The sequence below is a fragment of the Eulemur rufifrons genome, chromosome 7, assembly GCF_041146395.1.
Source record: "Eulemur rufifrons isolate Redbay chromosome 7, OSU_ERuf_1, whole genome shotgun sequence".
Taxonomy (NCBI): domain Eukaryota; kingdom Metazoa; phylum Chordata; class Mammalia; order Primates; family Lemuridae; genus Eulemur; species Eulemur rufifrons.
Genome location: NC_090989.1, coordinates 273,961,959 through 274,225,869, shown reverse-complemented (window position 1 = coordinate 274,225,869; position 263,911 = coordinate 273,961,959). Strand labels below are relative to the sequence as shown.

Sequence of the window (263,911 nt, the reverse complement as noted above, 5' to 3'; positions counted from 1 at the left end):
CCCGCTGAGCACCCAGGAAGGCTTGGGGGTGTACCCCAAGGGCTCTAGGTCCCGCAGCCACACAGCGGGGGTGGTACGCCCTGTCTCCCTTGATCTTTGGGAACGTAAGACGAGGTCACGGAAGGCAGGGTAAGCGTGAGAGTGTTTTGCAAACCACAGTGCCGCTCACACGTAGCGCTGTCTTCAGGCCGGCGCTGGCTTCCCACGAAGTGCAAGCGGCTGGAGGTGAAAGCTCTCTCCTGAGTCACGTTATCCATCGAGACACATGAAGCCGGAACGGTCAGTTCCTCCCCGCCCCCACCTCCCCGTCCGCCTCACATATCCAAAGACACTCGCAGGCTGAAAAACGGTTCCTGCCACTGCTCCGACGCCGGGAATCTGCCCTGTGATTGGCAGAGTGTCACTCCAAAATAGCTTCATTTTTCTTTCATCCCGCGACTAATGTCCTGTACTCCTTGGCCGTGCAATTGCGAGTCGGGCTTGCGACGGTCGGCGTCCGGGCAGCTTCCCTTGGAGCTCAGACGTGACGGGCTCTCCCGTCAGGGCGACGGTGTCCCCGTGGCTGAGAGCGCTGTCCTCCTCGCTCAGAGGGTAAAGTCCCCACAGTGCCAATTAACCTAACAACCCCTGCCTTGATTGACATTTTTGCCGACCTCCTACTTGGTTTGATGAATGTGGGAGAAACTGTCCCATACGGCGACTGAATTTCTCCCTCACAAAACAAGTCAAATTTTTTTTCCGTTCCCAAAGACAAAGGAGCTCTGCAGACTAGTCCACATACTCAATCACCTTCATCTCTAGCAACCAAAAGTCTTGATTTTTGTATAACTAGAAAAAGCACGCAGCAGAATGCTTAAGCACGCACACAAACACGCGTGTACCGGGCACCGCCGGGCTTTGGGACAAAATGGCAAAATTACTGAGGTTTTTCTCACGCCTGGCAATTTGCTTCTGAGTCTTATTTAGAGAGCAGAGTGCAAAGGGCTCTTTGCACCCTGGGGCAGCATAACTTGCTCACTAAGGAGGCTCGCGGGAAACACCTCCTCCAGCAGGAAGGCGCTCGCTACGATTCCAACCAGGACCGTGGGCCAGACGGGGGGACATTGTCCGCTCCTCACCCCACTCCCAGGCTGCACAGATATTTTCCCTTCAGAACCTCTTGCAACAGAATCGGGGGGCAACAGGGGTGGGCCGAGAATCCCAGAGGAGGCTGGGAAGAGCGAGAGCTTTGGGGTCAGACCTGGGTCTGGCTTTGGTCTGTCACTCTCTCACTAAATGGCCATGGACCGGCGACTTCACCTCTCTGATCTGTGTTCCTCGCCTGGACAGGGGAGGTCACATCCTAATATATGTAAAGAGCCTGGCGTGGGACTTGGCACCTGGGAAGTGTCTTAATACATGCCTGTTGAGAAAAGGAGTGGTCTCGACATGCAGGAACTATTCAAGTCTGCCCACCCTGATGCCCCTGACAGGGGGCTCTGGGGGTCTGGTGAGAGGCCCCCAGGGGCTCAAGCCCTCCCCGCTCTGTACTGAGCTCCACCTTTAAGAGGCTGCAGCTCCTGCCTCTTAAAAGCCTTTAAAAATTCTTTATTAAATTTTCATGGCGCATAAAGTCAAGGTTCTGTTACTTGGCCTCAGTTGTCTTGGTAACTTCGTAAAATGCAATAATAAAACGAAGCTGAGTGTTGCTAAACACAGCCTCATTGTATAAACGACTACAAAGTATTGACAGTTTGTTCTGCATGATAATTTTTGACAGCAAATCCACCGGGATGGACAATGCTTGTTCATCTGGGGCCAACTGGTAAAAACAGGACACGTTTTAATTTTTTCTCCCCTAATGGTCAATGTTTGCCTGGGAAGCTAAATATTGCCTCAAGGAAACTGTGAGGTTCTGGGGGAGCTAGAGAGAGGAGTTTGGAAAATCCTCCAACCCTTGAGCTGCTGGGGACAGTCTCCCGTAGGGAGGGAGGGACCTGTCTCTAGAGTCTGGCCACTTGTCAGAGGCTGTGGCAGGGACGCCTGCCAGGGAGAGACAACGGCCCCTGCAACTCTGGGTGTGCAGCGTCACTGTGCTCTGCTTGCACCAAGCAGGTGTGCGTGCAAGTCTCACCCTCACGGGGAGGCTAGAGGCGGGTGCCTCCCCCAGAGAACGGAACTGCACCAAGGGGGCGATTCCTGGTGCTGCTGCTACACCTGGTGGCTCTGTCCCTGGGAACAGAGGCCCTCACGCCCTCCCAGCACCACCTCCCCCCTGGCCCTTTGGGAGCCGAATCTATCTGCGCTGAATATTTCCCAGACTGCGAACCACCTGGTGGAAAGTGAAAAGCAGATGGCCTTGAGTTAAAAATAAAGTGAGACCCCAGCTCCCTGGAAATCCCACCCCCATCGGCATCAGAGAAGTGTTCATTTCACACAGCCCTCCGCCAGGGAGGCCACTGAGGCAGACTGTCCCCACCGGGAACTCCTTTGGGCCCCTCGGACTTACCAGTTTATGGGCCATTCAGATTCTGCACGGTCCTCGTGCTCCTACCGTGTGCTGGCCTTGTGTCCCGGGCTCCCGTGTCACAGGTCATGGCTCTGCAGTGCTGGAGAGCTGTCGCCCCACTCTCTGCTGGAGAAACCCGCGTCCGCCTGCCCGAGGTCCCTCGGCGTTGGGGTGGGGGGCAGCTGTGGCAGCCGGTGAGGTTAGAACCTTGTGCCCCCGGCCTGGCACGTGTTCGGGGATGGGACGGGGACTGTCGGGGCTGGAGGAGCCCCTCCACACAGCCGCTCCCCCGGCGGCCCTCAGGGCTCAGCCCCGCCTCTGTCTTTATCCCAGGCAGCTCCAGTTTCCCGCTCTGACGAGATGGGCTTGTTATAGGACTGAATCCACAGCTGCTCTGCCGCCCTCTCCATTTCACCGACGGGGCAAGGGGGAGGGTCTTACCCCAAATGCCCACAACTTAGGGACGGAGTTAAGGTCTCTTCAGTGAGGGACTCTGGCTGGCCCTGTTTGGCGAGAGGACAGAGGAGAAGCCAGGCCGGCCCTCTCAGCCCGCCACCTCACCAAATGCCCACTGCGGAAGGGAGCCCAGGGAGCCTCTGCACCAGGGGTTTTAAATCTAGATTCCACGGAACTTGGAGCAGCTCAGCTGTTCTCTGTTTTGTATATTGGGCTTGCGTGTAAGCAAAAGGCTTCAAACGCAATCCTGATTATTTCCAACTGTTTACCTACGGGGTACATTCCAGTTTTTCACAAAGTTGGAAGCCTAGGAGAAGTAATTCATCCAAGGTCATGACCACAGCAGCATCTTCCCACAGCCACCTGAGCCCAGTCGTGACCCTGCCACCACCCCAGCCACTGTACCATTGTACCACCCGGCAGATGCGCACGTCACGCTGTCAGTCACTGGGCTGGCTCGCACCGTGGCCGGGGTAGGCGCGGCTCCCCCAGATGAGATTGATGTCTTAGTCCACTTGGGCTGCCGTAATGAGGTACCACAGACTGGGTGACTTACGAACAACAGAAACTCATTTCTCTGGAGGCTGGGTCCGAAATCACAGTCCCAGCACAGGTGAGCTCCAGTTACAGGTTGCAGACCCGTGGCATCCTTGCAGGGTGGAAACAGGGTGAGAGAGCTTTCCAGGGTCTCTTGCATAATAAGGTCACTGTTCCTATTCATGAGGGCTCCACCCTCATGACGTAATTACTTCTCAAAGGCCCCACCTCCTAATACCATCACACTGAGGGGTGGGATTTCATTAGACGAATTTGGGGAGATACAAACATACAGTCCACTGCGGCCGGCTTCTCTCGCCCCTGGCAGAATGGTCGTTGGAACCCTCAGAGGGCAGCGCTGGGCCCATGTGTCACTCGGCTCTAACCATCAGACACTCGGGACCACGGCAGGACCTGCTGAAACATTCTCCCTCAACGGCTCCTCACCCGTCGCTGAAATAGATCTGCTCTGAGCTACTTCCAGAGCCAGCAGCGGTGGCATCGGTGGGTCACTGGGTCTATCACCAGCTGTACTGGGGTAAGACAGACGCCGGACCTCGACAGGTCGGAAGTCCGCACCCAGAGAGGCCAGCTGCAAGCAGCCACTTATTGGAAGCCTCATGTTTCAGCTTTAAAAGTCCTGTAAACATCGAATTCTGCTCTATGTTATATCCACATTTTAATCAGGCAAGGTTAGGCTACACTGAACAGATCACAAATAAATGCCCGGGCCTCGGTGGCTTAACACAGCAAAGTCTGCCGTGGGGCCAGTGGCTACCGGGGGGACACTCCTCCACCAGGCTCTGGGTGGCTTCCAGCCTGGGCTCTTTCCCCCAGCCGTGGCCTCCCCGTCGCCTCAGGCAAGATGAGAAGACAGGAGGGTGGCAGGGGGTGTCGTTCAGGGAGGGGCAGACGCCACCTCCACCCACATGCCCTTGCCGGAACCGTCACGTGGCCCAACAGACGCGCTGGCACCACGGGAAAGGTGTCCTTCCGCACACCTAGGTAGGAAACAGTGAAACGGGACTTGGTGGACACATAGTATTGTTTTCGCCACAATTCATATTTGTCTCAATATATAAAACAAGTTAAAACAACACAAAAAGGTATACAATGACCAGTAATCTCCCTCTCGTCCCTGTCTGTCAGTTCTCCAGTTCTGTCCCCAGAGGCAACAATTGTTTCTGGGTTTTGTGTGCCCCTTCAGAGACAGCCTGAGCATAATCTGTGCAAGAATTCTTATAATTCTTGTGTAATCTGCTTTTTCTCTTTTTTATACACTGGCCTACACCCTTCTCTTTTCATATAACACTGTTTCTTGGACATCATTGCATGATACATACATGTAGATGGGCCTCAGTTTTTTAATGCTATCAGGGCATGCCATGGTAAAATGTACTCTAATCATGTAGAATATTGGAGTTTACTTAACTGGTCCCCAGTTGATGCATTTCAATTGTTTCCAGTTTTCTGTTACTACAAAAATGTTGCATGGGCTGATCTCATACACGCACCTTTATGTGCATGTATGTGTCTTAAAAGTGGAATTACTAGGCCAGAGGGTACATGCATTTTAAATTGCAATCAATATTGCCAAATTGCCCTCCAAGGAGGTTGGACCAATTTTTAGTCCCACCAACAACGTGACACAGGCCAGCTCCCCCTCCTCTCTGACGCAGCGTGTCGTCAGAACGCGAGCTTTCCCACCGGATGGATGAAAACAGCATTTCACTACAGATTTCATTTTCATTTCTTGTATTACAGATGCAGTTGAGACTCTTTGCTTCACCCATTTCTCTACTGGGCTTTTTTTTTATTGATTTGTAGCATCTCATTGCAGATGAAAAGAATTAGCCTTTTGTCATAGTTTTGCAAAATATGTGTTTCTACATGGGCCATTTTCCGGCAGCCACCTGTCTCTCTGCCTCCAGCCCACTCTCCACAGGCTGTCAGCGTGGCCTTTCTGAAATGCCAAGGCGATCGTGTCACCCCCATACCGACACAGAGAGGCTTCCCGTCACCAGCATCCAGCTCACCTCCCCGCCTGGTTTGGGGCGCAGCTTCCCCCACCCCCATCCCCAGGAGCACCGCATGCAGCGCTGCACAGGGCGGTGACACACCCTTAAGGACCTGGGTGGCGCCCCCTAGAGGGGAGCTGCGGGGCAGCCCTGCCGAGCTCCCAGAAACCTCACCCCTCACCCAGGACTCCTGGAACTCTGCCATTCCCCACCACCCCCTGCTCTGTCATCTGCTTCGCCAGCTCCCTCTGCCCCTAACGCACTCACCCCTGTGGGCCTGGGGGTGGCTGCCTCCTCTGCAAGGCCCACCCTGCTCTTCAGGGCCGGCTCGCTCCCTTTAGCCCACTCTAACCCACTTCGTGGTGAGTCTCTCCACCGTGTGTCTCCAGGCAGGGCTGTGCTCCCGACACACGTCCCGACCCCACTCCGGCCAGGGCCAGCGCAGAGGAGGCGCTCGGGAAATGTGTGTGGAATGAACGAATGAGTGACCAAACCACGGCACCTTCTGACTGCCGGGCTCAGCGGGCAGGAGGGGTGAGGGGTGAAGGTCCACAATCTCCTCCGCCTTCCCTGCCTAATTTAAAGCCGTGCATTTACCCAATAGGCTGTTCCTTCATATAAATATCTATTAAACACTTTGTAAAATGCAAATTTTTAAAAATGCTGCAGACCTGTCGTTTCCAGGTAATTATAGTCTGCCCCTCGAGTCTGCAGTGAGGGCCTTTTTGGTTACTAGGTCTAGTGCTCTTTTCAGATTACAAATTAAGGCCTTTTCAGAGAACAGGTTCTCTGCCCTGCCCCAATCCCGAAGGCCTCTGCCTTCGGGATCTCCCAGGGATCGGGGCCCCAGGGACTCTTCATGGGCTGCCAGGCCGGTGGGATGTAGACTCTGGGGCAGCCCCTTCTCCCAAACACCAGCTTCCCGCCCCTGATCCAGCCAGCCCTCACTGACCTATGCCTCCGAAAACGGGGCATGTGTCCCCAGCTCTCCGTCTCAGCCACCATCACCCTCAGGCACCTGCAGGACCTCCGGCTGCTCTGCCCACCTCCATGTCTGTGTCCTGCTGCCAGCCCTTCCCCTGCATCCTGGGGATCCTTAAAAATCTAAGTTGCATGATGGCCCTCCCGGCTTCACTCTCCCCTGTGGCTTCCCCTCGATTGGAGGAGCAAGACCAAGTCCATTCCTGGCCCCCACTGGCCCCTCCGGCCACTCCTGTGGTGGGGTCTCTGCCTCTGCCCAGGCCCCTGCCAGCCCCCCAGGGCCTCCTGGCAGCTCCTGTCTCCCCAGCCTCTGACCTGCTCAGCCCGCAGGGCTTAGGTTTCACCCACTCCTTCCCCCATTCAATAAATGCTGAGCACCTTCCGTGTGCCAGCACCATGCCAGGCCCCAGGGATATGGTGGTGTGGGCACAGCCAGGCTTGGCCCCTACAGGCCTGGAGCTGGAGGGCCAGGGACACCTGCTCAAAGACGGGCTGGGCTCAACTAAGGAGCCCTGGGTGACGTAGGACAGGGTGAGGCTGGCAGGAGAAGGGCCCAGTGCAGATTTCCTCCTTGCCATTGGCAAGGACCACACCGTCAGGGTTGTGTTTGTAAAGATTATGGAGCTTACAATTTGGGTGGAGAAGAGTGGGCCGGGAGCAGGTGCAGGGGTCCCGGCGGGAGGGCTGGTGGCTCCAACCTGGCCGTGGCTCTGGAGGGGAAGGGCATGTGCTCAGGAGGTTTTGAGCAGGTTAATCGCACTTCTCACTGCAGTTGTTCAATTGCCATTCTCCTCCCTGCTGGGCTGAAGCTCCCCAAGGGCAGAGCCTGGCTGTCCTTCTGGAAGTTGCATCGCAGCTCTGCGCACAAGCAGGGAGAGTGTTGTTGGAGTGAATAAATGACAGGTGAGAGTGGGAAGAATGAATTAATGAACGGATGGGGAAACTGATGCTCTAGGTAAAGTCAGGGAGGTGAGTGACGTGGGTAGGATGAGACCACCCAGAGCGGGGCAGACCCCGCAGCAGGACCAGGAGGGAGGCCAGGGGCTACCTGTCCCGGCCCTGGGGCAGTGTGGAATCCGGGGCTCCTCCCACCTTGCTTGAACACCTGTTCTCATAACTTGTCATTTCCACACACCCACGGGCAGGAACACGCACTGTCTCAATAAATAAATCTGGGCCATTTTTCAGCATCGTTTAACGTCCCCGGGAAGGCTGGGTCACGTGGCACCCAGCAGCAGCCCATTAGCCGATGGGCTGAAGCATATCATATTGGATTCCACGGCCCGCGGACCCGAGAGCCCCCGTGCTGCTCTGAAATCTGCGCTGATTTATTAGAATGCAATTGTGCTGCTTATTTCCTGTAATGAACATGTCGCCCCTTCCTCTTGCCGGGACCGTTTTTCCAAACCTCCACCAGGGAAATAGGAGTGGGAGGATCTTGAACTCACCGCCTGCTACAGGTGGAAACGAGGAGGTGCTGACTGACGTAGAGGGGAGATTGGAGGGGCAGATGCCAGGGACTGGGGGCTGAACTTGGGGGCAACTTGCTGAGAGTTGGTCCGAAGGCACTGCACTGTCTTGCTACCTGCCTGCCCATCTTTGGGTCCCCCTGGCCCATGCCCACGCCCCCTACTGCCCCCTGCTGCAGCGGGACCTACAGGTGAGCCAGCCAGGGCCTCAGCGCCCACAGCCACAACCCGGCCACATTGCAGCTGGCTCCGCTGCACCTCCTGGGAGCCACAGGCCTAGGCTTCTGCTGTCCCCACCTGACACACCACAACCACTACGCCTCTTCAAAGACTAAAATGGGACAGCTGCCCACGCTGGTATAGAAACCACGCCTTGACAGAACCACACAGACACACACCCACAGATAGCCACCGGCATCCCAACACATGGCACATTTGTCACAGCCAGTATACCCAGTACACACACTCACACACACACACTCACATCCACACACCTACACACACACACACACACACACACACACAAACACTTCTACGTGCATTTTGAATTTCAAAGTAGCAGATAAGCATTTTTTTAAACCCCAAGGTTTTTATGCTCATTTTATTCTATTAAGATTTTATATATAAATACATCTATTTGTGATATCTTATCTTTTCTATTTTTTGTTTTTAATTGACACATTATAATTGTATATACTTATGCGGGACAGTGTATTTCGATACATGTATACAATGTGTAATGATCAAACCAGGGTAATTAGCATATCCATCACTTCAAACATTTATCATTTCTTTGTGTTGGGAACATTCATAATCCTCTCTTTTCGCCATTTGAAAATATAGAATAAATAATTGTTAACAACCTGGATGGAACTGGAGACCATCCTCTTAAGTGAAGTATGGCAAGATGGAAAAACAAACACCACATGTACTCACTATTAAATTGGAACTAAATGAACAACACTCATGTGCACATACGGTATTAATAGTAAAATTCAACGGAAATCAAGCAGGTGGCGGCGGGGAGGAAGGAGATGGGTAAATTCACACCTAACGGGACCAATGCACACTATCTGGGGGATGGTCACACTTATAACTTTGACTCAAACTGTACAAAAGTAATTCATGTAACCAAAACGTTTGTACCCCTGTGATATTCTGAAATAAAAGAATAATGATAATTGTTAACTGTGGTCATCCTATAGTGAATGCTAGAACTCATTTCTCCCACCTAGCTGTTATTTTGTGTTTATTAACCAGCCTCTCCCCACCCTCCCTGCCCCTGCCCCTCCCCGCCTCTAGATCAACTCACTTCGCTTCTACAAGTGAGTGAGAATGTGCAGTATTTGTCTTTCTATTCCTGGTTTATTTCACCTAATATAATGTCCCCCAGGTTCATCTATGTAGCCACAGATGACAGAATTTCATTTTTTTATAGTATTTCATTGTGTGTGCCTATACCACATTTTCTTCACCCATTCATCTGTTAATGGAATCTCCAGGCAGCAGGTAAACTTTTGTTATTAACTCTTACTTTCGTCGTTCTGTGATTGAGAAATAGAGCCTTTCCTTTATTGATGCTACTGTATGCTAAGCATTGTAGAAGGTGCTAACTATACAAAGTTGAATAAACTTGGACCCCACAGCCTAATAACCAAGAAAATAAATACATCAGGTGACAATCCGATGTGACAGGCTACAGCGGAGGGAATCCCAGTACCTATATTTGCTTTAACATATTTATTTTTCTCTACTTAGCTGATTCCTTTTTTGTTTCTATTACCTAAACACTGCTGGACAAAATAAAAATAAATATTTTTATTTGCATTTGTTTTTCTTGAATTAGTAGCGTGAATGAGCTATTCTCGTGTATTTATTGTCCTTTTATATTTCTTCTTTTTTGACTTGCCGCTTTGTATCTTTTGTCTGTTCTGCTGCTGGGATGATTGTCCAGTTTTTCAAATGTCCGAACAGTTGTCTTTTGCATTGTTTTTGGATAATTCTTCAAGCTGATGTTCTAGGATGGATCCCTACTCTGCTTTTTCAGCATGTGCATTCTGTTCCCACCATCGGCAGCGATACTTTCCTTCCAAGATGTTGCCTGCGGGTTGCTCCTCTCTCTTAGCAGCACATTCCTTTGTGTTGATGAAGCACCCTTTGAACGACCCCAGAATTCATTTAAGACCCATGAAGAGGCTTTTGCATGCTAAGACTCAGTGCACAATGGGGAGCAACACAAGACTCGCCATTGCCCTATGGCGGACGATGGTCCCCAAAAGAATCTCCCTGCGAATTTTCGTGGCAGGTTGGCAAGTTGGGGTGCCCTGCTCAGGGTGGTGCCCACCTCTCCCTCCTGCTTTTCTCTGTCTTTGATGAGCATTCACAGGTTCTTCCCACCTTGCCTGACGTAGGAGCTACCTAGGGGAACCTGTTAAACTTCAGATTCCATAGAATTGGAGGTATAGATGCAAACATGTGGTTTCTAGAGTGTGTATGTGCACATGTATATGTGTATGGATATATATTCATATTGTGTATATATGTATAAACATGCATTTATTAACATTTCCTAGCTCTGTCTGCTGCAAAGATCAAGAAAAGACATTCTACCAGCCTTCAGATCTTGGTTCATAATACCATTCCCCAGGGGGGCTGGGAGCAATGATTCATTCCAGAGCTGTGGTGGGGCAGGTACAAGGTGAGCCTGGGACATCTTGTTATGCCAGGAAGTAAGGAAATGTTTAAAAACAACACTGGCGGCATGTCAGCAGGACATGGGCGCCAGCTTGAAGGGGCTCCCAGTGGCCAAATCTGGGACTGTTTGACCATCAAAAGAATAAAACTGGGCATTTATGAGTTTATATTAATAGTAAATAGATAAATCAATATTTAGTGGAGAAGGACAATCTATCTGTGCTGGCCACAGAATTCTGTGGGGGATTGTTAGAGTTGGAAAATCATCTTTTGCAACCATTATAGTAAAGATGGGGTCAGTTAAGGATCCTTCACTGTTGCTAAATCTAGGGGAACATTTTGACGACCAACAGAATGTTTTCATGGTCTCAAAGTGTCTCCCCACAGACTGCTCGTTAGTTGCAAGGAAGACAAAAAACCCACTAATCATACAGTGGAGAAATTGGACAATGCCTTGATCAGGTGATCAGAATTAACACCACCACCATCAAAGGACAGATGGGTGTTTTGCACCTGCAGATGTGTTACTCTGAGAAGGACTCAATATGCTCTATGCAATATTTTGGCCAAGAATGAAAACCCAGAATCTAGTCACAAGGCAACATCAGACAAATGCAAAATTCTATTTCTATTTTTATAAAAAGGTGGGGGTGTGGTTGGTTGTGTTCTTCTCAAATGTCAATGCCATCAAAGACCAAAAAAGGCTAATGGGAATGTTCTGGATTAAAAGCGGCTAAAGAGACATGACAACTAACTGCAACCCCTGACCCTAGACTGACTCCTGTACCTGAGGGAAAAAGTACTAAAAAACGACATTATTGGTTCAACTGAGAAAATTAGAACATGAATGCTAGAGAGTAGATAAAAATATGTACTAACGTTAAATTGAAGTTGATTATGCAAGAGAATATCTCTCATCTTAATAAACACACACTACTGCAGTATTTAGGGGAAAGGGCCATGAGATATATATATATATGTGTGTGTGTATGTGTGTAAATAGATATATTTATGTAACTTAGAGGAGTTCAGAAAAAAATTGTGTGTGCATGCACGAAGATAAAGAGAGAGAGAAAGAGAGGGGGTGGGGGAGAGAGGAAGAGAGAAAAGCTACGAATGATACAGCAAATGAGATAAAAATGTTAACAGGAGATTATAGGTAAAAGGCATATGGGTGTTCTCTGCACTGTTGATTTCAGCAACTTAGCTGTAAGTTTGAAATTATTTCCAAACCAAAAATTAAAAAAAAAAAACAACTTCTGATTTCAGGGTTTGAAATTTTAGACTATATGCAAGTATGATTAAAAAGAAAAATACCGGCTGGGCGCGGTGGCTCATGCCTGTAATCCTAGCACTCTGGGAGGCCGAGGTGGGTGGATTGCTCGAGCTCAGGAGTTCGAGACCAGCCTGAGCAAGAGCTAGACCCCATCTCTACTAAAAATAGAAAGAAATTATCTGGCCAACTAAAATATATATGTATAGAAAAAATTAGCCGGGCATGGTGGCACATGCCTGTAGTCCCAGCTACTCAGGAGGCTGAGGCAGTAGGATCGCTTGAGCCCAGGAGTTTGAGGTTGCTGTGAGCTAGGCTGATGCCACGGCACTCACTCTAGCTTGGGCAACAAAGCAAGACTCTGTCTAAAAAAAAAAAAAATACCAAGAGAACATGAAGAAAAGATTTATATCTGTAATGAAATCATGTCTATGATAAGTGCAAAAAGCCAACTATTGAGCTGAGTGTGATGTGATTCTATTTTTGGCTTAAAAATATTAATTTGTATGTGCAGGAATAAAGTCTATCAGAAACCTTGACAAACTGTTGACAAGAGGTATCCATAGAGAGGGGGATTTGTGGGTGAGGGAATCCCTTTTAACTTTACATACTTCTCGATTTTTTTCAAAGAAGTTTTCAGGAAAATTTGTGAAAGATTTCAAAATAGGCAAAAAAGGAGTACTGGATCTCCTAAATCTGCAACTTACCTTTCATTGTCCTAGAGCTACTGTGAAGCTCTCTAAGTTGTGAAAAACTCACCATAGTGCATGTGGTTCCCATCCATAGAAATACAAATAACAAGATTTCATTTGTTTGTGGCTGAATACTATTCCATAGTGTATATGTGCCACATTTTTTTATCCACAGTAATTGAAAAAAATTTTTTTAAAAAAATGCAAATAAATGGTGTCTGGTGGAATGTACCTGATTATCGTCCTGTGGATAGGCTAGTTTTGCAGCCATTTGTAAATTTTTTCAACATTTGTGATTGCCTATATAAGTCTGGCTCGCCTCTGAATTGGTTTTGACAACCGGCTGGTTCCCTCATTATTGAGTTTTAAAAATGCTAAACGTATTCATTTTATATTTGTGTGAGAGTCATGGTTTTACCATTCAAAAAATGTATTCTTTAACACAAGCATTTGTTACTTTTATCACCAAAGGTAAAATCTATGAACATTTAAAAAAAAAAAAAAAAACTATTCCTGAGATTTTCCAGAATGCCAGGGGGAGTTCCCCTACCTACTGACACTGTGGTTTGGACTCCCTGTTGCCATCCCCAGGGGACACAAAGCCAAACTCTGCATATCAGCAAAGTGTGGACACTGCCAAGTATGGGCCCTCGTGGACCCCGCCCCCGCCTTCTCCAGGGGTCCTGTGCCAGTGGCTGGTGGGAAGGGTGTGGCCAAAGTCGAACACCATCCTCTGGGAAAGAGACCCTTTCCGTTTCTGACTGGCGGGACCTCTCAGAGGGCAAGGCATCCTAGGCTAATTTTTTTCTGGATGTTTCAAGGATATATAAAAATAAATGCCAAAAGAGAGTCACAAAAATGACAGTAAATTTTAAACATTTATGTTGAATACATGAATGTTTTAATAAAAATTCAGTAAACAGTACAGCATAATTCCACTGCTCATCAGATAATAAGACCAGGGTCCTAGCGCACTGTGGGGGGTGCATTGCAGAAAGGCTCTCCACCCTGGCCAAGGTTCTGGTGATTGTCCACACTGTGTGTGCCACCTCACCAGCTTGGCCAGGTTTGAGGTCCCCAATCCACCTGCCTCTCCCAGTAGCCACATCAGAGGCATCAGCTGGCGTCTGGGGAAGCAATCTCAATTTTGTATATTTATTGTATATTCAGCCACTTTACTGGACAGGGACGATTTTCCCCTGATTCCCAGGGAAATTCTAAGATGATCTAGTTTTTGCCTCTTTTCCCCAATAACTATGGTGAGTTTTAGTTTCTTTCCCCACTTTTTTGCATTGAAATGGGGCAGAGACCTGCATCCAAGTCTTGCTTTTTACCTCACTGAGCAAATCTCTTATGTTTTGTTCTTAAGGATGATGTTGGTTATTGGCTTGAGATATTCTCTTTTATAAATGTGTTTTTATTACAAAAGTAAAAGTATGTTAAGAAAAAACTTAGAAAATACTGATAAGCAAAGGGGAGGAATAAAAATCATTTATGGCCGGGCGCGGTGGCTCACGCCTGTAATCCTAGCACTCTGGGAGGCCAAGGTGGGCGGATCCTTTGAGCTCAGGAGTTCGAGACCAGCCTGAGCAAGAGCGAGACCCCACCTCTACTAAAAAATAGAAAGAAATTACATGGACAGCTAAAAATATATATAGAAAAAATTAGCCGGGCATGGTGGCACATGCCTGTAGTCCCAGCTACTCGGGAGGCTGAGACAGGAGGATCACTTAAGCTCAGGAGTTTGAGGTTGCTGTGAGCTAGGCTGACGCCACGGCACTCACTCTAGCCTGGGCAACAGAGTGAGACTCTGTCTCAAAAAAAAAAAAAAATCATTTATTATCTCATTATCCCTGAATTTATTATCTCTATATCCCATTTATTATACTCAGCCTCCTCTTCCTCTCTCTGGGCTTTCTCAAAGTGTTAACAATGTCTTGTTAACACTTTGGTATATATCCTTAATAATAGTAATTATTATTTTAAGATGTTATTAGAAAATTATTGTTACTGTTATAGGAGGTAACATTTATTTGTTTATGTGTCAGGGACTGTGCTAAGTAGAGGGATGACAGACATTATTTCAGCAGATCCTTACAGAAGACCTCTCTATGGAGGATGCTGCTATCTCATTTCACAATAGAGGAACTGAACCTGAGAGATGCTCCCGACTCACCGAAGGCCATACGGCCAATCACAGCCATTAAGACTCAAACCCTAGTCTTCCTCAAGCTCAAGCTCAAATTCTTACTTACACTCTGCCATCTCTTAATCCAGACCTGATTTTGCAAATATAGTTTAAAAATTAAACTAGAATCCTCCTGGACATACAATTCTGTTATCAGCTTGTATACTTAATATATTATTAACATCTTTCAATGCCATTTATTATTCTTCTACAAATTTAATGGCTGCGGAGTGTTTCATTATGTGGCTATGTTTTATTTATTTTTAAATGGCTCCATATCAAAGCAAGAAATAAAATCTGGTTGTGAAATATTTAAACAATACATGAGGATATAAAGTAGAAAGTGCAAGTTGTCCTTCCCCACCTTGCTAAGTCCCAGGACCCAGAGGAAATTGCCATTAACAGTGTGATGTGGGCCGGGCGCGGTGGCTCACACCTGTAATCCTAGCACTCTGGGAGGCCGAGGCGGGTGGATCGCTCGAGGTCAGGAGTTCGAGACCAGCCTGAGCAAGAGTGAGACCCCCGTCTCTACTAAAAATAGAAAGAAATTATATGGACAACTAAAATATATATATACAAAAAATTAGCCGGGCATGGTGGCACATGCCTGTAGTCCCAGCTACTCGGGAGGCTGAGGCAGGAGGATCGCTTAAGCCTAGGAGTTTGAGGTTGCTGTGAGCTAGGCTGACGCCACGGCACTCACTCTAGCCTGGGCAACAGAGTGAGACTCTGTCTCAAAAAAAAAAAAAAAAACAAATAAAACAGTGTGATGTGGTTGTTTCCTCGTAGTTCTTCTATGTAATTTATTATATGCAATGTAATTTTTAAATTTTTCTTTAAAGGAATGAGGGCATACTGATCTGCTGCTTGCTTTTCACCCACAATGTATCACGAACATTACTCCAAACCTAAGCATCCTTTTTAACACGAAAGAATCAAGAAGTCACACTTGGCTCTTGGCTTGAGCCACTGGAAAGATGGCGGAGCAGTGTATTGGGATTGGAAGACGAGAGGAGGAACCGGTTTGGAGGTCAGAAAGGTCAAGGGCCATTTCAGACATAACAAACTTGACGCCCATGAAATATCTGAGTGGCGACGTCAAGCGGGCACTTGTCCCTGTGAACGTGGAGCTCGGGGTGCTGTGGGGCTGGGTATAAAAATGTAGGCATAAGCAGTGAGTGCGTGGCATGTGACTCCATGGTGACAGTCCCCTGCCGCCTTTAGAAAGGGCACACGCTCTGTGATTCACCCAGTCCCCACCCTGCCCTGTCGTCTCTCAATGCTGGGTCTGACTCAGTCACTCATGTCCTGCTGGGTCACCGAGGCTTTGGGCTCTGTGACTGCGGCACATTGTCAGGGGGTATTAAGAAAAAACGTTCAAAACTTGGAACTAAGGCGAAAAAGAAGGCAGCCTGTCATTCCAGCATCCTACTGGAGTATTGTTTAACGGGGCTGCCCAAGGCCTAGTCCGTCATAGGGGAATGCAATCTGCCATTTACTATAGATTAAAACCCCAGATTGGATGCAGTTGCACGCCAGCCTGTAGATTCTGTCAGGTAGAGACGTGCGCCCCATCGGTTATGGTTTTATGGCCCCAGAGGGCATTAACTAGTTTAACCACAGCCAGAGAAAAGCACAGGATCCTGCTGACCAGTCCCACTGTGTCTTTGATCTCTTACCAGCCTCTCTCATGGAGTCTCCTCACCAGGAGTCCTCGGGAATGTCAGTCCCTTGCTGCTCTCTGGGGCCACAACGCCCCCTGCTCGGGCCCACGGACCAGCCTCCCCTTCCTTTCTCTGGGCTCTTGGCTACAGGCAGCCAGCGCGGATCCGCACAGCTCTGGGCACGTTTGCGACAGCCCTGGAGCAGGTCTTTCCCCATCTGTTGTACTGGGTCCTTTCAACCTGGGACTTTCCTTCAGCTCTAGCACATTTGGTTTATTATTCGTTTGATAATCTTCTCCCTTCCTTTTATTCTTTCCTTCCTTCAGGAATTCCTGATAGTTGGATGTTGGACAGCCTGGATTGAGGCTCTAGAGTTTTCTCCCTCTCTCTTTCCAATTTTCTGTTTGTGTGTTCTGATCTGCTTTCTGGAAGGATACTTCAACTGTGTATCCCATCACTTCTAGTGGATATTTTATTTTTGCAAAACAATTTTTTAATAGGAACTGTTTTTTGATCTTGGTTTCCCTCCCATAGCATTCTGTTCTTGTTTTATCTCTCTGAGAGTGTTATAGTTTGAGGGTTGTTTGTTTGTTTGTTTTATTTTTTTATGCTCATCTCTTCCCCAAATTGTTTCTTTTTAAGGTTTTACGGTTTGGTTGATTTGACCTCTCCGGTTCACATTGGAAGCTCCCATCAACATCTGGGGGGTCCCTGGTTGTCTGTGCTCTGTGTGTGTGTGTGTGTGTGTGTTCAAGGCCGGTTGATTGGTGGGCGTCACTACGGGATGCTCGGACATTGACTCAGTCTTTTCATGGGGGAAGTTTCTGGAAGCTAATTTTTCCAAAGAATGTTCCAGTCAGCTACCTGGGGAATAGATGGCTGGCTCCGGGCACTCCAGGAGCAGTGAAAGGGCTGTGGAGGAGGGCAGAGCTCACTTTACCTGCCTTCCCCCTGCTTTCGGCCCTACACCTCAGAGCCCTCTGTTGTGCCTCGTGTCCCCAAGGCCAGAGCATACCTGGCTCAATTTCCCCAGAGAGTAAACGTCCAGTCCCTTGCAAGGGGATGGGGGGTGGAGTGGTTTCCTGGCTGTGCGGCGCAGGGGGGAGGCTGGAGCCTGGTGCCCCCCTAGAAACATGCCAGGACCTCCCACCCCCGAGCCCCGGGGGGGTTCGCCAGGGCCCAGCAGCACGTTTAGCCTGCCCCCCTTCAGCTCCCGCCTGCCAAAGTTCCCCAAATTCTCTTATCTCCTCCCACATTAATTTTGTCCTAAGAGGTGATAACCCTTTCATTCCTTCCCTGTCGTATAGTCATGTTTGGGGAGGAAAAAAGATAAATGCATGTGGTCAATATATCTTGTTCAATTAGAAGGCTATCTTCTTTTGAAAATCTAATTCTACTGATTCAATATTTATTTTTTAGACTTCATGATGGTAGTTTTTAAAAATTAAACATTTATTACTAATTTCTACTTTTATTGCTTCAATGCACACAGTGTGGCCTAAACTGGCTCTTTGGGCAACTTTGTGATGTTTTCTTCATAGCTAAGTACATAGTCCACTTTGGATAATGTTCCAAATTATATCAACAATTTGGCCAGGCGTGGTGGCTCACACCTGTAATTCTAGCACTCTGGGAGGCCGAGGTGGGCGGATCGTTTGAGCTCAGGAGTTCGAGACCAGCCTGAGCAAGAGCGAGACCCCATCTCTACTAAAAATAGAAAGAAATTACATGGACAGCTAAAAATATACATAGAAAAGATTAGCCGGGCATGGTGGTGCATGCCTGTAGTCCCAGCTACTCGGGAGGCTGAGGCAGAAGGATCATTTGAGCCCAGGAGTCTGAGGTTGCTGTGAGCTAGGCTGACGCCACGGCACTCACTCTAGCCCAGGCAACAGAGTGAGACTCTGTCTCAAAAAAAACAAAAAAAAAAAAACCAAAAAAACAATTGATAAAAAGGTGTGTTCTCTCTAGGGTAAGAGTTTGATGTATCCCAGCTTATTAAACCTTATTAATTATTAAAATCCTCTAGGTTCTTATTTTTTGCCTCCTTGTTCTGTAATAAATACTGGTGGCATGTCAGTCTCAAATGCAACCATTTCTGTCTATTTTTTCGTTTGCATTTTTGCTTCCTACTTGATGCTATTTTGTCCACAAACAGAGGTGTCCGCCTTTTGTACCTTCATTACAGACACCTACTATCAGCAAGAGATGGTTTCTCTTTGTCCCATTCGTTGCTCTCTCCTTGAGCTCCGTGCCACTTGCAAGCACCACCCCAGCAGAGGGACGATGGCCCCTGAGCCTGGGGACGGGACAGCAGTGCGGAGGCAATGAGGGAGTGGAGGTGAGGGCGGCAAAGCTGGCTTTTGATGAGCAGGGGTTGCGGGGATTGTGGGGTGGGGGAGAAAGCGGGAAGCACATGGAAATGGCAGGTCCCTGCAGGCAGTACACTTTTAAGAAGCTTGGCTGAAGGGGAAAAGAAGACAGCCTGGAGCAGGTGGAGACCTGGCGGTTTAAAATGCTGTGGGAAAGAGCCGTGGGGACGCTGGAGGTCTAAGAGCGATTAAAAAAGCACAAGGCAGGCCTGCGGGGACTGGCCAGGGGCTGCCTCCTCTCCTGTGGCTGCTGTGGGCTGGGTAGCCAGGCTGGCAGTGGGCCCGGGGAGGGGCAGGGTCCCCCAGTGTGGGAGGAGGCAGGGCTCAGAGAAGGGAGGGCCGGCTGGCTGGGAGATCTGAAGAGAGGGAGAGTTTGGATTAATCTGGGTGGAGACTGAGGGAGGAAGGCCTAGTTGAGAATGAAGAGGGGAAGGAACCCACAAGGCCACGGTCTGAACTGGGGGTGTAACTTCATTTTTCTCCTGCAGTGCTTAGCCCTCTAGAGAGCACGGGCTGTTGGGTGGGCCCAGGACTGATGTGGTCAAGGAGTATCATCCAGAGAGGGGCTGAGGAGGGAGCCCACAGGGTCTAGGTGGGGAAGGCAGTGAGGACACAACGGGCCTGGGGGGAAGGGGGGCCCGTCTGTGGATGGGGCGCTGATGTAGATGAGGGTGTGACAGAGGGAAGGAAGCGGCTGTGAGTAGAGAGCAGTGTGGACGATGCTTTTCCAGGGTCGGAGGTGACAGCAGCCCAAGGTGGACCCCAGGGGTGGCTGGCTGTGGAGGATGGGGTCCTCTTGGGAGAGCAGAGGTGGAGGGCCTGAGAGGCTCGGGTGCTGGATGATTCGAGGTGGGGTGCACAGCGGCAGTCCTACTGCACCCCACTTCCCACTGGCTTTTCTCGGGGAAGGCCAGGTTGGACATGCAGGGCCCAAATCCCTGGCTGGAGCCTGAGGCACCTGTGTAGGTGACAGACCTGGGGCTCCATCTAGCGATTTGACCAGATGTGTCCCTTCCCCTGGCTCTTGGCCTGAGCGGTGTCCAGTTTCTGAGGGGTTTGGGCTCGGGCCAGGGCAGGAACTTGCATCCTCAAGAGCCAGGCTCCCCACATGTTCACCCCAGGGGTTACTGTGCACTGAAAGACAGGACCCCGAGCAGGACCCAGAGCTGAAGGCACTTGGGGGCTGCTTTGTTCCCAACTAGGGCCCCGGGTTCTGCTGTGCAGGTGGGTCTGGGATGGGAGAGCTTGGGCTGGGCTTTCCAGGTACTGGAGGTTGGAAACGTTTAGTCCAGCTCAGCCATGACTTGCTGGTGACCCTGGGCCAGCATCTTCTCTTCCCTGGTTTCTTCCCTCCGACACCCAGATTCCAGTGGATGGAAAGCGTTTAATCAGAGCCCGGCAGGGCCGGTGTCTGCAGGGAATGTGCAGGGGCCGCTCCATCTCCTGGGAGGCAGCCCCCGAGCATGTCAGAGCCAGGTGAGGGCCTTGAAGAGACTGTCTGCTTCACTCCCTGGCAAGGAGGATGCCAACTCTGCGGAGGAGGGGACAATCCGGGATAACCCAGCGAGCAGAGCTGCCCAGGAGACCGCCAGCAACCCAGGGGAGACCACTGACACGGGCTTTAGGGGGTCTCCCCTGCCCACAGCTGCCTCCAGAGTGGCCCAAGTGCTGGGGTCCCTTTGGTAGAGTACAGCATCAGCCCAGGACTCAGTCACCTCTGTAAAATAACCCAAGACACACAGCTGAATGGAGAGGCGAGCCAGGCTTAAAATAGCTAAATAAATCTTTAATATTTCTAATTGCAAATGTACAGAAATTGCACAGCCACACGGAATCTCAGAACACCAACAACTTTCTCTGTACATTATTACATAGTTAAAAGTCACAGCTGGAGGGAGGAGCTCCAGCCAAACTCCAACGTTTGCATTTTTTCCTTTTCACATACTTACAAAAGGGGGGGCGGGGGCTGGGTGGCTTTGTGGCTGAGTGTGTAGAAAAGAGCGGGGCTGTTTCCCGGACAGGCCAGCTCCCGCAGACGGACGGGGTGAGGAGGGGTGCACCCCGGGACAGACGCTCTGGGGCAGGGGTGCGTGTGGAGCTCTGCCCTTGGTCCCCCACCCCCTTTCTGGGCAGTCAGAAAGTCTTCACCTAGGGGAGGTTTGGCAGTTTCCTTCACCCTGAACATAAAAGTTAAGCACAAGTCAGGCTTCAATGTTGGCAGGGGAGGGGGACAGTGTCCTGCAGCAGAGTCTGAGTCTTGGTGACCAGGGCGCCCTGGGGCCATGGTCTTCCCCGGGCAAGGACTGTCCTTCCCTCCATCCCCCTTCCCCGTGGGACCTCTGTGGCCTCAGACAGGAGCCCCCCTCGACCGGCCCAATCAGGGCGCACGTCCCACCAGCCTCCACCCAGACAGTGCGCTGCAAAGCCAACAGAGAACTGCCACAGGCAGGGAACAAACACCAGATCCCAAACCTCCTCCTGCCAAATACTGTTCTCTAGATTAAGAAATAAAATAAAAACCATCGGAGAGCAGCAGTCCCGGCCAGCCCTCGGCAGCACCAGGACCAAAGGACTATGTACAACCATTAGGTGAATAGTTACATTACAGTCAAACACCAAGAACATTTACAAAAATCGTCAGACTTGCAATTAAGATAAAAATCTGTGGAGAGTCTGTACACTTTTACAGTTTTTGCACTAGGTAAGTAAGGCTCTCGGCCTGAGAGCTCACAACCCATGCCGAGGGCCGCCGGCACCGGGCACAGCGCTGGCCTCTGTGCCCTCCTGTCCGGGCCCTGGGAACCCCATCCCCGTATTGCTAAGGGTGCTCAGTCAGAGGTCGCTCTATGAGGCATCGGTGGGAGAGGGTTGGGCAAGGAGGGCAGGGCTCACTGGGCAGCAGGGGACGAGACTGGAGCCAGGCCCTGCCTGTGGTGCCACCCTGGTTGGAGACACGCAGGTGCGGTAGGGACAGGACAGAGGGGTGGGGCAGGAGGGGTGGTGGCAGGGCTTCAGCCCCCACCTCCTCTCTTCAGGAGGTCTAGGACCCTGGTGGCCCAGCGTCTGTCTTTAGCCTAACTGAACTGCAGTTATAGGTAGAAGCCCCTTCCCAGGGCAGCTGCCACCCCTGTCCACAAGGCCAGGATGGGGTGCAGCAGGGCTCTGGGCCGCCCCTCCACACTTCCACCCTTTAGGTGGGGACCTGGCACATTCCAGCTGCAGGGATAGAGGTGGTGGCTCCTGCAGCTTGCCCAGCCCTGGCTTTGCTACCTGGGCAAAGGTCCCAGCTCCCACCCCAGGCTTGGAATCTGTAGGGCTGGGGGACAGAGGGGCCAAGAGAGACCCACGCTCCTGCCCATCTATGTCCTGCAAGGGGTATGGGAGGGGGGCACAGATAAGCTACAGAACAGCCTAGAGCTGAGGAAAACCGGCCCCAGCGGTGGGGTGAGCCCCTCCCCTGTCTGCAGCGCCTGGGTCCTTGGCTGGGGGACCGGGGAAGGTGAGGAGGCCGCCGGCCGCACGCACGGGGCCTGGTGCAGGCTGCTGCTGTCTTGGAGAGGGAGCAAGTCTAACATCCTCCAGGGCCGCTATTTCCCATGCAGTGCGCACGCTCAATTTAAAAGGCCCCTGTGTTCCAGCAAGCGAGCAAGCGGGCTTTTGTTTCTAATGCATACTGTGAAAGGAAAAAAAATCACAGTTATCCACCTTCTCAGGGCCTCCGGGCATTAGAAGTTTTTTAAGACCACCAATCAGAGAAGAGATCACCTTTCCTCTCTGGGTGACTACCAGGTGGCCACTCCCTACAGGGCCACTGTGCCCTGGATGCACTGGGCCCCAGGAGAAGGCAGATACAATGCTCGGTGCCACGTGGCCAGCTCGGCCCAGATCTTTGGCTTTTGGGAGCTCCAGAGCAGCAGCCCGGGCCCGTGTGGAAGGCGGGGGACGCCGTGAGTCCTCCCCACAGCTACGAGAGCCCGGAAGAAAAAGCCAGGATCCTCACCGGGTTATATGTGGCAACACAACTGCGGGAGGGAAGGAGGTGGGGAGTCTGGGGACAGGCGGGGTGTGCATCCTTGGGTCCTCACAGCCAGGAAGGGTCCTGACAGGCTGCATGCAGTGGCAGGTGCACAGGGTGGAGACAGACAGGGACACCGACCTGTCCTCCCACCCCCACTCCCTGCCTGCCAACCAACCTGCCTGGTTCCGGGTCCCACAGGGCAGGGCCTGGATGCCAGGGGGTCCTGGGCCCCGAGGAGGTGAGGGGAAGCCACAGGACCGGGCCCCTGGCCCCTTCACTAGCCCTCTGGGCAGCTCCCTCCCTGGCAAGGGTCGGGGAACATGCACTCGGCCAGGTCAAGGAGGACAAGGTGACACGCCACATTCGGTAATCAACAGACATGTGTTTGGCAGGTCCCTGCTCCCAACAGGCTGTCCCCACCCCAGCGTGCAGTCTCTTCTGCCTGCACCCAACACGCTCCTCGGGCCGGAAGCGGAGGGGGAGCGGCTGGTGACCCGCCTCACGCTGCTTCAGTCTCTCGAGGCTCCCTCTGTGGCCGCCTCCGGGACAGCGGCGGCGGGGAGGGGAGACTCGGTCTCCTGCCACCCACGCTCGGGCTGTGACTGTGGGGGCGCCTCCCCAGGCCAGGACCCTGCCCTTGGCCACCAGTCCCCCTCTCCTCAGGCAGGTTAACAATTGCTGCTGTTTCTGAACTCGCCGTTCTCAGTAATCTGCAATTTGGTGGGGTTGGTGGGGGAGACGCCGTTACGCGCTTGCATGCTGTACCTCTCTTTCAGCTGCGTCAGGGCGCTCATGAGGCGGGCGTTGGCGGCGTCCAGGGAGGCAATGCGCTTCTCCTGTGAACACGGAGGGGGTTAGCGGGGGCCGCCAGCTCCTGGGCCCCAGGGAGGACCGTGACGGGACAGGGGTCTCCCTGAGGCCGTGTGCACCTACGAGAAGCACTGGGAGGGCCAGGAGGGGACGGCCTGGAGGAGACACAGAGGACCAGGGTGCAGCACGTGCAGGGCGGGAAGGGCACCAGGCTGCGGAGCAGCTCGAGAGGGAGCAGGCCTTTGTGCCATCACGGACCAAGACCTAGTCGCCTGCCTCTCATCCCAAACAGGGCAGCTCCAGCAGTGCTATCGGCTGCCGAAGACCCCTACGGCAGCCACCCTGGCTCACACGTGTGCATGTGACACACACAGAGGTCCCAGCTCTTGGGAAGTCTGGGCAAAGTCTGGCCTATTCCCAGGCAAGTGAGGTAACCCTGAGTGAAGGAGATCGGGACCAGAGTCCCTGTCGTGTCTCCCCCTCAATGCAGTTTGGAAGCCACAGCCCTACTGCCCAGCCACCATGCCCCCAGCCCTTCCCCACTCCCCTGCAAGTAGCTTCCATGCTGTGGTCAGCACCCCTGGTGAAAGACTATACCCACCAAGTGCCCCATCAGAGGAGGAGCTGCCCCTCCCCTTTCACAACCTGTCCTAGTAAGCTTGTGGCCCACTGAGACCACAGATTTGACTTCTCAGGGCAGAGATCCTGGTCTCTTACTACCCCCTCAGCTTCTGCAGTGAGGTATGACTGAGGATGTGGAGAAGCCAAAGTCACCCCTCCTAATCCCAGGTGCTCCAACACCTGTGGTTGACCAAAGGGCCAGAGCCCCCACCTGAGCATCGATGATCTTCTGTTTGGAGTCTACAGCTGCCTGCATCTCTGCGTGGTCCTTCTTCAGTTCCTCCTCCACTGACATCAACCTGCGACCAGAGACAGGGACAGTCAGGTTGGCACTGGAGGGACAGGCTGGGGGGTATCGTGGGAATCTGCCCATCATGCCTGCACAGAGCGGCTCTCCTAGTGTGGGACCTGCCTGGGGCAGAGGTCCTCCAGCTGCCCCCAGCACCTGACCTGGGCTGTGCCTGCTCCCTCCTCACCTCCATGCTCCACAACCCCCCATGACCCTGTTCCCAAATCCCCAGAAGCCCCTGGGGCTGCCCTTTCCTGATGTCCTTCCAGGAGCCAACATGGGTGGGGGTGGGTGTCAGAGCCTCACAAGCTCCACAGTGAGGCAGGTGGTGCTGTGTTGCAGCACCCGTAGTATGGGTAGGAAGATGAAGGTCCTGAAAGGCTCTAGAAGTTTCTCCACCCCCGCTCCACCATATTCACTAAGGTTGTGTGGGCTCCGTGCTGGGCGCCTGAGGTACTGAGATGAATGGAGTCTAGTCCTTTCCCTCAAGGAGTTCACGAGGCAGCAGGGACACAGACGCGCAGGTGGGTAGCCCCCCACCGCATGGCCGCAGCTGTGCCAGCAGGATGCTTGGGTCCGTGGAGCGGAGAGCAGGAGGCACTGCCTCTCCTGGGTAGGGGTCGGGGGCTCACACGTTGGTATCAGACACCTGAACGTCAGGTAGGCTGGCTCTGTCTCTGGCTGTTTCTCCCCTGGGAGCCTTCCTGGTCCCTCGGGACTCGTCCCCGGGGCCCTATCACTGCTGGGCACTCCTACCTTACCACTCCCTCCTTTGGCTTCGGGACCCCCATGTTCTCTGGCTGCCTGTCTCCCAGCTTGTCCTGTCTGCCCTGTGACATGACGGTTCCACAGGGCTCTGGGCTCAGCCTCCGTTCTCCTCGCTCTACATACTCTTCTCAGATGAGCCCATTGTTTCTGGAGGCTTCTTTCTGTCCCCACCCTCTCAAGCCCTCCGGCCCAGTGCACCCCCCTGCAGCTGGGCCAGCACTGTGCCCACTTGCCGCAGACGCCAGGGAGCAGGGGCGCTGCGCTCAGGGCTGCTGTGAGGGCAGTGGGGCGGGGGCAGGGGGCAGGCGGGGTGGGGCCTGCGAGGTGGGTTACCTGGTACGGGAAGGTGAGACACTGAGGAAGCCGGTGTGTTGGGAGTGGGATGGATTAGACGGTATCAAGGGAAATGACATTGGAAGGAGATCGCATTTACCCTTCTTGTCTTACAAATAAACAAACTAGAAACCAGACACAGCATCTGAAACAAAGGTTTTCAGACACTGAACAGGCAATGATTCTTAAGAGAAGAGAAATGCACAAGCTGAGGCCAGCTCCCGGCCTGGAAGCAGAGGGGGCAGTAGCCGGCAGCCTCATTGAGCTGAGGAGACAGGGAGTTCAGGAAGGTCAAGGTGCAGGATTTTGGGGCACAGCGCCAGAGGGAAGAAGATGCAGGAAGAATGGCATGTGTCTCCCGAGGCGGGTCCCCTTGTGTCTTTGACTGAATAACGATCTGCATGCAGGGGAAAAAATCAGCAGCCTGGGCAAGAACCACTGGAAAGGAGCACAGAGAACACGCCCAGAACAGTGCGTTCCCACCAGCCAGAGGGGGAAGATGTCCTAACACAGGACATCAAACACAGTCCCCAGAAGGAAACGGCCTCAACAGTGCAGCCAAACGAGGCCTAAAGACTCCGTAGGACCCACCCTAACAAAGCTTAAAAGTAAACCTCAGCAGGATTAAACTGACTCCAAGTTACCTCATCGTTGCCCAGAACAAAGCTCAAAAGTATTTAAACAAACACAAAAACATCCAACACCTGACTGTGTAAAATTCACAATGCTGGGCATCCGACCAAAACTCACCAAGTATGCAGAAAAGCAGGAAAATAAAACTCATAACCACGAGGAAAGTTAATCAGCAAAACCAGATTCAAATGTCACAGATGACAGACTTAGCAGACAAGGACATTAAAACAACTATTAAAAATACATTCTGCATGTTCAAAACAATAGAAGTATGAGCATGATAAGCAGAAAAATGGATGGAGTTTAAACCCAAATGAGGTTCTAGAAGTGAAAAATATCTGAGTGAAAAAATACTGGATAAGATTAATAACAGATCAGACACCGAAGAAGAAATGATTAGCAAACTTGAAGACACAGTAATAGAAATTATTTAAGATAAAACACAGGAAAAAGAAAAAGAAAAAAAGAAAACAACAAAGCACTGGTGAGACGTGGGAAAACATAAAACAGCCCAATGTACTGTGACAGGAGGACAGAGGAAGGAATGGGGGGAGGTGGGACTACAAAGCCAAGACCCAAGAAACGCGAAGAAAATCACCCCAGTGCACGTCATAATCAAATTACTCACAACCAGTGGTAAAGAAAAATATCTTATAAACAGCCAGAGAAAAAAGATACACTAAGCACAGAGGAACAAAGATAATGACAGAGGCCCTGTCATTATGGCCTGAGGGTGAGGGCCAAATCCGGCCACTGCCTGTGTTTGTAAATAGCCACCTCCTGCAAATAGTTCTGCTATAGCAGCAGAGTTGAATAGCTGCAGCAGAGACCATATGGCCTGGAAATTCTAAAATACTTATTATCTGCCCCTTTTTAGAAAGTTTGCCAACTCCTGCCCTAGAGCAGCAAAGAGATATAGCTAATAAGTCAATAAAAGAGATAAAATGGAATCATAAAAAATAGTCCAAAAGAAGGCAAGAAATAAGAGGAAGAACAGATGGTACAAAAAGGAAACAAACAGCAAAACAATAGATTTAAACATAATTAATAGTTACATTAAATATAAATGGTCTAAACACTCCAGTTAAAAGGTAGAACCTGTCAGATAAAAGCAAGACCCAACAATAAGGTGCCCGTAAAGGAAACTCACTTCACATACACAGATGACGGCTACGGTCTGAATGTTTCTTGCCCCCCCCCCAAATCACATGTGGACACCTAATCCCCAAGATGATCATATTAGCAGGTGGGGCCTTTGAGAGGCAATGAGGTCATAAGGGCTCTGTCCTCATGAACGGGATTAGTGCCCTTATAAAAGTGGCCTAACGGAACTTATCCATCCCTTCCTGCCATGCAAGGACACAGCCACAAGGCACTGTATATGAGGCAGACAGCCCTCAGCAGACACAGACTCTTGCTGGCGCCTTGATCTTGGACTTCCCTGCCTCTAGAACTGTGAGCAATAAATTTCTGTTTATAAATTACCTAGTCTAAGGTATTTTGTTATAGCAGCCTGAATGGACTAAGACAATGGATTAAAAGCATAAGGATGGAAAAAGATATATCACACACTAATCAAAAGGAAGCTGGAGTGGCTATATTAGTATTATCAGACAAGGTAGATTTCAGAGCAAGAAATATTATGAGGGATAAAGACGGGTGATTCTATAATAATAAAGAGGTCAGTCTGTTGATAGTACATAACAAGCCTAAATGTTTATGCACCTAAGAATAGAGTTTCAGTGTACATAAAGCAAAATGAAAGGAGAAATAGACAAACCCATAATTACGATTAAACATTTCAATATCCTGTTTCAGTAATTGATGGAACAAGAGTAAACAAGTACATAGGAAAAACAGTAAGGATCCCGAGGACTTGAACAACACTATCTCCCTAATTGACATTTATGTTAGGGAGGAAATATACCAGTATTGGTTAATAGAAATACATGTTTTAAGCAAGCCTCTGAATTCAGGATAGCACGTACCTCTCAGAGAATAAACACAATAAGCAGAAGGAGCACAAGGTGGTTAGGTTGAAGTGATTCTGTCCTTGGAACCATACACATGAGGTAAGCCAAGAGCAGAGACGGAGGTCAAGTGAACAGGAGGTCTCTAGTCACCCCAGTTCTCCTGTTAACCATTTCATAATGAACAAAACCACAAGTAAATGAAGCAAACAGCCAGGAGCAGAGAAACAGGCGCTCCAGACAGGAGGAATTTGGGAAGGGTTTATGCCATGGGGCCAGAGGGACTTCCTGGCTCCTGCACACCTGCTCAGCCTGTCCAGATGCCAGGGTCTTAGACCATGCACATAAACAAGACGTAAATGCACACTGTCTCTCCTTTAGTGCTCAGTGTTACTGTCATAAGGAAGCAAACTCCAGGGCTGGGACCCTGAGGGTTGACTGCACTCCCCGCCTACAGACACCAAGGAAGGTGTGCCCCCCCACAGAGCAGGGAGAGAGAGATGGGGGAGTCAACACAGCACCCGGCACAAGCCTTATAAAGACGAGAGTCAGCACCGAAACCAGCTGTCCCCGGATAACCCAGGCACCTCATAAGTCAACATATCCACACTGGCATCCCCATCTTGCACCGTCCCCACCCAACTGTCCCTTCAGTTCCCCATCTCAGTAGCTGGCCCCCTGATACACCCACACCCAGGAGCTCTTGGTAGAAGTCTCGGGGTTATTCTGTCCTTCCTCCCACCCTGCCCACTGACACTCATTCCCACTTTCCCTGCCCTGAACAGGGTCCTCACTGTCTTTCCCAGCACCTGAATCCAGCTCCGAAACTCTGAGAGCGCTTACTAGGGTGCCATGACTCCTCAGGGGTAGGGGGCAGACCCTCTGGGAACTGGTGTTGGCTGGTCCAGCCTCACTTCTGCCACCCGCAACTCTGTACCCCACCATCAACCCACAGTGCTGCGCGGGGCTGCCCACCCTCCAAACCGCCTCCTGCCTCGGGGCCTGTGCTCCCTGCCCTGCTGCCCAGGTGCCCTCCCCCACCACACGCTTAGCTCATCCTGTGGCCAGCGGGTGCCCTCAGGAGGCAGTAGACACACCTGCTGATGATGCCCTTCATCTGGATGTCCTTGTCCTCCTGCTGCCGCCGCAGCCGCTCCTCGCCCTCCTCCAGCCGCGCCTGGTACTCCAGCACCAGCTTCTGCGTCGTCTCCTCCTGGCACTTGAACAGGGTCTCATACTCCTCTAGCTTCTTGGTGGAGATTCGCAGCTTGTCCTGCAGCACCGCCAGGTCCTGCCGGGAGGGCAGCGTGCCACGGGCACAGCACCCAGGACAGACAGAGCACAGCCTCGTCAGCCTGAGCAGGGGGACAGGGTGGCTGTGACCCCACCCACTTCACACAACAAGACACCCAGGGAGCCAGGCCAGAGGGGGCTGCGGCGAGACACAGCCTGTCCCCACCCGGGGGCCTGTCTACTGCGAGCTCCCAGCCTGGTCTGCATGGCTATGGGGGAGATGAAGACTCAAACCTAAACCTAAACGTCAGGAGAAAGCATGTAACTAGGGCCTTGAACCTTTCACAACAAACAGAAGTTAAAGAACCCCTAGATATATGAAGGACACGCGCTAGCACTGAGAGGTGAGGGCTCTGCAGGAGGGGAAACTGAGGCTCAGACAAGGTGACCATATCACATGGAGAGTGACTGAGCAGCAGGATGAGGTCCTAGCTGCCCAACCTCTGTTTGGGCTGGAGGTGGCATGGGGAAACAGAGGGGAGAGAGAGGGACGAGGGGCAAGGTGGTTCGGGCTCTCTGGACCTGACTCAGCTCAGCACGGACCTCAGCCTTCAGGGTGGAGAAGGGACATGGAAGCAGCCAGGAAGCTGAGCGGGCTCAGAGGAGCCAGACGCCGTGAGAACGCAGGGGCTGAGGGAGACAGGGGCCTGGGTGAGGCTGGGCTTCCTCACTGCCAGCCAAACTCCGGCTCTTGGAGTACTGTGTGCCCTGTCCCCTGGTCCCCTTCACATAATTATGGTAAAAGCAGGTGGATGCAGTGGCCCAGGGGGATGGTGGCGGGTGGCAGGATGCAGCATGGAGATGGAGCTCGCCAAGGCCAGGGAGAGGGCGCTCTGCCACCCTGACGCGGTGCCGTTGCTCGAGAGGCTGCCATGGGCTTTCCTGGGCCCAGAGGGCCAAGAGCACCCAGAGGTGAGTGGAGAAGTGCCTGCCGTTCCAGGGAACCTTGCATTGGGTCTTCCATCAACCTGGACTTTGGCCCCCAAGGGGCAGATGAGAACTACAGACACCCAGACCCAGAGCGGCAGCCACAACTGGAAGATGTTAGCGGACAAAGCACCCGCTGCCCAGCAAACACCAGGTGTGTGGGTGAGGTTTGAAGAAAACACCCTGTGGTGCTCTGACCTGGCCCTCGCCCTGGTACCCTACGGCTTCTTCCCCAGGCCCCAGTGGAGACCAGAACCAAGGAGAGCCAGGCCCTGGGCAGGCCAAACCCTGGGGGCCTGGCTGGGGGTCTCTCCTAGGTGTCCAGGAGACTCCTGCCGCTGCCTACTCATGCAGGAGGCCCCCCCAGAGGGTCTCCAGACACCTCTTTGGCACCCCCAGCCCCTCAGTCGCTGAGGTGAGGAGCCCTCCCGCAGGCCCCACCACAAGGCCCCAAGAGTCTAGACCCAAGACGAGTCCCAGGTGACTGATGTGCAGAGGAAACCTCGGGTCTAAGCTAAGTCCCTCCTGCTGCTTTACTTCCAGACCCCGCTGACTGCTGTCAGGGGCTCGGAGGTGGTGGCCATGCACGGGACAGTGGGGCCCCCTCGTCGAGGGCTCTGCCCGGCTGCCAGGGTCCAGCTTTACCTTTTCTGCTTGGCTCAGCTCCTCCTTACTCCTTAGCCTATCCCTGGGGGGGGGATCTGGGCCCAGGCCCTCGTCTTCTAACAACTGCGCGTTCATGGTCAAGAGCCACGCGGCCGTGCGGTCCAGGGCATTGGGGCTCACGGGTGAAGGGCCCTACAACGAAACACAGCTGTGAGGGGCTGCTGGGAGGAAGGGGAGGGCAGGAGGGGTGAGTGGCACCAGGTGAGCTACAGGGACGAGCGGCTCAGGGGCATGGAGGGAAGGGTAGGACCCCCAGCTGACTGAACACTTATCACTGCGGCCCCCACCGAGGGAACTGTCTCCCACATGGGCGTCACACTCTGCCGCTGAGGTGACAAGGAGTGAGCCTGCTATTGGGGGCGTCAGGCTGGGCAGTCAGCTGAAAGCACATCCGCTTCTGCACTGCCTGCGGCCCTTGGGTGACGGGGGACGCCCATCCTCCCAGCAGCTGTGCCTAGAGGCCAGCCCAGCCTGAGAAGCCATGCAGCTGGGTCAACTCCTACTTTGGGGTGGGGTTAACTGGAGATGGATGGCCCCCTCCCCCTTTCTCTGACCCCCGCCTGTCTCTGGGGAACTGGCAGAGGAGCCTGGAGTTCCCTAGGACCACAGAGTCCCTGATTCAGAGGATCAGGCAAGAACAGTGGGGCCCAAGTGGGCGGGGGTGGTGGCGTATGTGGCAGGCTGGTGGGATGGGGCTGGACGCGGCATTGCTCGCATGGGATGGCAGCCGGGTGCGGGAGCAGGTGGGATGACAGAGGGGAGGAGCATGACGTGGGTGGCGGTCCGACTGCACCCGAGAGCCCAGCCCTGCCCTCTGACCAGCAGCACTGACCTGCTTGTGCACCGCCCGTGGCTTCAGCTCCGGGCTGTCCCCCTTGGAGGAGGAGGACTGCTGCCGCAGCCGGGCACCGGGGCCTGCCCAATCCGGCGAGGCCGATGCCAGGGTTCCGCTTGAGGGTCGTGGGTACTGCAGCGTGCTCAGCAGGGTGGGGGGCGTCCGGCCACGGGGGGCAGGAGGTGGTGGTGGGGGCGGGGGTGGGGGCTGGTCGATCCTCCGCTGGGGGCCAGCGCTGTTTTGCCGTGGCACCGTGGGCTGCCCGCCCTTCTCAGTCAGTGACATCTGCCGCCGTGCCAGCTCTCCAGGCCGCCGTGCCAGCTCCTCGGCGGCAGCGCTGAAACTTCCCAGCTTAGCAGCAGCCGCCAACTCCTCACTGTTGCTGTGGGAGCTCAGGGAGCTGTGGCCCTCAGAGCCCGAGTCGCCAAGGCCACGGGGCGACAGTGGCAGGCCAGCGGCCATCTGGTACACAGGATTCTGGAAGGAGAGTGGTGCCAACAGCTGGGGCCGGCCTGGAGTGCCCTCGGAGGTACCCGGCGTGGTCGGTGTCTGGCCTGCCCGCCGCACCGTGGCCAGCCCTGCCAGGCTCACTGGCGCTGCCCGGGCCGGCCACCCAGCCACCAGCTGAGTTGCAGGCGCCTGCCCGTCAGTGGGGAGGATGTCGGGTCCTGCGGGGGAGCCTGCCTCCCCGTCCAGCGTGCGGGTGTCTTGGAGGTCCACCATGGACAGGCTCTTGCCACCGTTGGCCATCTGAAGATCAGGCTCGTTGGCTTCTGAGTAACTCGAGCTGCGGGCAGGTGAGGGCTGGACCCCGGAGGACCTTGTGACAAAAAACAAGTCCTTGTTTTCGGGGGTTGGAGACGGTAACCGGGTGAAATCTATCAGACTGCAGGGAAACAAGCACACACAGGGAAAGAAGGGGAAAAGAAGAACTGTGAATGCAGTTACGGCGGGTCCAAACCGACAGCACCTGCCAACCTGCCGGGGCCTAGCAGTCTGAGCCAGGGCTGGGGAGAGGGAAGCGCTGGGCTGGCGGCACTGGACGAGTCCAGGACCAGTGGCCGCGACGGCTGCTCCTGCGCAGAGATGGCCCCTCTGCTCTAGGGGCCAGTGCAGCCAGCTCCAGGCCGGGCTGCCTAGCAGCCCCTTTCCTTGCCCCGCTGCATCTCGGGACAACAGGTGCTGGGGGCTGGCGAGCTCTGGACAACTGCCCTCAGCTAAACCCAAACCCACGACTCAGTGGCCCTCTGCTACCCATGGTCCTGTGCAGAGAACTCCACCTTCACAGGCACTTGGGCTCCCTCTCGCTCCTAATCAGACTGATAACGCGGGTGGGGGCCCAGTGAAACCTCCTCTTGCCCAGCCTCCTGCTGCCACTCCCTAGTTTGACTGGCAGGCGGGGGCTGGAGTTCCTGGCAAAAACAAGGAATCCGAGGAGGATTTGTGAAGGGCATGACTCAGGGGAGGGTCTGAACCTGCAGGAGCAGGCCGTGCCCGCCCTCAGCCTGCCGCATGCCCCGGCCGCCTCCTCACAATACGCTTGTCTTCAGCCTCTGCCCCCGCCCCGCGGAAGACAGCTCCTTGGAAGAAAGCACAACTGTGTTCGGGACCAGGGGGCTTTGGAGGGAAGAATGTGGGGGGCGAACTGGAGGCAGCAAGGACTTGGGGGGCTTGGCATGGGGAACGAGTTGGCTTAGCCTCAGATGGAGAGGAAGCCTCTGCTTGTGCCCTTCGGGGCCCTGGGGCTCCTGGACTGGGATGAGCTGGACGAGGCCGCAGACAGAGGGGGGAGGAACCAAGACCTTCCCACGCCACACACCCAGGCCTGGTCTCCCCAGAACCACGTGCCTGGCCGCCTCTCAGCCTCTAAGGTGTGTCCCCGACTGAACTCTTGCCTCAAGACTCTGCTCTGCCTCACTCGGCAGGTTTAAACAGACCCCCAGTGCAAGGCTCAGAGGGACCAGGAGCCGGCAGCAGGCCCTCTGCATCTCCGGCCTCCTCCCAGGCACCACACCCTCCCCGGCTTAAAAGCCAGCTGCCTGCCCCGCACTCAGAACCAGACCACACTCCCAGCTCTGCTAAAGAGGGTGCCTGGCGGGAGAGGGGAAGGCAGCAGAGGAACATAAATGTTTCGATATAAACTCCATGTTTCTTAGAAGAATGTCCCCATTTTGACTTAAATATTCAAGAACACTTTGCCTCCCACTCCACTGTGTCTTATTTACATTGAGCAGACCGTGCCCCAGGGCGGGGTCTCAGCATCTCTCTCTGCTCTCTGGGGCTCCCAGCCTCAAAGCCTGGCAGTCACCCGCATTCCTGCTGAAAACACACACCCCTAAGCGCCACTTCTGGAGATTCTGACTCAGGCCCAGGAAACACCAGGAACATGGGTATTTTTAACAAATATCAGGTGATCTGGAAATGCTGGCGGTATCTGGGACCAGTAATTGTTCTTCAACACATCATGTTGTCTTTCTCTGGGCCTCTGCCTGTGCTTGCCCCTCTACCTAGAATGCCTTTTCCAGCAATGGAAATGCCACTTTACCTAAAACACTCAAAAATACAGCACCACGTCCTCCGGGAAGCCTTCCCTGAATTTTCTGAAATGGAGGTTCACCGCTTAGGGCCTGCACAATACATTTCAAGTCTCCCCAGGCTTGTTTTATAAACCCTTCTGCAGGCATCCCCTTCCCCATCTGAGACCACGTAGGGGCTGTGCCTAGTCTGCACATGCACCCATCACACCCAACATGCCTGGCAGCTCTTACCCAGAGAGATCATTCTCAATCACCATCTTCTGCAGCCCGGCCGAGATGCTGCTGCTGCCGGAGCCCGGCGTGGAGGCCAGGTCGTTGGTCCCCGTGAGCTGGCCACTGCCTGGGGTGCTCAGGGCTGTGTGAACGTCCCTCAGGATCCGAGGCAGGGGTCCCAGTTTGGACACAATGCTCTGCAAAGACGCAACAAGAGGCAGATGTGACCTCCTGGAGCCACTTGGGGAGGTAAGTATGCTGTAGCCACCGTGGTTCAAACCACTAAGGAGCCTATCAGAGACGCAGGTCCCTGCCCCACCACCAGTCAGATCCAGCAGGTCTGGGCGTGGGGTGAGAACAGCCATCTGCGAATCTACATTTCTTACCAGCTCCCTGGATATTTCTGGGGCAGGAGTAGGAGGCCCACAGGGAGAGATGCTGGCCTAGCCCAAGCCTCTCCTCCTAGTTCACCCTGCCCTGATGTCTCCACAGAAAAGAAGGCACACGTGGAATCCCAGAATTTCCACACCCACACCTCTCCACCCAAGAGGCTTCTGTGATCATATCACCTACACCACAGGATGGGCTGAGGCCTGACCCACTTTGGCACCAGGGCCCCAGTGGAGATGGTCCAGGCACAGAGCAGGCACCACCGGGCAGTACCAGGGCCCATCTGAACCCGGCTGTCATGGTTTAGACACGGTGCTGAGGGTTCTGGGCCATGGTGCTGAGCTGCAGGAGGGGGACACTGCCTTTACTTGTTTATGCACAAGCTTCGACAGGACTCTGGGTAAAAACAAAGTGTGAAAACTTGTGCAGTCAAAACAGCACAGACTTGAAAGGCAAACAGCCTCATTTCCAATCCTTATTGTACCCTATCCCCTGTGACAACGGTGATGACCTTCTGTACTTCCTGCCTGACTGTGCATACACAGACAGCAACCAGCATAGGGGTGCAGCAGGTGGTGGCAGAGTGTGTGACTGGTGTCGGCTGCAGCGTGGGGCCTGGGGGAAGGGAGACGCTCTGCCCTCATTTCCAGTCCCCCTCCTGCCTCTCACAGTCAAAGGCAAGTGGACACAAAAGAGCAAAGATGATGGCCTCTGACTGCAGCAGTGACTGTTTCTAGTGAAAGGTCGGGACTAACCTAACTGCCCATTAACAAGGGACTGGTGAGACGAATTGCACTCATATGATGGGACAGTCTGTGCCCGTTACGTTAGTACACAGTGACATGCCAAGATGCCCACAAGAGTGGGTGAGAAAGGCACGCAGCAGTGCACACAGTTCTCACTTTAAAGCACACTTAAAGGGAAGGCTGGCCACGTGGCTCACACCTGTGGTCCCAGCTACTCGGGAGGCTGAGGCGGGAGAAGTGCTTGAGTCCAGGAACTCAAGACTGCAGTGAGCTATGACTGTGCACTGTACTCCAGCCTGGGCAACAGAGTAGGATCCTGTCTCTTAAAAAAAAAGGGGGGAGGGAGCAGGGGACTCTTGTTTGTGTCTACATGTGAGTGTACTTACACACGTACAGAATGTGTCTAAAAGGCTGCACACCAGTGCTCTGAGTGGTCACCTCTAGGGAAGGGGACCAGGTGGCACAAAGGGCATTCCAGGCTGGTTTCAGCATTAATCAATTTTGTAAGGTGGTCCTGTGGAGCCCTAGAAAGCAATAGATACCCAGGAAGTGGTTCCGGGTAGGCCTTGCCCTTAATTCCAACCTGCTCACTGTGTGGGGAGGCTCAGTCCAGGTGACTGTAGCAATGTTAGACGGCTTTAGGGAATAACCTTGTCAACTGGTAGTCAAGGGTGATTCTAGAAAGGTTTCCAATTTCCTGCCTGACAAGTGGAGGTCGAGGGTCTTGAGTCATCTCTTTCACGTGTGGCTTCAAACTCGGAGCCCGTTTCTCACGCGCACTGGGTAGGGAGCGTGCCTGCACACGTGGAACTCATGCGCCAAAGGCTGACTGCAGGGAGCACAGCCCACAAATGAAATGGAGCCCGCAAATGCCCAGTGTGTCCTGACAGGGCCTGGGCTCCTGGTCTGGGCAGGCTCCTGATGAGGTCACGCAGGCGAACCCTCTGCCCGCACAGTTACTCTGGAAGGAGGAGCGCCAAGAGCTCTGTGGTGGCCTTTGGCCACGCCCTCTGCCCCATTGCGACAGGCACCTGCTCCAGCTGGCTGATGGCCTCCCAGAGCAGCGAGTGCAGGCTGGAGAGCTCGCGGCCCAGGTCGATGTAGCCCTCGAAGCCGGCTGTGTTGGAGATGGTCTCGGGGTTAGAGATCTCCAGCAGGAAGCGCTGCATGTTGGTCCACTCGTGCTCCAGGAACTGGTTCATGAAGGACATGTACTCCTCCTTGCTGCCAAACCTGTAACGGGGGCAGATGGGGTGAGCGCCCCTCTGCTCAGATGCCCCATCCTCAGCGCCCCGCCCGCCACGCCCACTGTGGCCAGCTGCCACCCACTCACACTCCCCAAGTCAGCTGAACCTGCTCTGACCCAGGTCATCAGGGCCCTCCTTCTCCATGGCCAAGTCCAACCATCCCTTTCTGAACCTTTCAACTCAGGACCTGCAATGTTCTGTGTTCCGCATACACTGCCCATTACAGTGTCCTTCCGCTTCTCCTCCAAGTTGCAGTGCCCTGGTACACAGACGACTCTCAAATCCACGCTCAGCTCAGGTCTCTCTGCTGAGCTTTCAGACGTGTATATCCACAAGCACCTCCCTTGGGAGTCCCTCCTGCTCAGCCTGGCCAAGTCTCAAGTCATCAGTCACCCATGCCTTCCTGCCAAGCTCCCTATTCACCATCCACCCAGATACCCGAGCCAGAGCCCAGTGGTCATCACCTGTGCACTCGTCCTCATTACCAATGGCAAGGCCCACTGACTTTATCTTAGGATCACCTTGACCTTGTCCCTTGCAGCCACTGACCCCTGCACCGCTCCTTCCCCAATTTTCTGCCATTTTTGTCAGAACCACATCTGTGCTCTCCTCCCTGGTCTCTCGGCCACTATCCTGCTCCTTCCAACCCACCTGCGCACCACTGTCGGAGTGATCTTTCCAGGATCGGGAACAGAGGAGGATTGTCCTCTCCCCCATGTAAAACCCTCCAGGGGCTCCCACTGCCCTGTCCGGCCTTCAGGTCCCTGCTGCCCTCTTAGGTCTCCTCACCCACTTCTCCTGCCTGACACTTGATGACCCAAGAATGGCAAAGCCACAGGCCTCCCTGGCACGCCCAGCCTCTGTTCCCGCTGCCTTCCTTGAGATGATGAACACCTCATCCTGACATGCGGCTGGGGGCCTGTGTTGCCGTGGAGGCCTCCCTGTCCACTGTCCCAGCAAGCTCAGGGCCCTCCTAAGAGACTGGTGTGTGTCTGTCACTGCTCTGCTGCTCACTCAGTGTGTCTCTCCAGCTGAGTGCTGAGCTCCATGAGGGCTGGGACCAGGGCTGATTCACCTCTGTGCCATCAGAACCCACCACAGAGATGTCCTGGGATGGGGCTCTACCCAGGCTCTGAGAAAGGACAAGGATGAGACGACCCGGCCCTTCTACTTCCACCTGCTCACTCTAAGGATGCCGAAAACACCAGAATGCTCCATGAGCTAGAACTTCCTGACAGAATTAAACCAAGACAGTATGAACCCGAATGCCCAACCACAGGGCCTGGGTTAAGACATATGGGCCCCTTGGAGGAACATTAGTTGTTCATTTCAAAGGGCTTATGAATGTTCAGGGATATGGGAGAATCCTTATGAATTAATATATTAATTCAAAAAAGCAGAAGGAAAAAGTATCTTGTCTTTATACCTGTAAAAATCAGGAAACATACCAAACTGACATGTATTTTTAGTAGGAGGACAGGGAGTGGACATTCTATTTTGAAAAAAGGGGGAGGGTGAGGACAGAGGATGACAAGGACAAAACTGGGCCCTCCCACCCAGCTCTGGGGCAGAAACACCCAGGGGCCTGGCCTCCCCAGGGACTCCTGTCCCTTCCGACTCTGCCCACAGTGGGAGGAGGTACTCACTTGGCAAAGTTGGCCAAGTTCTGGGTAACCTTGGCGATGAGGGTGAGGGTGCGGGCAGTGCGGTCGTCGGGGTACTCCTGCAGCAGGTTGAAGAGCGAAGGTGACATGATGGCGGGGCAGAGGAAGCGCAGGAAGAGGGAGGCGCTGATGAGCCGCTCGCTGATGTCCGGCCGGCCACGGCTGCTGCACTCCTGCCGCCACGAGGCGAACACCTCTTTCAGCTCCCTCGGAAAGACACTGTAGGGACAGACGAGGTGGGCTTGGTCACCAGGCAGGGCTTCAGGACGGGAGGGCACACGGCAGGGACCTGACTGTGGGTCAGATGGAACCCTGTGTCCCAACCCCAGCTCTGCCCCAACAGCTGTGTGGGGTCAGTCTGCCGCCTGTGCCCTCCGTGACTTGGCTATCCAGGGACAGCACTAAGCACAGGACTGGCCAGCATGCTCGGGCAGAGGAGGAGCAGCAGACCCGGCTCCAGCCGGGGCAGCAGGCTCTCTGCATTAGTCAGAAGCCACGGCAAGGGCCAGCTCCCATCTCCCCAGTGCTGGATTCATGCCGAGACCCAAACAGCAGGCATCTGGGTCAAAGGGGGTGAGGAAAACACAACGGGAACAGACAACTATTCCATGAGTTCCCATCGCTGGCTTTTGAAACCCACTCTGCTTGAATAATGTCAAAGGAATCAGAAGTTTCCTGCACAGCTCAAAATGACCAAGAAGACAGGAGCAACCCTGACCACAGGGGGAAAACACAGCTCTCCATCTCTAGATGGGGAAGGGAAGGGAGGTGTCGACTTCCCCAGGGTGACAGAGTAGGCAGAGCTGGCCCTAGAACGCAGGGCTCCTGGCTCCACTGGGCCTCCTAGCCTGCCACGGTCAGGCCCCACCCAAATGGCCTTTGTGTGGCTCTCCTCTCTCTTCACCCTGGGGCAGGCCCGGCCCCAGTGCTCCCTGAACCCAGTCAATGCCTGGCTCCATCACCAGCTCAGCTCAGTGCGATCTGACCAAGACCCTGGCCTCCTGGGCTTCAGTTTCTCTCCCTCAAACCGGGAGCAAGGCCTGCCCTGCTGAGCTGATGGAACCACCCAAGGCTTGATGAACTTAAAATGTTTTCCCCAAGCCCAGCAGACGGCTCAGCAGGCTCTCAGGCTCTCGGCAATGAACGCTGGCTGAACTAACAAGGGCCTGCCTAGAGGGGAAGTGAGGGTGGGCGACCTTTTGCCCTGGCCCCATAGCGCCTGGCACAGGACTGGGCAGGGCGCAGGCGCTGAGTGGTGACATCTATTGATGGCCTTGTCTAGAACACAGAGGTGCCTCTGACAAATGCCAGAAAGAGGAAATGGAAAATCGTCGTCCACAGCTTTGTTTTCCCTGCGTCCCACACCCAGAACCCCCACCCTGAACAGGGAGGTGGAGGGTGAAAGCACAGCCCAGCTGGGGGTGGGAAGTGTGTTCCCAGAGGGGTCAGGGCCCCCAGGCTGCCCTCCACTCCCAGGCCCAGGGTTGTGGAAAGTTACGTATTTGTGGCCCAGGCCGAGGTGCCCTGCCGGCCCCAGGCAAGCAGCTCATATAGCCCAGGGCTGAGGGACGGAGGCAGGTGGGTGCCCCCGCTCCTGGCCTTGGGTCATTCCCTCCGCCCCTTTCCCAGGACTGCTGCCCACCTAGCAGGCCTGTCTTTGCCTGCCTTCTGGGAACAGCAAGCACTTCCCTGGCCCTCACTGAGCTGGCGGATCCACCTGCCCCCAGGTATTCCCAGTGTGCACAGGACACAGATTCAGACACAGACACCACCCATCCAGAAGGGATCAGGGCTTCACCAGAGGACAGCCAGGATGGGTGAGCCGACCCTGTCTGGTGACCTGAACGAGGGCTGCAGAGGGAGTCAGGTGTAAGGCTCAGAGCAGCAAGGGCAGGAGTGTGTGCAGGTCCAAGTGTGGGTGAGTGACAGAGAGGCCAAACTTAGCAAAGGAGCAAGGCATGGCTTTGGGGGACCAGAGGGGTATGGTATCAGGACGGGCTGCAAACAGAAGCTTGGGTGGACAGGGGACATAAGTCCTGAGCTGGAGTGACACAGGTTAAAACCTGGGCAGCTCGTCCAGCGTGAAAATAAACACACTGCTTGGGCTGAGGGCAAGGCCCTCCCAGACAGTCCCACGTGCCACCACAGAACGAGGCTCTACCAGGCTGGCCAGCACACGTGTACCCCAGGAGCAAGCAGACGGTTGCGAAGGAACCGATTCCAGCCCTGACTATGGTCCCGTGTGAGCGGCTATTCCTACATATCACGCTCCTCTCGAGGCTGGTGACAGCCGCAGACCCTGCTTTACTTAAAGTCCGGTCTTCTCTTCTCTCTGTTCTCCAGTCCCGGTAGGAGCCCTGCCCAGTGCTCAGGCACCCAAATACGCCCAAGCTGGGCAGGATCACAGGGACAGGTGAGGACTCTTGGGTTAAGCCATCCACCTGCCCCAAGTGGGTGCCTGAGCAGGGCCTTGTCAGTCTCACTCGGGCTGCAGCACCTACAATAGCCCCCTGCACACTCAGGGCGCTCGCTAATCAACATGCGCAGACTGCCCCGTCCAGGTTCTTTCTCCTACAGCACCATAAAAACCATGTCCAGGGGACATTCTGAGGCACTCTCCTAAATCCCAGAGTCCACAGGGACCAGGCCCTGGGACTGGTAATTCAGGAGGCCTCAGTGGGGCCAGGCGGGTGGCGTGCTAGTGCTGGGCATGCTGTGGGCACTCGACAGGGAGGGATGGGTCAGAGGGTGGGGTGGGGGGGGCCCTGGGCAGCTGAGCCCAAAGGGAGTGCAGGGCCCCCTGGGAGTCGGGGCTGGCACTGACCAGTAGGAGTTGATGATCTTGCAGAAGGCCAGTTCACAGCACATCTTGAGGTTGCCCTGATGCTCAGGGAGGTCAGCAGCCGAGCACTTGCTGGGGTCCACTTCGCAGTTCTCATCTGACTCGTACAGCGCTTTGATGAACTCACCTGTGGCCGGGTGGGCAGGGAGTGAGCATGAGGAGCCGGTGGGCACTGCCCTGCCCTCTGCCCACCCACCAGCCTATGCCTCCCTACCTAGGGCATCCTGCAGGTACTTCTGGCCCACCAGCTTGAGGTACTCCTCGATGGCCTTGGTGGCCAGCGTGTTCTCCCGGAAGATGAGGTGCTCATTGTCTCCGCAGCGGTCTACCTCTGACATCATCAGGTCTGTCAGGAAGTCCTGGGGAGGTGGGAGGTGAGATCAGGACCTGAGCTGGCCTGGGAGGTAGCACCCTAGGATTCCGGAGCTGGCCAGAGGAGAAGCCCTAGTTTCTTCAGGCTGTCCCACCATCCCAAAAGGAAGAGAATGACAAGCCCTGGGGGCTGCTGGGGAGTGTGGGCAGGACAGGGAGGAGCCTAGAGTTGGTGATAGCAGAGCCAGACCTAAGGATGAGGGAGGCAGGCCTCGCCGAGAGCATGCCACCTGGAGCCACAAACATGCCACCTGGAGCCGAGAGCTTCCCACCATCACAGGCCAGCTGGACTCAAATCTCTATTCCACCCTGACCAGGCCTGGCTGGGTGACCACAGCAGAACTTACTACCCCCCGCCCCTGCAATCAGTGCCAAAGAGGACAGGCAGAGCTACCCTCTCACTTGGTACAAACAGCCACCAGCATGCACCCACACCAGACACAGCCTTGCTCGGCGCAGCCCCGCAGTGAAGGATGAGAGAGGGACAGAGGCAGTCCTGCTGCCCTGGAAGGCAGTGAGCCACCATGCTCCGATGGGGGAGAGCAGGGGCTGACGTGCACCCGGCAGGGGGAGGCTGAGGCATGCTGCCCACCTGGCAATCCCACTGGTCCCACGCACAGTGCTGTGGAAGACCCAGCAGAGGAGCCTGAGCCCACACCTTCCCCCACCCGGTTGCTGGCTGACTCCCTCCTTCTGGAGCCCCCATCTCATGCTCACAGCCAACCTGTGACTTCTCGGAGGCCGAAAGGGCAGGGGCCACCCAGCACGCAGCATGCAAGATGCCCAGTGTGGGACAGGGTTTCTGATGCTCTGGAAATTCCTCAAGCCTATAAGCACAACTTTGAAACAGAGAACTGAGACCTAGAACCAGGAAACTGGGCTGGCCAGTGGAGGCACAGGAGCCTGAGGGGAAGCTGTCCTGGGCCTTCCCACCTACAGACACGCTCTAGGGCCCCATTCTCTGCATGCTCTGAAGCAAAGTAAGAACTGCTTCTGCCCCGAGTGCCCATGGCTCCTGCTCAAGCTCACAGCCCTCTGGAACTCCTACAGCGGGCACCATGCCTCATGCTGGCATGGAGGAAACCAAGGCACAGAACAGGAAAATGACTTATCCAAGGCCGCAGCACTACCTGGGGCTAGACCTGGCCCGAGTCTCTTGCTTCCCACGCCCCATTACTCCTCCAGCTGTGAGAGGGAGGGGAAAAGGCTAGTTCCCAAGTGTTCCAGAGAGGGGGAGCTGTAAGCTCGGCACCCAGAAGCATGAGTTACTTCCTACCCTCCCACCGATGGCTCCCCGTACTGCACAGAGGGCCCGCGAGGGTGGGCTGCAGCTCTGGCTTTCACCTCCCGCCACGACCAGCACCACCCTGACCCCCCTCTAGTCTCAGGCCACTTCAGACCGGTATCTGCTTCCCAGGGCAACCCAGCCCAGCCCTGGGGACCAGGATCTTGAAAGACCAGATACAGCAACAAAAGCTAGAGCGTCTGCCACCTCCCCCACTCCCTCTCTGGGGGCTACGGGCATCCTCAATTTCCTAGCATGTACCCTCCGTGTTGACCAATGAATTAAGGATAGTGCAGCCAGAGCTGGCCCAACTAGAAGCCTTGCCCAGCCCAGTATGAAGGCTGGGGGGAGGGAGAAGGTGGTCCAGCAATAGGGGGTTGGGGGAAACAGAGCTCCGCTTCACAGTCCACCAAGGGAGCTCCCTCCCTAGTCCTGCAGTTCTGTATTTGCTACACTAGCCCAACAGCCGGCCGCAGGGCCTGAACGAGGACGGGTGCTCCTCCACCCCCAACAGGCCACTGTCCGGAGGGTAGTGGCCCCACTCCTGAGCCTGGCACTCAGGTCTATCCAAGTCCACCCCTCCTCTCCCACGCCCTTTGGGCAGCTCCCCCCACCAAGGGAGGTGGCACAGTTGCCTGAGGACCCACATGACCATGCTCTTTTGCCTTCCTAAAAGCACCCTAGTCCAGGGGCCCACTTGTCCCCAAACCAGGTCTGTGGGGGCTGAGAAGTGGCATGCCTGGTGGGCTGCTGGACCCATTCTCAGGAGTAGAAGGTGGAAGGGGTGAAGGGTTGGGGTAGAAAGCTGTATGGCCTGCGTGGATGGCTTTTAGACCATCCCTGTTCCTGTGGGGCTCTGCAGGGGGCTGGCTGACCCTTGAATGGTGCAATTGTGACTGTGTCCACCTGTGTGTGTATGTGAATCTGCGTGTCTGGGTGTGAGTGTAGGGGGAGGCGGTGCTGTGACAGTGGCTCACCTATGCGTCACCTGCTGAGGATGTCTGCCAAATTCCATACCCCATGTGTTTGTGTCACTGGGGCCAGCAGGGTTGGGGGACCCGGTGTGCTGGGAGAGCCTGGCTATACAGCCTGCTCCCTCACTGCCAGCTGTGATCCTGTCCATCAGCTCCACATGGACCTCAGGGATCAGCCCCAGGCACAGAGGGGGAGCACAAAGCCCCCCATCCCACAACATAACTCTCAGGTTTAGGGAGCTCACTTGGCTGTGCCTGGTGCCTCCAAAGCCTCCATCAGACCTGCAACACATTGCACGGACGTGGGGAAGGGCCGGTAACCCAGTGCCTGTCACCAGGCCTCTCCCAGGGACCGAGGGGCCCACACACACCTTCACTTTGCCCGTGCTCTGCAGGATGTGCACCAGGGCAGACGCCATCTCCTCCTTGGTCTTGGCACTGAGGATGGGCTCCAGGGCTGCACACAGCCCCAGGTAGTGGTTGGTGATGTGCTCGGCAAACTCCTTGTACATCTCCATGGGCAGGATGGTGATGGTTTGGTATCGTGCCTTGATTCGGATCATGGGCCCAGGGCCCTTGCCACCCTTCGGGTTAGGCGTCACCACTGGGTACCACTTCTCCACGAACTGCCGCCCAGCTACCGAGGCAGCGGGCAGGCTGACCAGGCCCAGGTAGCTGTTGCGCTCCTTCTTCTTCTTCTTGTCAGTCTCCCGGTACAGGTGGACGGTGACCGTGCGCAGAGGTGGCAGGTTGTGGAACTCAAAGTGCTCGCCCCAGAAGACATTGTCCGTCTTGAGCTTGCCCGTGGTGCGGGCATAGAGCACGTCGTCCAGGCACAGCTCACACAGGTACTTCTTCTTGGCGGGCAGGTCCTTGGCCTCGATCACCCACAGCTTAAGGATGTGCTCCACGCGCCGGCTGTTGTCCTGCATGTGCACACGGGGGCCTGGGGTAGTCAGCTGAGGGTGCTACCTGCCCCCCAGCCAGCCCAGAGCCCAGGAGAGTCTTCAGATCTGGGAGCAGTTCTGAAGGTGGCGGTGGCAGGGGGCATCCAGGCCCTGAGAAAGGATGGGGTGGGTCTGACAGGCACCAGCTCACTGACTTTGGGCAATGGACTTAATCTGAGCTTCAGCTTGCATTTCTATAAAACAGGACTGAAAAACCCCATCTCGCGGAGTGCAAGACTGGGTAAAGAGGTCACATGATGCTTGACACCTGGCAGGTTATGGAGCTGTTATCAGCTTTTCCTTAGTTTGCTGGTCTGTAAAGTAACTTAAGAGGTGACCTCAGTGACCAGGACTCAGCCCAGGCCCTCAAGTCAGCTAGGGAGATGGACACAGAAGCAGGGATCATAGTCCAGGTCCCATGATCTAATGGGAGGGCCCAGGGACAGTGGGAACAGAGGGCATCAACCTGGGCCAGGGGGGCTCGCCTAGAGGAGGGGTAGGCGTCTGCACTGCAGTGGGACGGATCAGCAAGGATCAGTTGGGGGAAAGTAGGGACAAGGGTTCCAGGCAGGACTCCAAGGGCCCAATGCTCATTTCCCCAGCCCAGACTCCTCGGTGTACAGCTGCGAGAACAGACGCACACAGCCCTGTCCCTGCCTGGCCAGCTCAAACTCCTCTTTCTGAGGCCAACGATATTGCCCACCCAGGCTCTGACTCTGTGCAGGCTGGGCCCCCGATCCCAGCCACTCCGCAGAGATCCTTCCCTCCTGCTTCCTCACTTCTGAGTCTAACCACCATCTCCAATTCTCTGGCAAGAGGGGGTGCAGGCCTACCTTGTTGGGGTGGACCGCTCGCCGCAGGTTCTCCATCCACTTATCCCGCTCGGCTGCAGACCGGCAGGAAAAGCACTTGCTTCCTGACGATGTTGTCACCTGTGAGAGGCGGGCAGGCCAGTGTTACAGCAGAAGGGACCACAGCAAGGCCGGACAACGATGCAAGATCTCTGAGGCTCAGGGGACTGTGGCCGCCAGGTGTGCACAGCCTCAGGAAGGAGGCAGGATATGATTCCTACATGTCACATTTTGCAGGTGGTACGCTGAGATGCACTGTCCCAGAACAAGTCGGCAGCAGGCAGAGAGGCCCAGTCCTGCACCAGGTGGCTCCTGGTCCTGGCACCTCACTTCTGCCTCAGCGCCCTTCTGTCCAGCAGGAAAGCATCTTTCTGACTCTAACCTCCCTCTCCCTGAGATGGGGGAGGGAAGGAATGGGTGCCTGCCCAGGCCAGGGGGTGATGCTTAACCCAAGCATAGCTTCCCTAGAGGCATAACCACAGGTGCCAAGCAACGGTGACAACAATGATGGTAATATAAGCCTGATACTTTTTGTGCCAGACTGGAGAAATGAGAATTGGGCTGTCTGGGTGTGCCAGGCCCTGGGGTCCTCCTGCCTGGAGCCTTGACCCTCCTGGTTGACTTGTACCCATCCTAGGGCCCAGCTCAGATGTCTCCTCCAGGCAAGGGAGCCTGGACTAGGCTGCCCCTGCATCCGGCCAAGGGCTCTCCAGGGGAAAGCAGACTTTCACCAAGCATTCAAGGGCCTGCACAGATCAAGCCCAGCTAGGCCAGGAATCTTTTTTTTTTTTTTGAGGCAGAGTCTTGCTCTGTCGACCCGGCTAGAGTGCAGTGGTGTCATCCTAGCTCACTGCAACCTAAACTCCTGGGCTCAAGCAATCTTCTGCCTCAGCCTCCTGAGTAGCTGGGACTACAGGTGTGCGCCACCACTCCTGGCTAATTTTTCTATATTTTGTAGAGACAGGGCCTCTCCTCTCTCTTGCTGAGGCTGGTTTCGAACTCCTGACCTCAAGCGATCCTCCCTCCTCAGCCTCCCAGAATGCTAGGATTACAGGAATGAGCCACTGTGCCCAGCCTAGGCCAGGAATCTTGAACTGGAAATAGTACCCAGTGGGCACGAGGTGGGGGGCAGATGCCAGGCACTATTCTGTTCTGGGGGTACTAGGAGGTTGTCACACTAGTTCCCAAATGGCTGCTTTTCTATTACCAGGCTCATTCTTCTACCAGAGAGCTACCCTAATTAAGCACAATTGTTGGGGGTGGAAATCTTCCCAGAAACAGAAGCAGGAAGACAGTATGAATAACTGGAGAAGCAATTAGCAACTCCCGGGAACACCTGCACCAACAGCAACCCCAGTCCTCCCTTGGGCTCAGCCTTGTCGTGTGACCTCTGACACCTTCTTGCCTTTGCTGGGCCTCAGATTCCCGTATGAGGGACTGGACAGGTAACCCCAGGTAATAGTTCTGCTAGGGTTGGTCATTGGCTCTCTGCTCTCAAGCCTTGGGTCAAAAGAATGCTTGCGCAGGAAAGGTTTGGGCTCTCATTGTACAGAGGGGGAAACAGGCCCAGAAAAGGGGGGACTCTCCACTATCTCACACTGCATTCGGGGTGAGCAGGCTCTGAGACATGTGATCTGGGGCTTAAGCAATTCGACACAGGCTTTTTTTACTCACTTTCACACACAGGAGTCCCCAGCAGCTTCCCTTGTTAGCTTGGAGAACAGGTGCTGGCCCAGTTCCAAAGAGCCCAGAGAGCAGGAATGACACCTCCCCCCACCCCCAGCTCCACCTGGTCTCTTAGGAGCCAAAAGCTACAAGCAGATTCCAGTCCCCTCCCCCATGGTGAGACCCACCTCAAAGCAGTAGTCCTGGCCTAGGATGCTGCTGTGCACAGGCTTGATGACCACCTCCTCCTCCATGCTGAGGTCCAGCGCCTCCACTGCGCTGCTGGGGCTGAGCAGGGACTCGTGGGAGCGAGACTCCTTCAGCCTCGGCATCAGATGGGACCTGGGGGGGTGGGCAGTAGGCGTGTGAGGCTGGGCCTGCCACCGCTCAGGACAAGCTGGCTGCCACGCCCCACCCAGCCACCCGGCTCCCCTCCCTGGAGGCAGTCACTCCTCCTCCCCACTCCCGCCTCCTTTCCGGCTTAAGACAAACTTGGGGTGGGTGTGTCACAGAGACTCGCCAGTCCCTCATCCCCGCTGCAGGAGTCTGGGTAAGGGGCTCTGCTTCTGAGGGAGCAAGAGCAGAGGATCAGGTGGCCACAGTCTGGCTCCTGAGCCACCCCAGAGACCCACAGGAAGCCCACCTGAGCCAGGCAGCCATCTAGGGCTCTGGAGCCTCTCCCACCTCCCCTCCCTTCTGCCTTGGTCCCTTCCCAAGACTGAAGCAGTCACCCTGCCCCAACATTTATCCAGGATGCCACTGCTGACAGCCCTTCCTCACACTCTGTCCCACATGACCAGCCCTATGTGAGGCAGAAGAACCACAGGACCCCTGCCGCTTCCACCTCACAGATGAGGACAGCGAGGCTCAGAGCAGAAGGGACACGGTGGTCTCTGCACAGTACCCAAGTTGCCGAGACTCAGGCAGGGTCCACGTCCACAGGCACAAAGAGCAGAGGCAGTGGATGCCACCTGGTACTCAAATGGAGCCTGGGCATGGGCTGGCTCCCACAGACCTGCCCTTGGACCTGGGCCCACGGCTCAGCTGCTGTGCCCTGGCCAAGTCACTTCCCCTCTTTGAGCCTCGGTTTCCTCAGCACATCACGGGAAAGGCGCTGCAGACGAGACCTGCTCCAGGGCTTGGTAAAGTCCACTTCAGAGAGGTGAATGTTTCTCTCTAGTGCCAAGAGCACAGAGCCATGCCCTACGGGAGCCCCCGCCCCCCGACGCTGGGCAGAGAAAGGCCTGAGGACCGGCTGGGCCTGCTAAGACAACCTCTGGTGTGGAAGCTGGACAGGCTTTGTCCCTGCTGTCCACGGCCCACACCCCTGGGGCTCATGAGGAACCGGTCCTGGCTTGGTCCACACGGGCCTCCTTCCCCCTCTGCCTTCCGGCTCCCGGCCTCCATTGGTCCAAGGGCTGCTTCCACCATTCTCTCCCTGCCTCACCAAACAAAGACCCTACCTTAGGCATGCTAAGTCCTGGGCCCTGACCTCAAGGGACTCACAGCCTGGCACGAGTCATCAGACACTCCCCCACAGGGCACACCCCATGTGGACTCACGAATCCAGAGATGAGCTGGAAGGGCCCTGCCCAGAGGGCTTCACAGGTTGGCAGAGGCCACCCTCCCACCCCAAACTCCACATCCGCAGGGCAACAGTCCTCTGGGTGTATGAGCCCTTCCCGGACCTGGAGTCTTATGCCAGATGCTGCAAGGAGTCAGAGCTGGAAGGGGGACCCCTGCCTTTGGACACCCACACAGCCCAACCAGGAGACCCAGCTGACCTTCTCCCATTGCCACTCCACACGCAGCATGAAGCTGGCCTCTGAGAGCTTGAGGAATTTGGCAGAGCCAGAAGAAGGCCGTGGGACACGCTGAAGCCAGGTCAGAGCCCTCCCAGACTACCCCGGAACTCCCGCGTGGAGCTTCTCGCCGTGGCCTCAGCCCACGGGTACGCACAGCTTGCGTGCCTCTGCTTCTCCAGGGCTCTCCCTGGGATGCCCCAGCTTACAAGGGTGCCCCATGGCCTAGCTACCACGCCATGCCAGTAGGTACAAGAACAGGCTTCTTCCCTTGATGGCCCAAGGTCCTGCTCAAATGACCCAGTCCCCTCCCGTCACCCTGACCTAGGCCGTGAGTGTGTCTGCCTTCCCCTTCCACCTGGGCCACCTGCCTCCCAGAGCAGACTCTAGGCCTCCCTCCCAGATGGGGTTCGTACCTCAGTGGAAGAGACGCCCTGCTCCAGATGCTGGGGAAGTCACCCCATGTAGGAAGGGCTGTGACCCACACGCCTCTGGGCCTGACGTCTGAGACCCAAAACACAAGCCACAGGCCAGGACGGGGCTGTTTTCTGGCCCAGCCTGACAAACCCTGCCAGGTAAGGATTTTGGGAGCCAGGGCGGGTGGGGTGGGGACCCAGGAAGTACAAAGGGAGGAGCTGGTGCCGCCTTCTGCCTGGGGCACCTGAATGAGCTGGCTGGGGAGAGGAAAGGGAGGTGTGGCTCAGCCGACTGGGCCTGCCCAGGGTCTGCCCACGGAAACCCAAGGGGACCCTGGTTGTGCAGCCCCAGGAGCTCAGCAGGCCCAGGCCAGACCCCTAAACAGCTAGACCCTGGAGCCTGTGGCTGCAGAACTCCCCCCTCTTCCTTTCCCACCATCCTGTCCCACAAGCATGCTACAGCCGGCCTTAGCAACCCTGGGTAGGGTCCTAGTGGAATAGAGGGCTGTGAGGAAGTTCAGGGCCCTTAAGATATCCTGGAATGGCCTGGCCCACCTGACTGCAGCTGGGCAGCCTTGACCTTCGCCACCTCTCTGAGGGCTTCTCCACAAGGGGGGACATGGAACAGAGGCTGCATCCAGCCCTGCAGCACAGGCTTATTGGGAGGAAGAGGAACAGGGAGGGGGGCAAGGCAGGGGAGGCCCGAGGCCTGACCTGCAAGGTCTCCCAGGCTGCTCCTGGGTGGTGGGCCTGGACTCTCTGACCCATGTTGTATGTGCATTCTCTTCCTGTTCAGCCTGGAGGCTACCTGCTACCCCCTCACCACCAGGCCATGACACAAGACCCTTGGTCCTTACCCCATCTGGGTCCAGGAGGAGCTGATCTGCTGTGACCCTGCCAGGGTGTGCACATGGTGGTGGCTGATAAGATGACTAGGGCTCAGAAAAGGAAAATGCCCATTTGGTCAATTCCCAGACCCAGCAAGACATCTCACAGCCTAAGAACCACCACTCCAGGAAGCCATCCCTGTCCCACGCCCGCAGAATCCCCGGGCCACTCCACACTGGGGACTGCCTGCCCCATCATTGCCCAAGGCAGCCTCTGCCCCGCCCTGCCTTCCTCTCACACCAGGCACTGTTGGGCCACTTCCTTTCTCATCTCCAGCTTCTGCCTTGCCAGGCTGGGCAAGCTCATCAGAGGCAGGCAAGGAGGGAGCCGGGCACCAAAGACTGCCCAGGCTCAGGAGGGCAGTGAATGGGCACGACCCCCCCAGCTGGGAAACCAGGTGAAAGGAAGTGAGCAGCCGCTGGTTTCTGCCTTGCTCCCGTTCCACTCCCAGGAGAGGGGTGGGCACCCAGCCGGTCGCTTCCAAGTCTCTTTTTTCTTTTTCTATCTATTTCTTTTTCTTTTTTTTTTTTTTTTTTGAGACAGAGTCTCACTCTGTCACCCAGATTACAGTGCAGAGGCATCACTGTAGCTCACTACAACCTCCAACCTGGGCTTAAGTGATCCTCCTGCCTCAGCCTCCCAAGTAGCTGGGACCATAGGCACACACCACCACACCTGGCTAATTTTTTCTATTTTTAGTAGAGAAAGGGTCTTGCTCTTGCTCAGGATGGTCTGTCTGAACTCCCAACCTCAAGCTATCCTCCCACCTTGGCCTCCCAGAGTGCTAGGATTATAGGCGAGAGCCACTGCATCCGGCCTCTATTTTTATTTCAACTGTACACAGACCTGCCAAGAGTATTCATCTACCCATTTTACAGAGAGCTAAGATTGGTTCAGGGAGGAGCAGTTACTTCGTCTGCCCAAGGCCACCTGCCAGGATGGGGATCCAGGTCAGTTTGTGAGCCCTGCCCACAGCTGCCTGTGTGGGGTGGGACCTAGGGGCTGGTGCCCTTGTACGCAAGGCCTCTGCTGTCCCCCCGGCCCCGAATCAGGTCCCTTCCTGCTGCCCACGGCTGGGGTGGAGAGAAGGCGGCCCAAGTGCATCCCTCCCCTCCCCAGTGCCCAGATCAGTCTCATGACGGCTTCCCTTTGACCTCCAGTGGTCCAGGGAGACCAGAACCTTGGTCTCCATGGGAGGGCAAAAGGCCTTCTTCACCTGGGGGCTCCACATCCACAGCCCAGGTCTGAGCCACTTCTCACGACAACCTTGCCATGGATGCCGTGTGACTCTACTGGGCTCAAAGAAGCTGGGTTGCACATCTACAACAGAACCAGGTCTCAAACCAGGGCTGTGGGCTCTCCAGGCCTGCCCCTCCTCAGCAGGCAGAGCCGGCAGCCCCGGACAGGTTACCCTGGGCTGTGCGCCACATGAACCATCACACGCCCCCTTGCAGAATCTCCACAAGCCCCAGAGGCAGATGCTGACCTCGCCCCCACTTCACAGGGGAGAAGCTGAGGCCTGCTCAGAGAGGGCAAGTGATGTGCCCAGGGTCATATCTTTTTTCTAGTGTCACTCCCACACTCCAACCCCTTGGATCCATTTCCTTTTCTGAGGAGGAAGGATTCTCGCCTCCAACAGAAGTGGCGAGCACACACTGAACAAGGGCTGTAAACACAGGATCTTCCGGGGGAGGCACCTCCCAGGCCGGGGCCAGGGTTGGGGTAGGGTTGGGGGTTCCTCTCAAGGCCACATGAGATTCAGCTCCAGCACTGGAACTTGGCATTCTGGGCCACCAGCTGGGGTCCACCCCCTGCAGGGGCCTGTCTACTGGTCTCCCCCTCAAGGATCACAAGTCTCTCAGGCGGATTCCCAGGCGCATGGCGTCCCCTCTGCCCAGACGTCACCTTCCCCTTGTCCTGTCCAACCTTCAACACCCCGTATCAGTGCCCCTTCTTCCACGAAGCCTTCCTAGATTCCCTGAGCAGACAGCAACATTCATTAGACTGGGCTGGAAAGGCCTGTCACAGAACTGTCTCCTTGCCAGGCAGGGGGCTCCTACTAGGTCTGGCTCAGCTCCAAGATTCAGAGCCTCAGAGTTCCTGGACCAACACCCGAATACCCACGCAGTCAAGATCAGCTAAGCCTGGAGTAGGCAAGAGGTCAGCTGGGATGAGGATAGTTTTCCCTGGGCCCACAAACCCAGTCGGTCACATGGTGGTTCCCTTGGAGATGGGACAAAGAGGTCCCAAGGGTGGGTTGTCAGGGCAGCTGCCTGTTCAAGGCCAATTCCCAAGAACATCACCCGATGTTCACTCCAGAATCTCTGGGAAATGTCCCTGCCCTTGCTTTGTCCAAGTATAGGGAGCTCCCTCCATCTCTCAAGGTCAGGGGGCTTATCCTACCCTCTGGCTGTACCCTGCCCCCCACAGCTCCAGCCCTCTCTGAGACCTTTCCAAACACGGCAGATTCTTTAGTCCCAGGGACTAGAGGTCCTGGGTCCCCTGCCCTTCCCTCTTCAAACTGGGCCTTTATCTATACCTTCCACAGCATGGGAGTCTCACAGCTCTCAGGAAGGGGGTGAACCCGTGATTCCCAGGTCACACATGGGATAGCCAAGGGCCCAGGCAGAGAGACCTGCCCTGGTCTCCACTGCTATGGAGAGCTAGTCTTGGCCCGGAGGGCAGTGGGGAATGGGTGTCTCCCTGGCCTTCTCCTGTCTAAACCACAGCAGCATCCTCCACCGGGCATGTCCCTCTACCCAGCACAGCCTCACTCCTGTTCCTCCTCTCTCCCCTCACAGCCTGTAGGATAATCAAGTCCCAAAGGGCTCGATCTGGTGTCGAGCCCTTCCTGAAACGCCACCCACACTATGCCCTGGCAAGCAAGCTAGACTCTCCTCCCCCAGCTGCTCCCTGACCAAGCCACGAACCCCCACCCTCCGGGGAGCCTGTGCCCTGCTGTTTCTTGAGCCTGTTCTACCTTCCCTCCACTTCTCTGCTAATCCCTCTACTTCTCTGCTAAACAAAGTCCTTCCTTGTCAGTTTTCACAGCCCAGCCCAACGCTGTGATGCTGTCCCTGGTCTATGTAGACAGACAGAGCACACTGTGCCACCGAGCCCCACCCAGTGCCACAACTGCCCACCTGTCTCATTTAATTCTCATGACAACCCTGTTAGGAGCACGGGTCAGAAAGGCGAGGTGACTTGCCCAAGTGGGATCTGAACTCAGTTCAGTGGAGTCCAAGACTAACTGCATTAGCACAAGCCACGGCCTCTGCCTGGCCTTTTGGTAGCCCCAGAGGTGGCCCAAGGAAGCAGGGCAGGGAAAGGTCCACAGCCAGCTGACCTGCTCGCTGGGACTCACTCACTCCAGGCAGGGAAGGAAGGGCCAGGGGCTGCTGGGGTAGGGTGGCCCCTGCCCAGGGTCCAGGAGCCGTGGGCACGGCACGGATGGCTGTCGTGGGAGAAAGAGCCAGGCCCCAACAGCAGCTCATTGTGAGGGCCTAGAGCAGAACAACAGGACATTGTCCAGGCTCCTGGGGCACAGCCTTATCTGATAGCCTTCCAGCCAACCCACAAGCTGTTTTTATCTCTGGTCGGTTTTTCTCCAAAAGGTTAGTGACACAAGTTCAGCAAATTCTCCATTATTTCAAGGAGGGAGGGGACCCAAAAACAAAACTTACAATAATTAAAAAGCTCAAAAAGCTCTACTTGACACAGCGAGGATGCTCCTAGCTATGGGTGCGGTGAGTTGAGAGAAGGGTCGTTTAGGTGGGAGAGCAAGGGGCTCATGGTCACCCTCCAAATCTCAAAGGTACAGGGGGAGCTGCCCTGTGTGGCCCCAAAGGGCACAGCTGAGAACAGGAGAGGCCAGTTCCAGCTTGGCCACTGCTGTCCCAGATGGGCCAGGCTTGTCTGGTTTTAGAGAGTGGGTACCCTGTCTCTGGAGGTGTGCAAACAGGAGCTAGGAGACCCCTCGAACACATGCTCTGGAACGCCTGCCTGACTGCTAGGGGGTTGTGGGGCAAGGGCCAGGCAGTGCCCCCAGCCAGGCAGAGAGTGAACCCTGGGAGGAAACACACACATGCCGGAGTATACAGTACAGAAATGCCACTGTGGCAGGAACAGGCAAGAGGACAGAGGGCCTAGTGTCAAGGGTGCCCAGCTGCAGGAGCAAATCTAGTCTCTGCTCCTTGTGAAACACACAACTTTGAGTACCTTAAGTCATTCAACCTTCTAGGCCTCAGTTTCCCCCATCAGTAAGTGGGGATAATGACATACCTTCCTCATAGGGTTGCTCTGAGGATCAAATGAGACGGTGCAGGTGAGATGCTCAGGAGAGCAGGGGTGGGTGCCAGCATCTACCATCAGCCACTGGTGACTGTCCATTCTTTGTCTGTCCTACTCACCCACCTCACTGCCAGGCGGCATGTTAGGAGCTGGGGACACAGCCGTGAACAGCACTGATGAACAAAGTACACCCTGTTATCCAGCTAATGTTTCGAGGATAGGTTGCTCTTCTGACATATGGACTTTCCAGGCTGTTCCCTGTTCCCTTCCCCCAATGACTCAAATTGCTTACTTTCTCCATGCCTCAGTTTTCCCCATCTGCAAAATGGGAACCAACCACATCAGCCCAAATGCTCTGGGATGCCTCAAATTTTTTATAAAATGCCCTTAATTTCTTAAAGTGAAATGAAAGGAGAAGAGAATATGCCTGCAGGCAGGGGGCAGAACTTTGGCCCCTTTGCCAATGACTACCAAGCACAGCAGTCCCCAGCCTGTCTTCAACCCATACCCTCATGTGGTCCCATGCCACTGCCCACTGCCCCAGCCAGGCCTGGAGAGGGGAGAAATCCTGGACAAGGTTGTCGCATAGAATCGGTGCCCACCTGAAGGTGGCAGGACCTGCTGGTTCTGGAGTCAAAACCTCAGCAAACTCTCCGGGCCCTATCAGGTCAGAACACGCCGATCCTGCTTCTGCCCATCCCAGCCAGGCAGGCCCAAGGGGCTGTGCTGGAAATCTCTGCCTACACGGGAAGGAGATGGAGTCTGGACACAGCCCTGGAGCGGAGCGGGATGAGGGGCCGATGTGCTGGGAACCGAACGGCAGCACATCAACAGGGCAGCACCCCGCCTGCCAAGCCCAGCAGAGCCAGCTCTCCCCAGGCCCAGCCTTGCCCTGCTGGCCTGGGAACTGGCTGCTGAGAAGGCCAGCATGCACTCCTGGCCCAGCTGGGGTCCCAGGGGGGAGGAGAAGAATGCAGCCGCCTGTGGCCCCCAGGGCCCTGGGGAGACAGAGTCTGTCCTAAAAAGGCAGGGAGGTTGGCCCCACTGCCTGGGAAGGCTTCCGGGAATGACAGGGCTGGAGGCATGGTTCCTCTCAACCCAGGGTACCCTCAGGCCAAGGCAAAGGGCAGGTCCTAGCAGAGTCGTCATGATGTCCCCTACACACACTGAGCCCTGGGCTGGGAGGCAGGGAGTCACCTGGACTCCTGCCCTCACTCTACCCCTGGGAGCCTGTGTTTCCCCCCACACCATAGGGCTGAGCTGGCAAAGAGGAGGGTCCACACCCCGGCAATCAAAACAGGAGGATGGGGTAGCTCATTACTTGCTCTGGCTACAATGCAGCCTGGCCTCCTGTGGTGCCCAATATATGCTGACCAAATGAATGACACTGTGGTAGCCTGGACCCAACAGCCACTTACTAAGTACCTACGATGTGCCCAGCTGCATGATGGACATTCTTACCAAAGCACACACATTATCTCATGGCACAAAGGCAGCAGCCCCCAGGGGAGAGGGAGAGCAGGAACTCCAACTCAGGTGTGCTGAGCCCTGGCTCACGGGCAACCTTTCCCATACACCCCTCCAGTTAATCCAAAGGGTTCCATGAAGGAAGCTTTAAAACACACTTGATCTTACTAAAGTGGAAACTAAGGCTTCGAGAGAGGGAGTGACTCGGCCAGGTCACGTGGTCCAGAAGTGAAAGCTGGGGTCCTACTGGCCTGACTACCCGCTGTGGGACAGTCCTGGCACCTATCTTGTACTGAGCCAGGCCTGGAGGCCGGGCATCCAATCAGCCTAATGTCCCAGCAAGGGACCATCCCTCTTACCAAGGGAGTCCTGGGTCCCTATCTTGGCTCTACCCTTAATCTGCCTGTGACCTTGGGCCTACCCACTCGTTCCTTGGACCCAGACCTGAACAAGTTCCCTTCCCTCTCTAGGTGCTGTTTCCTCACATGATGAGCTACCTCAGAGAGAGCCACAAACCCCCATGCCAACACCCTATAACACAAGGAACCATACGCTATCACAGCCCTAACATCACTACTGCTAGCAGGCTTGGAGAGTCCAGGGGTGCGAGGGGTGCTGGTGCTGAGTCCTCACCAGGGAGGCTGCCTTCAGCATCTGCCAGACCCCACCCCGCCCCTTCCAGTATAACTGTACTGGCCTAATGAAGTTTTCAAAAGACATTTGGGAACACATTTACCTTTCCACATCTTATTTCTTTTTTAAGGGGAAGGAGGGGGTGCAGAGAGAGAAGAAACAAAAAACTTTCCATCTAATACCCCAAGTCATTCTGCAGCCTGAATAATTTTGGGTTTTTAATCAATAGCTGTCAGACTTGTCAAATTACTTTGGGGACCACAAAGCAGTTTTTAAACATTCATAAACCTCAGTAGAACAGTGAAGTGCCCTGAATTTTAAAAGAAGAGAATCTAAGGAACTCTCATTGACTAGGATGAGATGTGGGCAAATCGAAAGTGAGCCGAGGGCTTCTGAGAAGGAACAGCTCTCCGGCTCCTCCCTGGTCTCCAGAAAACACTGCCAGGCTTGGCCTGGCCTCTCAACACTTAGGGAGGTGACAGCTCCTCCCCTCCTCAGCCCAGAGCCTCCAGCACCCCTGCTCCACCCCCAGCCACACCTGCAGCAGCCCAGGTGCTTCCAGACTAGCGCCCTTGGGTGCTCTCAGACTCTCTCTCGTGCCTACTGCCTGGCCCCAACTTCTCCACTGGGACCACTCAGAGAATGGTTCAAGACCCTGGCCCAGGTGTTCCCCCCTTCAACTCAGTCTGTAGCTGTCTCTTCACACGTGAACACCCCACACATCCCCTTGGTCTGACTGATCACACCAAGTGTGGGACTGGTTTCTGACTAGTTTCCCCACTCCCACCAGGGATCGTAAATATTCAAGTGGATAATGACAAGGAAACAAAAACAATGAATGAACTAAAAATCAAGTATTTTCCATTCCCCAGGAAGTGGGCTTCCCTTCTGGCTTATCTAATTACTCCCAGCTCTCCACCTCCAGGAAGCCCTCCTTGGCTCATGCCAGCCCCTTCCACAGAATGTGGGGGGAGAGGCAGCATCTTCTCCCATCTCATCTCCTTCACCCAAGACCTGGGCGCCATGCCATGTGGCCTCCCGGGATGGTCCAGGCCGTTCATGTTAGGGTGACAGTGTGATCTACACACTGCCTTCCTCCCGCATCCCTGGGGACCAGGCCCTGCCTCAACCAAGGACCAGCCACTTGGTGCACAGCCCCAGCTCCTAGCACTGTGCTGGCTGGATGAGGTAAGGAGGTGTCCTTCCTTAAAAACACACACACAAACAAAACTCTGTGACCTTGGTCAAATTAATTAACTTGTGTGCCTCAGTTTTCTCATCTATAAAATGGGGATGACACCACCTTTGATTGCAGGGGTTGCCTGACCAGCAGTGAGCTCTCTACACACTGCCCTGAGATCAGCCCTGGCTGCTCCCCTGCCCTGCCCAGGCTGTGCTGAAACTGCCTTTCCCTGGGCATTCTGTCCCCTCCCCCAGCACTTCTCTGCATGTTCCTGGCTTCTCCCTGGGCCAGGGACATTTCCAAGATCCCTCCCTTACCCTGTGTAGCCGGCAGATTCTCCCTGCCTCTCCCCACAGCTGAGCTCTCAAAAAGCCTCTCTGCCAACTGACCCCAGACCACCTCGCCTGCTCCACCCCTGCCCCAAGAGCAGGCCACTCAAAGACCCCCAGTGAAGAAGAGAAGGACACAAATACTAGACACTAGACTCCAGTCCAGATGCTCATCCCCAGCTTAGCTATCTTGTCCATCCCAGCCATCACTCAGGGCCTCCTCCTTGTTAGCAGTCTGACCTCAGAGAGACAAAGCAGCAAAGACGTGAAGGGAAGGAGCGCTGAGCAGGGAGGTTGGCCCTGATGGGCCTCTCCTGCACCTCCCCTGTCAGATGGGCCGCCCTAACGTTCCCCACCCCCACTCCTGGGCTGAGTTAATCCAGCCGCCCTTATATAGTTACTGAGCGCCTCCAGTGTGCCAGCCTGGAGGGCCGTGGCCCTAGGGATCCCGGCTGTCTCTTCCTCCCAAAGCCTGAGGTCTGGGAGTCACCATGGGGCATCAGAGCTGCTGCCTCTCAGACTGTAACTAGGAGGTGGCAGCCAGGAGCGTTCAATAGCAGCAGAGCAGCAGGAGACGGTGGCTGCCAACAAGCCACGAGCTACCAGGGCACTGGCATGGGCAGAAACATGGAGAAACAACGTCAAAGAAAACCAGGCATGTGGCTGCCAAGTTCCTCCTGCCCCTAGCGACCGTGCACCAAAGCCATCTGTGGCCCATAAGTACCATACCACCACACCACAGCTAGCACACCTGGGAAGTGCAGACCCTTGCGCAGCTAACTACAGTTAAGGAAACTGAGGCTCGGCGATCTCAAGGGGCTTCCCCAAGGCCAGATTTCAGGGCTCGCCCTTTTCTCCCACATTTCACACTGGCTGGCTTTAGGTTAAGCTGGCCCTGTCATTTGCCACCTGGCCCAAGCATTTCCAAGAAAGCATGAACTTAAAATCCAGCTTCCAAGGTACCGGTCCAGCCATGCCGGCTCTGCTTAGCCTCAGCTAGCTCATCTCACCTGGCTGCCCACCTCTGCTCAAGGTGCAGCACTCCCAGCAGCTGAGCCTGCCTTATCCTCTATGCCTAGCTCAAAGGCTGCCACCACTTCCAAGAAGCCCTCCCAGCAGAACTGACAACTCCCTCCAGGGTTTGCCCCTGTGCACCACCCTCCAATACACAAGTGAGGTCAAGTAGCTTGATTAAAGTCACAGTTCACAGGCACTAGGGTGGGGCAAGATGCCTGGCATCTGGGTTTCAACTCCAGACTCTTCACTGTCAGTGCCTCAGGTTTTCACCAAACCACAAAAACTGTGTGATCAAATGCTCCAACTTTTCAGTAACAACAGGAATCCTGGATCGGCAGAACTGCTCCGAGCCCTGCCTTTGTCACCTCCTCGGTGACTCTGGAACATGGTGAGAAGGACACCTACTGGTAGGCAGTCTTACCCGCCCCGACCAGACCAACAGGCACCAAGTCTTGGCTGTAACAAGCCAAATCCTTTGATTCCCCAGAAATGAGATACTTCCCTAGTAAAGACTCTGCCACACCAAAGTGACTGGGCTTCTGACAATTGTTTCAAGTATTTAAGCTGGAGCCAAAACACACCGCTGGCCTAGACTCAGCCTTCCCAGTCTACCACCCCCTCCCACCCCTCCACCCCACCCAGGGGAGCTGGGTCCCATGATTAGGGAGCGGACACAGGAAGGGAGGAGAATGAAAGAAAGTCCCACTGGGGGGCTGGGGCAGAGATGACATGGACCCCAAACCCCAGGACAGCCCCACCCAGCCAGCCTAGGGTTGGGCGACTCAGAGCAAAGGCCAAGTTTCTCGGCTCAGAAAACTTTTCAGCAGTTCCTGGCATTTCCCGGTTCTCCACGACAGAGCACCCAGAGGCCTTCGGCGCCTGCGGAAAGCAACAACTGACAACGGTTTCCTCTCACTTTAAAAACGAAAAACAGCAACAGCACTCTCCTTGGTTTTCCACTTTTGGGCAGGACTATCCTAATTAATTACTTCCACCTTGGGCTGGTGGTGGATGTCCGTGCAGAGACACCACGCCTGGGGAGCCCGAGTCCCTCCCAGGATCTGACACCTGTGACAGCCACTCTCTGCCAGTGCCCACGGCCGCCCAGCTCATCCAGGTCTCCCTGGGTCTGGGGCTGCCTCAGTCTTTCCCTTTTTCCCAGCCTCCCTCGTTCCAACCTCTGCTTAGGCCACTCACCATCCCTCAGCGCAGCCATCGGGCTTGCCGGGCTTGGGCGGGGGAAGCCGAGGGGCGGCCAGCCAGGCCCGCTCCCCCCCACTGGCCCAGCCAGGCCAGCCCTGCTCTTCTCCTAGACACAGCACTCCAGCCCAGTCCGCTGGGACTAATCATGGCTAGTTAAACAAAGGCTGCGTTCCAACTCTCCATAATGTGCTTTTAAAGGGCCAGTGTCCCACTTGGGCCTGCCAGGGACTTAAAGATACAGATCCGTTTTTCTGTACAGGAAACAGGAAAACAAAAAGACAAAAAACAAAACCCCAAAAGTCATGATTAGATTAGAAGCCTTGGGCGTCTAGGGATGATTTTAGACAAAATGAACAGTAAAACTCCAAACTTCACCTGAAGGTCCCAAAGAACCCTAAAACAAAAACAATGAGGCCAAATCTCAAGAGGAAGAGCAGGAATGGTGGCCCTCTTTGAAAACTCAGTCTGCACCAGGCACAGCACTTAGCACTTTATAGCAGTGTCTCCTGATTCCTCACAGCTCCACGGGACAGGCACTGCCACTGCCCCACCTTCCGGATGAGGAAGCTGAGGTCTGGCAGAGGCCCAGCAGCTCCCCAGGGTTTCAGCGCGGGTCACCCATACCAGCTCCACCAAAGTCCCATCCTTTTCCCCACCTACCCCCTCCCTAGAGGTCCAGCTTTGCCCACCCTGACCCCAGCCCCACCTGGTCCACACCCCAGCACCTTTCCTTCATGAGGAAAAGGAAGAGGGTAAGGAGGAGTCATCTAGCACAAGGGCCCAGCCTCGGGGGTGTCAGCCTGAGCCTCAAACCCTGTGAAGTTGGTTCTACCTTTTCCTCCATCTTCCAGATGAGAAGACTGGAAATCATGGCTTCTGACACAACACAGAAGGAGACAGACAAATGCCAGGGAAAAGCGAGGGCAGAGAAAAATGAAGGAGCGGGAGGGAGGATAAGGGGCAGGAGGCAGGTGTGCCAGCCTGCAGGGGTGGGGGCACTGCACCCCCAGCTCTCAGTCCCTTCCCAAACAGGCTGCATGGCCAGAGGCAGCTGAGGGGAACTGAGGCAGGAGGCAGCAACTGTCCAGGCAAGCTGGCCAAGACCCCCCTCCATGGTCCACAGGAATGGGGGCTCTCCTGGGGCCCCTAGGCTCCAAGGGTGGGCAGGGCCTGCCCAGCTGCTGGAACAGGAGTGGGAAGGAGACCAAGGAAGGAGAGATTTGATTGTCTGCACCTCAGTACCTGGTCTAAGAAGTCCTCCGATAAGGGTGGGCCTTCCTAGCACCCGGAGTGGCCGGGCACGCAGTAGGTGCTATGCGACTATCCTCTATTAGAAAATCCAAGTCCAGGTGGAGTTCTCAGGCCCAACTCTACAGGGGCCATGTCGTTCAAGGATTTGGCAACCTCATTCTGTTTCTACAGAGCCTAGAAGTCAAACCAGTTTGAGGTTGTGTAGCCTGATGGTTAAGAACACAAGCTCTGGAGCCAGACTTGAGTTCAAATCTGGACTGTGCCATTTGTGACCTGGGTGGTCTTGAACAAGTTAAGTCATGTCTCTGGGCCTCCCTCAGTTTCCTCTTCTGTAAAATGGGCACAACAATAATAATGGTATTAGTATTTTCCTCACAGGGATGCAAGGAGGATAAAGAACAAAGCCTGGGAGCGAGCACCTAACAAAGGCCAGTCTTCTGCCCCAGGACGTGGCAGGAGGCACAAAACAGGAAACTAGCTTCCTGGGTAGTGACCCGGGCGAGTCATTTCTTTCTTTGGGTCGCAGTTTCTTTCTGTAAAAGGACCCTCAGTGACTACTAGGCAGGATTACCCTCTGCCACCTCTCAAATGCCTGCCCTTCCTCAGAAGGAGCCAGGCCAGAAGGTGATAAAGACTGAGGAAGGCTGGGCTCTGGGCCAAATCCTTTGAAGCCTGAAAACACCCTGCCTGGGCCACCCAGCCCCAGGCTACGTGAGATCTGCTGGGTAGGTGGAGAAAAGCGAGGCCCCCACATGGGCCCCTCAGCAGACAGCAGAAGGCTTCCACCTCTCCAGGTGGGCCCCCACTCAGCCTTCTCTGGGTCTCAGTCTACACCCACTCCTCAGATGTGGACACGGCGTGTGGTCCAGGTGAGCTCGCTTTGGGGAGTTCGACATCAGCCGTGAACGCCACCCACACACCTGCTGCGCAGCCTCTCCAGGAGCCAGGTGCTCCTGTTGCCACAGCATCTCCAAGGCTTAGCCAGGTTCAAGGCCTGCCTCATCCCACCTTCCCGGTACCTAATGCACCTGGCGTGTATGGGGTGGGGGTGTGCCGCATCAGAGGAAACAGGTGGTCCGGAGGCAGGCAGAATGCCCCGGAGCTCTGGCAGAGCATATGGCCACTATTCCTGAGAGGCAGTGGGAGGCCCAGGTGCCTTAAACCCCACCACTGCCACCCCACCACAGGGCTCATCAGTCAGTAAGGGGAGGCCTGATCTGGGGGTTTTGCAGGCCCAAGTGACAGTTCTGGTTGTGTTACTTAGCAACTGTGGAACTCTGGGCAAGTCCTTGCACTTTCCTGAGCCTCAGTTTCCTCACATATAAAATGAGGTAATACACCATCCTCTGTAGGTAACATGTAAAAACAAGGGTAAGCCAGATGCAGAAAAAGCATTTAACAAAGCAACTGGGAACCCAAAAGACTCAAATATCTGAGTGCCATTCATTCAGCAGACACTGAGAACCCACCAGAGGTCCTTCACACCCTAGGCTGTCCCCAAGCCAATACATTCGACACTCTCCTCAGAGCCAGCAAACCTTGGGGAAGTAAAGGTCCTGACCACCAAAACGTTCCGTAGAAAAATCTCAAACAGTGCTCGCTTTGGCAGCACATATACTAAAAAGTCTCAAACTTCTCCAGAAGCCAAAGCCAGAAAGAAGCCTTCCAGAGAAATGCCATTAGTGTAAAGAAGTCTCACTCCGCTCTGGGAAAGACCCTTGGAGTAAGCCAGGCTCCAGGATGCTCTCATGTAGGAGCCCTGGACTCAGAGAGAGACTGGGGCAGGGAATGGGGCTGGCAGGGAGGGGACGGGGTCCGCCACACAGCAGGGTTTGGAAAAAGTGAATCCGAATCTGCTAAGGGGTTCTGCTAGGAAAATTCTGAAGCATACCCAAACCTGGGATCCGCTGGGTAAACCGAAGACCCCGTACACCATAAGCCCTCCCATCTTCGGCTTTCCAGACTGGCCCAGTCCTCACCAGTGTCTCTGCCCACTGCTGCCACTGCCGCTGCCTCCAGGGCACCAAAGGCCTCGGTGATGCCAGAGCCAATCATAGTTTCTGCCCTCTCCTCACTCCCTCCCTGAACAGAGGCCACCCCACTCTGGCTTTCCTCACACCCACCGCTCTCTCACCACCTTTTCTCCAGGTGTCTGCGTTCCTCAGGGCTCTCTTCCCTCGCAAAGCCCTTTCCTTCGGTGAGCTCATCCACTCCCCGTAGCTCTAAATACCTCCAGTGCTCACGACTCCAAATTTGTCTCTCCAGCCCTCCCCTCTTCCGAGCTCCAGACTGGAGTATCTAAATGCTGGCCTGACATCTCCTCTTGGACACCTCACGGAACTTCCAGGCCGAAACGTCCAGACTGGAGAGTGTCTCAGTGGCAAAGCCTGGAACCCTCCCTTTCCCTCGCTTTTAAAATCCAATCTATCAGCAAATCCTGCTGCCACCCCCTCTGAAATCCCTGGCACTCCTTTACTCCTCTCCTTCTTCCCCCAGCAGCCACAGTCCAGACAGCACCCCCACACCCAGCACATCCACTTCCCCCCACCTCCACCAGGGAGTCAGTGAACCCTTAAGGAATGCAAATCAAATTATTTAACTCCCGGTGTTAAAAGCTTTCAGTTACTACCTATAGCACTCTGAAGAAATCAGCACTCAGAAGTTGGCAGGAGTGGCCTGTCTACACTCTGACCTCATCCAACAATGCCCCTCCCCCAGCTTCTGCTTTCCTGCCTCAGGGCCTTTGTACTTGCTGCTCCCCAGGCCAGGAGTTTTTGCTCTAGCCCATTCTCCCAAAGGTGGGCTTCTGGCATCTTTTAGAGCTCGATCCTTCCTGACTGCTCAATCTACAACCAGTTCTGCCCTACCTCAATTGCTCCCCAGTGAAACACTCGGCCTGTTTCTTCATAACATCTTGCTCATTCAGCTAGCAAATATTAAGCACAAACTATGTGCCAGGCACTATTTTAGTTACTGAAAATACAGGTGCTGAACAAAGCAGACAAAAGTCCCTGACTTACGGCCAGGCACAGTGGCTCGTGCCTATAATCCAAGCACTTTGAGAAGCCAAGGCAGGAGGATGGCTTAAGGTCAGGAGTTGGAGACCTGCCTGGGCAACATAGCAAGACCTCTTCTCTACAAAAAAAAAAAAAAAAGCAAAACTTAGCCAGGAGTGGTGGCTTGAGCCTGTAGTCCCAGCTACTTTGGAGGCTGAAGCCAGAGGATCACTTGAGCTCAGGAGTTTGAGGTTGCAGTGAGCTATGATGACACCACCGTACTCTATCGAGACCTTGCCTGGGGGGCAGGGGGTGTGTGGAAAATCCCTGACTTACATTTCAGTAGGGGAACTTCAGCAATCTGGAATTATTTTGTTTCTCCACTTATTTAGTCTTATCTGTCTCCCCCACCAGAAGGTAATGTCTGTTGTATTTCTGTATCCTAAGAGAGGGTTTGGCATGGGGGAAGAGCTCAGTGAGTACCTATGGAATGAATATGCAAAAACAAAGACCAGGGTGGCCGAAGAACCAAACCCAGAGAGACACAAGAAACCCAGATTTATGTCTTCAATGCCTCTCCCCAGGTAGATAAGGAAGGCTTCGGTAACACCCCAGCCTGGTAGTCCCAGCCCTTCAGGGGAAAGACAGACACTGGGGGTAGTTTTGTTCAAGTGCTGCAGGCCTGAGCAATCAGGGAAGGCTTCTTGAAGAGGTGAGATCTGAACAAGGCCACCCACACTCCCCTCCCAAATCTAGGGAGGAGGAAAACAAATTTGTGTTTTAGAGCTCTGATGTTCTTTGCTCTAGCAGGAAAAAAAGAAAAACCCTTTTACTTTTTATTAGTGTCTGGATCAATAAAAGTTTTAGGAGTAAAGCTTCGCTCCTGCAATACTAACCACGAGAGAGACAGACATGGATTATTAAATCTGTCTCAGAGAGGCAGCAACTCTCAACTGGGGTGGCACAGGCACCCAGCAGCTTCGCCCTGGGCCCTCACTGGCTCTGCAGCCAGGGGTCAAGGGCCCTTGCTCACAGCCTAGGTCAGCAGCCAGGCTCCTGGACAGCCACCTCCCAGGTGCCCCACAGCCTTGCCTGCCTCTGCCTCCTGTGCTGTGCCCTAGGCCTTCTCCCCAGCCCCCCACCCACGCCCAGACCTGAAACTCCTGGAAGGCAGGGCTTGGTTCCCAGGAGGAGCCAGTCAAGCAACCCCAGCCCCCACCTTCACTTTTCCTCCCAAGCCCCTGAGAGAGTCCCCCATTCAGTCCCCCAGGTCCAGCTGCGAAGGGGCCTGGGTGAGCCGGCTGTTGACTTTTGCAGCCCAGGGAGCCCTGCTCCGACTTCAGCTTGGGTTCTGGGCCAGGCCTCCTAGGAGAAACAGCCGCTCACCCTCCAGCCCCAACCCACTCCCATCAGAGGCCTGGCTGACACCACACCTGGCTGGAGACCCACCTACCTGGGAGGACATTTCCTAAGCCCCCTTCCTCCCTCCAGCAGAGCCTCGCACGGACCTTTGTGGCAGGAGCGAAGGTCTCTCCGCTGATCTGGGTCTGGGTACCTGAGGCCTGGGAACCAGATCTGGCTTCCAAGGATGGCCGGGTCTCCACTGAACAGCCCCTCCGGCCCGGCCCAGAATCTTGCCAAGGTTGTCACCGAGGAGTCCGAGGCCACAAAGGCCCATTCCCGAGGGTTGCGTGTGCCCAGGCCAGATCAGGGGGCCTCTCAGCCAGGGCTGGCATCTAAGAGGTAAGACCACCAGAGCTTCCCCTTCCTGCAAAGCAAATGCTGAATCTGTGTCTTCCCCGTTGAAATTTCAAAAATGACTTAAAAAACACAGCAGTGACAACACTTAGAGATCTCTAGGTCCTCCAGGAAACAAGTGGAAAATTACAGTCTTCCATACAGGTAACCACATGGCACAACCTGCTGGTCCAAGAAATCTAGAAAAACTCCTGAAAGCAAACAATTGCTTTCACCTACCAGTGCAGGCCCCACCCGAGCAAAGAGCTCCGGGTCAGCAAAGTGGGAGGAGCGAGCCCCAGCCCAGAGGTCCCTTTCAGGCTCTTCCCCTAAGCTGCTGACTCCGCCCAGGGTCATATTCTGCCCCAAGTCCCACCTCTGGGCCTTTGCACTTGCCAGTCCCTCCATTCTGCCCGGGCTCTAGGCACGGCTGGTTTCTCCTCTTTCTGTACTCAGATCAAAAGTCTCCTGGCAGAAGAGCCCTCCCCAGACTACTCTATCTAAAGTGGCAACTCCCACCCCCACCCCCACCCCCACCCCCACCCCCACTCTGACGTTATCGCCCTGTTTCATTTTCTTCATAGCACTGCTCTGAAGTCATCTTGTTTTTCTTTCATCCACCAAGAGGAGGTCAGGTCCATGAGAACAGGGACCTGTTCGCCCGGGTAAGCCTAGCACACCTCGAACCAGTGCCTGGCACAAAATAGGCACTCGGCAGATGTACTGAATGAATGAATGCATTTTCTTGCTGGTCGGAGACTGTGTTAAGCAGGACCGGGGTTAACCAAAAGGCTTGGGGGCGCGCCAACGTCACCTCTTCCCTGCCCTGCTGGGAAAGCATTCCCGACTCCCATCAGGCGACGCCACGCCCCAAACTGTCCCCAGGCCGGAAGCGGCCGGCCCACCCCCAGCCCGCCCAGACCCCGCGGCCCTCGCGGCCCTCCCGGCCCGACCCTCCCCAGGCCCGGCGGCGGGTGACATTCCGCCGCCAGCTACCCCCAGCTGCAGCCACTTTCCAATCGCCACCCGCCGCTGCGCTCCGGGACACGCTGAGCGCGAGGAACGCGCGGGCCGGGGCCTCCGCCTACGAAGCCTCCTCCCCACCTCCGCGCTAGCCCGTGACCCCGGCGGCCCCGACAACAACTCTCTTGCTGGCTGCACGGTGGCCGCCGCCGCCGCCGCCGCCTCGCGACGGCCACACCCCAGGTTCATCTGGCTCGGACCAGCGCACCCCAGAGACCCACTAAGGCAAGCACTCTCCCTCCCTCGCATTTCCATTCAAACATTTTTATTATTTATTTATTTTAATCCCACCCCCCCCCCCCCAAACATTTTTAAAAGCAAACACAAACTGAGGTCCAGACAAGGCCAAGCGTTTGCCTACCAGTCACCTGGGCAGAAGGGCCCAGCCCCAGGGGAAGCCGGGCTCCCGACTCCCCCACCCTGATTTGGGACTAGACAGCCTTCCCCTTGCTGGGAGGCCACTAGACTCCCAGGCAGCAGTCCAGGGTTCAAGTTTCCGCCCTGAGGCGGTTTTCTCTTCTGTAGGAAGAAGCATCAGGCTTGGCCAGCAGGGCAGAAGGAGGAAGTTCAGTGCCGGGAGGGAGGAGACACGCTGGTGAGCAGCCCAGGTGCTCAAATGGGCCCAAAAGCCTGGGGGCAGACAGACCACTGGGACCACTGGGCCACCCCACCAGCTCGCCTGGAGGTTCATCCTTGGATCTCACCGGGCCCTCACTGAAACACAAATCCCTCTGGGAAGGGCACACCCAGCCACCCAAATACTTTTGCCTGGGGTCACTCCCTTTCCCATCCCAGTAGAGAAGCCACAGCACTGTTTCCACTTACGGAGCCTCTACCACAGGCAGGGCATCATACCTCCTTCCCCTGCGGCCACTACCCAGAGGGGCTAATCAAACTGCCTTCACCATGGTGCTGCTGCAGAGCTTCCTGGTGCAATGGGCTTGGGGAATCTGACCCCTCACCGTCAATACAGGTGGACAGAAGTGCTGGGAGGGCAAGGGCCACTGCCAGGCTCCTACCCAGCTCCTTCCCTCTCTACCCTGAGGCATCACAGGCCCTAGGTCAGTCCATGGCAGTTGAAGTCTGCTCCAGCGCCACAGCACACAACCACTGAGCACCTACCAAGCAGCAGGCTGTGTCAGGCACCTACTGTATGCAGGCACACAAGACTGTGAGATTTTCCTGTGACCCCCAACCTGGAAGGTCCCTGACTCACTCCATCCCTTGCCAGGCCCTAGGCTGCTGGTTCAGTGCCATTCTGGGCACAGGGGATCCTATACCACCCATCTGCCCACATCTGCATCTGTCCCCCAAAGCCCAGAGGGCTCCCCTGCTCCCCCTAACTGCCTGCAAGGCTTCAAACCAGAAGTGCACTAACGGTGGTCCTGTCCCCTTCCTTCTCAGAGGTTTTTCCTACAAGCTTTCATCTCAGTTCATCCAATGTCTTACTAAAGTTTCCCATCAGGGGAGAGGTGAGGATATAGTCTCAGAAAGGTCCTAGGGCCAAAGAAACCCTTCTGGCCCCAGAGCATCCAAGGCAACAGGGAAGGAGGAAGCAGAGTGCATCTTCTGAGCACCACCTCCAAGCACCTCGTCTAGGACGCGAGCTCCAAGCCAGGCCTTCTCCCATTGATTTCATGATCATGGCAACAAAGAGGCAAGGCAGGCACTGTGACCACTTCACAGATGAACTCAAGTCCAGAGAAACTAAGTCACTCACACAAGTTCACCCAACTACATCTAGAAGTAGGTGTGCCTCACCCCACACAATTATTTACACCTATTGCTCATCCTCTCTTGTTTTCTCTCCCAATTCTATTAATAATATTTCTTCCTCCTGGAAGCCTTCCTAGATTTCCCCCAGTCAGGAAGCCATCTCCTGCTGATAGGTCCACAGTTCTAATATCTTGTTATAACAAAACAGGGCCCTATGACAGGCCTCTTATGCTGCATGACAGCTGTCAAACGAGGGGGTCACAAGCACAGGAAATAAGCCTGCATCTGGGGGTCTGAAGATGTCCATCCCAAGTTGGGTGCCCACACTCACCAGTTGTCTGACCTTGAATAAGTTACTTCCTCTGTACCCAGTAAGCCCCAGTTCAGAAGTCTGCATAACCTCTTGCAGGCTCCTTTCAGATTCATCCTTAACATACAAAAGTACCAAGTACATAGTGACCATTCTTGGCCACATGTAGCTGGGGGAATTTCAGAGGGTGCCCTGATCCAGTCACTCCTGGTTCCAGCACCTCCCGTGACCCTGGCCATCCACGGAACAGGCCTCCCTGCCCCCTGCACACTCCTCCCTTTCCACCAGTGCTAACCAGCCACAAGGCCCTCCTTTCCCCTCTTCCCCACGCATGCCCTGCCCTGTCTCATGGCCACAGCTTTGCTTCCTCTAGGGTCCCCTCCTAACCCTATTTCTAATTTTCACTCACCTTTCAAGGACCAGCTCAACTGCTCCCACCAGTGAGAGGCCTTCCACCGTGTCCCCAGGCACAGGAAAGTACACAATCTCCCTCTCTCTCCCCCAATTCCCCTGCCTCACTGCTCTCTCCTGGGTCCTGCTGCCTGCCCTGTCAGGCCCTCCTTGCGTTCCTCAGGGCGTGGGATTCAATAAATGTGTGATGGACATACACACACCACCAGTCAGTCTTCTCCCCAGAGCTCAGGGCCCTGATGTCTTCTTTCAGATCTGAAGATGTCCACCAATTAGGCTAGGCTCTCTGGGGGATCCTAGAACCCTCCTCCCTCAAAAAGTTTCTCATTTTCTGGAGTGACAACAGTCAGCCCCAAGACTGTGAAGGAAGACTTCCAGGCAATGCTTGTTCACCCCCTTGAGGAGAGATGTGCTCACACCCTGGGAGAGGAGACCCTCTTGTGGCCATGGCTCTCTTCTTTCTAGAGGTTAAGCAGAGGACAGAGGCTCTTTCTGGAGGAAGGTGCTTCTGTAACCCACCGCCTGCCTCAGGATGAGTCTGTGGGACAGAACAGGTGCAGGACGGGAGAGGGATGCCCTGCAGAGGACAGTCAGCCCCCAGCCTGGCTGTGCGCGGAAAAGGGCTTCTGGAGAGACCACTGCTGTATTCAGCTGAAGGTGAGAAAACAAACTTGGTATTAGACTGAGAGCCAACTCTGGAAGTAGTTTCAATGCACCAGCTGTTAATTTATGTGAGCACATCTATGCTTGTGTGGCTTTATCATCACCAACAAACAACAAATGTGTCCTGGCACCTGTTATGTGCCAGGCCCAGTGCTAGGTATTTTACATACATTATCTCCTTTAATTCTCCAGAGAGCCATAAGCTGTGGGTATCTACGCTTTATCTTACTAAAAATGAAGTGGAAGCACAGAAAGGTTGGGAAAGCTGCCCAAGGTCACACAGCTAGTTACTGGTGGGAGCTGGGATTCCAGGCCCCTCAACAATCTGGCCCCAGCCGGTCTTTCTGGTCTGAGCTGCCACTGCTCACCATTCCAGAGCCTCTGTCCTCTGTTCCCACCCCTCGAGCTCCCCACTCACCTTGTTTTGCGCTGTGTGGGTGGTTAATGTACACTGTCAGCCTACAGCCTCCCCACTCCCTTCCTCCTCTCCACCGACTCGATCCCCCCTGCTCAGAGCCTCAGCTCCTGCCCATCTGGCTACCTCCACCCCACTACCAGCCTGAGCACATCACCCCCATCTGCCAGGCCCCCAACCAGTGTCTTGTGATGACTTCAGCTGGCAGAGAATCCTGGAACCTTTCCCCCACAGTGATGTTGACACATGTTCACTCCCAAAATGTAATGTTTCCATCAAAACATTTAGTGGGAGTAAATTCCCACCCATGTGACACCTTCTCTGAAAAATATAGAGTAAATTTACTCGAACAAGCAGTGAGACACGGTCAGCATTTCTCTTTCTTGGCTGTCACAGTGCCAAGTGCTGGGCAACACCCAGCATGATGCGCCAGGGCCTGAATGTTATCAAGAGGCAAGGCGGACAGCTGGTTACAGTTTATGAGCCAGTGACTGCTGGCCCTACTGTACAATGTGCTGTGGTCAATGTGAGGTCAGTCCCCCTTATCCCTAAGTCCAGGCCCCTAGAGACTCCAGTGCACTCACTGGGATGCCATGGAACTTAGCTTCTGTGTTTCTGGTGAGGTCACCTACTGCCCAGTCCCCAAGTCTTGCCCTGCATCACACTACAGTGGAGCCCGACCATCACCACACAGTGTCTATACCAGACCCCAGTGCCTAAGTTCACACACATGCTTCCTGAAAGGTTAGGGAATTCAAACCTTCCTAAACTGTTTCCTTACCTACCCCCCCAACCCCGAGACCAGTTACAATATCATAGGAGTGGCTCAGGAGGATCCTGTTCCACCCCCAGGTCCCATGACTGCCAAAAGATGGGATCTAACGCTACCCACTACAACCTGGGTGCCTGGAAGTCAGCGGTTGCCACTGGGTCCCAACCTGCCCCAGCCCCACCACTGGGATCTGGAATAACTATGAGGCCACAGCAGTTCATTCTTGGGGAAGGCCCAGCCCACGGCAGCAAGAAGATGGTGGAGATGAAGGGAGGCCACTCCGTCCCCACTCTCCATGTAACCAGACAGCAATTCTGCAACAAGACAGCATTTACAACCACTGTGCTCCACTCGTAAGTCCCTGCCTCAGGAGGGTGAAAGGGCAGCCTCTGAGTTGATTTCCCCCCAATGTTTCCTGAGAGTCTGTCCCGCACAGCGCTGCCATGTCCAATACTAACTAACCTCTCCACAACATTTGTCAGCGGGGGAGGGATCATTGTCCAAGGTTAAATAACCAGTCCAAGGCCACACAGCTAGGAAGGGAGTGACACCAGGAACCAAACAGGTGAATAAGACACATGGTCTACACTCAGGAAGTTGGTGGGTTAGTGGAGAGGGGAAGGCACACACACACTAGGACCAAACAAAAATACATGTAACTGGCTGTGGGCCCAGAGGAAGCTATGAAAAGCGTGCAGTGCAGGGCCTGGTCCGACAGGGGACTGATAAACTCAGGAACAACATCTGCAGCTTGGGAGCAGGGAATTGGGAAGGGTTTCACAGAGAGGAGGATGTCCCGTATACCCTTCTTCCAAGATCTGTGTCCCCCACCAAGTTCTGTGCCTGGCACATAGTCCCCTTCTTGTTTCCAGGGGGGTTAAGCCTGGGCAGGCCACTGGCACACTGCATCACACATGTATCAGGACAGTCCAGCCCCGAGAGGTACGGCAAGTTGTGCCTCATTTACAGAGGTGGAATCAGAAGTGCAGGGCAGCCAAGTTCTTTGCTCCAAGTCACATAGCTTGGAAGGCCCTAGCAGTATCCGATTCTGAGGCTGCCTCTCCAACAAGCTCTTCATTTCTCTGAGCCTTAGTTTCCTCGTCTGCAGAAACTCTGCTGGAGAAGCACCTCCCCTACAGATGTGTGTTGGACACTGAATGCCTCATACGTGAAGCCTGGGTCCCAGGAGGTGGTGACCACATGGTTCCAGAGCCTGGACCTACACTGGCCCAGGGACCCGCTCCTACAGCCTGTTGGGTGAACAAGCAGAGGGTGACAGGTTTCACTCACTGGCTCCTTTCTTCCTGAGCCAGACTTGCCGAGGAGCGGCCACCGATATGGAGGTGTAATTGGCGAGCCTGGCAGCACAGAGCCCAGCAACAGGCCCAGTGGGTGATGGTGTTGCAGGGGAAACAGCTGAGCACAGCAAATACAGCCGCTGACCCAATTCAGTTCCGTTCTGTCTTCGAGAAAATAATTGAGTTTAAATGAATAGGTTTCCCATGTCCCCTCCGGCCTTGGGAAGGATGGAAAGGGAGTGAGGGAGATAGGAACCGTTCCCCGGGCTTACTGTTGGTTATTTTTGAGTCATTAGGCCTGTGAAAGGTTTCTTTCTTTCCTTGGCAGCCAGCGGGGTCGGACGTGGCTGGGAGGCAGTGAGGTGGAGTGAGAACCACGGAGGGTGGACTGTGAGGATGGAACAGCTTTGTGGAGTGGCCCGGTCAGTCCCCTCTGGGCCCCAGGCTCCTGATCTGCGGAATGGGAACACTACCACACCCCCCACACCCACACACACCCCCAGGGTTGCTGGAGTAGCTAATTAGGGCCTTCCAGGGAGAAAAGGAATCTGGGGTGAATGGAAGTGACCAGTTCTTTGCCCTACAGGAACACAGGCCCACTGTTGCCAAATCTGTTTAAGAGAAGCCAGAAATCTAAATTTTCAGTGAATGTTTAAGATGTATGTTTTGGGGATGTTTAAGTGTTGGTAACCAAGTTTAAACAAACAAAACAATAAAACCTTTCTACCTCAAATGAAACCTGTCTGTGGGCTACATCCGGCCACCAGCCACCCATGTGCTATCTCTGATTAATGAGGACGTAGGCAAAGCAATTTATGACATGCTAGTGTCCTCCCACCTGTTTACTGCCTTATAATTTTCTTTGGCCAAGAGGCCAGGCCTAGCCCTGCTTGAGTAGGAGAGGTGAGGGACACCCTCCCCTCAAGGCCAGATGCCTTCAAGACTTCAGGGGACAACGCCAAAGGGCTGTTGCCCTCCACCCCTCATTGCAGGAAGGCAGATGGGCCTGCTGGGCCTGGTTTTGCCCTAGAAGTTAGAGGTAAGCCTTGGGCTTACCTCCTGCCCGGCCCCAACTGCCTCCTAGGGTCTCAGCTTCCTCTTCAGCAAAATGGGGGTTTCAGAGAGGACCAACCGAGAAGGAGAAAGCGTAGAGATAAAAGGCAAGGATGTGTGTTCAAGTGTCCGCAGAAAAGCACAGCAGCAGAGCAGAAAGAGCCTGTGAGCTGGCAGTTCCCCCTTGGCTCTTACCTATGTGAGCCCAGAGAAGTTACCTAAACCTCTCTGTACCTTGGTTTCATCCTCTGTACACAGGAGATAAGTATCTTTGGGACACAGAGCTGTTGTGAAGATTAAATGAGACATGACTGTCAAGTACCTGGTAGGATGCCTGGCACATAGCAAGGGTCTAAAAAATGATAGACATTATTATTGTTGTTATCTCTAGTGAAAAGCATGCCAGAGAATTCTGACTGGGTGATTACAATAGTGTAACACAACCAGTCAAACTTGTTGTTAACAGAGGAGGCCAACTATAATTAGCACAATCATTACATATGCAAATGTGCTGCTTAAATGCTGGAGAATGGTATTCTTTGAAGTATGTTTAAGTAACCCCTTTCCCCTGGCTGTCCCCATCCCCAAATCTTGTTTACACTATTAATATCATTAGCAAACATTGTCTTAATAAAGCAAGATAGAATTCTACACAAGTACATATTCAAATCAAAGAGGTTTTAAACCATTTGAGCTCCTGCCCAGCCCCTGCGGAGTCTAGGTCTCCCCAACCTCACTTGCTGGCTCCCCTGATACGGGGAGCTCTGGGAGGTGGTGGGAAGGGTTGGGGACGTGTTCTTGGCATGGAGCAGACCCTGTCTTTGAGAGGAGGAACTCAGTGGCATTAATATGACCCATGAGTTCCCTCGGTGCTGGTGTTGGGAAGCATATATCATAATTCCCATCTTACACCTGAGAAAACCTAGTTTCACAGAGATTTACGGAAGTAATTGGCCCAAAGTTGCAGAACTAGTAAGCTGTAGCAGAACTGGACTCAAACTTGGACCAGTCCCCTAACCTCTGGAGTCTGCTCTTCTAGCTGTGCCCTGAAAATGGACTTGGCCAGACCTCGCTGCCTGATGAGCACACAGAGTAAGTTAATCCAAACTCATCACCGAGTCTTAGCACTGGAGGCATCATCAGAGACTGACCTGGGTACTGAGCTGAAGAAACAGACTCAGAGAGTCCTGTTCTTTGCCTAAGGAAGGTCCTCCAGGTATAAAGAAGAAGAGCAGGGCCCTGGAATCCAGGGCCTCCCACCCAAGGACTGCTGCTTTTGCATTTAGATCTTTAAAAACAACTCAACAATCTTCCTACCCCCTTGATAGCGGGGTTGGTACTTTAAGCATCGCTGTAGCCCCTAGGCCCAATAAAGACCCAAGCAGACAAAAGATGCTCAAGAATTGTTTGCTGAACTGAACTATTTTCCCACCAAAAGAGACAACGCTGAACAGCTAGAGCATGGAAGGCATGTGATGGAAGACGGGCGGTGGCTCAGGGACAATGGAGAAAGCATACTGCCCTCTGTGGGAGAACCTGGCCACCCCCAGCTCAGGACGCCTCCTTTCAAGGCATGTCCTTGCTGGATGCCTGCCCAAGAGGCAGGCAAGCAGCTGGTTCTCAGCATTGAAGGAAAAGGAAATGCACAAGTGTTAACAGATTTTTTAGCTCCTCACCTGCCACCCCCTGGGCGCAGCCCCTTTCATTCCTTTTCTCACTAATTCCTTGGTCCCAGAAATTGCCCCTCCACGCCCCACCTCTGGGCTCCCCCATCACCTCTCCTCACTCCCCCATCCCTGGCTTTTGGAAGCCTTGACAATTATGTCACCCCTGCCCTTGCCCCAGCCCCAATGCCACCACTAAGGCACACCAGGCACCTCTATGTGCAGGCACTCTGCTAAGCCCTCCTTTCTAAAACCATATTAGTCCTCGCCAATATCCTGGGAAGTAGGTGCAATTACTGTTCCCATTTGATAGAGAGGGAAACTGAAATTCAAGACAGCGTAAGTAACCTGCTCCAGGCCCCTCATAGCGGGGCAGTGGTGGGGCTGGGATTTGCCACAGGCAGTGCAGCTCAGGGGCCTGAACTATTGCAGTAGTGTCTGCTCTGAGAGGGCATCCCCGGATGGGGAGTGGAGTGGGATAACGAGTCCTGGCCTAGAATGGGACACGGTGTATTACCCCTCATAGCACTATATCCTCCTGGGTCATTCAACCCATCCCCCTGCCTCCAGGCAAAGCTGTGAATAAACCTGGAGCAGGGGATGTCCTTTCTGGGACTGAGACCTACAGCCTTTCAGTGCTGCCCAAGTCCAGCAAATTATTTTTCAGAGACCACCCTAAATCCCGACTCCCCACCACCTCCCACCTCCTCATACCCCCAATCCACCAGCATTCCACAGTGGGGGATAGAGCTCCTGGCAGTTGGCCAAGCTCAGCTGGCTTTGGCACCAGCTCCTGAAGTGCACCATGGGGGAGGGGGCAGGGGAGGAGACCCTTCCCCTTAAGGATAGAGGGGAATATAGGACCCAGCCCCTCCTCCTCCCAGATACCCTCTGTAGAAAAGATACCCACTCAGTTTCTCCTATGATACTCTCACAGCACAGAACACTTCTGATACCGGTTGGGTGGGTTTTCCCCCACACCAAGCCAACAATCAATTCTGCAGTGGACACCAGCTGGGTGTCCTATATTCAGTTCAATTCTGACACTGTCTACTGGGAGGTGGCATCAGATCCACAGGTTGAGGGCTCAGTGCCCAGGACCAGCCCCCACCTTCAGATGCCAGTCGCAAGCCCCAAGGTGTTTTCCCTGTGCTTCTGACTGGCTATAAACTGGGGTTCCCATGCCCCTCTCCTTGGGTTTGATTAACTGGACAGAGCAGCTCTTAGAACTCAGGGAAACACGTTCCCCAGTTTATTATATAGGATATTACAAAGGTTACAGATGAAGAGATGTGTAGGGCGAGGTATGGGGAAGGAGCATGGAGCTCCCATGCCCTTCCCCGGGTTCCCTTTAGGAACCTCCATGCATTCAAGTACCTGGAAGCTCCCTGAACCCTGTCCTGTTGGGTTTTTATAAAAACTTCATTTCCTTGGCATGACTGATTATATCATCAGCCACTGGCAATCAACTTAACCTTCAGCCCTTCTCCCTTCCCTGGAGGTTAGGGGGTGGGCTGAAACCCCCAACCCTCTAACCGCCTTGGTCTTTCCAGTGACCAGCCCCCATACCGAAGCTACCTAGGGGTTCCCACCTATCAGTCAGCCCATTAGCATACAAAAAGACATCACTTTGGAGAGTCCAGGGATTTTAAGTTAAATGCCAGGAAAAGAAATACTGTATGTATTTCACAATATCATGCCCACCCTCGCACCCAGCCCAGGAGCTGCTTCTAAAATCACTGATCTAACCAGGCCCCATCTCTTCTTAAAATCCTTCCTAGTGACCTTCAGGATCAAGTCCACACCCTGCTGCCTTCCCACTGCCTTCCACTCTACCCCCGCCACTCCCCAGAACAACACACAACCACCCCATGGCCAATGACACACACCACCTGGCCAGCCAGCAAGCCCTTCCCCTCCCCTCCCCTCAAGGAAACCCCCCCAAACCTTCACCTTCACCCTGTGGCCCAACCATCAGCTCTGTGGGGCCTTCCTGAGCCCTAGTGGAGTCCTTACTCCCTTCTCTGTCCACTCACAGACCCTCTAAGGCAGGATCTGTTGACCCATCATCTCTTCCAGCCAGGAGGATCCCCTGAGGGCAGAAACTAGGTATGACTGTCCCCTGCCGGACACACAGAGCACGCGTGGCTGGAGCACTGGCTGGAATTTGCTGCACTGGGCTCCCCACAGTCAGTGAGACCAGATAGAAAGGTGAGCCTGGGAAATCTCTTGGAGGTAGACCTGACCATAAGCCCCCGAGCCAGGTCAGACCAGGGCCTGCCAACTGGCTCTCCTAACCTGGCTCACTGGGGAATAAGCACAGTGCCAGGCCCAAGCTTTCCATGGACGCCTGACAATGGCTGTGTTGAGAATCACAGGAGATGAAGTCATTGCTCCCAGAAATAGGCTGATTAAGAAGACGTGACGACAACGCAAATAGCAAGGCTGGACACACACACATTCACCCACCATGTGTTTCTCCGCCCTGGGAGGCCAGGCCAGGCCTGAGCTCCTCTGAGTAACAGAAATCCTGCCAGGAACTAGGGCCAACACCAGGAGCCCGGAGATGCTGGTCTTTGGGAGCCGCTGGGGCCCAGGCACTCTACTGAGAGCCTCTCGTGCAGGGGCCCCACTACTGATCCTCGACTCAAGGCCCTGACCTGTCCTGCCCTCTCGGACTCCATGCCCCCAGCCTTTCGGGGGGGGCCCCTCACATTCCTATCCTTTTGGGAGGGGGTGCCTGACTAGATTCCAGGGAGATGGGAGATTCTCCTGGCTAAGACAGGGCTCTGGGGCCACAGACACTGGGCTCAAATCCTAGCCCTGTGGCACTGCAGCTGTACAACCTTGGGCTGATCAATCCACCTCTTTCAGCTTCATTTCCTCATCTGTGAAATGCAGACGGCAATGTGCCTACCTCATGGAGTACCACTAAATGAACTGTGTCTGTTCATTCACTGACCTTGTAGCAGGCCCTGCTCTAAGAGCTGGAGACACGTCACGGAACCAGACACACATGTCCTACTCTCTGAGGCTTACAGTCTAGTGTGGGAGAAGTACACAAATACACGCATAACAACATCAGGCGAGCTCCAGTGCTGGGAGGAGACGCGGAGGAGGGTGTAAGCTAGAGGGCACAGCCGGCTGTGTGCACCAGGGTGGCTGGGACTGACACTCGAATGAAGTGAGGGGGCAAGTCACACAGGTGTCTGGACAAAGAGTGTTCAAGGAAGAGGGAACAAGGACAAAGACTGGGGCTGGAGCACTGGAAGGGCAGGGGAGGGGGACAGTGAGGGAAGGGAAATCGGGAGGGTCATAAGGAGCTGCCCACGCAGGGTCCGCAGGAAGGAGCCTGAGGAGTCAGAAGGGCAAGCAGCCGGGGCGTGTTTGCTGAAGATTGCCCCAGCTGCCTGTGGAGAACAGACTGAGAGGGAGCGAGGGTGGGAGTGGGAGACCAGCCCGGGGTCGGTGCAGGTGGGAGACGATGGCGGCAGTGGCGGCGAGACATGGCACATGGCATGGTGCTGGCGCAACATGAATGCTCAGTCAATATTCCTCAGTCAATATTCAGTGCTCGTGTCTGTGTCACCGTCCTCATTACCATCATCATCCTCACTGACCCCAACACTGGCTTGGGCTCCACTGGTCCTAAAACGGAAAGATTGTCAGGTAGACTCTCAGGAAAGCCCTGGGAGGTGGGCAGGGCTCTGTGCCCTGTTTGACGAATGACAAAGTACCCTCATCCAGGTCTCTGGAGCAGTGACAGGCAGGGCCCAGGTGCCTTGAGCCCATGTTCCGCCCAGTCTGGGCTCTCCAACCTAAGCAGACAGGTCACCAGGCGCCTTCCCTGCCCCACCCTGGCCTGATCCTCAACCAGCTCAGTGTCTTAATCCACACAGGGCTCCCACCAGGAAAAACATTACACTCCAAACAAATCGGCAGCTCCAAGGGTCTGCATCTCACAGATGTCAGAGTTCTTTCCCACCCGACTTCTCACTCGCTGAGAGGGAGGCGCCTCCAGGCCCATCAAGTGAAACCAGAGCTGAGGGAGCTCCTCGAACCGTAGCATGACCCACTCCCTCCAGGGGCTTCCCCAAGCCCAGGCCACACTCTTCCTTCGGCCTCGCTGCCACCAGCCCTAAAATACTCCTTTAGGGCTGGCTCTGAAGCCTAGCATGGCCTCCCTTCTACACACCAGAGAGCCCTGTGAGAGCCCGAGGTAGGGACAGTCCCAATAGGGAGGCAGGCGCCTCCCCAACTCCTGTCTGGGAGCTCCTCCAGGGCAGGCAGGGACCACAGCTCACTCCTGTCCCTGTCCCCAGGGCTGGGAACAGGTGAGCAAAAACGGAAATAACTCAATCCTGAGGGTCCCTTGGGGGAGCCCTGTCTGTACTGCAAAGCCTGAGCCAGCCAGCCTGCTTGACTCCTTTTCTGTGCTGGCTGGGGCAGCCCATGGCCTCGGAGTTTGTGTGACACTGCCAGGAAAAGGAGTTGGGGAGTCTTCCCTCCCCAACCATGGACTCAGCCACCCCAAGTGCCACCTCCCAGCTGTGAGTGCTGGGAGGGAGGGTTCTCGGCCAGAGCAGCCAGGCTCCCTCCCTCCCCTCTCTACAGGCCACGGAGGTGACAGTAGGCCAAGCAACACGCTCGGGGCAACACGCTCCGGGCAACGGGCACAGAGACTGCTATTTTATGAGCAACAAGAAAAAGTCTGCAGAAAAGCCCCTGACCAACCGTCCGTGGTAGTTTATGGTGGGGTGGGAGGTTCCGTGGTGGCAGTGGCATAGCAGTTGTGTCACTTTTCACTCTATACTGACTAGAATTTGGTACTCTATAGTTATATTTTTAATTATAATAAAAAGAAGAAGACTTAAAAAAAGTAAGCTAAAGTGAAGGAGAGGGCAGTGATGAGGAATTTGGCACATGTTGGCTACTGTCCCTCCCATGACCTAAGCTGCTAAAGGCCAAGTTCTGCTTCACGTTTTGTTTATCCGGCCCCCGCGCCCTGCACAGCACAGGAGTGGCAGGAGGCAGGGCTGGGCAGCCAGCCAGGAGCCCGGGGCCCCAGACACAGGCAATCTCTCTGCCTCTTCCTTTGCAGACACTGGGGCTGGACCCCCGCTGGCTGTCCGCATCTGTGTGCTCCACCGTCCTGGGTACCCCAGGCTTCAGTTACTCTCAGGCTCTGGCTCCAGGACCTGCATACAGCAGGGGCTCAAGGAAAGTTTCATGGACAAATCTCCAGGACAATCTGAAGGACTGTTTATGCAGGTGATCGTTTAGGAAGAAACTCAAATACAGAGTTTATGGGCATAGGAGGGAGTGGCAGACGGGGTCAAGAAACAGAAAAAGGGAAGTTATGCCTGTGGGCCTGAACAGGAAGATTCCCAGACAGGCTTGGCCAGAGCAGTTCAAACCCCCTGAGGAATGCAGGACCCCTGCAGGGGAGGGGCAGGGAGAGAGAAAGGAGGGAGGACCCCTTTCCAGGGTTTGGTTCCTGTGAAAGCCCCGCCCAGGACCTACAGGAGCTGTTGGCAGGCAGGAGAGCAGCTGCAAATGGCAGGGGAGGTCATGTGCGGTACAGACACACAGACAGATGCGGATGGGGAGATGGACGGCCCCCCTTCATAATCTTTGCTGAAGATTAGGAAACTGTGTCCTGGGGGTTTCTCCTATATACTTATGACCTTGCCTCTCTGAGCTCTTGCCTGGCCAAAGCCTCCTGTTTGACAATGCAGGGGTAGAAGCTCCTGACGGGGCGGTGGGCACAGTTGGAGGCTCTCAGGGTGGCTTGGGCCAGGCCTGCAGAACACCTGCTTGTCCAGGCAGCATCTCACACCAACCAGGACAAGCCCCTCAGCAGGGCACGTGAGACGCCATCAGTTCTCCCCTCACTTCCCTTCACTCCAGTCCCCTGGCTGTCCTGAAAATGCTCACGCAGACAACTCCCACCACCACGCCTCTGTCTAGGTATCCCCTCACCAGGAAGGCCTTGCCTATTCCCCTCTGCCCATTTAGGTTGTATCCGACCTTTAAGATAAAGGTCTCTAACTAAAGAGTATGGCCTATATTTGGTCAACATTCATGTTTTGTTTAGCCCACACAGTGTTTGACATTTTTAAATTTTGAATCAAATGCCAATATTTAAAGATGTGAAATTTTAAAATGTCACCAAAAAACTCTTGATTTCTGCTTCTCTTACAAATCCAAAGGCATGCCACCAAAGGCCCAAGGCCCTGGTGCAGTGGCTGCTGCCACCCTTAGCAGAACTCATACTCCCCAAATGGCCACAGTTGCCATTACAGCTGTGAACTGTCACCGTGGGCAGGAGCCACACTCATCAAATCTCCTCCCAGTATCACACTCAGCGCCTGGCACATAGTAGAGACTTGCTTATTATTTGTGGAATAAGGAATAAATGTGTACCGATTCTCTATGCCCAGGGTTTCCTGATGGCTACGCCACTTCTCTGCAAGAACCCCAACAGGGACAGGACAATGCCTTTCACTCCTGGGCGCCCCCCCCCCCCCCCCCACAACAGCTGGGAACTCCTGCAGTGGGACACTGGGGTAAGCCTTTGGGCTGTATCCAGATCTCTCACATCATTATTTGATCCTTGTTTCAAAAGCTGTGCCTTCTAGAGCCCAGCCAAAGTAAGAGCAGTGATCCTGGCATCCCCCCTCCTCCTAAAAAGCGTTGTAAGATTCCTGGCCAACCCATGGACAGTGATCCCCAGGACTTTTGTTAAACTGAAAAGGAGAAATTCAGCAGCAAGAACTCACAAAGCCAAGGCTTCCTCAATACCTGCCTGCAGGAGGTCTGCCCCTCTTTGAAGCTGGTAACCAACTCTTCCCTTTTTCTTTTGAGTAAATGAAACCCCACAGGGCTTTCAAGGTCAGAGTCACATTGGTAGGAAGGGTTCTCTTTGTTCTCCTGTCTGTGACTTACCCCAAACACAGACAATTGTCCCCAACAACCAGGTGTTCAGCAGTGGCGGAGGAATCCCCTCCTGCTGGGTGGGGCACTGAGGAGCGAGGTGCCTACTGTGGCTCCCCAAGGAGCCCCACTTCCTGGGATAGAGAGTCTCTGTTGGCCTCGCCTCCCTGCCAGCCAGGGAGCTCCATCTCTTGGAGCTGGTTGGAAAGAAACAGCTGTCAGCCCCCAGAGTGCGCTCCCTGCCCAGGCAGTGGGCAGCAGGCAGTGGTGCAGCCTGGCTCTGCCCATCCCTGGCTGACAATGTGACCTCAGGCTACTTGCCTCCTCTCTCTGAGCTTCAGTTTCCTCACTTGGAAAATGGGGGAATAAATACCTGATCTGAGACAATCAACCTCCTAATGGGGCCCGGAGGAGCTCTGTGAATCATAAAGTGCCATGCCAAAGTTAATTATTCCAGCGCCCGGCAGAGTGCCTGGCACGCAGTAGGTGCTCAATGTATTGTTCATGGCACAGTTACCAGGCATCTGCACTGTGCCAGGCTGTGTGCTGGGTGCCAGAGACCCAGAGAGGAGGCCTGGGCCCTGTCCACAGGAAATCTGCCCTCCAATGGGGCACAAAGATGACAGTCAGTCACACCATAAGAACTGCAAGGAAGGGAGGAGCAGAATGCTATGGGACCCAGACGTGGCAGTAAGGGGCCCAGATCTTACTAGAGTACCCCCCTTTGGCTGCTGGACAGCAAAGACCAGAGTTGGGGCTGCCCAGCTGTAGGCTGCCTGACATTCTCCCCATGTCCCACAGGTCTAGTTAAGGAGAGTTGTCAGGCTTGGTGAACGGCTCAGTTCACTGAAGGTGTCCATGTGCACCTGGACATGTGTGCCAGGGACCTAACAATGCCATGACACCTGCATGGGCCAGACACTGTCCCACACCTTATGGACATTCTCTTAGTGGCCCCAACACCCCGAAAGGAGATGCCACCTTATCCCTAACATGTGGTGGCCACCAGCAGACTTAAGAGTTGTTGCCAGCAGTTCACATTCTGGCTCTATCCCTTACTAGCCTGTGGGACTTTGGTCAAGTTGCCAAACTTCTCTGCACCTGGTTTCCTCATCTCTAAAACAAGCACACTCTCAGGTCACTTGAGCACCAAGAGACAAAGCACCTGGCAATGGGGAACGCGCATCCTTGGGCCCACGCTCCACCTAATGCAACAAAGCACACACACGTGTCTGGGCCCAGCCCCTGCCCACTCACCTCCTCTCTCTTTGCCCCTCCTTAGCTGCTGCTCCTGCCCTTCTAAACTACTTCCCACTGTCCCAATGCCCCGGGCCCTTTCCCACCTCCCACAGCAGTGTCCCATCCACATGAGACAGGAAAGTTTTCATCCTGTGAACACTAACTAGGTACCCGCTCAAGGGGTTCTGATAAACTCACCCTCTTTCAAGCTTCAACTCTCTTGTGCAGCCCTCCCAGATTCCTTGAGAGCTGGCCCAAATGCTGTGCTCCCACCCCCACCGCAGCAGCCATGCAGAAAGAAGTAGGTCAGGGTCTCCAACGCTTTATGTGTCCCTTAGATATGTCCCTTCCTCACTCCTGGCCTCAGCTTCCCTATCTGCAAAGGGATCTCTATGACTCCTGATTCTAAGACCCCTATAAATGAGCTTGGTCACGTGCTCTATTTTAAGGGAAGTGGGGGGACCATAGCTAGTTCACTCCAAGGTTCGGGAGAGCTAGGAAGGATCCAGGCTTGCTTTGTTCTATCAGGGAGGGGGCAGGACAAGTGCAGCTCAAGAGACCCCAGCCAGTGCCCTCAGGAAGCCTCCCTTGCTCCCGGGAGAGCAGACCTAATCACGAAGCATAGAAAACAGAACAAAAAATGGAGAGCAAAGTGAAGATCCTGAAGTCTGCCTGGGATTAGGGGAGGGGTCAGGGACAGCTTTAAGCAGAAGGAGCTAGGATTTGAAAGATAGGTCTGATCAAAGCAAGAATCACAGGGGAAAGAGAAGGAGACAGTCCAGACAGAGGAAGCAACGTGAGACAGGAAAATCCAAGACTCAATAATGGCTATCTCAAGCCTTGCTATGTGCCAGGTGCTCTGCTAAGCATATAGCTGCTGCAAATCTCATTCATTCCTCCTGGCCACCCTATGAGGCAGGAATTGCTATTACTCCCCAGTTTACAGAGTTAGGTATGTTCCCTAAAGTCACAAAGCTGACCAGTGGTGGAGCCAGGATGTCAACCTAACATCTGCCTGCAGCGTCTGTGTGAGTAAACAGGGAGGAACAGGGCGTGGAGGCTCAGGGGAGTGGGTGACGCAGTAAGGACAAGAGTCTGGAAACTCCCGAGAGACTTGTTAAGGCCTCGAAGTCGGGCTTTGTTGTCCCTGCAGACAGATCGTGAATGGCACCCAACCCAGACCAGTGAATGTTGATGGCTTCCCTGGAGGGCGACCTCATCTGCACGTGGGAGTGAGCAAGCAGACACACGGTCCAAGGGCCCCAGCCTGTGCACTCCTCTGCACCATCTGCCTGAGGATGCCGGGGAGCTGCTGCTAACGAGCAGGCGAGCAAGCACCTCGAGAGGGAGCGAGGGAGCTGGGAGAATGCAGCCAGTCAGGAGCCGCGGCTGTCGGCGGCCACACCAACAGGCTGGCGCAGAGCTGTTGCCAGGGCAGGCAGGAGAGTCTGCCTTCACAGGCAGAGTGATTTAGAACGACTTAGAACGGCCCCAGCACGACTGTCCAGGGCCTCCCCACCAAGTGTCTGGCCCTTCTATAACCTCAGCACATTTCAGGGATCCTGCAGGGGGGCCGCCAGCATGAAAAGCCATCAAGACAGAACGCATGGGCACACCTGACGTGCTGGGAACAAGCCCCTTGTCACAGGGACCCTGGAAGGGGCTCGGGCTTCTGGGCCAGGAGTTTCAACAACCTGGACTCAACTTGGGGGATGCCTACCACTATGTGGTGCCTGCCCTTGGCTGAGGTGTCTGAACCTGGAACAGCTGGAAGCCCATGGGACGAGGAGGGGGAGGGGAAGAGAGCAGGGGGACGTGGAGCTGAAAGGAGAAGGGTATAAGAAGGCAGGACCCTGGTGGACTCTCACCCAGCCTCCTCTCAGTGCCTAGCGCCTGGGTCAGGCAGCAGCTAGAACTATGGGAGGGGAGGAGCAACTGCACTGCGAGAGGCCGGGCAGGCTCAGGTCAGAATGGCCGGTATTGCTAAGCGGTACTCTGTCCACAAGGAAACATAGCAAGGTAAATTACAAAGAGTGTGACAAACACATGCGTGTAACTTGAATGAATCTCCCAGGGGCAGACTTGCAGGACCCCCTCATCAGAAATCCACTTACCAGCTGTAACTACAGCAAACCTATTGAATAGCTTTCTGTAAAACTGCACCAGAAATGATGTTTCCTCTCATGTTTAAAAATGTGTTTCTACTAGTACAATGAGTAGCTTCAAACTGGCTGGATAAAAAGACTATACGGGCACCACCATCCTGTCTGTACCTGCCCTAAGATTCACGCTAGCTCAGCAGGCCAACCCTTAGGAAGCCGATCAGGTCCCAGAATTCTGTCTGTCCCGGAGCCCCAGCACTTAACAGAAGACTCTGGCCCCGGAGCCAATGCGGAAGGTGGTAGTAGTTCCCACCATGAGAACACTGCAGCATCACCGGCGAGAACGTATGGCACAAGGTGCTTCTCCGAGGGCAGGAAGACAGAGCAGGCAGCTGTCCTGGGCTCCTGAGAGGCCCTGGGACAGTCTTTATGAGGACTCGCTACAACCCGTGCATGCGCAGGGCAGAGCTCTGTGTGACTCGCCTGCACTGAAACACCCTTCTTGGTAGTTGCGGGGAGCAGAGGAGACAGTTTCTGCCACTGTTAATCATTAGAGGCTACAGACATTTACCAAATAACCCGACAATAGCTAGGCGGTCACCTTGACTTAGGGGGGGGAGAGAGAGAGAGAGAGAGAGAGACGGCAGGGATGACCACCAGGGAACATGTGGCACAGAATCACCATGCCTGCTGCTGAGAGGCCCAGGAAGGTGACAAGGCAACAAGTTTCCCAGGTTGGCCAAAGACCAGGTAGGAGCCATCTAATTAAGTTAAGAGGATAGCCCATTGTCTACCTGCAACCACAGCACCCACGAAAACAAGCACGATGCCAGGGTGCCCAAGCTGGGGTAGAAATTGAGGGAGGTAGGACTCTCGAATCCATCTGCGGACCAGGCAGAAGAAAGTGAGTGGGACAAGCCTTGATTCGGTATCTTTTGCTTCACATCTGTCTGGGCTCAGGCTGGCCAGAGTCTGTCACCACTGCAGACGGGAACTGCCTGTGAGGAGACCCAGGATTCAAGACCAGAGTCAGAGCTGCTGCGTGACCCTGAAATAGTAATACCACCATGAGTGGGTCCTGCCTGCCTGGCCTTCTGAGGGAGGATACCAGCTCCAAGGAGGCAGAAGCAAGGCCAGAAAGCAGAAAGACCTCTGGACACCGCCTCCAGGATGCCAGTGGGGTCTCCCTCTGGCAGCTCACTGGGGTGCTGGGACAGAGCTAGCTCCACCAGTCTCAGGTCTGCCCGGAACCCCACAGGCGATGCCCTGCTGTTTCTTTGAAGAACTAAGAGGAATTCTTTTAGAAATGGAATCTGAGCAGGACAAACAGACCCCCCTCCTTCAACCAGCCCCACATAAACATTTAGCCTCAAGCCAGGGAGGGCTGCAGTTTATATTTGCAGGGAACAGCCAATCAGACCTGAGTTTGGGCTGAAACTGGCTTCTAGCCAACAGCAGTAGCAAAGTGTCCCAGGCCTCCTCCCTCACCTGGGGCTCAGCTGCCCACCTGGCTCTGCGCTACCAGTGTCCCTAGGGGCACAGTGTGGCCTGGCTCCCCGAGCTGGGAGCAGGCAGTAGTACATCCAGCCCCAAAGTTACTCCACAGACTGACAACCCAACGGCCTGGGAAGATCAAAGCTCCCCCCCCACCCCCACCGCTGGGTTTGCACAAGTTCTCCACTGCCCAAAAGGCCCTTCCCTGACAGCTCCACTCACTCCTCTCTGTCAGGGAAGCTGTACCCATCACTCCCGCCAGATGGAACCCTCCAAATCTGGGCTCTCCCTACCTTCACGTCACATGCCTTAACTATTACACATGCACCTGTGGGACAATTTCATCCCAGCCTGTCTCTTCCCCTAGGGCAGGAACTGGGGCTGGCTGTGCTCACCACTGCATCCCCCAGCCTAGCACCGTGCCTGGCAAGTAACGGGCTCTAACTGAAGAGTATGCCCTACCCTTGGCACCAGGCCATCAGAGCTCCTGTCCCATCACTAGCTCCTGACTTGATCACTCAGTAACTCCTGATTCCAGCCCCTGTGATCTTCAAACGGGTGCCCTGCCCTAAAAGGGAGCCTCAGTGTCAATAGCTGCCTGTCTCCCTGCTGCTTGGGACTCGGCCTTGCATGGCTCTCCAGATTTCTCTAGTAACACCTTCTCAGAGTTTCGGAAGCAAACCAAAGTCATTTGCCAACTATTTTCTCCCATTAATCTCACAATGCATTTGCTATTTTCCCTCCATAATGACTCATTTAGCAGCAACAGAGCAATTAGGCAGACCACAGAATATTGATTTTCTAAGTGGGAGAAATGTTGGCACAAACATCATTTCATGCCTGTCTTGTGCCATCTCTTGCTACATGATGAGGTGGACTCTGGGAGGCGTGGGTTGGAGCTGCTGGCAGGATTCTGGGGTCTCAAACAGAAGCTCAAAAGCATGGTATGTGCAAACGTGAAAGTATGTTTGATGAGAGGATGATATGATAAAATCGTCACGTGACATACATGATCCCATGCGGACCTCAGAGCCCAGGAGGTAGGCACCAACTGTGATCATGGTGCCCATTTAAAAATGAGGAGATGGAGATTGAGAGATTAGGTGACTCATCCCAAACCGCACAAGAGCTCGCGGAGCCAGATCTGGACCTAGGTCCCTGTCAGCAGAGCAGGATTCTATTCATCAGGGAGCCCCAGTGTGGCTTGCTCTCTTTGGGACTAGGATGGAAGTGCCATTTTGGGGCAATGCAGGCCCTTTCATGGTATAGTATGACCCAAGATATAAAAGTTGGCCCAAGTCCTGAAGTCACACTGCAGTCTCAGGGCAGCCTCCAAACCTAGCTGCTATGAACAGGTTCACCCCAGGCTGCCCCTGTCATCCACCAGGCCTGGCCAGGGACTCTCAGAAAGGCCTGGAGAAAGACAAGCCAGATGGACCCCTCTGACCTCCTCCTCCTCCACCCCCTGCACTACCACCACCGGCCCAAGACAAGTGCCTCCCCGGCCCTTGGAGCACCTCAAACATAGTAAGAGGGCAGGAGAAGGAAAAGGGTGAGAGTTGGGGGAACGGTTTAAAGAGTGGGGCATCTGGCAGCTTGCCCCTATTTACGTATGGCTCCAAAGCCAGGCCCCACAGCTGAGAAATTATTAAACAAGGTGGCTTTAACTTACCTCCCACCTCCAACCCCCAGATACTCACTCCAAGCAAGCCAGAAAGGGGGCTGTAGGAGCAACAGGTGCCGAGGCCCCACCCCAGCCAACGTATTGACAGGTATCCAGGGGGCAAATGGTTTCTTGGTGGCCATGGGAAAAGAGCTGAAGTCCAGCTGGCAGACAAGGGTTTAAACACCAATTCTACGTGCCCTTAGGTGAGATAATTCTCCTCTCTGGCCTCAGATAAGGCCTCAGTTACCCTACATGCCCGCCGCCTCCCTAGCTGGTGTGAGTGTCAAGTGGTAAACGATGAAGTGCTGCATAAATGTTAGCTAGGGAGGCTCAACACAGGGGGAGTTTCCATGAGCCGGCACTGCCCCACAAGGGCACGGGCTGCTCCAGGTGGAAAGGGCTCCCCTTCACTGGAGATGTGCAGACAGACCCTGGGTAGTCAGTGTGGGTGGGAAGCGGCAGCCTGTATTCCCTCTTGTGGACTCAGACACACACTGGCACATTTAAGCCTCCAAGGAGCCATGCATTGAGGAAACTTACTCACGTGGGTTCACTGGATGCTTCCCTGACCTGTCTGGACTATAGAATTCCCTCATCCCAAGCACCCATTAACATCTGTAAGAATGTGTTCGGTGGAACCCAGTTTGCAAAACAGTCCTATGGAAGCTCTGGACAATAAACAGGGGAAGTAGGGGAGAAAGCAAGGCCTTTCAAGTGCACTCCTGGCTTGGAAAGACCATAGGACTTTCCCAATGTCAACTACACGTCAGGGGGAGACCTGCCCCTCACTCCCCGTCCTGGTGTGACAGGGAGGCAAGACCATGTATCAGAAGGAAAATTCACTTCAGTGAAATACCATAAAAAGGGATTTAGAAATCTCAAATGGGAGTCACTCCCAGGCTCCTCTTGACCTAACAAACCCAGAAACCTGGAGGGACTGAAGAAGGAGGAGGGCCCCAAGCAGAAATGCCTCCCCCTCCCCTGCTCTTGCTGCAAACCCACCCTTACCGCTCTACCCTATGGGCAAGCACTGCTCCCTTCTGGCTACCAGAAAAGGGGACTAAGTCCGCACAACAGCCGATCACACTTCAGAGAAAAAGAGTTTGTGGGACCACAGAAAGTAGAGAGAATGCGGAATCCCAAACCATCTAGAGAACCCATTTGTGGACCCTGGAAGAAAGCAGCATGAGCTACTACCTCTGCCCCTTAGGATGCTACAGGAGCCACATGGACACACCAGCTTTTCCCACCCCCACAACCCAGTGCCCTCTCCTCTCTCTGGGGGGCTCCATGCCAGGAAAGGAACTGGAGTCTGGGAACCATCAGCTTCCCTGAAAGAGCTCCGGCAAACCCATCCATAGCAAACCCATCCATAATGGTGCAGACTTTGCTCCCAGCAAGGACAGAGCTTTATTAATTATTCAGGGGACGGTGCAATTATGCAAATCTGTGGGCAGTCTCTGCCCGATTACTGCCTTCTGCAGGGGAATGGCGGGGTGTCGAGAGCCCAAGCTACCAGGTACAAGGGAGCCACCCAGCCCGAAGAACGGGGAAGAAACCCCCAGACGCTGGACCCAGGCTGGCCTCAGTCAGACCACCTCCCCACAGAGGGCTCTGACCACAGCCAGGCCCCATCCTACACACAGGAGAGCTGGTAGCTGCTTGAATGATTACGAGGACCTGGGATGCCTTTTTCCAAACAAACAGACAAATCAAAAAACAAAAAAACTCCCACTACCTGTTGCTGAACCAGCGATGCCATCATTCAAGGCTTACTCCCATGGGTCCTAAAGGCAGGGAATACTTCCAAAATCCCCTAAAAAACGTGCTTCTGAGAAGAGGTATCTAATGTTTACTAAATAATGTTCTGCAGAACACAACTGCTCCACAGATGGTAACAGCTGCTCCCGGGGTGGGGGGACAGGAAACCCTGGATTAAACAAAGCAGAACTGGTTTCTTTACTGCAGGAACCTCTCAGGGCCTTTCATCTTCTGGATCACAAATAACTCCCATGGAGTAAGGATGCAAAATTTAGTTGAACACATAATCCTTCTGGAGTAAAACATCTAGTCTTACCTCCAGGAACCTCTTGGAATTGAGTTTGAGAAACTCTGGACAGACTGCTTCCCTGACCAGTTTGGACTATGGAATTCCATCCTCCCAAGCGCCCATGAACAACTGCAAGAATGCAGTATTCTGTGGACCCTGATTTGGGAAAACGCTCCTATGGCAACTCTGAACAATGACTGGGGGAGGCACGGAGGACAGCAAGGCCTTGCAAGTGCACTCCTGGCTTGGAGAGACTTAAGTCTCACTAAGTTCTCTGCCAGCTCCATTATCTCTTAACTCTGAAATGCCTTGGAATGGATCCCACAAGCCTCCTAAACAGCCATCATCAAAATTGTGGACATCACAATCCTGGGGCAACTGGACATAGCCACTGCAGCCAGGCTGGATGGGCTTGGACCAGAAGCTCTGGCCATGGCCCTGCCGCTGTCCGATGCACCTCCAGTCCACAGAAGGCAGTGTTCCCCAGAAGGGCGCTGGCACTACGGTCAGGGGGCTGCACTAGTGCACTGGGCAGCTGGAGGCCTCTGTGCCAGATGCATCCGCCTTCCCCAACCCAGAGCAAAGGCTGGTCGGGAGAACCTGTCTGCCCTCACCCTCTGGGCAGTGATGAAAGTCACCTCTGCGTTCTGACCTAGGAGGAAGCAGGGTGCTTTGGAACACCAATTAGTCTAGCCACAACCTCTTCTTCCACCCGCCCAACTCAGCCAGCATCATGAGTCAACAGATCCAAATGCAGCCACAGCTCATCAGCTCTGTCAAGAGGAAAAGAGATGTGGGGGCCCAGAACCCTGGGGGAGCCCACAGAAAGGCACTCGAGAATAACTGAGAAGCTGCAAGTGGGAGGGGGTGGTCACTGAGCCAGGCCTACCCCCAACCCCACATCTTGGGGACCCCCCCCCACTGAGGCCTGCCTCCACTGCCAGCCCCACCACCTCGGAGCTTGGACACCCACAACAGCTTCCTGCAGAGCCCTGGTGCCCCTGGGATGCTCTCCCAAATGCTCCTAGCAGCTGCCATGTTCTCTCACCTGGGGACAGAGAAACACTCTAGAAAGACCTGGGTGCAAATCCTGTCTCTGCCACTCACCTTCTGTCTGACTCAGGGCAAGTGACTTTTACCTTTCAGAACCTCAATTTCCTCATCAGTGAAATAGGAAGAGGGCAGCACTGTGCAGCAGTTTAGAGCCAGACTGCTTGGGCTTGAATCCTGGCTCTGCCATTTCTAGCTAGGCAGCTCAGGTTTGCTTGGCTGTAAACCAGGGACAGCAACAGTACATATCTCATGGGCCGTTTTGTGAGGGTGATGTGAGTTCATCCCAGCAAAGTTGCTGAGAACACGCATAGGATGTGCTGAGCAACGTTAGTTAATACAGTAGAGCGAGCCCTGGCTTTGGATCCAAAGAGATCTGCGTTCTAAACCTATTGTGAGGCTAATCCTGGATAAGTGATTCTACTCTCTAAGGCCAGTTTCCTCACCTATAAAATGGGGCAGGGGGAATAAAATGAGGATAGTCAAGAGGATCACAGATGACATATATGACACACGATGCCTGGCACACAGGTGCCTCATAAATAAATGGTGGTTTATTGATGCCGTTATTGATAGAATATGTAAAATGTGAAACAGAGCACATGAGGAGAGACCATGTAGAACAGTGGTTGATGGCAGGGGCTTTACATTACATAATAAAGCAGACTGCCCGGGCTTGAATGCCAGCTCTGCCACTTACAAGCTGCAGCACTTGGGCAAGTTGCTCCGTCTCGCTGAGGCTCAATGTTCTCCTCTGTAAAATGGGGACAGTGATAGCACCTATCCTTCACAGTGCTGTTGTAAAGATAAAATGACAAGATGAGCAAGCACAAAATGAGACAGCACCCATGCAGGACCTGGCCCACCCTGAGTGGCCACTTAAGGGCAGTGGGTAGTGCTGCTGTCGTTGCACCAGGAGAGGCCTGCTGGGCAGAGAGCAAGAAGAAAGATGTCTCTGACCCACCCTGCTACAGCAGCTCCATTCTACAACAGCTCCAGGGGGTTCATGACCTGAATGCAGTGAACCAAAACCCAGGAAAGACTTCACACACTGCCCTGGGCCAGGAATCCTAGAATCCTGGGCCCTGAGACATTAGTTTCTGTTTTTGCTTTATTGAAACAGAGAATCGAGGCTCAGAGGGAAGCAGGTGATGGAGGTGGGCTTTGGACCAGCTCTGGGAGACCAACTGAGGCATGCCTGCTATTAACCTCCTTGGCAATTGGCAGGGCAGGGGATGGGAAATTCTAGCTCTGTGCTTCACAGGCCCAGATCCCCCTGCCTGTCCCACTCCCATCCCCTCCCACAATCCTAGTAGGTGCCTGGCCTTTTCAGCTGGGAGTGCAGTCCACCTCACTTGGCCTGGTCTCTCCAAAGATAGCCACTTTCTTCCCTGAGCCAGGACCCTCCAGGCTGTGCTGAAAGACCTCCACTCCCAGGTGGGCACCAAGGGCACCCGGTCCAGTCCTGGAACATTGGCTAGTCCTGTCCTAAGGGTTTTGACTCAGTGGACTCTGAATCACATTACTGCCACTCACTGGATCCTGGGTAAGTGACTATACCTCTCTGAAACTCAGTTTCCCCACCTGTAACCAGGGAGTTGGTAAGGGGAGTGGGCCTTGGTGCGGTAAGTGGGCTGAGCACTGGACCCAGAGTTAGGAGACAAGTTCCAACTCCAGCTCTGCCCCCTCACCTATCTGAGCCTCACCCTGCTAGATTGCAAAATGCAAATCACAATTGTAAATGCTCCAACTGCTCCAAGCACCCTCAGGAGACCCGGGGCACCGGTGCGAAGGAGCTTTTCACAGTGGAGCCCTGTGCAAGCACAAGAGGGGGCCACTGACACTTCTTTGAGGAGGCAAAAGGTCTATTGCAAAAGGCATCATAATCTTAAAAAGAAAGGGGACAACATGCTAATGGTGGTATCTCGGCATTAACCAGGGAATGGACTCTCTGGGCATAGGATTTCCCCCAATGTGTGACTTTGGGCCATTCACATATCAGGCTTCAGTTTTTACATGTGTGAAATGGGAAACAAGAAAAACCCTCTTGCTATGAGCAATCAATAAGAATATAGGCAGGGTATGGTGGCTCACGCCTAGCACTCTGGGAGGCCAAGGCGGGAGGATCACTTGAGGTCAGGAGTTCGAGACCAGCTCTGAACAAGAGCAAGACCCCGCCTCAACTAAAAATAGAAAACATCAGACAGGTGTGATGGTATGCAACTATTTGGGAGGCTGAGGCAGGAGGAGCTCTTGAGCCCGGGGGTTTGAGGTTGCTGTGAGCTAGGCTGATGCCATGGCACTCCAGTCCAGGTGACAGAGTAAGACTCTGTCTCAAAAAAAAAAAAAAAAAAAAAGAATACAGCATGGGAAGTGCTTAGGAAAGTTGCTGGCCCACAGCTGGGGCACAACGCCTGCCCTCTGCAAAAGGAGCAAACTTTGGGGAAACATGATCACCCCATGCAGAGAGTCTAATTCAGAAGGTCTGGGGGAAACCCAAGAATCTGCATTTGATCAGGTGTCCTAGGCAATTCCTCTTCATAGAGGTCCTCCCCTGCCCTGGGCTTCTAAGCAAGAGTTGGGTTTTTAGTCACGGCCACTCTTGCGACTGAGTTTCCTAATGAAATCTAGGGAAGTTGGAAAGAGGGAAAGAAGGTGCAAAGGGGACAAGGAGCAGAAGGCGTGGCACTGGGAACAATCTATTAATCAATCTCCTCTCCTTCCGGAAACAGTAATTGTTGAGGCTCATACATCCTTTACATGCTAACAATCTGCAGCCGCAATACAACGCTTTGACTATGAATGTCAAAAAGACAGAGCATGAAATTAACTTCCCCTTAGTCAGTGGGCACAGGGAGACACTACACTAATTCACTACCCTCAGTATGAAAACTCCCCATGACAACGTCGTATCAAATTAGGGCACGTGGTACCCTGGTGTCATCTATATCTCTGCCCAATGCACTCTTTAACAAGCAGGCCTGGCCTGCAAACAAGGGCCCTGCTTGTTTGAGAAAGGTCAAGGCGACAAGCAGGAGATAACTGTGGGGGTGGCCAGAGCCAGCTGGGACACGGGCTGGAGAAGGGCCGCTTCACTCTCCCGTGGGGGCTGCCCACTGGAAAAGGGAGGTGGAAAATCATCGTGCCAAGGAGTAACTCATCCCACAGAGCATCTGATGCAGGGAAATGCCAGTTCTTGTACCACTAGCCCCACCTGAGACATGTGAAAACTGAGGAGGCAGCGGAAGGGTGGAGGTAGCAAAGGCCTACTGAGGCTGCCTTCTAAGGAGCAGGGTCTTGGGGCCGCCCATTGGTCCACCCTTCTTAGAAAACTTATGCACATTCAGTTATTCACTGACAAACTCCAAATGCCTCCTCTGTTCAAAGTGCAAAGTTAGTACCTCCAACCAGCCCAATGCCAAGGCTCTATCAGTTGAGGTCTACAAGGATGACCCTGAACGTCTGGAGCATGCAGGCCTCCTAAGCAGGCACAAGTAGTGGGACGGGGAGGCCCTATTGTTGGCCTGGCCCCAAGATTGGGCTTGACCTCCATCTTTAGGGTCACTTCTCATCCTCCCCCAGGAATGCCCACAGAATTTCCAGGCAGGGTGCCAGGGACCCTGGGGGGAGGGGATGGACCCTGTTTCCTCCTTCCTACCCTAGGTTCTCACCTCAACACCCACCTGACACAGAGGGGTCATCTGGTGTACAGTGGTGGCTTCCACAAGGACTTGCTTTTTAAATGCCAAGGAAGGTTCTTACGTGTGCATGCCCAAGTGGCATGTGGTATGGCCTGTGTACACAGAAGAGGAGAGCCACATGCCCACAGAGGACAGAATGTCCTCTATCTCAGGAGGGAATAGAGGACACAAGCACACCCCAGCTGGGAGGGGAAACTCCATATCATTTCCGTCACTATAATCTCCTCTGAGCTTTCAGCCGGTCCTCTGAGGCAGGTGGGCAGGCATGATCACTCTCTCTTAATGGGTGGCAGAAGGGGGGCAGAGACAGAGAATAGCTGGCAGGGCCTGACCAAGCGTCCAACGAGGAGGTGTGCTAGGAAGGTCTCACTTCACACATGGGCCGCAGGTGACTCCGCAATGAGCGCTAAGAGAAGGGAAAGGAGGGAGCTGGGCCCCTGGTAGAGACCTGGCCGTGGAAACCTGCCTCAGGCCCCTGGAGGGGTGGGAAACGGGTTAGTTTCAAGGCAAGAGTGGCCAGTGACTGTCCCTCCCAGATCCCAGGCCTTGGGCATGTCACCCTCACCTCAGCCCAAGCTTGCTACCCATACCTCCTCATACTCACCCCCAGGCTGGGGTGCTGTCCAGGCCACTCCTCACAGACGGACAATGCACTGATGGCCAGAAGATTAGCACCACCAGAGGTTTTTTGTGCAAGGGGCACTTTTTCACACACCCACAGCCACTCATCGCAGGGCAGTGGGCTGGCAGCTCAGAGCAGGGGAGCGGCTAAGCATGCCCTGCCGCCCTGGGAAGGTGTCACACACTGGCCAGGGGAGCTGGATGTTTTTCTTTCTTGCCTTTTCAGTCTCCCTATGATCTCCTCCAGTTTTGTTCTGTGGCCTTCTAAAATAGCCATTAATTAGAGCCTGGTAATTAACTTTCTGGTTCAAGTAATATTTTGCAAAGGGATTCCATTAAAGAGTCGATTTGCATATTCGCAGATGTGGGGCCTGGAAACAGGCAGGGCTACTTGGGGAGGATGGAAGAGGTCCCATGGCACCCCTCAGGCCTGGCACCTGAAGGTGAGAGGGGAGTCAGAGGGCTGCTGTCCAGGAAGTTCTCCCCAAGAAGGTGGGTAGTTTATTCACAAAACCAGTCAGCTCAGTGTCCACACACTCAGAAAGAAACTGCACACATACACAGAGGTATGCACATGTGAGGTGCTCAAACGCAGACCACACTATACACATGGGCACAAGAAGGTATATTAAACATACACAAGAGAAGAAAATGCACGATAATAATAATGGTAGCCAGCATTTATACTGAACACTTACTAGATTGCACCATACGCAATTGCCTGTATTCAACCCACAAAAACAGCTACTTCATATAGTACAACCCAATATGATGTGCCAGGCACTGTTCCAAATGCTTTACATGTATTAACTCATTTAAAATGCACAGACATGTTTAAGGACATTTACATATAATGTATTCACACCTTCATGAGGACAGATGCACACCTGCAAGACACACAGAAACATGTACACACACACATACATGCTTGTGCAAAAGCCTTCTCTAGACTTTGAAACCCCAGCCTGGGGCTGATCACATTCTCACTAGCTAATTTCCACTGTGCCTAAAAATATTGCCCACCTTGGATCTCTGGAAGTACACAAGGGAGCCGCAGATCTAAAAGGAGGGCAATAAAAATGAGAAAGCAAAAACTAAATTGATTCTTCTATGCGTCCAGGTCATGTTCTGTGGCTCTCCCCCCCTCTGGAGATGAGGCTCCACATGCGTGGCCCTCCCCCAAAGGAGCCCATGGAGCCGCAAGTACAATGCCACAGTCGGAGGGGATTTGGTTACAATGCCTGGCTTCTGTGTAGGTCCCACCTCCATGCCTTTGACTGAGTGCTTCAGTTTTCCTGGAAGTAACCAGCCTCTTCACTGCCTACCTACCCTATAAGGTGGAAGACCTCTCAAAGTGCTGTGTAAATACAAGGCCTCCTTATGGCAATTATCGGATTAAGAATTAAATCCGATTTCCTTAAGGAGAGGAGGGGAGGAAGGGAGGGAAAAAAGAAGAAGTCGGGAGAAGGGAGCCAAGGGAGCCTTCCTTGCAGGTAATTAATGAACTCCCTGTCATACCTCTTGGAAGGCAGAGGCCCACCTAACGCGTAGGATCCACCCACATGGGGCCTCTCAGAGCTGAGGAAGGCCAAACAGGGCTACCAAGAAGCCTGCAAGGGGCTTGTCAGAACTCAGGAAGCAAACGACAGGAATAGACAAGTCTCAAAAGAAGCAGCAACACTGGCCATTAAACTCAAGAAAACAATATTCAATCACTCACAAGCAAATGAAAGCAAATAACAAAGAAATGCCATTTTTCTGCCTACTCAAATGACAAAGACTGTTTTAATGATGACATCCAATGTTTTGAAGGGTGTGAGGAAACAGGTGAACACTCTCAAAAATCACTGGAGGAGTGTAAATTATTATAGGCTTTGGTGGGGGACATTTTTATAAAAAAACTTCAAACTATTTATCTTCTTTGACCTAGTAATTTCATTTCTAAGATTTTGCCCTATGGGAAAATCAGAGATGTAGATAAATATAAATATTCAAGGACTTAAATCCCAGAATCATTTTTAATAAAGAAAAACTAGACATAACCTAAATGTCTAAATGATTAAAAACAAGTATGGCCCAAACATAGGATGGAAGAATGAACTTCTAAAACTGATTTTTAGAACACATATAGGAATTAACTAACATTTACTGAAAACCTACAACATATTCATCTAGACTCACACATTATTTAACAAAATTTTAGAACATTTTAGAAATGTGTAAGACTCAGTGTTAAATGCTAAGAAAACAGCTCTGAACAGGACATTTTCTATTAAGTATGTGCTGAATGTATCAGTATTAATGTCTCCAACAACATTATTATTACCACGCCCATTCTGCAGATGTGCAAACTGAGGCTCAGAAAGGTTAAGTGACTTGCCCCAGGAATGCCTGGCTTCAAATCCCAAGATCACAAGCTTCCCATTACTCTCAGTGATAGTCTAAACTGCACTATCACTCTTGATGTCACTGTGCTCGAAAGACCAGTCCCAAGGGAAGGCTGAGAAGGACCAGGCCCTCCCTGTCTATAGCAGGGGAGGAAACAAGGGCAGGAAACCCCAAGCCTGGGTGCCCAGCCCCTCCTGTACTTGTCAGCAACCAAAGCAGGAAAATAGACCCTACCTTCCATTTCCTCAGGGGCTCTCCAACCTTCCCCTCTCTCCCTCCTCCAAGGACTGCTTTACCCCAAGGGACAGAATTGATTCCTGCCTACTCAGGACCAGATGTGGGTCCCTGGAAGCCTCCACCCCCAACTTCCAAGTGCTATATCTTCCTTCCTAGTCCTACATATCATGGAATCCCACCATTAGTAACTTTCAGGTGTGGGAACTCCAGCCAACACACACAGTCCCTGGAATGGATAATCGATCTCTAATGCCACACATATCAGCCTTGCCTACCTGCAATGGGGCTGCCCACGTTTATGAGCTAAGCCCTGCACCAGGCCAACTGGGAAGAACTGGAAGGGGGTATAGCTGCTTTAGAGTAACTACAGGGGTACTTTTAGACAGGTAGAACACCAAATGGGGCATATTCCCAACATGTGTGGCGGGGCCAGAGTCAACCAGAAACAGTATCAGGAAAGACCAGGGATGAAGAAAGCATAATGTTGCCAGCTGACCCTCCTAGCTCCTCAGGAACATTAATAAATAAATGAATGACTTGAAAATTATCTTCTGGGAAGGCAGAACCACATCCTCTATCACTTTTACCAACATTAAAACAGCCCTGTAAATGAAGCGGCAACATTTCCAGCCTGCAAAATGAAAATGCTTTTGCCAGCACACCTTTCACCTGGAAAGAGCTCCAAGCAGCATTCATTTCTGTTATCCAAGAGAAATGATTACCTGTCCTTGGTGCTTATTGCCAAAGCCTCCAAAGAAGAAATAAGTGTCTGAGGGACCCAGGGATTGTGAAGACCAGCTGGCAACCTCCCCTGAGGCCATGTTCAGGAGAATAAGAGCAAGGCTCAACCTGTCCTGCAGCCCCCAGCCCCCAGAGCCCAGTTGTGCCCACCATGCCCTGGCTGGCCTGACCTCAGCCTCCCAACCAGCAGGTTCAGCATCCTCACACCTGAGGCAGACTCCTTTTCCGGGGAGCCAAAAGATCCCAGTACAGAACCAACTGGTCTCCAACCTCCAGCGTAAAAAATAACCTCCCCAACACAGCAGTTTGTGCGGCACACAGACAGCATGCAACAAAGCCTCTTCAGCAACGATATACACCAGCCAGATTCATCCAAAGTTGGCGCTCAAGTGGCCACCCCAGAGTGCCCTGTGCTATTCATCTACATGGGAAGGCCACGGGGACCAGGGCTCCCTCTTGACACCCTAGAAGTCCCCATCTCCTTTCCCACCCTATCCCCATCCACTCACTGAGGCTGTGTTGTCTTAGCACTTACCCCTCCCCAGCCATAAGCATGGCAGCCAGTGCAGGGGGTCCCATGGATCCCTCCTCATTGCTAAGCTAAGCGGAAGGCAGCCCGTTCTGCCCTCTCAGCCTCCAGAAGCACAACCACACCACACTGAAGTAGGAAAAGCTATCTCTCCACTCACCGAGGTCTGACCATGAGTTTCGGGGGGAGGGGGGGAGGGAGGGGTGGTCACCATAGTTGGTTTTACTCACTCAACTCCAAATAGGATGACTCCAGGGACAGCCCCAGAGAAATATCTGCCCATCCATCCCAGCAGCTGCCGACAAATCTATTCCTAAGCAAAGCAGCAAATCAGAAGACCCAGTCCTTGCAATGACTATTTCAGCTCTAAAGCTGGGTAGAGGGATTTCAAACCCAGTCTCTCTGCCTGTCCATGGGAAATCTGTACTCCATTCCTATGCCAGAGAAGCCACCAAGCCAGATTTTGTTTATAGAAAATTAATAAGACAATTCCACACCACTGCCAGTGACATTCTGCTCCAGCCGCTACCGTTAACCACCGTTTCCAGAAACAGGCTGGTAGTTTCACTCCCAACCCCCACTCTGTACCCCTTCAGCATGTGGCAAGGCTGACCTGCGGCCAAGCTGGGCAGGACCTGCATGAGGCCATCCTGGCCATGCCCCGACCTCTGGCCAGCGCTGCCAGCCAGTGCTTGCCGGCTTCTCAGTATAGGCTTCCCGCTGGAAGGAGGTAAACACGACATGCATGCTGCCTGCTCCCGGGAGGGCAGACACACTCGGAAGCCGGGCTGCCTGCTGTCTCTCCTGCTCCCCGGACAACCACCACATGCACACAAAACTGGGTACGTACACAAGCCCTCGCATGCGAGTGCAGAGGGTCCTGACCCCTGCCAAGGAAAGCGCAGAGAAGGGCATGTTCCTGGGGTAGAGAGAGCCGGAGAAGGTGGGGGACCGGGCAGAGGAAGGCAGCAAACCGGGTGGCCTGCCGCCCAGACAATAACAAAGATGGGAAGCGAGATTTTTCAAAGGCGCAGCGGCTTCACCCAGCGCTGAGCTCTGGCCTGGCTGCATCTTCCTGCCAGGGCACGCCTGGTCCCCTGGGGCGCCACGGCCATCAGAGAAAGGCTGAGGGTCCTGCCTCGGGCTGGGCTTGGCAGCTGGGGCAGGAAGCCAGCTGCAGGCAGTGGTGGGGAGGCACTGAAGAGAGCCTCTCTGGGCTGATGGAAATTAAAGGTCTAGTGATTCTACTGGGAGGCAGAAGGGGCACTCTCCGGGAAGGTGCCAGGGGTTGGTTACAGTCACTCAACCTTGGGCAGGAGTTGAGCTATAACTTGTACTCTGCCTGCTGGAACCAACGGGGAGGGAAGAGACATTTTCATTCCACCTATGTCTCCCCTACAGGGAGTGCCAACTCGCCAATTGTACACACGGGCACAGCCCTATGAAGGCAGATGCCGGTGGCCTGAGATGTTGGGGCTGAATGCTGAAAAGGCTCCTTGATGCCTGCCCGTTCTTTCACCTCCACTGGCTGGGCAGGGACACGTTCTAACTGGCACTGGAATCCATCACCGTGCCTGTGCCTAAGTGGAAAGGTGCCTGTGGTTGGCACCACTCAAGCAGGAGAACCTGGGCCCTGAGAGGCTGTGTCTGCCCAGTGCCCCCTCGAGGACAGGATGGCTTGTCCTTGCGAGCTGAAGCCTGCTCCATTGCCAGTAACTCCCAGCAGGTTGAACAACCTCCTCCTTCTCCTCTGTCCCACAAGCCACCTCCCTCTGGAATTTCCACACCTGCTCCCGGCTTGCCCAACAGAAGGAAAGAGGGAGCAGGAGTCACCCCTGAGAGTGGAGAAGTGAAGGAGGCAAGCAGCTGCCCAGGCCGGAGAGGAGGGGGCCCTTCGTCTCCAGCCTCAGGTTATGCCCCGGAGCTCAGGGCCTGGGCACTGCCGGCTCTGCTCGCCTCAGCCCCCAGCAGAGCACGCGCCCTACTTAGAGCAGATGTGCCCCCTAAGCGGCCCAGCCCCCTGCTCCTCCTCTCCAGATGTTCAACCTTTCCCTCGCCACTGGCGATGCCCGGTCTCAGCCAAACCCAGCCAAAAATGCCTTTTGTATCTGACACCCAGGGGCTCCCGAGGCAGGGGGATGGGTCCTGGGGGTGGAGGCGCCACTTCCGTCCCCAGCTCGGGCACTGCACGGCCCGGGGAAACAATGCCCACCTCGGCCAGGCGAGGCAGGACTTCTCGGCGGGGGCACTTAGCGCCCGGCCTCGCTCCGTGCCTCGGACACCCCTCCTCACCTCACCCTGAGGGGAGAGAGAAGGGCCCTCCCCTCGTGCCCTCAGTCCGAGGAGGCCCTACAAGTGGCCCGGAGGGCGGCGTGGGGTCCCCTCCCCGTTAGAGCGCCCAGCCGGGCTTTCGCTTTGTCCCCGCGCCCTCGGGGGCGCATCCCGGGCGGCGGCGCGGGGAGGCCGGGCAGCGGCGGCGGGCTCACCTCTCATTGTCCGCGGCGGAGGCGGCGGCGTTGGCGGCGGCGCTCCGGAACCCCGGCAGGATGTGGCGGAAGCTGTGGTTGCGGTCCAGCTTGGGCTGGCTCTTGGTGCGCTTGATGGAGCCCTTGAGGCGGCGGCTGAGGAAGCCCTGCGCGCGGGGCGACAAGAGGGGGAAGGGGAGGCGGGGTTAGCGCGGCAGCGGCGGGCCGGGACCCGCGCGGGACCCGCACCCTCGCTGGGCGGCCGCGCGGCCGAGGGCGGGCCGGGCTCGGGCTCGGCCCCAGCCCCAGCAGCTCGCGGCCCGCGCCGCTCGCCCGCCCGCCCGCCGACCGAGCGCCGACGGCCCGGCCCGCGCAGCGCGGCCCAGCCCACCCCGCCCGCCACGTCGCCCCCGCCCCCTAAGCCGCTGTTGCCATGGCGACGCCGAGCCCAGCCGAGCCGCGCCGACTGCGGCCGAGGCCGCCGAGCCCCCCGGAGCCGCGCCGGGGCGAGGAGGGAGTACTCGGGCCGAGGGGGCGGGGCTGCGGGGGGCGGGGACCCCCGGGGGCCTCGACAGCCTGCCGCCCGTCACCTCCCCCCGCCTCAAAGCCAGTCCTCCGGAACGAGGTCACACCCCCCACCCACTCAGAGGAATCCACGCCCCCCACCCCGTCGGGGATGGGCAAGGCGCCTTCCTCCACCTGCGAGGTCGGGGCGCTCAGCCCACGGTCGTACAGATACGGGAACACTAAGGGTCTGAGAGCAGGCGAGTGGTCCTCTGAGGGGCCGGCCGGCCAGCCAGCGCCTGGTACTGCCCTGGCCACCTAGACCTCTAACCCGGGCGACTTTCCTCCCGCAAGCAGCAGTCGCTTGCTGTCAGGGTGGAGCCCCAAGTCCGGAACTGTTGTACCCCATCAGGGACAACCACCTTGGGGACAGAATCCCTAAAGCCTAGCTCAGGGGGGGCCCAAGGGGGCTGAAGGGTTTGGTTTGCTGAGTATCCTCAACGAAAGCTTCAAGATTTGGGGCACCCCATTCAGGCTGTTCATCCATCTACCAGGCTGCCCCGGACTGAGAACGCAGCTTCATCCCCCACCGCCCCCATCCCAAGAGCTCTCAAGAGACAGCAGACAGGCGTTGGATACCCGTTCAATACACGAAGCTTGAACCAGTGCTCCCTTTACAGGTGATGGGATAGATGTGGGGGCTCAAGGTGCCACTGCCTGGGTCCCGCTGGGCTTGGAACCGACAGGCAGCTTGAAGGAGAGGAAAACCAGGAGCCGGGGACTCCCTGAGGGAGGAGGAGTCCTCTGAGAGGGTCTGGGGACTCACCCACCCTGGCCTCAATGCCACATGATACAACAACAGAAGCAAATGGGATGTTAACTTATTTTGAGCTTAATGTACATAATCTGAATAACCACATTTCATCCATCACCCAATAAAGGGTCGGCATGGCAGCCCTCTCTGTGTCCAGGGGGAGGGGCGGACAGTTGCCATAGGCCCTGTGCTGGATCTGTCCATCTTTGACAGACAGGTCAAACACTGGCTGTACAAGTCATCTCATGTCACCCGCACAACAGAAAATGACAGAGAAACATTATCTGCAAATGAAGAAGACTTGCTCAGACAGGTCAAGTGACTCACACAGGGACACCCAGCTTCCGGCCTGCCTAATGCTAGAGTTTTCCAGCTTTCCCTCTTCCTGTCTTTCTCCCTCTACTTGTTCCTCCCCTCAATGTCACATCCATAGGAGACCTATCCCTGTGGCCACCTCTCAGGATTCTAAACGCCCTCCAAGGCCCAGCTGAAATGCCACCTCATCCAGAAGGCCTTCCCAGGCAATGGAGTCCAAATGCCTCTCACTTCTGCAGCCTAGAATTATCCATCAAGGTATTCTAATCAGCTGCCACTGAGCAAGTATTTCTTAGGTGTTAGGGGCCACAGGAGGGACCCTTCTCCAGAGGGGTGACCCATAGACAAGGCAATGTCTAATGTAGAGGTTCCACAAGTGGTGTCAGACCAGGGGAGCACTAGGCTCTCTGGGAGACACAGCATGTAGGTAGAGACCTGCACCTCTGTGCAAGCTCTGAGTCTCCCAACCTCGCCCTCTTGCCAGGTACGGGGGAGGAGGCTGCACCTCGCTAACTTGCCTGGGTTCTTCTCTCGCAGGGGTTGTTGTCAAGCAAGTTCCCCCAATGGGCTTATTCTTCTTCTTGGTTTTTATTTTCTACACTGATGAAAATTTCACAATTTTTACACTCTTGTGACACAAAGAACGATGAAGCGTGTTTCAGATTTTATGTAGCTCATTCTGTAGCAATATTGATGGCTTTATCCTATTTCTGAATTTAAAAAAAAAAAATGTTCTCTGCCTTCTAGGCAGTGTGGTGGCACACGTGTCACTTCCTCTTCCCCACTCCTCCCCCTATGGCTCCACTTCATGCTCCTCTGACAGGCAGCCTCCTCCTTGAAGCCTGTGCTGAAGGTACCTCCCCCGACCCACACTGACAGTGACCTTGGGGACTCCTAATACTCTCTCTTTCACTCTTTCACCTTCTTGAGAGCCATTACGTGCTAGATACAGTAGCCAAGACAGCCGTGAACACTACGGGGTGAGCAGTGTATAGATTTTCAAGAGGTCAGGGAGCTCAGATCACGCGGAGAGCAATTCTTCCAGGAAACCCAGCTCAGGGCCCTGCATATGACAGGCTTAACAAACACTCATTTGCAAAGCGACAGCTGGAAAGGGACTCAGATCCAAAGGCTGCACTGTGGCCCAGAGAGGGGAAAGGACTTCCCCAAGGTCACAGAGCAAGGTTAATCAAGGACCCCAGACTCCATAGTGTCCTGCTCTGCGCAGCCTCACAGCTTGCTTCCTGTCCTTCATGGGGGCGGAGGGCCAAGGGTGGCTCCTCGCCAAGCACGGATGAAGGGAGACAAACCTTCTCTCCTGTTGCATCATGGGCCACTCCTGGGACTTGATTACTGGAGGCAGCTGCAGCAGCCCCAAACTCTGGAAAAGGAACTGACTGGTCTTTAAGTTGGAAAGTCTTATTCTAGACCTAAGTCAACCTTTAACTGAGCAGCAGTGGGTAAATCGCGTCCCTTTGTCCCTTCTTTTGGTAAAACAGCATTCGTGATGCCCACTTTCTGAGACTGTGGCAGAGCCTGCTGACAGCCCAGTGGCTGAGAACTGAGAGCTAGAAGCAGGCACTGGAGGCTCAAACCTGGCTCCACAGATGCCTCAACACCAAGAGATGACAGGCAAGGTCCTCACCTCTAGGAAATGGCTGGGCGGCTGCAGTGAGGGTCAGGTTGGACAATGAAAGCTCTGGGCTCAGAGCATAGCACACAGTAAGTGCTCAACAAAAGCCAAATATTCTCACATCCAAATCCCACATAAATGTACTAAATACATGATTATTAAAAACAGCATTTGCAGTAATGCACGTTGGGCCCAGCTCATCTGAGAGGGTTAGACGTGGTTTAACCCCTTATAATCACACCCTTCCCCGTGACAGACTCTGATGTCCTTAGCCACAGCCCCCAGGGCCTGGCTTTAACCCACGTTCTGCAGCAGCCTGCTGGGACCACATGAACCCACCCTGCTGACCACACCCTCTGGGCAGGTCATGCTCCCTTACATCACTTGAGTTCAAATCTTAATTCAGACAAGCGGTGGGCAAATTACTGGACCTCTCGGATCCTCAGTGTCCCTATCTGCAGAACGAGCTAATGAAGACACCTGCTGTATGCAGTTGTGGGAATGATGAATGAGGTAAGATGTCATCTGTAAAACAGTAAGTATTACGGAAGCGCATATAGTAGTTGCTAGCTTTATTGTTACCATTACTGATGTAGGCTCTTTTTCCCTGAGAGGTACGTGACAGCCAAGGGTGGGAGTCTGCCAGGCAGCAGGGACAGGGACATGAATGAACATGCTTGCAAAATGATTCTGGAGCCACAGAAAGTCATCCAGTTTGGTAGTTTTGAACTCTTTTAAACAGGCACTTTTTTCTAAAACAACCTCACAGAGACTCCCGATGTACAAAGTGCACCGGGCGGGCAGAGCTGCTCAGGTGGAGGCCTCGGCTTTCATTCACGGGAGCAGGGACTGATGTCTGAAGCTCAGAGAGCAGCCTGCACAGTCCACGGGGACCGAGCCTGCTCCCTCCCCAGATGGGGCACTCTGCCTCTGTGGACACAGCCCGTGTTCCCTGTACTGATCAGGCAGCTGCGCCACTGCGCAGAGGTCAGCTAAGGCCCCAGGGCTTCTGCACAAGGCCTCTGCCCAGTGCCACCACCCCCAGCCCATTCCCTGATGGCTGGGTATGGACAGCTGCGTCGCCTCTACCCCTGTCTGTGTCCACACCCCCTCCCTCCCAGCTGATCCGCAGGCCCCTGTGCTTCCACCCCTATCACTGACCGTCCTGAGTGGAGGACAGAGGCCTGTGGGGTCCTCCAGCAGCTCCCCGACCCCAGTTTCAGCCATGACACCCCCATCCTGACGCCTGGCCCACAGCCCTGCTCCTTCTCCAGCAGGTTCTCAGAGACTTTCGCAAAGGCCTTTCAGAATTCCAGACACGTGATTTCTTCATTCACCCATTTCAATCAATTCCAAGTGATGATGATGATAAATTACCAGTTATCAAGTTCTGCCAAGTCGCCGCACATGTGGTAACTCACTGAACACCCCCCACGCAGGAGGGGATGCCAAGGGGGGCCCAATGCCTCTTCTCAGGAATCCTTGGAGGACCTGGGCTTCAGAATTCAGAATGTTTTGGGTTTTCAGGTGGGGAAGTAGAGGCTCAGAGAAGGCAAGCCACTTGCTGAAAGAGGCAGAGCTGTTACAGGGTAGAGCTGGAACTGTAACCGGGAGAGTTCTGGCCCCGGGGACGGGCAGCATAGGGACCCTCTCCATATATGGAACTGACAGCTCAGATCGTCCTCCCCACGGTTGGCCACTGACAGCTCAGATCGTCCTCCCCACGCTCGGCCACAGGCACTATACTGGGCCTCAGAGATACTCCCCTCCCAGGGTGCAAGGCTGTCACACGGGGGCTCATCACCTCCAGGGACGGGAAGCCTTGCCCAGCGCCATCCTCATGTGTGCTTCACTCCCAGCCCAGGAGGCAACACCTAGGGAACCACAGGTTTGCATTACACCCGGGAACCCCATATCACCAGTGGTCTCTGAGCCACTGTTCCCAACCTGAATGTGAAGTACTGAGCACACAGTAGGTGCTCCATCAAGGGGGAGGTCCTTCCCCCAACCCCAGCATCTCTGGGTCCTGCATCCTCCCTCCAGGCCTGCCTGATCCCCTTCTCCTCCCTTTGGGTCACTGCAGATGGCTGGGGGGGCCTGATGGACCCCCGTCTCTGTCCTGTTGAGCCCTCAGATGCCCACCCTGGGACCCCAAGACAGTGCTCAGGATGGAGGCAGACCCTTGTGAGCCCTCCTTCAAGCCAAGCCCAGCTCCTCCTGCAGCAGTTTCTAAGGCCCGTACCCAGAGAGCCTTCAAGGAGGGAGGCTGTTTTGACAGGCACGTCTCTCAATATCTTTCTGGGGCTTTGCCCAAATGCCACAGCACATCTTAATAAACAGGACGGGAGGATAAGATCCCATCCCGATATTGCCACCTCTCTGAGCCTCAGGAGAGGAGAAGTGCCGGGTGCACAGGCTGCCAGGCAGACCCAATGTCTCTGCAGCCTGGTCAGGGCACTGGAAAGGTGCTGGGGGCCCTGGGGGGTCCTGCTTCCAGGGTCACAGGGTAAGAGCCGAGAGGGCCCCCAGAGGGCAGCCGGGCCACACAGCACAGACGAGGCCCAGAGGGCAGCGGGACTTGCCCATGTTCACCAAGCAAGGCAGGGCACTCTTCATACTTCAAGAACCTCCCCAGTTCCCCAGGTTTTCTCTTTCCGGGTCTCAGTCTTCCCATCTGTAACGTGGGGATCTGGGTTGGGTGGGCGATCACCAAGCTCCTTTCCAGCATGGATACTGATGATTCTATGAAGTTACAACAGCTGTCCCGGCCAGGAAATTTATCAGGGAATTCTCTGGCTTTGCCTGAGTCCTTCAGATGCGCCGTTCCTCCTCCCTCCTTCCCCGTTCCTGGACCTCTGCCCCCAGCAGGCTGCAGGCTTCCCTGGCCCCCTCCCCTGGGAGGTATGCACCATCAAAGAGGGAACCTACTTGGGAATGACTCACTAATGGTGGGGTGGCAGACACTGTGACAGGTGAAAGAGGGCAGGCATTTTAAGCCAGGATTAAGTTGGTGCCTTACTGGTGGCCACCCACTCACAAGCTACTCTGTGCCCAAAGAACCCTCCCAATCCACATTCCACCTTGCGTGGAGAAGGCAGCCAGGCTACTTGAGTCACACAAAGAGAACCAAGCCATGGGCCGTGAGAACCTTTGGAGAAGTCCCAAGAAGGGGCTGGACCCTGACACTCACAATGCTGCCCAGAAAACCACACCTAAACACGTTCACATGGAGGAATACACGGGCCAGAAACATACACAAGTTCAAGGACAGGCATGCATACAAATGCACACGGGAAGGGCACGCCCACAAACAAATGCATGTGTAAGCATATCAGTCCCCTCAGCACCATCACACACACGGGTACACAAACACATGTGCAGGCTGATCAGCAGCACACTCACAAATGCACACACACAATCATGAAACATACAAATTAACAGACAAGTACACTGAAACAAGTCAAGAAATACACACACATACTCAGCAGTCCTCAGGCACACACAGAGTTATGCAGACACATGAACCAAACACACCACGTGTGCTCACATTCACAGCAGAACAGGAAGGGCAGGTGGCCCAGTAAGCTCAAAGAGCAGGAAGCCCAGACCTCAGGGCCGAGGTGAGAAAACAATGTCATGCTGCTGCCGAAATAATCCCCCTGCTCCTGTGCGGCGGTCTCTGAGGACAACCTGTTTGCTCCTCTCGCACCCTGAAACCTCTGGCTTTACAGCTCCCTGGACGTGTGGCTCTTGGAGTCATTTGGTCTGGCAAGAGCCGGAGACTCCTGCCCCAAACATTTCTCCTCCTGCCCATCATCACATCTGAAATGCCACCATTTCACACACCTCTTCAAGTCCTAAGGGTAGTTTAATCTTTAAGAATCCCCAGGCAAATGCACATATCTTTCATCCTTCCTCCAGGGGAAGCATGAAAACAGAAGGTTCCACCACTTAATGGCCATGGGGCCGTAGGCCAGTGACTGAACCATATGCCGTTTCCCTTTCTGTAAAACGGGACAACAGTGATCACCTTATAGGTTGTGATGATTCAATGAGACCATGAACGTAAAGAACTTAGCCCATTTCTCAGCATACAATAAATATTAACTACTATCATTATGATCATTATCACTTTCATTGCTACAGTTTTATTGCCTCCTTTGACCACCGGACACCAGTCCAGCCATTATCCAGAAGGGCACAGCTGTTCCCACTGCTGGGACCCCGCGCACTCTTTCATCTTCAGGTATCTCCTCTCCTGATGCCCCAGACTAGGCCAGGTCTCCTTGAGGATTTATCACAGCTGTAACTGTACATGTGTTTGTTTAATGCCTCCCACCTACACTAGACTGTAAAGCCACCAGAGCAAGGACCAGAGCAGCCTAGGTCCCAGTGCTGGACATCTGGCAGGAATTCCATAAATGTTTCCTGAATGAAATAACAAATATTTAATGATGCAAAAGAAAAAAGAGAAAGGCAGAGAAAGTGCTTTGGGAGGCTTTTTAAAGGATTCCACTTGGGAGCAATCTGGGTGGGCTTGCTGGAGGAGGCAGCTCTTGAGGGCATTTTAGAAACATTGAAGGTGAGACAGCAGGTGAGCTTGCTGAGATTAGCTGGGGCATTCCAGGCAGACTCACGGCACAAGCAAAGTGAAGAGGTAGGACAGTGTCTGGCTGCCCTGGGTGGCCCCTGGAGTTGTCACAGGTCCCTCTGGTTTCCAAATTATACACTACTACCTAAGCCTGGGCTTATAATGCCCTCCCCAGTGCAGAAGAAACCCAGGTAAAGGGGACCCCTAAGGAACCCTGAGAGTCTACAGCAGGGAGGAGAGGGGAGCCCAGTATTGGAGAGGGTGGGGGATGGAGGTGGGAGGGGAGAAGAGGACACCAGCAAGGCCCTGCTGGTATATGCTAGTGCCCAGGGTCGAGCAGGCTTGGTGAACATGAATCAGACACGCATTCCTAAGGTCTCAGCAGGAGATGTGACAACCCAGAGCTGCCAGGGAGTGACTCGCTGTCCCATCAATCCTCCAGCGGACACTTGCCTTAGCATGATAAGCCTGTCCCAGAGGTCTGGACAGCCACAAACACCTCATCAGCTCTTTAAGCCCTTAGCCAGCCCTGGCCTTGGGGTAGGAAGTTGGACGCCCAGGGCCACTTTGTTGCAGAGAAGCCCACCCCACCAGCGGCCTCACTCCTGTGGCAGGGTCTCTGCTTTCTCTTTCGCCCTCTAGGCCTTATCACTGAGGTCCCAGCACCAGGCCAGTCTTCTTGGGTGACTCCCTGACTTCAGCGCTTATTCCCCAGCAAAACTCCCCTGTCCTGTGCTCTGTGCGCCGTGCCAGTGAACACGCTCAGCAGAGCCACCCGGCAGAGCAGCAAGAAAACCACGCTCAGCGACAAGAACTCTGGGATAAAAACCTATCTCTGCTATTAATACCAATGAGGGCTACTCCAACACGCTACTGAAAATGAGTCACATGTATTTAGTAAGCCCTGTTTAAGCTGCAGTATTAGATAGAGCTTTGCATGATTTTTCCTGTCTAACTCTCACAACCCACTGTGCAGATGGGAGAACAGAGGCTCAGAAGGGCAAGCAACGTGCACAGGACCACACAGCCAGGAAGCAGCAGGGCTGGGTTCGACACAGGTAGGCTGCTCCAGAGCCAAAGCTCGTACAGAATTCCATGTCCGGGCTATGAGGCGCTCAGCCAGCATCTAAGCCTCTCTGTGACTCAGTTTCCCCACCCATACAATCAGGGGATTGGTCTAGCTGATCTCTAAGTCCTTTCCAGCTTGGGCATTCCTCCCTGGTGGCCCACTGCAATAAATGGGAGGGACCCTCTGGGGACAACAGCTTGCCCAAAGGAGGGGTACTAATGGTGGGACTTCAGGCTTATGCTAGGCCATGGGAGCTTCTGTTGGGTCAGCCACCCTGCCCTGGCCTCCCAGGCACCCAGCTGGCTGGCGTAACCCTGGGACAACAAAGGGGGAAGAGGGACAATCCTGTTTCTCCCTGGACCAAGAGCCACCAGAGAACAACAGGTCCCCAGAGAGCTCCAGGCCTGAGGACTGGTAAACACTTGTGGGAGGGAGGGCTGGGTGGAAGCCCCATAAATCCACCTGAGTAAGCAGTGCTTTTAAAAGCCCTTTTCACTATAGAATACAAAATGCACTGTTTGGGGAGAGGATTTTACAGGCTATTTCTCCTCCTGGGTGATTTACCGTCTGCAGACCAGCTTCACCTGGGAGTCCTGGCCTCTGAAGGCCCGTGGGAACCCATGGGATGGAGTCAGGTCAATTTCAAGGCAAGGGCTGGTGTCCTTGCTGCGGCTCTGGTGGGCTGGGTGACTTACCTGGCCTCTCCCCCAAAGGCCGGCCTCAGACACAGCGTGGCGGCTCTCAGGAGAGGGGAGATCTCTGCTCACTTCCTTCCCCCTGACCCCACACTCGCTCCATTTAATTCATCGACTCCCTCTCTCTCTCAGCTTCATTCTGCAAGCCCTCCAGGTGCCTGCCACAGGTGAGGCCTCAGAGAAATCACAAACAGTCCCTGCCCTTGAGAAGGCCACCACCGGTCTGGTGGGACAGACAGACATGTGGTGGATCGTTAAGACACAGAGTCTGTGGGGCTACACGTGCAGGTAGGGTGTTCTGGAGCCTGGGAAGGGGATGCCTGCCGGAGGCGAGGGCTCACAGAGAAGGGACAGAGCCCGGGTGGCAACAAGGAGCTCTGGAGGCAGGGAAGTGGGGAGGTATTGTGCGCAGAAGGACCACCTGTACAAAGGCCTGGGGGCCTGCCCGGGCTTGAACGCCAGGCTGGGGAACTGGGTCCCCCACCCCGCTGGGGGCCATCTAAGGTGCTGGAGCAGGGGAGTAACGAGCATAGCTCGTTTTAGACATTCTTTAAGCAATTCCACAGGAAAAGTTACTCATCCCAATGCAGAGCCTTGTGTTGAAAACAGATGTCATTGCTGCCACCTCCACAGAGGGCCTCCTGGCTTTGGAAACAACAATTCCCACCCGAGAACTCAGATATAATTATGTCTGCAATCCAACCCAAATGCCACTTGATCGTTTCATTTTCGTAGCACGAGGAGGTGGGGAAACGAAGGCATCTGAGTCTTGCGCCCCACACGCAGTCTCCTGGACCCCCCGGGGGAGGGGAGGACCTGCAGGGCCACTGGGCAGGGTGGAAAGAGGGCGGCAGTTCTCTCCCACCACAGGGCTGTCTGCCCCGCACAGACACCTTCTGACCCCCGGGGCCAGGCCTGCTGGAAGCAGGGGCAAGACTGGATAGATGGGGAGGCCTGGGTTCAAATGCCACCTCTGTCCCCTACAGGCTGTGTGACCCAGGACAACGCACCTGCCCTCTCTGGGGCAGATGGAGAAAACACTGGCCAGCAGAGACTAGAAGGCTCTGTGAGAACTTCCCCAGCCAGGCTCGAGAGCTGAGCAATCCTCAGCGAGTTCTTCGCTCTCCATCTGCCTCTATTTTGTCACCTTCGGAGCGTGAGATTTGTGTTGTAAGGACTAAATGAGACCATACCTGGCGAGTGCTCGGCACGGGGCCTGACCCCAGGGACTGTGCAAAACGGGCTTCGTGACCCCCCATCGTACAGACAGCAGAAGTGGTGGGGCTGGGTCTTGAACCCAAGTCAGCGGGACTTGGAGCCCAAGCTCCGACCACCGCCCCGCCACTCCCAGGATGCCCATCGTGCTCCCTCCCAAAGCAGTGGTGAGGACAGAACACGTCACCTGTATGTACACCGTCAAAGGGTGACAGTGATCGCATGCCTACTGGCCCCAGCCTGGTGACCACAGGGTAGCAACACTGCCTGGCTGACCACATACCGTCGCCCTTACCCTGTGCCTTCCTCTTGAGGGAGGGCTGTCTTGGCCCCAGACCTTGCTTCATCCACTGTCCCTGACAAGGGTCCACTTTCAGAGGTCCCCGACTTTCTGGTCAAACCAGGCCCAGCCAGCTCAGCCACCCATGCCAGACTCAGCTATCGAAAGCTACTTCCTGATCTGAGCTCTCCCACCACCGGGCAGGCTCCCTGTGGTCCTGGGCACACGAACCCCTGGGACTTCAATTCTCGCTGGGAGGAGCCACCCAGGCGTCCAGTCGTCCACTCGCTGCCCTCTGCTGCCCCCAACTGGTGGGAAACCGCCCTGCGCAGACACCTCCATCTCCATCTGAGCTAGCCATCAGGGGACTTGGTTTCTGGTCCCCTGAGAACCCACCACGCCCTCGGCCCCGCCCCAGGGCTCTCCACTGCCTGGTCCCAGGGCTGAGCCCTAGGTCCGTCAGGGGTTATGTCGCTTTGGGGCCACAATTGAGGGGCGCAGAAGGGGAAGGGGTCTGCCCATTACCTGGGGCTCTGGGGAAAGTGTGGGGCGGAGGTGAGCCCCCCACACAAGGAAGGGGAACAGGGTGTGAACACGGACTAGCTGGATGCTCCCTTGGGCCAGGCCCTGAGCCCTCACAGCCACCCCGTGATGGAGGGTTCCTGTGCCCATCTGCAAAGAGGGAAAGAGTCGGGCAGCTTGCCTGAGCGATCCCCAGACACTGGGTCAGGACACGCCAGCTATACTCCAGCTCACGTGGCTGAACTGAGCAAGGGACATCAGCCTCACGGGCAAATTCCTTGTACTGGGGGGAGGAAACTGGGGCACCCATCTTGGGACCCCAAACCCAGGGTCCAGCACTACCACCCTGTCACAGTCAGCCAGGGCTGCGTGGCTGACATCCTCCACTGGTCTGTGAGCCACAGACAGACGTGTCCCGGTGAATGTGCATCTGATGGGCCAGAAGCAGCCTGGATGGCTGGAAGGAGCCCCAGAAAGTATGCTGGGCAAGCTGTCCCTCTCTGGGCCTCAGTTTCCCCATATGTGCTGTGACAGAGCTGGCTGACCTAATGTGTGAACCTGACCAACTTTTCCGTTCACCACCCAACAGCCACCTTCCTTAGCTGAGAAGAGGCACTAAGTGGGGACAGCAAGGCAGACTGTGCAGGGAGCAGAGAATGCCACCTTCCTGGCCCTGGAGTCAGCCCTGCCTCCTCCAGGCAGCCCCAGCCAAACTGCGGGTCTGGCTGCAGCTGGGGCTGGGGCCCAGTGGCCAGGAGGGGCAGTGTGCAGGTGAGCACGAGGGAGGCGTCAGGGGCCTCCAAGGGCAATTGGACCAGTGAATAGACTCTCCCTTGAGCCCCTCCTCCCAGGAAATGTGATGGGGGCCAGGAGAAGGGCCAGCTCAGATGCGGTGGCTGATGCCAGCTGCTGGAGGAGAGGGGAGGAGGGAGCAAGGCGTGAGGATCACTGGACAGGGATGGGAGGATGGAGAGACCTGCGCCCCACTCCAGGCCCTGCCCAGACATGCTGTGTGACCTCAGAAAAGGATCCTCCCCTGTCTGAGCCTCAGTCTCCCCTCTGTTCAGAAAGAAACATCTGCCCAGATCATTTCCACCAGCCTTTCCATGGTGACGTTGGCAGGGGCTCACCCACTGGCATGCATGTTTGTGTCCACGCGCCTGATTCTGTGTTTATGTGAGACAAAGACAGCTTAAACATGGGGAGGGTGCGGGGAAGAAGCTATAGGAGTAAGATGAGGGGTGAGGACCCAAGAAATCTGAAGTCCCCATCCCAGAGACCGCCTGCTGGCTCCACTGCTAGCCATCATCCCCTGTGCCTCCTGTGTCCTGCAGGAGAAAGTCCAAAGGCTTTAACTCACCCACCAAGTCCCTCAGTTTTCTCTCCAGGCCTTCTCCTTTGTGCCTCCAACCCATCCCATGCTCCAGTCACACAGGGCCATTGGCTTGTTCCAGCTCAGTTAGATCTCCCTCTAACATAAATACTCTTCTCCCTTGGCTCCCGACAAACTCCTATATATCCCTCAAAGCCCAGCCCCAAAAGAACCTCCTCTAGGAATTCCCTGTCCTTCCCAGCCAGAGATAACTGCCCTTTGTTCTGAGTTCCCACAGCACATGGGGCACACCTTTGTCATAGCATCAGGACCATGGAGGATGTGCACAACCAAGCACCCAATAAAAGAAACCAAAGACCAGCTTCTAGAAGCATCTGCAATCAACCCAGTGCTGCATTTATCTACAGCTTGTGCCAGCCCCCTGGGCCTTCCCCTGCCTGACACTTCTCCTTCTCCATCTCAAAAAAACAGCCCTGAGACCTAATTTCAGCTAAACCTTCGGCATGACTCTCCACTTTCAACTTCCTGAGGAGGAATCAATGGGCTGTCAAGTTTCCCAGAGCCTCTGCCACCTCCTGTGCCCCGACCCTGCCAACCCTCAAGGTCGGCGGGAGTGCTGGGGGCAGAGGAAGAAGGACCCAGCCCCCAGCGGGAAGGTTGGGTCTAGGGGTGGGGGAGGGAGGTGGCAGGCTGAGGAACTCGTAGAGAGACCTTAACAGTCACCACCTCCTTGCTTCCGACATCAAACCGTGGTTTCTCTGCCATGGGGTGGCAGGTGAGGGGGGATGCTGCTGAGGGCCCTGGGCCTAGGGAAGTGGGGCGGGCCCATGCAAAGCCCCTAGACCTGGCCTGACGGACAGGACATGCAGATCCAGGGCTCCAGTTTGCTGCCTGTCTTCCTTCCCTCCCTCCCTTCCAGGAGGTGCCACTGGCACCAGAAGGCACACCTGGGTTTGAATCGCAGGAGCCTGAGAGCGCTGGCCAGAGATGAGCAGGAGGTCACCTACTCCCAGTCCCCTTCTCCCACCTCCCTCTCACCCCAGGACCCCCCAGCTCTCAGGGCACACGCCAGCCTCCTGGCACTGTGTGGCCCTGGGGAGCCACCCCCCCACCCCAACTCTACTTGTAGAGGGAGGAAGTTGCACCAGATAGACAGAAAGGTTCCTTATCTTGCCAAGTCATGACGCAGGTGTGAGGCTGTGCAGGGCCTCAAACCCAGACGGGCCGACTCTAAAGCCCACCCTCCTAGCTACTACACCGAACACTTAAGCACCTACTGTATGCCCAAACCACATGCTGCCTTACAAAGACCATCCCCCACCACATGTCACAGAAGGGGAAACTGAGGCTCTCCCAGGGTCACATGGTCTCCAAGGGGCTGAGGTGGGACCAGCACCGAGCCCCTAGTGCCCTGAGGAGCTGCTGCAGGTCCTCGGCTGACACAGACAAGGAGCAGGGGCCAACGTGGGGCTGCAGGCCACCCAGCTCCGGAACTGCTTCCGGCTGGATGGTGACCTCCGGCAAGTCCGGCCCTTTCTAGGCCTCAGTTTTCCCGGAGGAGGTAGACAGATGAGCCCCGGAGACCTTGGGCCCTGACTCAGTGATTCTCCCAGAGGGGCACACCTGTGACAGGTGGTGACAGCCCAGCATCTGGGTTTGAAGTGGCAGCGAAGGTGGCAGTTATTCTGGTACATCCTGTGGTGTCTCCCTGCCTCCCCCAGGCAAAGACGTGTTCCCCGGGCTCCCTCGGGGGTCTACACAGAGCTGTAGTCAGCCGAGTGCGTGAGCATGTAGCTCGCGGGGGCACGTGAGTGAGCGAGTGTGTGCTTGGGCTGGGGGTGGGGAGGGTGTGCTCCTGGCCCCCCACACAGTCTGTCCCCAAGGCCCAGGTCACCTCTGACCTTCCCTCCAAACACCCTGTCCTCTGCCCTCTCCCCCACCCCTCCCAGAGCGTTAGTGCTCCGGAGTCAGAAACGGAAGCATGATTGAGATGGTACTGAGGGATTTCCTCTGTGAAGCACCTCCCAGGGGACAGACCTGGGTGGGCACTTCACAGTGAGCCTCCGCCTTCAAGGAGGGGCTGTCATTCCATGTCTGACTGGCAAGGACACGAGGCTCAGAGAGGCTGAGTGACTAACGAGGTCACACGGGTCATGGACGAGCCCAGGTTGAACCCAGACCCCCATCTCCAAGCTCTCTAGTCGCCCCAGCTCTGGGCACCCAGCCCAGGATAGAATCTCGACTCACACGCCTTGCCTTAACTGCTGCACACAGAAAAAGGGCCAAAGTGCCCAGAGAAGGACACAAAACTTAAATGTTTGTCAGTCCTGGCATCCATGCCTGGCTCTGTCACTCAAGAGCTGGGTGACACCAGGTGAACAACTTCACCTCTCTGAACGTCAGTTTCCTCATCTGTGAAATGGGAACACAACAGTACTTCTCCCGCAGGGCTGCCATGAGGAGTGGGTAAAATGACCAGCATGGGCCAGGTGCGGTGGCTCACACCTGTAATCCTAGCACTCTGAGAGGCGGAGGCGGGAGGATTGTTTGAGGTCAACGGAGTTCGAGACCAGCCTGAGCAAGAGTGAGACCCCCAACTCTACTGAAAATAGAAAAATTAGCTGGGCACAGTGGTGTGTGTATGTAGTCCCAGCTCCTCAGGAGGCTGAGGCAGGAGGATTGCTTGAGCCCAGGAGTTTGAAGTTGCTGTGAGCTATGATGAAGCCACAGCACTCTAGCCTGGATGACAGAGTAAAACTCTGTCTCCAAAAAAAAAAAGGCCACGGTGAACACGCTGTCCACGCTGCAGACACTAGGCAGGCAGGACTGGCAGCCGGGAGGCGGGAGGTTCACAGGACTGGCTCTGCCTCTGACCCACAGGCAGTTTCCACCTCAAGAAACAGCGCAAAGACACCACTACAGGAAAAGCACCAAGCCTCGCTGGCAACTAAAGAGCCGCAAATGATAAAAACTTCAAGGTGTGATGACACACTTATTAAAGTAGCAAAAGAGATGCTGGCGGGTTTCAGCTCCTGCGCTTATTAGCAGCTGGAGCTTTGGCCCTCTGAACCTCACTTTCTTCAGCTGTAAAATGGGCAATCAACACATCAGCTTTCAGTCGTCTCAAGGATTGGAAGAGATCAGGTGTGCAGGACAGTGAGCACAGTGCCTGGCACACAGCAGGCGCTCGGGCAATGGAGGTGGTGATAGTATCATTAGTCATCATTCCCGAAGGCCCCCTGAAGGCTCACCCTGCTTGCTGGGGTCCAGAAAGGGCAGGCCTTCCCTTGGGCCTCAGCTCAAATACCACCTCCCGACCACACCACCTCAAGGAAGCCCTCCTGGTTTTCCCTGTCACGGCAGCCTGCTTTCTCCTCTGCAGCCCTTGGCGCCAACAGGAGAATGTGGGCTCCTAAGGTCAGGGCTTTGTCCACCTCGCCCTCTCTTGGCCAGCTCCTCCCACTCAGCCCAAGTCTGTAGAGGGCAGCCTGGCACGCAGCAGGCATGCCATAAAAACTAATGGATGAACCAATGGTCAGACAGCCGTCTCCCCCACAGACCCAAGCTCCCTGCGGGAAGAGAATGTGTCTGCTTCTCCGTGTCTCTGGCGCCTGGCAGCACTGGACGTAGGGACACACAGTAATGCTTGCTGATTGAGAGAGTGAAGGGCCCCAAACTGTGTGTGCGTGCGTGCGTGTGTGTGCTTACGGCAACACAAAAGGGCACGGAGAGTCAGACGTTAAGGGTCACTGGGTTCTGTTTCTGTAAAGTCATTTAGGTTTGCGGTAGAAACAAGCACGTGTGCTGGTGGGGACACTAAATTCAATGGCTGCGATATACAGACCCTGTTTTGTCGATTCTAAGCCATCATCAGTTGTAAGATACAGCATTATTTTATGTGCCACCAGGAAAGCATTAAATTATGGCATGCCATGGACTCTTAACTTGAGAGATGTTAAAATATACGGAAACAAAAATTGTGCATCTTAAAGTCGAGGAAGCAAAGTGTGCGTGCACGCCTGGGGCTGCATTTCTCTAAGCTAACACCGGCCTCTTCTCTGCCCGGGCCAGCTCAGCTCTGGGCCCTGTGGCCTTCAGGCCTGTCTGTCAACCTGCCCCCTCCCTCTCACGATGGGACTCCCTTGTGGCCCTGGGGGACGGGGCTGAGCCACCGAGAGGAGAGCAGCCGAGGGATCGGATACCTAGAGCAAGGGAGGCTGGATGCTCTCCCGGTCCGTGAGGCTCCAGGAAGGGGGGCCGCGGGGTCGCAGAGCAGCACCCCGGGCGAGGTGGTGATGATGGTGGCAGTGGCGGTGGTGGTGACGCAGAGATAGTTACCGTGACCCGGAACGGCGTAGCGGCCGAGGGCTCCATGCTAGGGCTCTTCTCTGAGAGGCTGCCGGGCAGGCTGCGCCGGGAGCCCGGCCTTTCTTGGGGCGACTCTGCCAACAGAGGGGGAGAGAGAGGTTGAGCGAGAACAGCCAGGGCCACCCGTCAGGCCCTCCTGACGCTCCCATCCCGGCCGGGACTACAAGGCAAACCAGTCCCCATAAAATGGTGCAGCCACCATGGAAACAATGGGCAGTTCCCCAAAAATTAAAGACAGAATCACCACATGACCCAGCAATCCCACTCCTAGGTATGTACCCGAAGGAACTGAAAACAGGGACCCAGACAAATACCTATATGCAAATGTTCACAACGGCCAAATGGCAGCACCCAGGAGTCCCCCGACAACACCATGTGATAGGTCCATGCAGCGCACTGACATAGCACTCTAAGGAGCAAAGTTCCGATGCATGCCGCGATCCCATGAACCTTGAAAACATTATGCCAAGTACCCCAAAAGCACAAATACTGTATGATTCCTCTTACATGAAATGTCTAGAACAGGCCATTTCAAAGAGACAGAAAGTAGATTTGAGGTTACCAGGGCCTGGTGAGAGGTGAATGGGAAGTTACTGCTCAGTGGTACAGTTTCTACAAGGGGTGATGAAAGAGTTTTAGGAATGGGTCGTGGTGATGGTTGCACAAAATTGTAAATATACTGAATGCCACTGAACTGTACATATGAAAAGGTTAAAATGGCAAATTTTATGTTATACACATTTTACTATAGTTACAAAGCAAAAAAGGGAAAACAATGTTCCCCAAAGCCCACATTTCTTGTAATGTAGTGAGTTCCCTGTCACTGGAGGTATACAAGCATGCAGATAACTGAGCTATCTCCTGGGATGATGCACTGGGTGGGAGCTTGGGTGACTCCCCAAGTTCCTTGAAACGTGAGAATCTGTGATCTCTGGCGTCCAGTTCGGACCTGCTTTTCCAGAGGCTTTAAACGTGGGGGGCCCACAGTGGCCAGGCAGGTAACAGAATCGAGGGAAAATGGCAGCTGCTTGGCTCCAGCTGGTTATTGCTACACTACAACTGGGGGGCCCCGGGCACCCATAGCTTCCACGGTTCAAGAGACGCTGGAAATCTGGGTTTTTAAAAATATGAAATCGTCTGACTTTTAAATGGTGACAGCTCATTGAGAACTCTGAGCCATGGTCTGAGCACACCTATTTAGGGCCTCCCAAGTCAGTCCAGTCTGGCCACTGTCCTCACTGGTCCTCGCACCATGCTTGGCACAGGCTGCCTCTTTTCCATTGCTCCAGCTGTGGCGCCCGACAGAGCACCCCGTCCTGCTCCCCTCTGCCAGCCTGGCCCACCCTGCAGGCCCTGGAGAAGAGACCCTTGGTGAACCCCTCTGCCCCCAGATCTCAGCCCCCTTCTGGCTCCTATCTCAGCCCCCTTCTGGCTCCTATAGCAACGAGTGCACTTGAGTCTCCTGTCAATGCTCATTTGCACTGTGTGTGTGTGTGTGTGTGTGTGTGTGTGTGTGACTGCGGAACTCCTAACACCCACGCCTAAGCGGCTGCATCTCCACCTCCCAGGTGCCGTGCATGATGCGCGGTGGGAGTGCAGGTGGGGGCTGCTTGGGAAAGACTTGTTGACTCTCAAGGAAGAAAAAGGCCAGGATGCAGGATTCCTGGGTACGTGTGAACACAGGGGTGCAGAGTGAGAGGGGCAGGCCCAGGCGAACAGCTGCACATGTTCCTGTTCATGCAGACACACCCACGCTCACACCCCCAGACCCACCCAGGTACATTCTGAGGTGGGGATGTGTGCAAACACAGGACAGATGGCGAGGGTGCGCGCACAGAAAGCAGGCTTTCCAGAAGGCAGAACAGGCAGCTGGGGGCACTGTCTGCACTTTCCAGTCCATTCCCTCCGTGCAGTCACATTGGACAGGAGGCCACAGAGGCACGGACGGACAGAGCTGGGCCCTCCCCCAAGCAGGACAAGCTCCAGTCCTTAGCAGCGGCCAGTGGCAAAGCCATCTTGGGACTGGTTCAGGCCCAGCTGACCACCAGGCAGGCCCGGAGCAGGGGTTGATACCAGGCCCAGAGGACCCAGCCCTGGGCCACCTCTTCCAGAAAACCTTCCTTCCCGGATACTCCTCTGCCCAGAGACGTCATCCCTTAAGGCCCTTGCTGTCTCCCTCGTGGTATTTTCTTCTTAGAACATTCCTCACCCCTCCTCCTCCACCATCACTCTAGTCTCACTCAAGGGACACCCACTCTTTCTGGAGGTTTCCCTAGGAAATCTCTTCCCACGCTCCCTAGTTTGCCTTCATCTCTCGTCCCCTCCCACCACCCAGCCTGCCTGTGCTCTGTGACAGCACATGCCACCTCCACCTGGGGGACTGTCCGCCCATAACCTCTGTGTCCTCCTCAAGGGTGAGACAATACTCAGCCGGGCCAGCACTGGTAGCCCTGTTTTCCCAGAGCAGACACTGAGGCTCGGGGAGCAGTCGCTAGCCCAAGGTCACATGCTAGCGAGGGGTGGGGCAGGAATGAGGGCCCGGGTGGGTCAGGACCCCGAGTCCATGACTCCTGCACACTCAGCACCCTCGGTCCCAACATCCAGCCGGGGGACCAACACGCAGTGGGTTCTCAGGGCTCAGTCCTGGCGTGCAAACTTTAGCCGGAGGCAGACCCCTGCGTGCAGCCACCTCTCCAGAGCAAGGGGTAGAGACGGGAGCTGGGCAGTGCCAGGCTCAGTCAGGGCCTGAGCCCAACGGCTTCTAACCCCCTCAGTGCCCTCAAAGAGCATGGACCCCTCACTCTGGCACCCAAGCCCACCCTCTCTGGCTTCTTCTCTTGCCAACCAGCTTTGCTATACCTGCCATGATGCAGGGAAGTCCCATTTCCATGCAGTCCTCTCTGCCTAGAATTCTCTCCCCCTGGAGAGCCTCCTGTGGGAACTCAGTCCTCCTTTGAGCTCTGGGGTGATGCCCTCAGGATCATCACTTTAGGCAGAATGACCCACAGTCCCCCACATCAGTCAGCCTTGCAGACTTACTACTTGTCTTCTTGGCAGGAGGATGGGTCGTCTGTTTCCTGCCCCCGCCCCGAGCCAGGCACCTAGCAGTGCTCGGTCAAGGTCCATCAATTCAACCAACAAATATGGGGTCCCCACTGCAGGCTTGGAACCTGGGTGCTAGAGTCAGACCTGCCCCACAGGGCTCTTGAGATCACCAGGACAACAGGAGCTGAAGATTCTAGGATCGACCCTCCGTCTCCCGAGACACACATACATACATCCACGCACACACATACTTGGCCATGCCTTCCTGGGTAGGTGGGCCCTCCCGACTCTAGGGAAGAGGCACATGGAGTCACCAGGTAGGACACAGGTGCCCAGTGAGGATGTCTTTCCTCTGGGACCAAGACTGATGATCAGGACCCGCCCAGAAGCCTGCCTCTCGGAGGATTGCCTGGTCCAAACTCCCATTGCACAGATGACGAAGCTGAGACCAGAGGGCAAGAAACTTGTCTGTGATCCCCCAACCCAACAGGTCTATAGCATAGACCCTCAAACAGCCTTAAACTTCAGTTCAGAAGCCCTGGCTACATTCCCTCTGCAGGGAAGGTAGGAACCCCAGCAAGGAGGCTGCAGGGTGGGATGGGATCGGAGTCCACTTTCCCTCCCTCGCAGAGCACCTGGCTCTCCTCCGTGACCTCCGAGCCTCCCGTGCCCAGGGCAAGGCCCTGTGCTCCACAGGAAGCTGGAGGGAAACCCTGGTACCTTCCCAGGTCTCTTCCATTTGGTTCCCAGTCCCATTCTCCACTTTTCCCCACCTGCCTGCCTTCTGCTCCAGAGCCCTGACCTGAATAGACTGTACCGATCGAGCTTCTGGGCCCTCAGCTTCTGTGGGGTTTGGCCAGTAGAGCGCCTTGGCAGGAGACCAGGGAAGGGAAGACAGTCGCCTGGGCTCCTGCCTCCCTCCACGGAAGGTCCCAGCCACTGTCAAGGTGTCCCTGTTTCCCAGGTCCTCGCCTTCCAGTAACCACATTCCCCCTCCTCCTTAGGGGCCCAGAGGTGCAGCCCTGGCTGGCACTAGCCCTGGGGTCTGCACTACCCCTGCGGTTCCCCACACCTGCCCACACCTGCCCACACCTTCACAATCAGGACCTCTAGTAAGCACTCCTCAAATCACCCTAGCCTCAGTGCATCTGCCTCCCACCGGACCTCTGACTGATCCACCAGGTGGGAACTCAATGCCCCGCGAGCCACTCATGGAGCTGACGGGCCCTCCTTCACCTGCAGATGGGGAAACAGGCCCTGAGAGAAGCTGTGACATGCCCAGGGTCACACTGAACACCAGGGGCTGAGTCTGGGCCAGGCCAGGCTACCCCCTGACCCAGCACCCCAGACAGCTTCCTCAAGGAGCCCGCAGCCCGCTGCAAGCTCTAAACACAGACTTGATAATAATAATCACATGGATCGCTGGGTTCTGGACTGATGTTTCTCAATTTTTTTTCATTATCACTCTCCCTAAGGAGTCTTTTTAGGTACTTTTTCCTAGTTTCCTCTCCATAAAATTTTAATATCAAAGATATACAGTGTGTTTTATGTACTACTGTATGTACATTGGGCTTTATACAGAAAAAAGTGAGATTTTTCACCCCCCACCCCAAGAACCGGTGCACTTGGGGGCAACATTGCCCCCGGTGAGAACGCATGTCTGGACCCTTGCAAATACAATCCCACGTGACAACCTGGACAGCTACAGTGAGCTCCATTTTCCAGTTGAGGAAACTGAAGCTCCAAGAGGCAAAAGTGATTTCTTCAAAAAGTCCTCCAGGGAGGAAGCGAGAGTATATGCTGAGAGTCCCTTAAAGTGTCCCCAAACCCATACTTAGGGCCTCAGAGAAGGCAGAGGGGACCTGAACCATGAGGTGAGGGAAGGGGCCAGGCTGACACTAGGAAACTGGATTCAACCCTGACTGCTGTGTGTCTCCAGGCCTGCCCCCTGCCCTCTCTGAACCAATTTATCATCAACCCAGTGAGTCAGAGAGCAAGAGAGAGCAGTAACCATCTCCAATCCTGACCATCAATTAAAAAAATAAACATATTTTAAAAACAACCCTCTATTTTACATAGGAAAAGAAGGCAAGGAACTGATCCCGAGTCCTAACTGCTCAGAGTCCTAGATACAAGCATGCTGCCTTTGATTTGGCCCCATGTCTTTTCTAATCTGGGCCAGTGGACACTGCGAGGCTTGGGCCTCATGCCTCCAAAGCTCTAAGCAACAGAGCTGGTACAAGCAGACTCCCAGAGAGGTGAAGGAATCCACTAAGATCACACAGCATGGAGGTGGCATCTATAGGGACAGATCGCAGGAAGGGAGACCCAGTGGTCTCTTAAGAGTCTCCCTGAGAACTCAAAGCATGGTCCAGCAGCCTTTCTTCAGCTCAGATTCATTGTGTGACCTCTATATGACCCCCCTGGGCACAATTAGGCCATGGGACCAGCTGATCCTGGGTCCCCTTTCCACTAGGAGGATGAAAGAGTCTCCATGTTGCCAGGAAGACTACGCTGTCTGGAAGCCACAGCAGAGAAATGCATTTTAACCTTCATGTGTTTGCAAAAAAATAAATAAAATAAAATCGGTTTCATTCAAATGCTGCTGGCTTGGTTGCCATGGATACCACCTAATCATGAAGGATGACTGTTACTTGTTCCCATGGAAACACAGCGGCCTGAGGAACATCCTGTAATTTCAGACAAGACACCAAATTTCAGTTGTCGGGTTGCACTGCCCAGATCTTAATGCTTAAAAGCAGGTAGAGGCAGCAACCTCTAATGTTGGTGTCAGGAGGAAAGAAGTCAGCGAGGGTGTAGAAAGAGGAGGTGCTGGATGGGGGTGTATGTATGTCCTCCACAGTGATCAGGAAAATGCAGATTAAAACTACCAGATACCATTTCAACCTGTTTTGGAAAAGTTCTAGACCAGTCCAAAATTACAAAGAAATTAATTAAAAGAATAAAAAAGAAACCAGTCCAGAAATTTAAAAGAACTGTGATCCCAAATGTTGGCAGAGATGCATGGAACTCTTTCATCACTGCTGGCAGAGTGAGAAGGGTTTGGAGAACAATTAGATAAGAGCCAGTAGAAACCAACAACACGCATTTTCTGGGACCAGAAATTTCCCTCCTACATGTCCAGTCTAGAAAAAACGCTTCATCCTAGGCACGTGGAGATCTGTGCAAAGATGTTTACTGCAGCAACATTTGTTTGTAGTAGCAAAAAGTTGGAAGCAACCAAAATATCCACCCACAGTAGAATGGATGAATGTCCCTTGGGACAGGCTTTCGGTAGAATACTACACAGCAAGGAAGAGGGGACCACTCTCAGTGTCTCTAGTGACATGGAACACAATGGCACCACAAAGGACCTAGATCTACAGGGATCAACGTGAACAAACCTCAGAAATGTGATGCTGAGTGAAAAAAAATCAGTTGCAAAAGGACACACAGCCTGCAATCCACTTACATACATTTTTTCACAGGAATGTTCATAGCACCTTTATTTTTAACAGCCCAAAACCGGAAGCAACCAAACACCCTTCAGTAGGCTAATGGTTAATCAAACTGTGGTACATCCATACTGGGTAAGGTTTTATAGAATAATGCCCCCCCCAAAGAAATCCACACCCTGATTCCAAGAACCTGTGACTATGTTACCTTACATGGCAAAAGGAACTTCGCAGATGTGATTAAGGATCTTGAGATGGGAGATTATCCTGAATTATCTAAGTGAGAACAACCTAATTACATGAGTTCTTAAATGTGGAAGAAGGAGGCAAAAAGGTGAGTCAGAGAAACACGCAATGAGGAAAGAGGCAAGAGAGGTTCTAAGCATGGGAGGAACTCGAGCTGCCGCTGCTGGTTTTGATGTGGACAAAGGTGGTCACCGGCCAAGGAGCCCCTGGGTGGCCTCTCTCTGGAAACCAGAAACGGCCCTCAGCCGACGGCCAGCAAGAAAATGGGGACCTCAGTCCTACAACCATACGGAACTGAGTTTTCCTAAGGAGGAATTAGCAATGAAATGGGCTTCTCCCTAGAGCTTTCAGAAGGGACCGCAGCCTGCTAGCACCTTGATTTTGGTCTGGCAAGACCCGTGTCAGAGTTCTGACTTACACACCCGTGAGATAACAAATCTGTGATGTTTACGATGCTAAGTTTTAACTTGTCACAGCAGCCATAGAAAACGAACACACATGCCGTGGACTGCTACTCGGCAATAAAAAAGGAATGTGCTATTGATAGTCACCACTGGGATGGATCTTAAAGGCACTATGCCGAGGGGAGCAAGGCAGTACCGCAAGGTCGCATGGTGTACGATTCCACGCACTCGGCATCTCTAAGGTAAGGCAATGGAGACAGAAACCAGGTGAGGGGTCGCCAGAGGTGAGGGATGGCGGGGTAGGCAGGTGGGTGTGATCACAAAGGGGCAGCACAGGGCGGTCTTTGTGTGATGAAGTAGTCCTGCATCCTGATGGCAGTGCTGGTTACACGAATCTACACGTGACACAATGGTAGAGAACCACACACGGGCATCCTACCAATGTGCAAAAAGGTAAGGTGAGAAAGGGAAAAAAAAGCATCCTCTGACATCCAGAATCTAGCCCACCATGTCATTCTCCTTTCCGACATAATCTCGCAAGATACAAACTCAGACAAGGTTACTCTGAGACTATGATAAAGTGAGATGAAACAAGGTCAGTTCGTAATTTTGTCTAAGCCACCCTCAAAGACAAAGTCACTGTGCCACCCACAAAACACCCAACATCCCCCTCTCTTGGCCGAAATGAGTGGCTGCCACTGCACCAGCAACCACAGCCTGAGCCCCACGCTAGTCTCCTCTCCCTAGAGATTAAGGCTCGTGATACCTGACCATAGAATGGCCTCCCTGCTTCCTTAGACCACCCCCAAATCACCCAACCAAAGCCCAAATCCTATAATAGGTTCTTTCTAACACACTCTTGCTCTCCTTTGCCGCAGTGAGTAATAAACGCAACTTGTTCAATTAGAGGAGTATTCCTGGTGGGTCTCCGGCTGGAGGGCACTGAAGCTGTAGGATCCATCCTACAGTTATGTAAGATGCAACCACCAGGGAAAACTGGGTCCACAGGACATCTCTGTACCGTTTTTTGCAACTGCCTGTAAATCTGTAATTATTTTGAAATAAAAAGTTAAGGTTTACCATGGACCCTTTAGGCTGAAATACATTTGCTATCTATGTGATTAAACAAGTATGACGTTACTTTCTGTTTGTGCGTGTGTGTGCAGTTACACACAAAAAAATCAGACACAGTAGTCAAAAACTTATGAGAGGTTCTTCTTGGAGAGTGGGAGGGGCTATGAGTGGGAAGAGATGACTGTACCCTTTCCTGAATGAAAAATAATTAAGACTTCCGAAAACTAATAGCAAGATTAAAATATAAATAGATGATATAATGACTCAGTACAAATTGTATCCTCTGAATACATCTGAAGAGAAAAGAAAAGAAGGGAAAAAACAAAATCAGAAAACAAAACAAGACATGAAAATCAATAATGTCCCAAATAACCAGGCAGAAAAAGTGCATCAGGAAAGTCCAAAGATCAGAAACAAACCTGTGGGTGCCAGAACACAGCTCCCAAGCCTGGAAATCCGACTAGCGCTCCCTGAGAAAGTGGCCAGGTGAACGGGGCAGGGAGCCAAAGGTAAAAACACATGCAACAAGTCACACGATCTTCAGATTGCTAGAACTTTCCAGGCAGAGTGGTCCTGCTTAGCCTCTGTGTACATCTTTGTGTGTGTGTGTGTTGGGGCAGGGGTAAGGGTGTGAGGGAAGTACGTCCACGCTGTTATTACCCACTTTGCACACACATAAAGAGTGTGTTTGCTGAAATACCGCATTGGTAAGTCGGGAGGTCTCCTGTCTCCCACTCAACACTTGTTCTAGTTCAGCCTTTGGTCATCCATCTCTGGGACGGGGAAGAGAGGTGTTCAGTTTAGAGCTTACTAAACCTTACCTACCTGCGGTAGGCAAAATAATGGCCTCCAAAGAGCCTGCATTCTAATCCCTGGAACCTGTGACTATGTTGCCTTTTGCGGCAAAAGGGACTTTAGAGATGTGACTAAGCTAAGGATCTCGAGATGGGGAGATTATCTTGGACTACCAGGGTGGGCCCAGTGTAACCACAAGGGTCCCCGTAAGAGGTGCAAAGGTCAGAGAAGGCGACGTGATGACGGAAGCAGAGGTGGGAGTGACGTGGGGCCATCACACAAGGAACGCCGGCAGCTTCTAGAAGCTGGAAGAGCAAGGACACAGACTCTCCCCCAGAGGCTCAAGAAGGGGTGCAGCCCTGCCAGCACCTTGATTTTAGCCCCGTGAAACCGATTTCAGACTTCTGTCCTCCAGAATCGTAGGATGACAGATTTGTGTTGTTTTAAGGCACAAATGTGTGGCTAATTTGTTACAGCAGCCGTAGGAGACTAACATACCGACGGATGAAGGGGCAACATGTTTTAGTTACGTTAAGGTAAGAAGGGAGGGTTAGAGATTCAGATCGTCGGCTGATGCAGGACTGTGGACTCTCACAGGCTCTCAGCTCTCCTCTTCCAAATCTACAGCTGCCTTAAAAGGAGAAGAGCTTCCTGATAGAAATATATTTATCCCCATGTATAATGTAAGCTTCGTTCTTTCTCCACAATACACTTGTTATCAAAAGCACGTGTGAAAGGGCTTGAAAACCACAAAAGTATATGGTACGTTTGGTGCCTGTTTCATAATATAGCTGGGAGATGTTTTCACATCTGCACAGAGAGTACGTCATCCTTTAATACAGTCACTTGGCACTGTACATTTTATCCTGAGTATAGACACTAATTACGTCAATAATACTTCTTTAGGGTATATAAGTTCTAATTATAGCAGTCCAGAGGGAACCATGATTAACAAAACCTAAATATTCAGCTATATCATTAGATTCATCTACTTTCTTTTTCATTTCATTCATTATAAACTTTTTTGACCCCAAATTCCACCTCAGTACTTAATGTTCTGCACTCTTCATTTTTTCTTAAAAACCTATATTATTAAATTAGAATAACATGGCTATATGAAATAACAGGCTTATTTTTTCCAACAAATTAAAATAGGCATAAAGTTTTAAGTCTGTATGCAGTTTCCATATAATTTTAAAACTTTCTTTACCTTTCTGTATTTGGCAACTTTGGAATTCAAATTTTAAATTATCTCCAAGTCCTACTTTAATGACTTAATACTAAAGCAAAACTGAATTTCAGTCTTTTGTGTAATTTTTAGACTCAGAAACAGTTGACTCATAGATTGTGTATCATATCCTATATGGGACATGAGGTTATAATTTGGGAAAACAACAGAGCAGATCATTTTATGTTCTAGAATAGATCATCATTTTATGTTCTGGAATAGATGATTTTATGTTCTCAAATAGGAAGCCGGGGGGAAGGGAAACCAATGCAAACATGGAGCTCACGCTGCCTGCTGTGCCATGAGTCACAGCAGCCTTTGTCTCTGACCCAGGTGTGTCATGTCTTCTGCCAGCACCCGTGAAATTCTTCCTGTCTAACTTGATAGATGCTGCGAGTAGGGTAAAATCTCAGACCCTTCATAGTGATTAACCAAGAGAATCAAAACATACTTAGCAAATTTAACATGTACGAGACTAACAACTAATAAACACTGCTGAGAGGTAATAAAGAAGATCTAAAGAGATATACCGCATTCAAAGGCTGGAAGATTCAGTATTGTTAAGATGGCATTTTTTTTTCCCAAACTGATTCAATGAAAATCCCAATCAAAATCCCAGCAAGTTTTTCAAAGACACTGACAAGCTGAATTTTAAATTTAGATGGCAAAGCAAAGGACCTAGAATAGTCGAAACAAACTTGAGAAAGAAGAAACAGGTTGGGGGACTCATATTAACTGGTTTCAAGATGTACCTTGTAGTCTTGAAATATAGCTATGTAAACAAGACAGTGTGGCATTAGCATAAGGGTGAACATACAGATCAACGGAACAGAATAGAGAGTCCAGAAATAGACCCACACATACATGGTCAATTGATTTTCGAAAAAAGTGCCAAGGTAAATTGATGCTGGAAAAGATACGTTTTTCAACAAATAGCGCTAGAACAACTGCTGTCTGTATGTAATAAAAATGGATCACCAGGAAATGTGGAGAAACAGATTTAAGAGAGATGATGACTGTGCCATGTATTTGTATTTTTATCCTAAAACCCGACTCCTGAAGTAAGAAACGTCAGCTCCAACTTTAGTAGGAGAAAACTGAGGTTCAGACCAGGACCACACAGCTAGGAAACACTGACAACAGGTTTCAAGCCCAGGTCTGTCTGCATCTAAGGGTCACCCACTACGCAGACAAGTCCAGCTGCAGAGAAGCCAACAGGTCCGAGGAACTCTGGAAGCTGAGTTTTCTCCCTCCTCTTGACCCCTCCCCACATTCCAGGGCCCATCCCAGCCTCAGCTACAAGGCAGGAAGGGATGAGGGATCTCCCCTTTGATTTCACATTTTGTTCTCATGATGTCAGGTTTGGGGAGGGGAAGAAGCCCCGAGGCCATGGAACTGTAAGAGCCTATTGTCCCTCCAATGGAACTAGGATCCCACTTCAAAGGGTCTGTACTCAGGATGTGGTTCAGAGTCAGTGGAGGTTGCCACAGATGCGTGGGCTGGGGGTCCGGTGGAAGAGAGACATGAGACAACCCTGGAGGGCTGAGCATCCAGGCCACCCATCCCTGCCCCAAGGATTAGAGCAGTTGGGGGCAGGGCACAGCAGATCCCCAGAGGGGACCTGCAGGGGTCTGGCTTGGAGCTGGCACTTAGGAGTTGGGAGGCAAGAGCTGCAAGAAGCATTCTTCCCAATTATACCCCAGGATGCTGTGTAGGGCCTTTGCAAAGGGACAATGCAAGGGTTCACTCACTCCTTGGCCTCTGGTTGGCCACATTAATAGTCCAGTATAAATCCTACAAACTTTTCAGCATATGGAGACCTTGTCACCAGCTCTTCTTTATGCCCCTCCACCTGAGCCTCTTTTCTGTTTGTTTGTTTGTTTCTTTTAGGGGCTAAGACCTGGGAACACCTGAGCCTCTTAACTGCTGCTTTCGACAGCGCGTGCTTCCTGTTCCTCATCCTGAGATGCACCTCACTTCCAAAAATCTCTGGATTTCCTGGACACGCCAAGGATTAATTAACTGGCCCAAAGGCTTCTCTCATCCCTGAGTTTCTTTTTCCCCCTTTGCTTTCTGAGGATTTCTAGTAATTTTAGTCCGCAGTGTCACCTTCTCCATGTTTATTCTGGAGTTTTCCCCCCGCAATTCTTCTCTCTGCAGCTGCAGGGCCCATTCCAGGGCCAGCAGACAGCTTGCTTTTATTCTGTGCTGCTGGAACTCAGGTACGTAAGGAGGTCCCATGTGTTTGCTCCTCTCTGCGGTGTGCAATTTCTCTATATCCATTTTTAACTTTTTTTTTTTTTTTTTTGAGACAGAGTCTCACTTTGTTGCCCAGGCTAGAGTGAGTGCCGTGGCGTCAGCCTAGCTCACAGCAACCTCAAGCTCCTGAGCTCAAGCGGTCCTCCTGCCTCAGCCTCCCGAGTAGCTGGGACTACAGGCATGCGCCACTATGCCTGGCTAATTTTTCTATATATATTTTTTTGGTTGTCCATATAATTTCTTTCTATTTTTAGTAGAGACAGGGTCTCGCTCTTGCTCAGGCTGGTCTCGAACTCCTGACCTTGAGCGATCCACCCGCCTCGGCCTCCCACAGTGCTAGGATTACAGGCGTGAGCCACCGCGCCCGGCCTCTATATCCATTTTTAAAACACACAATGCAATACTACATATTTGGAAGCAGATGCATATGCTTCTGTGTAACAGCACAAAGCACGCGTGGGCGGGACACTCACCACCTTTAGGTGCCCGGCTATCCCTGCAGAGAGAGCAGGTGGATTTAGCTGTATCTCGGGGGTCAGCAAACTTTTTCCATAAAAGGCCAGATAGCAAATATTTCAGGCTTGCAGGGCCAGCCATATGGGCTCTGTCTCAACGACTCAACTCCGCTGTTGTAGTGTGAAAGCAGCTATAGACAATACATAAATGAATGCACATGACTGGGTTCCAATAATACTTTATGCATGGACACTGAAATGTGAATTTCATATATTTTTTCATGTTATAAAATAGTATTTTTTTACTTTTTGTTCCAATCATTTAAAACGGTAAAAACTGTTCTTAGCTCACAGGTCATATAAAAATAAATGAGGGGCTGGGTTTGGCCAGTGGGCCCCACGTTGTTGACTCCTTCCACACCCGAACCATTTTATTTCTAAGAAAGAAAGACAGAAATAAAAGAGAAGAGAAGAGAAACAGGTATGGCAAGGTCAATATCTGTTAAACCTGAGAGGTAGGTGCACGGGCGTCTGCAGGATTATTTTCTATGCTTTCCTGTACTTTCAAATATTTTTGAATTTTCAAAACATTAAAGAAAAAGGTTGGAAATAACCCCCAATGCTGCCAGAGCTTATCAGTGGGTGCTAGATTAAAGGTGATTTTTATCTTCTTCTATTCTGTAATACGTATTTATTGCTTTTTGTCATCCTAGGAGTTGGGGTGGGGATACTAACATAAACATTATTTTTTTTTAAAAAAGTGGATGGAGGAATTTGGCCCATAACTGGTGGTCTGTCCTTTGGGGACCTTCTATAATATAAGACCTCTCTGGAATGTCCCCATGAAGGGCTGTCCCATCCCCTCCAGCCAGAGTGCTGTAAAACAGGCTCCTCCCTCTACAGACAGCGTGGGGTTGGGGGTGGGGGGCATTGTGCACAGCCTGGGTTCTCCGAAGCTCAGGCTCCCAGGAGAGCTCAGAGGCTGCTGAGGATGGGGAGGGGCACTCAGGCCCCACCTGCTTGCTGCTAATGTACAACTTTGAACAGGTTCCTAGATACCAGGTGGAGTTGAGACTGTATGGATAGTTAATGGGAAATCCAAGCTCATTTAAAACCTCCATTCCCACCAAACTTCAGCACTGTCCAATTCTGCATGCCACTCCCCACGAATTGACCCCCGCAACCTCCAATACCTTTCCCACCTTCCCTTAAAGCTGCTCCCCAAAGGAACCCTCCTGCCCAGACTGGTGCCACCCACCCTGCAGCATCGGCACCCAGAGCAGGCTGCCAGCCGTGACCATGACTCTACTGGGCCCCCCAGCCCAGCCCAGCCCAGCCCTCACTGACCCCTGCTCTTCACTTAACCTGTCTGAGCCTCAGTTTTCTCATCTATAAAATGGAGCTGATAAGGGTATCTGTGAGAACGAGGATTGAATGCACTGATGCACGTAAAGGACTTAGGAGAACACCTGCCACTGTGTAATTATTATTATTCCTGTTATTTTCAAATTCCTGCCTTTGATTCCGTGTGGCCTGCCAGGGGGAGTCCTCCCCTTTTGGTGCACCATTCAAGGCCCGGTTTACCTTTCCAGTAATACCGTCTGCTAACCTGCTTGCGGAACTACCTTCCTCTGAGCTCTCAGGGTCTGCGGGTGAGGCTGGCTTTCTCCTCCATGGCAGCCCCTGGCACAGAGCCTGCACACAGTAGGAGGCTCACTAAGGCTCTGCTGCTCTGAACAAGTACCAGTTAGACTTGCAGCAGCCTCTGGGGGAAAGGATGCCAAGAAACCATCTGGATGGCTCCAATCCCCATTGGCATCACACTTTACTTCTAGATCAGCCCTAACAGACTTGCAATCAAAACCCTCGGGCTTTGGATGAACAATGACAATTTGCCAAGCCTACAGTGATACCCCATGTTGTGTCATATCTGTTGGTTACATGTGCTTCTGAGCCCAGAGATGTTCAATGACTTGTCTGAAGTCACACAGCATTTATGGCCCAGTCAGGACTCCTGCCCCTTACACACTCCTGAGCCAAACTCAGTGCCCCTAGAATAGAAATATAAATGGATAGAAAACTACTTTTTTTCTAAGACTGTTCCAGATTACCAACTTATTGGTTTCCAGTGTCCAAATTCAGGCTCCACAAATCGCCACGCCAAGGGGGACACCAAGCAGGAGCCATCTCTGACTGCCTGGCACCCTCAGGCCCCACTCTCTCCTCTCTCCCCCTCGCCCCCATCAGCCGAGGGCCTGGGGGAGGGTGGCAGAGTCTCACAGCCCCCAGAACTTCCTCCCTGCACTCTGCCTTCTGCATGTCACAGCCGTGTCGGCACATCACCTCCAAAGGCCAAGGAAAAAGAAACATTAATAACACAGCCCAGATGCCGGCAGAACTCTCCGGTCTGTCAGGGAGAAGAGAAGAGGGAAATAAAAGCTAACAAGACTTCCCAAAGCAAAAATCCCCAAACCACCTCTCGGTACCCGGCAGCTGTCAAAGGCAACACAGGAGCCTGCTGAAGGGGGGAACCCACCCCAAATAGGCCCAGGCAAGCAGGTGTGGAGTTGATTCACAGACCGAGCACTGCCGCAATTCCAGGGGTCTGACGGGCGTCCCCAGCGGCGCTTCTCTGCTGACGCACAGGTGGCCTGTCTAGACCAAAGAACCAAGCCTGTCTTTGCCGAGTACCGAGCCTACGCTTTTTTTTTTTCTCATTATTATTATTTGGAGGGCTATTGAGATTCCCCTCGCTTCCTTATTTATGCAATCAGGGGAAATCACAGCACAGAGAGCTGCTTCCAAACTGAAGGCCACATGGGCCAATTTCGGATGGATAATTAAATATTGAACAAACGCTGAAATGCCTCTACTGGATCGGATGGCTAAAAATAACCACCCGCCACTCCTCGCGCGGGCACGCGCTGCATGGGCATCTCGGCAGCTCATCCCAAATCCTCCTCCCAGCAACTGTCAAGCACAACCCCCTTCCCAGGGAACAGCAGAGGGGCGGCAGGAACCGACTCCCCAAATACCTACTTAACAGAAAACAAAACTTCAGCTCCCAGCAAGCTCTGAATGTTCCTGACCAGGAAATACTCTCCCTTTCCTGACATTTAACCAAGTGGCCCCGAGAGGAAGGTGCAAGGGAAATATCACAGCCATTGCTTTTCTCTTAAAAATAGTCAAAAGGCTTCGTGTCGTTTCTAAAGCAAAACACGTATGCAGTTCACAATGTGAGCACGTGTGCGTCGAGCTACACAGGAGTTCAATCCCCATTCTCTCACCTGAGAAGACCAAACAAGGAGCCCATCTGCCTCAGTTTCCCCATCTGGGCGAACCTTAGGAAAAGCAACACTAAAGTAGGATGCAGAGCGGTCTGGGTTCCAGACCTGGATCTCTCATTAACATCTTTAGGTAACCTTGGGCAAGTGGTCTTAGTTCTGTGGGCCTCAGTTTCCCCAGCTGTCAAGGGAATAGCTGGCTCCTGGTACTGGAGCTGCAAGAGGCCGTGAGTTTCCATCCCTGCAACCTCCCCAGACAGCAGCTGGGCCAAGCAGGCTCCCAGCCCCTCCCTACCACCAGTAAGCACAGAATTAGATGCAGCAGGGACAGAGCATCCAGGAATCGGAACTCTAAACCTGGCCCGCTGAGACAAGAGCACACCCATTCCAGTGCTCTCTGAGTCACAGCAGCCAAGAAAGGAGGAGGAAGCGCCGGGCTCCTGAGTGTGAGCTTTGGAGCCCAGCGGCCTGGGTTCAAACCTTGCATCTTACAACCAATTATTTCACCACCACGAGCTCAGTTTCCTCACCCGGCAAAGGAAAGTAGCGATAATTACCTCCACTTTCCAGGAGAGCCGGAGAGTTAAGACGAGATGAGAGATGATCGGGGAAGGCTCCTGGCACAGGGCCGGGCACACATTTGGGTTGGTAAAGGCAAGCCACTCTCCTCCTCATTATTAAAGGTGCTGAGGATGAGCCGGGAGGCACAAGAGCCAAGAGGCTGACGTTCCAGCAGATTAACTGGGGCCCCGGGCCTCCCTCCAGCACCTGGAGAGCTCTGGAGAGGGGGCTGTCTGCCCAGCTCTGGGGACCTCACACCAAGGGGGGCTGAACCCTCAGCACTAAGGGACTTGGTGGAGAAACAGGGCTGAGGCCCTGAGACCTGGGACCTGCCAGGGAAAGGGCATGGTCGACAGAACACGAATGACAGCAGGATCCAGGGGCAGAGGCTGGGCCGGGGGAGGTCCCACCTGAGCTATCCCAGGCAGGGGGAGGAGGCAACCAGGAGGAATGACTCCCTCCAGAGGCCGGTGGGTCACTCCGCTGCCTCTCTTCCAAGTTATGGCCAAGACTGTGGGATATAATGGCTGTGAACACCCAAGGCGTCACTGGCTGTGCAAATCAGACAGATGGGGAGGAAGCTTTCTCAAAGCCAAGGCCTGACCTCAGCAAGGTCTGCCCACGCGTGGATAGCAAAGTGGAGCTGGGCCCCACCATTTCTGAGCTTCATGACTTTGGGCAAGGCTCTCACTCTCTGGGCCTGTTTCTTCACCTACAAAATGATGATAATACCAGCATCCATCTCACAGGTTGTTCTGAACACTGAATCAGATAAGGTAAGTTCAAAGTTAAGCTCACTGCTGGGTACTGAGCATGCACTCAGCAAACAGGAGGCATTTTTACCCTTACTACATGCCCTGAGAGGGAGTGAACTCCCCAGTCCTTGAGGTACGTAAGGGCAAGGAGGGACTAGAGAAGCTGGAACCAAGCCCCAAAAGAGGGATTGTGTCGCAGCAGGAACAGAGGAAGAGACAAGGCGGAAAAGGGTATAATGATGATTTCAGAGGTCTTGTCCAAGGCAGAGGTAGAAAGCCAGGCCTTGGGTCCTCGGGGGGACATTTGAGGACTAAGGGACCACAAGATACACCCAGCCCCCAACCTCAGGGCTGTTCTCAGGCTTGTCCAACTCACGGGGTCTGAGCTGTTGCCCCAGAGGCCTCTCGGCAGATCTCATCAAAACCAGGGGCCCCCAGAGAAGTTGCAGCACCTGCCCCTCCATATGGTGGCACACAGGTCCTTCCCTAACCACTCTCCCTGTTAGAAACCGGTTGCATCAAACCATCCTCCCCCACCATGTCACCAAGATACAGGGCCATGCAACAGGGGTATGTGTAGGCGTGAAGGAGAACCTGACCATCTCAGGATAAAAACATCCACCAAATCCCCAGCACCAGGCACAGCCTGGCATGTGGCTGGACCCCTAGAAAAACTCAGATGAAGACATGAAGAAAAGAATCAAAACTGCCTACAGGCATGAGTATGGGCATTCCAAGAAGTCCTGACACAGGAGACAGAGAAGGATTAGCCCCATTTGACAGATGGGGAAACTGAGGCCCTGCGATGTGTCCAGAGTCATACAACCAGTTCATGGCTGAGCTGTGACCAGAGCCCCTGTCTCCCACTAACCACTGCTCTGCCCTCCAGAAAGAGCCCTGTGTCCCAGTACACCCCAACGAGCTGGCCTCTACAGCTGACTGGGGGCTTGGCAAGGGCTGAAGCATGTGTGATTCATCTCCCTGTGAAGCCCAGCACATCGCAGGCACCCAAGAGGTGTCTGCTGGCTAAATGGATGGGCCAGAATTTTATCCAGGGCTAGAGGAAAACTTCTATTTCTCCTAGCAGCCCTGGGGGATCAGACAGGTCAGACAGACAAAGCTTTTCCTGATCTTGGTGTGGGTAGGTGGGGAGGCACCCTGGCTGGTGACGGGTACCCTTCTGGGGATAGGAGTCCCCCCAAATCCATGGACTGTGACCAGCCTTCCAGTGGACTCAGGGGCACAAGGCACAAAGGGAAATGGCCAGATGGCCCTCACCCTCCAAAGGCCACTGTTTCTACCCTGCCTCTGGCTATCACCAAGCTTCATGCCTTCAACAGCTGGTCTCCCTCCACCCATTCTTCAGATGGAGAAACTGAGGCCTAGGGAAGGGAAGAGCACCCTCATTGGTCAAATCTGGGAGGTTGCAGATGCCATCCCTCGCTCGCAGCCCTGCCAAGGTCAAAGTCCTGCTCCCAAGTCCACCGTGAGCCCCCTTCCAACCTCTCTACAGGGGCAGTGGGGGGTGGGGTGGGTAGGGAGCCTTCTCAGAGGTGGTGGCCTAGCCACACCCCCTCCCCCAGCCCGGCCAGCTTGGTCCCCACCACCAAGCAACTCTTCCCTGCACTTTCCTGTTTCTGAACAAACACACAGCCTGAGAGTTCTTGGCCATTTTCCTTCCACATGGTGCCAGGGGCCAGAGAGACTGTGGGGCAAGGGCCTGTCCAGGCTGAGGTGCTGGGCACCACCCCCTCCTCTGGGGTCTGATGCCAGCACCATGCGGCCAAGCCCCCATGAGCATGGGGATGAGCTCGAGTCCACAGGGTGGCTCATCAGCCAGAAATGCCACCTGGGTGGGGCCCTGCCCTCAGGAGGGGGAGGTGACCCCAGGCCAGTCAAGTGTCTGAGGGTTTAGTGGGGAGAGGACAATGGCCACTCTAGCCACCTGCCACCAAGGTGGGCAGGGGGCCTCCAGCCTCTACCTTCCCCCCACCCCGGGCAGCAGCTCTAACTGCACCCGTGCCTCCCGTCACCCAGCCCTTCATCAGGACCAAACTACTGTTGCCTGCTCTTCCCCCTCACCCCTACCTGCCCCACCCCAGGATGAGCTCAGTCTACACACCCAGGACATCTTCCTTCTCTCGGTCTTTGCACAGACTGTTCCTTCTGTCCAGAGAAAGGACAATGGCTCCCACTCAACTGCGACCCTCGTCCCAGCACTGGCTTCCAGCTTTCCACGAATGACCTGTTGCCACTATCCAACATTCACCACACAAGGTCACTGAGGCTTGGAGAGGTGACTGGCCCAAGGACAGTCTTGTGCAGAGCTGGGACTTGAACCCAGATCTGACTCAATCACTCCCTCTGCTGAGGGAGATCCTACCCATCTTGTAAGACCTGGTCCAAATGTCACCTCCTCTGTGAAGCTCTCCCTGATTTCCCCAGATATTACTTCTATTCAGAGACAGCCTCCTCCCTACTCCCAGCAGGCTGTGACCTCCTTTAAGCCTGGGACACAATGCAAGGATCCCGCACATGTGGGGCCTGGGAGCTGGGGCTCAGGTGACAGCCTGACACATTGATTGCCCCTTGCCCAGTCAGCTGAACAGAAAGTGGAATTCTCATTACAGTCAGGGATAGAACTGGGATGAGGTGAAAAGAGGGCAAGGTGCAAGGTGGGGTGGGTGAGTGCAGGAGGAGAGGTTCCAGGGTGGCCTGACATTACTGGGCATTTTCACGGCTCCCATTTCCCACAGCATGAACCCACTTCCTCACTGAATCTTCCACGAACTGCTAGTCCCATTTTACAGCTGGGAAAACTGAGGCTCAGAAAGCAGAAGTAACTTGCCCAAAGTCACAAAGCTTGATCCCAGATCCCAGGTCTCCCAGACTGAGCCTAGGGAATCAGAATCAGGGAGCTAGAGACCACTTCAGGAAAGGCAAGGGGTGGGAGGGTGGAAGGCTGAACTCCCAGCACAGACCTGGGCACACCCCTAGCCTCAGCTTGAACCCTTCAGTGCACGGGGAACTCATTACTTCCTGAGGAAGCCCTGTAGGGCACATTGTTGCTCAGCCCTGACTGTGGGAAAAGTCTCCATTCTGGGGGGGTATGGGGGGGGTGGCAAATGAGCATTTGCTGCCTGCCTGCTTCATTTACCCTCACGCTGACAAGAAAACTGAAGATCAGGGGCACCAGGGCCCAGGCCACACAACCAGCCTCCAGAGGGGTGGGGATTTGGCCCCTCTGGCTCTGCCAGATTCTGTACGAGGCATTTGCTGGTGCAGGGCCAGGCTTCTAGCTTCCCAGGATAATCTGATGGTGTAAACGGGGCCAGGTCCCTGCTACGCCCTCCGCCCCCTCCTCCATCCCACCCCACGGGCACCCTCAGACGACCTGAACCTTTGCCCAGGACTCCAGCCTCCCCAGAGCCCCTTTGAAGGCCTCCTCCTCCCAGGGGGCGTCCCTCCCTCCCACCCTCCTACCCAGCCAGGAAAGGAAGTCCCGGCCCCCACCCGCCCAAAGGCAGCCCCCGGGATCGCACGCATTTCCAGCTGGGGATCCAGTTACTGGAAAAAGAAAACGCTGCTCGCACCTCCCCCTCCGCCTCGGCCTCGTCCTGCCTCCGGGTTTGGGAGAGAGAAACTCTTTTCTTTTCAAAGGAGGTAGCGACCACCCACTCGGAGGAGTCTCAGCTCCTTCCCTGAAGTCCACCCACCTGTCCCTGCACCCAAGAGTGGGGGAGCCTGTTATGTCCCTGAAACGAGAAGTCCCGGGCCCGACGCTAAGCTCAGAGGCCAGGGCAGTGAAGGCGAGGACAAGCCCAGATCCACCCTGGGTTGATGAGTAAACTGAGGCACAGTGGGGTGGGAGATCTGACCTGAGAGGCTGAAGAAGGGGAACCCTGGATTCCAGTCTCCCCTCTCCCTGCCCGTGGCATGAGGGGAGACACTAGAGCCTCAGCTGCCCCAAGCGGAGGAGGATGAGGGAGAAGCTGGGGGCGTGAGGTCCCGCAGACAGTCATGGGCGCCACAAGGGGCGGATGAGGGGGGGGCGCCCAGCAACGGGGTAGGAGGAGGATCCTGGGTCCCTGGCATCCCAGGGCATCAGGTGGTGAAGCGGCACAGGGAGGGCCAAGGGTCAGGGGTCGGGGTGGCGCCTACCCCTGGCAGGCCGGGTCCGGCTGCGGGAGCGGCTCCTCTGTCGCTGCAGCCGGGGCCGCCGCAGTAGCCGGTAGTAGTAGGAGGACCTCCCGGTGCTCTTCCTGGCGCTGCCGCCCGCGGACATGCTGCCGCCCGCCGGGCACCGGGCCGGGCCTGGGCGCGCTCACACGGGCCCCATCGGCCGCTCCGGACAGCCCGGCGGGCGTCCCTGCGCTCTCCCGCGCTCGCCGGTGCGGCTGCAGCCGAGGCCAAGGCTGCCCCACAAAGTCGCTCAAACTCCTCCTCCGCCTAACGTCCCCACTCCCCTCCCCCGAGCAGCCGGCCCCGCGGCGGGGGCCGGCGACCAGGAGGCCGGGCTGGCACCGGCCCGGAAAGTCAGTGCAGGAGAAATCCCGGCCTGGAGTCGGCGGGGCGAGGCGGCTCGGAGTGCCCCTGGGACCCCAGGCGGGGCCCAGGAAGGTCTCGGCCCCCAGCCCCGCGCCTGAGGGCACGACGGTAGACCTCGGGGCGCACCGGGCACCCTATCCCGCCAGCAGGAGTGCCCGGTGCACACCTGCGTGTGCGCGCTCCTGAGCACCGGCCAGGGCGCACGCACGGAGGCCAGGTGGGCAGGTGAGGTCCTAATGAGGCCGACGCCCCAGGCCTGTTCCTGGCCCAACCCGGCCCGGCTGAGAAAGCACTAGCTAACACGCCGCTCCGCAGGCCCCGGGCCGCCAGGTTGAAAAGACCTTTTCATGCAGGATACTTGCCTATTCTTTACATTTTAAAGATTGTCCCCTCTGATACACATATTATTTTTATATAATTAAAATTATGGTGCATATTTCAAGCACGCAAAAAGTAGGGAGAACAAAATGAACACCTGTGTATCCAGCAGGCTTTGCCAAATCTGAACATTTTGTCCCTTTTGATCTAGACCCTCCCCCAAATAAAATATCACAGATGTGGTGAGGTCTTCTTCCCACCGGACATGTACTGCAGCTCCAGCAGGCCTGAGGGCAGAGCAGAACAATCCCTATCCTACTGTAGGGACCAGAAACTCACGCTGGAGGAAGGGAAAGTGCCAACTCCCCCTATTGCACTGGCTGAAGAGCTTTTGCCAAGTCACTCCCCAGCTCAAGAACCTTCCATGGCTCCCAGAGTACAAAGGCAACAAGTCCAAACATCTGTCCTTGGTATTTGTACTTAAATAATCTGGCCCCAACCAAACCCTCCTCCAGCTTCACCTCTGCTCCTCACGCCCTTCTCACTTCTCTTTCCCCTACCGTCCAGCAGGGACTGCCATCCCACCTACTTGGCTCCACCTGGCCAAAGTCCATCCTTTCAGGGCCCAACTCCTGCAGCCTTCCCTGACCATCCTGGCCCTCCCTCGGTGATCTCTCCCTCTCCCCTCCCTTGTCCACACAGCAGCATTTATCTTTTAAATTACTAAGATAACCATCTTCCTGAGCCACATCCTCTGAAGTACAGAAGGGGAAACTGAGGTACTGACAAGGAGGGATGACCTGCCTCAGTCACACAGAAAGTGGCAGAGGCAAGTGGTCTTAGCCTGGGGCTCTCAATATGCAGACTTGGGGTGGGGGGTGTTAGTCACTGTAGGTGCCTGAAGCAGTGGGGGGTCCTCCTCCAGGACAGCTGAAAAGGTGGGGCCCTGGAGGGGGCAGGGCAGTCTGGGCAGGAATCCGGGCCAGGTTTTGCACCTCACAGGGGAAGCCCCTTCCCTAGCTCCCCCAGCCAGTGGGGAGGGCCCCCAAGTCCTGAGGAGCCTGGATCACAGCTGGAAGCCAGGCGCTATCCCAGGACCTGGGGGGAGGGGCAGAAGGGGTATTGCTCCTCCAAACCCAGTCTGGGGAGTCCAAAGCCACCAGCTCCCTGGCCCCTCTTCCCAGAATACTGGCCAGTCCCATAGGAAGATGGAAAACCACAGTGCCCAAGGAGACACCTTTGGCTTAAGCTTTGCTCTGTCTCATTTTCAATGGCTCACTTGGCCCAGGAGCCTCTTTAAAAAGAGGCCCCTGGACAGAGCTTACACCCAGTCACTCAGTCCCCACACAAGCTAGGGGCCTTCTTAGCATGCATCTTCCACAGCCAAGCCACCAGAAAGCAGTTCGGAGCCAGGAGGTGGGAGAGCCACCTATGCGCACCTTGGCACTTCCAGGAATGAATAACCTCCTCGGCCAGGCCCACCAGTTCTGGGAGATGCTCAGGGTTGGAGCAACAAGCCTGCTCCCAGGGCCTGGACTTCATCAGGCCCCATTTGCTTCCCAAAGCAAGAGTCCTCTGTTCGGCCAGGCAGGAGCCTTCCCTGGAGAAGACGGGAGGCTCACTGCCAACACGCTCTGATCAGCGGTGGGGGCAGGTGGTCTTGGCCTGGGGCCCCCAACAGGCAGTCTTAGGTGTGTGTGTGGAAGGGGAGAAGGGGACCTCATCTGTAAACACAGTGGGCTCCAAAGGTCTGGCATGGTCTCTCTGCTTCAGCTTCTCAAGTCCTCTGTGCCTCAGTTTCCCTGCCTACAAGAAGAAGCGATGGCCCCAACCCATCTGCCTTGTGGAGGGAGGAGGGTCAGCTGGTGAAATGGAAGAAGCTTTTGCATTTCCGGCCTTGGGGTGGGAATGGGCATTGCCAACCGCCCAAGCTGAGCATCTCCACCGGCCTTGGGCAGCTGCGGGCCGGGGTACTGGGTAGGAAGGGCACAGGACAGGAGCTGGGAGAGAAGGGGTCCAGGCTCCCCTTCCCTCCTCCTGGCCTGGGACCAGGGCAGACAAAGGCTGCTCCCTGCAGGCCCCAGCAGAGCATCTGGAATCAATCCCGCTGCAGAGCGAGCCCCCACCCCCTCCTGCCACCCCCACCGCTGCTCCTGTGGCCTCCTCCCTCTGAACAGGAGCAGCCCCCTTCCAGCGCCCCCTCATCACCACCACTGCTGCTGCTTCCTGTGACAGGCCAACAAACCCCCCAACTCCCCCCCACACACCCCCCGCACCTCTGTGATTTCCTCAGACAGAACAGGCTTCCCAGGCCCCGCCGATCTGTGAGCCTCAGCGCCTACTGCGCGCGAAAGGCCTGGTCTCTTCTGCCACCTCTATCCCACCTCGAGGGGCTCCTGCATAGGCCCAGCTCCCACCTTTCCCTCGTGCTGCTTTGGGCGGGGGTCAAGGCTGCAGCCTTCAAACCAGCCCAGCTCATCAAACACGCCTGCTTCTGGGTTTCCTTCAAGATGCTTGATTCAGTAGGTCTGGAAGGGTCTGGAAATGTGCATGTTTAGTGAGGGCCAAGTAGGGGAACTGGGGCTGGCTAAATCAGATCTGACCTGACCCGACCACCACCACCGTCACCCTCCCCTCAAAAGCCTCCAAAGGCAAACTCCCAGAACCAGGCTGTGCCGCAAAGCAGCCACGACCCTCTGCACTGCCACCTGTTCCGGCTCCTTGATCAGCCTCTGAAGGCTGTTCCCCACCTCTAGCCTTTGCCTTGTTGGTTGGACCCAGACTGCTGCCACCAAGCTCTCCCCTCTGCACCCACCTGGTGAACACCTGCTTATCACCTGAGGCCCCAGCTCAAGCATCACCTCCTTAAAAAGTCTACCCTAAGCCCCAAGGAGAGATCTTCCTCCCCCCTCCTGGTATACTCACTAGTGAGTTTGCACAGTGGGGTCACCAGAGGGTCACTTGGGATGACCATGGAGGGGATGGACCCAAAGACTCCCATTCTGGGCAGAAAACCATCCGAATCTGGTATCCCGAGGAGAATCGCACGCTGCCGGGGAGGAAGTGGTGGTGGCGTCGGAGCCGGGCTGAAGTCCAGGTTCTCCAAGGCCCAGGCGAGGGATGGGTCAGCAGGGCGCCAGATGCAGGAGGAGGCCCGCCCGGCGCAGTCTCGCGTCTTAATGGGGTGTCAGGTTTGAAGTCAGTGAGGAGGGAGGAAAAACATATTGCCAGAATTACCTCTGAAAAGTCTTATATTGCCCACAAAGCAAAGTGTTTCCTCCAGTGTTAGAACAGATCACCCATTTCTGCGGCTGAGCACCAAACAGAAGGGCCTTCTCTGGGAGACCATTTGGTATGGGAGGAAAACAGCAGCCACAACCAGTTATCCGCAAACACCAGGCTCCACCCAGGGAGGAGGGATGCTCACGTGCGGAGGGCCACGGAAATCCAAGACTTCCTAACAGAAGACGGTGGTAAGTTCGACCTGAAACAGTTTGTTTGCGGGTGGAGTTTGGATTCAAGACTAATAATGGTAGCTGAACTGCATTTAGCATGTGCTGTGCGCCAGATCCTGTTCCCAGCATTCTACCCACAGCATCTCATTTAATCTCACAGCCCCACCCTAGGAGGCAGATGGTTATTTCTTTTTACAGAAAATATTGGAGGCAGAGAAAGGGTAGGTTAAGTTCTTTAAGGTCACAGGGCTTGCCTGGGAGGAAGGATGTGAACCCAGGGGCCTGAAAAGAGCAAAGGGCTTAAGGCTGAGCAGTATTTAATGCAGAGATGGAGGAAGGGCAGGAGCCCGGAACTTTCCTTAAAAGCTGGCTTTGTCAAGGGACAGGAGGAGGCGAGGGGCGACAGAGTCCTGACAGGGGAAGCACTGGAGCCCACAGCAGGCCCCACACAATGGGTGTCTGGGAGGCTCAGACCTGTCAGGTTTCCTGTCTGGATGAGGGTGGCTGGTGGTGACCAGGGAAAGTCCCCAGCCGGGCAGCCCTGCACACATCCGCCTCCCAAGCCAGTCTCAACCTCTGAGTCTCCGGAGCCCCGGGCAGGGGCTGGGGTGGGGGTGCAACAGGCACTCAGGGTTAAGGTCACAGCCTCTGCCCCAGGAGGCGGCCTGTCTGGGCAGGCAATGTCAGCTTCCTGCATCCACCGTTCCTCTGAGGACAAGGCCGGACCAGGAACAGGATCTTCACTGGGAAGATGGGGGAAGGGGGTGCTGCAGCCCGCTCGCCCCCTTCAGAGGCAGGCACGGACAAGCCCTGCGAGCTCAGGATGGAGCACCCGAGGCCGGCCAGGCATCCGCTGCCTCCACTGTCCCCCGGACATCCTCCCAAAGCCACCGATGAATTTAATGACATCCTTTTCAGAAAATGGCCCAGTTAGGGCCGAGATGACCCCGGGCTTGGATGGCTCTGCCCCTCTCAACACAGGCGGAACTGGGGACCAGTCAAGCGTGGACATTTGAACACACACAGACAGGGCCTCCGGGAGTGTGAGTGCTTTTTAAATCAAGTCACTCAAAGCTGGGCAGAGGGTGGGGCCCTCGGGAGAGGCCAGGGCTCTGAGAGGCCGGGGGGGCCAGCGCTGGTGGGGGCGCGGGCACCGTGCGCTGTCTCTGGGCCTCAGCTTTCCTCGTGTGAAGTGGAGATGAGACCGCTCTGCCCGGCTCACCTCCCTGAGATTCCATCGGGACCTGGGCATTCCCCCAGTCCCCAAACTGCCACCTCCATGTCCCCTCCTGTCCAGAAGGCCAGAGAAGAGAACACACACGTCTCCCTTGGACATGTCAAAGCCTATCATAACATGCCAGCACGTCAGAGGCAGAGGGCACCTGGAGGATGAGTGACGGAAGGAGGGAAGCTGAGGCCCTAAAATACAGCTGTCGGCCTGGGGGGCCGCACCCACCCTGGGGCAAGTCAGGATCTGGCATCAGTTCCGCAACCATCGAGGCTCTGACTGCGTGTCCCTCCCCAGCGCGGAGCGGTCAGGGTGGGGCAGCATCCCTCCCCGAAGATGGGGAAGTTGAGGCCAAGGGAGGGAGAGACTCACCCAAGGTCACACACGGGGGTGGGGGTGAGGTTGGGGCTGTCTCCCCTTCAGTTGCCTGCACCGGCCCTCCCAGGTCGCATGAGGCACTCTGCCCCCGGGAGCCCTGGGCTCGCACTCCAGCTCAGGGCTCCGATCCTGTGGCCCAGGGGAGGCTGGAATCCACTCTCCAGGCCTCAGCCCGGCCTCTCCTTCCTCACCCCCACCCTAGCAGCCGGCATTGCAGCCCAGATGGCCAGGCCTAGAGCGACTCTGTCCGTGGACTTCCTCTCCCTGCCCTGACCCAGAAACGCTGCCAAGCTCCAGGTGGGCCCCGGGCCCCAGCGAGGCCCAGAGCCCCTCCCTTCTCCCTGGCCGTGGCCTGGGGCTGAGGTTCAAAGTCTCCGGGCTTCTTCCTCTCCCTCCAGTGATGGGCTCAGATACCTCCACGCCCACCGGGCAGCCAGAGGGGGTGGCATATGGTCCCGGTGTGAGGTCAGAGAGCCCCTCCCTTCCCAGGCAGGCCTGCCTGGTCATCTGTGAACCATCTCGTGGCTGGCACTGGCCTGGGTCCCAGAGGGGAGGGCCTTGCTCAGCCCCTGCAGAGCCCACTGAGGAGGACAGATCAAAGAGCCCACAGACAGCTCCTGGAAGCCCCCATCTAGGTGGGGAGCTGAAAGAGCGTGGGGTCCCTGACCAGTGCCTCACCTCTCTGTGCCTCCGTTTCCACCAATACTCACACTTTGTGAGGTTATGAGAGGTTCAGATGGCACAGTGGATCCAAGCTGTGTGTATAAACTGGCCAGCATCTGCCCCTCCTGGCTATTTCTTTTCTCATTAATTTTGGGTTCCTTGAGAGGACAGCCCGGGGCTGGTCAGCACAGTTCCCACCCCAGGGCATGCTCTTACTAAGAGAGAAGGTGGCAGCATTTGAAAAAAAGTGGCAGAGACCATCTGATCTGGAGTCAGCACAGAGAGAATTCAGAGCGGGGAGAAGTCCTGGAAGACTGCTTAGAGGAGGAGTCATTGGCATTGAGCTAGAAGGCTGAGTAGGAGTTGACTGGGCAGAGGGCAAAGGTGGGAGGAAGAGATAGCATGAGCAAAGGCCCAGAGGTGGGAACTAGCAAAGCATGTGGTGGGGACAGCGTGTAGAGTGGTGAGGCTGGAGCAGAGGACACAGTGGGAACTGGGGAGCAGGCTGTAAGAGTGGTGAGATCAGGGAGAAGAGATGGGGAGTGGGGTGCAGCCCAGGCAGCCCCTCCACAAGGGAAGAAGAGAAGCGGTAAGGACAGAACCCTGGCAGATCTGGGCTTGAGACTTAGATTTGTCACTGTGTGGCTGTGCAACCTTGAATAAGTCACAGCCCCTCTCTGATCCTCACTCTGAAACTATGAAAGGAGGGGCTGGCTCCATAAGGCAGGCCTGCAGGTGAGGGGCTGGGCTGGATGCCCATGAACCACACCGGGAGCATTCAGAAACAGATTCCAGGGCTCCGCTCTCAGCATCCCTGGATCCAAATCTTGGTGGGTAGGGCAAGGAGTCCATATTGTTAAAAGACCTTTCTAGCAGCCTTCTTGGGGAGCCACTGGCTAAGATAGTTCTAGACGCGCCTGAATACCTTTTCAATCTCTAAACATACCAGACGTGGTCCCACCTCAGGGCCTTTGCACTGCTGTTCCTTTGACCTCATTCACACTAACCCTAGATAGATGGTCAGCTCCTTCCTGTCATTCAGGCCTCAGCTCAAATGTCACACCCTCAGAGACCTTCCCTGGCCACCTTATCTCAGTGTCCCTGCACCAATCTCCACATAATACCCCATTGCCCTGTTTTATTGTCTTCTACTTACTGCTTCCTGAAACTGTCTTATCTGTGTATTCGCATGTTCACTAATTGTCTTCCCCCAACTTTAATAAGGGCAGGGGCCTGTGTTCACAGCCACGTGCCCAGCCATAGAACAGCACTTAAAAAATGATGATAAATGGGGTAAATGAAGGGAGCTGGGCTCAGAGCCCCCGTTCTTTTTTCAAAAAGGGCAGCCGTGGGACCATGGGCAAGTGACTTACCTCTCTGGGCCTGGCTTTCCTCCATGTGAAACATGGATGGCAGGCTGGAGAGTTTACTTTCGAGTGGCAGCCTGGAGATGGTCAGGCGGCCAGGGTGCAAATCCTCACTGTGCAGGAGCTTGAGAGTTTGCACTCAGTAAATAAATGAATGGGTGAATAAACACCTTTACTTCGCTGCGTGTCTTTGAACAAGTCTCCTCCTGTTCATAGCCCCTGCCTCCCCTCCTATAAAATAGGGTTAGCCTGGTTGGTCACTTGACCACTAACACCCAGAGCCTCTGTATCCAGTCTGGAACACAAGTGGGAGCCACAGCAGGTGTTAGAGGAGGGGCAAGCATTGCCGGAGCCATGGTTCTAACATTTACTGGCCTCTCCTGGGGATCCCACCCAGTCCATAGCTGGCATATAAAGGCCATGTAGGCGGGGGAAAAAAATGTAGCTTCTGCCACCCTCACTCCTCAATTCCCCTTGACAGTGAGAACAATGCCAGCCCTGCCCCCACCCTGGGAACAGCATTTTGTCTGGAATGTCTACCAGGCAGAGGGGAAAGGGATGTGGCCCCATAATTTCTGCACCTGCTCAAACAGGAAGCAGCCAAAAGTTTGGGGCCAAGGAAAACAAGTTCAAGGTCACCCTGGAAATCAGCAGCCCCCATGGCTGGGTGGGTTTCCCCTATCCCCCCCGGAGGAGCACTCCTGGTGACTAATGGTTAACATAGATAAATGGGGTGTGAAGGGGGCTGGCCCAGGACCACAGACAAAGGCCTAAGAGGAAGCAAAATTCACCCAGCCCTGTCTGACATACCTTTGGTGATGGGGAGCTCACTGTCAAACCAGCCCCTTGCCCTCAGAAGGTCTGAAAGTGAGGCCGCCTTCCTGCAGCTATGAATCACAGAAGGCCTAGAGAGATCTGGCGGTCAGCCCACCCTCGAATCAGAGCTCGGAGGGCTCAGGCCTTGCCCAGGGTCACTCAGGCACCCCAGGGTCCTCCCTCAGTTCTGGGGAGCAGATGAAGCTGTTGCGGGCAAAGGAAGGAGGAGCCAATCTGAGAGCGGGGGCTGGACCCCACGTCCCTCTGACTATAATGCCCAAGCTGAGGAGGGGCTGCCCTCTGGCTGACTCTTACTGGAAAGCCCAGAGGAGCGGGGAGGGAACCCTGAATTGGTCCCAGCCCCAAGAGAGCCCTTGGGAGGCAGCCTGGTGACAGAGGCCTCTCCCAGCCCCTCTGGTAGCAAGGCCTCTCCTCTGGCCCAGGATGCTGCAAGGTGGTTTCAGAATTTTCTGGGCCTGCTTTCTCTGACCTCCTGTTCCTTGTGTCCTCCTGGTGGCCCCTCTGGCCCCCTTGCTCCCCATGCACGCACAGACCCACCCTTGCCCTCAGGCCCACACCTCCCTGTCCCCAGGGTGGGCTCTCTCCAGGCCCTCCCTCCCTCCCTGCCAGGCCCAGGCCTAGAGCATCAGTAGGTGCTGGCCGGTGCTGCCCCCTGCCGGGCTGTGGAGCCCTAAGACAAAGGCCTTCTTGCCCCAGGCACCACCGTGGGTGGTCTGGAGTCCCAGGTCCCCAGGGCTGTGCCCAGGGAGGTCCCTGTTTGGGGCAGCACAGGGTCCCAGTCTGCCGAGTGACTTGGGCCAGCCTACCCACATCCTCTGGGCCCCTGTTCCCCCTGCTGCAAAGAAGGGGCTGCCCAGAACCTCAGTTCTTGGACTTTAAGATGCTCAGTCCCCTGAGGCGTGGGTTAAAATGCAGATGCTTGAGCCTGCGGGGCAGTCTGGGGAAGAGCCCAGGAGTCTGCATTTTTAACCTGCAGGCGGTGGGCACACACGTGATCCTGAAGCAGGTTGTCATGGGCCACACTGAGCCTCACTGGCCCACCTGTTGCTCCCTCAGGCTCTACAGGGGCTTCAGAGACTACAGTCCCCAACATAGTCAGGAATCTGCCTTTCCCAAACCGTAGCCTGCTCCCCTTCTCCAGCCCCGCGTGCTGCAGGCAGGCAGGGCTGTAACCCTCACGGCGCAGATGCGCAAACGAGGCCCAGAATGGGGAACGGCCAGTCTGCACAGCCCCTGGCCCACAGGGAAGCCCCCGGCTTCGGCCTCCTCCCCAGGCTCCCTGCACGTGGTCTGGATTTTGGTGCCCAGCGGGTCAGCTAGGGCCAGGCGGCAGCCCTGATTGACAGACACCCTTTGTCCTGGTCCCTGTGCCCTCTGACCTCACCAGGTCCAGGGCTGATTAAAAGATCCTCTTACGGCTCTGATAGGGATGGTGTCCCCTTACAGGGCAGAGAGGGACACAGTCCCTTCCAAGGCAACACGGCCGGCTTGGCGCTGTGCTCTGGCCACCCTCAGGAGCTGGACGCTGGCACAAGGGAGATCACAGAACCTTGACCTGAAGGGTGTGGAGAGAACTGCTGGGAGAAAGCATGGCCCAGAGGGGGGACAGCTGCCCAAGGTCACACCGTACACACTTACGAACCCCGATACGGTGCCTACTCTCTGCCAGGCCGTGTGACTCCTTCTAACAGCCTCACGGTGGGTGCTGGTATTCTCCTCTTTCACAGGCACAGGAGTTGATTAGTGACAGAGACAGGATCAATCCCACGTGGCCTGGCTCCTAATGACCCCGTGCTGCCACAAATGGTCTCCCTCATCTGTCACCTGCCCCCAGGTAACTGACCAGCTGGCCCCTTTGCAAAGGCCAAGAAGACAAACTGTTTGTAGAAAAGTGTCCTGTAGCAACAGGGCCAGGGGCCTCAGCTTCTAGGCCTAGCCCAGGGCAGGGGTCACCAGGGTAGTTGTCACCGGGTGTTGTCCCGCCCCTTCCTACCTTGCCTCTCACCACTCCCGGCCCCTGCCCCTTCCCCAGCTACTCTGGTCCCCAGCCCTCCACCACTTGTCCTTCACAGCTTCACTCCCGCCATTCACACCGCCTAGGACACAGGACACAGGGCACAGGGCAGGCTTCCTAGACTCGGAGCCTCCTCGAAATTCCAAGCTCCAAATTCTAGCTTGAGCCTGTCCGCGTCTCTCCACCTTCGCTGCCATCTCTCCAGGCCAGAGCATCACCATCTCTAGCTTGGGGACTCCCATACCTGCCAACTGTCCCCCCCAAGTCCTCCCCTGCCTCCTCAGTGTGTTCTCCATAAAACAGCCAGAGTGAACGTTTGGAACATACCCCTCTGCCCTAGCTACCTGGCCCCGCTGGCCTTCGGACACTTCCCAGCTCACCTCGCCTGCCACGGCTCTCCTGAGCCACCGGGCCGACTCCAGCTCATTCTTCCTTTCCAGAAAAACCACCCTGTCCCCTTTCCAAACCCCCTGCCTCCTCCCCACGGCCCCCCTGCAACACTCTGCAAGCTCCCTGAGCCTTTCCTCCAGGGACATACAGTGTCCCCTGGTATCCGAAGGGATTCGTTCCAGGACACCACTCAGACACCCAAATCCACAGATGCTCAAGTCCTTCCTATAAAAATGTAACCTATGCACATCCTACACACTTTAAATCATCTCTGGATTACTTACACCTAAGTAATTTACAATGTAAATGCTATGTAAATAGTTGTTATACTGTATTGTTCAGGGAATTAATGACAAGAAAAAAGCCTGTACGCGTTCAGTAGAGATGCAACTTTTTTCCAAATATTTTCCAGCCTCAGTTGGTTGAACCCACGGATGCGGAGCCCCCAGATACAGAGGCCCGACTGTATATTTTTGATGATTCATCTCACATCTGCCTCTCTTGGCACACTGTGCTCTCCCTGGCTCACCGTCCTAGCCCAGTGCCCAGCCCAGCGCTGTCACACGGAGGAGGGGGGTGTCACGGTCGGGTAGACAGGGAGGCACCGCACACGTGCATGCACACGGGAGCCCTCAGACCTCTGGGCCGCCATGCATCGCGCAACTCCTGCGCTCACAGCAAAACAGGGCCAGGTGCCCTCCGCCCCCACCCCAAACACGTCACTGCTCAGGACTTATTAATCTTCCTCCCCGCAGATTCCAGTGTTTCCATTCTGTGATTTATAGCCCATCACATAAATTTCCCCCATTATCTTTCACGTGCAGCATGCCGCCTTTCTGCCATCTAATAATACATTTGGCTCCCTGGACCTGTCCCCGGAGAAATCTAAGGCTTGGCTCCAGTTCAGGAGCAGGCCACGTGGAATTCCAAGGGCTCATTTCAGACCCAAACCTTGAACAGGTCTGAGCCTCACGCTCAGGGACTGACTGGGCAGGGACCCAGCTCCTCTCGCCTCCCTGCTTCCAACGGACAGACTGTCGGCTGAGACATCCTGGTGCCCACTGGGGCTCTAGTGGCCAGTTTGGGGACAGAGGTGAAGACCCTGGCCCTTCCCCCACCAGCCTCCGTACTTTCCAAAGGCTCCACAGTCGTGATCTCAATCCAGCTTTCCAACGCCCCAGGCAAGGCAGGAGCCCATCAGAACCATCTCACAGACGAAGCAGCTTCTCTAAAATACAGAGGTTGCCTCCCAGCCCGGCTTACCCCACCAGCTGCTGGCTGGGTTCAGATGCAGCCAGCAGAGATTTCGAGGGTATCCTCTGTGCCACGCACTATGTCCAGTGCTTGACTTAAATTGTCTCATTGCATCCTCACAACAACCTTTAGAGGCAAAAGGTAAAATTATGCCCATTTTACAGATGGGGAAACCAAGCCTCAGCGAGAACCAACTTCCCTAGGGTCATCCTGGAAGCAGACGGCTGCTCCCTGGGGGAAGTCTTACTGGCATGAGGGGTGAGAAGGGTCTGGGGACTACAAGAGACTCCTGGCTCCAGGTGGAGCTGCACTCCAAAACAAAGGGAGTCCAGGAGGCAGAAAGAGCTCCAGGCTTCAGGAGGGGTTGCACTCCCACTCCTGGGGGTCCTCAGCTGTGTGACCTGGGGCAAGTCCCCTAACCTCTGTGGGCCTCAACTCCCTCCTCCGTAGAATATGAATACTGTCCTCCCAGGACTGTCACGAGACTTGAATGAGGCAACATGTGGGAAGCTGCCTCGTAAACTGCCCAGTCCAGGGCCACGTCATGTTTGCATGTTAGAACAGTAGAATCAAGGCATCGTGCAAAGACCTGCAGGGAACCCTGCACTGCTCCGGGCAAACGTGTGACCGGCAGCTCAGAACCTTGCAGGGCTCTGGGCAGGAGACAAGAGCTCCTCCTCAGACCACAGGCTGCTGACCTCACTCTGGTACCAGGCACCTCCCTCCCAGGCCTGGGAGAAGCCAGAGGGGCTCCCCACTCCTGAGAGCACAGGTCCCGGTGCTGCACACCTGGGGTGGGGGTGGGGCCTGAGCACAGGGCTCCCCACTCCTGAGAGCACAGGTCCCAGTGCTGCCGCCTGGGGTGGGGGTGGGGCCTGAGCACAGGGGCCATCAGGTTAGCCTGGACCAGGCCTCCTCCCTTCTCCTCCTCCTGCCCCAGCCACTAGGGGTGCTTTTCTCAGGCCTCTTGCTCCCGAAAGTTTCTGCTTCCACTTTATAGTTTCCGTGGCAACCACCTCTCTTCCTTTGATTGTTTCCTTCTTCTCAGTCCTTTTGCCATCTCATGCTACAGGGAGAATAAAAGCAGGTGGGGGCAGGAGCTCTGGCCAGGAGAAAGAAGACAGAGAGGGACAAGGCTGTGGGTGGGCTGGGGGGTGACCTGTGGGGTATAACCAGGAGGCTGGTGCAGCCCCAATTTCCCTCCAAAAGACCCCTGAACTGAGGACTGTCCCTCGGGAAGGTCGTCCACAGGAAGGTTCCTCCCATGTGAATCTCCTGGGCGGACTGCCTGCCAGGCCCTGCAGGGCTGCTCGTGGCTGGGCATGCAAGGCCTCGCAAGCTGGCTGGGCCTGAACCCGCTTCCCACTTTCTTGTCTTCACCAACAAAGTACCTGGCTTTGGATGGCCTCCACCACCAAGCCCCACTCTCTCGACTTCTGGACAGCTTTTCTCCCCCAAGGCCTAGCTCCCAAAGTACCCCCACGGAAGTGCCCGCTGACATCTTCCCACCACCACCTCCCCCACTCCATCTGAGCCTCTGCTGCCTGGGTCTGCTCCTTGGTGTCCTAACCTCTTTCTTGGGGGGCCTTCTCCCTGCAGTCAGCAAAGCCAGGGCCTCCCTTCCCACACTTCCACGTGCCCAGGACCCTGCACAGCGCCAAGCACACAGTAGGTCCTCAGGAGGCAAAACTGAACCTACGGACAGCGAGACCAGAGCTCCAGTGCTGGTTCCACCTCCAGCTAGCTGCAAGCCCCTCACCAATGTACTCCAGAACTGCGTGTTCCTGGTGGTAAAATAAGGAGGGAACTCACTTCCTCACAGGCTGCTGCACAGGCTCACAGGCTCCTCACAAACCGAAATGAGTTTGTGGGAGGTCTGGAAGAGCTGGGAAATCTCTGAAGCGCTCTACCAAGTCTGCGGTTATTTTTAGGCACCGAACTGGTGCCATCTAACCAACGGCTGACCCCACAGACAGATCTCTCGGCTCTCTTTCTCCACCTGCTGACCTCCCAAGGCATTGACTGCCCGCGGCCCGCCACGCAGAGGCCCTGCCTCGCTAGCCACCCCCCACGCCACAGTCACCCTCCCCCAGCTCCCCCTACGTACGCAGGCACACAGCCACTGACGCACAGGCCTCCTCAGCATCACGCATCACACCTGCCTGCTGTTGGCTCTTTTGGCCGAGGGGGCTGGGGGTGCCTCTGAGCCTCAGGTTAGCGGGGAGCTGCCGAGCCCATGGGTGAGGGTGATGGAGGAACAGCTTCATCGCAGCCTAGCCTGGGCTGGCGACTGGAGCGGAGGCAGGACCGAGGGGGCTGTCCACTGCCTTCTCCTGTTGCCACCATCTGCTTCCTTTCTGTACCGGGCCCCTGGCCCCCACCAGGACCCACCCCCTTCCCTTGGGGTCTGGGTGGCCTACCCAGGTACATCTCCCAGAAATGCTCTCCCCACCCCTACCAGGGTCTCCCTCCTTTCTCTTAGGTGCTGACAGCAAACTCCACCCCCACTGCCCTCCCAGCCTCAGACCTGCACGTCACCCCTTCCAAACTGCTCACCGAGGCTGCACCTGCCCAGGCTTGTGTGAGACTGGGGCTGGTTTCCATGCACAAGGGGACGCCCCAGGCCACTACGGCTCAGGGTGGGGCTCTGTGTACACTAGAGGGCCATTTTCCTCCCTTCTAAAGACAATTGGAGGGCCTTAAGCAAGTTCAGAGAAAAAAGAATAAGACGTGCACAGTGTCAGAACCAACAGAGTAAAGGCAGGGCCAGCAGGGGCCTCCGCCTTCTCTACCTCCCCTTCCGTCCCACCTCTGCTCTTGTCTCAGAGTTGCCACTGGGAAGCCAGGCCGTTCAGCTCCCAGCCTGGGGTGCACGGAGGACATTTCCGAAGAGCTGGCATTTGAAAGCTGGTGTGAGTCCCAGCATGGTCCTTAGAGGAACACTGGGTGGGCCTGAGAGGGTTCTGGCACAGTCCCTGTCCTCAGTCTGGTGGGACACACGGGGTCCCACAGAGACTCTCACACAAGAGGCAGAGGAAGTATCTAATTCTGACTGACAGGGCAGGGGGAAACCACAGAAGGCTTCACAGAGGAGGTGGCATCTGGGCCAGGCCTTAGAATAGGATCCCAGCAAGCCGAGATGTTGGGGAAAGGAGTAAACCGACTGAGGTTTAGCAGCAGCCTGGGACCCACAGCAGAGATCCAACTTGACCTCTGTTTTCCAAAAGCCACATAATCAGACCATGGTGAGGGGTTTGAGCCTGGTGTCCCCTTAGCTGGGCGTCTGAGGCCAAAGGGATGATAAATCTCCCCAAATGGTCCAGAGTGAGGCACTTTCCAGGCTAGCTCCCGAGGCCAGACACTGGGGCAATGTCTGTCCTGGTGACTGCTGTCTCAGGGCAGTGGCCCTGGAGTACCATGGGGGATAGAGCCTGCCAGATCTTAAAAGCCTAAAGAAAAGAATCTCCTCGAGTTCCCTGAACAGCCCGTTCCGGGATTTCACACCACCCCAGCCAGGAAGTTCTTCCCCCTATCTAACCTACATCTCTCTTGCTGAAATGTACACCCACCTTGCTTTGGAGACACAGGAATAACAAAGCACAGAAGCTGAAATGCCTCACCAGGCACTCTGCAGCAGAGGTGGGAGTGGGGGGAGTCAGCGGGCAAAGACACAACCCCTGGCTCTGACAAGGGAGAACAAGGTCCTCTTTGTGTGCATGATTAATTTATAGGCCTGGGGAGGGCCAGGCGGGAATGTCCTCTCTCTGGGCCTTGAAGGCTTCCCTGACCCAATTTAGAAGCTGCGTTCATTGTGTTGTTCATGTCAAGCCTTCCCGATGAGGTCTCTATTCCCAGCGTGCTCATGAATTTTCCGGGGGTTTAATAGTGCACAATCTCAGAACGATTTATTAAGAAGATTAAAGCCCCCAAATATGCTTCCACATGCTCTACAAAACATGGCAAATTTATTCTCCGGCATCAGTGGGCTCCCACTGCCCAAAGCTGCACAATCACCTAGCGGAGTGAAAGCTGGAACCCATCGGCCAAGAGGGTGAGAAGCCAAGCGGAGTGTCAGGGTCCCGGGCAAGGGTCTGGGGGAAGGTGCATATGGATTCCAGGACCCCAGGCTTCACCCCAGTGTGAGCAGGGCCCAGGAGTCAAACCTGCTCCTGCAAAGTCCCATATTACTCAAAGCTCCTGCCTTCCTCACACCACCTTGTCCAGGGCTTCTCTCTTCAGTGAGGCTCCCAAGCTCATCCCAGTTGGATGCTGGTCTAGATGCTTCCTGCTGTGAGACTTGGAAACCAAAGTGGAGCTCCTAATGTCACTCTCTGAGCCTCCACTCATTGGCCACACCTTGCTGACCCTGGGAACTCCTGGAGGGAAAGAACTGGGTTAGATACCACCAAAGGTGTTGGAATGAGACCCTTGCTGGGGGAGGGGGGGCACACCCAGGGAGCCAGAGGAGGCCTTGCTAAGAGGAAGGTGGGTGGAAGAGGTGAGGACAGGGAGGAGCTGTCCCCACCCAAGCCTTTTGGGACAATGGAGAGGACGGCACATGGAGACCTGGTCTGTCCTCAGATGCCAGATACAGAAGCCCAGCTCTGAAACTTCAGACGTGGCCTTGCTTCTCCCTGCATCGCCTCCCCTCCAAGGGGCCACCAGGACCTGTCCATTCTACTGCCAGAAATAAACACGATCATAGCTAGGGCGTGTCCAGCGCCTTCTCTGTGCCAGGCACTGTGCTGAGCTCTAAACGCATCGTCTTGTTTCATGCTCACAACAGCCCTGGGAGGCAGGTGCTGTTACCATAGTGGGTCTCAGACGAGCCAGTGAATCAGAGGGCACAATCAAGGTGCCTGAGGCCATGAGCTAATAATCAGCAGAGCCAGGATTCAAACCCAGACAGTCAGTCCCTAGCCTGGGGCCTGAGCCTCCTGACTTCCCACCTCATTCCACGGCTGGACTCCCCCATCTGCCCACATGAGGACCCTCAGCCTGGGGCAGTGCAGCTCTCCACAGCCTCCGTCAGACGACAGCCAAGCCCCCAGCCTCATCCTCTCACCATCCCGCCATCCAGCAGCCAGAGAGCCTGTCCTTGAACCCTGCCTAGCCTGCCAGAAGCCTTGCCACGGCTCCCTGGGCCGAGAGCACGGAGTCCAGGCCTCTCTGAGTTCAGGGCTGGGGTCCCCATCTCCCACTGCTCTCTCTGCCATGCCTTTCGGTCGAACCTACCTCCCCTCTGGGCACCATACATGCCCCAGCCCTCTGGGCTCCATTCCTTTGCTCAGTCTGGTCCCTCTGCCTTACGTGCTTTTACCCATGTCTCTTCCTTCAAAATTCGGAAGGCCCAAATCCAATACCACCTCCTCCATGAAGTCTTCCCAGGATCATCTACCAGGTCCCTGCAGTAGAAGTAACTTCTCCCTCCTCTGAACCACTGACAGGGTTTCACTGTGCCCTTGCACAGCTGTTTGTGCGCAAGTCTCCCTCCTCCAAGGAGGCTGGGAGCTCTGGAGGGCAGGGTCCTCTCTCACAAGGAACTGCCTTCCCCCAGGGCCCAGCACAGAGCAGGCTTGCTCAGTACACCCTTCAGTCCACTGGACAAGAGGACACCTCGTCCCTGCCAGTGGGTGGCCAGAGCAGCCTGTGAGGGCCCCTCCCTGGGCCTTGGCAGGTGTCCTTTCCCTTTTCTTGGTGCCATTGATCCCTTCAGCCTCTGGTAAGGCCTAAGGACCCCCTCTCAGAAAAATGTTTTTAAATGCATAAAATAAAATACTGAGGATTACCAAGGAAACCAATTACACTGAAGTATGGTTATCAAAATATTTTTTTAAATGCTGTGGCAATATTTGTGCTTCTTTATTAATGCCTTAAATAACAAGATCTGGGTCTAACGACTACTGTAATTTTGAAGTATGATGAACAAAAACATTATTTCAAGATACCCACAACAAGCATAATAGGACACAAAAGTTTCTGTGATTCCTATGATTTCTGCGAAATCATAGAACAGCTAATGCCACCATGGTTTACTGCCTACATTTGTAATTGAAGGAATTACAATTTGTAATTATAATTAGAGGTTAGTGGAAATAATTGTGGAATATATATATTTTTTTCCTATTCCAGTTCTTGGACACTCTGGATTCCATCTGGAGGCTCCGTGGGCCCCGGAACCCCTGGTTAAGGACCCCTGGTTGGGAGGTGGGGGCTTAAGGCAAAAGAGAAGGGTTTAACCTGGTACCCGATCTTGGCCTGAGCCCACAGCCTGCCTCTTCCAGCTTATGCCAAAGCCCCTCGGGGGGCAGCTTGGCAGAGGCCCAGAGAGGGACCCCCTGGAGCCACTGTGCCCCAGACAGTCCATCTCGGGGACTCAGGGCCCCTGGCCACCTCCCAGGAATTTATTTTATGTCCCGAAAGAGCAAAGCTGACAGGCGATAAATGACTGAGGAAGGCTGCAGTGGGCTCTGGCTGTCTGCCCGGCGCCCGCCCAGCCATACCCGCCACCGCCCTCTCAGGGGGATGAAAGCACATTAATTACCCAGGAAGAAAGGGCGCCGAGAGGACGCGCCCAAACGCTTCTCGTGGACATCATCTCTGGACACATTTTCTGAGCGAAGCGCCAAGCCCGAGGCCTGCTTGTCACCTCCGCCGCCCTGTGCCATCAGAGGGCCAGGCTCTCCTGCTCGCTCCCCGGGTGCCCCAGGGCCACCTTCCAACCTGGGTCCTGTCCCCAAAGCCTCTTCACCTGCCCAGTGTCCTGAAGGGATAGCTTTTTGCAGCCAGGACCCCCGGGTGGGAACCGAGACAGAAGGAATCCACTCCATCACTTCTGTCTCCTCCACCAGCACCTTGGCCCATCACTGAGTCCTGTGGGCCCCACTCAGGACGGCCAACTGCAGCCATCATCCCAGGCCTGGGTGACTTCACGGTACCCCACAGCTGTCACTTCATGCAGGCCTGTGCCAACCGCTCTCCAAGCAGGAGCTCAGACAACCCTCCCACCAGCCCTGTGAGGGAGGCACTATTATTATCACATTTTACAGACAAGATAATTGAGGCTCAGAGAGGTTAAGCGACTGGCTCAAGAAGCCACAGCTGGTAACTGACAGAATCAGAGTTTGAGCCCAGTCAGTCCGGCTCCAAATCTCCCCATTAGTAGTTTTCTGGCCTCCATGTAGTCATCCTGCAGCCATAGGTGGTCAGAGAGTCTCTCTAAAGAAGGTTTTCCAGGCCCTTCCACACTCCCTTCCTTTCCTCTCCTACCCCTGTCCAGGGGCTCCCTCAGAGTGCAGAGACCCTGACTCTTCATCTTCAAAGCCTCTACTGGCCCCAATCTCACCTTCTCCGAGAAGCCTTCCCTGACTGCCGATGCTCTGCAGAGTCAAAAGTGTTCCAGTGCCTCCCAGCCCTTAGCAGAAGCATTAGCATTGGCCACCAGCACTGCCTGTACCTTTTCCTCAGCACCCCCGACCTTCACAACCCCAGCCAGACCCAAGTAACCTACGGGGGTTCTTTTGGGCCTGGAAGAAGATCCTGCTGGCAGATGAACCAGTGACCCAATGGCTCATGCAGAGGCAGGGTCCGTTCACACTTGGGCAGGAAGCACCTTCTTCATGTCATGGGGATGGGGGCCCACCTACTCAGTCAACCAGGATGGCTAAGCGGGGCTAGAAATCGCATTGCAGCAACGGCCTGTGCAAAAAGGAGCCCCGAGCCGGCATCTCCACTCAGCTCGGGGAACAAAGTCAGCATATCCATGCACCCACGTGGAGCTTGAAAAGAGCCCAGAGAAGGGCCAGCCCCAAGTTCAAGGCCAAAGCAGAACCACAACTTCTGCTCTGGGCACACAGCAGGAGTAACAGCAGCGTCATTCCCAGCAACGACCACTTTCCCAATAAATGTGCTTCCCCCAGACAGAGGGATGCGGGCACCTGAGCCCAAAGAGGCCCACAAAGGATGCATCCTGAAACAGCAGGAGGGGCCTCAGAATCTCCGTGCAGGGGTGGCTAAATCAGCCTCACGCGGCAGAAAGCTCCGCGCAGCAGATAGAAATAGCAAGGTAGAGTTCCATGTCTAACTAGGAAAACGTTTCCAAAATATCTTACTGAATGAAAGAAGCAAGTTGCAGAATGATAGATGATTTAAAAAAAAATTCTAAACAGAATCATATATATTCTATGGATATATATGTGTGCATGAATGTGCAAGACAGCGCTGAGAAAAACACTCCCAAATGCCTCCCCCTGCTGGCTAGGTTTGCTGCCGGGGCCCACCCAAACTCTACCCCAGCCCAGTTCCTAATGCACAGAAAAATCATGACCACCGTCTCTCACACGCTACAGGCAGGAGCGTACATGGCCACAAGTAGGCAACGTGGATCAGAAGTTAAAATCCACAAATGTCCATTTTAAATTCATACGTTCTCCTTCTACATGCCATCCCTCAGATAAACCCTCATGAGCATGGAAGAACAGATGTATTCGGATGTTTGTACATCCTGTTTGTAGCAGCGGCGATGAAAAAAACAAAACCGTAAGCAACTGTGTCCATCGCTGGGGCCCTGGCTGAATAAATGTGGGACCATTCCACAGCACGAGGTGGAGATGCACGTACTGACACGGTGCCCGTGCTACTTCCAGATGTGTGGGACGGTGCTCTGGATGCACGAGGAAGCAAGGGAACGGGTTCCTGCAAACGCTTACTTTTCAGTCTGTAACGTGTGATTGCATTTTGAATAAACAAATCATGGACTATGCTGGTTTATGTGTTAAAATGCAGATTATGGTGCGGGATGCTGATGGTGGGGGAGGCTGTGCAGGCGTGAGGGCGAGGCGTGTATGGGAACTCTCTGTACTTCCTGCGCAGTTCTGCCGTGATCCTAAAACTGTTCTAAAAAAATAAAGTCTGAAGTCAGGCACGGTGGTGCGAGCTTGTGGTCCCAGAGACTCAGGAGGCTGAGGCCAGGAGTTCAAGGCCAGCCTGAGCAACATAGCGAGAGCCCATCTCTAAAAAATAAACAAGTAAATGCATAAAAATAAAATCTATTAAAAACAGATTAAAAGTGTTTAGAAATTAAAAACATAAGAGAAATTTGTCCTCCAAAGTCAATGCTTCTACAGACTGAATCTCCCTGTGGCTTCATCATCATTCTTGGTGATGAATTTGGGTGAATCCCAAATTCCCACCAGCACCCCTTCGGGGAGGAGCAGGAGCAGGAGGGCAGCTCTGCCCGCTGAAAGCTCAACCCAGGGAGTCCTGCGGAGACCCCCCTTGGAAGCTTTGTTCATGCCATTTCGTCTGCCTAAAATGCCTCATGCCTTCATTTTCACTGGTCTCATCCTCCCTGAAAAGCCCGTTTCCGGGGCCCCTGCCCCATGAAATGCAGCCTCTCTGAGGACAGTCTGTGTTCTGAATACGTCTTTGCAGCCTCCAGGGCTGGCCGGTGCCTGGCACAGGGCAAGAGCTCATTAAACACGTGTCAAGTCAACGGATGCCCTTCTGAACACAGCAACGTTTCTCAAAGCCCCGAGCGCTGTCTAGACAGCTCTCTGGGGCCACTCGTCCGCCTTGAATTGCAATGCCGCCGGCTGTTGTTAGCAGGGAGCTCCTCAGAGGTGGGCCCCAGCCTTGCAGCCCCCTGGGTTCAAGAATCACAAATGTGGCTGCCCGGAGAGCGGGAGGGGAAGGGAGTGACAGAGGAAGGCCCGGCCAGGCTCAACGGAGTGACACCCCAGCCCGCCTCTGTCCTGTTGGAACTTGGGCCCAGATGGCCAAATGATCCATTAGATGATCCATTGCAAGAGAAGTACCAGATTTTGATGTAAAGACCTCTGGACTGTTCGACAGAGGCAACTCACTCACGTTTAAGAACAGCAAACACACACCCCGCATCCAGGCCACATCAGATAGGGCGGCAGCCAGACGCAGCCCAGACTCCTCGCCTCTGGTGGCCCCAGGGAGCAACAGCTCAGAATGCTGGGCTCAGAATCCAGAGCAGGCATCACTGAAAAATACAATCTGTTAAAGAAGCAAAAAGCCCTCCTGGTCCTGCCATCCCATCAGCCCAAACCCCAAAACCTGCTCAGCACAGACACACACCTCGGCTCCAAAAGGGACTCAAGGACCAGCCATTCTGGACACGTCAGTGTCGGCTCTGCGGCTCCCAGCTGTGTGGACTGGGGCAAATGACTTCACCTCTCTGAGCCTCTGCGTCCTCCTCAGTCATACGTGGGCAAATAATAATAATACCTGCCTGTCATGGGGACACGTCACAGAGGGACTGGGCGCCAAAGCACACCCCTGATGGGGCAGGGAGCGCTTAGCCTCAGAGCACCCCGCCCAGCCAGGCCTCTCTACAGCAGCCTACTGTCCTCCCAGTCCCCTAAGTCCCCACAACAGCAAGGAACACTTACTGAGACTCATTACGTGCCTGGCCCATAATAAGCATAATAAATGCTTCAAGTGAGTTCCTGTCTTTCAACTTTCTCAGCAATCCCAGAAGGTAGGTACAGTCATGCATCACTAACGACAGGATATGGTCTGAGAAATGTGTCCTTAGGCCATTTTCTTGTCATGCAAACATCATAGAGTATACGTACACAAATCTAGATGGTATAGCCTACTACATTATAATATATATCATACATGTATGTATTACACAGCGTGGCCTATTGCTTCTGTGCTACACCTGTACAGCACGGTACTGTACTGGATATTGTAGGCAACTGTAGCACAATGGTAAGTACTTGTGTTTTTAAACATATCTAAACATAGAAAAGGTACAGTAAAAATACGGTATTAAACTTTATGGGATCACAGTCGTACATGCGGTCATATGTGCGTTGACTAAAATGTCGTTATTCGGCACTTGACTGTATTTGTAACTCCCCATTTTACAGAGGAGTAAACTGAGGCTCAGAAGTGACCTGACTTGTCCAAGGCCAGTTAGTAAGTGGTGCAGCCTGGACTTGGCCGTCGTCTCTGGCAGTCACCACCCTAGCCTGCTCCTCAGGCGCCTGCCTTCCTCCTCGCCACATGCACACCCTTGGGATCACCACAGTGTGCCGGGTGCTGACCCAGGGCTGGGGACACTAGGAACAACACCAGCTCCTGTCTCTGGGCAGCCCCGCTGGGTCTGTGGCACAGAGGCAGGGAACTCTGGCTGCAAAAGCTGCTCAGGGAGGGGATGACACCTGAGCCGGGGCCAGCAGGTGCTCAGGTAGGTAGTGGGCTGGTTGCACCAGGAGTGAACCCAAGACACCTCCAAGCCTTGGGGCTGGAGACCGGGGGCTGCAGTCCAGACAGAACCAACCAGGCTTGGCCCAAGGTGGGTGAGAGAACAAATGGATGGTTTCTCTATTGAGAAAATGCATAAAATATGGAAGAAAAGGAAAGAGACAAATGTATCGTGGAAGTGAAGGAAACTCAAAACCTCAACCCTTAAAACCTTAAAGCTTAGGGTTACCCAGTCCCCAAGAAGAGAGGTCTTTCAACCAGGGTGGAGTCCCCACTGGCCCAACCCCACCACCCTGGATGTTAAATCTGGTGGAGGTGTCACTCAGGCCTAGGTTACGGACGGCCGTGCGGAGTCATAGCGAGGACCCCGGCTTGGCAATGTCGAGCCAACCCCAGGCAAGGCAATGTCTTCTGCAACCGGGAGGGGGGGGTGATGAGGGCCGGCCACTTGCTTCACAGGGATGGCGCAAGGCTCGGATTCGGCAGATACGATGCAGGGAGGCTTCCCATGTGCACACCCCAGGCACCCACACACCTGCTCTCGGGAACGCGCCTGCCCTTGACTCCTTCTAAGGCTATGAGCGTTAAACAGGGGAATCAAAGTAAGTCAAAGCTCAGTGGCCCTGGCAATGGCACTATCCCCACCTGCTTGCCCACCTCCCCCACGGGACCTGTCGCTCTCTCGGCCAAACCTGTCCCAAGCTGGCTGTGAGATAATCTCTTCCAAAGGGTCAAGCGACCATTTGGTCTCCTCCCTCCTGGAGGCAGGGGGTGGGGCAGTGGTGGTATGTTTCAGCTATTAACAATTGACATCTGTTAATTATTAGTTTGTCCACTTGTGTTGTGCTTTCACCCACACCATTGCTCAATCCACCCAGCGGCCCCAGCCCTGAGGAGTGGAAATCCCATCTCCCAACAGGAGATGGGGGAGCAGGGGCCCTGCAGGCAGGTCGTGGAGGGCACCCAGCCGTGGAGCCCAGCGTTCCTGATAGGACCCACATAGCCTTCTACACAGTGAGTCACAAGGAGTAGCACTCAGCCCTGTGCCAGGTACTGGGGATCCCCAACCTGGCCCCCTCAAACTGCACACTTCTGGAGGCAGCCACTTTGGCCCTGAGGTGGCCCTCCAGTCAGGCTGGAGAGAACCAGGCTGACAACTCCCGCCCCACCCCACCTCCACCCCCATCCCCGTCAATCATGCTGCAAAGAGTATAGCTTCTGGAGGCAGGGGGCTGGACTGCATGGGGACCCGAGTCCCTTGCTGGTTTTGTGAATGTGACCAGACCCTGCTGGGATCTCCGCAGGTAGCACAGCCTGGAGGGACAGCCTTCCAGGCAGGGAACTGTGAGGACAAAAGCCAGGCAGCTGGACAGGTGGGGGCCCTGGCGTGCTCACCTGGCCGTGCCCTGGGCACACAGGAAGGCAGTGCAGGCAAGGGGGCTCCTACGGCAGTTAGGAGGAAAGACCCTGAATATGGAGCTGAGAAGTCTGGACTATACCCCAGGGAAAACAGGGTGTCCCTCAAGATCCTTGAGCAGGGGGGACCCCTCAGAGCAAGGTTCAGAAGGCTCACCCTGGGACAGTAAGGGGGGACAGGAAGCAGGCTGTGGCTGGGTTACGCCTAACGGCAGTGAGGGCAAGGCTGGGGTGCAGGAGACACCACCCAAGGGGGACTACCACCTTGCAGGCAGGAGGAAGGGAAGAGGACGAGAGAAACCGCCTGGCTGAGCTCCCCTGGCCGGGTTGGCCAGGGCAGCCTTCCCTGAAAGAGGGAGGTCGGGCTGGGGAGGGCGAATGGGGGAGGAAGTGGTTGTTGGTGGAGAGAGAAGGATTTCCACGTTGGACCGGTTGATACGCTTTAGAGCAGCCAGTGAAAATCACCGCTGCATCTGGAACTCAGGAGGGAGATTCATTATCAGGTTTGGCCCCCAGGTGAGAGCTGGGGGGTGAGAAGGGGAGGATTCCCAGGGTAGGAGCCTTGGAGGGTCTGGAGGTGGCAACAGAGAAGCCTCAACAGAGAAGCTTCCAAGGGCCAGAAGGGCACCGCGTCTGAGAAGGCAAGAGGGGGCAGCTGAGGGGCCAGTGCCACCCGGGGAGGCTGGCTGAGGCCTCGAGCAACAATATTGTAATATCAGAGTTCATATGTTTTGAGCTGCTTTGACACGCCAGGTCTTTAACTAGGGACCTGACATGTACTAGCTACCTCCCAGACCCCTCTAAGGACCCATTGAGGTCAGTGCTGTTATCCCACTTCACAGAAGGGAAAGTCAGCAAAGAGCAGCTGAGTTACTGAGATGGTCAAGCCTAGTCCTGAACCCATGTGGACTCCAGAACCCACACACACCTCTAACCACCACGCAGGAGTGGGGGATGGTCAGTGTTTGCAGACAGATCAGCAGCTGGCATTTTCAGTGGGGTCGGGGTTCCCGGAGCCACAAGGAAAACAGGTGGAATCAGACAGCCGCAACTCCAGCTGGGAAGGGTGGGAGGGCAGGGGAGGACAGCCAGGGATCCGGCAGTTTCCTCCAGCGGCTGGCCCAGGCGGCCGAGTAGGAGCCGCCCATCTTAGTGGAAGAATCCGGAAGGCTGCAGCAGGGGGTCAGAGCTGGGAAGGACCTTTAGTTCTTGTTCTGCCTTTAGGATCCAAACTTAGAAAACAATGACCACCAAAAGAGACTTGATGATTACAATTTTTGACTGTTGCTAAGTTTAGCACTCAGGGTGGGGTAGGCAAGATGACGTACCATGCGCAAACTTTGACTTCCACCACCAACCCAATACTGTATCCTGGACCCTGTTTAACTCCTTCTGTCTCCACTTCCACCACAAATACGGGTCCCCTCTTCTCAGAGCCATGTCATGGGAGAAAAACTGAATAATAATTTCCAACCCAAGGAGGGCTCAGAGATAAATGAGATCCCCATTCAATATCCCATTAGTACCTAACACCTAAGCTAGAAAGGGCAATGTTTAACCCAAAGGAATCAATCACTAATGGTGGAATTTCAGGCACTAGAGGTGGTTATAGGAGCTCTAAAAATCATCACCAGCATCATACCATAATCCACCCAAGTATAAGTACATCTTCAATTTTTACCAAGGCCTTCCTGGAAAAAAATCCTAAGACCTGCCCCCTTTTCCAACATCTTCTCTTTCAGAAGTTTGACATTACATAGTTTGGTGGAAAAAAAAATCTCTCAATCTGCACTAAAACAGTGCCTGGCACATGCTAGGCACTCACTAAATATGTGTGGACTACATCAGCCCAGGCAGGGCCCTGCAGCTCACTCTTGCCACAGCTAAAGGACATGAAGGCCTCCGCAGAGTCCTGAGAGCACCAGGAGCCACACCTTTCAACAGTCACCCCACGTCGCGGCCCTCACATTATAATTTATCTGTCGGTTCTGCAGGATGGAATCATTTCCGGGCAGAAAGGCCTTCCAAGCACATATATTTGGCCCTTTAAAGTTTAAAGAAATCTTTCAACATTATTTAGCTTCAACCCAATTGTTTCCAACCCTTAAAACCACTTCTATAACACCAAAACTCGGACCAGTCCAAGGATGGCCTACACGGGGCCCCTGCCCTGCCACCCCCCCAACCAAGGCAGAGGCACGTATCATTAACCAATTACCGCGCTCCTTTCCGCTGAGCCAAGACGTGGTTTCCGACTGCTTCTCCATGCACAGGGTTTGCTTTGTTTAGTTTACAGGAGCTGGTGTGCACATCACCTGGCTATCGTGCCTACAATGTAAATTCCTTCTTAGGGGAAAAAAAATGTTTCTACAAAATCCATTGAATTTACTAACCATTCATGACACGTGTATTATGTGTTTATGAGGCTTTTGTTGTTTTTGCTTGTGTTTGTTCCTCCACCTTCTAGGGCCAGCACCCGAATATTCCTTGCCCCATTCCCCATTCCCAGCTCAGTGGTGAAACAGAACCCAGAACCCAGGGACGGGGAGGAGAACAGGAGGAGAGAGACACACAGACAGATATCACATCCTAATTTATTTGGGCCGCCTTAGGTTCTTTAGATAGGTGAGCCCATAAAATCCCTTTCACTTTGGCCAGTTTGAGGAGGGCCTTTGTCTCTTGTACTTGGCTTTTGTCTCTTGTGCCTGGCTGACCACTGTACAAGCCCTGAGCTGGGTACAGAGGGTGATCTCAGAGTGACAAAGGGTCCCTATCCTTCAGAAGCGTCCCGGTCCAGCAGGTGACTAGACACAGACTGAAGTAACCAGGCCTGGCGCCAAGACTCCTGCTAAGCGCCCTGATGGAACCAGAGCAAGCAGCTCGCCGCCCACCTGAGCGCCCACCCGTCCTCCGCGGGCATCGACGAGCTCCCAGCCCCCGCGCAGGCCCACGAGCATCCTGGGCTGGTGTCGGAGACGGGGTGTGAGGCCCTGCCCCACTATTAACTCACTGTATGAACAAACCAGCCTGGGCCTCGATTTCCTCATCTGTAAAACAAGGATGAAAATGCCACGTGCCACCAGGCCCAGGCCATGGACGGGAGCTGCAGTGCCCAGGCCTCACAGGGGAGGGTGGCCCTCAGGACAGAGCACAGGCTGCCTCTGGGGCTGCGCCCAAAGCAGCGCCCACAGGTCTGGAGATCCCTTTCCCTTGGATACGGGGTGGGGCGGGAGGGAAGGCAGTCTCCATGGAAACCGCCGGAGTGCGCTGCCCCCTGCATGGAACCCCCAAAATGAGAGAAACTGAGGACGCTTCCAGTCCAAGTTTTCCTCCCCCATCCAGACCACTCACATATTTGAAACTGGGGCCATTAGCCAGGAGGCCATTTGTGGGAGGCAATCTACCTACTCCCTGGTGTCCACTGAGGAGATGAACCTCCCCGGTCACACCAGCCTCCCACACTGAGGTCTGCCCTTCATGCGGGTCTCCCTCCCATTAGGCCAGGTGCCCTGGCCTGCCCTCCCCCTCCCAGGGGACAGCAGCACCCCAGGCAGCAGGGTCCAAAGCCAGCACCTCGGTCTGCCCGGCAGAAAGGTCAGGCTAATTCACAGCAGCTGCTCGCCTTAAAGGCTCTCAAGGAGTTTCTGCCACCCCCCGGGCCCGCTGAGAGACCAGAGGCTGAGGGCCAGGCCGTGGCCGATGCTCAGGACTGACCTGCCTGTGGCAAGGGGTGACCAAGCCCGTCAGACCTGACAACCTGCCTTCCAACTCCCTACTTCCCTACGGCGAACCCGCCCCAGTTCCACAGTCAGGCACACTCCCGTGCAACCCACGCACCTTCCGTACGAGAGGGGAAAAACGCAAAGCTCAAAAATACATTATCTTTAGTCACCGTTCCATCCCCGTCACCAACCATCACCAGCAGAACCGCTGGCCGCCAACGCCTTTGTGGGTATCCCCCTGCCTCTGCACCCTAAGACAGCATTCAGAAGCTCTGAATTACCAAAATCAATTACTCCAAGAAGGAACTCAGGCAGACAGGCACTAGAATAAAGACGGCAGATAATTCCCACCGTCAGGTAATTGCTCCCCCGAGAATTTCAGATAATAAAAGAGGAATCTGAAAGAGAGCATTTTCCCCAGAAAGGAAGGAGAAAGATGTGCATTGATAAACAGAAAGCTCCTCTTTCCTGCTGCTTTCTCGCTTCCTCCCTCCCTCCCTCAGCCTCATCCCTGCAGAAATTAACCACAGTAGGGCCACAGGAATCCAAAGGGATCAGGGTGGGAGTCAGGTAGGGCCACATTCTGGGGTCCCAGGCTCCTGTTACGTGCAGGCTCAGGGACACAGAGTTCAGCAGCTAACCTGTCTCTGTTCCACATGCCCGACTCATTCCCTCAACAAGGCCAAAAGCTCTTTGGGAACAGATCCTTGGCTGTCACACCCAGCCCTTCCTTGCCCCCTGGCCCCAGACACCCACATAAAGGACCTGCCAATTGATCCAGGAGCTGATGGAGGGACAGACCACAGATCTTCCTGGGGCCAGTCACTGAACCCTCTGGGCCTTGGTTTCCTGAATTGCAAAATGTGGAGATAGCATCAAACTATCATATAGATGTTTACAATGCCAAGAGTGTCACAAAGGCATTCCAGTTCCAAGAAGAAATGTCCAAAGGTCAGAGCTTTGGAGCATTCTGGAGTAAAAAATGTTCAGCAGTTTTCTTTGCTGCAGGACTTCTCAGAGCCTTAAAATTGTTCATGTGGATTGGTTCTATACAAAATAGGCATAAAATAGGCAGCCTTTTCCTAAACTTCTTTTTTTTTTTTTTGGTGAAGAAATTTGGTTATTTTCATGGCATATGACAATTTGACATTACGATAATTATTACTGATAACATACATTAAGACATATCAGAATTTTGGGGATATTGTACAATTTTAGAACACCTATTAATATCATGTCTACATAAACACAGCTCAAAGGGAGTTAAACACCATTTAATATTCCTGTGTGGTTTTAACATACCAAATAAGACAAATGTTTTTCTCTTGGACTTTTAGCAGTCCTAATATTTAAAAAACTAGCATGAACTTGTTTTCTACAAAGCATCTTACCAGGTTACCATTCCATGGAACACACTTGAGCTGACAATTGCTGCAGACATAAGGCAAAACAAGGATATAAGAAGGCACTTAAGGTTGCGGGGTGGGGGAGGAATTTTGTGAAGGGCAGCGTGCTTGAGATAAGTTCTGAAAGAAGAAGAAAGGATTCTATCAGCAGAGACAGGGTAGGGGACATTCCAAGTAGTGGGAACTGCCCAACAGGAGGGCAGAGGTGGGAGAGCTCTGGGCACACTGGGTCCTGACTCTTATCTTGTGAAAGGAAGGTCAAGGCTGGCAAGTTTTGGGGTGAAGAACATGGAGAGTTGTTTTTAAGGTCCTTGGGTTAAACATATGGCTCACTTATGGGCACGTCCCATGTGCCAGGCACTGCTGGGGCAAAATTCTTACCACACTCCTGTGAAGCTGGTTCTCTTGTATCCCTCCCTTTAAAGCCAAGGAAAAGTAAAGTATCTGCTTCAATTCATGCAGCTACTAGGTGGCAGTGCAGGGCAGGAAGCCCCAGCACCCCCATTTCAAACGCATGCCTTTATCAGCTCTGCTTCCCCACCCCAGAACCACGAGAAGCCGGCAAAAGCCAACACCACCACCGCCATCAGGGTGTGCAGAAGAGCCGCTGATTCCTCACCACCTGAAACCTTCTCCTATGCCTTGATTCTTTTTATTATAGTCCATTGGGCAGCATGTCCCAAATACGTACACAGGTGATTACTTCCAAGTATTTAAAAGGAGTCTTGGGCAAGAAGGTGCCAAAAGAGTAAGTTGGAACCAAGAGACACGTGGCCAAACTCATCAACATCCTCAACAAGATTTATGTTTCCAAGCACGTGGCTGCCACTTGATTTATGGGGTCTGTGGAGCTGTTCTAGGAAAGAGCGAAGCTCTCCGGGGAGAGCGGCACCATCATCATCGAATAGCTCAGCGGTCATCTCAATCACAGCAAAGGAGGCACCAGGCCTCTTCCTGCCCTTGCACTGGAAAGGAAGTGAAATTGTTTGCCTTAATTCCATTAGGTAATTAACTAGACAATGCAAAGAGGAATTCCAGCAAGGATAAAAATACTTAGAATCCCTGCACTGGCTGGTGAGGAGGATGTCAACAACAAACAGGAACTCAGGGGAAGGCGAGAGGTGAGGGCAGGGCAGTTGAGGCGGGTCCCCAGCTAAAAACAACAGTGGCCCAGGCGGTTTATAATTACAGGCACTTAACCGCATGCCAGGTGTGTGATAAGCACTTTACATGCATTACCTCACTGAAGCCTCAAAACATCTCAGTGATGGTGACGTAGGCGGCACTATTATCCTCATTTGACAGATGAGGAAACTGAGGCGCAGGCAGTGAAATGACCTGCCCAAGGGCACACAATGGGAAGTGACAAACCCAGCTCTGACCCCAAACCCGCATCTTCTTCCTCCACGTCCCTCTGCTTCCTCTCCAAAAGCAGGACCAAGATAAAGGGGCTCTAGGAATATCCAGGACACATGGGGAAACTGAGGCAGGATCAGACACCTCCCCTTTCCCCAAGTATCCTGACTTCCAGGTCTGGGGGCTCCCAGCTGACCTAGCTGCACGGCTGCTGCGGTGCAGACCCGGGAGCTCGGGAATAGTGGTTCTGCAATCCTGTTTGCAGAAACCTGAGCAGCTGTCCTGGGGCCGACTCTAGCCCCACTTCCTCTGGGGGCCTCTTGCACCCCGACACATGTTCTTCTTTCTACACCAGTTTGTGGCTTCTCCAAAGGCTGAGCCTGCTTATCTGTAAAGGGGACCCAGGTGCTTCTCGGAAGGGCGGGAGGAGCAGAAGCTCCGACTTGTTTGCGCCCCGCCCCACCCCGCCTGCCCCCAGCGGGCCTGCTCCAACAAACACTCACCCCTGACTTACACAGCAGAAACGGGCTCACAGCGCAACGTGGACGCCAGGCGGAAGATAAATTTCAAGCACCTTAAAGAAATCTTTTTCTCTATTATCCCCTTTCTTTATTCCTCAAAGCAGCTCCCTTAAAAGCCCATGTTCAGAAACCTTTTTTGTTTGGCTGACTAGAGACCCTGTGTGTCTATCTCTACAAGAAAAATTAAGAACTAATTCATACAGTCTCTTTAATGCAGACCTTTCCCTACCCAGAACTGCCTTCACCGAAGGCAGTAAGTTCTGGAAAGGGGAATTGGCCAGAGTATCCCAGGACCCAAGACCCTTGGTAATAATGATGCAAATAATATTGCAAATAGTAATGCAAACAAAAACATACGCATTTCTTGAATGTTTACAGTGTGCGGACACTGTACTATGTCCTCTGTCTCCACATCTAACTTTAACCTAACAACAACCCTAGGAAATAGACACTATTTCCCCCAATTTATAGATAAGAATGCTAAGGATCAGAGAAGTGGAGAAACCTCGTCCAAGGTCAAACAGCTGGTAGATGGAGCAGCCGGGACTCAAATCCAGGTCTGTTTGAGGGACCCCAGACCACAGAGCCCCCTTAGCCTCTCTGTTCTGCCAGGCTCCCCTAGGGTGGCAAAAAGTTGCCTGGTACTTTCCCCAACTCCTAGCAAGCCCAGGATTCAGTGGGCATCGACAGACCCCCATTCTGAATCTGAATCAACACCTTACCGGGCTCTCCACTCAAAGAGAAATGCCCTCCACAACCCCTGCCTTGAACGTCCCACCTGGGGGAGGATGGGAAAGGAACTAACATCACCATCAAACAATGCTGACAAGTTATAGGGGATCGAAAGAGTTGGGCCCCGGATTGGCTGGCTGTGAAACCAGGTCTTCTAACGTGTCCTTCCTTTCATGAAGCCTGGATACAGCTGCATCTGCTCTCCTCTGCTCCCCCCTCTGACTACTCAAGGATAGACTCGGAGGGGGAGATGGAGAACAATGTCATTGTAGAAAAGGACCCCTTATTCATCCCCCTCCCACCCTTCACCTGCTTAATCATGCTTGGTTTCTCCATATTTATACTTCCACAATCCCTCAGGAGATAGCCCAGCAGCGAGAGGAGCAGAGCACCCGACACCCCAGGCTGCGAAGACCTGCATTCAAACCCTGGCTCTGCCCCTTCCCAGCTGGAGACCTTAGGCAAGTCATTGCTCCTCTCTGGGCTTCAGTCCTTCATCTGCAAAACAGAAATGACAACAGGACCTCAGAGGTCTATTGTGAGAATCAAATGGGCAAATGCTTGGGAAGCCGCAAGCCCAGCGGCTGGCCCACGGCAAGTGCTCAGAAAGTGGGAGCTGTTAGGTATTATCATTACAGCCCAGAGAGGTAATGCTCTGTGCTCAGGGTCACACAGCCAATGTGAGACAGAGCAAGTGCTAACATGAGGTTCTGGCTCTGGTCCAAGCTCTTTCTTGACACAGAGCCACTCCCAGCTCTGAGGTGACACAGTCCAAGTGCTAGTCGTGCCCCAGTGGCTTCCCAGGCCCACAGTTCATGGGCCAAGTACAAAGTCCCAACCAACAGGTTTGTTTTTCTTACACACACACATCAAGTAGCTCAGAGTGAAAGTTCCCAAACCTTGGCATCCTCCCCCATCCAGAGGTGAGTAGTGATCTCATCCCTATGACTAAGCCGACGCCGACGCCAGGAGCCCTCTCTGGGAACCCACAGGCTTGGCGCTGCTGGCTCCCAGGCCCAGGACAAGTCAAGCCTGCAAAGCTGAGATTCTTACAGAGCTGGGAATCCCTGGCTCTTGGGGCCAAGAAGCAGGCTGGCTCTGAGGAACAGGATGGTGTTGCAGCCAGGGACCAAGAAGGGCCTGGAAATCCAGGTTCAAATCCCAGTTCTGCCATGAGCTTGTCATGAAGTTTTATGAAAACCCAGGCCTCTGTCCACACAATTCTAAAATGGATGGATCGCACCAGAAGATTTCCAATGGTCTGTCCAGCTCAGGTCTGGCTTAGTTCCCGTCCTGCCCACTGGGGCTCTGGCCTAGCTGGGGAAGGAGCAGAGAGTTTAATAAAGACCCAGGTCAGGGGGCAACAGCCACTAAAGTGTGCAAGAGAGGCCAGTGTTGCCGGGGTGATCGGTGCAGCCTGCCTGGAGAAGCTGGGGCCGGACTGGGGGTCCTAGGCAGGGAGGGGTGGAGCTGGGAGGAAGAGAAAACCCATCCTGGTGGTCTGGGAGCTTGCCAGGGGCACAGTGACGGACACCCTAGACATCCCACAAAAGTTTCAGTGAATCAGGCCACGAGAGAAGGGCCCTCCCCCAGAACTTCAGCCCCTGCCTCCCTCTCGCTTAATTCCTCCCACCGTGGGGAAGACAGATTAACAAGAAAAAGCCAAAAAACTCAGACACAGACTTTGCCCCAGAGAGGGCTCCTCCCAGAACGCAGAGGCAGCAGAAAAGGGGCTGTTCCCTCCACCGTGGTACAAGGCTCCAAGAGAGGTGGGGACGGACAGAGCCTCTTCTGAGGGTTTAAAAAAATCTGCTCTACTAAACATCACAAAGTGACACCTGTAGCAGAACCAGGGAGCAGATCATCGCATCATACTGTTGATGAAGCACATAACTACTGTGCTTTGTAATCCTCAATGGCTCCCTATTGCCTGATGGCAGCACGTTCACAATCTTTATCACGGCATTCAAGGTCCTCAATTTGGGGTCCCAGTGGTACTTTTCTGCTTCACTTGCATCACTGCCTTATCCCCTCACCCCTGTTCCAGCCAGCTGCAGCCTCCCACACTCCCCAACCCCACCAGGAGCCTTTGCTGCCGGGGCTGTAACTCATCCTTAGTCTTCTTGCCACCCTTGCTGCTTTGCCCAAAAATCTACCCCTATTGTTTCAACCAAGCCCCTTCCCTCCTGTCACCTGTTGATCTCATCAGGCTCCTCATTAAAGAACGCAGACCTGGGGGCTGGGGAGCAGAGAGGTTCTGCCTCTAAGTCCTGGGTACAGTCTGGGGAGGGATTGGGCACACGCCTCCTCACTTACAAAGCCAGCAGCGCGACCTCTACCTACGTCAGCAGCTGCCGAGCCACCCAAGTGAGATAATGGAGCCAAAGGGCTCTGCACAGCATCAAGTGTGACACGAACTCAAGGGATTAGGATGTCTATTTTTAACTCCCCACATCCTGGCTGAAAAACAAATCCCTCACACACCCTCAGATCCCTATCAGGGGGGCTGACAGTGCCTTTTGGGAATTCTCTCCTCCCGGAAGCTGCGCCAGCTTTGATGGCGTTCCCTCTGCCGGGAAAGGCTCTGAGGTCCCTGCTCCGGCCAGGGCTGGCTTCCATTGCGTCTGGCTGGGTCCCTGCTGCCCCCAGCAAACAGCCATTTCCTGGTGGACTCAGTTGTCACACGTTGTCCAGCCAGTGACAGCCAGACAGGGTCACCAGAGATACTGGAAAGAGCCAGCAAAGATGCTGAGAAGGGTGGCTCGGTCATTTACTTGCTTGCCCCACATTCCCTCCCCTCCCCCCTGACGAGGTGGGTCCTGCTCTAGGGTCACCCAGAGGCGTCAACCATGAGGCACCCATGCTAGGATGCTTGGTCTAGGGGCAGGGCCAGGGTGGAGACAGGTAAACTGACAAGGCAGCAGTATGCAGGACATGCAGTGACAAAGGAATGATGGGAATATCTTGGGTATCTGAATAAAACTAGACCATCATCAATCTCTCTCCCCCTCCAGTCCCCCCAGCATCCATCAGACCTTACCCCAAGATGGGTCTCTATAGGTATCAGCCACTGTGACTCACAAGGAGACCTCCTGCCTGGCCCACCTGTGCAGGTGTTGGCCAAATTCATAAGGATACTGCGCATTCTACCTGGTCCCACCTTCCCCACCTGCCACCGCCTGAGTTCACTCTCATCAGATGATACCAGCAGGGAAAATGACACCGACACAAGAATTTAAAAGGAAAAAAAGGTCCTCACTCTGAATGGGGAGCCTCCTCCCAGCCCCACTCACAGCTCTGCGGCGGCCGGGGAGGGAGCCGAGCAGTCTCTTTCTGGCCATGTGTGTGCCCAGCCAAGTGTCTCTTCTCAGTGTCCACAGCAGAAAGTCACAGGGGGACTGAGCGGGGACCAGACTCTCTGCGGGAAGCGCTTTACAAACCAGAGAGTTTTATATAAATGTTTTGCGCCTTAGTATATATTCTTTGTCCTCATTTTTGCGCTTTCCCTTTTGGCCTCTGGCGCTCAGCGACCCCCTCTGAACTCAGGGACAGACCGTTTCCGGGGACTTTCTGACCACAAATAACTGTGCAACCCTAGAAAACTCATGTGACCCCCTCAGTGCCACTAAGGCCACGTCTGCAGGGGCCCCCCAACACAATCACAATAACCCCCTTACAAATGCTCTAAGAATTCTAAAGAATCTGGTGAATTTGGGTTACTCATGCAGTCTGCAGGTGGGGACTGACAAAGTGTCTTTTCCCCACCTGCTTCTCGGCCTGTCTGTCTTCGAGGCCACAAAGCCAGAGCAGACTTTTTAAAAAAGTGGATCAAGGGTGGTCAAAGGAGGCTGGGCCATCTTTCTGCAAACCCAGGGCCAGCGCAGAGCACAGGCTGAGAGGCCCCGACTCGATCGTGCTGGGGAGTGAGGAGCACATAAAACGCTCTGAGCAGCAGCAGAGGAGCCAAGCCTGGTTCAAAGCTGGTCCGACTCTGCAAAGCTTTATGAGCATTTACTAGACCAAGGAAGGGCCCTGCCGGGCTCCACCCACAGTGTGGGCACTGAGATGAGAAGAAAGGTCAGGTCCTTGGCCTCGAGAAGGGCAGAGCCCCCCATGGGAGACAGGCCAGCCAGCGTCGCAGCACCAAAGCAGGCGGATTACAAGAAGAGCCACAAGCCAGGACCTCATGGGGAATGGCTTGCCCTGAATGGGGTGATGAGACCAAATGGAGGTGGCATTTGTGGTGGACCCAGAAGCACGGGAAGAATTTGGGCAGTGAAGCAGTGGCAGAGAGAGAAGGCCATTCTGGAAGTCACAGGCAGAGACCAGGAAACACAAGGCTGAGGAGCAGGGAGGAGAGTGGGAGCCAGCCGGGGGCCTTGCTGGCCAGGCCAGGGTGCACGGCTCTGGCCCTGTGGTGGCTAATGGAGAGCCGCCCACGTGACCGAGTCGGGGGAGGAGGGCAGTGGCCAGCAGTGGCTGCAATCTCCCAGGGCCGCTTCAGGAAGCCAGGCTGCGGGGCGCCCACCCTGGGCATGGGGAGCAGGTCGCTCCCCACCATGCGCCCCCCAGCCAGCTGCTAGCCCCGGGGGGAGGTTATAGCCATTCTGGTTGGGTGCAGGGAAGGCCAGGGAAGCCCACGGGAGAGACACGTGGTGGCTTTGGAGGGAGACAAGAGGCCCTTACACATGCCCCTGGGCTCTTGGCCAAGGCTACCCAGGGCTGAAGGGGGCTCCAGCTGGGTTGGTCCCAGAGCCCCGCTCTCCCTGTGGGCTCCTGTCCATAACCCCCAGTCATTGTCACTGTCAGCCTCTTGCAGTGCTCAGAGTGCAAAATACTGTTTAATCCAGAGATAAGCACCTCACCCCACCCTGGGCTTCCCTGCTACCTGCCCCCACTCCCAGTGTCCCAGCCCTGCAGGATGCTGAGCCCATGTGGGCCTTTCTGGCTGCTTTTATAACCATTCCCATGCAGCGCCCTGCCCTCCAGCCCAACCCAACCCCTCACTCATGCCCTGAGCCCCTCATGGACACCCCCTCCCCAGAAATGCAGACAAAAGTACAACTGGTGAATGTCAAGGTTAGAAAGAACCTCAGAGATCTAGCCAAACAGATCCACCTCCGTTCCTTTACGGACGAGGAAACTAAAGTTTTCGCTGACCAGCCCTGCCCAGGATCACAAAGTCCAATCGTGACCCAGGTCTTCAAGCTTCCAGACTGAGGGCCCTGGCAGCAAAACCACAACCAGGTGGGGCAGAAAAACAATGAGGTGTGAAATACAGTGCAAAAAAAGGCCTCTGCTTATTGTTAGGAGACCTGGGTTCAAGTCCTTACTCTACCACCATTCCCCTCCACATACACATACACATTAGGGCTTTGGACATGTCACTACGGTTTCTTGGACTCCAGTGTCCTCTTCCATAAAATAGGTGTTTAATAATTCCATGCTTTCAGCAAGACCAAACAGAATAAAGGCAGAACAAGCACTCCGTCCACAGCACAGCTGGGAGGCCGGAATTGTGATATTGCTGAGGTCTATGCAGGAGATGCCTTTACCCTGTGCCCCTCCCACAAGTCAGCCCAGCCCAGCCAGCCTCAGGCCAGACATTTGCCCAGAGCTGCCCAGCGGCAGGCAGAGCAGCCCTGCTGGGAACGGATGGAGACTGGAAACACAGATGCACACAGGGCAGATCGCCCCCAACGCCCCTGCCCCAGAGATGCAGGCCCAGCACCTCCTGGCTGGGAGGGTCAGAGGCCACCATGGGAAGATGGAGGAGGAAGATGTATTTTGGGGGGACAAGGAAGATTCCTGCCCACCTCCCCAGGGTCCCCATCACTCTGGCTGAGAAACCTGGGCACAAGGGCCTCATCCAAGGTACATTAGTCCTTCTAGAAAGCAGAGGCCAGAGGTCCGGGGTGGGAAGGTAGGTGGGCACAGGCCTGCCACCATGCACATTCACTTGTGGCAAGAGAAGTTTCACCAGGGCTGCTCTGTCTACCACGGGCCTCTGCCCCATAACCCCTGACATCCAGCCAGGGGGCTCCCACAGCCCATGACAGACAAGAATCACCCACCAGTGGGTATGACAACATGCCTGTTTTACAGGTGGGAGAAGGCCTCAGAAAGGAAAAGTAACTAGCTCAAGACTTAAATTCAGATCTATTGAAACCCATAGCCCATATTCTCTTCCTAACAGTACCTTAGAGCTATGGTTCTCAAACTGTGGCACGCAGGAGAACGGCCTGGGGAGGTTTTTAATTTTGTTATTATTTTTTCCATGCTCTGATTTGCCAATTAGGCTTGAGGAATTTTTTGAAGTGCAGATCCCTGAGGCTGGAGTAGAGATGAAGAATCCGCACTTTAACAGGTGCTCCAGGTGCTGCCAGCGCACCCCACGGCCCCAGGCACAGGCATACACACACCGGGCCTGCCTGCAAGCACAGGACAAAAGTAACAATTACAAGCATGGCCTCTAAAGACAGATGCTGTCTGTCCCTTAACCTCTGTAAACCCGTCTCTTTATATGCAAAATGAAGATAAGAAAAGAATCCACCGCATGGGTTTGTCTTAAGGATACAATGAAATAATACATGTAAAGCCCTCAGCCCAGGGCCTGGCATATAGTAAACACTCAATAAATGGTGCTACGATTGTAAACAACTCAGTGCCAGTGTGCTGAATGCTCAGGCACCAGGACACCCTAGTGAATAATTAAGCCAGTAAGAGAGGCCTGAAGGGTTGAACTAGAACCAGCGGGTGGAAGTCACAGAGACACAGATTTCTGTTCCAAACAGGGAGCAGACTGGAGTTGCCCAAGCATGAAACCAGCTGCCTAGTGAGTTCACCATCACTAGAGGATTCTAGCTAAAAAGACTAGATGTTCACCAGGTGGGGATGCAGCACCATGGAAGGAAGAATGGGGAGTGGGTGGCCCAGATGATCTTGAAGGTGACTTTGGGCCAGGTCTGCAGGTCAACCCCTCTCCCCATCATGTTGGTTAATCAGTTGGTTTGCCTTTCCTTCATATTTACAGTGGTTACCTCCAGGCAACCAAAGGGGGTGGGGAAAGGGGGAAAGGTCAGGATAAACAGAAACCTGGTACTTCCTGAACAGGTAATGGCAGGGAAGGGAATGTGTGGGGCTGTCTCAAATCTGGGCCCACACACCCACTGAATTGTATGCCCTGGTGGGTGTGTGCTTCTGTGCACTTTTCTGAAAAGGGCTGATTAATTAAGAGGGACTGGTCCTAGAGAGACAGAGAAAGAGGGAGAGAGCCAGGGAGGAAAGTGGGGCCTGTCTTTACCAACTTTTGAGAGGAGGGGAAACTGAGGCACAAGAATGCTGGTTCCCTCAGACAGCAAGAAGACCCAAGCTCCAGGATGCAGACTGGCTGCTTAAGGCTCTTGTTGTCCTGTGAACCAGGTGCTTTCCACACCTTACCCCACAAAAGCCTCACTACATCCCCTTGGGATGGGATCTTTGAGCTCAGAGAGGTTAAGAAACCTGCCCAAGGATACACAGCCCGTGAGCAGTAGGGTCTGAAGTTTGAACCCAGGTTCTCTGTGCTCCAGAGCTGGGTGTTTGGTTGGGTTTTTAACTCTTAGGATAGTGTCTTAGGTTAAGAAAACACAGGAGTTAACATCCAGGGGGAATAATGTTAAAGATCAGTGACAAGCTACCTACTCACCCACTCACAATCAAAATTAAGGTAGAATTTCCCCCCTAAGCAGCAGAAGGGGGCAGAGGGAGAGGAGGGAGATTTAAACTCACACCAGATAACACAAAAGAGTGGACCATCCTGAAACCAGAAAACGCCACAATCATTCCCACCGGGCTGGGAATTGGAACCTAGGTGGCTTTGGTCCCTGTTCTCACTTTGCTTAGTTCAAGGTATTTTCATGGAGGATGGAGTTCAAAGCAGCCCAGGAAGTGGAAAAGAAACCTCACGACCTGGCCTCCCTGATAACTGAGGACTGAAGATTGAACAAATAACACCCAAAACTTGAGTGCCCCAGGGGTGCCTGGCTCTGGGCAGAAAGGGTTGGCTGCTCTATCACCAACCCCAAGAATGAGCTGAGGAGGGTCTGAAGTAGGCTGGAGACACCCCACCAACAACTCAGCCGCCTGCAGGCCCAGCTGGGGGTGCCTTCCTCGTGACACCCGTGCTGTCCTCTCCCAAGGTCCCAGCGTCAGTCAGCCCCGGGTCCTCGTGGTTGGAGATCTAGGCAGGGCGCACAGGAAAGTTTAAAGGGTCAACTCATGGCGCAAAGATCCTTGCGGGAGAGGGGAAGGTAAGGTGAAAACAGGGTAAATAAAGCGAAGTCGCGGCCTGTTCCTTGGTCGTGTACCCCAATGCCTCGCATCAAGGCCCGCGATCCTCTCAAAACCCGGATCCCGCTCGGATCCCTGCAAGCCCCCGGGGCCACTGCAGCCGGACCCGCGGCCCCTGGCTCTTACCTCTACGCACCCGCCGGGCCGCTGGGCGCTGCCATCCCGAAGGCGCCGGAGCCCGAGCGGCCCAGGGCCAGGGTCGCGAAGTGGCGGAGTCGCGGGGTCGCCGGGAGGCTGCAGGAAAGTTTCCGTCGCGCCAGCTGGGCCGAGCGGAGCGGAGCGGAGCCGGCCGAGTGGGCGGCGGGCCAGGCAGGAGCGCGCTCCGGCCGGCTCCGCGCCTCCCCCGGCGCCGCCGCTCTCCGGCTCCCGGCTCCCCGGGCCACTCGGCCGGCCCAGCCCTGCCAATCGCAGGCCCCGCCGCCCGCAGCTCCGCCCGCGCGGCTGGGGACCGAGGGGGCGGGGAGGGGCGGGGCGGGGGCGCACCTGTTTGGTCGATCGACCCCACCACCGTGACCCCGCCCAGGCCGAACTGGGCAGGACCGGCCCCCTCCACTCCCCCACACGCCCCCGCCCCGGCTTTGGCCCGGGATCCAGGCCGAGCTACACTCATCCCCGCTCCCGGGGTGCCCCGGCCCTCAGGAGTTCAAAGATAAAACCCCTTTTTAGTTCCGGGGCTCTGGGGGTCCGGGAGCGAGGAGTGGAACGCGACTTTGCTTTACTTTCCCCTCTCCACTAGGCTCCCAGCTCTGCAAGGGTCTCCGCGCGTCTGCTGGCCCCTTAATCTTTCCCGTGCTCCCTGCCTCGATCTCCCTCCGGAGCTCAGGGGCGGAGCACTGATGCGGGGACCACAGTTCAGAAGAGGACGGCGCCGGGTGTCACGGGGAAGGCAACTAGGACCCCCACAACATAAATTCCCGAGGACCCCAGCTGGCTCGGGCGAACCTCACGCGAATGCTCGCGATCCGCTTCAGCAGGTCCTCCAGCTTCTCTAGGGAACACAGCAAATAATAAAGCTTGACGATTTTATTGTCCCATTTTCCAGATAGGAACACTGAGGCCAGAGGGGAGCGAAGGCTTTTCGGATCGTAGTGGAGGGACCGCTCGACCACTTCAAACTAAAGGCGAGTCTGCAGAGAGCGCCCGGCTCCTCGCCTCGGCCCTGTGCCCCTGCCTGGGTTCGTCCCACCTCGGCTGCAGCCGCCCAGCTGGGGTCGGGAGGAGAAAGAGGCCCCGGCAAGTGCCGGGTAGAGCGAGGGCCCGCCCGCCGCCCGCCCGCCTTACCTCGGCAGCAGAGCGTGTCCTCGCAGAGCGCGCCGGCGGGAGGCCCCAGGAGGGGCAGGGAGGCCCAGGCCAGGGCGCGGGAGGCCCCGCCGCCGGCTCCCATGCCGGACGGCCTCGGCCGCGCCTCGGCCCGCGGGCCTTCCACCGTCCGCGGCACCTGGGGGCCCGCGCTGTGCCCGCGGCCTCGGGGGGCAGTCCTGGGCCGGGCCCGCGGTGCGGGGCGTGCAGGGCTCCCGGGCTCCCTGGGCTGTCCGGGCTCCGACTCCCAAAGCGGCGCCCGGGCTCCTGGCGGGCGCAGGTCGCGCTCGGCAGGGCGCTATTTTTAGCGAGAGCTGCTCTCCCAGTCGGACAGACAGAACCAGTTAATTCGGCCACTCGAGAAGGGCCTGCATGGGGAGCTCCCCGGAACGGCAGCCGCAACTCTGCTGAAAGCTGATCCTTCGCATTCCTGCCTCTCGAGGCGGGAGGGCGGGAGGACGCCTCTAATTCCAGGGGGAGGCGGGCGTCCTCTCTGAAGGCAGCGCGTGGGCCCAAGTGCTCGCCCAGGATGGGGCTCTTTAAATTGGCTCTGAAACCTGGCGGGACATCTTCATTCTGACCCCAAGCCTCAGAGGATGTCCCATAACAATGCCCACCTACAGTTTATGCCCACCCTTCCTACTGGTTTCTGGCACTGGGAAGAGCCTTCCAGAAATGGGATCTGGGCCCCAGCATGCGCCAGAAGCTGGCACGCAGTCATCGCTCAGGAGCTACTTGTTAAATGAAGGCAGGAAGGAGTGAAGATCGGATACCAGGGTCACTAGACGTCTTCAGAGCCCGAGCAATATGCAATGGATGGACAGGGTGGCCTTGGAATCCCACGGAACCCCTAGTCCTACACTTTCTGGCTGTATGACCTGGGCAAGTCATCTCACCTTTGTGCCTCAGTTTCCTCTTCAACGAAAGGGAGTTTTAAGACCCCAAGAAATAGTGTGTGAGAAATCCTTTTGTAAACAAAAGCCATGCATGGATGTTCCTGGTGAGTGATGGGAGGGGCACCAAGTTGAGTACCATGTGGGTCTGCTCTCAGGAAGTCACCAGCTCTTCCAGTTCAAGGGAGCACGTGCTGCTAAGGACCTACAAAGGTACAACCGGACCATGAGCTATTGGCCTAAGGACAGATAAATAGGCTGATGGGCTAGAATAGAGTAAACCCACATGTATAGATGCTTGATGTGTAGCCAAGGTGGCACTGCAGGTCAGAGGGGGAAGGGTGGGCTTTCCTATAAACAGTGCTGGAGTGACTGAATGTCCATATCTAGAAAAAAATGAGATGGCATCCCTACCTCGCACCATGCATAAAAGATCCATTCCTGGTGTACTGAAAATGTAAACACAAAAAAACCTCTCAATAGGAAAGGATGTCTCTTTTTTTTTGAGACAGGGTCTCTCTCTGTTGCCCAGGCTGGAGTGCAGTGGCACAATCATAGCTTGCTGTAATCTCAAACTTCTGGGCTCAAGCCACACTCCTACCTTAGCCTCTGAGGTAGCTAGGATTACAGATGTGCACCACCATGTCCTGCAAATTCTTTTACATTTTGGTAGAGATGGGGGTCTCACATTACCCAGGCTGGTCTCAAACTTCTAGGCTCAAGCAGTCCTCCCGCCTTGGCCTCCCAAAGTGCTGGGATTACAGGTGTGAGTCATGCACCCAGCCAAGGATGGCTTAAAGGCCCAAAAAGCACAAACCATCAAGAAAAAGATTGATATAGTTAATTAAAATGTAAACACTTCTGTTTCTCAAAAGAAGGTATTTACAACACAGTGTCCAAAATGTACAAAGGCTTTCTACAAACCAATTTTCAAAGAAACGATGGGAAATTGGGCAAAATAGATGAACAGGCAATTCACAGAGGAGGAAACATAAATGATTAAAAACGTGTGAAAACAGTCGGCCTCACTAGTAAGGAGAGAAATGCAAAATAAAACCCCAGGAAAGTGCCATTTCGCACCTGTCAGATTGGCACAAAACCAAATTGGGACAGCAGGAGTCTGGAGCGTGGAGAACTCTCATACACTGGTGGCAGGAGGGGAAATGGGTGCAGAAGCCACTCTGGAAAACAATTTGGCAGCATCTAGAAATGCTGAAGCTACACATACCCCAGTGACCCAGAGTCTTCTCTTTGGGGACACACCTAGAGAAAGCCTTGCTCGTTACAACAGTGTTCGTACTGGTAAGGAATCTGAAAAAGTGTCAACGGCCGTCCATAGAAGAATGCAGAACTGAACTGTGGAATGGTCAGTGAAGTTCTATGCTGCAGCAAAAATGAATGACTAGACATTTGTTATGCACCTCAAATCTCCAATGGGGGAGGGACACCATGTTGCACAAGATCAAATTGCATAATATCATTCATCTAGATTTTTAAAACATGCAAAACAAAATAACATGCATTGCATAGGAATGCACAGATGTGGTAAAATTACAGAGAATTCAGGGAATGATAAATACACCATTCAGCAAAGTGCTTACTTCTGGGGGTAGAGGGAGATGTTCGATGGGGTGGGAGGAAGGGGCTTCGCCCATCTCGGTAAAGTTTTATTTCTTGATTAGGGCAGGAGGTGCACAGTATTTGTCTCATCCTTCATCACTTTTTTCTTAAGGTACAGAACAAGCATGGTGGGAGGCCATGTAAAATCCAGTCCTGCTCTAAACTTCGATTTCCTTATCTTAATGGTGCAGCTATTGTGTCTGGGGAGTGCTCAGCACAAAGTCTGGCTCACAGTGACATGCTCAGTGCCCCCCCACAGTGACGTGCTCAGTGCCCCCACCTAAGCAACCAGGTCTCCCAACCCCCCAAGCTCTATGACACCCCGCCCCGTGCATTTGCACACACTGTTTGCTCGTCCTAGAATGCCCGCCCTCCCTGTCTCTGCCAGGCCGGTGCCTGTTTCTCCTATTACAGTTCAGCTCGGGCATTCCAGCCGTGGGAAGCAGAGGGTTCCCACAGCACCTGCCCACTCTGCTGTCCATAGTTATCACATTGTGGGTGGCTGCACCTAGATATGTGTCTGTCTCCTGGAGCAGGTCACAAACCTTGTCTGAGTCCCCACCGCAGCCCGCCCCACCCCCACCTACACAAGGCCTGGCTTCAGGAAGACTTGTCAAATGAATAGAAGGGCTGAGTGGACCCAAATACGCAGAAACCAAAAGGGGTCATGCCAGACTGTCCAAAGGAAACAATTCCACCACCTGATGGATTGACTGCTTGGTCTTCATTTGTTCTTGACAGTGACCTTTTGAGTCAGAGCGTGCTGTGTTCACATCCAGGCTGAGCCGCTTGCCAGCGGTGCGACCCTGGCTATGCTCCTACATCCCTCCAAGCCTGTTTCTATGTCTGTACAACCAGCATGTGACTAGGGCTTATCGCAAGGGGTCATTATGAGGCTCCAATGAGATCATAGTAGCAAAATGCATGGTCCCGTTCTTGGTACAGGTAGTAATTATGTGACTACTGATCAAGAAGAAGATGTTTGCTTTGCAGATGAGGGTGGAAGGAACTGGGTTGGGTTACTATGAATGTGGGAAGCTGATCAAAAATTCCAGGAGTGTTTTCCAGTTGTGAACAAAAGTGTGCACCCGGAGGCCAGCCCCGAGATGGGAGGGTCAAAAGCGTGCTCCAGATTAGTGCTCCCGGGGCTCCGTCCTCCTGTCTGTGGTCCCCCTCCACCGCCCCAGGTGAGGGGCTGTGCAGCATTTCAGAACCACAGACCCTCCTCTCTGTCTCCCCATGTCTGCTCTGGCTCCTTCCAGTCTGTTCTCACACGTAGTCCAGGGATCCCAATCTGGACCCATCTTTTCCTTGTCAGCTTCCATCTGTAGGGGCGACAGAGCCTGCAGCACCTTCCCCAAGGGATGCGTCTGAAGCGATTTACCAAATGCATCGTCTGCACTGTGTATGCAAAATCCGCACATGTTGGCTTGTCGGGAGCTTCCATCAAGCAACGTACAGGATAGCAAATTGCTTATGGCTCAGACTCTGGGCAACGAATTGGCCAATGTTACATGTTGTACAAACAAATAGATATATGAAGTTGACAGGCTACATGGTCACTGGAAAAGAACAACACTGTGTGCTCCAATAGTCCCGATGAGACTTTCTGAGCTCATGAGCAAGTCCTCTTTGATCCAGATCTCTCTGGACAATGTAATGTTATCCTGGTGACATGGACATTAGCTACTGATGGCTCTTTGTGCCATGTAAACAGCCATGCCAGGCATGAATCCCGCCAGATTAATTAAGGTCTGCCATCATTCTTAATGGCTCTCAGGAAGGTCCCCAGTGACCTGCCTATTGGTAAAACCAAAGGATATTTTTCCATCTTCATCTCACCTGACATCTTGGCAATACTTAACCCCATGGAAACTTCTGCTCCTTTCCATCTAGGTAATATGTTCCCAGTTTGTCTGCTACTTCTCTGGTCACTTCTTCCCCTCCTTGGCTACCACATCTGACTATTGAGCTGCGAAAGTTGGAGTTTGAGACTGTCTGAGTCTCTCTTATCCTTTAGATTCTATCCACAGGCAACTTCAACTGCCCAGGCCATGGCTTGAATCACTGTCCTTGTGCAGGTGACTCCCAGGTGTTTATCCCCAGCCCAGTCCGGGCACTGTGGCCTCTTGCCTGGACTCAGGTAAGAACTGAGCTCATTCCCAGCATCCACCTGGCCCCTCTCCCCTAAGACCCTATTAGTTCTTCCTCATGAGGTTTTTCAGAGCACAGATCCAGTCATATCACCCCCACTTCTGCTTAAAAGCCTCCAAAGGCTTCTTGTTGCCTTCATGTGACCTACCAGGCCGTGGGTGGCCCCTGCCCACCTCTCCAGCCTCATTTCTTGCCATCTTCCCCCTCTGTCTCTGCCTTTAGCCACTTCAGCCAACTTCCACATCCCCAAATATGCAACAGTTTCTTCCCATGACGCAGCCTCTGCACACCAGGTTCCCCTCTCCAAAGCACTTTCCTCTGTCCCCTCCTCTGCGTGGCCAAGTTAACTTCTTCCAATGGAAGCTCAGTGTCACTTCCTTGCGGAAGCCTTCCCCGGCCTCCCACACTACACACCGTGGCCACAGTCACTTTCCTTCATGGCGTTTATCACAGTGGTTGGCTGTACCTTCACTGTGTGATCACTGGGTGAATGTGTCATGCTCTCAGGGACTGTGCATCCCTGGGCACAGGGATCACGCCCAGCTTTCCTCGGGGCTGCATCTTCCCCCAGCCCCAGCAAAGGTCCCGGCACACAGCAGGCGCTCAGTGAACGTTTGTTGAATGAATGAGTGAATAAGCATCGACAGGCTCTGTTTATCATTGTTGGACACTGTTAGTTGGCAGAAGTCTCTAAATCTATGTCCATTGATATGTATGCAAGTCTGAATGCTTTGCCAGGCGCTTTGTGTGTTCTCTCATTTAATTCCCACAACCACCTCTGAGAAGGTTCTAGCATTATCTATTTCCATTTGGCAAACGAGGAAACCGAGAATCAGAGAGTTTAAGCAACTTGGGTAAGATCACACAGCATGTAAATGGTAGAGCCTGTACTCAAACCATGTCTGTTTGATTCCAAATCCTGGGCTTTGTAAACACACCACCCTTTCCATGCATACATTTTACAGTCATATAAACTAACCAATAACTTAATCTCCTACTGGGGCGGGGACCCTTGCTTGAGGATGTGCACTGTCTAGGGAATGGACACTCTTGAAGCCCTGACTTGGGGGGGATGGGCGGGACATGGGCAATATATATAACCTGAACTTTTGTACCCCCATAATAAGCTGAAATTAAAAAAAAAAAAAAACCACATCACTGAAGTATCATATGCGAAGACCCAGGCCCACAGGAGTCCTGGAGCAGGGATGGCACGAATGGTGGCAGAGGAGAGAGGAGCCATGATGCAGTGTGTGTGGGGGGCAGTGATGGTCACAGAGAATAAATAGTAGAAACGTATAACCCTCGCTTATGCTTCTGAGGTTTTGAGAACTCAACACCCAGAGCGGGTGAGGCTGGTGCAGACACTGTGCAGAGAGGAAGGACCGGGCGGTGCTGGACAGGACAGCTCTGCTTCCCAGGGAAGACCTGTTTTGAGGGGGTGTGGCCCTGAGTCTAATCGGCCTGGGTGCTCTGATTCCACCTCTGCAGTTTCTCTCCCACCCACCGCCCTGCTGTCCATGGAGTCCTCAAGTGCCTAAGTCACTGTCAAAGCCCCCCACTGCTCTGTGCCAGGCTCCAGGCTAGGTGTGAGGACACAGATAAACAGAACAGTGAGCTGCTCGCAGGTGCAGCAGGAAGAGACAGGTAACAATGCCACCAGGGTCCATGGGACACCACTGTGTGCTGCCCCTGGCCACACGCGGGATGGTCCCAGTGTGCCCCTGAGCACAGCTGGTAACTGCCAAGACTGGGGTGCAGGTGGGCGGCTATGAAGCCCTGATGCCAGCCTGAGGTGGGGCAGGAGGGGTGGCTCCAGGACAGGCTTCCAAGGAGATGACCTCCGAGCGTGTCTTTAAGGAGGAGGGAGAGAGAAGTTAGCCAGGCAGAGAGGAAACAGCCCGTGCAAAAGCAGGGTAGCATGAAACAGCCTGGCGCGCTCAGGGAATTACAGTCAGGCCTTATAGGAGCATCAGGTGAGAGGGAAGTGGCCGTGAGAGGAGGGTGGGAAAAGAGGTAGGGCTGGGTCACGGGGGGCCCTAAATGCCATGCACAGGAGCTCAGACTTTGGGGGGCTACTTGGAGGGACACAGCCAACTTTTGAGTTTTCCAAAAATCCCTTCATCTGGAAGAGGTGGATGGATTCCAAGGGAGCAGGCTAGAGGCTGGCAAGAGCAAAATCTGGGGAGTAACCAGGAGGTGAGGAAGGGAGGACAGAGAGCTGGGGGCGGCGGGGGGCGGGGGTTAGTCAGAAGGAAGATGAGAGGCCAGGCACAGTGGCTCATGCCTGTAATCTTAGCACTCTGGGAGGCCGAGGCAGGAGGATCACTTGACCTCAGGAATTCTAGACCAGCCTGAGCAAGAGTGAGACCCCCTCTCTACTAAAGATAAGAAAATTAGCTGGATGTGGTGGCGCATGCCTGTAGTCCCAGCTACTCAGGAGGCTGAGACAGGAGGATCACTTGAGCCCCGGAATTTGAGGTTGCAGTGAGCTATGATGACATATTTGACTGCACTGTAGCCAAAGTGACAGAGTGAGACTCTGTCTCAAAAAAAAAAAAAAAAAAAAAAACAAAAACAAGGAAGATGAAGATGAGAGATTGAATGGTTGCTGAAGGGGAATGTTTTGGGCTTGGGGTGGTGGTGGGTACTGTTCAGTGCCACCCAGATTGCCCCCAAAATTCCAAAATAAAGGACTCACTCCCCCGGGTGTGGGGAGGCTGCTGGAAGAAGTCCCTTGGTGGTCATCTTCTTGGGGGCTGCCTCTGTGGAAGAGAGGTGACACCTCCTTCCTGGTGTGTCCTACATCCAGTGACTGACCAACCCGGGGGCATAAAGGCCCATGACACTAGTCAAGACAGCTCAGAAGGGCCACCCCAGCTGTAGGCACAGGGTGGGCTGAGACCTTGGCCTCCTGCACAACGGCTCCTCTCCTCCAGTCCTGCTCCCTCTCCTCTGCTCCCTCCCCAGGCGCAGTCCCTGCTGACCCTCCTGCACACTAATACACCTCGGAGCCTGCTTCCTGGGGAACCCAGCTGGTCACAGGGAGGACCACGGGAGGCACTTGCTACATGTCCCAGCTGGTGCGGATGACCGGGCAGAAAGTGTGACTTTGAAGCTGCCAGTGAGAGAGGCCAGCAGTACTCAACGAGCAGGCAAAGTACTGGGAGGGTGAAGAAGCTGCTTGTCTTGAGACAGAAGCAGAAGTTGGAGGCACCTCGGGGTGGGGATGAGGTCAGGAAATGGAAGGACTCAGGGTCTTAAGGTTTTGGGCTTTTTGTTCCTATGCAGCCAGAAGGGAGGTTGGCTGCTGGGAGAGGGGTAGATGTGAAAACAATAACATAAGAAAGTAATTACTACAGTGCATGATGATTATTGCCACAGCAGTGGTAAGGAGTGCAGGGCCTCAACGGGTGAATAGGAGTTTTCCAGGCTGTGTGCCCATAGGAGAAAGTCATCCCAGGCAGAGGACCTAGCTGGGGAGGATGTGAGGGGTTGGGGGTAGGATTGCCACATGAGATACAAGATGTCTAGTTAAATGTAAATTTTATATAAACAATGACTACTTTTTTAGCATAAGTACATCCTATATAATATTTGGGACATACACTAAAAAATTATCGATTGTTAACCTCTTGCCCTTCTGGCCCCGCCCTGCCCCCAGCCTCATCCACCAGTGGGTCCCCCACACTCTGGCTCAGGTACTTCTCAAATCCCATCTTATCCCTCCAGTGGCTCCCCGTCGTCCAAACTCTCAACTGGTTCTCGCCACTGAGTTTAAGAAAAATGTTTTTAAAATCCCCAACCCCTCAATTGGTCATTTCTCCATTTCCCGACCTTCAGCCACCCTCTCAACCCATCGCCCAGCCTCAAACACCCCCCTTGACTCTCCTGCCTCTGGGATTTTTGCTCAAGCTGTTTCTCTCTCCCAACAATGCCGCCTCCCCAAGTCCACTCCTCCAGGAAGCCCCCTGGGTCTAGCTCCCTCCGGGTGGGCGGAAGCAGTGATCACCGCGGGTCAGTAGCAGCAGCACCATTTCCCTTCTCTGAGCCTCCACTTCCCCAGCTCTAAAATGGGCACGATACTGCCTGTCTCGGTTGCTGAGGGAACGAGAGACTGTTTAGGGAGCATCAGACGCACTCCTGAATGTTGGCACTCTCCCTGCCTGTGCCTAGATCACTGCCTGGCACCCAGAGGGCACAAAGGCATGTTTGCTGATTTGAACTGACTCAGAGGTCCCCAGCGTTTACGGTTTAACTTGTTTCTCCGGATTACCATGCCCAACAGTGGAGCTTGGGCAAATTCAATTTCCCCTGTTAAGATGATCTGAAAAGAGATGATTAATGAGGCCACGGCAATTCTGATTGTGTAATAGGTTTCTCCCCCAGTTGACCAGGGGCCAAACCAGCTCCCTGGAAAGGACCCGTTTTGGAACCAAACATGGCGCCCAGCCTCTCCGGCTCCAAGCAGGTAATACCCACCGCTCACCTTTTTGTCTCAAGCTCTCTCCCCATCCCAGACCACAAAGATGATTTCTTATAACCATTAGCATAATTACCCAACTGCAATGCTACAGAGCAGCGATTAGATGAGCCTGTGATTTTCGCACAGTTATTTGTCTCAAGTTAAGTCACCTGAAGTTCATCTGCCATCAGGATTCATGGCTGCGCTCTGTAATCGTAGGGAATTATTTTGCTAATAACAGAGGTACCTTGATCTAATTTAGGTTTAATGCCAGGAGGTGCCCTCCCAGAATAATCAGCTTCAGGGCAATTCCAATTTCCAGGTTTGTTACACGTTCTGGATAGAAGATTCAATTCAAGGAGGCTGAAGTTACTTCTTTATCACCCAAAGTCATCTAGGGGCGAAATGGAATCCTACCTCTACGTGTTTGCAGAAAAATGCAGGGACAGGCCCAGCGATGGGGAGCCAAGCCGGGGTGGGCTCCCAGCCAAGGGAACGACTGGAGGACACTGATGGGTCAGGACCAGGTCAAGTTAGAGCCATAGAACTCTAATTTTTCTCACATTGATCCATTATCTTATTCATTCTTCTTTTTTTTTTTTTTTTCCATTTCTGGTGTCTCTTCTCAGCAAGACCTAGTCTCTGCTGTTATTTGAGTACAAATAATGATAACATTCATGCAACCCTGTTCTAGGCGCCTAACCCATATCAACTCATTACGTCCTATGAGGGAGGTGGGTGCTACTATTATCCCCACTTTGCAGATGAGAAAACTGAGACAGAGAGGTTAGAAACTTGCCTCAGGTCACATAGCTAATAAGGGGCATAGCTGGGATTCGAACCTTCCTCAAGTTCACACACAAGGCATAATCCCGCGCCCACCAGGAATTGTTCAGTTATTCAGAAATGAGAGCTCTGCGCTCTCATTTACAATGACTTTGGGACGGGGGTGTTGTTAGCCCTGTTTTATAGAGGAAGAAACTGAGTCTCCTGAGGTCTTTGATTTAGCCAAGGTCAATGCAGTGACCTCAACCGAGAAATTCTGATTCTAGTGCTGCCCGGTGAGGTGGTGCATGCCTGTGGTCCCAGGGGCTCGGGAGGCTACGGCAGGAGGATCGCTTGAGTTCAAGGCTGTGTCGTGCTGTGATCGCACCTGTGAATAGCCACTGCACTCCAGCCTAGGCAACACAGCGAGACTCTATCTCTAAAAATAAAAAATAAATAAATAAAAGCAAACCTAGTGCTGCCTGAGCTAAAGCCGGGAAATCTGTGAAGTGTTTCTGAACGGCTTTGACAAGGCGCCCGGCTCTGTTCCCCGATCCCTGCTTTGGGGCAGTTCCTCTTCCCCACCCCCAGCCCTTGCCCTAGAAACCAAATGTGCTCTGTTGTCGTTCCATGTTACCAAACAAAACCCACTTTCAGATTCCTGTTCATTCACTCATATGTTTTTCCTGTCAACAGAGGGCTGTGTGGGCCAGCAGGAAGGACCAGGAGGTAGAGGTGGCTCCGTCACCCCATCCTCCCTGGGCACGAGGGGCAAAGCCCGTTTGTCTTCCCATCTCACAAGAAGCGGGGGTTGGACCAGGGCTCTTTAAACTAATTGAGCCGCAGAACCCTCATTTCAAAGGAAAAATTCCAGGCAAGCCCAGCGTGTCTCTCAGAGGCCAGCGAGCTGCCCCGGGCAGAGCTGTGTTGGGGAAGGGGGTCTCTTCTGCACAGACTCCTCTGAGCTTCTCCTTGGACGCAGCCGGAAACCCACTGGCCTGGACAGAGTCTATCGGCTCCTGGGGCTCCTAGAGCCAGGAATCTGGGATCTGTGATAGTCGGTGATGCCTGAGGTGCTATGTGGGCAGCTAAATGCCTACCTGGTAACCCCCCAGCGGGACCCCCACACCCCATCCCCCCGACACCTGTGCTGCCTTGCTGGCGGCATAAGGGCCCCGGAGGGACCTGCCCGCAAGGCCAGGCTGTGCCCAAGATCCCGCCTCTGGGAATGAGCTGCCCAGGAGCCTTGCCATAGAGCAATGGCATCTGTCCCCATGCTCAGGGCCATGGGGTCAGTCCGTCCTGGCACATTTTCTGGTGGCCAGAGGACAGGCTACTCCCCACTCCCTCACCCATTTGTTTTCCCTCTCTTGTCTTCTCCCTTTTCTGAGAGCATGTTTTTTATTCCTCCTTCCCTCACTCCCTGCTTCTGTCAACAAATGCTGGCTGGTCACCAGCTTTCCGTTCCAGGCCTGAAGCTACAGGGCAACAGCAAACTTGGAGGCTGCCCTCAGGGCAGAGCCTTGACCCAGAGACAGCAGCACCCTGGAGTGATCGAAGCCAGGAGGACCTCCTGGAGGCAATGGTGACGAAAGGGCACCAGCATGTGAGTAGGAGTTAGCCCAGGTCGGGGAGGACTGCAGCTGGGGAGGAGGCGGGCATCTGGGCTCAGAAGAGAGGCCTGGAAACTGCAGAGCCTTAGCGAGCCCAGGTGTCTGAAGAACCATCAGCCCTCGGTCTGGCCGAGGTATGGAGTAGACACTGGGGGACCATCGGGCGTGGGTGAGATAAGCTGCCCAGGACACAGGAACCTGGTGGCCAAGGGCTCCAGGGGCTGTTCAAGAGCTGGAGAATGGATCCTGAGGGTGACGGGAGCCCGAGGAGGTTTTCAGCAGGAGAGGCAGAGCCAGGGCCTGCATTTTAGAAGCTGATCTGGCTACATGCAGCTGGCGGTAGGGATATGGTGAAAATGGGGCTCCCCCTCCCCTTCTCACCTCCCAAGCCCCTCCCTCTCCGACATGCTCCAAGCAGCCCTGGTTCCCTTGAGATCCAGCACCGTGGACAGAACGGAGGGGGCGTTGGGCTGTCTGCTGCTCATCCCAGCCTGGCCCAGCCTCGAGCGAGGCAGCCCGGACCTCTTCGCCTCCAGAACCATGGGTCTGGAGGGTTAGAAGCTCCATTTCCACAGCTGGGATGCTTGATTTTAGGGTCCTCTGAAAATGGCCTGTTTGTGAAGAGAAGCTCAGGCCTAGAGTAGCATCCAGCCCACTTCCAGCTTCTTCTATCCGAATCCCAGCTCTGACCAGCCCCTTCCCCAGCCCTGCAGCCCCTCTTGGCCCTGGGTGACTGTCCTCAGTGCCCTCACTGCCACCCGCTGTGCTGGGGAGGGAGGTCCTATCCCCAAACACAAGCTCTTTGTTCCACCCTGAAGCTTGGCCCTCAGCCCTGACCCACTGCTGATGGAGTTTCCTTGCACTTAATGAGCTGGGGTCAGCTGAAGGATGAGGAATGGGCTTCGAGGGGCTGGTGACAGGGGCGGGAGCACAGGCAACTCTGGCTACAGCTTTGGCCCCTGTCCCTCCCCTGCTCAAATCTCTTCCATGGATCCCACTTACTCTAGGACAGTGGTCCTTAATCCAGGGGCAGTCCTGCCCCTTGGAGGACATTTGGCAATGTCTGGAGACATTCTTGGTTGTCATAACTGGTATCTAGGGGATAGAGGCCGGGGGTGCTGCTAAACATCCTGCAACGCACAGGACAGCCTCCGCGACAAAGAGGTGTCCGGTCCTAAGTGTCAAGCGTGCGAAGGTTGAGAAATTCTGCCCAAGGCCCTCACCCCACATCCTCCTCTGGCCTGTCTAGCCGCGTGGCAGTCGCTCCCCACGCTGCAGGCCAGGAACCTCCTGGAACCGACTCCCACCTCTGCACCTCTGCACCTCCGCTCGGGCTGCCCCCTTGCTGGGGTGCCCTCCCAGCTGTGCTCCACTCAGCTAAATCTCATTTCTCTCCCCCCTCTTCTACCTGTTGGGGCCCTGCCCTGCTGCCCGCACCTGCCCCAGCTGCCCCTCCCAGAAGCTGCCTCTGACGCTGTGATCCCTTGATCCTGCCCTGCCTTGGTCACCCCCGGCCCACTCTGCCCCTCCTGTGTCAGTCTGGACCCCAGCCCCTCCTGCCTTGCCCTGGAGCAGGACTAGGCACCTGGGTGCTCAGTGCAGACTCAGAGCAGCGATACACAGTGGGAAGCATGTGGGCTGTGAAGCCAGCAGGACCGGGGTTCGAATCCTGATGCTGCCACTTCCTAGCAGTATGACCATGGGCAAATCACCACATCTCTCTGTGCCTCGGTGTCCTGCTCTGTAAAATGAGGATAAGTTCTCCAGTGAGAGATCTATGAGCTCATGCATGAAATGTGCACATACTTTTCCTTCCCTGTCCCCTAACAGTCTGGCTGGTTCACTCCTCAAGGTGCAAGAGGAGGATGATTAGAGTCGCCCTCCTGCCACTCCCCCTGAAGCTGAGCTTACACTAGGCTGCTGGGGCCATGAAGGGACAGGGACTTCTAAAGCCACCGCACTGGAAACTGGAGGCTGAGCAGTCTGGTGAGGCTTCCCGTGCTCTTGAATTCCCACCCCCGTGTGCCGCACTGATCGGAGGAGGCTTGTACAGCCTGCAAAGGACTTTTATTTGCATCAAGTCATTCATTCATTATTCATTCAACAAACATGCAGCAAAATGTGCCGGGGCCACAGAAATGGGGCTCCAAGGTGCATGACAGAGACAGACCCAACATGCTGACTGGCAGATTGATGAACAAAGCCACAAATGTGACAGGGCTGCCCCCAGAGGTCCCCCGGTCTGGGCGGGGTCTGGGTGGGGCCTGGATGGAGCCAGTGAGGCAGGAGGCCCGGGTGGGGGCTGTAGAAGGTGCAGGCAGGGGTGGGGTGTGAGGACACTGATGTGAGGAGGGGGGCGGGGATTGCAGGGGAGAGGGAGTCATTGTCGGACCTGGGCAGGGGATGGCTAGGCTAGAGGAGGAGGAGCCTGCAGGTAGGACTGACCAGGGATGGAGAGAGGTGGGTGGGCTCCCAGGAGACTCTGAGGTCCTGAGGGGTGGGCGGGAGGCGAGAGATTCAAACAACAGCAGCGAACACAAATAATCACAACAGCCAATGTGGACTGAGCGCTCACTCTCTGCTGGAGACAGACAGAATTCTGACAGTTCTCAGAATTGTTAAAATAAGAATTAACACTGTTACTCCTCTGGCAACCTGTGAGACAAGTACCAGCATAATCATCCGATCCACAGATGGGAAAGCCAAGACGCAGAGAAGTCCCATCATTTTCCCAGGGCCACGCACCTGGCGAGTGGCAGCGAGATGGTGCCAACTCAGGCTGCCGGCCCAGGCCTTGCCCTGACCGACCCGCCAGGGCCTCCCCGCTGGGAGGGCCCGTAAGAGGGCGCCCAAGCAGACTCCCTGGGTTCTGCAGTTGGGGCTCCATTGGTGGCCTTGGGAAGAGCAATTCTGGGGCAGGAGGTGGTGTTGAGAGCCACGTGGGCCATGGCTGGATGTGGGCCGGACAGCGATGCCGTGAGGAAGGGGTGGGAGAGCGTCGTGGGTTGAAGGGCAGGGCTGGTCCTCAGGCCAGCAGGAGGGCAGGGGATGCTGAGCCCTGCGAGCAGGATGGCCTCAGCCGGGACTTGGCTGAAGGAGGCGGGAACTGGAGCGGAGACACCTGTGGACTTGGAAGGGGCCTGGAGGAGCCGGGGGAGCTCCGGCCTCACGCCTCTCTGGCGGCCACACTCAGTGTGCCCTCGGCTGTGCGCTGCTGAGGACGGGGCCTTTGTCATGGGGGTGGGGCACAGGGCGAGCCCAGCAGGAGGGAAGCAGAGACAGAGAGATACAGAGACTGAAACAGAGACACAGAGACAGAGAGAGATGCAGAGATAGACGCAGAGAGATAGAGACAGAGAAACAGAGAGAAAGAGGTCTCTGAAAGGATGGCCTGTCCCCTCTATCCCATCGGAGACCCAGTCTGAAACAAGAGCCCCATAAGCAGGGAGAAGGGACAGTCAGCCCTACCCGGCCCATGACAGTGCTGGCAAAAGGAGAGACAAAGGGTCTCAGAGCAGGGCACCCGCCAGAGCCCCTGGTGTCCTGGCTTCCAGGCCATGGAGTCAGCACAGCCCCTTCATCAAGGACAGGCCTTACCAGGAGGGAAGGGTCTCTTCCTCCACCCTCACTCTTACCTCACTCCTACCCCGAGAGAGGAGGATGCCGACCTGGGACAGCTCCCAGAGTACCCAATGAGTGGCTTCAGGGCCCGGAGCCCGGTGCCTGCTCCCTCCGCAGACCCCACCTGCCCTCCTGCCCTCTGGCTACCGCCAGTTTAGCGTCATGCTGCGGCTGGGGGCTCCCGGCCCTCCACCGCCCCCATGGACACTGCCACCGCCGTGACTCCCGATGCCAGCATCCCACCTTTAGCCAAGGTTGGGCGGAGGTGGGGTGGGGTGGGGGACAGGCAGTCCCTTCAGCTGGCTTTTCGGCGCAGTCTGTGGAACTCCAGGGTGGGAGCGCGGGGCCCCCATGCCCTCACGTTCTCACTCACGGGCCCTGGTGGCCTCGGCCTGCACAGAGAGCCCCTCGCGGGCACCGCCGCGGCTGGTGCCCGCACGCATGCATGCCCGTGTGCACACGCACAGAGGCGCTCTGGGAATGTAGGTCACGGCTGGAACGCCTCGAGCCCGGGGTGCGGGGATCCAGCCATCCGGGCACACGCTTCCAGATTGGACAGAAACCTGCCCCTCCCTCCTCCTGCCTCTCCCTGCTGCTCCCCTGCAGTCAGTCTGACCGGAGGCCCCCTCCGGCTTGGGCTCTGCTTTCCCCAGGAATCCCACTGGCAGAGGCGCTGGGACCCTGGCTCTGCCGGGGGAGGGGCAGGGCTCCGTGTCCCCACGGCCTTTTCTCTGTGTCTGTCTCTGCGCTGGACAGTGTGGAGTCTACAGGAGATGGAGGGATGTGCTTCCCCCTTGAAGTGTTCTAAGGCACAGCCATGAGCTGTCCTAGGACGAGAGGGAGAACAGAGCGGCCTCGGCCAGGGGGGTCAGCGCTGGCTTCCTAGAGGAGGTGGCAGAGCCCCAGCTGGGCAGTGGAGCAAAGGCGTCAGCCAGCCTAGGAAAGGAGACAGTTCTGACACACGCTGTGAGGCCCCAGGGGCTCCCATCCCTCCCCCTCTCAAAGGTCACATCTGGCAGAACCAACGCAAACTCCTCTACAGAAAACTGCTGAATGGCCCTCCAGGCCCTTCAGACACAGCCAGCCCAGGACACCGTTGTCCCTCCCACCCAGAACCTGCACTTCCAGCGGTGCCCCCTCAGTATGGACACCAACACCCCCTGCCACCCAGGCCGGCGACCAGGGTCATCCTGCCCTCTTTCCTCACCCGCCCCCATCTCAGCCACCAAGTTTTTGGTCCAGCTTGCCAGGCAGTTCTCAGCCCAGAGGTGCAATCAAGCAGGGAAGCAGAAGGACTCCACTTATCAGTGTGCAGTAGGGTAGCAGAAAGCCCAGGGGCTCAGGGAGCCCAAACAAGGTAGTCCAGGCAGGCTTCCTGGAGGAGGCGACTTGAGCTGAGACCTCAGGATGAGCAGGATTGGCCAGGTGGGAGGTATAGTAGGGAGAGCTGAGAGGGGAGAGTGTTCCAGAAGGGAAACAGCAAGTGCGAAGGTGAGAGAGGAGAGAGAGGATGACATACTCAAGGCAGAAACTAATTCACAACGATGGGAATGGAGAGAATGAAGGGTGTGGCGTGGAGATGAGAGCCGAAGTGTCATCTGAGGGGTCAGACCGTGAACCGCCTTAAGGTCCTGTTAATGAGTCTGGATTGTATCCTGCTGCAGTGGGGGGCGCTGTGGGGTTTTTAAGATGCCCATGAGTGGCCCCCTCTGGCTGCACATGCAGGATGAGTTGGGACAGGTGGAGAGGGAGAGCCCAGGAGGAGGCGGGGCAGCCGTCCAGGCATCCAGGGTGGGGCCTGGTTCCTCCTTCTCCATCATGTCCTGGGGTTGGATGGGAGGACCCCGGTGGACCCCTCCTCTTGGGCCTCTGCACCCTGGGCCAGTTCCATGTGCTCCAGCCGTGACTTCTTGGGAGGACCCCCGGCTGAGAGGGGCATGGCTGTGGCTCTGGAAGGCCTGGGGTGGGCTCCACAGCCCAGGGCATGTCAACCCCGCAGAAGGAGCAGGCCGGGCAGCGGGAGCAAAGGGCGGGACTTGGAGCATCCAGCAGTCAGCCCGGGAGGCCAGCCGGAGAGAGCACCCCGGCATACCTGGGCCTGAAGGGAGGGGCCTTCTTGGAACAGCGAGGCCGGAGCAGCAGTCCAGCAACCTGGGTGTGAGTCAGGCCCCGTCTCTCCAGGGACTGGAGAAAACGGAGGTGGAACAATATGCCAGGAAACACACTGGGGGGTAGGACAGCTCAGGGGACCTGCCCATGCTGCTGAGTGACTTAACGAAGATCTGCCGCTCTGCACCAGGCCGGCCCCATGATGGAAGAGGAGCCGGCCCCACGTAGTCACTGTCCAGGACAGTGTAAGAAGCAATTATCTGTCCTGCTCAGTGCTCACAGAAGAGCATCCTACAAGGTGGCTACTGCTGTCCCCACCCTTCTGGTGAGGTCGAGGCTCCAAGACTCTAGTGGCTCTGCTCACAGGAGGTGCAGCAGACGGAAGCCCAGGCCAGTGGGTGGCTGGTGCAGTCTAGGAGGGAGCCCCAGAAGCAAAATGCCTTTGCACCCTGTGCGCACAGGAGTCCTCTTTCCCACCAGGAGCCCTCCCACTGGGGTGCCCCAGCTCCTTTCTCCGGGGCTTTATCCAGGCTCTGCCCCGCCCCACCGCACACACCCCTCCCCTAGCTCCAAGCACAGCTCCCACCCCCAGCCAGCCTCCAGCTGCTCAGGCTGGGCGCACAACAATTAGGCCCCTCCCCATCCGGCCTCATTGTTCTTCTTTATTGTCTTTTCTTCCTGATTTAGCCTCTTCCCAGAGTTGGGGTGGGGGCTGCGGCTGTTCACCCACCTGCCCAGCCCAGGAGGTTCACTGGCCCAGGCATGGCTGCCAGCAGGGCTGAGGCTCTCCTGGCACGGGAGAGGGCAGTGATGGGGACAGGAGTCCCTGGGCCGGGGAGAGACAGCCCAGAGTGGGGGAAAGAACACAGGAGTCTGGGAGTCCTGGGTTTGAATCACAAGTGTTCCTCACTGGCTGTGTGGCCTGGGGCCCTTCTCTCACCCAAGTACTAACCAGGCCTGACCCTGCTTAGCTTCTGGGAGTGTTCAGGGTGGTATAGTCCTAGACCCTGGGGCCCTTCTAATCCTTGATTGTCTCCTCTGAGTAATGGGGCTGTCCCCTCCCCTGTGAGGAGTCAATGGCTCCATTCCCATGGAACACTTAGCATGGAGCCAGCACAGTAAGTGGGATCCCAGCTCCGCCTCTTTGGCCTCCTTTCTTCGCCTGTAGAGGGAAGGACCCCAGGTGGGAGTGCGGCCCCTCCTGTGCCCTCGGCTTCCGAGGCCCAGCCAGCCTCGTCCTGGACAGAGCCCTTGAGTAAGATGGAGTCTAGATTCTGGCATCCCTCCCCCACCCAGGTAGGCCAGGCTGGTATCAGTTCCACAGATGGGGAAACTGAGGCTCCACCAGGGCCCAGTTCTTTGCCCAGAGCCTGCTGGGTTAGCTGCATGGCAGAGCCAGGGGGAAGCCCGGGAGGGAGGGCAGTCCGAGCAGGCCTGTGTTCCATCCTCACAGACACAGCCCTGGAGAAGGGCCGAGCAGGCCCCGGCTCAGAGAACGGCTCCATAATGGGACAAACCCACGTGACTCTTGGCTCCGCCATTTAGTAGCTGTGTGGCTTTGGGCGAGTCACTCAACCTCTCTGAGCTTCAGCCTCCTCTCTAGAATGAGCATGAGAAGACCCACCTCCCTGGGTCACTGGGAAGGGAAGTGAGATGCTGAAGGTGAGGCATATTTTGGGGTTATTTTATGATTATTAACTGTTGCCAGCTGACATTAATCCCCTTAACGGCATCTGCAGCCTCCCCCTCTCAGGGAGTTGTGCCAACAGGTCCCCCGACAGCTTTCAGCCCCAAATAGCCCTCTCTTTAGACCAACACTGTCCCAACAATGGCCCTCTCTGCTGCTCGCCTTCCCCGGCTGAGCTGACGGTCCCCGGTCCCCGAATGGCTTCAGCAAACACTCCCTGGGAGGCAGGCCTGCCACGGCACACACGGAGGGGCCTCCAGGCGGCAGCCCTGGCACAGGGAGGGAGCGAGAGAAGATCCCAGGCTTGGTAGCTGGAGCAACCTGGGTTGGGATCACTGTGCTCACTGTGTGGTCTGGGCCAGTCACTTGGACCCACAGCCACCTACCAGGTCTGTCACGAGGATTCAAGAAGACAATGTAGACACAGGACCGTGCTTGGGGGCGGGCATGGAGGAGGTGCTCCATAAGTGGCCCTGGGCATTGCAGCGGCAACGCTTGGAAGTTTACAAAATCACATCCATCTGCCTCTCTACTGGCGTCTCCCAACAACTCTGGGGCAGATGTCCTTGCTGGTTATCGTCAGGAAGAAACTGAAGGTTCTGAGCGTCTGAGCTGCCTGTTCCACCCCCATGATTTCCAAAGCAACCAGCCCCTTCTGGAGCGCTCATCCCAGCCGTCTGTCTGAGCCCAGCTCCCTCCTGTGTGACTCATAGACTCACCCCAGCAGGTGTCCACACGCTCTGGTCTCTCCTCTGGGGTGACCTAGGAAGCAGCAGGGCAGGGCTGAGTGTGCCCATTTGTCAGAGGAGGAAGCTAAGGCTGAGCAAGGAGCAGGGACTTGGTCCAGGCCACCCAAGAACAAAGAGCTGTCCCTCAGGGCACGGACCCTCAAGTGACAGCTAAGGAACCAAAAGTCCAGAGAGGGGGAAGATGCCCGAGGACACAGAGCAAGTTAAGGGCAGGATCCAGCTTGTGCCCTTCACTCATTCACTCCCTCCCTCACTCACTCATTCATCCACCCAATGAATGAGTGTTAAGCGCCTGCTCAGTGCCAGGAGCTGTGCAACACCCGGGAATATCGGGAATATCGTGGCAAACAGGACACAGCCCCCGCCCTCAAGGATCCTTTGTCTCAAGTGGGAGTCAGACCAGCGACCGGGCAGTGAAAATACACCCTGGCCGAGGAAGCACCCAGAGCCCCCATGCACAGGTGGAGGCGGCATCTGGGAAGTGGGAGACAGCAGGACCCGAGGGGACCGCACACTTTGCAGAGTGAGGCTTTCTCCCTCGAGCTGGCCACTCCCTCTTGTCCCCTTCCTTGGAAATCGCAAGGCAGATGGGGAGGACGTCTGAGCTCGACCTGTCACACAGCTCTAAGGGCTGACACCAGAGGGGACAGTCAAATTTTGTCTAACCCTCACCCCAATGTACACATAGGGAAACTAAGGCCCATGCGCCAAGGGCTCTGCGGGGTTCGCACACAGTGTCCAAGCGCTCCTCTTCCCCTGGCCTCCCTGCCTCTGACTGTTGTGCGAAAGACACCCCCCGCGCCTGTGTGCCCCTCCCCCGAGCTGTGGCCTGAGCCCTCCCTGGCCTTCCTGGGGCGGGGGGGCTCTCACCTGCGGACCACCGATGGGGCTCTGCTAGGTCCCGTCTGCTAAGAGGCCCTGGTGAGAAGCCTCATCTGACTCAGGCCTCCAGGACTTCAGTGCCCGCGGCTGCGGGTCCCTCACCATGCCGTGGCCAGACCCTTTCAGCCCCGGACACCGGTGAACAGAGTCAGTGTCGAGGATCCCCACCAGCTGACAGGGAGGGGGCCCAGAGTCCCAGCCCAGCTCTGTCCCTCCTAGCCCTCTCCCCAGCAAGGCTCAGGAGCACCCCAAGGAGCTCAGCTTTCCAATCCCCCTAATTGTAAGCACCAGGGAGCCCTCCAAAGTGTCTCCAGCCTCCACACCCATGCTGTCCCTTCTGCCTTCCCCCTGCCCTGTGCTGGGCCAGCCGCATTCATTCACTCCCTCACTCACGCAGCAGGTGTTCGTGGGCCGCTTACTGCGTGCCGGGCAGAGAGCTCTGCTCCGGGGGTACAGAGCGCTTAGAGATTAATGGGGGAGACAGAGGTTACACAAAAACACACAATATTGAGTGGTACAAATAAAAACAGGTTCTAGAAAGGAAAAGAGACACTGAGAGAGTGGGATCTAATGTGGGGGGAACATGGCCTAGGGAAGGCTTCTCAGAGGAGGTGACTTGTCAGTTGATGTTGGGAAGAGGAGGCAGACTTAGCTCAGGGAAGAGTGAGAGGAAGCGTGCTCCAGGCTGCGGGAACAGCACGTGCAAAGGCCCTGAGGTGGGAACTAGCTCGTTTGGAAGGTCGATTGGTGCAGCTGGCACCTAGAAAGGGAGGGGAGGCAGAAGAGGCAGGCCCAGATGCAGAGACCACGTGGGCAGCAGGGGGAGGGGGAGGGGTCCAAGAGGAGTCTATGTAAGAGACCGAGAAACAAATGGGGAAAAAAAACAGGAGAATGGCCTGTCGCAGAAGCCAGGTGAAGAAAGTGTTTCAAGAAGCAGGCTGAAGGTGTTTCGGACTGTTTATGACCTATCCTGCCTCCAGTTCACACATTGAAGCCCTAAGACCCGCACCCCACTGTAGCTGTATTTGGAGTTGGGCCTTAAGGAAGTAATTAGGGTTAAATGAGGTCATAAGGGTGGGGCCCTGATCTAATAAGATTAGTGTCTTTTTAAGAAGAGACACCAGAGATGCCTCCTCCCTCCCTGCTTCCTTCCTTCCCCCCCTCTCTCTCCCTCTCCTCATGCACACACTGGTGAAAGGCGATGTGAGGACACAGTGAAACGGCAGCCATCTGCAAGGCAGGAAGAGAGCCCTCACCAGAAACCAAATCAGCCACACATTGATCTTGGACGTCTAGGCCCCCGAACCACGAGAAAATAATTTCTGTTGTTTAAGCCCCCCCAGCCTGTGATATTTTGTATGGCAGCCTGAGCCAACTAGTACAGAGGGAACCATGGGCTTCTGCAGTGGGGAGTCACCTCCGCCAGGGAGCCTTCTGGACCCCACGTGCGGGGTCAGGCCTTCCCCACACCTTGACTTCCCCCCTCAAAGCACTTGCTTAGGAAAGTCACAAGATTTGATTTGTTCTTGGACCCCAAAGCCCAGTCCAGAGCCTGAAAGTACTGGTTAAGTGAATGAAGGTAGTACCAGGGCCCAGCCTGGGGAAGTGACCTGCCGAGGTGACCCTGCTCCACGATGGCCCCTTCCGCTCTGGGCCTCTGGGGCCGGCTGGGTGGGAGACGGCCTCTGGATAAGCTAGACCCTTCTCCAGCTGGGCTCCACTCCGTGCCTGCTTGCCCCTTCCTAAGGCCCCTCTGTCCCTCTGCCTGTTCCCCTGGAACCCCTCCCCTCCCTGCCTGACCTGCTTCCCCGGGATCAGCAGCCAGCTCCCGTGACAGGCCAAGACAAGGGGCTGATTGTACGCAGGGCCCTTGGATTAGGGTGGAGGCAGCCTCAGTTTCCAGCCTTGCCCTGCCCAGAGGCTGCCGCCAACCTGGACGCAGCAAATCGGGGGCTTTGGGTTCCTAAGACATCCCTGGACAGGGTCGGCTGCCCCCACCGCCAGGGTCTGTGCCCTCCATGGGGCAGTGTCCAGGCATCTGAGTGGGCCCCCACCCGTGCCTGAGCCAAGCTTCAGGTGAACAGCTCCGGAGGTAGGCGGGCCTGTCCCTCACCCTGGCTGTCTGCCCCCAGCCTCCCCAGGGAGCTCGTCACCAGAGAGCAGTCTGGTGTCATCTGTCTGTCTCCCATTCCAGCCTGGGAGCTCTTCCAGGGCAAGGGCTGCTCTGCTCTCTCTATTTTCTACCCTCTCCCCTCCCCTTCTTCTGTCCTCCCTCCATTCACTAAGCACCAAGGATTTGCTAGGATCGAACTCCTCATTCCTGTGCCCCTGACCCTGGCACAGAGCCTGGCACACGAGGGTCACTCAGCGTGCATCAGCCGGACGTCCCACTGCCCAAAGATGCCAGGTCCACGAGCTGGGCCTTGCCAAGCTTCCCTGAGGGTTGCAGCTCCAAACGTGGCAAAGGGCCCCTCTCCCTGGAAAGAGCTGAGCTCCCGCAGGAGGAAGGAAATTTGGCCTTGAACCTGTGCCAGGCAGCCAGGCCCAGCTGGGGTAGGGGGAGTCCATAGGGACAAGAACTCAGGTTTCTTAGTGGAACTGTGGTCCCAGGAGGCCCTGGGCCCCTAAAAGGCTCACCCAAGCTTGGATGAGGCCACCCCTTCTGAGGCCAACAGGGCATTCTCCCTGCTGGGCCCTCAAACCTGCAGCCCCCCACACTCAGCCTCGGTCCTTCCGTCATGCTCCTGCCCCCCCTGCTTCCCAGCCAGCACGTGCTGGGCGTCCTGGCCACAGGTGCGGCCTGGCTGAGCCGTCCAGGGGGCCGGGGAACCTGCATCCCTGGAGGCCCAAGCCTGCAGACACTGCCATGGAGGGACCATTCAGAGTCTTACAGATCCCTGCCCCAGACTCTCTGCGTCCCAAACAACTTTTCCCAACAATGCATCCAGGGCTTCTAGTTGCCCCAGAGACTGGCAGGGGCGGCTCCGGGTGGCAGCCTCTGGGGCCTGTCAGTGGGGAGAGCTTTCAACTCCAGCCCAGCCTTTAATTACAGGGTACGTCCCTGCTGCCTGCTCCATCCACACTTATCTGCAGGATCTCGCTAATTGAGTTCCCCGCAGCACAGGGCAGGCCCAGAACAGCAAGTGAGGCAGACAAGCAGGGGGCTGCAAACTTCCTTCCTTTCCTTCTTGGCCAAGAGCAAAACAGAAGCAGCTGAGAAACTGTCTCCCTCCCCTCTACCCTGCCAATGCCCAGAGTCCCAGGGGCTGCCCTGCTCGGGGCACCCCTCAACCCTGTGCCCTATAGCCCAGGGCACCCGTGCCCACCCCCGGGTCCCAAGACCAGACAGTGCCAGCTGCCTGTCTGCCTCCCCTTCAACTCGATTCCTGGAGCAGACAAAGTCCGCCTGAGCAGCCAGCGAGGCTGAAACCCCCAAGTCCGCACTTTGCCGGCACAGCCTTACCGTAGGAGTCGTCTTGGTCCAGGAGGGAGTCGGGCTCCATGGCGTGTGGGCCCCCAGCCCCTGGCCCCACCTGATTTATGAACCGAGGCTGTCTCCATGAGCGTCTGGGTTTCTCCTTTTGTATTCCATCTGGCGGCTTTTCCAACTAGATGACTGGGTATTCCTGCAAACAGGCCCCTTTCCAGCCCTCGCCTTCATACAGTACATTTAAAGTAGCAGTAACCTCTTTTTCCTACCCCCGCAGCCTGGCTGGAAACATTAGAAGGGACCGAGGCAGCGAGATGTCTAAAATAGGAAGACGCCGGGACGGTTGGCCTGGCTGCCCGCGATGCTGGCTGCAGGGATCTGGCCCAGCTGTGCAGAGGGAAAGCAAGAGGTGAGGCTGAGCTGAGCTTCGCATCTAGAAGCCGGCTCTGGGGCCCAGGGGTTCTGTGGGCAGGGAGGGGGGCCGGCCCACCATGGGAGGGGGTGGGGGGTCCACTCTGTTCACCACCCAACGCCCGAACCCCAGGGGCTTCTCCCAGGCCCTGCCGGAACCTCCCACTCAAATCTGTTCCACAGACATTTCCTGCAGTGTGGGGGATGCAGAAATTGACTCATCCATCCATTCAGTTAGTCACTAAATATTTTTTGAGCATCTAGTCCGCACTAGACACCGTGCCCAGTGCTGAGCTTGCAGCAGGGAGCAAGGCACAGCGTCTGGCCTCTTGGAGCTCACAGGTAAACAGGTCATGGCAGTGCAGTGCGTGGCCCCGTGCTGTGGGAGCACAGGGAAGGGTGGCTCACCTGCACGGACAGGTGGTCAGCGAAGGCTTCCCGGGGGAGTGGGCACCTCAGCTGGGGCCTAAATGAGGAGTAGGAGTTAGCCAGGTGAAGGAGGGAGCAGCCTGTGCAACAGCCTCAAGCTGGGAGGGTGCCCAGGGCATTCAGAGCCTCCAAATAAGTTCCAGGTGGTGGGAGCAGGGTGGGTGAGGGAGGTTGGTGAGAGCCGGCATGGGGGGGGGGTAGGGGGGTCAGGCAGAGCCTGGGGGGAGGGTGCAGGCCTGCCCTGAGGATGGTCCCTGAGAGTGACATGATCCAAATTGTCCTTTGGAAAGGCCTCCCTGGCCACCACACAGAAGAGGGCAGATAGGGGGCAGGATGGACTGGGGAGGCCGCCAGGTGGCCAGGGGAGAGTGAGACGCTGCCTCGCAGCAGCAGCTGTGTGAACACTGGGGACAGGTGGGCGGAGAAGTCTGCCGGCTGGGCCCCACCGTGCGTGGCAGCAGTGAGCACCCTGGGGCAGGTGGGCATCGTTCTGAGCGTTTGTCCACTTTGTCGCATGGAATCCTCACAACGACCCCTTCTAGGAGAAACTCTGGTTGTCCTGTTTTACAGATGAGGACAATGCAGAGAGGTGAAGTGACATGTCCAAGGCCACAGCTAGTGAGAGACCTCTAGGGCAGGCCTGGACCCCAGAGTGGGCACTGCCTTGGTGCTGGGCGGCAGTGGGGGGAGGACAAAGACGCAGTAGTTCATGCTGCATCTCCCTCTCCTGCAAGCCCATCCAGAGCACAGAACAGTGCTGTGAGCTCATGAGAAAGGGATAGCTTCATTTGAGCGCAATCAGGGAAGGCTGCCTGGGTGAGGCAGCATCTGAACTGGGCAGAGAGAGAAGAGCAAGATTTGATGGGCAGAGAAGGAGAAAGTGAGTGCATCCCAGGCTGAGCGAATAGCACAAGCAAAGTCTTGGGGGCGGGAAGGTGACACACACAGGGAATGACAAGTGACTGGGAGGACGTCAGGGTTCATGAGCAGGTTGGGACTAGAGCAAGAGGGCCTGGAGTGCCAGCCTGGGGGCGTGGGCTTGTTCTGGGGGCACCAGAGAATGGCCTCCTTTCCAGCAGATGCCCGGCTATTCCTTCCAGCAGCCCCTCCACAGGCTCCTTCATGCTCTGCACTTAAGCAGGCGAAGCCTCTCTGTCCCCACAGCGCGGCTGGAACACTGGCAGCCGGGCCGGGTGACCTGCTTTCTGGAGACGTGGCTGTGGTGCTGGGGGCAGGAGGGATGGGAGGCAGAGAGACAAGGCCGGAGCTGGCAGGAAGGGCCAGGCCAGGGGTGGCAGGGAGAGAAGCACCCACCCGGTTCCTCCCAGAGCAGCCGTGGCTGCTGACGTGGTTGGCCTGGCCACGGGGAGGCTCCTGCCGTCACCCTTCACCCCTCCTCCCCTCCTTGGATGACAGGATCCCAGCTCCCAGCCTCGGCTGCCCTAATTACAGGGAGGCCAGCCCTGCCCAGGGCTGCAGGCACCAGGCTCCCCGCTCTCCTAGCCAGTGGGTGGGTGGGGCGGCTGGGGGTGGGGGCACCTCCGAGGGGGAAATCAGGCCCTTGGGCCACCAGCCAATAGGTGAGTTTGGGTCCAGCTCTCCCCAGCTCTCCAGGACCCCAGGGGTTCCGGGGCCATTCCCACGATGCACACGCCCTCTCTTTCTAGCCGCAGTGTGGCGGGGAGGTGGATGGGGGTGAAACTGGCCACCTGGATTTATATCCAGGCTCTACCACCAACTAGCCCAGTGAGTGACCCTGGCTGAGTGACACAACCTTGCGGGTCTCACTGGCAGAAGGGGCGACTCGCAGCCTTACCTCGCAGGGCCGGGCGTGTCCCCGGCACTCAGTCAACGGTAGTGCTCGTCTTTACACAAACTTTACCCTCTGCACGGCCTAGTGAAGGGAGTGTGGGGGAATGCTGGCCCATTTCACAGATGAGGCCGCTGAGGCTCCAAAAGAAGGGACTTGACTTGGGAGCCTACGGTGAGGCGCAGGATGCAGCCTTCGCTCGGCTGTGCCGGAACCTGCTGGGAGCAAACGCAGATCTTGGTGGGAGGAGCCCCGGGCCCCGGTTCTGGCCCTGCCTCCAGGCAGTGGCGCCACCCAGGGCGAGGAGGCTCTGCCTTCCCTGAGCCTCACTGTCGTCATCTGTCACGGTAGAGACGGATGAAGCTGGCAGTCCCACCCTCTCAGTCTGTTTCCCTCGCTTTATGAATTAGATGTGTTTCATTGCGACCAAGGCCCCTCCCTCCCGGGATTCATACGATGGAACATCAGCACAGGCGCCGCCACCGCCGCCACGGTGACCCCTCGGTGCCAACACACTCAGCTCCTCCTACTCAGCGGCTGCACAGCACCCACCCCGGGCTGTGCCACACCTGGTTGGAGCCGATCCCCTACTGAGAGACACCGCAGCACGGCAGGGAGTATCTAGAATGGACTTCTGTGCACATCTGTCTAATGATCTCCTTAGGGCAAAACCCCAGATATGAAGTTGCTGGGTCAATTAGGGCCAGCATTTGTCCTCCCAGTGTGGCAGCAGAGGGCGTCCAAGCCCCCTCTGTTCTTTTGTCCATTCCGCTGCCCTGTGCTAGGGCCTGGGATGGCAGGCTCTTGCGGATTGACGCTAGCTGGGGGGAGACACACACACTGTCAGAGAGAAAGGAGTGCTATTCAGAGAAAGAAATGGGGGCCACACAGCAGAGGGGGTGACCTTTGAGCAGCAACCTGACCTGCAAGCGGGAGCCAGCCACGCAAAGCTCAGGCGCCGAGCACGTGGGAGTGGGCAGAGCAATGGCACAGCCACGGTGGAAGTGAGCTTGGTGAGCAGGAGGGTGGGGACAGTGGCCAGCGGGGCCGGGGCTAGGACATGGCTGGGAGAGCAGTCCAAGAGCAGAGGGGAAGGTCACAGAGGCCACTTCACTGAGAGCCCTATGTGCCAGGGGAGTATGGGAGCCACTGCGGGTTGAAGCAGGGTGGGTGCCAGGGTGAGGGGAAAGTGGCCAGACGAGTGACCAGAGAGACCTAGAGAAGCCAGTCGGTCACTGCTGTGGTCTCCAGGGTGGAAGAGGCTGGGACCTCAACCAGGGTGTTGGTGGCAGAGGTGGAGAAAAGTTGACAGACTCAGGATATATGCGGGGACCTCCAGTGCAGCCCGAGGATCAGATGTGGAGGAAGCAAAAAGAAACATGTCCTGGGGGACTCTGAGGCTTCAGGCTTTGGGCCTGAGCAATCGGATTGGTCTGCAGAGGTGGGGAGGCAGGGAAGGAGAGGGCTTAGGGAGCTCTGCCGTGCGACGTTAAGTTAGAGAACTTTAGAAAGACACGTGGAGGGTTGAGGAGGTCACTGCTGACTGCAGGATTGGAGCTCAGGGCAGCGGTGGGACAGTGGGTAGATCTGGGAGCCACAGCTGTAAGCCCACTGCATGGCCCTGTTCCAGCAGCAGCAGGAAGGGTCCCAGATGTGACCTATGGCTCTGTGTAAAGAAAGGAGCTAAGGAGTCACCGATGGCAGCCGGCCCCAAGTCTGGCTGCATGGAGGGACGTCAGCAGGAGGGAGTGGGGGCACGGGGGTCCCGCAGTGGGCACGGGGAGAGACCGCAGCATCTGGTGGTCAGCTTGTCCCTTGGCTGCCCTGCTGGGGAGGGTGCAGCCAGCAGGCTGGCACAGAGAGATGCCTCCTCACCCTCCCTGCCCCTGCCAAGTCCTGGGCTGGGCAGGGCTGGGGAGCCAGACACAAAGGAAGACCTGAAACCCAGGGATCAAAAAGCTGGAGGAGAGCAGGTCCAGGGTACAGTTCTGCCGAGCAGAATCTAGAAAGCTTTTGCAGAGGCAGGGCCAGCCGAGTTGGACCGCGAGGGATGAAGAGGAGTTCTCCAGGCTGACTGGAGGAGGTGACATTATCGCACGTATCACGGCATTGGAAATGTCCAGCAGCCTGGGCTGTTTGTGCTTTCAAGTTATTTTTGTGTCCTGGTTCTGATTTTCTAGCTAATCCTGCCAAGGCCAAATGGAGCCTGTGGGGAGCCCACAGTGTCTTGTTTCTCCTGGGACTCTGAGCCAGGCTGGAGACTGACCCAGGGCCGTGGCACTCTCCCAGACCCTGCACCTCCCCTCTCCAGGACACAGACCCACATGCAGCCCCGGGGCATCCTGGCTGGGTTTCTGCCAGTGAGGACAGGCAGCAGAGCTTAGTGGTGTGGAGCTTGGGATCTGCCATCAGCCTGCCTGGGTCCAAATCCCAGCTCCCCATTTACCAGCCGGGTGACCCTGGGCAAGTGATTTCACTTCTAGTGCCTCAGTTTCCTCATTTTAATTGAGGATCAGCATGGGTCCTGGAGGGCTGTTAGGAGAATTAATGAGTTAATTCAGACAGAACTTAAAATAGGAGCTGGGCCAGAGGAGGTGCTCAGTGAAGCTAACATCTACAGCCCTGCCTGATCTGCCCTCCTTCCCCCTCCCCTGCCCTCCCCTCCCACCACACTGGCCTCCCAGTTCTCTGATCTGCCCAGCACATGCTGATCCCAGGGCTTCCCTATTTCTTCCTCCCTGTCCGCCACATGCAGGGCTCTGGGCACATGCTGCCTGCATCTCGTAGAGGCTCCCTGGCCACCCTCTCTGAGACTCCTGCCCACCCCCCATCATTCTCTACCTGCCCCTGCCCCAGCTTTCGGATAACCCATGGCATCATGTGATGTATCTATTTGTGTATCATCCGCCAGCCCGGCCTCCACGCAAGCTCCATGCTGTATGCCCAGCACCTAGAGCAGTACCCAGCATGGTGGACCCCCCAATAAATGTGTGGATGAAATACTTGTGGTGTGACTAAGCGTTGGCTGTCGTTGTCCTCCCGGCTGCCCCCCCCCCCCCCCGCCACGATCCAGGAGCCCTTATGGAGGTATCAGGGCATTTCACACGGAGATGCTCCTGTCGGTGTCTCTCCCTGCATCTTAACGCTTTTCTGGTTGGCCTGGGTCCTCCCTTCTCGCGGAATGGGAGGAGGGAGACCACAGGGTCTTCTACTGAGGAAGGCTGTACTGTGAGTGTGGTACCCTCCATGCACTCCACTCTTCATCCTTCAAAAAAGGTTTTCCGAGGCCATTTCACAGATGGGAAAACCGAGAGGCCACACAAGTGGCTGAGAAGTGGCAGAGCTGGGGTTGGAACCCGTCTGCTGACGAGAAGTCCCAATTCACCCACCGTAGCACCTGGCAGTGCCTCTTAGCCAAGGAGGGAAGGTGTGTGTCTGGGTGGGGGTGGCAGGGGGCTGGGAGGGGGGAAAGGGCCAGCCAGAAGAAATGTCCGGGCCGCTTAGATCTGCTTCCTGTGGCCTCACTTTACATCCTGGACCCTCCAAGCAACAGTCCTTCTCCCTTCAGAGGCTTGAAACGGAGGGTCGGTGCCTTCTGACAAGTCCTGAGCCAGCCCCAGGGGACAAGCGTGAGTTACAGGCCGGCCCTGTCACCAGCTCCACCAGGGCGAGGAGGGGCCGTGGGACAGCCGGTTTCCTCCTGAGACAGCAGCTCACATGCGTGCTTGCATAGGGCCCCCGTAAGTTCCGGTGTCCTCTCAGGGAATCCCAACCCCGTTGTTCTGCGGAACCCAGGGCTCAGAAGAGGAAGTGGCTAATTAACTCGTTGCAGGAAGAAGTGGCAGGCATGGTGCTTCTGGGCAGGGTTAGAAATTTGAGCCCTCCGAGGTGGTGGTGCCGCTGGTTAAGTAACTTGGCAACCCCACCCCTCATCACACAGCTGATCCCAGGGCCCAGGCTCCCGACCACAACGCCCTGTGGCCGCCTTGTGCTGCACAAACGTGCGGCTGAGTTATCATTAAACAACCTCAAACCTTTCCGGGAAGAAGGCAAGCTATAAATAAACGCCTGGAACTAGGGGACTTCCAGGGCTGAGTGGACGGGGATGGTGGGCTGGGGTTCTCAAAGTTCTCAGAAATCACCAGTTTTGTGATGAACCAGGGGGCTGGACTTGGGATGTCCTGGCTGCTGGGTCCCACGGTCCTGCCTCGAGTTCCAGGAAGCCCTGGAGACTTCGTCCCTTGGATTCCCGTAGCAGGAACACGATGATTATAGGAGGTCAGGGCAGGGATGAGACACAGGCTGATGAGAAGGGAGGGGGCTCTTCAGCATCTGGCAGGGGTAGGGCTCTCCGTCCCCTCCCCCAGCCCCCAGAGCTTGGCCTTGGTGGGGCCGAAGAGAACCCCAGACTTCCTGGGGCCTGAGTCGGAAGCAACTGGAGAGCTCATCCAGTGCACCTTCCAACAGGCCAGCAAGCTCCTCCATGACATCCTTGATCCAAACTCTGCTTGCTCACCTCCCAGGATGGAGAACTCCCTACCTCCCAGGCAATCCTGGTCCTAGCTTTTTTTTTCCCCATTTGTACAAATGTATGGGGTCCATGTGCAATTTTGTTACATGCATAGATTATGCAGTGGCCAAGTCAGAGCTTTCAGGGTATCCATCACCCAAATAACATCCCTTGTACCCAGTAACTAATCTCTCATCCTAGCTTTGCTCCCTGTGGTCACACAGAGCAACTCTGCCCTGGGGAAGCCCCTGAGATCATCAGAATCCTCCACATGAGCTCAGCTCTCCAAATTCCACCTGACCTCCCTCCCTCCCTCCCACTCTCACATGCTTCTTGGCTAGTTTTCAGGTTTTGTGGCGAGTCAGGAAAAACCTCAAGAAGGCTGAGAGTGTTTACCGACTCGGCGGTGACAGCAGTCTATGCAATTCAGCAAACTTTAGCCAGGGATGATGCCAAGTGCTGGAGACACAGAGATGAATCAGTCAGTGTCCCTGCACACGAGGATCTCCACTCCGATGGGGACCGGGACGGCGGGAGGGACCCTCAAGGCATCAGCTAGGAGGGGGGTGGATCAGCAGCGTGAGTGTGCCCCCCTGGTCGAGGGGAGGGTTTGAGAGGGTCCTGTAGGACGGCTAATTGCCCAGTGGCAGAGACGGCATTTAGGGTGGATGAACCCGAGACAGCAAAGGCCAGACAGTTGGGACACACAGCTGACTGATTTGCGTGGGACAGAAGATGTTACGTATCACCGGTTGGCAAACTTATTCTGCAAAGGGTCAGCTAGTAGATATTTTAGGTTTTACAGGCCATAGGGTCATGTGGCAACTACTCAGTTCTGCCCTTGTAGCTTGACAGCACGGTGCGCAATGGTGAATGAATGGGCACGGCTGCATACCCGTGACACTTTATCTGTTGACACTGAAATTTGGATTTCTTATCATTTTCTTATGTCACAAAATGGTACAATATTCTTCTGTGAATTTCCCCCCCCCAACTATGAAAAAATTTAAAAACCATTCTTAGCTCACAGACTGTGCAAAAACAAGCTATTTGGCCATAGGTTGCTGATCTCAGCTTTTTGTGTTTGGGAATACTAGGAGATTGTGTGGGTGCAGAGCCAGGCTCTCGGGGCTGATTTGGTCAGAGCTTGGCAACATATGAGTGATAAACTGGCTGCTAATCCATCGGCCCACCCTCCTTCCAACCCAACTGCCAATCAAACCATTGCCTGCCATTAAGAAGCTAGAAAAATGTGTGTTAGGATCAAGTGCTGACACATGCTGGGACAATTTCATTTAAAATGTGCGTCCAATTACATCGGAATACAAGCTTATTGTTGAAAGAAAAGTCAATAAAGAAGTATATAGGCTAACCAGTGGTGGTTTCCTTTCAAATCCCACCCCTGCCCCACCCAGGGGTGACCTGGTTAGGAAGTGGGTGGGTGTGAGTCCAGCCTCTTTCTGATGCACACGGACCTGTGCACACCAGCACGCTCACACAGACTTCGTATTCACACCACATGCAGCTCATTCTACACGATTGTTCTAGGACACGCTTCTGTCACTTAGCAACTCATCCTGCATCTTCCCATCTCAGCACTTGGATCCATGCTCTTTGATCTTCGTATTGTCCACCAAGCACCACTTGGTGCGCTGTGCCACCCTTCACCTGGACGGTCCCCTACTGTTGGCTGTTTTCCATGGTTACCGGCAATGCTGCCAGGACCTTCCCAGCATGCATATCTGTCTCTGTGCACCAGTGCTTTGTGTTGGACAGGTCCTCTGAAGCAAAAGTGCTGTGCTAAAGGGCACAAGAACTTAAAATTTTGGGATTGGTGTGACATACTGTAGCAGTTTCCTGTCCTGCTGCCGAATGAGCATTGCAAATTTTCAGGGCAGGGGGATTGGGGAAGTCCTACAGGGAGGTCAGGACCTGGGACCTCAGTGGCAGGTACAATCGTGCACCTGCCGTCTTAGTCCTCACTGTCGGTGAAGGAGGCATTTGTTCATTTATTTAGCAAATATTTATGGATGGTCTACTATGTGCCAGATATTGTTCTAGGCACTGCGAATACAGCAGGGAACACAAGAGAAACAAACCCCTGCCCTCACAGACATATATACTCCAGTGGAGGAGACAGATAGTGAACACAGAACAAACATGTGGGAGGTAGGTAGAACCGGGGAGCTGATTTGCATGCAGATTGGTCAGGGGAGGCCTCTCTGAGCAGAGATCTGAGAGCATGAGGGAGGGAGCTGTGTAGATATGGAAGGGGGGGGGCTGTCAAAGGGCAGAGGGAACAGCCAGTGCAAAGGCCCTGAGGCCAACAGTGGGGTGGTGGGAGAGCAAGTCAGCCGCCAAGGATCCCGTAGGTAGGGAAAGGCTTGGCTATCACTCCACGTGAGGTGGGGCCTGTGGAAGGGCTGGGGCAGAGGAGGAACAAGGCCTCACTCACAGGCTGGCTGCTGGGTTGGGACAGACCTCAGGGGCCCAGGGCGGAAGCAGCTAGTCTGGTCCGGAGGCTACTGTACTTGACCTGACAAGAGATCTTGGACCAGTGGTCCAGGTGAAGGTGGTGAAGAGGGTGGGACTCTATATTTAGAAGGTGGTCATGGGCCTTCCTGATGGGTTAGACGTGGGGTGAGAAAGAGGAGTGAAGGGTGACACCATGGTTTTTGGCTTCATGCCTGGAAGAAGGAGGCCCACAGAGGAGGAGTTGGCAGGAGGAAGGGGTTTGAGCCAAGAGCTTGACTTGGACTTGCTAGGTTGGACACAGACATCAAGTGAAGAGGAGAGGAGACATCAGGTCTGGAGTGTCGCCTGCAGCCGGGGGACAGGTTCAGGCTGGAGACAGAGAGCTGATATCTGTCAGTTGCAAATGAGGTGTAGAGCCAGGCCCAGGAGGGAGAGGAGACAGAGGCGGCACTGACTGAGGACCCTGTCCCCGGCATGCCAACGTTAGACGGAGGGAGATGAGGACGAACCCGCCAAGAGAACTGATGAGGAGCAGCCTGCGAGCAGGAGGAGAATGCAGAAAGAACAGGGCCTGAAGCCCAGGGAAGAAGGATTTCAGCAGGGAGGGTGTGACCAGCTGGGGCCAATCGTGCTGAGCAGCTGCAGGAGCTGAGGGCTGGACGCTGACCACTGGGTTGGTCAAGCAAAGACAGATGATAAGTGACAGCAACACAATGTGACCAGGGCAGAGACAAGGGGAGCCCAGGCGACCGTGGGAGCCCCAAGGAGGGGCACCGAACCAGGGAGGACTTCCTGGAAGAAGGGACATCTAAGCAGAAAACTGAGGGGTGCAGACATATTCCACAGGTAGGAAAGCGAGGTTCTGGCTCAGGAAACAGCAGATGAAGGCCGGGGAAAGAGAGCAGTCACAACACATTCAGACCCTGGAGAGGTCAGCAAAGTGATGGCAGAGTCCTCAATTATAGACCATGCTTTGGTGATGGGTGGGTGGCTTGAGGAATGGCAGAGCCATTCGTGAGATGTGGAATCAGGAGAAGAACTTTGAGCAAGGATGATGAATTCAGATGACTTCAGGTTGTTGGGGGACCTTCAAGGGCAGATGTCCACCGTTAGCTGGGCATGTGGGCTGGACACTGGGTCAGGGAGGTGACCGCCTGTGTAGCAAGGAGGCCAGGCAGAGCCGGGTGAAGCTGACCCACACGCTCACCTCTTTATGGTGCTGCTGGAGGCCAGCCTGTGTGCTGGGGAGGGGCCCTGGCAGCCCCCAGTCACGGTGGGTTGTCTCCCCATAGGTAGGAGCCCAAGAGAAGCCCAATAGTGTCTTGGGACAGGCTGTTGTAACTGTGCCTTGTCCCTCCCATCTCCACCCCACCCACAGCCTTTGGGCACCCCAAAAGGAATGCCCCCCACCATGAGATGCATGCTCGTGAAGACTCACAGCACAGGAATCCGTGCAGCGGATAAGGGCCCGCCGCTGGGGCTGGAATGCTGCGGAGCTGCCCACGGGGGCGATCGACTTGTTGAGAGCGAGCGCTCCGGATGCCACCTGGCAAGGCTGGCGGCGGGACGCTGGAGAAATCAATCAGTTCATGAAGACGCGCTGCCCCCTCCCCCCGCGACGGTCCCCCGGCCCGCGGAGCCGCGAGCGCCGGGCCGTCCCCGCAGCGCCACCGTGTGGGCCGGGGGGGTCACGACAGCGGGCGCCGCGCCGGGGCGAGCCGGAGACGCGGAGGGACCCACAGCCCTTCCAGATCCCGTCCCCATTATATATTCTTTAAATTAATTTTTTCAAAGTGGAAATATATTGACGGCCTGTTGGTGACGTGCAATTATCAAGTAATACATAGTTACCTAAAAAATATGCAAACTCCATAGACTGTATACAAAGCAGAAACAGTTTCAGGCAGAATTCCATACCCCCACTCCCACGCACCCCCAGACCACCACTGACTGCATTTTGGAAAATAGGCTTCAAATTTTTTTCTACGGGAAAAAAATATATATATATATACACATATATACACAAATGAGATCATCATATATGTGCCTAATGTTCCTCTATTTGCTTTGCTTTTTAAATTTGTTTTTATCAACCGTGGAGTAGAGACAAAAGAATATTTATTTGATGCATGCAAGGTGTATGAAGTAGGTTGGGGTGGAACACTGTGTGCATACCAGCCAATCTAAGAACATTTTTATTACCTTTGAATTTTCCTTTATGCTGCTCTTTTTTAAAAGTTAAAATGTTATCATTTATTTTTCTCTCCTTCTTACCTTATTCTGGGTTGATTTGGCATTTCTTATTAATCCATGCCATGGCTTTATTAATTTGTGAGTTTTCCTTTCTTTTAGTGGTGACCCTAGACATTATCATACGTATCCTTGACTTAGTAAAGTCTGATGTAAATGAGCACTCTCACCACTTGTGGGAAAATGCAGGAACCTTAGGCCACTTAAAGCTCCATTTACCCCCTCCTGACTTTCGTGCTATTGTCATCTGGTGCCATCTGGTATTTCAATTCTTTATATATTTCCAACTCCACAAGATGCTATCATTATTGTTTTATACACACAATATTTATTTAGATTAACCAAATATTTTCTCTCTCCATTGGTCTTCATTTCTTCCCAAATCTCCAAATTTCCATCTGGGATCCATTTTCTCCTGTCTTAAAATCACCCTTTACTAATTGTTTTCATGGGGGTGTGCTGGTGATGAATTCTTTCAGTTTTTATTTTTATGAAATGTTTCTGCTTCACCTTAATTTTTGAAGAATATTTTTTGCTGGGTATGTTAATGTAGGCCGTCAAGAGAAGTCAAGAAGGGAGAGAAAAATAACAGAAAATAAGTGAGACAAATAAAAAACAAACTGTGATGAGTGACCTAAAGCCAAATATATCAGCAATTATATGACATATAAAACAGATTAGGCCAGGCGCGGTGGCTCACGCCTGTAATCCTAGCACTCTGGGAGGCCGAGGCGGGTGGATCGCTCGAGGTCAGGAGTTCGAGACTAGCCTGAGCAAGAGTGAGACCCCATCTCTACTAAAAATAGAAAGAAATTATATGGACAACTAAAATATATATATACAAAAAATTAGCCGGGCATGGTGGCGCATGCCTGTAGTCCCAGCTACTCGGGAGGCTGAGGCAGGAGGATCACTTAAGCCGAGGAGTCTGAGGTTGCTGTGAACTAAGCTGATGCCACGGCACTCACTCTAGCCTGGGCAACAAAGTGAGACTCTGTCTCAAAAAAAAAAAAATAAATAAAAAAAAAAATAAAATAAAAAAATAAAAGAAAAAACAGATTAAATATTCCAATTTAAAGACAAATAGTATCATACTGGATTTTTGAAAAACTCAACCATATACTATTTATAAAACAGACACGTCAAATATAAGGATACAGAGGCCGGGCGCGGTGGCTCACGCCTGTAATCCTAACACTCTGGGAGGCTGAGGTGGAAGATCACTTGAGCTCAGGAGTTCAAGACCAGTCCTGAGCAAGAGCAAGACCCATCTCTACTAAAAATAGAAAAAATTAGCTGGGTATGGTGATGCATGCCTGTAGTCCCAGATACTGAGGAGGCTGAGGCAGAAGGCTCACTTGAGCCTAGGAGTTTGAGGTTGCTGTGAGCTAGGCTGACACCCCAGCACTCTTGCCTGGGCAACAGAGCAAGATTCTGTCTCAAAAAAAAAAAAAAAAAAGGAGACAGATAAGGATGGAAAAAGTTATACCAAGCAAAGAGTAACAAGAAGTAAGTTGGTGTAGTTGCATTAATATTAGCAAAAGCAGAGTTTAAGGGAAAAAAGCCATGCAAAAGATAAACAGAGGTATTCATACACACACATATCAACTTACCAAGTAGATACAATTCTAAGTTTGCATGCAATTGATTATTAATGTAGCCTCAAAACGTATAAAGCAAAAGTCAAGAGTACTTCTCTACTTACAGAGAAGTATACAAATCCACAATTCCCCTTTCAGTAACTGATATAACAAGCAGATGAAAAAATCAGTAAAAACTCACATATCGGCAGGAACATGAAGGAAGTGATGCTACATTCTTTTTATTGCATCTTATCAGGTGGCTCAAGATTTTTATTTGCCTCATTCCCGATAGCTTGATTAAAATGGTATCTTAGGCTTCACTGTGAAATTACTCTTTTTCCATTTTTAATTAATAGATATTTTGTGAGGGTGGTACTCTGAAATGTGTAAATGGCCAACTCTTTATCAAACTTTCATTTTATTCATTCGTTTATTTATATCAGTGTGGACTTAATGGATTTGTTTGATTCAGCAGGTTATAGTTTATTAGCAATACTCTTTTTGACGTTCAAGTTTTTCCAGATTTGTCCTTTTGACACGTCTCCTCCTGCTTCGCACACTACCTTACCTTCTGCCACAACATGTCATTTCAGGTTCAACTTGTATTGTCCCTGCCCTGGAATCAGCCATTTCCCTAAGGAGCGTTGGTTCTTTGTGACAGAGAGTGACATTTAGAGACCAAGATCTGGGCACTAGGTGTGCTCACTGCTGTTGGAGTGCTCTGAGGTGCTCTCGGTGGATAGAGCTGGAAATATATGTGTTTATACATATATACACATACCTATACACACATTTACAACTATATTTCTCTCTCTACCTACAGATATTGAAAACCATGAGCTCTGACTCCTGCACAACACCGCAGGGTTCATTCTGATTTCCTCCCTTTCTGTATTCGAAATTCCCTTCAGTGGTGAGACAGCTGGCTGCCATTATTGTTAAACATCTTTACTTCTCCTTATGTATTTGACCAATTCCCATATAGCTAAATGAGCTATCGCTGCATGGCAAATTGCCCCAAAACTTTGTGGCTTAAAACAACAAAAAGCATTTATTCTACAGTTTCTGTGGGTCAGGAATTGGGGGTCAGTAAGCTGGGGGATTCTGGCTCTCATCTCTCAGCTCTTGTGACTTTGCAATCAAGTGCCAGCCGGGCTGTCGTCCTTTGAATGAAGGCTTGTGTGGGGCTGGAGGATTTGCTTCCAAGAGGGGACACTCACACCGCAATCCCTCTTTTGGTAACGGATAGGACAGCAGATAAGTTAGTAAAAACGTCAAGTTGGTGTGGAACGTCGGCAGGAGGACTCAGTCTAATGCCCTGTAGACCTGTCCATAGGGCTGCTTGAGTGTCCACGCCACATGGCAGCCGGCTTCCCCAGAGAGAGGGACCCAGGAGATGACAAGATGAAAGTGGCAATGTCTTTTACGGTCTAGCCTCAGAAATCACACACCATCATTTCACCATATTCTTTTGGTTCACCCAGACATAATGTGGGAGGGAACAACACAAGGGTGTGGCCACCAGGACGCAAGGGTCACTGAGGCCAGCTTGGAGGGTGCCTCTGCCACAATACCCAGTCCTCTACTGCCACTGCTGCCCTCCCCTCCCCGTGGGCATGGATGCCTTCCTCACCCCACCCGAACAAACTCCCCTCCGCAGATGCCCTCTCGTTCTGCTAGGGCACCAACAGCTCATCATGATTACTATTTAATAATTATGCTAGCCAAGTTTGTGTCACTTCCTCTGTCTTAGCAAAGAGACTTTGCCCATGAGAGCTAAGGAGGAGGCTGAAATAAAGCCGGCAGGGGGAAAGACCATCCCACCACACCAATTGCAGGTGATAATCCTTCCCTCGCATCGCTGGGTAAGGATTAAAGAAGGCGAGATAATGCACAGGAAATGCTCTTGATACGTAGCAGGTGCTCCACCCCGCGAGTCCTCTGACATCTTCCTTTCAAAGGGTGCCCCTATGCACCTGCACCGTCCCTGCTGGGCAGGGGCAGAGGTGGCCGGGTGCTCTGTGGCCCACTGGTCTCCACTGCTGCAACCCCTGGGCAAACTGAGGGGGGGGGTTCTCTGCAAAGGGCTCTGCTCCACCCAGCCCGTGGCCTTGAGGGAGGAGTCTTCTGAATCAGCCCTTGTCCAGGGAGGTGCCTTGAGGTGGCTCCAGGTTTCTTACTCCAGATGCCACCTAAGGGGTAGGAGGAGGAATGACTTCAGGTTTGGACATATCCAGGTAGAGCCCAGTGCCTGGGGTGTGTGCGGGCCTGTGGGCTTTCCTGGGTGTGCAGTGACGCGCCTTGTCGATGTGGGGACCAGCCAGGGGCTGGTTTCCGATCTCGGCTCCACAACTAAATGGCCTGGGGCAAGTCCCTTCATCTCTCTGGGCTCTCTTTTCTCCTTTGTCAACGGGGCCCAGGTGACCACTGAGGTATCTAAGGGATCCGAGAGATATCCTCAGATGTGGGGTTGCAGGCTCCTCCTGGGCCTGGGCCTGAGGTCTCAGATCCCTGTCCCCAGGACTGCCCTCTGTGGGGAGAGGCCACGTGCCTGTGAACACCTGAGGGGCCTCAACGTGTTCATTTGCTTCTTTGTTCGAAGTCTGTCTCTGCACTAGATGGTGAGCTGGGGCCGGCAGCATGGAAGATGCTCAGATTTGAATGAATGGGGTGGGGGAATGAGTGCTCTGGCCTTGGGGTGGGAGGCCAGGCAAGGGGCTCTAAGACCCCAGCGTTCTGTAGACTGCACCCCTGCCCACACACACCAAGTGGACAAAGCTTCAACTCAGAGTCGGACCTGGGTAGTCGCCGCCTCTCTCTAAGCCAGAGTCACCTCCAAAGGGGCTAACCAGACTTGCTTCCCGAAGTTGTTGGGGGACAGCCTGGGGCCGGGGCTGGGGCCAGCAGGGTCTGGGGCAGATGGGGGTGGAGGTGGGCATGGGCCCTGCATGTGGCAGGACACTCCCTGGGACCCGGGGGCCCGGCGTTGGGGGTGGGAGCACAGAAGGTGATGGGTGGGGGTGGACACTGGAGTTTGACAGCCTCAGTCGTGGAGCTGAAGGAACCTTGGAAACTGTCCTTGCAGAGTCTTTGGGGAGGAAAGCCGGGGGTTGCCATGGAAACCATCCCACAACAACTCACTCCAATCGGAGCTCATTGAAGTTCCCAGAATAAAAATTCTCTCTTCTCTTTTAGGTTGCTGCTTCTTACCCGCATGTGCACCTCCGAGGGTGTGTGTGTGTGTGTGTGTGTGTGTATGTGCTTGCGTGTTTGCTTTGTGAGTATCTGTGTGTGTGTGTGTGTGTGTGTGTGTGACCCCTCCCACTGCGCCTCATCAGCCTGGCTCTGTTCTCTGGGCCTTTGCATGTGCCACTCCCCCTGCCAGACACCTTTCCCCTCCCTGCCCTCCCCTTCACCTGGCGCTCTCCTGCCCCCTGCGTGGAGAAGTCTCCTCCCTGGAGCCTTCCCTGACCCCCCACCACGCCGGGTCAGGGGCCCCTCCGGTGTTCCCACGTCTCCCACCCCCGGCTCCACCTCCCCCAGCGCTGGTCACGTGGGGGGCTCTCTGGTTCCTGTGTCCATGAGTTCCTCGAGGGCAGGACTGGGTCTTGTCTTGTTCATGCCCGTCCCCGACGCCAGGCAGGGACCCGGCACAGAGACAGGCCCAGAAGATGCTTGTTGAATGAATGAAGGAATGAAGGAATGAGTGAATGAACACAGGAACAGCCACGTCTTTGGAAGGGTTTGGGACACCGGCAAGTCTTCCTCATTCAACTTGAAAACCCGAATTGTCGTCAGAGCTGGCAGGTCCCTTAGAGATAAATCCAAGAACCCGCAGCGTGGACACTGCCTGGGACCCGATAGAAATGCAGCCCCCACCCAGCCCCCCTACATCAGAATCTGCCTTTGAAACCTCCCCAGGATTCACTTGCACGTTGAAAGCTGAGCTGCACTGCTCTAGAGGGCTCCCCTGCCCATGGCACAGACAAGGAAACTGAGGCCTGTCCCGGCCCAGGCTCGATAGAAATGCGGCTTCCCGGCCGACCCCGATTCAGCCCACCCTGCTGCTCCTCGCACCGCCAGACCCTTCCCGCAGCCTCTCGAGGTCCTTGCAAGGAGCTCGCACTCCCCCTGGTGGGCGTGGGAAGGGGCGGCCTGGCCTGAGTGTGGCCAAGGAGGAGGCCGGGCTCCTGCTTTGACCTTAGGGACCGGGCAGGGGGTTAGCCAGCAGGGAGCAGGGAGGTCGGGGGGCATGGGGGGCAGGCGGGTGGGATAGGACCCCTTGCCGTGCAGAAGGCTGTCTGAGCCCACCTTGGCCTCACAGCACCCACCACATTGCAGTCTGGGGCTCTGACCACCCACTGCCGGCCTGTACTTCCTCACCTGAAAAACGGGGAGAGGCCCTTGTGAGGATCCCACAGGTGGCGCCTGGAAAGCCCTTGGCACAGAGTTGCAGAGGCCAAAGGAAGCCACCCTGACAAGGAACAGCTGTGAGCACCTCCTCCCACCCTTGCCTCCCAGGTGTGAGCTGAGCTGGCCCAGGGCCAAGCCCCTCTTGCTTCCCCTCGGAGAGGGTTGCAGGGACCACACAGCCAGCGTCCCCTCCCAGGTGGGGAAATGCAGGCCCAGAGAGGGGAGGCTGTAGAAACGCCCCCTCCCCGGTGGCAATGGAGGAGGGGGCTGCCCCATCCCTGATGCCCTGGGATCCCAAAGCCTGGATTCTGGGGGAGGGGGTGCTTTGGGGGGCAGAAAGTCAGGAAAAACACAGGCTGTGCCATCAGACAGACCAGGTTCAAATCTGGGTCAACCACAGACCAGCTGGATGAACTTGGGCCAGTGACCTTGCCGCTCTGGGCCTCAGTTTCCTTACTTGTGAATGTCCTTGCAGGACTGTTGTGAGATTTACGTGGGACAGTGTTAAGGCCACAGCAGGCCCTGTGGTTGCCGTTGTAACCCACATGGTCCGGTGGAGGCCAGAGGCTGGGGTGAGTGGGGTGGCCGGGGAGAGACACCCTGTCACACCACAGCAGGGGCCACGCACAGGCACAGGCGGCAGGGTCTCTCGTCCTTCCTGGGCAGACTGTGGTGTCAGGTTGAGGGAGTGTGGGGGGGAAGGCCAGTGAACTAGGTTGGAGCGTGGCCTTGAGCCAGGCAGACATGCTCTGGGCTGGGCTCTGCTTCGAAAGCCTGAGGTCCCCCCAGCCTCCCCACTGGGCTGCTGTCAAAAGTGCTGGCTTCCGAGGCCAGCGGCCACTAACCTCCCCGGGGCGCGGGGGTCTTAACCTGAAACCACCCTGCTGTCTGTCTCCCCCACAGCCCCTCAAAGGGAAGCCCCACAAATGACCTTTGGCCCTCTACGGAGGGTGAGCCCTTCCCCCAGGACACGCTTGCGGGTCTGTGAGTGACCTGGGCAGCTCAGCTGGGAAAGACGGCCTGGACCACGCCGGTTTCCCCTCTGAGCCGTGGAACTCGGAAAGGAAGAGAAGAGGGAATTGGCAGCAGGGAGGGGACCGACTGTTTTGCCTTGCTCAGGACCTTCCCGACGTTAGCACTGAAAGGCCGGCATCCCAGGAGTGGGGACAGTGGGTCACCCGGGCAGCGGGGACAAATGCTAGAAGGATGCGAGCGGAGCTGTGAAGCCTGATCGTAGCTGCCGTACATAGCACCGTGTGTCCCACGTGCCAGGCCCTGTGCTAAGCATTCTTTTCTTTTTTAAGATCAAATTTGCTTATTTATTTATTTATTTTATTTTTTATTTATTTTTTTTTTTTGAGACAGAGTCTCACTCTGGTGCCCAGGCTAGAGTGAGTGCCGTGGCGTCAGCCTAGCTCACAGCAACCTCAAACTCCTGGGCTCAAGCGATCCTCCTGTCTCAGCCTCCCGAGTAGCTGGGACTACAGGCATGCGCCACCATGCCCGGCTAATTTTTTCTATATATATTTTTAGCTGTCCATATAATTTCTTTCTATTTTTAGTAGAGATGGGGTCTCGCTCTTGCTCAGGCTGGTCTCGAACTCCTGAGCTCAAACGATCCGCCCACCTCGGCCTCCCAGAGTGCTAGGATTACAGGCGTGAGCCACCGCGCCCGGCCTACTTATTTATTTTTAAAATTTATTTTCCATTAACCATTTTTAAGTGTACGATTCGGTGGCATTAAATACATTCACAATGTTGCGCAGCCATCACTGCTATCCCTTCCCAGAGCTTTCTCATCGTCTCGAACAGGAGCTCTGTACCCCTTAAACAATAGCGCCTCATTCTCCCTCCCCTCGTCCCCAGTAACCTCTATTCTACTTCCTGTCTCTGGGAATCTGACAGCCCTGGATACGTCATATAAATGGAATCATCCAACATCTGTCCCTTTGTGTCTGGCTTGTTTCACTTAACATAACGTTTCCAAGGCTCAGCCACGTCGTAACCTCTGTCGGATTCATTCCTTGTTAAGGCTGAGTAAGATTCCATTGTGTATATTGTAGGGGAAGAAAAATATCTTTTTCTTCTAACCTTTTAAGTTCTCAACTGGGACTCCTGTAACAAAAGACAGATTAATAAGAGAAAAGCATACAAATGTATTTAATATGAGTTTTATGTAGGTTCTATGTGATGATACAGGAGAACCAAAGCAGCAGTTAGGCCTGAGTATCTTTCTGCCAGGTTCGGGGGGTGGGGGGGCAGGCTGGGGGGAGGTGGCCGGGGGGAGACCTAAGCCCCCCTTCCTCCAGGTATGGCGAGGGCACCTCCCGCGTGTGGGTTTTGGGGTTTCTTTGTTTTGTTTCTTGAGACAGAGTCTCACTCCGTCACATGGGCTAGCGTGCCGTGGCATCAGCCTAGCTCACAGCAACCTCAAACTCCTGGGTTCAAGCGATCCTCCTAACTCAGCCTCCTGAGTAGCTGGGACTACAGGCATGCACACCACCACATCCAGCTGATTCTTCTATTTCTGGTAGACACGGGGTCTGGCTCTTGCTCAGGCTGGTCTCGAACTCCTGAGCTCAAGAAATCTGCCTGTCTTGGCCTCCCAGAGTGCTAGGATTACAGGCGTGAGCCACGGCGCCCGGCCTCACATGTGGGTTTTATGAGCTGCTTCGGGGGAAGGTCAGAAAGTCCTTCCTGCACAGACCATTTCTCAAATTCCTGCAGCTTAAGATATTCAGCTTGCCAAAGTGCTGTATTTTGGGGTAGCCTGCCCTAAACCCCGTCACATTTTGTTTGTCCATTCATCTGTTGACGACACTTGAGTTGTCTCCCCCTTTCGGCTACTGTGAGCAGTGCCGCTATGAGCAGTGGTGTGCAGTATCTGTTGGAGTCCCCGCTTTCAATTCTGTGGGGAGCACACCTAGGAGTGGAATTGCTGGATCCTCGTAACTCTGTGTTTAGCTTTTAGAGGAGCTGCCAAACTGTTCCGCGGCGGCTCGCGATGAGTATTCTTAACGCCTTACCTCATGAAGCTCTGGCAGCTGTCACCTAGGAGGCTGGCCGTGTTCTCGGCCCCGCTTAGCAGGGGACAACAACAAGGTTCAGACGGATGAAGTGAAGTGTCCTGAGTCCCTCAGCTAATAAACAGCGAGCCAGGATGCCAACCCGGATGGACTGACTCCATGAGCCTGTGTCACCTGGCCCTGGGTGGCTCAGGTCTCCATATCTGCCGCCCAGTGGTGCGAGAGGACAGGAGCTAGGAGGGGAAAGTGAGGGTTACCAAAGAAAGGCGAGGGAAGACACAGGAGAGAGACAGTCCGGGGCCCTGTAGGGTCCTGCCAGCCCCCTGGCTCTGGCTTCTGGAAGCCCAGTGGTATTGGGCTTATCCGTCTCTGCCTAGCAGCCTCTTTCCTGGACACAAGCCCCTACTCTCCTAGGAACTCTTAAAACCTCAGTTCAGGGTACTGTGTTGCCCAGAAGTGGGCCAAGACCCAGACCTCGCCTGTCAGTGTAATTCTCTCCCCCTGGCTGTGCTGTCTGGTTCAGAGACGGGCATGTGACCTCAACCAGCCCCGTAAGACTTGAGCCTGGCTGGGACTATGGCTAAACTGAGGGGAAGAGAGGAACTCCACTGACAGGGGGAGGGTGGGGCTGAGCCGGCGCTATTAACAGTCCTCTCCGTCCCTCAGGGCGAGCGGGCAGGGAGAAGGCAGAGGAGGGAAGCAAGGCCGAGTGCTGGCGTCACTGTTTGAGTCCTGGAGCCAGTTGTACCTGAAGGCAGCTCTAAGCCAATACCTCCTCCTCTTTTTTCTTTTGCTTGAGCTTGACTTGGGTTTTTTGTCATTTGCATCTCAAAGAACGCTGCTTTGGAAATCTTGGGATCTCAAGAGACTCTGGCTCCCTGGCTGCCCCACCTGTTTGTGCCACACCTCCCCTTCTGTGAGCTGGTAGGAGCAGGTCTCCGTTCGTTTCCACCAATTCAGCCCGGCCAAACAGAGGGGACCTCAGCATGGCCTGGAAAGGAGACATTGGTGGACTCAGGTTGTAGGGTGGGGTCCTCAAGGGATCCTGGCACAGACCCCCAGGCAGGGTCAGAGGGGCTCCATCCCAGGGACGAGCCCTGGGGGCAGTGATGCTGGAAGGCAGGTGAGCGAGAGTCCGCTTTTTCTGACAGCTCAGGGACTGGGAGAAAGATTCGGTTCCCGGGGAGCAAGACCAGACTTCCGCAGGGAGCACAAGCTCAAAGCCCCCTGTAAACCAACCCCCACTGGAGGGAACCAACCCTCCTGGTAGTCTAGACATCTCCAGGGGACAGGCTAGGCCAGCAGAGAGTGGGCCCCACAGCCCCTGTGGTCCTGGCCCCGTGGAACAGCTGCACCGTCTTGGGATCCATGTGATGGCCCGGGAGGTGCCTGGACCCCCATCATCTTCTCCTCGTCTGTCTCCTTCCCCTAGAACCTTCCACCCGGCCCGGGAGCATCTTATCCTACCTCAATACCAAAGTTCTGCTTTTCCTAAGGAATTGCCTTGTCCTCCTTCATAGGCATTGGGACTTGTGTAAGTGGCTGCATTTTCCTCTCTGTGCCACGTGCTAGGAAGCTCAGAGCCACCGCACGGCCCTCCATAGCAGAAGTGTAGTGATGGGGAAACCAGCCCCTCACAGCAAAAGAAAATCGTGTCACGTATCCCAAAAGTTAAAAACTCAACTACTGAAATATCCTTAATGTTTTACTCCTTTGAAATCATCTTCCCTTTTTGTCTTCTGAAAGAATACTGTCACTTCCAAATGTGTATCTGACTCTTTTTTCACAGGAATACCTTATTTTGTTTACTGCTACTCTCTTTGTTTTCAAAACGTCTACTTGAATCACTTTTCAAATTGACATTATGAGGGTCTCCCTCCCTTGTGCATCCCAACGTGCGTTCCAGGAGGAGGTGAGTGTGTGTGTGTGTGTGTTATTTTGTGTGTGCGCGCGCGCGCGTTGCACCCAGGTTTAAAAAAAACCTGTAAGACTGATGAGAACGCAAGTGAGTTGGCTCATGCCTGTAATTCTAGCACTCTGGGAGGCTGAGGCAGGTGGATCGTTTGAGCTCAGGAGTTCGAGACCAGCCTGAGCAACAGCGAGACCCCGTCTCTACTAAAAATAGAAAGAAATTAGCTGAACAACTAAAAACATATAGAAAAAATTAGCCGGGCATGGTGGCGCATGCCTGTAGTCCCAGTCACTTGGGAGGCCGAGACAGGAGGATCGCTTGAGCCCAGGAGTCTGAGGTTGCTGTGAGCTAGGCTGACGCCACAGCACTCCAGCCTGGGCAACAGAGGCAGACTCTGTCTCAAAAAAAAGAAAAAAGAGAACACAGGTGAGTCATCACTGGCCGTGGCTGGCGGACGCCCCCGTCATTGTCATTCCTTTGTGCCTTGGGGAAACCATAAAAACCATCTTCTAAGTCTCCGGAGTCTGCGGTCCGGTTTCCACAACAGCAGATCCTCGTGTTCTGTGTTTTAACTTCATCCCTGGCTCCTTTGTCTGCCGTGCTGGTGTTACTGTCTCCTTTTCCCTACTCTTATTTTCTGCTCTGGTTGTCTGTCGTGCTCCTGGGAAGCCACCCGAGATCCTTTCTGCTGAGGAGCAGGGAACAAACCAACCTACAACTGGTTTGCTGGACTCTCTGGCCTGGGTCCGGCGGGTTGAGGCCACACTGGGCCCTTGACTTTCAAGCACCAGCCAGAAAGCGGCACTAGGACTGCTCCCAGATGTCACGCATGGGTCAGGGCCAGGGCAACCTCAGGTATGGCGGGGTCAGTGGCTGCAGGTGGGCCTGCAGAGGGAGGAGGCTGGCTGCCGAAGAGAACTGAGAAACAGCAGCAGTCTGCAGGCTCCCTGGGCCCATCGATGTCAGACAAGCGTTCCAGGTCAATGTCAGGAGTGAACGAAAGCGTGGATCTAATGTGCTCAGCGCCGGACACATAGGTGCTCAGGAAATGCTGGGACCCTTTTTCTGCATATTGTCCTGGAGGAGTGGGTGGCTTTGCCCCTAAGGGACCAGTGCCTGGGGCCCAACCCAGGTCCATGCTGCACCACTGCATGTGTCCCCTGCATTGTGAGCCCACTATCTGCGGGACAGACCCCTGCTGGACAAGGCCCATCCCTCTCTGTTGTAGCTGCTGCTTCGGTGCTGAGATTCGGGGGTGGGAAGACACGGTAAGAATAGCTGCAGCTTGTCCCACTTCTTCTTGTGCTTCTGGTTCTTCTCCCAGAAGAGGAAGCCAACGTGAGGGGCTCTTTGCCAGGAGGCCACATTGTCCCAGCAGTGAGCCTCAGCAGAAGGAACAGACAGACCCAAAAACCTGAGTCTGTATCTGCTGCTCTGGTTAAAAGCCTGGAGTTGTGTCAGGCAGTCCTCAGACTGGGGTTGGCGTCTGGGCTCTGCTGCTTACTGACTTTTTGACTTTGGCCAAATCACTTAATCTCTGCAATCATCAGTTTTCCCATCTGTAAAATGGGGAGAGTAACACCTACCTCACAGGCGAGGATTCAATGAATTAACATAAATGAGGTGTTTGTCCTGGCACCTGGGCTGAGTTTGAATCCATGCTGCCTGTCACTGTTGCTACCGCTAGTGGCATGACATGGGCCAGGCAACTTGATCCTGCAGAGGCTCTTTCCTTCCTTGCACAATGGGGCTGCAGATAACTCCCTCCTTGAGTTGTTGGGAGGGTTAAGGGAGTCACCATGCAGTGCTTGGACAGTGGCCAGCACCCAGAAGACATCCTGTCACTGTGGACTGGGTCTGAATCCTACGGATCTAGGGATGGAGGGGCACTGTCATTCTAACCCCTTATACAACATCCCCGCTCAGTGGGTGCCCTATGTTTGCTTGAATGCTTCCAGTGACGGGAGACTCATCACCTCTGAGGAAGGCCTGCCCCTCTTATCCTGTTCAGCTCTGGCCATGACAATGCCCTTGTTTTATGTAGGGCCAAGATTCACTTCCCAATAATTTTCCAGCCAGGAGTTGGAAATATTCCAGACCTCTATCTCCCAGGGCCATCACTAACTCCTCACTTCCCTTCCCCATGACAGGAACTTCCGGCCTTTACAGAATTAGACTCTGGATCTGGCAAGCAGAGGAGGGGCAGCCAGCAGCTGAGGTCTGCCTGCCGTTGAGGAGGCCAATTAACTACTTCCATGCTGGGGCTGGGATTTTCCTACAAAGGTGGGGAGCAGTTCAAGGGGCTGCTTCTGCTGGGACTGGCGACATCTGTACTCCATGTTCACTCTGTGTTCACAGAGCCACTGTAGATGTTGTCATGGCTGCCTGAGGCTCAGAGCAGCACCCACTGGCCATAGATGGGGAAACTGAGGCTCAGAGGGTAAGTGGGAGCTCTGGCTGTAGAAGAGTTTATTCATCATCTGAATGTTCTCTGCGCCCTACTCCACGCCGGCCCTGTGCTGGGTGCTGAGGACACTGCAACGAACAAGACAGAGACCTGATTTTGTGCCAGGCAAGTGGCAAAGGGAACTAGACGGGGATGCAGAGGAGAAAATTATTCTCCTAGTGAGCCTGAAAGATGGCCTTGCTCACCCGTCTGTCCATCCACCCATCCCTCCCACAAACGTGTGTTGAGTGCCTAGAATCAGGGGTTCCCAGTGACAGTGCCAGACATTTGTTACTTTTGCAGCTCAGCATCCATGCTCTCTTCTTGGGGCAGTAGTTCCCTGATTTTGCTTTTGGGGGACCCTGCCCCCTGGCCCATGTGTTTCATAAGCAGCAAACTCCGTCCCCCATCCTGGGGGCGGAGCCATGATCTAAGGTGAGCCAGTCAGGGCTTTCCATGATTCTAGCAGTGATGACCGGTTCAGGGACAGACCTGTGACCTAAGTCAGGCTAATCGGGACCAACAAGACTCAATCCCAGGACTCTGGCTTGAGATATGGAGGAAGAGCACTGTCCTCTCCTCTGGATTGGTGGTGACGGGAGTTGCTGGGAGGGAGCCAACCAGTGACCCTGGTGACATTGTTTTATGGTCCTGAACCCATGTTTGCCCGAAGCCCAATCCATCTGGTATGTGAGCTATTTCTTGTTCAAGCCAGCCTGGGTCTGCGTCACTCACAACAGTGAGTGTCTGCCTGACTCAGGCGCGATCCTCCTCCTCCGAGCTGACCCTGGGCAGGCATCGGGGTCCTTGGTTTCTGCTGTCACGTCACCACCTCCCACTTCCACCTCAGTCCCGGCTGACTCCCCGGTCCTGAGAGGCAGGACACCCTCCCCCAGGCAGCCTCAGCGTGCCGGGCTCCTCGACCAAGTTCAGTTCTTCCCCGGGCCCCACCACCCTCCGCTCTCATCTCTGCCCCAGAACTTGCAACAAGCCCTGTCACTGGAGGATACTTGCTTGGGCTGTCCCCTGAGGATTCTGCCTGCTGATGATGCCTCCTGTGTTGGGAAATGTCCCTTGTTTTTTTCATTGGTTCATTTATATTTTATTTCATTTCTATTTATTTATTTATTTTTGAGACAGAGTTTCACTCCATTGCCCTGAGTAGAGTGCTGTGGCGTCAGCCTAGCTCACAGCAACCTCAAACTCCTGGGCTCAAGCGATCCTCCTCAGCCTCCCGAGTAGCTGGGACTACAGGCATATGCCACCATGCCCGGTTAATTTTTTCTCTATATATTTTTAGTTGTCCATATAATTTCTTTCTATTTTTAGTAGAGACGGGGGTCTTGCTGTTGCTCAGGCTGGTCTCCGAACTCCTGAGCTCAAACAATCCACCCACCTCGGCCTCCTAGAGTGCTAGGATTACAGGCGTGAGCTACCATGCCTGGCCGTTCATTTATATTTTTAATTGACAAATAATTGTACGTATTTATGGGGTACAAAGTGATGTTTTGATATATGCAAATATAGTGATCAGATCAGGATAATTAGCACTGTCTCAAACATTTATCCTTTTTTTGTGTTGGGAACCTTCCATATCCTCCTTCTAGCTATATGAAACTGTGTAATGTAGTATTGTTAACTACAGTGATCCTGCAGTGCTATAGAACATTCTGGAACTTATTCCTCCCATATAGCTGTAGGTCCCTGTTTTGAATGAAACTTTTCGAGTTTCTCTACCAACTTACCTGCTGCAGCCACCAGAGGCCGACAGAAGAGCACCAGCAGGGGGTCCACCCGCATGGGTCCCTGGGGTGGCGACTGCCAGGGGTTGGACCATGGCAGGGCTTCAATGACACAACCACAGTGTGAAAGTTTAAGAGTTTTTAGTACTTGCAGACCCTGGAGGGTCCACTGCACACCTGGAGGCTACACGCGCACACAGAGCCGGGAGCACTGGCAGGGAGAGGGAAGGGACCTGGGGGCCACGCCTCTACTGGGTCCAGGGCGTTAGCCCAGCAGGTCTCCCGAGGGGAGCTTTAGTTGGTGAATTGAAGCAAGCAGGCGCCAGTTCCAGGAGGTCACACTGGGACTGACAGGTGGTCACTTTAAGCTCGGAGGCAAACGGTCCATTTAAAGGAAGCCATGGCAGGAAAGCCGGGAGCACAGCCTGCCAGGCAGGAGAGACGTCACTGCTAAGTTTTTATCTCTGTCCGCCAGCTGGAGCCGTCTGGGTGGGGCATGGCATTGGAAGCTGTGTCGAGGGTGACTGAGCCCGGCTTCTGGACTGAGAAAGCTTAACTGACATTTTAAAATGGATGCCGGGCCGGGCGCCGTGGCTCATTCCTGTAATCCTAGCACTTTGGGAGGCTGAGGAGGGAGGATCACTTGAGCTCAGGAGTTCGGGACCAGCCCGACCAAGACTGAGACCCTGTCTCCGTCTACTTTTAGTCTCTACTAAAAATAGAAAAAAAATATTAGCTCAGCAACTAAAAAGAGAAAAAATTAGCCAGGCATTGTGGCATGTGCCTGTCCTCCCAGCTACTGGGAGGCTGAGGCAGGAAGATCACTTGAGCCCGGGAGTTTGAGGTTGCAGTGAGCTAGGCTGACGCCACGGCACTGTAGCCTAGACAACAGAGCAAGACTCTTGTCTCAAAAAAAAAAGGATGCCAAGGAAACATAAAATTATAAGCACCTCACTACTGCCCCCATGACTGGGATTCTCTCGGCATTTCCCATTGTACTGGGTCATATAGATCACAACGTCCAGCAGGGCTGTGCTCTGAAGCACACGCTGGGAAACACGGGTCCGCGGACAAGTGGGCAAACTCCTTACTCAGCACCGCCCCACCCTCCCTCTCCCTCTCCTCTCCTGCCGTTGTCCTCTACCCCTAAGCCCCTGACCCTAGGGACTTCTTGCTAGTTCTTAGGTGTTTTTTTTTTTTTTTTTTTTTAACAGCTTTATTTATTTACAAAAAACTGCATATATTTAATTTATCCCATTTGATGAGTTTGGACATATGGATACCACCATGAAACCATCACTGCAATCAGTGTAATAAACAGCCAGCACCTCCAAAAGTTTCCTTGTACCCCTTTGTGTTTTTGTTTTTGCGGTGAGAATACTTCACATGAGATCTGCCCTCAGATTTTTTTGAAGCACACAATACAGTATTAACTATAGCATTACGTTGTACAGTAGATCTCTAGAGCTTATATATCTTGTATAACTGAAACTTTATACTCCTCAAACAGCTACTGATTTCCCTGTCCCCCCACCTGGCAATCGCCATTCTACTCTCTGTGTATACGAGTTAGACTATCTTAGACACCTTGCGTAAGTAGCATCGTGCAGTATTTGCCTGGACAGGTCTCGTTCTTTCCAACACGGTATTTTTGCTGACACAGTTTCCTCTTCCTTCCCTCAGCTGGAAGACTCAAAGGCTGAGGATAATTAAACAACTAAGGTTTAGAATCATCTCAAGGCTCATTCATGTCTGGTGGTTCCTGCTGGTTATGGGCTGGGATCTCACATGGGCTGTCAGCTTTTCCATGTGGCTGGTTGAGCTTCCTCACAGCATGGTGGAAGCTGGAAGCTGCCAGTTTCTTGAGGCCAACCAGACACAACCCAGAGAGGGGACAGAGATCCCACCTCTCAGTGGGAGGAATGTCAAGGAATTTGGAGGCTATGTTTTCATATCTCCCTAGGATATTATGCTAAGTGAAATAAGCTAGTCACAAAAAAACAAATACTGTATGATTCCCCTTATATGAGGTATCTAAACTAGTCAAATTCATAGGAACAGAAAGCAGAATGGTAGACACCAGGAGCTGGGGGGGATGGGGAGATGGGAGTTGTCATTTAATAAGTATAGAGTTTCAGTACACTACTGAACTGTACACTTAAAAATGGTTAAGATGGTAAATTTCATGTTATGTGTTTTTTACCAAATTTAAAAAAACTGAATGATAATTTTTAAAACCTCAACTTAAAAAAAATGGACAAAAGACTTAAACAGACACTCCCCTAAAAAAGACATATAGAGCACAAATAAGCCCATGAGAAAATGCTCAGCGTCATTAGCTCTAAGGGAAATGCAAATTGAAACCACAATGAAATACCACTTTGCACCTACTAGAATGGCTAACACAAACATACAAAAATAACAACACCAAGTATTGGCAAGGATGCAGGGCTAGTGGAATTCTCCTGCATTGGAATGCATAACTTTACAGCCACTCGGGAAAACAGTTTGACAGTTTCTTATAAAATTAAACTTACACTTACCATATGACCAGTGGCCGGGTGCGGTGGCTCACGCCTGTAATCCTAGCACTCTGGGAGGCCGAGGCGGGTGGATCGCTCAAGGTCAGGAGTTCGAGACCAGCCTGAGCAAGAGTGAGACCCCGTCTCTACTAAAAATAGAAAGAAATTATCTGGCCAACTAAAATATATATAGAAAAAATTAGCCGGGCATGGTGGCGCATGCCTGTAGTCCCAGCTACTTGGGAGGCTGAGGCAGTAGGATCGCTTAAGCCCAGGAGTTTGAGGTTGCTGTGAGCTAGGCTGACGCCACGGCACTCATTCTAGCCCGGGCAACAAAGCAAGACTCTGCCTCAAATAAATAAATAAATAAATAAATAAATAAAAATTTGATATACCATATGACCAGCAATCCCACTCCTAGGCATTTACCCTAGAGAAATGGAAATTTCACACAAAAATCTACACATATATGTTTATGGCAACTCTATTCAGAACTGCTAAAAACTGGAAATAACCCAGATGTCCTTTAATGGATGCACAGATAGCAAACCGTGGGTATATCTGTATCATGGAACACTACTGAGCCATGAAAAGGAATGAACCCTTGGTAGAAGCAACAATTTGCATGGGCCTCGGGGTATCATGCTGAGTGAAAGAAGTCACACTCGAAGGGTTATATATCGTGTGATTTCACTGTACAATGTGCTGGAAAAGGCAAAACTATAAGGATGGTGAACAGATCAGTGCGGGCAGGGAGTGGGGTGGGAGGAACAGGTGATACAAAAGATTTTTGTAGTGATCAAACTGTTCTACACCCTGACTGGGGTGGGAGCTGCAGGGTTCTATACATGTGTTAAAACTCATAAAACTCCAACAAATAAATAAAATAAAATGAAAAGGAAAAAAAAAAAAAAAAAACCTGAAACCAAAACCTTCCTAGGGTTCTCTTACATGAACAGGAGGAAAGAATGAATATTAGTGAAAATTAGTCCCCTTGCTCCTTCTAATGCCTGGTGAGCTTGGCTGGATGTTCACACTTGAAAGTGAAGATTTCCTTTAGAAGCTGGAAAAGGCAAAGGAATGGATTCTCCTCCCCAGTCTCCGAAAGGAACGCAGCCTGGCTGACACCTTGATTTCAACCCCGTGGTACCCATTGTGGATTTCTGTCCTACAGAACTGAAAGATAGGCCGGGCGCGGTGGTTCACACCTGTAATCCTAGCACTCTGGGAGGCCGAGGTGGGAGGATCGCTTGAGGTCAGGAGTTCAAGACCAGCTCTGAATAAGAGCCAGAGCCCCGCCTCTACTAAAAATAGAAAAAAATTAGCTGAGCACCGCTGCGCCTGCAGTCCCAGCTTCTTGGGAGGCTGAGGCAGAAGGATCGCTTGAGCCCAGGAGTCTGAGGTTGCTGTGAGCTAGGCTGACGCCACAGCACTCTAGCCTGGGCAACGGAGCAAGACTGTGTCTCAAATAAATAAATAAAAGAACGGTAAGATAAAACGTTGGTGTTATTTTAAGCCCCTGAATGTGTGGTAGTTTGTTATAGCAACAACAGGAAACAAATATAGCAGCTAGCCACGAAGGAGGTACGAGGGGCTGCTCAGGAACGTGGATGTAAAGTAAGGAGCAGCTGCTGCTCTTGGGGACAGCACCCAAGGACATACATCTTTCCTGTGCTGCTTTTAGAATTTATCTTTGTCTTTGGTTTTTGGCTACCTTTCTCTGATGTGCTCTAATGTGATGTGTTTGTATATATTTTGTTTGGGGTTTGCCAAGCTTATTGGATCTAGTTTGATGTTTTTGCTCATGTTTGGAAAATATTTGGTCTTTCTCTCTTAACGTATCACTTCTTCCCAATTTTCTTTCTCAAACCATATTTATGTTATGTGAGATCTTTCAACTATGCTGTATTTATGTCTCATGCTCTTTTATATTTATTTATTTTTTTTTGAGACAGAGTCTAGTTCTGTCTCTCTCAGTTGAGTGCAGTGGTGCCATCGTAGCTCACTGCAGCCTCCAACTCCTGGGCTCAAGAAACCCTCCTGTCTCAGCTTCCTGAGTAGCTGGGACTACAGGCTAATTTTTCTATTTTTAGTAGAGATGGAGTCTCACTCTTGCTCAGGCTGGTCTCAAACTCCTGACCTCAAGCAATCCTCCTGCCTTGGCCTCCCAGAGTGCTAGGATTACAGGCGTGAGTCACTGTGCCCGGCCACGTACTTTCCCCATATTATCTGGTGTCTTGGTAGCGACACCGTTGAACTCACTCTCCTTCCCACGCTCTCCTGTTAGCTTCCAGGGGGAAACCGTGTCCCGACGCCCCTTCCTGCATTTCTCCCATGTCTCTGGCCTCCGCCTCGGGTCTGAATTGCTGGCTTCTCTTCCTTCTGCCTCCTGGAAACCGTGACTCTTCCCAGGGCTCCATCCTTGGTCCCCTTCGCTGCACTCCCACAGCCTCTCCCCGAGTGCGCTCGCCCATTTCTGTGGTTTCCATTTCGCTCCACAGGCGACCCCAGCTCGGGCCTCTGGCCTGCATCCCAGACCCACGTCTCCAGCTGTCCCTGGGAGGTCTCTTCCTGGACTGCTCAGACCCCACACACTGGGAGCCGCCTCTGCCTCTCCCACCCTCCTCGCCTGCCTCTCCTTTACTCCTAGCTCAGAGATGGTCCCCACCACCTGCCTAGTGGCCCAGAAACTCGCATGTCATCCTTGACTGCCCCGTTTTCTCTATTTCCACACCCGATTAGTGGCCAAGGCCCACTGCTTTTACCTCCTTCATAAATCCCAACTGCCCACCCACAGCTGCTCTCAGCCCAGCCTCAGACTCCGAGTGGCCTCCTGCCCTCAGTGCTGCCTCGGTCCTGCCGCCCATGTCCTGCCTGGATGCAAATCTCACCATGTCACCTCCTGCCCTGAAAGCCTCTGATGGCTCCCCCCTACCTAGGAATTGGGTTCAAACTGTCCCCAAGGCTGGATTTGCCAGATTTAGCAAATAAAAATAGAAGCTGTCCGGTTCAGTCTGAATTTCAGATAAACAGTGAACATATTGGTTTAGTATGACCATGTCCCATGCAATATTTGACATAAGGGCCTTCCATGCCCTGGGCTCTCTCTGTATCCCCAACCTTGCCTCTTGCTACACTGGATTTCACACCTGAAACTTGGGACAGACTGGACTACTTGAAACTCCCCCGAATGGGCCCGACATCTCCCCATCTATAAGCTCTCTGTACCTGCTGTTCCCTGCACCAGAAGGGCCATTGTCCCTTCTCACCTGGCCCATTTCTGCTTGTTTCATGGGTGTTGGAACACTGGGACCCCTCCTCCTCCAAGAAGCCCCCCTGCTGCCTCATGATGGATCGGCTATTTCCTGGGTGCCTGGAGGCCCCTATGTGCCTGGGTGGCAGCACTCCACCCTCTGGATTGTCACACGGCTCACTCATTGTCTCCCTCTCCTGCAGACATGAGTCGCCAGCAACTCTCCAACTTTCCAGCCCTCATCTGGCCCAGCCCACACGGCCCCGTCCAGCTAGGTGCTCCCAAGGGCCCCAAGCCTTGGCCGAGGCCCCAGCTTTCTTTTAGCTCTTCTGGCCTTGGTCCCACTCTGACGATTCACACTCCCTCCTTGCCTGAGTTCCCACGAAAAATGGCCTCCACCCCCAGCCCCCTGCCCAGGACCAGATTACGAAATGCTGAGACAATGGGGGCTCCAAGCCAAATTTCCAACAGGCCTGCTGTTAAATCACCTACAGCATCTGCGCGTCCATCTGGGGACAGATGCTGGCAGCTGAAGCTGCACAGAGCATGGCTTTGTCACACTGGTCGGCATGGGCTTTGGCGGTGGTAGGCAGGGGAACTCAGACTAAAAGCTGGGACACTGGAACCCTGTACCTTTCCAGCTGCCTCATGTTGGGCAAATGAACACCCTCCCTTTTGAGCCTCCATTTTCCTGTCTGTAAAATGGAGATAAGAATGCTTATGCTATCAGAGGAAAGTGTCTACCACACACGAGCATGCATTGCAGCAAACCAGATGCCAGCTCTGACCTGCACTTGCCATTGTCGAGGCTGGTGGTAGCAGGACCTGGGGACCTCAGCTCTTCTTGAACGTTTCTTCTTCCAGGGTCACCAAACAGGCCCAAACAATTCTACCCAAAGAGAGGAGAAGGATCACCAGACCCCAGTCTCCACCTGCAGCACAGGCGCCAGACAGCATCTGCCCGATGAAAGCGCCTCCAACTCAACCACCCAGGTGGACACCCTAGAGTTCTCAAATCAAGCTAAAGGCGAGAATGACTGAGCAAAGTGTGACAAAGGTCAGGGGAACAGCACCGGGCTGGGAGTTGGAAAGGCTGGGGGCCCCTGGCTTCTCCAGGCTGGCCCTCCCACCCCTCTCTCTGCCGGAGCCACCCTCAGCCCCAGCTGAGCTGTCATCGCAGCAGGGCAGTCTTTGCTGCCCCTCCCTCTGCCTCAGGTCTCCCGTAGACCTTCTTGGGGCACCTCTCAGCACTCGTTTGTAGCATTTATTGGCCGACAGCATGATCTGTTACTCTCTACCTCCACCTCCAGACTAAGTGCCTCAGGGGCAGAAACCTCTCAGTTTACAAATAACAGCAACCATAAAAAAATTATCTCCCTGATCTGATCGCTATACCTTATAGATATCCAAACACTGCTATGTATCCCATGAATATGTACAATTATTGCTTGTCAATTAAAAAAATAAAATTAATTAAAGATCATCTGTCTGCACACACAAAACACACACACACTTCCAGTTTCAGCTCCAACATGTAAAGAGCTTGTATAACGGAGTAGTCACCGCTCCTCCCATAGATAGATGCGGAAGGGCAATATTGACAGTGCGGAATATGTAACAGAGGGAATGGCCTGAAAAAATGGCAAAAATAGTTTCTGTCTCTTTAAAACATCCTCCACTCCTTTTTGGGAACTAAAACCTGCACCCCTGCTTCACCCGCCCCGCCCCGGTGGTGGTGGGGAGTGGCAGGGTAAGTCTTTTGTTCTCTGTGCTGCAGGAGAGGGCTCAGCCCTGGCTAAGGGAGGTCTTGGGCGAGGTCACGGGATTGTCTTCAGTGGAGATGGGACGATTAGAATCATCAACTGTAGCTGAACAGCAATTGTCTGAAGCTGAGAACCCGCCCTTCAAAAGCTCTGTATTTCTGCTTATTATTAGGACAATGGCATTTCAGACAGACGTCTCCATCCTCCTCCTTTGTCGGCGTAGTAATAAACTTCTCTTTGCTCCTCCTCAAACCACTTGTTCTCATTCTTCTGATGCAGCACTTGGGAGTCATTACCTCCATCCTCACAATAAGAAAGAGCTGAACAAACTGGAAATGGATGATTTGTCTCAGATCTATCAGAGAACTGAAGTCACAGGGCAAGCCACCACCCTAAAACCTGGAGTGAGGGACACGCACAGTTAAGGATCAGCCTCGTGGGAAAGCAGGAAAGGCCAGAGCCAGGGACTGGGGGGACACTTAAAATCGTCATCGCTGGAGGCTCCCTGTGGACTACATTGTGAGTTTAAAACTCCTAACGGGTCCAGTTTTAGGGGGGCCCACATATTTTTTAAGATTTTTATCTCTAAGAGCCTATCAGGTTCTCATGGGGAAGACTGGAGAGAAATCACCTCTTGCTTCCTGGCAGAGGCAGGAGAAGTAACCATATAGAAATACTCCCAGATCTGTGTCTCTAACAAAGGCCTGCCCTCAAGGGAACCACCTTTACCAGGGTCTTATCTGATCTTCCGGAAAAGGCAATTAGGTAACTCCAGCCTCCTCTGGACTTCCCACCTCACAGAAACGGAGGACGAATTTAAAAGCTAAGAAATTTTTGTGAAGGTCCTAGCTCAGGGACTCGGGCCCCCTAAAAACAAGAACAAGTGGGATTTAATTATAAGATTACAGAATGCTTCCCCTTTCCAACACCTTACTTCTACATCAACAGGTGTGATAACAGTGGATTACAATCCAGAGAGCTGCAAGTAAAAGACTGCTGTTTGGGAAAGCATTCTTGGTTACTGACAAAGACAAGAGGATTCTTCATGACATTGAGACGTTTTACAAAACTACAGTGGAGGAAAGGCCCACGAGTGTGGCTGACCTTATTTAATTCCTGATGATATAGTTTTGAATGCAGTGCTTGCTCGCTGTTGATAAATAGGTGACCACACCATACGTTGTGCTTCTTTGGGAATATCTGAATCTTGTCTCAATGTTCATAGCGGATCAGAAACACAGATTTTGATAGCAAAGCAACATTAGTCATGAGCTTTTGCGAGGAAAGTCATTGGCTTTATCCTCTTTAGAGTTAGACTGTTGGGGTGGGTATAAAAGATGGGGTGTGTAAAATCTTTCTTAGAAATTTATTTCCTAGGTCTGTAGAAATGGTTGTATTAGACATCCTCTATCATTTAATAATAAACTTGTGGACTAAAAGATATAAGTGCTGTATAAAATCAGCCAATTATGTTAAACTAGCATATCTGCCTTTATCATGTTTGTCATTAGCCTGAACAGAAAGGCCTTTACAATTGATTTTTTTGGAAAGCATTTGCATGCATTTTGTTTGGTATTGTATTTGTTCAATAAAGTATGTAATTAGTGCTAAGTGAACTCGACCGTGTTGCTAAGCCCCCACAAGCAATCGTGTCCTAGGTAGGGCTAAATCCCCAGTAAAATTGCCACATTGCACAAGTCTTAATGAAGTTTGAATGTTAAATAAATTGTATATTCACTTTAATAAAAGGAAAGAGGCTGGGCGAGGTGGCTCATGCCAGTAATCCTAGCACTCTGGGAGGCTGAGGCGGGCGGATCATTTGAGCTCAGGAGTTCGAGACCAGCCTGAGCAAGAGCGAGACCCTGTCTCTACTAAAAAATAGAAAGAAATTATATGGACAACTAAAAATATACATAAAAAATTAGCCAGGCATGGTGGTGCATGCCTGTAGTCCCAGCTACTTGGGAGGCTGCGGCAGGAGGATTGCTTGAGCCCAGGAGTTTGAGGTTGCTATGAGCTAGGCTGACGCCACGGCACTCTAGCCTGGGCAACAGAGTGAGACTCTGTCTCAAAAAAAAAAAAAAAAAAAGATAAAAAAAAATAATAAAAGGAAAGAATTCTTGGGAAAACAGAAGACAACAGGAGAAAAAAGAGCAAGGAACTAGAAGAATTTATTTGAAGGCTGTGGCACCTACAGCTAAAGCAAACATTTAAGGCAGCCCGATCCTAGCCAGATTAACATAAAACCTCACACTAAAAGCCTGATTACTTAGTTCTTATTACCAGATACATCGTGGCTGGCTTTCAACAAAAAATTACATGATGTACTAAAAAGCAAGAACACAATAGTGCGAAGGGACAAAGCAGGCACCAGAACAAGACTCATAACACAGATTTGGGAATTACCAGATAAAGAATTTAAAATAGCTACAACTGATATGTTGACACAGACTCTCTTCTTTGACCAAACTTTTAGATTTTAGGCACCTTTGAATCCTCTGCTTGACTAGGCATGACCTTGGGCTTCCCTCTCTGACCTTGTAGAATCCAATTTGAGCAAGAATCCTGCTAAGTGAGTTTATTGAAAATCCCCCACCCTTGGTATCTGACCACCCTCCACATCTCATCAGCCTGACCTGCCTTCAGCAAGCATCCTATCGAGTAGGTTTGGCCAGAAACACCTTATCCTTGATGTTTGCTCTTTAATTTTCATCCACTGACACGCCCACCCCACCCTGCCCCTTGGTTATAAGTTCCTACCTGTCCTTGTTGGAGCTGGAGCTGAGCCAAGTCTCTCCTCCACTGCAAGACCCTGTTGCAGTGGTCCCCATTCCTATTTCCATGGCTCCCCTTGAATAAGATCTGCTCTACCATCTTTCACAAGTTGTTTGGATAAATTTTTTCCTTAACAATGTAAAGCAGCGGTCCCCAACCTTTTTGGCACCAGGAACTGTTCTCATAGAAGACAATTTTTCCATGGCCGGGGCGGGGGGGTGGGGGGGGGGGATGGCTTCAGAATGATTCAAGCACAATACATTTATTGTGCACTTTATTTCTATTGTTATTACCTTGTAATATATAATGAAATAATTATACAACTCACCACAGATTGGAGACCCCTGACATGATGGGTTGTAATGGAAAGAGTAGACAACATATAAGAACAGAAGGGTAGTGTGAGAAGACAGATGGAAACTGAGAATCGGAAAACAATACTGGATTACAGAAACCCAGATGGTACAGAAAGAAAAAAGGAACTCTGGAAATAAAAAACGCAGTAACTAAAGTGAAGAATGCCTTCGATGGGCGCAGTAGTAGATTCAAAATGGCTGAGGCAAAAATTAGGGGGTTTGACATGTCAGTAGAAACATCCCAAACTGAAATGCAAATAGATAAAAAGTATGATAAAAAAGGAACAGAATACACAAACACTGTGGGACAATGACAAAAGGTGTAACATATGTGTAGTGGGAAGACCAGACGGAGAAAAAAAGAGAGAAAGGAGAAGAAATACTCAAAGTAATAATGGCCGAGCATGTCCCAAAGTTAATGACAGACACCAAAATGATAGAGCCACGAAGCTCAGAGAACACCACACAGCATGAACAGTGAAAAAGCCTACACCTTCGCATGTCATATTCAAACTACAAAAAATCAAAAACAATGAGAAAATCTTGAAAGAAGGCAGAAAAGAAAAACACCTTACCTATAGAGGAACAAGGATAAGAATCACATCAGACTTCCTGTCAGAAACCATGCAAGGAAGAAGAGAGTAGAATGAAATATTTAAAGTGTTGAAAGAACAAACCCACCAACTCAGAATTCTGTATCCTGTGAAATCATCCTTCAAATGTAAAGGAAAAATAAAGACTCTCCAAGACTAACAGAAACTGAATGAATTTATTGCCAGCAAACTTGCCTGTAAGAAATGTTAAAAGAAGTTCTTCAGAGAGAAGGGAGATGATACAGGTTAGAAACTCAAAACTATATAAAGAAAGGAAGAGCATCAGAGAAGGAATACATGAAGGTGAAATGAAATCTTTTATTTTTCTTATTCTTAATGCTTAATTGATCTAATAAATAGTCATTTATTCAAGGTAATAATAGCAACAATGTATTGGATGATTATAGCTTAGGGATAATTAAAATGAATGACAGCAATGGTGTCCTAAGGTACAGGAGGAAGGAAATGGGTATACTCTCTTATAGGTTCCTGCACTACCCCTGCATGAGGTGGTATAGTGTCATTTGAAGGCGAACTTAGATTAATTGTAAATATACATTGCAAACTCTAGGAAAATCACTACAAATGCTTTTTTTAAATTTTATTTTTTATTTCAGCATGTTACGAGGGTACAAATGTTTAGGTTACATATATTGCCTTTGCCCCACCAAGCATGTCCATCCCCCAGACGGTGCATACTGGACCCATTAGGTGTGTATGTACCCATCCCCTCCTCCCCCCTCCCACCTGCCCAACACCGATGAATGTTATTACTATATGTGCATTTAAATGTTGATCAGTTAATACTAATTTGATGGTGAGTACATGTGGTGCTTGTTTTTCCACTCTTGCGATACTTCACTTAGTAGAATGGGTTCCAGCTCTATCCAGGATAATACAAGAGGTGCTAGATCAGCATTGTTTTTTGTGGCTGAGTAGTACTCCATGGTGTGTGTGTGTGTGTGTATATATATATATATATATATCACATTTTATTAATCTACTCATGTATTGATGGGCACTGGGTTGTTTCCACATCTTTGCAATTGTGAATTGTGTTGCTATAAACATTCTAGTGCAGATGTCTTTTTTATAGAATGTCTTTTTTTCCTTTGGGTAGATGCCCAGTAATGGGATTGCTGGATCAAATGGTAGTTCTACTTGTATCTCTTTGAGATATCTCTATATTGCTTTCCACAGAGGTTGTACTAGTTTGCAATCCCAAGAAGGTCTTTAATTTCTCCTTTGTATAAGAAACTTAGTTTTACAAGGTACAAGATTCTAGGCTGGGCATTATTCTGTTTGAGAAGAGTGAGAATGGGGCCCCAGTCTCTTCTGGCTTGTAAGGTCTCAGTTGAGAAGTCTGCGATTATTCTCATGGGTTTTCCTTTGTAGGTTACCTGCTTCTGTTGCCTTACAGCTCATAGGAGGGCCACTTTCATGGTTATTTTTGCCTCTCTGATGACTATGTGTCATGATGTCTTCCTGTTTGCAATGAATCTCCCAGGAGGCCTTTGAGCTTCTTGTACCTGGATATCTAGATTTTTAGCAAGGCCTGGGAATTTTTCATCCATTATGTCCTCATATAGTTTATCCAACCCTTGTGTATTTTCTTCTTCACCGTCAGGGATGTCTATAATTCTCATGTTAGGTCTCTTCACGTAATCCCACGTTTCTTGTAGGCTTTGCTCTTTTCTCTTATTTCTCTGCTCTATCTCCGCAACTGACTTATTTAATTGAAAGATGTTATCTTCAATCCTTGAGATTCTTTCTTCTGTTTGATCTACCCTATTTTGAGGCTTTCCACTGTGTTTTGTAATTCCTTGAATAAATTCTTCATTTCCAGATGTTCTGTTTGATTTTTCTTTAGTGTTTCAATTTCTTTAGTGAATTTTTCTTCCAAGTCCTGGATTTTTTTTTTTTTTTGTGGTTTCTTTGTGTTGGTTATCCATTTTCTCTTGCATATCATTGAGTTTTCTTACAATCCATGTTTGAAATTCTTCTCCTGAGCCAGGCACGGTGGCTCACGCCTGTAATCCTAGCACTCTGGGAGACCGAGGTGGGCAGATCGTTTGAGCTCAGGAGTTCGAGACCAGCCTGAGTAAGAGCGAGACCCCGTCTCTACTGAAAAATAGAAAGAAATTATCTGGACAGCTAAAAATATATATAGCAAAATTAGCCAAGCATGGTGGCACATTCCTGTAGTCCCAGCTACTTGGGAGGCTGAGGCAGGAGGATCCCTTAAGCCCAGGAGTTTGAGGTTGCTGTGAGCTAGGCTGATGCCACGGCACTCTAGTCTGGGCAACAGAGTGAGACTCTGTCTCAAAAAAAAAAAAAAAAGAAAAGAAAAAAGAAAAGAAAAGAAATTCTTCTGTCATTTTAGTGTTCTGAATTTGGTTGATGTCCATTGCTAGAGAGCTGGTGTTCCCCTTTGGGGGTGTGCTTTCCGTTTGATTCTTCATACTTCTGGAGTTCTTTCGCTGATTCCTTCCCATCTGGATCAGCTGTTGCTTCTTACCTTTAGATTTTTGTTTAGATGATAACACCCCCAGTTTAGTCTCTGAGCCAGTAGGTGGTGTTCGTGGGTGAATTAGACCACACCCTGTGTGGTGAGTCAGTAGATGCAGTAAAAGGGTGTGCAGAATGACCTCCCTGTCAGTAGGTGGTGCTTGCTGGGAAGAGCAGGCTGCAGTGTTGTTTTTGGGTCCTGTAACCAGCTCTCGTTCCTCTGGAGAGGTACTCTAGTGCCTCAGGTGGTGGGTGGGGCCCTGGGATTTCCAGGTGTGTCCTTATTCTCCACCTCAGTGGGGGCAGGTGGGGGGAGTGAGCCTGCCCTCAAGCTCCACAAATGCTGTTAGCAGGGGTCAAAAGTTTGTTCTGGGCTTCTGGATGAAGCTGCCAGGGAGGGGCTGAAGTGGTCCCACTCAGCCAAAAAGTCTGGGTGTGAGGGCGGGGCTGTCTGAGACCCCCCAGTCTGGCAGTCTGGTGCATGCCTCGCTCTTTTCCACCCTCCCCTATTCCATGGTTTCTCCCGTGCCTCTGCCAGCAAGCAGGACCTCAAGCCAGTGGGTCTCCCTTGGCTGTCAGGTGAGCCAGGAGGTTCCCTGCCCAGGACTGTAGCCTCAGCTGTGAGCTTGGCCCCCCTGTGGGAGGAAGGTTGCCCCTCAAGCACGCTGCAGCTAGGACTCACTCTGATCTGCCCCTGAAGGCACACACACCTGAGCAGACTCATTCACGAATATCCCTTCTGGGCCCCCAGGCAACGCGATCCAGACCTGGGTGTACGGGATCTGGCCTGCAGGCCTATCGGCCAGGGAGATCAATCCCTGACCCTGCCAGAGAGACGAGTGCTGGTCTCAAGTCACCCACGGGGTGCCCAAGCTGGATCAATGTCTCTGCCTCGGGATTTGCCCTCCTCTGCTGGAGTCACCAGGCAAGCAGCACCTGCGAGGGCCGGTGGGTAGGGAGCTCACAGTCTGAGTACCCCTCAGTCTGCTGAAGGGCCCCAAAAGGAAAGGCCCTGTTCCCTGTGGATGCCACCGGGTGGGGGCTAAATTGTCTCTCTCGGCAGCCATAGGGAGGGGAGGGGGAGGGGAGGATGAAGCAATATGGCGCCTGCCTATCAGCTTAGGTCTGCGGGCCGGCAGGTGCCCGAGGGCTCTGGGAGCCTGGTTCCCTGTCCGCAAGAGGCTCCCCGCTCACTGGCAGTGGCCATCTCTGGGCTGGTGTGGGCAGGTCTCTCCGACCGCTCAGGAGCCCACCCGCAGTCTGAGACGCAAGGAGGGGAAATTTAACTGCTTCACCTACCCTTGTCTCGAGTCCCCAAGCCTCTCGGCGTTTAGACCCTGCCCATGCCTTTCTCCTTCCAGTTCTCTCTGCAACTTCTTCCCGTGGAGTCTCCTGTAGTTTCAGGCCCCCTTCCTTCCAACCCTCAACCGATCTCTGTTTGTCTAATTGTAGGGGCCAAGAAGGCAAGTTCCCCTTGGCCCTCTGAAGGTTTGCTGAGAAATCAACTTGCAAAAGACAAATCAGCTGGTGAAAAGGTATGCAAATTTATTTAATGTGTATTTAACAGGAGCTTTCAGAACGAAGACCCAAAGCTACAGGGGCAATTGTTCATTTTTATGCTTAGATTCAAAAAAGCATGGACAGTCATGTGGGAAATATGATCGGGCAGAAAGTGTGTGATCTAATGCCAATTGACTGAGTGGGGAAACCCAGCAGGACCTGTTGCCTAGATTGTTCTTGGCCTCTCTGAGCAGCATGTCTTCCTTCTGGGTGTGGGGCAGGACCCTCTTTGGAATGGGGGTCTTATGTATGACCAACCGTCAAACAAGGCAGGTCAGATAATTTCTTTATGGCCAGTTTTTAAATAGAAAGGTAGAGGGAAAATTAGAAAAATATTCTTAGGTTTTGTAGTTGGCTCTGGTGAAAAGGGGTTCTGGTTTCTATGACCCACCTTGGAGAAGAGAGATTCTAGTTTCTATCTAACTTTGGGGGAGAATGGGACTGAGAGACAGGAGGGCAGGAGAAGGTCAGAGAAATACTTTTGTTTCTGAGGCCTTCATTTTGGGGCATTGTCTTCTGAGCCCCAATAGAATCATATAAAATATGCAATTAAAACCAGAGAAGGCAGAAAAAGAAGGGAAGATTAAAAGTATGTGTACACAAAAATATAAAGAAGAAAATAAAAAAGGTCTGTAATCCTATCTAGCAGATGATTAATCTTAAAATCATAGTAAGAACATAAAATTAGAAAATGCAGCCAGCACAGTTATACAATGAAAATCATCTGTCTCCTCAACAATCTCTATCCCACTTGATAATGTCTTGCAATTCTTCCCAGAAAAAAAGCTGTATGCACATGTTAGCATATGCATTTTAAAATTATATATACTACCCTTTTTAAAAAATTTGCTCAAAAGGGATCCAAACTATACTTACAATTCTGCATGTTGATTTTGCATGTTAATAATATACCTTAGAGAACGTTTCATATTCCTACATTAAGGACTTCTTCATCCTTTTTAATAGCAACATTGCATTCCTCCCTATGAAGGGATTGCAATTTGTTCACTTTGTTGCTTACTGATGACTACTTTTCTTGTTTTCAGTGTTTCACTGTTGCAAATGACACTGCAAAGAACATTTTTACACCTTTCTCTCTTTAAAAAAAAAAAAAAAAAACTTTTTTCTTTTGAACTGTTTAGGCTTACAGAAAATTTACAAAAAATAATACATTCTTTACCCAGCTTGCCCTAATGTTAACAACTTACCTAATTGAAGTGCAATGATCAAAACCAGAAAATGAACATTGATATAAGAAAATAGTAATCTACATTTTCCCACTAATATTCTTTTCCTATCCAAGATTCAATCCAGAATTCCACTTTGCATGTAGTTGTTGTAATAGTCTGGGGTCTCCAGAGAGACAGAACCAATACAATAGATGGATGGATGGATAGATTGATTGATAGATAAGAAGGGATTATTAGGAGAATTGGCTCAAATGATTATGGAGGCTGAGAAGCCTTCTCCACTCACACGCCACTGACTCACATGCCAATTTCCTCTGGAAACACCCTCACATTATTTCTGAGTGTGTCACACTCAGAAACAATGCTTTACCAGTTCTCCAGGTATCCCTTAATCCAGTCAAGTTGACACCTAAAATTTAACCACAAGTCCAACCCTTGTTGACTTGGCACCCATACGCATCTCCTGAAACCATACTTACACTCCAACTGAGGACAATAATATGGTCATAGTTCCGCCTAACATGATACAACTATCCTGCATACAACTGAAAACACGCTAATCCCTTCCTAGAAGAGAAGATAAAGTCCTTGTGTGGTGTTTTCTCTTTTTCTGATGTCCCATAACTTAAGTACTATGATGTCAAATTTATAGTACTTAAATATTGATATAAAGCCCATATACTTATGTTACATGATAAAGGAATAAGAGAGGAATGAAAACAAAGATATTTGCTTAATATATGCATGTGCGCACACACAAACATATTCTTAACAGTAGGGAGAAAATATGACAGTTACCATGCTCGGTTCTGTAACTGGTCATGTGGTCGTAGCTGGTTTTTATAACTACCATCTTCTGCTACCAATTCTTGCCTTCAGCAAGCACCACAGCTGGTGGTGGTTCTTTACCTGGTGGGGTGACCCTAACTCAACATTCCTACAAGGTCTGGGCCATGCACAATCTTGCCTGGGTTGTGTTTCTGTAGTTTCCTATTGACATTAATCACAGGGCCTGGTAAAACTAAGAGATGCTCCGAGGGGTCTCCTGGATTCCAGACATACTCTCCCTTACCCCATTGTGGGGCAGTGGTCCACTCGGGCAGTCTGGCTCAGTCACCCCAGCCAACACTGCAGCTCCCTTCGCAGCCGCTGACTCAGAGACAGGAGGAGCCCAAAGTGACTGGCTGTCTTAACTTCCAGTTTAGTGGCATCGTTGTTGTGTCTCCTGGTGGCAACATTTCTCCCTCTGGAACAGAGACCCCTAGGCCAGCAGAGCATAAAGTCGTGGAAACATGAAGCAAAAATTTTGCTAACGTTTGTGGTTGTTGACTTGGAAAAAGAAAAAAAAAAAAAAACTTTTTAATTTTGCTAGGGGGTTGCGAGGGGTAATGGTGAGCAATGCCACTCCCAGTTCCACCCCCTGATTCCTGGACCCGTGAATCCTGGCTATGGGAGAAACACGACCATATAAATGCTGGATGCCGATTCAGAGCATACACAGCCTTCTGGAGAACCTTGTCCCTTCCCTACAGAGTACTGTCACGTAGCTGGCACTGTAACCGTGACTTCAAAAGGCCATCCCACTGTTCTGTCAAGCCAGCTGCTTCAGGATGGCAGGGAACGTGACAAGACCAGCACATCCATGAGCGAGGGCCATGGCCACACTCCTTTGGCTGTGAAGTGGGTTTCTTGGTCAGAGGCACTGCTGCATGCTGTGCAGAACACCGTGACAGTGAACAAGGCACGCTGGCAGTCCGAGGATGGTAGTTCTGGCAGAAGCGCTGTGTGCAGGGAGGGCAAACCGTGTCCAGAGTAAAGGACAAACGCTGCTCCTTCCATGAGGAAAGCAGTCCAGGTCGCTGGCTGATCACCCCTGGGAATAGTGCCATACTGGCGGCTCAGTGTTGGTCTTGCTGCTGGCAGATTGGGCACTCAAAGGTGGCCGTAGGCAGGTTGGCCGTGGTGAGTGGAAGTCCACGTTGCCCAGCCCACGCATAGCCTGCATCCTGCCACCTTGACCATTTCGTTCACGAGCCCACTGGGCAATGACAGGGTGGCTGGAGAAAGAGGCTGACTGCTATCCACAGAATGGGTCCTCCTACCCACTTGATTATTAAAGCCCTCCTCTGCTGAAGTCACCCCTTGGTACAAATATCTTCACATCTTTGCCCACTCAGGGAGATCTATTCACATACCTCTTCCCCAGATGTCTTTGTCACCAGTTTTCCAATCATGTTTCTTCCGAGTCCCTGACCATCTGGCCAAACCACTGGCTACAGCCCATGAATCAGTATATAATTGCACATCTGACCCTTTCTCTTCCAAGAAAAGTGCACGACCAGGTGCACTGCCCGAAGTTCTGCCATTGAGAATATTTCCCTTCACCGCTATCCCTCAGGGAGGTTGCAGAGAGGGGCCGCGCTGCCGCAGCCGTCCACGTTCAGGGGGTGCCTGTGTATCGCTCAGAACCATCTGTGAACCAGGCCCGAGTCTTCCTTCCTCTGTCATCTGATTATGGGAGCTCCCTCCAAGGCCATAGGTGCAGGCAGGGAGCAGGCAGTGGAGCAGGAGCAGGAGCCATGGACGTGTGGGCCACTTCTTCATGTAATTTATCTGTGGCACCAAGGCCTGCTTGTACCTGCTCCTATATACACCACCTCCGGCTGATGAGAGAGTGCTGCTGCACACTCCAACTCGATGGCTTGGAGGGTAGATAGCTCCCAGTTCCTGATGGGCAGCGCAGGTCACATGGTAACTTGGTGGCCCATGGTCAAGCGTTCAGTTTCTACGAAGGCCTAGTAGCCATCCAAGAGCTGTCTCCCAAAGGCAGAGGAGTTACCTGCAGCAGGTGGCAGGGTCTTGCTCCAAAGTCCTAAGGGCCTGTGCTGCGATGCACCTACAGGGGCTTGCCCAAGGCCCAGACAGCATCCCTGTCTGCCACTGACACCTCAAGTACCATGGGATCTACTGGATCCTATGGCCCACGTGGCAGAGCAGCTCGCACAGAGAAGTGTCACACCCCTCCCCCCCTTAACTCTTGTGCCTGTTCCCACTACCCTTCTTCCCCCTGTTCTCATCTACCCACTGGACCTGTTGCAGAGCCTTCTCCTGTTCTGGGCCCCATGCAAAGTAGTAGCTTCTCAAGTCACTCAATAGATGGGGCAGAGTGACACACCCAAATGAGGAATGTGTTGCCTCCAAAATCTGGTACCAGATCAACTATGTAGATAAACTGTAATAGACAGCATATATACATATATTATATAATGTTGTATATACACAGAGAGAGGAGAGAGAAATACGTGCATGTGTATTAATCAGAGTTCTCCAAAGAAAAAGAACTAGTAGGATGTGTATATGTAGAAAAAGATATTTATTTTAAGGAATTGGCTCATGTCATTATAGAGGCTGACGAGCATAAACGCTGGCTGGCAGGCTGGAGACCTAGGGAGGACCTAGCAGATGGCCTTTGGTTCAAGTCCAAAGGCCGTCAGCTGCAGAATTCCCTCCTGCTGGTGGCGGAAGCCATCTTTGTTCTGCTCGGGCCATCACCTGATTGGGCGAGGCCCACCCCCCACACAGAGGGTAATCTGTTTTAAATGTTAATCTGGTCCAAAAACACCCTCACAGAAACATCCAGAATAATGTTTGACCGCATATCTCGGCACTGTGGCCCAGCTGAGTTGACACCTAAAGTTAACCTCCACAGTATGCACACGAGCACACATAAACAAACTTCTAGCTCTATCTGCTGAGAGGGACTAGGGTCAGTGGTGCCCCAATAGCAACGAGCACATTTAGCACCCAGATTTTAGTTTCAAATACTCTTTCCTAATAGAAAGAATCAGGACTCTTTGGAGAAAGGGCTGATTCAGGATTGGGACAGGGACGATACGGATGAAACTGGAATATCTTGTGGCACCAAAAAGTAAGGAAGAATTCAAAATCTGGGACAATTTGAGTAACAAAAGAAATAATCATGGTGACAGATTATAACTCAGAGTAAATATTCGTAACAAAAGAAATAATCATGGTGACAGATTATAACTCAGAGTAAATATTCTTAAGTGTTTAGTGATAGAAATGATTGCATAAATGAGTAAATGAAGGAGAAGGGGCGGCTTTTTCTTAGAAGTCCAGTTAACCAGTGTAGAAGGAACACTGGAAACAAGAAATCACCGTTAGGTGCGCACCAGAGTATTAATGAGGTAGGAAAGAGTCTGACAGCTGCTAAAATTAGCGGGCCAGAGTGTGATTAGAAACAGGACATTTGTATAATCTCTAAGTGCCTCTCCACAAGACACTCATGAATTATAAAGAACAGGTAGTAATTTTACAGGGGAGAGACCTGGCAGATATTTCCTGAACCAAGTGAGCCCAGTGAACGTCACCAGTAGCAAGGCGTCGGGGACCTCCTGATAGGCTGCACCGAGGACACCAGGTCGCTCCTGCAGGGCTCTTGCCCCATACATAATTTAATCGAATCATGAGAAAATATCAGACACATACAACTTGAGGGGCAGTGTACAAACAACTAGCTAAAACTCTTCAAAGGTGCAGAGCTCACAAAAGACAAAGAATGACTAAGGAATTGTCACAGATTGGAGGAAACTAAGATGACATGACAATGGCAAATAATGAGAATCAACTGTACATGTGTGTATGTGTGTGCTTGTGTGTGCACATGTGTGTGTACGCATGTGTATGCATCTCCAGTACATATCCAGCATACAGCCAGGGCTTCGTACCGATACCTTTGATTCCAGTCCAGTGCCACAGGATTTGTTCCAGCCTTCCTTCTTTGCTTGTTTCTAACTCTTTTCTCCAACAATGGGAAACATGGCCTTCATTATGCACAGCATATTTACTTAACTGCTCAACCCTGGTATGTATACACGTAGTTTCAGGATTGCTAACCCATACCCCTGTGAAAACAAATTTACTAACAAGAATACAATATTGTGTACATTTCTTTTTGCCCCTAGCTTTATAGGAAATATAATAGTATTTACTGTAAATTTTACTGTAAATATTTACAGTACAGTAAATATTTCCAAAGAGTCATGACAACTGTTTCCCAAAGTTTCCTAAATTAGTTTCCTTCCCCACTGCCTTCAGTGTGGAGACATTATTCATTTATAATACTGTTAGTTCTCTTGTGTGACAGCCTGGTTAATTTATTTATTCATTCTGGGGGTATGTGCAATGTTGCCATGGTTCTAAGAATCACAGCTATGCGACAGGTATCCTCCGAGAAGTGTCACCCCCCATCTCTCCCCCCACCCCCCACCCCCGGTCCCACCTACCCACTACAGGAACTGATCTCCTTAGTCACTGGTTTGTCTTAACTGTATTCCTTTTGTTCAAATGAGTAGATACATGTGTATTTTCTTATGTCCTTTTTAAAAATACATTTATCTTGAAAACATTTTGCAAAAGTTTCTATAAGGTCAATTCCAAGTATGAGATTTCTGACGTGTGCTGAGTATGTTTCTTAGATCATGCAAATTGCGCCCACCTAATAGAGTAGGTGCTTGGTAAATATTTGTGGAATGAATGAATGAATGCCTGGCTTGAGAGTAACTCACTGCATGATTTGGGGAAAGTCTCTTGGTCTCTCTGTGTTTTGGTTCTCTCAATGTCATAGCAAGGGAAGGCTCTTCCAGCTGTGACATGAGAGGACATCCCAGGGCAGTCAAATGTGTGCCTGGCCTTTTCCCTCCTCCTCTCACTTCTTGCCACCTGCCCTCTCCATTCCATCCCCATAAACCACTTGTAACAATAACAAAAAACAATAACAATGACTACAATAATGGCTACAACCATTCATTGAGCACTTGCCATGTGCATTATCTCATTTTAATACTTACAAAAACCACATGTGATAGGAATTTTTGTTATTCCTCTTTTACAGATGAGGAATTTCAGGTCAGGGAGGTTCAGTGAATTGCCCAAGGCTGTATAGTCCTAAATTATGGTGGCGAGACTTGAATTCACGCCTGCCTGACAGCTGAGGCCACACGGTTATGCGCTTTACAGAACATCCATCCTGTCCCCCTGACCCGTTCCTGCAAGCATGGCTCTTACTGAGTTGTTGACCAAATTTCCTAAGCCCAGCATTTCCCACGCCTGCTGGATATAAATAGCTGTCTGTGCTCACATAAGTCCAAGGCTCTGTCCCCGAGGACTTCCAGCACTTCATGTGCACTGTGACTCTCTGCAGAGGGCCTGCAGGATGCAGAGTCGCCTGAACTGTTGTAAGCATGAAACCGCTTTTTCTTGCAACATTTGCTAACGTCTCGTGTATTAGTTCTTTGGGCCACAGCTTAACTAATGTAATGCCCTTGGGTTTTTAGGGACAATGTGATCCAAGAGGGTCTCTTTTCAGGGATGGGGGGTTAGTTACATTTTCCTAGGAGGCTTATAGCCTGGGAACCATCCACAGGCCAAAAGGGGTGACTCTAGGGGTGGGTTTTCAGGCCCTGGAGGAGCTGGCAGGAGAGTGGATGAGGGCATCAGAATTGGCCTGGCCCACTGCACAGCAAACTTAGTTGTCAGCTGCTTCCTCTCTGCTTCCTGAGGCTAGTTCTAGGGGACAAGATGATGCTCCTTCATCCTTTTATGTGGGGTAGGGGACTTTGGCCTCAGCTGTGTTTCCTCTGACTCACGAGGCAAGTGCTAAATATGGTTTCTACCACTGGAAAGTGTTTCCTGAAAGCCTTGATGGGAAACATGCAAAGGGCCCAAGGACAAGCAGGCTCTATCAGAGCACTTCTTTACGGTGAGCAATGCTGCCGGGGCTGCCGCCCCGCACAACTCCAGGAGGCGCTGTTCAGACAGAGCACGTGAGCACTGAGTGTGCCCTGCTGGGTGGTGTCCCCTGGCACTGCGCAGTGTCCCCACACTGCCCTTTTCCATTTCCTGAGCCAAAAATCAAGGTTTCATTCTACTGAAACAGGAAAAAAGGAGAATTTGAAGAAATGTGAGGCCTCTAAATGCTTGCAATTCCAGCATTTTCCAAAATGTCTTAATGAGAGTTTTTACTAAAAAAGAAAAGAAAAGAAAAAATCAGTCAGTGAGATTTTAGAAACTTCCAGGTTAAATAAAATGTAACAACTTTCTTTGCTACATGACTTGTCAGAGCCTTTAATATACTGAAGACTCTATAAATCCAAGAGGGAAACGTGGGCTCTGGCATTTCTCAAACTTATTTCACCACAGACTTTCCTTTTTTTTCTTCCTGAAAGTAATGTTTCAGAAAACATATTCTGGAAGCATTTCCTGGATGTCAAAACAACAACAACAAACTCTGGGAAACTCCGGCATAGAATTGTATGTTTTCCTGAAAAAGTCACCTTTCCCCAAGGACTGTATAAAACCTCGTTATTCTCCTCCTGTCCCTTCCAACATGAATCACTGTTGGGACCCCGGGGCAGCCCAGCCCGCCAGCCTGTGGGCCCTGCAGTGAACTGTGGTATTTGTTGAAGTCCCAGGATGTGTTGTTGCTGAACTGGTCTAGTCACTGTGGCTGGGCTGCCTCAGTTTCCCTTCCTGGTGCTGCAGTTCCCAACTGGGATGGGACCGTCATTTCAAACTTCAGCATATTTGGTCGGTCTAGCCACAGCTAGCTCATGGCCCAGGGGCCCGGGACCCTGCCTCACATCCACTGTCTGCTGGCTGGGGAATGGCGTGAAGGGTGTGGCCGCCTGCAATGCTGTTCTCTGCCGGCCCCCCACCCCCACCCCACCCCCACTACCTGCTACCATTTTTGCTCAGTCTTTGACATCAAACAGAAGTGAGTTCTCATTCTGACTTGGCCACACTCCCCAGCTGTGTGAATCTGGCGGGGGAGGGGGCATGTATGACTCCTTTGGGGCTGATGAAGCCCACATCATAACAAAGTTCCAGACTTGCACGAGATAAAGGATGCAGTGTGCTTAGCCAGTGCTGGGCACATAGTAGCTCTTAGCAAGTCCTCTGTGGTTGAGTGACTCCCAGCCGTCCCACTTCCTGGCTGTATGTCCTTGTGCAATGTCCTTCTTGACCCTGGACTTCAGTTCCTGATCTCTAAAGTAAGAACAATCATACATATTTCAGAGAGTCATTGGGAAATTAAAAAAGAAAATGCATGAAAATGCTCTTTGGAAACCATGAAGCACTATGGAGTTATAGTAACCATGGTAACAACAATGAGTTAGTGAGATGTGTAGTTGCTGCACCAGCCCCAGTAACACATTCTAAATCTCTGAGGAATTCTGTGTACTTGGCAGCGATTCCCATGGATTGACAACCATTCATTCCACAAATATTTTTGGCTGCCAACTCTATGCCAGACTCCAAGCTTAGGCTGGGGCTACCTATTAAGAACTGGAAAGGGTATGAGATTTTGCCCTGCTGGGTAAACTTAGATGCTGGGAGAAGACAAAAGACTCCTGGGTCAGAGACAAAGGACTTTATTACTCACAACATGACAAGCAGCAGGAGCATCAGCATATTAGCAGTACTTTCTTTTGGCCCCAATTCCCACAGAGGTAAGGTTGCCAGATGTAGAAAATTACAATATAACACACCCAGTTGAATTTGAATTTTAGATTAACAATGAATACATTTTTAATATGTTTCAAATGTTGCATGGGACACACATAGACTAAAAAAGTAATCATTGTTTACCTGAAATTCAAGTTGCACTGGATGTCTTGTATTTTTAACAGGCAACTCTATACAGGGCGACGTAGATGAGTCAAGCTGTATGAACACACACACAGTGGATTAGATTCCAAGAGATGCCTCTGAGTTTAGAGAACCCAAACCTTTTATAATGGGCAGTAAATATGCCTGCGCTTTGATTCAGAGAGACCCTCGCTCTGTCTTCTGATGTGTTCGCTATGCAAACGCCATTGAAAAGACAGTCTAGGACAAAGGGCTCTGCTTGCAAGACTTGGAGGATTGTCTCCCAGTAGCACCCCAGGGAAGAGGCGTGGGGAAGAGGAGATGGCGATGGTTTCTATCCCCTAGAGTCACTATCTTGAGATAATTGCTTGTCACAGGGCCTGGGTTTCATCCACATCCCTCCCCTAACCCCCACCCCCACCCCCGTTACAAGCTGACTCCTTTGCAGGGAGAGAGGGAGTTGTACGGTAATACAGGTGTAAATCTGCCCCAAGTAAGAGACGGATGAGAATACCTTCCCCCCCACTCCCATTCATTGAGTGAATGTCTGCCCAGGGCCTGCCATAGTCCAGGCACCCGGTTAGGCACGGGGGCTGCAGCCGTGGGGGAGCCCCACCCGACCTTGCCCATCTGCAGCTTCAGCCTGATGGATCTGTGAAGGGAACTGGGAGAAAAAAGACGGCTCCTTTTTGTAAAGAAGCAGCTCCAATTGCAAAGCCCCCTGCTCCACACTGTGCCCTGGTGACCTCTTGCCTGAAGTCACTGGTGTGCCCTGCACTATTTCCTGCCCAGGGAGTCTCCCCACTGGGGGGTGGCAGCCTGGAGACCTGAGTTTTAGCTGCAGCTCTGGTCTCTGTCGCCCCGTGACTTTGGACAAGTCCCTTCCCGGGGCTGAACGGATAGGCTGGATTGGATAGTTGCCCCAGTGCTGTTTAGGAGGCTGGGATTCTACTTCTGTTGGACCTGCTGATGTGTCTTTAGCTCCCACTGAGGGGCAGAGCCCAGAGAAGAGCCCTGGCCCCTGCAGGCTCTGGGAGCTTCCGTTTGGACCTTAGTCTCCAGCCTCGTGATGTAGGAAGGGAGCCCGTGCACCCTGCCTGCCCCGTCCCACTCAGCCACCCCCCAGCATGGCCCCACGTGCAGCCAAGGCAGTCACTGCAGAAACTGCGATTGCCCAAAGTTGCTTTCTTAATAACCGAGAGGGCCGAGTTCCTGAGGAAGGAAGACGTGGATAACAAATAAAGCCAATTTCAAAACTCCCTTCTGGTTGCTGCAGGATCCTTTGGCCCCTGGGCCCCTCCCTGGCTCCCAGCACCCTCCAGCCTTTGACCGGTCAGGGCCCTTTCTTTTAGGGCCACCAACTTGTCCCGCTTTGCCTGGGACGATCCCAGTTCTACAACTGAAAATCTCACATTCCAAGAGCGTCCTCAGGCCCAGCCAAACCAGGAAGGTTGGTCACATCACTTCCACGGCACTTTTTATATTTTCTACCTAAAGAATGACTTGGTGACCAGGGATCTGGGCTCTGGAGTCAGACAGGACAGGGTTTGGGTCCTGCCTCTGGCCCCGTCCATTGTACAGCGGTGGGCAAGGGACTTCTCCTATTGGAGACTTAGTTTCTTAGTTCCTCAGCTGTCAAATGGGGACAATACAAACATTTTTCTTCAAAGGGTCAGTATGAAGACTGACAGAGGCAATGTTTAGTAGTATCTGGTCCCCTGGGTCCCAGAGATAGCACAGACCAGCCCTCACGTTGGAGGGCAGGAGATAGATGTGAGCTCTCTGGAATAGGATGTGTTAAGGTTGGTTTTTGTTTTTGGTTTTTTTTTGAGACAGAGTCTCGCTCTATTGCCCCGGCTAGAGTGCCATGGCATCAGCAACCTCAAACTCCTGGGCTCAAGCGATCCTCCTGCCTCAGCCTCCCCAGTAGCTAGGACTATAGGTGTGTACCACCATGCCCGGCTAATTTTTTTCTATTTTTAGTTGCCCAGCTAATTTCTTTCTATTTTTTAGTAGAGACAGCGTCTCGCTCTTGCTGTGGCTGGTCTTGAACTCCTGAGCTCAAGTGATCCTCCCGCCTCAGCCTCCCAGAGTGCTAGGATTACAGGCGTGAGCCACTGCGCCTAATCTTGTGCTAAGGTTCTAAAGCAGGTGGGAACCAAGTGTCCTGGGGCCCACGGAAGGGCTCAGTCTGCCCAGGAATGACAGGAGAGACTTGAGGAATGGAGATCCAGTTGGGCAGGGCTTTGATGGATGAGTAGGAGTCCTTCAGGAGGAGAATGGGGAAGAACATTCCGGGCAAAGGAAGCAGGCTGAGGAAGTGTGTGTCTGGTCAAATTTCGCTGAACTGCAACTTATGTTTTCTGGAATTTCCTGCTGGTCAGGGCTGGCCTTAAGAAAAATCTGTGTGAACCCCAGGAAGAGAACTCTGCTGGTTTTTCAAGGGGAACCTTGACTAGCCCACAGGCATCTTGAGGCCTTCTAGAAAGAGGATATACAGGAGAAGGGAGGTCGTGCAGCTTCCTGTTCTCTCCCGTGTTTGTGGAAGGATTGCAGGTTTATTACTTTACAGTGGCTTTGAAATGTGCTGTTTCTCTAACGAGCATGTCTTTATTGACTTCTGCACTTCACGGACTCCCATGTGAAGTCTGGGGACGGGATAAATGGCCCCGTGCAAGCCACAGCCCAAGGTCCTGAGCTTCCCAAACAAGGCACACAGGTCCTGGGAGATGGTGAGTGTCACCTTTGTTACAGTGAGTTCAGGAGGGACTGGGCTTGTCACGTCTCTATTGCAATAGTTTAAAGTCTATATTCCTCGTTATTAAAATTTTTATTTTTTCTAAGGTATATTTTAAAAACTTGAAAA

The 263,911-nt window shown here is 53.8% G+C and overlaps 1 protein-coding gene across 4 annotated transcripts; it reads right to left on the bottom strand.

Annotated features, from left to right (window-relative positions):
• Nucleotides 1-20,597: 20,597 nt before the first annotated feature.
• Nucleotides 20,598-209,036, bottom strand: DAB2IP (DAB2 interacting protein). 4 transcript variants are annotated; one of them, XM_069476743.1, is made up of 17 exons: nt 208,882-209,036; nt 120,794-120,897; nt 103,506-103,651; nt 47,917-48,070; nt 46,046-46,144; nt 44,637-45,191; nt 41,849-41,993; nt 41,617-41,761; nt 38,775-39,011; nt 36,913-37,114; nt 34,764-34,942; nt 31,993-32,881; nt 31,140-31,292; nt 29,372-29,565; nt 24,493-24,580; nt 23,616-23,686; nt 20,598-22,505 (listed from the first exon to the last, which is right to left on the bottom strand). In XM_069476743.1, the coding sequence occupies exons 1-17, from the start codon at nt 208,919-208,921 to the stop codon at nt 22,496-22,498; spliced, it is 3,411 nt and encodes a 1,136-aa protein (XP_069332844.1). In that variant the 5' UTR covers nt 208,922-209,036; the 3' UTR covers nt 20,598-22,495. The 4 variants fall into 4 exon arrangements, with proteins under 4 accessions (XP_069332844.1, XP_069332843.1, XP_069332847.1 ...); XM_069476742.1 differs by lacking the exon at nt 208,882-209,036 and adding an exon at nt 142,546-142,669 and having other exon boundaries at nt 20,652-23,686; XM_069476746.1 differs by lacking the exon at nt 208,882-209,036 and having other exon boundaries at nt 20,652-23,686; nt 31,993-32,815; nt 120,794-120,883.
• Between the last annotated feature and the right edge of the window lie 54,875 nt (nt 209,037-263,911).

Excerpts from the sequence above, each read along its gene's own strand:
- DAB2IP (XM_069476742.1), bottom strand. The coding sequence starts at position 142,669 with ATGTCCGCGGGCGGCAGCGCCAGGAAGAGCACCGGGAGGTCCTCCTAC. Across the intron at positions 46,145-47,916 it reads GCCAGGACTACTGCTTTGAG|GTGACAACATCGTCAGGAAG; the intron begins GTGGGTCTCACC and ends CGCCTCTCACAG. Across the intron at positions 32,882-34,763 it reads ATTGAGAATGATCTCTCTGG|TCTGATAGATTTCACCCGGT; the intron begins GTAAGAGCTGCC and ends GTTTCCCTGCAG.